The sequence below is a fragment of the Galleria mellonella genome, unplaced genomic scaffold, assembly GCF_026898425.1.
Source record: "Galleria mellonella isolate WM207_F2 unplaced genomic scaffold, CSIRO_AGI_GalMel_v1 utg54, whole genome shotgun sequence".
Lineage (NCBI taxonomy): Eukaryota > Metazoa > Arthropoda > Insecta > Lepidoptera > Pyralidae > Galleria > Galleria mellonella.
Window position 1 is genome coordinate 843,465 of NW_026442114.1, and position 288,358 is coordinate 1,131,822.

Consider the following 288,358-nt stretch of genomic DNA (forward strand, 5'->3'; position numbering starts at 1 on the left):
TTTACCTTTTTATCATCAGGTGTAAAAAAGATACATACAACACAGTTTAATAAGGTTTATGAGAGCCTTTAAAGTTTTATAAATTCGATAATCAATTTAATATAAAATACCAAAATACGTTAACATATAATTAAATTGAATTTAAAGAAAAGTTCAGTTCGAATAATAGGCTAAATCTGATTATTGAAATATCTACCCTTCGGTGACATAATCTATGACGTTATTAGAGAAAGAATAGAAAAAAAAAAAAAAAAAAAAGGGACGGCAGATCGGCGGGCGCGCGGGAGTCGCTTTTTAGGAATTTCGCAAAAAAAAAAAAAAAAAAGGAAAAAATGGCGCAGGAGTGGTGTTTTAAGGAACTGCGCAATAAAATAAAAAAATAACTAGGATATAGATCTAGGAGGGACTGGTTCGATGAAGGGGTTTGAGATCTTAGTGTATCACTATCGATTAAGTGTGTGAAATTAATCAATAGAAGACTGGAGAATCCGGTGAGCTTGTTCCATTTATTACTACGTAGTTAGATTTTTGACTGTGATCACAGGCAAAGTCTATACTTAATATTTTTCCCAACAACTATTAAAATACGTATTTAGTCGAGTCTATATACCTTTAGGTAATGCGTATATCGTTAAATGCAATCACATTTGAACAAAGTTTACATCAATATAATTTACGTACTTACGTTATTCTACTCATATACAAAATCCAATTATATGGTCGTTTGATAGAACTTCATCAATTTGATTCAATGTTCTAATTGTCCAGTTTTGGAAAATATTTATTAAATCAGCTATTAAACTATTATAATACTAACTAGTTTCATATCTAGTTATTATAAAGTATTTATTTATTGAGGATAATAGACTAAAGTGACTATGGTCTGGTCTCATTGCTGGGGAAACAGCCATTGATGAGAGAGAGAGGGGTTATTGAGTGGCGACCCTGTAAATGCAAGTGCGGTGTGGGCTACCTCCATTGTTTGGAGTGACTGTTTTATGTGTATTGTGGGGCCGTTCCTTGTGTCAGTCGGTGGAAATTGCCTGTGTTCAGTCGTGGGTTGGTGATGGTTGAGACGATGATGATGATGAAATATTTGTATTTATTACACTATTACAGTGTTGGTTTGGAATATCTGTTCATACTTAACGCTTCATGGTGAAGTGGTTTTATACCATTACTCGGTCGACCAGATTAATGATTCTTAGTCTATATTTGATTATCCATGGCTACATGTGGGGATTTGTTTTACACCAGATGTACAAAGAGACAGCTTAACTGTTGCAAGTGATATTATGTGAATGTAATACTTTTAATACATTATTAATTGTGTTACTAGATAAATTCATGTGACTGTGGGGTATTTATGGTAAACAAGCCTGTATTGTTTAAATAGATATTTTGTCTTGATTTATTATAAACTTTAATATTGATTTTGTTGTAGTAAGCAAGCTGATAATAACAATTCTGTGTGTATTACTGATTACTAATAATATTTAATTATGCTGATATTATAGGTGTGGATTTATTTCCTAATGGTAATAAAAGTACTGAAAGATTCTCTGACTATAGTTGCTCTTGACTAGGTGTGGGGTTCAGTATGGAATTGGTACTGTATGACACTTGTGAGGCTATGTATTTTGCTCATATTTAGAAAGGAAGTTGTCCTGGCGATGGGGTTTGTATGTATGTTGTTTGTTCATGTTATATTGACTAGACAAGTTCGGACAGGGTTAATATTAGTGAATATTTACTGGATTTATATTTAATATACATGTTTTGAATATTTTATGGGAATAGTATGGAGATATACAAGTAGTAAAATATAATATTAGTATTTTATAAATTTAATTATTGAGTTATATGTTTATGTCGGACTGTATCCAAGGAGATATTATCCTATTAATATCAAGTTAGGACAATTACTTTAAATATTAATAAAGCAAACATTAACACTGATTATTCACTTCTTTAATAAATTTACATTAGAGGTTAGGAATCAAATAGATAGCATATTGGGAAATCTTCACCACTCATGTATTTGAGGAATGTTCTTGATAATTAGTACTGTATGTATATATTATTGCAAGTACAATTGCAATAAGGTTTGTCCGGAAAGTACGTATAAAAGTTTTTTAAAAATTTTATTTTACAATTATTCAGGTAAATCAATTTTATCCCCTTCAAAACTCCCCCTGTGACATAATGCACTTGTGCCAACGCCGTTTCCACTGTGAGAAGGCTCCTTGAAAGTCCTCTGGTTGTAAGTTTGTCAGCTGCCCCGTCGTAGCTTTTTTTATCTCATTTATGTCCCCCAAATGCCGCCCCCGAAGTACCAATTTGGTTTTTGGGAACAAGAAGAATCACACGGGGCCAAATCCGGCGAATAGGGGGGTGTTCGGTCACGTAATGGAATTTTTACTCAAAAACTCACGGACAACAAGAGAGGTGTGGGCAGGGGCATTGTCGTGGTGAAGAATCCAACGCCCCTCTCGCGCCAATTCTGGACGAACTCGTGCCACACGAGCTTTGAGGCGTCTGAGCACATCGACGTAGAATTTTCCATCAACTGTCTGGCCTGGAGGGACGAATTCTTGATGGACAATCCCCCGAACATCGAAAAAAACAATCAACATTGTCTTGACATTTGAGCGGGATTTTATGTCTTATCGAATTAGATCGGCAAAAATTTCACGGCCATTCTTGCCGAGTTTCGAGAGAAACTTACGACGCGCTGCTCTTTAGCGGGCTCCATGCCGACGGGGTTTCGTTAAGAGGTAACTTCACAGATGTATGAATATATTACTCCTCTTTCTGCAGAACATATACGAATAAGAATGTTAAACTTCTAATCTTCTGTTCATTCTTGAATTTGAAAGTAAGCTTGGCTACTGATATGAATATAAAACTGCAGCATTACTGGATACTATTAATTATTTCTGGTGTAAACCATGATTATTTATGTCACTGATAATTTAGTTGTATATTACGGTTGATATATGATGATTTTATATTTAAATATATTAAACAAATACAAATAAACAAACTTGCTAGTATTTGTTACGTTGACAGTTGTGATAGATAATCAAAATTCAATTCAATACATCAATACGTCATTCAATACGTCATTAATATGACAGATGTCAAACAAAAGGAGATTATACACGTTATGATTCTATATCTAAGTCTATAGAAAATTTATATAATTTTCTGTTATTTTATAATAACTGTAGGGGAAATATTGGAATTATTTATATGAGAAATTTTACTTAAATGATATGATAATTATTTAAAGACCTAATTTCTTAGGGATTTAATCATGATGATTTAAACACTAAAACATTTGTTTATCTGAGAAATCCTCTTAGTAAATAGGTTTACTAAGACACTAAAAGGAAGTAGATATAGTATAACTATAGTACAGCTACAATAATTGTATGGGACTTACTGTCCTTTCTATACAAATATATATTTAATCTATATCTTTCACATTATAATTATGCAATATATTGCCTCTACTACTACAACATACACAAATAGGACTTATTGTCCTTCCTATATACCTATATATAATAATTGACCTGGCACTTTAATGTGTAATTTATCAGTACTTATGACAACAACCAATTAGGACTTATAGTCCTCTCTATAAAGCTACATAATTATTTAATCTGATTATTTCACAATGTGATTAATCAAACCTCTACAAATATTACAAAAGATCTCTATTACTCTCAACACAATAATAGCTTGTTGGACTTAGTGTCCTCAAACTTATAGAAAACCCAACTGGTTATTTCACGAGACGTTGTTAACTTGTGATTAATCAGTGTCTTTTAAAGGACTTATAGTTCCTTTAGATATATCTCTCTGAATAAATAATTGGTTAATTCACAATGTGGTTAATCAACAATAATATTATATATAATTGACTGGACTTATAGTTCATTCAATAGCACTCATTACTTTTAGTAGCTCTCGACCTATGGGTTGGACTACTCGTTCTTAGGCTCCGGCCTAATCAACAGATTTAACTTGAACCTTGAGTATTCTTGGTATTAAGTAAATAATATTAAATTGACAATGCTATGTTATGATATAGCAATTATCAACATTATATGGCTTGGCCAATTCCAGGGTGTGGAAGGTATCCCCTATCACACAAATCTTCATCTCTATCGGACTGTCTTCACAGGTGATCTCTAATGTCACATTATAGGGCCGAAGGGTTATGTCCCAACAAAGTAAGTTCTGGTGTCTGGGTGATCTCGCTTCTTGGTCTGATCTCTTGTGGAGCCGAAGGGAAACCCCCATTGAGTAAGCTCGTAACAGGGTGACGCTGGGAAACAGTTTCGTACTGTTAGTGGGTGATCTCTATGTCGCCATATAGGACTGAAAGGGTCATCGCCCATGAGTAAGCTCTCGTGTCGGAGTGATCCTGGGATTTCAGTTCCGATCCTTTTGCCTCTGGCAAACACCAATTTATACTGGAAGCATCGTGGGGCTGGTGGAGCCACTGTAATGTTGAAGTAAATGTACTTATGTTTGGTTTGGAACTGAGAATACTCATGCCCTTATTACCATCAGAGTGCATTAATAAATAGTAATACCCTTCCCTACCTTTTAGGAGGAAGAGTTATAGATAGTTGGAAAGTCTTCCACTGGTCCGGGCGTGTGAGGGGCCCGACCGCTCCCCCATTTTTTTATTATTACAGTTATTCTGTAATTTACTATTAAATTAACATAACTTCCTAGTTACATGAATTATGAGTATAATTCATTAATTATTCTTAATCCTTAAAGATTTATCAATCATCTTCATTATTTAACTCCTATCATATACCAATTAAAGAACCTTTTGGTTATTACACACACAACGGGTCCTACATTACTAGACGATCACACATTTATTTATCTGGCCAGATGATCAAGTGTTCTACTAAAGATCTGTTCAATATTATGTGTTTATTGTAAGGGTTTATATGATTCATAAGATGTTTGGGGTGTATAAAGCAATATAGGTATGGGGTTATATTGAGGGTGTTAGGCCTTTCTTTAGGGTAGATTTTCATTATATTTTCATAGATTTCATTAGGTAAAGCCTTCGTAGGCTTTTCTTAGGCTTTGTAGGTTTTCCATGTGTAGCTTAGTTCAGAGGGTAGTTATTATAAGGGGTGCAAAGGGGGGGACCATCACAATTGGTGCCGTGACCAGGATATAATTGGTTCATGGCTATTTACATATCAGATCAATAAGAACACTTGGTCACAATTGGAGCATGTGACTTTAGGGATTGGTCATTAAAATATGAAGGAGTTATAAAGTTAAACAGTAATATCTGTTAATAATATAATTCAACTCCAACTTTGAAGATTATGACTAAATAATTATACTGTCATAATTATTATAAAATCAGAGCTTTATAGTGCTTACCTTATGGTAAATAAGCCCATATTAATAATTCTTTTACTCTGAATTATTTTAATTATATATGTAGGTTAGGTATACGGGAGTCCATTCATTTATTCTTATATTTAATATAGATCTAGGATTTGGACCTAATTTCATGATCTCTATGTCTATAGGTAAATAGCCTATTTTACTGTTATTTTATGTTATTAGGATTTAATTTATCAAATTCATTCAATCGTTACCTATTGATTACCTATTGTTCCTATCGTTACCAATTGTACAACAAATTACATAATTTGGTTTTTTTTTCTTATTTACTCTGTATCAATTGAATAAATTATATTAAGAACTACACTAATAGGTACATAACAATAGCAGCAAAGATAGCTTGCTACGTTATACTCAGTTCACACTGATCTAATTTTATGCTATAGGACACATTTATTATTCTTTTGCTTCATTAATTCTCAATTCTTACTGAACTATTAATTTAACATTATATTAATTTTATAAACAATAATTATGCTATAATGACTTATACATAAAATTTATTAATCTCATTTTATTATTAAAGAAATAAATTAAGATGAATTAATGACATTATTTATTTCTGAGGAAATATCCAATTGATTTTTATTTCATAAACTTTTATGATGCAGTGACATTGATTTTATATATATATAAAAAAAAATCAAATATTATATAATTATGATTTGATTTTAATTTAGGATGTTTAAATAGCTTATACAATGTTTTATAGGGGTTTCAAATTGAAAGTTAGACGTTTCATAAAAGATCATTAAGGTTAGTTAGGGCCTTTAGTTACTTTATTTGATTACCTAAATTTGAAAATTTAATTAGGTATTTTCATATTGTTAAATTTAATTCCAACAATTTATTAGGATGCTATTATAAATATTTTATTTAGTTTTCTTCACATAATTTCTTTATTTCACTTTACAATTATAGTTCAGATTTTATTTGATTATTTACTTATTTTGACTTAGACACTTTATTATATAAAAAAAAAAAAAAAACCCTTATACTTATATCAGAGGGAGATTTTGTAGGTTATTTATTCAAGTACACTCTTTACATGCCTAAGTATTTTACATACTTAGATTTTGTGCACACTTAGTTATTTAGTTCTTTGTAGTTGCACATAACACAAGACATTTGTATCTTTTGAAATAATAATTTATTGTACAAAATAAATTAATTGATGTATCTAATGTAGTTGTTTGTATTTATGTTAGGTTTGCTATTGTGATCTTTTGGGGGAGGCGATGGGGGGTGTCTATCTACCTATCTAATGTGGTTACATAATATTTTATTATAAAACTTATTGATCATGTTATTTCTGAGAGTATTAAGAAATAGTCATTGGTAATTTAAGTATATTAAAGGAATTTCTTATAATAAGAGTTTTAAACTATGGGGGCCGTTTGTATTATTTTATGCAACATATTTATAGGAGTCTTAAAATTGGGGGGCCGTGCAAAATTTGTCAGACAGATAAGAGTTTTAAACTATGGGGCCGTTTGTATTATTTTATGCAACATATTTATAGGAGTCTTAAAAATTGGGGGCCGTGCAAAATTTTTGAGACAGGAGGGCCCGGTGGTGATAAATTATTATTTATATTAGCTTTACTTCTATGATTAAAATTAATAAATAAAAATTAAATTTATTTGAATTTTGTTAGGGACTACTATTTTTTTTTATTCAATGAACACTAGGTTATTTCTTAGATGAAATATGTATTTGTGGTTACTTAGACGCTTCATAAAGTTTTATTCGTATTGTTTAAATTTATTTCAACATCTTCATTTTAATATTTAATTAACTTGGGATTTTATCTAATCATTTATTTACACTTAGACAATTATTTTAGGATTCCTTTTTGCATTTATTACATTTTAATGCTTAAATTATTTCACTTCATTTCGCTTTAGGTTTTTTACTTAGGCTCTTTCGCTTGTTGATATGTTATACTCATACATTTAAGCTTTTAATTATGAACTTCCATTTAGATGTTTTAACTCGTATCTTTTAAATAGATACTTTATCTAAATTTACTGATACAAATAACGTATCTATTAGGTTCTTTACTTGAAGCTCTTCACATATTTAGGTTTTATACATTTAGACTCCTCACATACTTAGGCTTTTCATACATTTAGGTTTTATAGACTCCTTTACACACATTTAGGATTGTATTCATTTATGCTGTTTATGACATTGTAATTACATGCATTGAATTTATTACATATAAATAAACGAGTATAAAAATTTTAATTATAAAATTTAATGGATTCACTCTATCATTACAGCGTATGCAAATTAATTATAAATAATTATTTACAAATCTATTCATAAATAAATATTATGCTTAATTATTAATATATTGAGTAGAAATTTTAAGGCTATTCATACACATAACATTCAACAACACATAACTTCGGGTTTAAAGATCTTTTTAATACTTTTATTGTTTTGAGTCTTAAGAATGTCAGAGTGTTAGGCTAGTATCGATGAATCAATGAAAAATTTAAATGATGATCTTAAGCTCTGTAAAGTTAAATTATATACACATATGTGAAGTACATTTTTAGGGTTGGAAAAAAAATTGTAACAATAAACTTATCTTGTTGTAATTATCAATCCGGTAAACTCCTTGATAATTAGGGGGCCGGATGTGACGGTTCGACTATAGTACAATAGGTTTAATACCATAAGTACATAGAAAAGAAACAGGGGTTCCTCTGGGTGACCGCTGCGAAAGCTGAGCTATTTAATATAAACAAACTTTAAAGTCAAGGTTCACAATAGTATACAGAGAAGACGTTACCATATATGAAATATTGACACAGAAGGGAAACTCCTTTGATGTGTTTCCAGAGTGTAGTGGACGTAACAAGAAAATTAAATAAATTAAACAAAAATATATTATATTTTATATTAACCAAATTATAGTTTACCTTTTTATCATCAGGTGTAAAAAAGATACATACAACACAGTTTAATAAGGTTTATGAGAGCCTTTAAAGTTTTATAAATTCGATAATCAATTTAATATAAAATACCAAAATACGTTAACATATAATTAAATTGAATTTAAAGAAAAGTTCAGTTCGAATAATAGGCTAAATCTGATTATTGAAATATCTACCCTTCGGTGACATAATCTATGACGTTATTAGAGAAAGAATAGAAAAAAAAAAAAAGAAAAAGGAGGGACGGCAGATCGGCGGGCGCGCGGGAGTCGCTTTTTAGGAATTGCGCAATAAAAAAAAAAAAAAAAAAAGAAAAAAAAATGGCGCAGGAGTGGTGTTTTAAGGAACTGCGCAATAAAATAAAAAAATAACTAGGATATAGATCTAGGAGGGACTGGTTCGATGAAGGGGTTTGAGATCTTAGTGTATCACTATCGATTAAGTGTGTGAAATTAATCAATAGAAGACTGGAGAATCCGGTGAGCTTGTTCCATTTATTACTACGTAGTTAGATTTTTGACTGTGATCACAGGCAAAGTCTATACTTAATATTTTTCCCAACAACTATTAAAATACGTATTTAGTCGAGTCTATATACCTTTAGGTAATGCGTATATCGTTAAATGCAATCACATTTGAACAAAGTTTACATCAATATAATTTACGTACTTACGTTATTCTACTCATATACAAAATCCAATTATATGGTCGTTTGATAGAACTTCATCAATTTGATTCAATGTTCTAATTGTCCAGTTTTGGAAAATATTTATTAAATCAGCTATTAAACTATTATAATACTAACTAGTTTCATATCTAGTTATTATAAAGTATTTATTTATTGAGGATAATAGACTAAAGTGACTATGGTCTGGTCTCATTGCTGGGGAAACAGCCATTGATGAGAGAGAGAGGGGTTATTGAGTGGCGACCCTGTAAATGCAAGTGCGGTGTGGGCTACCTCCATTGTTTGGAGTGACTGTTTTATGTGTATTGTGGGGCCGTTCCTTGTGTCAGTCGGTGGAAATTGCCTGTGTTCAGTCGTGGGTTGGTGATGGTTGAGACGATGATGATGATGAAATATTTGTATTTATTACACTATTACAGTGTTGGTTTGGAATATCTGTTCATACTTAACGCTTCATGGTGAAGTGGTTTTATACCATTACTCGGTCGACCAGATTAATGATTCTTAGTCTATATTTGATTATCCATGGCTACATGTGGGGATTTGTTTTACACCAGATGTACAAAGAGACAGCTTAACTGTTGCAAGTGATATTATGTGAATGTAATACTTTTAATACATTATTAATTGTGTTACTAGATAAATTCATGTGACTGTGGGGTATTTATGGTAAACAAGCCTGTATTGTTTAAATAGATATTTTGTCTTGATTTATTATAAACTTTAATATTGATTTTGTTGTAGTAAGCAAGCTGATAATAACAATTCTGTGTGTATTACTGATTACTAATAATATTTAATTATGCTGATATTATAGGTGTGGATTTATTTCCTAATGGTAATAAAAGTACTGAAAGATTCTCTGACTATAGTTGCTCTTGACTAGGTGTGGGGTTCAGTATGGAATTGGTACTGTATGACACTTGTGAGGCTATGTATTTTGCTCATATTTAGAAAGGAAGTTGTCCTGGCGATGGGGTTTGTATGTATGTTGTTTGTTCATGTTATATTGACTAGACAAGTTCGGACAGGGTTAATATTAGTGAATATTTACTGGATTTATATTTAATATACATGTTTTGAATATTTTATGGGAATAGTATGGAGATATACAAGTAGTAAAATATAATATTAGTATTTTATAAATTTAATTATTGAGTTATATGTTTATGTCGGACTGTATCCAAGGAGATATTATCCTATTAATATCAAGTTAGGACAATTACTTTAAATATTAATAAAGCAAACATTAACACTGATTATTCACTTCTTTAATAAATTTACATTAGAGGTTAGGAATCAAATAGATAGCATATTGGGAAATCTTCACCACACATGTATTTGAGGAATGTTCTTGATAATTAGTACTGTATGTATATATTATTGCAAGTACAATTGCAATAAGAATGTTAAACTTCTAATCTTCTGTTCATTCTTGAATTTGAAAGTAAGCTTGGCTACTGATATGAATATAAAACTGCAGCATTACTGGATACTATTAATTATTTCTGGTGTAAACCATGATTATTTATGTCACTGATAATTTAGTTGTATATTACGGTTGATATATGATGATTTTATATTTAAATATATTAAACAAATACAAATAAACAAACTTGCTAGTATTTGTTACGTTGACAGTTGTGATAGATAATCAAAATTCAATTCAATACATCAATACGTCATTCAATACGTCATTAATATGACAGATGTCAAACAAAAGGAGATTATACACGTTATGATTCTATATCTAAGTCTATAGAAAATTTATATAATTTTCTGTTATTTTATAATAACTGTAGGGGAAATATTGGAATTATTTATATGAGAAATTTTACTTAAATGATATGATAATTATTTAAAGACCTAATTTCTTAGGGATTTAATCATGATGATTTAAACACTAAAACATTTGTTTATCTGAGAAATCCTCTTAGTAAATAGGTTTACTAAGACACTAAAAGGAAGTAGATATAGTATAACTATAGTACAGCTACAATAATTGTATGGGACTTACTGTCCTTTCTATACAAATATATATTTAATCTATATCTTTCACATTATAATTATGCAATATATTGCCTCTACTACTACAACATACACAAATAGGACTTATTGTCCTTCCTATATACCTATATATAATAATTGACCTGGCACTTTAATGTGTAATTTATCAGTACTTATGACAACAACCAATTAGGACTTCTAGTCCTCTCTATAAAGCTACATAATTATTTAATCTGATTATTTCACAATGTGATTAATCAAACCTCTACAAATATTACAAAAGATCTCTATTACTCTCAACACAATAATAGCTTGTTGGACTTAGTGTCCTCAAACTTATAGAAAACCCAACTGGTTATTTCACGAGACGTTGTTAACTTGTGATTAATCAGTGTCTTTTAAAGGACTTATAGTTCCTTTAGATATATCTCTCTGAATAAATAATTGGTTAATTCACAATGTGGTTAATCAACAATAATATTATATATAATTGACTGGACTTATAGTTCATTCAATAGCACTCATTACTTTTAGTAGCTCTCGACCTATGGGTTGGACTACTCGTTCTTAGGCTCCGGCCTAATCAACAGATTTAACTTGAACCTTGAGTATTCTTGGTATTAAGTAAATAATATTAAATTGACAATGCTATGTTATAATATAGCAATTATCAACATTATATGGCTTGGCCAATTCCAGGGTGTGGAAGGTATCCCCTATCACACAAATCTTCATCTCTATCGGACTGTCTTCACAGGTGATCTCTAATGTCACATTATAGGGCCGAAGGGTTATGTCCCAACAAAGTAAGTTCTGGTGTCTGGGTGATCTCGCTTCTTGGTCTGATCTCTTGTGGAGCCGAAGGGAAACCCCCATTGAGTAAGCTCGTAACAGGGTGACGCTGGGAAACAGTTTCGTACTGTTAGTGGGTGATCTCTATGTCGCCATATAGGACTGAAAGGGTCATCGCCCATGAGTAAGCTCTCGTGTCGGAGTGATCCTGGGATTTCAGTTCCGATCCTTTTGCCTCTGGCAAACACCAATTTATACTGGAAGCATCGTGGGGCTGGTGGAGCCACTGTAATGTTGAAGTAAATGTACTTATGTTTGGTTTGGAACTGAGAATACTCATGCCCTTATTACCATCAGAGTGCATTAATAAATAGTAATACCCTTCCCTACCTTTTAGGAGGAAGAGTTATAGATAGTTGGAAAGTCTTCCACTGGTCCGGGCGTGTGAGGGGCCCGACCGCTCCCCCATTTTTTTATTATTACAGTTGTTCTGTAATTTACTATTAAATTAACATAACTTCCTAGTTACATGAATTATGAGTATAATTCATTAATTATTCTTAATCCTTAAAGATTTATCAATCATCTTCATTATTTAACTCCTATCATATACCAATTAAAGAACCTTTTGGTTATTACACACACAACGGGTCCTACATTACTAGACGATCACACATTTATTTATCTGGCCAGATGATCAAGTGTTCTACTAAAGATCTGTTCAATATTATGTGTTTATTGTGAGGTTTTTTAAGATTCATAAGATGTTTAGGGTGTATGAGTTAATATAGGTATGGGCTATATTGAGGGTGTTAGGCCTTTCTTTAGGGTAGATTTTCATTATATTTTCATAGATTTCATTAGGTAAAGCCTTCGTAGGCTTTTCTTAGGCTTTGTAGGTTTTCCATGTGTAGCTTAGTTCAGAGGGTAGTTATTATAAGGGGTGCAAAGGGGGGGACCATCACAAGGCCTCTTCCATAAAAGGGAGTTTTGCCAGTAGTTGCCACGTTGGCAGAAGGGTTGGCAACCGCAATTAGTCTTTGAGGATGTTTTAAAAGGGACGCTGCTCCCGATCCTTCGGCTATCTGGTTCCCTTAGTTGCCTCTTACGACACACACTGGAAAGGAATACATGGCCCATTCTACAAGTATGCCGAGAGCCCACGACTTCTCATTCTTAGATACAAGTGAATATATTTTAAGAACAAAACGTTCCTACACAGCTAATGGCATTAGCGTATTCTTTTCAAGTATGTTACATGTAGCAGCACCAAATCAATAGTTGCGATCACGAATTAGAACATGTCAAAATTAATGTCCCCCAAGAAATTAATTAACGAAGGTGGTGCACTTAAGTTCGTGGTTTCCCCTCGTGTGTGCTGGCCGCGCTCCAAGCGGACGAAAACTTTTTATTAAAGCTCCGTGTCGGGCAATTTCGTTTCGAGCTTCTGCGTGTCCTAATGAATTTCTGAAGCTTTCCTCCAATCAAACTTTTCTCGTTTACGATGATGTATACCATCATCCCCGGTTATGTTTTGACGAATCGCTAGAATATGGTTTAGGTGGCGTTTAAGAAAAACGCTCGATAACACGAGTGAAAATTTGCGTCTGACACTTTAAGTTTGTTGCGTTCAAGTTGATTGAACTTTATTTTAATAAAATCTTTTGCCTATATTATAATTGGGGATTTGAGTTTAGTTTTTTTATTGCCTATTAACATTTTAATAATTTAACTAATTGTCATTAATATGCCAATAGTTGCCATATTTGGCAGGCGGGCTGGTAACCGCAGTTCGATTTAGGGAGATGTTTTAAGAGAGAGTCCCTCTTACAATATCTCCAAAACTTGCTGTTCATCCCTCGCCCTCCCTCAGTCGCCTCTTACCACAGCTATGGGAAAGGATGGGGCTTATTATTATGTCAGGACCACACGGTGAGTGGATAGAAATAGTATTCTATAAAATACTTTTTGGTATAATAAGTGTATAGTTTAATTTTTATACAAATTTGGAAATATTGAAACAAAAAAAAATTGTTTATATTTTTTTTAAGAAAGTAAAATAAATTCCAAATCACATACCTTAATATTCATTGTATAATCTTTAATTCAGAAATCTTTTTTTAATTTTTTATAAAATTCGATATAAATTTATAGTGAAGTCATTATAATATTTAGAAGACTTTACCTTTTCTGTACATAAATGGTTAATTTTAAATTTTATGCTAGAAAAATCAAATATTTAAAATTAATTACGTAAATTATCATATTTGCTTCCAACAGTGAAGAGCTGCCTCGCTTAAGTCAATGAGAATCAAAAGTTCTTGTTCAACTTAATTTATAATTGGACTTTATTTTGAATGAAAAAGACAATAACAAACTTTACCAATTCAACGTCTTAATTAACTTGATTACTCTCGTTTGCATACTTTAACGAAATGGAGAGAATATACTTGAAATATATGGTAGGAACATTGATATAAAATAACCCCAGATACACAATCTCACTGAAATAGAATAGCTTAAAGTTATGTTTGAAGTTTATAGCACCAAAGTATCCTTACAAACTTTATAAAATCATAATGTTCAAGTATTTTATTATTATATTAGCAATTACTGTCCAGTGCTGGATATAGGCTTCTCTTATAAAGAAGGTGTTACCAATAGTTGCCACGCTTGGCAGGCGAATTGGTAACTGTACTTAGACTTTAGTGGTGTTTTAAAAAGGACGCTGCTATCGATCCTTTGATAATTAAATACTTTTAGTTCCTCTTATGACACCTGTGGAACAGAAAAGGACAGTTTATTCTATGCCGGAACCACATGCTCACTTGAGGGTAAGTGTCCACCGCCGCCCATGTGTACACGCAACACCAGATAAATTGCAGGTGTGCTGCCAGCTTTTTAAAAAGGAATATGCTCTTAATGGTTGTGATGTCGTATCGGTTCGGAAATATTTTATGTTTATAGTAAATATTCGTCGCCAATTGTACTTTTTTCTACAATAGCTATTTATTCTTTACGTTAAAATTTGGAACCGTTGTAAGAGCAACTTTTGTACGAGAATCTACACGATATATTTGTACGAGTATCTTGGCTTTCTTGTATATCAGTGGGTAGGAAATATGCATATCTCGTAAAATATGTTGCGCGGTAAGGTACGCGGTTTTACTATAAGAGTGTTTCTTATTCTTGCGATTTCACGGTGTCTGCGGATTATGTAGAAGTAAAGGGGACATAGCGCTCAGCATTTTTGGCAGAAATATTTTAATAATTCGCACTAGAATATTCTTGAATAACCTACAAAGTGGTATAAGCTATTATTTTAACTTCAATTTGTATTTTATATTTTATCTTATAGCTTGACTTTTTAAGGGTGAACAGATGATTATATTCATAGTATAGATGGTTAATATCCGATATCAATGTATATATATATATATATATATATAAGTAACTATAATATTGATACGTATATGGTATATACAAACATATATATTGCTAGATATAAGCCACTTTTAATCCATGCTAATCCTTGTATCTTTTTTATATTTAAAAACCCATATAAAAAATTGAAAATAGGTTTTTACAGTTATGCCAATTATTAATATTTTCAACGATTACAAGGAATATAAATCTATCTATAAATGTCCAATTTTACGCAGATACACAGAGACCAGTGATTCGAAATATAATTTCACATATCATTCAGTCTGCTATTTTTTCTTATATGATATATTAAATTTTGAGGTAACTGTTATGTATGCGTCATAGATACGTTGTGCATAGCGGCTGTGCCGCTGCATCTATTTTTGGAATAAGCCAGTATGCTTACAACTGTCGTTGACTTCACTCGTTCTTGCATATTTAACAGTAACGTGTTACATAGTTTATGGTTTATAAAAGAGAGGAACTACCGCGATCTAGCCATTGCTCCACGCCGTGTATCATTGATCTATCTAAGATAAATTTTGATAATTATACTTCCTCAATTCAATAATGCACCGCCTACTTGTGTATTTCCCGGTTTGCCCAATGATTGACTGGTAGAGAACACCGTACTATGCTAAGTCCGCCGTATGTACATAGTTTCACTATGCATTAAAGTTTAAATAAATCAAATTAATACTTTTCATGGGTTTCCTCTAAGTTTTGACTTTTTTTTTATACAACTTAGAATAGCACACAATCTGACGGCCCACCTGATGGAAAGTGGTAACCGTCGCCTATAGACATGAGCAGTACCATGGACATAACAGAGTATACTGTTTTGCCCATGATACCCCCCATGACTAGGTTACACCATGTTTTTTTGATATATCATCAACATCATATCAGCCTTCAATTGTCCACTGTTGAACATAAGCCTCCCCCGTGGGGGGTTTTGCCACGCTTGGTAGGCGAATTGGCAATCACAGTTAGGCCTTGGAGATGTTTTAAGGACGCCTTACGACACCCACGCGAAAGGAAGGGGTGGCCTATTCTATGGCGGGCCCACACGGGAATATTTAGATATATAAATACGTGTAAAAACAACATTTTTATGTTTATTTCGAGTGTTGAATAAAATATAACATTGTTTGTGGCACGTAGCCGGAGAGTTTAGGCCCACTGTTTGTGACTGATTAGAGTAAATATTTGCTTTCCACTTGTTAGAGAAAAACGAACCTCGCGCATTGATTGAATTTCATTTGTTTTCGGATCAATTTGTCGTGTTTTTTTTTTTATTCCTCCCGCCCGTTGTCGCTTTTACGCGAAACATCGAATGTGATTTATTTATTTCAACTAAATTAAGCTTTATTAATAATTTTGTATACGTAATTTATTATCCAGGCTGAAGATAAAAAGTACTAACTTGATCTCTAGATCTATGCTACTATAAAAAATAATAATAAAATTTATACCATTAAAGATTGGAACGTGATCTTATATTTGCGTAATAATCTTATTATATTTACGTGTTTAAGTTAAAAAAAAAGTAAAAAGAATGGCCATTTTTGATTTTTTTTCACTTTAATCATTAGAAAACTAATTTGAAACCAACACGTGAGTAAATCCAAGAGATTTTAAATATATATATAATAAGTTTGGAATTTTGTAAAGATATCATATACATATCCTATTAACACAATAAATGCGAAAGTTTGTAACGATGGATAGATAGATGTTTGTCATTCTCTCACTCAAAAACTACTGAACAGATTTAAATAAAATTTGGCGCACGGATAGGTTATATCCTAATTTAACACACAGGATAATATATCTTTTGAATCACGCAGGCGAAGCTACAGGATACAGCTAATAAATAATACAAAAGAATTTAGTATTTCCAATTTTTAAAGAACATGAAATGTTCGGTGCTTTGCGTGAATGTTTAAATTTATCCCCACCTTTGCTCTGTCACCTATGCAAATATATGTTTGGGTGTCACTGTATATTTTAGTAGTTACACAGTGTCCCTAACCACAATCGTACAACTCGAACACCCCGCCGCACGTACAGTAGACACAAGAGTTAAACTTAAATTTTAGGTTAGTATGTCAACATAGATACGTACTTGTGACATGTGTGAGCTGGTGATATCTAACATTATTCATAATAATTACTTAACACATAAATTCCTCATATATATCTACTTTAGACTTTGAAATTTCCAAGAGCATTCATCTGAAATAACAGTTAAGGAAATTACAACACAATATTTACGTAGAGGACAATTAATTAATGTATTAAAATCTTTATAACCTTTTAATCCAATAAACAATTAAAACAACTTTACATATAGTTCTGATAAAAATAAAAAAAATACATTTAGCGAGAAATAAAAAAAAAATACGGAAGTTTCTTTTTATTTAAAATTGTAAATGTCTTTTTCTTTTGTCTTCTACCCAAAGGTTGCCTGGGAGCTGATTGCTTAACGATGAGTCCGCCTTTTGTATCTCAAAACAGTAAAATTAACGGTACTTATTATTTTAAAAAATGGTTACACCATTATAAAAAAAAGTGTAAAAGAATAAATAAAATAATTCATCCATGTGGTCCCGGTATAGAATAGCTCATACCTTCCTTTTCCGTGGGTGTAGTGTAGAGACGACTAAGGGAGGACGAGGGATGAGCAGCTACGTCCCTTTTAAAACATCTCTAAACCCTAACTGCGGTTACCAATCCGTCTGGCAAAATATGGCGACTATTGGCAAAACTCGCTTATGTTCATCAGTGGACAGTCAACGACTGAAATAATGAAATGATGAAATAAATTCAGGAATATTAATTGTGTAAATGTGTAGATGATCATAGATAAAACTGTTTATATAAAATAATTCTGGCTGCTCATAAAAGTTTGAATTTCGAGCGTTATGTTTATTAAAAGAAAAAAGATAGCGGAATATCCATTTCCAATTATTTTCTAATAAAAATCAAAATTTGTTATTTGTAGTGAAAATTGAATTAATTTATGCCACCTCAAAAGAAGGTAACGAAAAACTACGATAGTAACTGATCGGATTAAATATCGTAAAAGTAGATAGTTACCGGGCGTACCGATAAATAGGGATTTCTCAAATTACAGATGAAGTAAACTGTTATATTATACCAGCATAATCATTTTCAATTTCATTTAAATATATCTTTTTACACGCTTTAGATCATTATTCTTAAAAATGAAGTGTTTAGTCTCAAAAATTATTACAAAAAAGGTCAGCCAAGTACTAAATACTTATTTTAAAGATAAGAACGCATGTAAGACTGTAATATTTCAGTATTTCTATTTAAACACATACTGACAAACCAAGTAACTGTACTATATGGATTAAAAATAAAAAAAATCGAACCTATGGAGAGATACTCTATCTTCTTCACGTAAATCTATGTAGTTACAAATTTCATTTTATATTTTTGACATTGACAACTTCGTACGTAAAGACAAAAAAATAATATATAGCCTACGTTACTGATAATGTAACTTATTATATGTATATGAATTTTTAAAACCGACTAAGTAGTTTTTAAGTTTGTTCACTATAAATAAACGTATTAGATGCAACATAAATAACAACTCCGGTTGATGCAGTTGTAGTTTTATCTTCGATATTTTGTCAATCTTACAAATCTAGTATAAAAGAATGTAATAGAACAAGGTAACAGTGTTTCTCTCAAGGAATCACGCAAGTCTTTTTCCGAGCAAATAGATATATCAAAAATTCATACATACATACATATCTGTCACGCCTGTCTCCCATTAGGGTAGGCAGAAACAATGGAACGCCAAATGCTTCGATTCAAACAAACCTCTTTCGCTTCTTCCACATTTATCAATCTTGTCATACACGCTCGCCGGTTAAAAATTCGTAGGGTAGTATTGGCGAGCCGCTATAATTGTAATCGGTGTGTCGCTTGGACTTGTATTGGTATGAACATATTTAATTAAATATAATATAAAAACATTGGCATCAATTTTTTTGTGAATTAAAAAACAAATAAATATAAAAAAAAGTCTTTTCTATTATAACATTTATTTAATTTAACATTAGTATAGATAATTTGTTATAGTACAAGTCAGTAATAAAATGACCATCTTAAATTTCAAGTAATTGGATATCCCCATACGTAGAGGCATAAGTGCCTAATGGCACCAGCTCATTCCAAATTACCTACCCTTTGTAATCCAGCCAAGAGAAATGCGAGACATGATCATAGTAAACAAAACTTTGTATTCTATTTACCTTGTATAAGGAAAGTTTATGAAGCTCGTAAATTCTGTAGTTCCACAATGTTACGGGACCTATTAAATTGGGCTTAAACATTTTCCCCTACTCGTATCCATTATAAGGTATTGCTATTATGTTTTCGACTTTCTTGTAACGATAAGTGAATTTGAAATTGTTGCTGTAAATGTGTAGTTGAAACGATTACTGACAAGGTATTATTTATAATAAGCTAAGTTTTAATCGCGACTTTGTCTGCGTAACCGGGATATGTTCATTGACCGGAATAAAAAGATATCTATATCCTTCTCGGTCACATTTAGTACGCGCATACCAAATTTCGTAGAGATTGGTTAAGCTATTAAGGCCCAAAGAGGTAACAAAGTCACTTCTTTATTTATTTGTTTTATTTAATGTATTTATTTTATTTATTAGTACATATATGTGTATATGGCGGACTTAATGCTGAATGCATTCTTTCTCAGTCAACCTTATGGAAGTGTCAGAATACTCGAATACGGTACTAGTAATTATTTATATATATATGTACATACTGAAATTTACATATATGAGTAAATATGTATAAATAACAAATGTACTGTCACTTATTTATTTATTTATTTATTTCTCATTGCATTTCATAATACAATTAGTAGATAACATTTCAACTTTAATTATAGACCCTGTTGAGAACCTATATAATATATAAGATATACTATATTATATATGAAAATGAATGAGAATAATATATAATAAATAAAATAATATTAAAAAAATTCCCAGTATAGTCTGTTTACATATATATTATTTATAAACAATCAAATCTCTCCACTTCATAATAAAATATTAGATAGAAAATATAGCTATTGAGTTTGTCCACGTGACCCAGATTCCTTGACCGTTGTCAAAAATAGCCTGTGCCCATCCCTATGTCAAATATTATGTATATGCATATCAAATTTCATGCCAATTGGTAAGAAACAAAGAATATCACTTTCATATCTATAGAAATATGTACGGATTACTTTATACACTACAATTTTTGTGTTTCGGTTTGAAGGGTGGGATATGGCAGTGAATTTACAGAGTACAGAGGAATAACACCTAAGTACTCAGGAATGGCCACGCACGAGGGGGTGTCATTGGTGAAATAGTATACTTTGTTATGTCTATAGTCTATCTTACTATTTCAGCCCCGACAATCTTTATTTATCAACATTTATTTGACTCAAAAAGTCTATATAATAAAATATGTTCATATTAATGAAACATATGCAAATAATCATATAAATACCTTATATCAACTAAAGGAGGGCGATGGATGGGCAGCTGCGTACCTTTTAAAACGTATTCAGAGCGTAACTGCGGTTGACAATCTGCCTGCCAAGCGTGGCAAGTACTGGTAAAACTTTCCAAGGGGGAGACTTATGTTCAGCAGTGGACACTTGAAGGATGATATGATGATATTAATATTATATATGTGTGTATGCATATTTGCATACATATTGGTAGATTTATATGCAATATATTTTACGACATTAACATTTCAGTTCGCTAGTAGAGCAATTTTTAAATAATCACTGTGAAGCAATGAAAAATGTTAAATTAGTTTTAGAAATTGACAGAATAATTGCAACGTTACTGCACTTTGGTAAGCAAAAATTATGAATGCTCTTAATTTCGTGTTGGTTCCATATTTATATTGTAACGATTTAAACTTTGTTTTTCGTTACATGATTCTAAATTCAAATATTTAATGTTTTTAAATTGATTGAAATGATATGATTCTAAATTCAAATATTTTAATTTAATATGTCATACATGTCACATCTCGTCGTTTATGAGTACATACATTCAAACGTATTGGCAATTAACAAAGTATATTATAAAATAAATGATGAATTAAATGAAAATTCCTCATGAACTTATGTAATATTACATATATGGGTGTATTAATTGTATTTATGTTTTTCTTATTTTCCTCATACCAACCGTTAATTGTCTATTGCTGAACATAAGTCTCCCCGTAAGATGGGGTTTTACTAGTAGTTGCTACGCTTGGCAGGCGAGTTGGCAACCGTGCAGTTAGGCATAGGAGGGACGCTGCTGCCTATTCTTCATCCATCTAATTTTCATATTTTAATAGCTGTTAATTAATTAATCAATATTAAGCAGAGATTCTTGTTATTCGTGATATAGTTTTTTTTTATAATAATTTTAAAATGACGTGCCATAAGAGTCTGTAGCAAACCTGCATGCATCAAATTATTTTGATCTTTTATTCCTACGGAAATTTTTATTTTCCTATTATCGTCTCAAAATAAAAGTGATTATTGAACTCAAAATATGAAAACACTAAATAGTTTGTAAGTGTATACAACGCCAATATTATTTCTCATAGTTACCGATGGAATAATAAAAACGGTCACGAATTGGCGTATACTAAAATAGACCTTTTTCAATACCCTATTTCCACTTTTCATAAAAAAATATCTAAAAGCCATTTGACATTTCTCACAAAATATTCGAATGAAACCACTCACCGAAGGCAATTTCCTTTTTTAGAGTAAAATATTCCTTTTATTACACCGAAGTGTAACAAATTGATGTTGATATAAAAGTACCTGTAACGACCTCCTTAGTATTTCGTCTAAAATGTACTTCAAATAAGAATAAATTAGATGCATACACACAAAAAAAAATAGTAGAAGGTTAACAATTTAACTGAGCGTTTTTTTTTCTGTATGTCACATCAAGGATTATTCAGTTAAGTGTTACACAATATTTTCATCAATTTTCAAAGTTTAAACTGTTTTAGACGTTTCATAAATACCTTTTTCTGTATGATAATATATTTTATACTTATTCTCGAAATTTCTGAAGGTATCAAGTTTCGTCGAAATCGGAAACATTTTCCAAATTCAACGAAATTTGGTAAGTTAACTAAAAAAGTTCCTTTAGCATGTCTTATAGGTAACTGTCAAATAAAGGCGAAAAATAGAAAACGTGGATTGTTTAGAACATTTTTTTTAAGTTAATGAACTGTGTGATCGTGCAGAGAAAAAAAAAAGAAATTTATTCCCACATGAATTTTTTTTTGTTGATGTCCTATGCTTGTCTCACCTGGAGTTAAAAAGTTAAATATGATAGGTAAATAGAATAAATACTGTGAAAATAAATATCAAGTAATGAAAATATTAATAATTTATTTGTGCATAATAAGAAGTTTAAGAAGTAAGTAAAGACCAGAGGGAGACTTTGTACAAAAGTCGATTGCTTGGGTACCTCTGTCTCATTCGTGTTTCAAACGTAAAGCAGTTGTATTTGCATGACTGTGTTTCGGTTTGAAGGGTGGGATATGGCGTGAATTTACAGGGTACAGAGGAATAACACCTGAGTCCTCAGGAATAGCAACGCATGGGGGGTATCATGTGCGAAACAGTATACTCTGTTATGTCCATGGTACTGCTCATGTTACTATAGGCGACGGTTACCACTTTCCATCAGGTGGGCCGTCAGCTTGTTTGCCATTCTAAGTTGTATAAAAAAAAAAAAAGTTACAAGCGATGAGCTCACAGTTATACAAATTGGAAATTTACTCTTACAAAGAATGGTAATTTAAATATTACTGTATATAAACTAAAACAACAAATATAAACTGGTAATCTAGTCCCCTCACTAGGAGTAGCTGTACCGTGGGTGACTGACTACACAGTAAACTCTCGAAATATTCTCCCATTCTCGTCACGTAATGTCCTATATAATTGTCTAAGAACAATTAATTTCTGTGGTTCCTGTTTTATTGCACACATTAAACAAGTTATTTTGTTCACTATAGCTTCTATTGACATAATTTAATTTAATTTTATGCCAAAACTCAGGCTACTTAAGATTTTAGTGTTAGGTGTCTTAAACAACGCGATATAGTCACGAGAAAGTCGAGTCTAAAGTGATTTTTTTAACTGAAATATACACTTTTATAGGATTATTTTATTTTCTGTTGTGTAACTTCAGAAGAAAACTTATATATATATATATATATATATATATATATATATATATATATATATATATATATATATATATATATGTATATATTCTAGATTTTAAAATATCTATAACGAAATTCAGAAGCTGATATTATATATAGATAACATTTTCTCAAAATACACTCAATAATGATATCAATAATAAAATCTATACAAGAAACAATGCATATATTTCTATCTATACAAGAATAATTATATTTTTAAGAATAAAAATATTTTTTATTCAAGTAAATTTAATTAGAAATATTTCTGAATAGTCACTACTATCACTCTATCAATTATTTTAATATTCTTACGACACTATGTAATAGTGACTGTCCTTTAAATATCGGCCAAGCTAATGCAAGTAAAAAGTGAAAATTGCTCTGGCAGCCGATAACAAAAGGGTGCCCGGAAAGGGTACGTATCAAATATGTGCACGTACCTACATAAAATACCAAGTCACAGTTCCAAATTCAAAAAATTTGCTACAGGCATAACAAAGTAATAAATGTTATTTTTTTATTAATTGTTTTTATATGCAATATTTATTATAAGGAAATCTTTGTGAAAAAATTCGTTTTTCAACCGTAAAGCAGTTGTGTTTGTATAGCTGTGTTTCGGTTTGAAGGGTGGGATATGGCGTGAATTTACTGGGTACAGAGGAATAACATCTGAGTCCTCAGGAATGGCAACGCATGGGGGGCATCATGGGTGAAACAGTATACTCTGTTATGTCCATGGTACTGCTCATGTCTATAGGCGACGGTTACCACTTTCCATCAGGTGGGCCGTCAGCTTGTTTGCCATTCTAAGTAGTATAAAAAAAAAAAAATTTTTGCACAGAGCCCTAATTTTTTATGTTATTTTGATATTTACTATCATTAGATTATATTGACAGAGCATCTAATATCAAAATTGAGTCGACATTTAATCAGCCAATTTGACTAGATTTCTTTTAATCGAAATAAAACGCGCTTTAATCAGTGTTGCAAGTATTAAGATTTTCCCAGATCAGCGGGTCTACTCTTAAATCTAATATTGATATCAATCCAATGTATTGCCAAAGACAATTTTATACTGCTGAGATGCAAATGCTGCTGAGATATAAATCAAAATATCCAGTAAAGATAAGCGTCATGAATCCTTATGTATTGTAAATATTGTTCTTTTAAATATATTAATAAGAAATTTGTATTGTTTTACTTTTTCTATTTGATTTTACAATATAGTTTCTCACATATACTGATCGCATTATGATAAGAGTTATCATCTCATTTATTTATTCATTCATTCATTCATTCATTCACGCACATATATATATATATATATATATATATATATATATATATATATATATATATATATATATATATAAAAGTGGGCATATTTTTGGCAAATATATAAAATAAAATAAAACCCCCTTAGGGGGAGGCTTATTTATATTCAACAGCAACCAGTTAACGGCTGAAATCATACCAACCTTGTTACTTTTGCAATCTGTGTATCCTTCAATAGATCCATAATAGATATTTCGAAGAATATCATAAATTTGAAATTAATATTAATATTGCAAAAGTAGTACTAAGCTTGAATTCACTTGTTTCGTTCAAGACTTAATAATTCAAACATAAAGAGGAACTTGGTTGGTGTGCGAGATTTGCTTTTCACAGAATATTGTACGATGTACAGGCAAGATTTCTGAGTTTAATACTAGTACTGTTGTGCAGCTATGAGATTAATTTACTAATTAAATGTTAGTCTAACTCGTGGAATTTGATAATCGACATTCCAACACTGATAGGATGTTTACTACAGTGGCGGACTGAAGGGGGAGCGAAAGGGGCAACCCGCCTTAGACCTATGGCCCTGGGGGCCTCCAAATATCTAAATTTTTCTTATCCATGTTAATTTTCTATTTATGTTTATTTAAGTCTAATCATTTTACACACATTTACATCATCATATCAGTCGTTAACTGTTTATTTATTCATTTATTTATGCTTTATTGACCACATTACAAAAAAAATGTCTGGTACAAAAGGCGGACTTAATACTTATATAGTATTAAGTCCGCCTTTGCATTCTCTCCCAGTCAACCTTTGGCAAAACAGAAATTTTAATATGCGGTGAAAAAAAATTACAACACATACAATAGAGATTATATAAATATACATACATGAATATATTAAACAAATATTACATAAATATACAAATATGTAAACTGTTCACTGCTGAACATAGGCATATCCCACAAGGGGGAGTTTTGCCAGTAGTTGCCGCGCTTGACAGGCGAATTGGCAACCGCAGTTAGACTACGGTGATGTTTTAAGAGTGACGCTGCTTATTCATTTGCAAGATTTTAACTAAATAATAATAAATTTACATGGTACAGAGAAATAATACTCGAGTCCTTAGAAATGGCAACGCATGGGAAGTATCATGGGCGAAACTATATACTCTGTTATGTCCATGGTACTGCTCATAGCTATAGGCGACGGTTACTACTTTCCATCAGGTGGGCCGTTAGCTTGTTTGCAATTCTAAGTTGCATAAAGAAATAAACATAAACACTTATACATACAATTGTGAACTGAATAAAAAGTTTGTAAAATTACGTCAACTTTTTAAACTGGGGGCCTCATTCAGCTTTGCCGCCCTGGGCCCTTTGATGGGCTTAGTCCGCCACTGGTTTACAATGAAAGGAAAGTTTAAAATAGCTCGCGATTACAAAGTACATTCAAGTGAAATAAACAGAAGGTTCATTATAGTCATAGATATATATTTTAATAAATAGATATTTTTTAGTTTATATTAATAGAAACCCTAAAACCTTTAATGGAAGTGAAATTACATGATACAGAGGTTTAACACCATTGTTATAAAAATTGTAATACATGAGAAGTACCATGAACATCACAGGGTGTTCGTGTCTATAAACGATGGTTACAGCTTACCATTTGCCATTTCGGTCTCAAAAACTATTATATCATCTAAACTAATATTATAAAGAGAAAAGATTCAGTTCTGTATGTTTGTTTGTAATGAATAAATATTAAAATTACTTACCTGATTGTAAAAATTCATTCATCTATAGAAAGCTCCAGTATCAGTGAGTAAAATATTTTATTTACGGCTATATTTTATTAAAGAAAAAACCGTGTAAAGCCGGGATAGGTCACTAGTATTAGTATGCAGTAACAGATCTACGTACCATTGTAACTAAATATACTTGTATATGCTAGGGAATCGTATATAAGGCTATGTACACAACTCAAGATAATAAAAAGTATACTAAACATCATACGATATCAGCCGTTAATTGTCCACTGCTGAACATAGGCCTCCCTCTATTGAGGTGTTTTGCCAGTAGTTGCCACGTTTGGCAGGCGAGTTGACAACTGCAGTTAGGCTTTGAAGATGTTTTAAGAGCGATGCTGCTGTCCTTCCCTCGAGTATTAAGTTCGCTTAGTCGCTTCTTATGATACCCACGGGATAGGAAGACGTGGCTTATTCTATACCGGACCCACACGGCGAGTACTAAATATATTACTAATTTATTCATTAATTTACTTATTTATTTATACTTTATTGCTCACAAAGATTACATTAATATAAATTATTTTGGTCAAAAATGTACAACTCTTTCTAAGAGTTCTTTTTAAGCAAACTCTGTGTGGTGAAGAGCACTATTTAATTATCAGCGAATAATGTGAGTATAATAAAAAAAGAGCAGTTGTAGTGTTACATTCGTTAATAAAAAAAAGTATTTATTTATTTAGTATTATTGTTATACTTTTCGTGAACTTGATTCGGTACAAATAGAACAAATAAATAGTCCTATTTCAACACAACTAGATACATATAACTCAAAATTGTTCGATATTAACTTCCTGTTCGTAGATTACAATTTATACTTATTGAGAAACTAAGTTGAAATATCCTAAGTAAAGGTAAAGGGGTCAGGGCTAATGGTAGCTATAAATCAAGCGTATCGCAATAAGGTACTTGGTTACCAAGAAAAACTGCTGCGTCTACTGTGAAAGGCTCAGATATATTAGCAATATTTCATAACTTTAGATACTCTTAAAGAATAAAAATTATAAGTCAGGTTTTTCTTTCAATATGCTATAATAGAATTATTTAAACTTCCAGCAGCAGTATTTCCGAATCGATACGACAACATAACTTTCAAGAAAAGAGCATATTCCTTTTTAAAAGGCCGGCAGCATACCTGCAATGCCGCTAGTGTTGTGGGTGATCATAGACGGCGGTAGTCACTTCCAACCAGGTGAGCCGCATGCTAGTTTGCCCCCTGTGTTGTAAAAAAAAACCATTAAAAAATGTCAATTTGAAGACCACATCTCACTCATCTGGGAAGAGCTTAAAACGGCAAAGAAGTCTGCCCCGAGTCGTCGGAATCGTCGGTAGAATAATCTATAACTTTTCGTAAATAATCAGTGAATGAATAGGATTCATCAATAAATTGTAATAGGTAATATTGATATAAACATTTCCGAAAGCACCATTTGAATAAATCGTATGCCTCTTTTCTTGCTAAAGGCGACGATATTTTTAGCCCTTATGATATCTAGTGTAAACAAATATCCTATCAAAAACATAAAATATAAAAAAAATGCCAAGTCTTGCAATAAAGTTTTTTCAATACAAAAAGTTGTGTGATCTCATTTAAAGCCAATTATTATCTGTGAAAGCACCTATTCAACAATTTTGTCATAAATTGTTGTCTAAATAGTGACTTATCAAGATTTATAGTGACCGTATCAATATTAGACATCTTTATTTCTATAATGATTATAATGACTTGGCAACTGCACGGCAATATGTTTTAGTGATAAAATAATTTATTTTTAAATGCTCTGTTTAGATTTACTTAATCGAAATATCTATAAATATGAATCATGTTGAATGAATAATACAAAGTCTACGCTTTATATTTATACATCATGATGCATAGTACCATAATTATAAAAGAATGATTAAGTGTATCATTGGCAAAATTAATGAAGTTTGACTAGCGATAATTTGTAAACTATAAGGTGTAATTAATTGTAGATGTAATTATATATATTGCCAATATAACTGGTTATAGCAAGCCCTCTTGATTACTAAAAATCGAAACTTCTTGCTTTATCCATAATGACGTTGCACGGGAGTAAAAAATGCCGTGCTTCGCTTCGAGACGGGAATAGTACAGCTATTCTCGACTTGGCGGAAGTTCTGCCGTGCCTACTAACTAATACATTCATATTTTTTATAACAATAGTTAGAAATTAAAATTAAGTATTGTATAATACTTTAACTGAATAAGATAAAGCTAAAAATAGTTAATAATTAAGAGTCTGATTTTATAAAATATTTACTTAGAGCGTTTAAGATGATAAAGAGAATTTTCAAACAATAAATGGATTTATTAAATTGTGAAAATACGATCTTAATAAATTGTAGTTATAAAAGGGATTTCTTTCACTACACGTGTAAAGTTTCTAAACCGTAGATCTGGGGATTTCAAAGTGTACGTCGCGGCGCCGTGGGGCGCTGTGAAAAACATGGGTGCCTTGAGGCGTTACTTTTGTCTATACTCCGGAAATTGCTTAGTGACATAAATAAAAATAAAGATTTTTTTGTCATCGTACATATATATCGAGTAGAATTCTTTTACGAAATATTAAAACTTTAAGTGTGACGTGAACTAAAAATGTTTGGGAGCCCCTGCCATAGATACAGCCTTTAGATACAGCAATTTTCCTGGGAAGCTTTCAAACGCGTCAACAAAGGATTCTTGTCAACATTGTCTATTATATCACAAGTTATGACAAAAACATTGTTAGAACATTTTGAATGAGAAAAGATATATTGTAGTTTTATTATTAAATATTTAATTTAATAATAAAACTACAATAATTTAATTAATATAGTACTTAGATAGCTCATCCAAAATACACTCCTTTAAAGCGTACAATATATATATGGATGAAATGTAGAACGTCAAAGAACATCCCAAAAATGGCTAGTTTATAGTATTTCGTACCAAAAAAGTACAAAGGAATCCTAATGGTGCTACTTTGGCCATCCGTCTGTCCGTTCATCCTTCTGTTACAGCGCTATATTTCAGCAACTACTAATGCTATCGATTTGAAAGTTGTAATAGTTTACATATTATTGGCTCACACATATCGCAATAAAACTTATTTTAATTTTTTTTCTAGGCGACCAAAAGGAAATACTAAAAATTTCAAAATAAAGCTAACACTCCAAGTGAGGTATCATTTGAAAGGGCTTCATATGTACATTTTAAAACTAACTTATATTTATTTGTATACTACGTAATATTTGAATTATGATCGAAAATGAGAGAAAAAATACCATCTCCTATTATATCTAAAGTTTCCGAAATGAAAACTCGACAATAATTACAGTTAATAAAAGTATATGAAAATATTTAAAAAAAATATGTTTCTAACCAGTTATGTTTCTAACTTATTTTTAAGTAATAATCAAAATATTTCCAAAAACAAGCTTAATTATGCGAACCAGAATTAACTAAATTTATGACCTAAAACAAGTTACAATAATAAACAGTAAGACATGAGAAATATCGCATTCTACATGTGATTGCGATGAGCAAAATTGCGGTCAAAAGAAATGTCGGTCGTAGAAAAAGTCTTAGCTCTGTATTATCCGCGAATGGACAGGCATTGTGAGTGCAGCTGAATTATTCCATCATGTAATAGTCGTGGACAGATTCCGTGGGCTGATAGTTAACCTTCACTAGTGGGGGGAAGGGATTGTTAGTAATGGGATTTAAATGGCCGTTTGTTACCAATATACCTTATTGGGTCCACCTCCATATGGTCCTCCATGGAAACCATCGTGCTGAATTCCAGGTATATTCATCACGATGAGCTAACTGACCTGCCTTTTTATTCTCCTATCATCTCTCACTGTTACACCGCTAGCGTTTACCGTTAGTGCAGCCGGGGTTACCATTCCATTATCATCCATTAAAAAAAAGTCTTCACTAGCTAGAGAGCTTTTTTATGCAAATTAGAATGGCATATAAGTTGACGGCCCACCTGATGGAAAGTGGTAACCGTCGCCTATAGACTTGAGCAGTACCACGGACATAACAGAGTATATTGTTTCGCCCATGATAACCCCCATGTATTGCTATTCCTGAGGACTCAAGTGTTATTTCTCTGTACCCTAAACATTCACTGCTATATCCCACCCTTCAAACCGAAACACAGCTATGCAAACACAACAGCTTCACGGTTGAAACACGAATGGAACAAAGGTGCTCAAGCAAACGACTTTTTTACAAAGTCTCCTTCTAGTATAAGAAGAAATCTGGTATAAAGTGTTATAAGAAGAGTAGATTAATAGACATCAGTTGGTGTAATGACAAAACTGGCTGCGGGCTATCAACTTTGTACTAAATGGGTCCATTTATTTTCGACCCAAAATCTATTTGTTTGGGACCAGATTTGTATGTAACTTTTTTAATATTAGACTTTGGGTGCTGACAGTTTATATTCGTATCTGAATGAATAGAACGGTCATAGTCTAACTTTAATGTATTTTCTAATATCAATATTTTTTTCATTCTACACAGTTTTAAATAAAGGATTGAAAAGAAAGTTGGATAACTTAAAAAAAATGGATTTTGTGAAAGAGAGAATTTATTTTCAAACGACTTGGAAAAGAAGACGGTCCTCGATTCGGTTGGATTTTTTTATATTTGTTACTTCATAGCTCCATCAGTTATAAAGTGATTTGCCAAATTCTTTTTTATCTGAAAGTATATATTATATATATATATATATATATATATATATATATATATATATATATATATATATATATATATATATATATATATATATATATATATATATATTTTTTTTTTTTTTTTTTTTTGATGGGTGAAAATGGTATGGTAACCCCGCCAGCGCTAATGGGGTACGCTGGCGGGGCACCAGTGAAGAGTGATAGATGAGAATGAAAACAGGCCAGTTAGCCTATCATGATGAATTCATCAGGAAATAATCATGATAGTTTCCAGGGGGAACCGCGAGGAGGTCGACCTGGTTGGATATATTGCTAGCAATGAGATTCTCAGTCTCCATTACTAACAATCCCTTTCCCTCCTCTGAAAGTATATTACTAATAGATTAGTCTAATAGAAATTTTCTCCAAATTGTTTCCGTATTTTAAGTCGGTTTTTTGTTTGTTAAACACAGTCTTCATCATCATTATATCGACCTTTAACTGCCCACTGTTGAACATAACCTTGGGAGGTTTTGGCAGTAGTCGCCACAATTGAGAGGCGGATTGGCAACCGTAGTTAATTTTTGGACATATTTTAGGAGGGACGTTGCTGCCCATCCATCACCCTCCCTTAGTCGCCTGATACGACGCCCACGGGAAAGGAAGGGGTAGCCCATTGCATGTTGGGACCATACGACCAATATATATAATGGTATTTTTTTTATTTATTAAATCCATACACACACACACACACACACACACACACACACACACACATACAAACACATCTTAATTATCGATAATTACTTTTAATTTTTTTCTTTTTTATTCCACGAAGGTGGTAAATAAGCACAAAGCCTGTTTGATGGTAAACGGTCACTGTACCCTCTGGACGTCAGCAACACTAGGGGTGTCACGTGCACGTTGCCGATCCTAAAGAAACCTTAATTTTTAATTGTATGGCTCAGATTTCCCTAAATAAACAAATAGGTTAAAAACTTTTCCATTATTTTAATTACATCATAAACGGCGCGTTTCTAAATTGAAACTTAATGTAAATAAAATTTCTGTTATCCCAAGAAATTCGTAGTTGCAAATTCAGGATTTAAAAGGATATTTTTTGTTTTTAATTTAAAGTAAATTAGAAATTTTATGATTTTGTCTATTGAAACACGAATCTTTTAATTAAGATAATACTCATAATGATGGGAGGTTATAGGAATGGGAAATAAATAGATAGATAGATCCTGATGTCATTAAGAGACTACCGACTAAAACGTCTTTCAAAAAAAAAACGTTCATGCTCACTTTTTTACTTTATTCGAGCTGTAAGTACTTTATATTATTCTCAATTTCATGTATAATATAGTATATGTCATATATGTGTAAGTATATTTGTTATTTATATATATTTATTCGTTTATATATGTAATTTTAGTATGTATGTATATCAATAATTACTAGTACCGCATTCGAGTATTCTGACACTTCCCTACGGTTGACTGGGAGAGAATGCTTTTAGCATTAAGTTCGCCATGTACACATATTTGTACTAATAAATAAATAATACTCTTTATTGTTTCATCCAAAAAAATTACGATAGTAAACTTATTATAGATACAAACAATTACAAGAAATATCAAAAGTATATGTATTTTCTAGTTCGTAATGATTTCTTTTGAAGTAAACAATATTAATACATAAGTAAGAATGAGACGAAAGATTAGTTATTAACTAAGATTGTGTTCCACTTGTGACAATTGTGGCAAAACCAGTTATTTCGATTTAAAATCTAAATTACTGAACCGATTTTGATAATACTTCTATGAGACTAATCTATAAATAGTATCTTTTAGATAAAAAAAAAAGAATTTTCTAAATCGGTTTATAACTGACGGAGTTATGGGGATAACAAACATACAACGGAATTAAGAATCTCCTTAATTTTGAAGTCGGTTGAAAATGCTAAAATACAATGGCTTCCTAAGATAATTTTACAGTTAGTTCTATTGAATAATTATATATATAAATAATGTGTATAAGAATATCATTTAAACATTTTTTTTTATTTTTTTTTCAAATTGATCGTTTTTATTAGATAAAATTGCATGTCAAAATGGACCGTAGAATCATAAAAAAATAATTATTCAAGAATGCTTATAATTAAGTTTTACTTTGAATACTTGTTAAACTTCTTCTTATATAATTTAAAGGTATATATATATATATATATATATATATATATATATATATATATATATATATATATATATATATATATATATATATATATATATATATATATATATATATATTTAATCGTCATAAAATATTTAAAAATGTATTAATAAATTTATACATTAAACATAATTATTTATTTATTAATATATTTGGTTCGCAAAGTCACGTAATAGTTACAATAACAGCTTCTAGCTAAATTTCTGTTAAGTCATCTTTTTTATACTTCTAAAAGTAAATTTTTTAGGTTATCACTGATCAATTTCCCTCATTTTCCCTCAAGCTGTCTAGACTTACCGTACCTACGAAAAGAGAATTAATGTATGCCATTTACCCAGCCATAGGGCGAAATATAGGATGCTCTATTTTATTTTACATAATTACAGAAATCAATTTAAAAATAGAACACAGCACTACGTCTGATTACTGGAACTAATCGATCACGGAATCGAGGAGCGAAAACAATCGCCTTTCATCCGCCAAATTACACTAATCACTGCAATCGATCATGGTAAGACAAATCGATTACAATAATTAGTGGTCACTCCATCGATTACGGTGAAACAAATCAATTTCCTAGTCACTTCCCTTCAAAATGTCAATGTTAGAACAAATTGGCGGGTTGAAATTAAAAACAAGGTCGTCACCACGGCGACGCGCGCTGCGTCAAATCGATAACAGGCGTTGGGTCTGTTTCCATTGCGCTAAACAATGCGTAACTCTATATACCTACACGTAATTGTATGCTAAGATGAAATTATATAGATTAAAAATATATGCATTGATTTTTTTCTTGTAAAGCATATTAGCTAAATAGGCTAAGGAATAAGCAATAGAACTCGAATTAGATATTTTTAAAATAGATGTCAGTCTGTCAACTAACACACCGTTAAAAGAAAATACCCGCAATATCGATATTTCCATATAGATTTCAGATATTTACTATACTACAGACTTATCTTTTGACTTTTTCAATCAATTGAAAAAGTCAAAAGATAAGTCTGTCCTCCCGGCTGTATGTAATCGTATAGAACGCAGGGTTCTCCGTTATTTAGTTTTACTTTTACGGATGAAGCTATAAGCATAAACTTTATCTGTACTGTCCCCCTTATTAATAAAAATGTCAAAATTTACATAAATCTATTTTAGGAATTGAAGTGCTTTTTTTCTATTGCGCTAAATTCTCATGTTAAAAAAACAATGACAAAATACGCCAATAGTTTAAGTATGTTTGTAGGAGGCTTTAGTTTTTATCACTAAATATATGTATATATATTCTTTATTGCACTTGTAAAAAAAGGTACAGCAGTTACTTTAGCAAGTTGTTAGCAAGGGTGAGTTTATCTTTGAAAGAAATCTCTTCCAACTAACCCAGTGCAGTAACAGAAAAAATGATTAGCGGGTAATCTAATGCCGAAAAGATTCAAGAAAAAAGAGCTTAGCGGAAATAAACAGAATAATAGTAAAATATACTATTTGTAAATAATTACAAATTTATGCAAAAAAACATAATAAATAATAATATATATACACATATTAAGCATTAATACATATATTACTAGTTAAAAAGTGAAACTTCAACCTTTTCTTGAAAGAAATAATATATTTGGTGAAATTTAACGTATCTGTGACTTACAAGTTAGGTGTTGAGTAAAAATAGATGATTCTTATTAAATATTTTTTAAAGTAAGTAATATGGGAATTAGTACCAAGGAAAAATATTAAACTTCATCTTGTGCATGACGTCACGGATATATCAGCTATTGCATAACTAATACGGAGTGTGCTTTTTATCGTTTGCTCTAGTTAAATGATTTTGACTATTTAGAAAATTCAGTATGGATACAACACATAATACAAACAGTATGAATATAAGTATAAATACAATCATTAAAAAAGAGATAATTAGTATATATTGAAAAAAAATATGCTTAAAATAAAACACAACTGCGTAAATAAGTCGTTAACTGCCAAAGTGTTCATATCAGTTTATAGTCAGAGTTATAAAATAATATCAAAATTATTGTATTTACTCTTTTTTGATAATAATTAAATGATGTAATAATATATTTTTATGATGTATTAACCAAATATTACTACCGGAAAAAAAATTAAGAATCTTTGAATCTGACCATAAATAAAATAATGTAAGTATTGATTAATATTGAAGACAATGTTGCCATTTTTTTATCTGTATCCTTATCACGTAGACCAATGTTCGAAGAAAATATGAAGAATTTATCTTTAAGAAGTACGTGCCATATGTTTGCCTTAAAAAAAAAAAAAAACTTTTGTTTGAGTTTTTAAAACTTACCTATTTGCATTAATATATTGACGTCAAAAGTGGCACATGATAGAATTACAAATATACTTGAATATTTAAATTTTATCTACAACATAAAATAATGTATCTCTACTTGTGTGTTAAACTAATTCAAACACTGGTATCATATTTGCGCAAACAGATAAGATTATTCTACATTTCCATTTATGCGCTCATGATTTATAAACCCAAATGAGTTGGCAAAAATACCATACTGAATCTTTCTATTTCCTAATTGCACTTGTAAACTATATTATTAATGCATTTATAAATATTCTGAGCAAGGGTCTTTACCTATATAAATATATGCATTACTTTACATCAGATTCAAAATAGGAAGTTGATAAGTGTTTAGTGTTTACTTACATCAAGAATAATATTTAGTAATATCTTAAATTAACTGAATGAAATGTCTATAAATATTATTTATTGCTGATATGTCGTCAAATAAAAGTTATAAACACAAATTTTATTAGTTAATGCACACCATTATTAATTTTAATGAATGTACTTGAGTATATAAGATATAAGTAAAACTTATAGCATAAAGGAGGCCTACAAGCTACTAAAAATAGCTTACAAAAACCTTAGTATAAATTTCTAGTAACGCCATCATAAAAGCTCCTATGGGACCGACTACTTCTGGTAATCCATAAATCTTCAAATACATTATCAGGGCTGCCGACGTGATAAGGTTAGTGTCAAAAAATTATGTAATAGCATAAATATTATGTTATATTGTTCTCTATTTGGAAATTGAATAAACATAGATTATTTTAATGGTATTCGACAAATATCAATCATCATTATCACCATCATTTCGGCCACTATCCGTCCACTGCTGGATATAAGCCTTCCTCTCCCTCCCTCCTCAACTCCTCCCATTATAATATCAATAATACAACTATTATATTATTACCATATTATTATTATAATTTTAAGTATTCAGACTCAATACAAGTACCGTACAATATATTACATACTGTTTTCATAAAGTTTATAAACTTCGTTTAATCATTACAATGGAATAATTGTTTATAATTACTCCTCCCTATCGAAAGGTTGCCTGGAAGAGATCGCTCTTAGCGATAAGGTCGCCCATTGTTTTCTCATTGTGATTATTTCTTGTAATTATCTATATTTATAATAAGTTTACTATTGTAATCTTTTGGAGGAAACAATAAAGAGTATCTATCTATCTATCTACATTATAGAGATATATATTTTACGCATATATATATATATATATATATATATATATATATATATATATATATATATATATCTCATAAAATCATATAAATGTCTCAAAAGATATAGAGATATCGAAATGTTTTATTTTATTTAGCTCTATATTGTTTAATTTTATATAACAATAATAAGAAAGAGAAAAATAATGTATTATAGTAAAACAAACATTAATTTTCTGTCTGGAGTTTTATCCTTAAGCACTATTAAATAATCTATTAACTTAATTGTAATATTATCTTATCAAGTAATTCTTATATAAAAAAAGATATAACTACCTACATCCTACATGTTTATAAATGTATTAATAAAATGTAGTGCAAAAAATTCAAGGTCCATAAACTTATACGCTCTCCTCTTCCCTTATAAATTACACATATCCATTGAATCCTATTAATATACTTCTTCGTAAAATATCGGGTGCTTTTTTTCAATAAAAAGTAAGTGCTCGTTTATCTTCTCTTTACTATGTATTTTTTTAAGATTTAAGTATTTATCAAGCTTAAACGTTAAAAAACTAGACTAAAATATAATATGAATGATATTTGATACAAAGATAAATTGTGGTGCATATGTTTATGATGTACATACATTAATATACATATCTTAATTTACACGAGCAAAGTCGGCAGTTGTAATTAGTATTATTAATAAGTATATTTTGCCACAATACTTTTGTATTGATTAATATCAATATTGCAAAATATAAAAGCAATACGTGTAATTACATGAAAATAATAATTTTCGATGCGTCATCCAATGAATCAATGGAAACGCGCTCCCACCACGCAACTTTATAGTGACGTACGGATAGTCGCGAGCGCAGTGCCCCGTCTAACTAGGTTATGAACACACGTGGTGCCGATCGATTTTCATTGTGACTGTGATATATTAAAATGGTGAATAGTCCAGTAAACATTTTGGATTTGAACAAAGAAGGGATCAGAGCGTTTTTGGATTCGTTCGATCACGTTTTCTCAGATTGTGACGGTGAGTTGACACTAGCGCCGCGCGACTCGATCTTGAACCAGTGATGTAACAGCTGATATGATATGGGTATTCAACATAGCGTGTATTGTTGAATTTGTTAAATACATAGTGTAATTATCTGTATAGTATTACTTAATTGCAAAACACCAATTTGTTGCTTATTATTATTTGTACTTATTTATAATTTTTTATATTGGATATTGCTTGAAACAAGAGTTTATGTTATTGTGAATGGGTATTTGTTCGTGTATTGCATTGATATGTGTATATATTTATCTGAATGTTACTTCTATAATAAATAAATAGGTATTTAGAGTATTAACAGACTAAATTATTGAGTGATAGTTTTTTTTTTTTTAAACTAACTTATGCACGCATCTTCGTATGTGTTGATTTTAAAGTAACCACATCTAGACGGCATAGGTATTAAGACAAAACATACACCGGATTTTAAATTAGGCCTTGAGAAATACAAGTTTGAAAATCGTATTCAATTTGATACAATAGTATTGCGTAACGTCACAATAAATGTATAGACAGACAGGCAAAATTCTAATAATTGTTACGAGCTTCTAGATATTCCTCTTATTAAAATCCCTTATATCAATTTGTCTTAAATATCTTCTGTCTACAGGCATTATCTAGTTATAATTTTATTAAATTTGTGAGACTAATAAAATAAAATATTATATATCATCCTACTTGTTTTAGTTTTGTTTAATATTTTGTCTTTTTGGTGAAGATAGAGATCAGGCGGCCATGACATGAAGTTCCGGATTGTCGGATTCAATTTCGTGTTTTGTTCGTCATATATCCTGCCATAAAAGTCCAATGGAAAGATATTTTATTATTTTTAACCGATATGTAATTTTAACATCAAATTTGTGTTTCGTTCTGCACTGGTATTTCAGAAAAGATTTTATGGTAGGCCCTCGGAATATTTTGTTTTTTCTATCTGAATATGCTTCCTTTGATTTTTATCTGTGTGGTTGATATGAAAAGTAATCTATGTAAATCTTCATACCAAGTACCTACTAGATATACGCAGAATTTCATAATGATCGGATAAGCTATTAAGACGCCAAAAATAAAAATTAATGAGAGAGCGTTTTGCTCTAATGCTTCATTAAACTGGCTTAAAATTAGTCGTAGATTAGAGCTTGAGTGTCATCAATTTAAAATCATCATCTTACCAGCAGTTATCTAACCACTTAACAGTCTTGAGCTCTCTGAATCCACTGATTACCTGCAATGCATTTGAGGTCGTCACTCCATCTAGTGGTGATCTTCCTAAGTTGTGTTTGTCCATACGGGATCGCCACTCAATAATCATTCTTCTTATTGGTTGTTGGTTCTTCGAGCTATATGACTAGCCCATTGCCACATCAGCTTGTTTATTCTGAAGTCAATTTACGATAATTGGAATCGTTATTAATCTTATTGTTAACAGTTTTATAAGGTTACATAAAATTTTAAAGTTTCGGGTTTTCTTACAATTATTAATCTTATCTGAGAGACAGTAAGAATCCTTTTTGCTTTGTCTGTTTATGTGTTTATCTAAAGTGTATCTAATCTAATTCAAAATTCACCGAAAATAATCGACAGGTGGATTACTATTTTGATATACTGTTTTGTAATTATATGTGTCAGCTTTACTCAGTAGAAGTCCTTTTTGATGAGCACGTTTACAGCTAACTAACTACCTCGAGAGCTAAATAACAAAAATGCTTCAATCACTTGAAAATGTAGTAACTAGGTATCCAATTATCTATGAACACTCCACCGTTACTTTATTGAAGTATTTGTAGATGGCTGGAATGGGATCAAAGACTTTCCGTTAAAGACGTAATTAATGAAGACAATGATAAAAAGAAAAATTTAAAATCATGAATTATGATTTGATAAGTTGGTATTTCAACAATACACAAATAGTTTTTCTTTTTGAGTTTCGGGTACGACAATGTATGACATCTTAATTTCGCTATTTGATATGGGTGACGGGCTGCCAATTCTTGGAGTGCATATTCCAATAAAGAAGCAGGTATGTAGCTACTGTTTACCTACAAAAGCTTCAATTCCCAATAGTGTATTTAAAATAAGAGCATACTCTATTAGTGGATAAAATCTTATTGACATACGGTACACGAGAGGAAAGTCAATGATTGGTGACTGCAATACATACATACATACATATCTGTCACGCCTGTCTCCCATTAGGGTAGGCAGAAACAATGGAACGCCAAATGCTTCGATTTAAACAAACCTCATTCGCTTCCTCCACATTCATCAATCTTTTCATACACGCTCGCCGGTTACGGGTACTTTTAATTTGGCCCTTCTTCAGCACGTCGCCGATTTGGTCGACATACGTCCATCTAGGGCAGCCCCTACCGACATCTCCATTCATTCTTGCTCGATAAATCTCTTTCGTAATTCTTCTTTCATCCATCCTCTCCAAATGACCAAACCAACGCAACATTCCTTTTTCGATTTTTGTCACTACATCGTCTTTCAGTCCACACTTCTCTCTAATCACACTGTTTCTTACTCTATCTTTTAAAGTAATACCACCTATACTTCTCAAAGCTCTCATCTGTACAGCATTTATCTTACTTTCATGCTTCTTCTGCCATACCCACGATTCGCTTCCATACATGAGTGTTGGTGTCAGTAATACTTAAATTATGGCAAGGCGAGCTTTGCTCGATTGGTGACTGCAATATATTTAGCAATGTTATCAATAACTATAATAATTTAAATAACTAAAAAGATAATGCTAAAATTCTAACCCGATAACTGAAATTAAATCCGTTATACTTCATAATTTTCCTATCCCTATCCCAATTATAATTTGGAGTCGGCGTAATATGTTTTCTCTTCTATTCTTCTTTATTCGTACTCATTTCCGCATTCACTCCCATTCTGGCCGTATCAACTTTCACACAATCCATCCATGTCTTTTTGGGTCTTCCTCTGCCCTTATAGCTATCTATATTTATTCTTGATACTTTTTTAAGACATGCTCCTTATCCCTGCGCATCTTTAACTTTTCTATCACTCATACTTCCTCTGATATAATCATTCTTAATTTTTAAATCTGTTATACTTGATAGTTATTAAATGTGTACAGATACAAATATAGTACCAAATTATTTTTGGATCTTATACTATAGAAATAAAATATGAAATTGCCTATAGAACGATTTTATAATTTGTGTGCAATTAAAACTTTTGACGTGTCTACCACGACTGCAGAGCCAACAAAACTAATTAACATGCTAATAATGTTGATATACATCCTATAAAGTTCTTATCATAAAGTACTTCCTCATAATTTTATTGTTAACAAGAATATTGTGATTAATCGAGTAATTTTATATTGCTCGCGTAGGAAACGGACTTAATAATTTTTATTTATATGCGTAGCGCTCACAATGAAAAGACTCAAATTAATATTGAAGTGATAATTAATGAAGTCGAGGTAATGATTAATGGATATTATGAAGATGGCTTTCATTATAAATTTAAATAAAATATGATCTTATTATTTGGCGCTTGTTGAAAGTTGTATGAAAGTGAAATTAGACGTATTGAGTACAAAAGTTATGTTCAATATCTCAGATTTACATTACATATCTCTCCTTACAAACTATAACATCAACGCATATATTTTATAGACGGGATATAAAAACAATAAAGGATATAAGTGACAAAACGCTAGGCCACCTTAAATGACATGTCGATTTTACAAAAAGCATACTAGAAGGAAAAACAGAGGGCAAAAGAGGAAGGAAAGATCAAGAAATAACTACATGGGACAGATAAAATTATCACTAGGTGTTATGTCGTATAGGAAGGTCAAATATATGGCCTGTAATGTATGCCTGGGAAAGCATGAATGAATTAGTTGCTCCGGGAAGAGGAAACTCTTAAATAAGAAGAAATAAAGACGGGAATTAAATTAAATGAAGAGTAAACTATAATAAGTTATTTGAATTATCTCGACTTTTCGACCAGGTAACACGAGCCTTGGTCACCTGTAGACTGATGTAACGCTGTTAGCTTTCGAGGCAGATCCTGACTGTAGTATTTTTAATTTGACATCTCTTCAGTATGTATCGGGCATTATCGATGAACGGAATTAGTTATCCGAATAAGGCGACCGTTGTCACGTACTACGGTTGATTACATTGAAACATAATCCATCATTGTAGCGGACAGTTAATGAATACAAATATATAATTATACAATAATAACAATGAAAATAAATATATAAATTGTACAACAATTAGTCCATTACCCTAAAGTTGTCTTGAAAAGATTGCTCTCAGAAATAAGACCGCCTTACTGTACTCATTAAGCTGTAGCGATATCTTCGTTAATTGTCTTGCTTATTTCCTATATTGTATAATGCAAATAAAGTATACTCATTCAATCATTCAAATATTTTTTTTTTTTTTTACAACACAGGAGGCAAACGAGCATGCGGCTCACCTGATGGTAAGTGACTACCGCCGCCCATGATCACCCACAACACCTACGGCATTGCAGGTGTGCTGCCGGCCTTTTAAAAAGGAATATGCTCTTTTCTTGAAGGTTATGTTGTCGTATCGGTTCGGAAATACCGCTGCTGGAAGTTGATTCCAAAGAGTGGTTGTGCGTGGGAGAAAGTGCCTTGAAAAACGCACGGTGGAGGACCGCCACTTGTCCAGATGGTTGGGATGAAATTTTAGTTTATGGCGGGTTGTACGATGGTGAAAATCTGCAGCAGGTATCAATCCGAACAATTCCTCAGAACACTCCCCATGATAAATTCGGTAGAAAATGCACAGAGATGCAACATCTCTACGCAGTTCCAGTGGGTCGAGCCGGATAGTAAGACGCCGATCGTCAACAATTCGAGCTGCCCGACTTTGAATGCGGTCTAACGGAAAGAGTTGGTACTGTGGCGCTCCTGCCCACAGGTGAGAACAGTATTCCATGTGTGGCCTCACTTGAGCCTTATATAGTTTCAGGCGGTTTTCTGGCGTGAAATACCGTCTCACCCTATTGAGCACCCCCAACTTTTTGGAAGCTATCTTAGCTTTTTCCTCCAGATGACCGCAAAACTGGACGTCGCTAGATATATTGACGCCAAGAATCCCCAGACTCGACTTATTATCGAGGGAAGTGCCCCGAAAGTAAGGAGATACGACAAACGGTGTCTTTTTTGCGGTGAACGCGCAGACTTGTGTCTTCTTAGGGTTAAAATGAACAAGATTGCGTTCACCCCAGATCGAAACTTTATCGAGCGAAGTTTCGATTTCAGACACAAGTCTGTTCCGGAGCTCATCGGTATGTGCCCGCGAGATCTTTGCATGACCGGTGTATAATGCATCACCTGTACTGTCATCCGCATAACAATGAATATCACTGATCTGTAACATATCATTGATATGCAGAAGAAACAGTGTCGGAGATAGTACACAGCCTTGCGGGACACCAGCATTCACAGGTTTTAAGTCAGAGCATGCTCCGTCGACTACGACCTTAATGCTACGTTCCTTAAGAAAACTGGCGACCCAACTGCACAATCTCGCAGGCAACCCAAACGAAGGTAGTTTTGAGATTAGTGCCCTATGCCACACCCGATCAAAGGCTTTCGCAATATCCAGACTAACAGCTAAGGCCTCTCCCTTATTCTCGATTGCCACCGCCCATCGGTGTGTTAAATAAACTAAAAGATCACCAGCCGAGCGCCCCCGTCGAAAGCCGTACTGGCGATCTGAGATCAGCTGGCGATCCTCTAGGTACCGGAGCAGTTGATGGTTAACAACTGATTCCATGACTTTCGAGAATAAGGAGGTGATAGCTATGGGCCTATAATTAGCTGGATCTGAGCGGTCTCCTTTTTTAGGGATCGGATGCACCAAAGCAGTCTTCCAAAACTTTGGGACTATACCTGATGAGTAACAGAGCCGAAAAAGACGCGTAAGAACCGGAGCCAACTCTGGTGCGCACGTCCTAAGCACAATTGGAGGAATGCCATCGGGCCCACTCGACTTATGGATTTCAAGGGAGAGAAGTGCTCTACGCACTGATCTTTGCGTGAATTTAACATCCGGCATAGAGCTCTTACAACGCGGGATGGTCGGCGGTGGTTTCTCCCCGTCATCCAACGTCGAGTTTGATGCAAAGAGAGATCCAAGGAGATCGGCCTTCTCTTTGGCGTTCAGAGCCAACGAGTTATCCTCCCTGCGCAATGGTGGAAAAGATGACTGACAGAAATTCCCTTGTGCAGCTTTGGCAAGAGACCAGAAAGCTCGAGACCCCGAAGGTAAACTAGCCAATCTCTTGCCAATTCTACCAATATGCTCTGACTTCGCTGTGGCCAAAACTCTTTTGAAGGACCTAGAGGCAAAGTTATACTTCTTTTTAAGGGCACTGATGTTAGGATCTCGCGACGCCACACCTTTGGCCCAGGCTAGGAAGCACTCCTGTTTCAGGCGAGATGCTATTCTACAAGAGGCTCCATACCAGGGCTGGGATTTCCCACCGACAGGTACCACAGAGTTAGGAATAAATAATTCCATTCCCTGAAGCACCACATCGGCGATGGAATTGGCGATGGCGTCGGGGTCCCTCAGTGCGAAGCAAACCTGCCTCCATGGGTAAGATGCGAAAAAAATCCGCATCTCATCCCAGTCTGCCGACCTGTAGTGCCAAACACGACGTCTACCCGTGGAACGTGGTGGAATCGGACTCATGAGAGGCACCTCGCTCCGCACCAGACAGTGATCCGACGATCCAAGCGGAGCTTCGATGGAAATCACATAGTTGTCTGGGTGGGTGGTCAGCAGAAGGTCCAACAGTGAAGGTGAATGGTCCAACACATCAGGTATTCGCGTAGGCGAGGAAACAAGCTGCGTCAGACCATAAGCCAAAGCAAAGTCATGAACAGATCTTCCCGCATAGTCGGTTGTACGTGAACCAAGCCATTCGGTATGGTGGGCATTAAAATCGCCGAGAATCACGACTTCAGCGGAAGGAATCTGTTCGAGCAGGGAATCTGTAGTCATTTGGACGTGCTCAATGAGTTGGTCGGTTTCGATGTTACCGCTGTGGGACCTGTATAGGCATGCATAGACGCGAGGATGGTCGTTGCAGTCTACGCGCAGCCATAAAATAGACAGGTCCGTACCTTCAAGAATTCCAAGGCGGCGACAGCAAATATCCTCTCTGACATACGCGCATACACCGGCACGCGAAACAAAACAATGTTCAAGTTTATATCCCGGGTACGTCAGGTATGAAGTTTCGTTTGGAGAGGATATCTGTGTCTCCGTTAGAAAGAGCAATGCCGGCCGCGCCGTTTCTAGGTGGTGGTGAACAGCGTTTAAGTTAGAATGTAATCCCCTGATATTGCAGAAGCTCACATTGAGCGAAGGGGATGCCGTAGAAATCTTGCTCCGTTTGCCTTTGGTTCCAAAGAGCGGAATTTTGCCCCCCCCCAGAATACGCAGGGCAGCCCGAGCGTGGTTGCTCGAGAGAGGATTCTCCAGCAACATGGTTACTGGTACCTCCCTGGGGTATGTTATTTTTTTTTAATTCCACTGCCATGGTTGCGTGTTGTAAGATAGGGGGGACGGGGTTGGGGAAAGGATTTTAGGAATAGGAAAGGGATGGGTATGGGATGGGTATGGGATGGGCCTCCGGACTCCCTCACTCACCATACGGAATGTGATCGCACTAAAAGTGCAACCACTTAGCGTCGGTATTCTGTGAGGGTGTGGTACTTCCCCGGTCGAGCCGGCCCATTCATGCTGCAATACCATATAGGATTACAGCGTGGCTCTACCACAATGATTATGATTGTATAGGCGTCGCACATTCATATTCCGTGCATATCAATTTTTGGTCTTTATTAGACAAGACTTCGATTCGGTGTTTCTATTTTGTGTCAAAAGCTATTGACAAGATTAGCAACACAGATTGTTTTTTCGAAGAAACGTATGTAAAATAGCATAAACAAGAGTCTTTAAAAAACTAATTTTTTAACTGAACAACCAATCTACATGATAAGAAAAAATAATTAGTTCCTTGACTCTATTTTGTATTACACAATTACTAAATTAAGCACAAACGTTCGATTCACGCTTCTCTAGAAATGCCCGTTTATTGTTTTATACATATGAGTTGATGGCTTATGTAATAGAAAGTAGTAACTGCCACCTATTAATGGTTGGATTTCACTATAATGTTCATGACATCCTTGCGCGTTGCAATTCCTTAAAATAATGTCACGCCTCTCTACTCTATTATTTTACCATCATATTTCACACTTCAAATTAAAAAAACTGCCATACAAGCATGGATGCTTCATATCGGTAACAAAAGTGAGACTGTTCTATGTCTTTCCCTGGTTTTGGAGGGAGGACATTTGACGCGAAAGGAATTAGTGATAGTAGTACAATAATAATACGCTTAATCCTTACTAATATTATAAACATAAAAGTGAATTTGTTTCTTACCTCTTGGCCTTTAAACGGCTTAACCGATCACTGTGAAAGTTGGTATACTATATAGCAGGGCTAGCCAATCGGTCGATCGCGATTATAAGTCCAGTCGATCGTGGCAAGGCAAAAATATAATATTTTGCTAATCTAGCGAAAGATGCTCAGACGCAATACTTAAATAAGTTACATACATACATATCTGTCATCATATATGTCATGTCCTGTCTCCCATTAGGGTAGGCAGAAACAATGGAACGCCAAATGCTTCGATTCAAACAAACCTCTTTCGCTTCTTCCACATTCATCAATCTTTTCATACACGCTCGCCCGTTACGGGTATTTTTAATTTGGCCCTTCTTCAGCACGTCGCCTATTTGGTCAATATACGTTTTTTTTTTTTTTTTTTATACAACTTAGAATGGCAAACAAGCTGACGGCTCACCTGATGGAAAGTGGTAACCGTCGCCTATAGACATGAGCAGTACCATGGACATAACAGTGTATACTGTTTCGCCCATGTTACCCCCCATGCGTTGCCATTCCTGAGGATTCAGGTGTTATTCCTCTGTACCCAGTAAATTCACGCCATATCCCACCCTTCAAACCGAAACACAGCCATGCAAACACAGCTGCTTCACGGTTGAAACACGAATGGGACAGAGGTACCCATGCAATCGACTTTTGTACAAAGTCTCCCTCTGGTAAACGTCCGTCTAGGGCGGCCCCTACCGACATCTCCATACATTCTTGCTCGATAAATCTCTTTCGTAATTCTTCTTTCATCCATCCTCTCCAAATGACCAAACCAACGCAACATTTCATCAAATAAGTTACTAAGAATAATTTTCAGTTTTATGTTTTCCCTCTTAATAAAATAAAAAATCTTGCAATACTACATAGTTACATACATACTACATACAATACATTACATTACACACACAATAATTCATAAATACGCGCCACCTACCTATTCATGCTTTAATTCCTTCTATCCAAAGGTTGTCTGGAAGAGATTGCTTAGCAATAAGACCGCCTTTTGTACTACACTGTACGTATTGAAAATTGTTTAACAAATCATGTTATGTTGGTGCAATAAAGTGTTAAATAAATAAATAAATAAATTATTATGTACTGAACTATGTTATTTCATTTGTGATTTCAAGAAGTCTGTAATTGGTAGATCGCACAGGGTTTCGTCAGTAAACAGTAGATTTTGGGTCTAGTCAAGTTGGCCACCGCTGCTCTACATATAAAATGTCGCGCGGACAATTTCGCAGATAAATGCTAGTTTTCATATAAATTTGAATGCCTATGTCGTCTGTTTCGCTTCTACTTATAAATTAATAAGTAATTCTACGTATTTTTTTTTTATTAATTTAAATTTTGTTTATACAGGTGTAATATGGCACAATACGCCACTGGCAGGGTCAGGAGAATTTTTCGACTTAATGAAGAAACACGGAAAAACCGTTCACTACGTGTCTAACAACAGTATAAGAAGCAAAGAAAATTACGATGCCAAATTTAAAGCGGCAGGAATTAATGATGGATATGTAAGTAAATGTAAAGTGGAGACCTTGGAATTCTGTCATCGTACGTGGTCCTCCATAGCAACCATCATGCTGAATTCCAATCGTATTCATCACGATGACCTGCCTTTTCATCCTCACCTATTATCCCTCACTGGTGCCCTGCCAGCGTATACCGTTAGTGCAGGCGGGGTTACCATTCCATTATCATCCATTAAAAAAGAAAAAGACATTAAGTATTTAAAATATTACAATCTGAATTTGCATATAAATATATGTAACCACTTGCTAAAAATATACCTGTATCTGAAAGCAATAACGTCATACTTGCATTATTCGACAATTTGATTGTTCTTGCAAATTATTGACTCAAATGTAAAACGTATTGCATTTCTTTCTGTATTTGCAACTGTCTATAATTGACTTGTTATTCTAGCAGTACTCGATGTTACGTGATTTCGAACTCTAAGTTTATCTACTTAGATCAACTAAAGATAAACTTGATTTATGGCAGTCTATGGGGGAGGCTTATGTCCAGCAGTGGACGGATAATGACTGAAATGATGATGATGAAACTTGATTTGTACTTATCCGTATTATTTTGTTAGCTTGAAAACCATTATTTATCAAAGTAGCAAAATTATTCAGATAAGTTAACTGTGATGAAAACCACCTGGAATTACTTGTATGCAAGCCGTTGTGTCTTTTTTAATGTGAAGGTATTATGCGCAAATTGTAAACCGATTTTGATAACTTTTTTTGTATTTTTTTTTAAACAACTTAGAATGGCAAACAAGCTGACGGTCCACCTGATGGAAAGTAGTAACCGTCGCCTATAACCATGAGCAGTATCATGGACATAACAGAGTATACTGTTTCGCCCATGATACCCCCCATGCGTAGTAACATGTACTTAACAGAGTATACTATTTCGCCCATGATACCCCCCATGCGTTGCCATTCCTGAGGACTCAGACGTTGTTCCTCTGTACCTTGTAAATTCACGCCATATCCCACCCTTCAAACCGAAATACAGCCATGCAAATACATAATTTTTTATCTCGGTCAGTAAACATATCCCGATCACGCGGACAAAGTCGCGGCTAAATACTAGTTATAGAATCGAAAGTCAACTCCGTAAATAGATGACGAAGATTAAAAGAAAATTAATTTTGTTTAGATACTTGTAGATGGAAAACATGTGTATGACAACAAATCATTATCCACCTACGTATTGGTCTGTCGATAGTAATTTCATATTATTGTTTACGACAGTAGTAATTATATAGAGAAAAATATGTATTATTAAAATTACATTTTTTTTTTTGCAAATTATAGTAGTTTATTTTACTAATATAATAAAATTGCAATAAGACATTGTCTGTTCATGAGAGACGTTTAAGAAAAATAGCTATAAAGGATCTTATAACAGTATACTCTGTTAGGTCCATGGCTCATGTTTATAGGCGACGGTTACCACTTTCCACCAGGTGGGCCGTCAGCTTGTTTGTCATTCTAAGTTGTATAAAAAAAAAATATTGGCTATTACAGCAGAGTATTTTGTAAAATCCATGGTGCTGTTCATGTTTATAGGCAACGGTTATCGCTTTAGCTAGGTTAGAGAGGGAGTTTTTAGTATATATAATACACATATATATCTGTGTCATCTATTTGCCTTTGGGCAGGTAGAAAAAATGGAACTCCAAACGTTTCTATACAAACAAACCTCTTTTGCTCCACCATTGACAAATTTAATCATGATATCGAAAACATAGTAGACTATGTTTGTATGCCACTGTAGTAGTATAGAAAATATGGAATACGAAACGCTTCCATACAAACAAATCTCTTTTGCTCTACCATTAACAAATTTAATCATGATATCGAAAATATAATAGACTATGTTTGTATGCCACTGTAGTAGTATAGAAAATATGGAATACGAAACGCTTCCATACAAACAAACCTCTTTTGCTCCACCATTAAATTTGTTAATCATGATATCGAAAATAATAACTAACTCAAAAAATACAACTTAACGTAAATAAATCACTACATAGATGTTTGTATGCCACCGTAGTAGTATAAAACATGCGGTTCAGAGTGTTGATCTTGAACTCTTTCAGATTAGATACTTTCAACCTAACATTGTGTTCTCACACAGCTCAGTCATGTAAAATCATAAATTCAAATAAGAACATCAGCACTTATAAATTCGTAAGATTATTTATGCTATGTATGGAGTCTACAACAAAAGAATAAATACACAATTAATTATTTTTTTTCACAAAATAAAATGAACATTGATTTTAATTGTGATAAAATTAATGTAGAACTAACAGGAGGAATATATCTTTTTTTTTTACCAAACAAAAAAAAAACAAAAACAGTTGAGAATTGACAAAGGTATTAACGTTACATATATCTATATTAATTTTATAAAAAGGAAATATTTGATTTTTTTTTCTATTTTTGTAATGGAAAAATTAGTCAACCGATTTTAAAAATTCTTTCATTTGCAAAAAGCTATATTTATATATTTGTTTACACTTTATTGCACCTTCAAAAAAAAAAAAAAATAAGATACACAATAAATATTAATAAAAAGTGATACAAAATCGGCTTTATCGCTAAGCAATCTCTCCCAGACAACCTGTGAGTAGAGGATATTGAGATTATTAGATAGAGAAATACATTATCATCGAACAAAGTAGGCTATAAGTTATTTAAAAAAAATATATATTTACGATAATTACAATAAAGTAACTCAAATTGTCAAAAAAATTTCTATTGAAGCAAATGCAAAATACTAAGTTATCTTTCTATCTTTCCGTGTAAAACCGGGGCGGATCGCTAGTATAAAATATAGTATAAGACCACTACCGAATCTATGGTATCAGATAATGATCTATTATTGGGGATTGCTTGCTATTTAACTGTAATGTATAGTACAAAACATAATAACCAAATTAGTATAATTATGAAAAATGTAATTAGGAACATCATGTCATTTTTCCGCACGAATGGATTTTAATACAGTTTCAGGGTAAATCAGGTTGGATTTTAAACAGATACTTTCACAATTTATTGATTCTGTGAAGCAACAAAAAAAATTAGAAGAAAAGAAAAAGTGGGTTGGAACTTTAGTTTGTGACGAGTTTTACGATGGTAATGCTGCGATTAATCTCTTGTATAAAACATATTATTATATTTTATGATTTAAAAAGAGTAAGTGACGAATTTATTTATTTTAGGTTTATTTCTATTTTTGACAGATAACATTCATTTAAACCCACGATTGTATCATAAAATAGATGGCGCAATATAACAAAATACGAGCGCTTAAGTACTTACAAATAAAGATTATTTCTGTTCTTTTGTATACGAAATGAAATTACGTAATAAATAATCTTAATAATAACCTGTAATCAGTTTAACAACAAAATAGAGATGGGCTATTACGGCCAAATGTTTCGGTACGAAAGTACAATAGAAAAATATAGTACCTAATAAATAAGAAATTATAAACAATTTGTTAGATTAAGCAGAGGAACAAAGAAAAGGATGAGAAAATGGTATCATTATATTATATCAGCTTTTAACTGTCCACTGCTGGACATAAATCTCCCTCTTGGAGGTTTTGCCAGTAGTTGCTACGCTTGGCAGGTGGATTGGTAACCGCAATCTGGTCAGGCAATTGGCTGGGGGGAAAGGGATTATAAGTAATGGAGACTGAGCATTGCTAGCAATATACCCAACCAGGTCGACCTCCTCACGGTTCTCTTTAGAAAGTATCATGGTTAATTCATGATTAGCCCATCATGAATTCATCGTGATGGGCTAACTGGCCTGTTTTTATTCTCATCTATCACCCTTCACTGGTGCTCCGCCAGCGTATCCCGTTAGCGCAGGCGGGGTTACCATACCATTTTCATCCAAAAAAATAAAACCGCAGTCAGGCTTTGCAGATGTTTTAAGAAGGACGCTGCTGTCCATCCCTTGCTTTCTATTAGTCGCCTCTTACAACACCCACGGGATAGGAAGGGATGGCCTGTTCTATGCGGGGACCACACGGCCAATGAGAAATTAATAGATGTAATTTAATTAACGATCTATTTATTTTTTACTTTTTTTCACTTCTAGATAGAAACCATAGAGTATATAGATTTTTAATCAAGACATTTTTTTTTCTTAGCTGAGAATAAAAAGCAAGAAATTCGACTGTTGCTTTTTTCAATAAAAGTTTAATTTACAAAATAAAATAATTTAAAATCGTGTTCTACAAAAAAAAAACCGACTTCAATTGTACTAAAACCGGTAATTTGATTTAAAAACTAAATTACTGAACTTATTTTAATAAAATTTCTTTAGGATTAATTTGTAAGTATGTTCTATCATGTAAAAAAGAATCTTCCAAGTCAGTTTATAACTGACGGAGTTATGAGGTAACAAACATAAAAAAACAACAGAATTAAGAACATACTTCTTTTTGAAGTCGGTTGAAAAAGGAAATATGAATAGTTAATTATGAAATTGTCTTAGTTTTCTGAATTGAAAACTCCCTTCGTACCGTCATATATTGCCAATGCATTTTAACCGCGTAATTTTACTGTCATGCAAACTGAAATATAGTCATATATATGTACATATGACCGTGTTTCAGTCCCTAAGAAGCTGTACATACGTCTTCTTAGGAACAGGAACACGACTGAGACAGTCTTCGCCCACGCAGACAACTTTATTGCAAAATAATCTCAAAGTAGACATGAAATATATTCACTGCAATATCTGAACAGCTTGGCCGTATAAAGCTGTTTATCGACTTCAAAAGAGGAGAGTCTCAATTTGATTGTATTTTTTTATGTTTGTTACCTTATAACTCCGTCAGCTATAAACTGATTTGGAAACTAGAGGGAGACTTTGTACTTTGTAGAAAAGTCGATTGCTTGGGTACCTCTGTCCTATTCGTGTTTCTACCGTAAAGTTGCATGGCTGTGTTTCGGTTTGAAGGGTGGGATATGGCGTGAATTTACAGGGTACAGAGGAATAACATCTGAGTCCTCAGGAATGGCAACGTATGGGGGTATCATGGGCGAAACAGTATACTCTGTTATGTCCATGGTACTGCTCATGTCTATAGGCGACGGTTAGCACTTTCCATCAGGTGAGCCGTCAGCTTGTTTGCCATTCTAAGTTGTATAAAAAAAAATCTGAAAGAATACATTTATAAAATAGTCCCGTATAAGTTTTAACAAAATCGATTTCGTAGTTTAGCTTTTAAATAAAAATAAGTTTTTCCACAAACTTTTTGTATTTTACCATTTTTATCATTATATCAACCTTTAACTGTCCACCGCTGAACATAAGCCTCTCCCTTGGAGATCTTGGCAATAGTTACCAAGCTTAGCATGCGGATTGGCAACCGCAGTTAGGTTTTGGAGATGTTTTAAGAGAGTCGCTGCTGTCCATCGGCCTTCCTTAGTCGCCTCTTACGAAACCTACAAGAAAGGAAAAGGTGGCTTATTCCATGCCGGGACCACACGGCCATCTTTTATGACAATAACTAATTTTTCTTTTTTTTTACAGGAAAACTTGACGGTACCTTCAGTAGCAATAGCGGAATATTTAAAATCCGTAAACTTTAATAAGAAAATCTACTGTATAACAAATTCACAGACTATAAAAACTCTGGAGTCTTACGGTTTCAGCTGTAAATCTGGGGTAAGTTTTGAAATGTGTTTATTAACGTAAGTTAAGAGTTTGTTAAATAGAATAAACCTTAGTTTGAATCTTTCATGTTGTTTACATATATTTCGAAACGTCTGTAATAAAGAAGCAGGTATGTAGGTACTTTTATTATTTCATTTACACATTGATTTTGCTAGACTAATGCACCACCATTTTTTTTAATGGGTGATAATGAAATGGTGATCCCGCTTGAGTTATCGGTGTACACAGGCGGAGAACCAGTGAGGGATGACAGATAAGTATGACATCAGGTCAGTTAGCTCATTGTGACGAATGCAAGAAGTATTAATCACAATGGTTTCCAGGGGGAACCGCGTGGAGATCGACCTGACAGGGCTTGTTAGCAATGGGGCCATTAGTCCACATTACTAACAATCCTTTTCCCCCCATGCACCACCATTTAGGTACTCTCTCTGTTGTCGGTTGTCTGGTAGAGAATGCTATCAGGCATTAAGTCCGCTCTGTATACATATTTTATGTAAAAGTATAAATAAATACTATTATTTGCCTGCAAAAAGTATTCATTGCATTAAGTTCTGATAGTGTATATAAAATGTGTGTAAACAACGTGAAAATTCATCATTGCATTAAGTTCTGATAGTGTATATAAAATGTGTGTAAACAACGTGAAAATTCAACTAATTACAAGCTTTTTAATTTTTCTGCCAAGTTGTGTTAGTTGGCAACCCTTACATGTGTTGTCAGCATCTAAAATGATGTTCTAGAAGAATAATGCTGTAAAGGAATAAAGAATTTGTTCTTTTCGATAACACTTGCACTCAAGGAAAGTTCTTTTTTTCTATAACACAAAATAGTTTTGCCTATAAAAAGAAACTATTTGCTTGGGTACCTCTGTTCCATTCGTGTTTCAACCGTGAAGCAGTTGTGTTTGCATGGCTGTGTTTCGGTTTGAAGGGTGGGATTTGGCGTAAATTTACAGGGTACAGAGGAATACCATCTGAGTCCTCAGGAATGGCAACGCATGGGGAGTATCATGGGTGAAACAGTATACTCTGTTATGTCCATGGTACTGCTCAGGTGTATAGGCGACGGTTACCACTTTCCATCTGGTGGGCTGTCAGCTTGTTTGCCATTCTAAGTTGTATAAAAAAAAACTATATAAAACAACTCTGATTGGGTTGTCAGTTGGTAAACTTCATTAAAAAGCTTTAATTTCATTAAAATTTTTAGAAGTAGCAGCGGAATTTTAATTTATGATAATAATTATGCATATATTTTTACAGCCAGATGTCGGTGCGGACTTTTATTCAGATTACGTCCAATACCTGGAGGATGACGAAGAAATAGGTGCTGTGGTTTTCGACAGTGACTTCAAAGTGAACTTGCCAAAAATATACAAAGCGATCTCTTACTTAGCCCGCCCTGATGTTTACTTCATAAACGGTGCAAGTGATAAACATGTCGTTTTGAAGCCAGGACATTTAAGTTTAGGTATGTTTCCATATACCTACCATATCAGCCATTAACTGCCTATTGTCGAACATAGACCTCCCTCATAAGGGGTTTTTTTTATGGGTGAAAATGGTATGGCAACCCCGCCTGCGCTAATGGGATACACTGGCGGAGCACCAGTGAAGGGTGATCGATGAGAATGAAAACAGGCCAGTTAGCCCATCATGATGAATTCATCAGGAATTAACCATGATAGTTTCCAGGGAGAACCGCGAGGAGGTCAACCTGGTTGGGTATATTGCTAGCAATAGGATTCTCAGTCTCCATTACTAACAATCCCTTTCCCTTCCCATAAGGAGGGTTGTACCCATAGTTGCTACGCTGACAAAAGGGTTGGCAACCGCAATTAGGCATTGATGATGTTTTAAGAGGTACACTACTGCCTGTCGTGTGATGGAAACCATTAATGAATGCACATCCAAAGAGGGTTGACGTCAGGCCAGCAGCCGGTCATAAAACTACAAGCGAAAACTTTTTATATTATGGATAAATATTACGCTCATCTCAAATAATAATTGGAATAATAATTGGTCAATGCGGTAGATGTCGACGCCGGAAAAACGAAATGTGCGGGTATTTGTCGCCTTTTAGTAAACACATGTATATTTTGAGTTTTAATTTTAATTTGGAGTGTAAACTAAAAAAAATATAGTTGGCCATTTTGTGACTTGATTAAATCGCTACCAACTTGCTCTGATTAAATTATTAGATATATTTGACGCAGAAAAAGAAATGTATCAGTCTAGGAGTCATATATAATGCCCAAAGTACTCAAGCAGACAAATTTTGTATCAAAATCACCATTTTTTCCTGGATTTTTATAAGCAGTAATATTTATATTTTTTTTTATATCGTAGTTTTTGATTAATTTCTAAAATATCGGTATGGTATGTAAAACCTATGCATGCTCTTCATTATGTTACCGAAACAAATATTATAAATGTCTACATTGTACATTTTTTGTTTTAGCCACTGGAGTATTTACTGAATTAGTCATTGAAGAGACTAAACGAATACCAATACAGATAGGAAAGCCAGGAAAAATATTTGGGGAGTTCGCTATGAAGCGAGCAGGCCTTTCAGATCCGAGCAGAATACTCTTCATTGGTGATATGTAAGTAATATTGTATAAGCTAGTATTGTAAGCACCAGAGGAAGACTGTACAAAAGTCGATTGCTTGGGTACCTCTGTCCCATTCGTGTTTCTACCGTGAAGCAGTTGTGTTTGCATGGCTGTGTTTCGGTTTGAAGGGTGGGATATGGCGTGAATTTACAGGGTACAGAGGAATAACCCCTGAATCCTCAGGAATGGCAACGCATGGGGGGTATCATGGGCGAAACAGTATACTCTGTTATGTCCACGGTACTGCTCATGTCTATAGGCGACGGTTACTACTTTCCGTCAGTATAAAAAAATTGTATATCGTATAATGTGTTTTTGCTTGAGGTATTAATATATAAATATAGACAATTGGCATATTTTGTGTATTATTTTTTTTATGCTGCGAGCTGAACTGGCAAATGTTAAGCTGCCTATCTACCGCTATATCTACCATAACCTACCGAGTTCGTTTTTTATTATTTGAAAAAAAAAATGCTATTTCTCAAGTCTGCAAGCTTTCCTACTAACGAAACTGAACAAACATGGATCGAAAGAAGAAAAAAATGAAGCCTCCTAATGAATACTAACGCATCTTATGGGAAATAGTAATTGTCGCTTATAAACATGAACAATACTGTATTTGTCACAGAATACACTGTTATACTTGAAGTCTAGGATATTATGCCGTATCTTGTAATTTCGCATATCCCACCCTTTAATTAAAACCGTTTCCGAACCGATACGACAACATAACCTTCAAGAAAAGAGTATATTCCTTTTTAAAAGGCCGGCAGCACACCTGCAATGCCGCTGGTGTTGTGGGTGATCATGGGCGGCGGTAGTCACTTACCATCAGGTGAGCCGCATGCTCGTTTGCCACCTGTGTTGTAAAAAAAAAAAAAAAAAAAAAAAAAAAAAAAAAAAAAAAAAAAAAAAAAAAAAAAAAAAAAAACCGAAACACAGTCATACAAGTGCATTTGCTTCGCAGTAGAAACACGACTGGGACAGAGGTATGCAGAAAACTTTTGTTCATAATCTCTTCTTGATAAATACACCTACGTATATCTTCTATTTTTGCCAAATCAGGCTAGGACAATAAATAGGTTTAAGTGCTGCGTGGGTCTTAAGCCCACCCTAGAGCTGCGAATATGATGCACAGTACAAGAGAATTACAACTGAAAAGTAATTAATCACGTGTCAACTCAGTGACAGACCAGTCAATTTGGCTATAAATAATGATTATTTTGGCAACTATAAGCCAATTAGTGGCGATCGATAACACCCACACAATCTTAATTGCTAATCATGATACGAGGTCTGTCCGGAAAGTTCGTATAAAAGTGTTCTGGAATGCGAGAAAGAGGAGTGGGGAGGCCAGGTAAGCGCAGGACCCCTTCCTTATGTCCCTAACAATGCTTCAGTTCTGGTCTGACCGCCGTGCGGTGCGAACTGGCTTGTCACGCCATCTGTGAAGTTACCTCTTAACGAAACCCCGTCGGCATGGAGCCCGCTTCCGTTGAAGAGCAGCGCGTCGTAATCAAGTTTCTCTCGAAACTCGGCAAGAATGGCCGTGAAATTTTTGCCGATCTCAGAACAGTTTATGGGGATGATGCTGTGAAGGAACCAACCGTCCACAAGTGGCTAAAAAGATTCAGAGAGGGCCGAGACAATGTTGATTGTTTTTTTCGATGTTCGGGGGATTGTCCATTAAGAATTCGTCCCTCCAGGCCAGACAGTTGATGGAAAATTCTACGTCGATGTGCTCAGACGCCTCAAAGCTCGTGTGGCACGAGTTCGTCCAGAATTGGCGCGAGAGGGGCGTTGGATTCTTCACCACGACAATGCCCCTGCCCACACCTCTCTTGTTGTCCGTGAGTTTTTGAGTAAAAATTCCATTACGGTGACCGAACACCCCCCTATTCGCCGGATTTGGCCCCGTGTGACTTCTTCTTGTTCCCAAAAACCAAATTGGTACTTCGGGGGCGGCATTTGGGGGACATAAATGAGATAAAAAAAGCTACGACGGGGCAGCTGAGAAACCTACAACCAGAGGACTTTCAAGGAGCCTTCTCACAGTGGAAACGGCGTTGGCACAAGTGCATTATGTCACAGGGGGAGTACTTTGAAGGGGATAAAATTGATTTACCTGAATAATTGTAAAATAAAATTTTTAAAAAACTTTAATACGTACTTTCCGGACAAACCTCGTATATGTACGCTGGGTAAAGTTAGTAATATCTCAGTTTAAATTGTTTTAAATGATCTTTTTTAACATCTAAATGTCATTATTCACTAAAAATAAAATCTCTGAAACTTTTATAAAAAAAAGAACGATTGAGACAAAACGAACGCTGCAGATTTGTTTCCATTGGCACTTAACGTTTAAAGATTTTCAAGATTTATGGTAGGTGGGATGGGTGTGGACTTCGTTTTCTATACAATATACCCAAAAATTATGTATACCTATGGAAAAGGTTGGAAGAGGCCTATATCCCTAATTGGATATCCAGATAAAGGAAAATAATAATATATAAATATAATATAAGACAACATGATAAATGAAGAATTTATGTAATGAACTAAATAAATTTTATACATTTATATAATATTATTAAGAAAGAAATTGTTAATTAATGAAATTCCATGTAATAGTTTTTTTTTTCTTATTTTATAATGGGAATTAAAAGGCTTTTTTCAATCAACCCAGTAATGGGTACGAATGCAGATTTGTCCCTATATGTTTATTAAAGTTTCTTTTCAAATTGTATTTAAATAAGATAATTTTATATATGTGTTTCGAGTTATAATGTATTTCTTTTTTTTATTTTATCTATTTATCTCCATTCCGCCTCCATTATGGACGTTGTTCAAATGTTGTTAAAATGTACCTTCAAGTGAATCGTAAGCACATTGCCTTTTTCCCCATTCTATTTTTAAAATACTTATTTAAACATTTCCTTTCTTTTTCAGGATCGAACAAGACGTGGGATTAGGCAAACAGACAGGATTCAAAACTCTCTTAGTGTTGACTAGCCTCACGAAGGAAGACATGTTGAATCATGAAACAATAAAACCTGATTACTACGCCAAATCCTTGGGGAGTATAGTGCCATTACTGAAATTTTAAAATAAAACATCATTGAATTACTTAAATGAAATTCAGTTGAAACATGTAACTACTTAACAGCATTTATTGACTACTATCTTTTACTCGTGACTTCATTCACATGACCTGTGATTGATAAGGAAAAATTATATCCAATTTATGTTCTTCCCAAATAGTATGTATATACCAAATTTCAATTGGTTATTAATCGAGTGTTAAGTTGCCAAATTGTAACAGACAGACTTTCACATATATAATATCTGTGAGGATCGTCTTAACTGCATTTGTTTATCAGTACTTATCTTTTTAGATGAATTTATTTCTTATACCATTTGGTTGTGTTTATATAAATATTATTAATTATTTATGTACTTAATAAGTAATCTAATTAAAGAATTTGGAGAAAAAACATATGTTTATTTTTAGCATATAATTAAACTCATTTACGAATTTACAGGGTACAGAGGAATAACACCTGTGTTTTCAGGAATCGCAACGCATGGGGGGTATCATGGGCGAAACAGTATACTCTGTTATGTAGATGGTATTGCTCATATCTATAGGCGAAGGTTACCACTTTCCATCAGGTAGGCCGTCAGCTTGTTTGCCATTCTAAGTTGTATAAAAAAAAAACGAAGGACTCAGTGCTCAGGTTGATGGTATTTTAGGTGATAGGTGCTTTACCAGAGGGAGACTTTGTACAAGTCGTTAGATTGGGCACCTCTGTCCTATTAGTGTTTTTACCGTGAAGATATTTTGTTTGCATGGTTGTGTTTCGGTTTGAAGGGCGGGATATGGCAGTGAATTTATAGGGTACAGAGCTATAACACCTGAGTCCTCAGGGATGGCAACACATGGAGGATATTATGGATATACAATTATGTAAAATATAAAAATATATATACAACATTTGTCTATACAGAGTCACTACTGAAAAATTTAGTAATTATCGTTTGTTTGAGGCCAGCTTATAGCTACTTTAGCTTGTTAGTTCTTGGTAATATGAAACTAATAGAAATACATAAATAAATATATTATTTTTATAAACATATTATTCTTCTTCAAAAGGGAGGTAAAGAGGTTTCTTCAGGGTCGGCAACGCGCGCGTAATGCCTCTGGTATTGCAGGTGTTCATAGGCTACGGTAACCACTTACTATTAGGTGGGCCGTATGCTTGTTTGCCACCTCAGTGGGACAAATATAGCTTTTTTTTATTTTAGTTCTGAATTCATATAATTTTTAATTGTTATAAAAGAATGCCTAGAAGACATCGCTCTTAGCGATAAGGCCGCCCATTGTTTTCTCATTGTGATTATTTCTTGTAATTATTTATATCTATAATAAGTTTACTATTGTAATCTTTTGGAGGAAACAATAAAGAGTATCTATCTATCTATCTATCTATATATATTCACGACTGTAAATCTCTACTAGAATAGTCAGAAGCATTTGGTGGCTCTTACTGTCGTGCTGAAGTGACATCCGATATGATAACATTTCGCCGAGCATATCAGAATGCATGGTAGCTAAGGGCGAGCCTACCGCCACCATTTTGATTTGATTCATTAATGGTATATGTTTGCATATTGTGTGTATGAAATGTTCATAATAACCAAATACTACTAATATATTAAAAAAGAATCCCGGCATAGAATAGGCCTCCCCTTCCTTTCCCGTGGGTATCGTAAGAGGTGACTAAAGAAACTTATGTAATGGTAGAAGGATGGGCAGCAGCGTCTCTCTTAAAATATCTAAAAGCCTATCTGCGGTTGCCAATCTGCCTGACAAACGTGGCAGCTACTTGCAAAACTCCCATTATGAAGAAGGCTAATTTATTTTATTTATTTCTTTAAACTTTAATGCACAGTGAAACTATGTAGATATAGCAAATTTAACAGCGGATGGTATTCTCTACCAGTCAACCATTGGGCAAACTAAGAAATAAGTAAGCGCAAACATAAAAAGTATAGGCTCAGCTCAAGGTACCGATAAGAAGATTGATGGCTTATATGGAAGGTTGTGAAACTTCCGGTAGTAATAGTGGTAGTCAATCTTCGAGTGTTGGAAGTCACACACATACTAATGATAACGGAATTAAACAAAATAATTATAATCAAATAATCAGTGATATGGACTTCCGACTTAGAATTCCGAATAGACTTAAAATAAGCACTAATTCTGAGCCAAAGTGTCATTGTATAAATTTAATATCATTGGGCCCTTACTAGAAGAAAATTAAACGTATGTAACAAAAATATCAATATAAAATATTAATATAATAAAATTGTAATTAGACTATGTTTGTACAGGAAAGATAAATATATATTATCTATTAGTAAATATGTTATAGATACAAACAATTACAGGAAATTATCACACTGAGAAAACAATTGGCGACCTTAATGCTAAAAGCTATTTTTTCCAAACAACCTTTAGAAGGAGAGGAGTAAGTAAATAGTTATGAGATATTAAAAAAAAAAAGATATAAGAGGTCTTAGACGGTAATATAAATCAAAATTATATTTCTTAGAAATTTTGTCTGTTTATCAGTATGTTTTTTCCGACATTATACAATAATTACCTAATATAAACAAGGGGAGCCAGTATGTGCAAAAAGCAGCCAGCTTTCTAGCATCCTGATGCCTAAATATAAAATTGTATTTTTTTTCTTTATAATTAGGTACTTAACCCATAGAGGTACAATTGTATTACAACGTGCTCGAATAACATATAAAAATATAACAATCAAAACATACAAAAAAAAAACATAAAAATTAAAATATTTATATAATTTATAAAAAGTAAAAAAATGATAACAAGTAAAAGTATTGTAAATTATATAAATAAAAGAAACAGTTACTGCACAAAATTGGATGCAGTCTTCGCAGTTGTGTTCCTGAAGGTTTAATTTGAGATCTAGTGATTGTTTTATCACGTATCTAGAAGTAACATGTTTAATTACATCTGTATCAGTGAAATCTATTCGTATGAAGTAGCTGGTGATAAGTCGGTTAATAATATAAAATGTTACAACAAGAAATTGATATTTTATATTAATAATTTTAAATTATTCCACATTATTAAACATGACCGAGAATTGATAATAAGCTCGGTCTGGTCCCTTTCGAGGGAAGTCCGATTGTATCCTCAAATCCACTCATCCGCGAAAAGGGCGAATTGATTACGTGAAGCGCAAAGTATTTTATTTATTGCTTTTTTTTTTTTCAATATAAATTCTAGGAGCGAGTGTAACCGATGCTTCCGGAATTTCTATTGGTTGCGGATAAAAAGTGGGCGCCCGCAAGTTTTCGAATATTTTTTTTTTATTTCATTTGTCGGAGCGTCAGTGGAAAGCATTCACGGTGCTTTAGCGGTGTGTTTTCAATGTTTTTTGCATACGTTTTTCACACTTCGTTTACTGTAATAACCTGGATGGGTTACGTTGGTATAGATACGTAGGTAATATATTTATTTATTTAAACTTTAATGCACAGTGAAATTTGATATACATTTGGTGGACTTAGCACCGGACGGTGTTTTCTACAAGTCAACCATTAGGCAAACAGAGAAATAAGTAGGCGGTGCATTCATGAATTGAAGAAATACATAGTAATGCTTAATATATTCATATATTCATTATCATCATCATCATCTCAGCCACTGCTAGACATAAGTCTGCCAGATAGTTGGAAGGTTTCGCCAGTAGCTGCCACGCTTGGCAGGCGCGTTGGCAACTGCAGATAGGCCTTTGGTTATGTTTTAAGAGGGACGCTGCTGCTCAAGCAATCGACTTTTGTACAGTCTCCCTCAAAAAACAGTTACGTAGACGATGAATTATGATATTAAGATAATTACTTTATTATGAATACTCTTAACGATTAGATAAAATTTATTATTTACGATTGTAGATAAATATTATACAAATCCCCTTTAAAATCAAATATCACTTAATATACTGAAATAAGTGACGCATTTCCTGTTTTAATTGATATTAGGACCAAAATGCATTTTACCTTACTGCGGAAAAAAAGAGGGTAATGTTTCTCGATTTCAAAGGGATGTCTATTATCCTTATCGTAAATGGATTTTGATATTATTGTTTATATAAATAAAATTCTGTTGCCGAATATATATAAGCGCATAATTTTAAATTTCAAAACGGCTTCACGTGTTTACCTAATTAAATAAACAAAATTAAACATAAATAAAACAGAACAAAGTATGAGGGTAAATATTTGAAGAATAGTGAAAAAGGTAAGTAAAATTTTGGCTTTAAAAGTCTCCAAAATTAAAAAGTGATTGAGTGAGATAGAAAATAGAGCACCCGTACAAAGTCATGTGGGCTAGGTTTAAATAATTTCTAATATTTATATATTAAAATAAATAAACAACGGAAATGTATGTAAATCTATTTTTTTTAAATCTATAACTTAATTACAAAGTTAGCAAAATTTCAATAAGTCATCTCCCGGTGCACCTATTCAAGTTTGTAATCGGACACTAAAACTATTAAATTTTGAAATACAAGTATTTTTTTTAACAGAAGAAAAGACTGTAATCCTATTTATTGGTTCTATTCGCGGAGCTATTTACAAGCCTTACTTCATTTAACGATGCGTAAAATCGTAAAGACAACGTCCATGAAAACAAATACTTGGATTTATAAATATGTTTCAAACATTTTAAAATATAACAGCACCTAAGTGACTTGTAGGTAATTAACTTCCCATTAACATAAACATTAAGTTTATAAAGTTATTTACAATCAATAGTATGTACATTAGTAAAGAACATTCATGTTTAGCTAACAGTGTGGTAGCATGCAATATGTTAGTTCATAGTTTTTCATTTCTGCCATTAACTGTTCATTACTGAACATTAGATCGACCCTAAATAAACTGCTTCTATTTTATAAACTTTATTCCTTTTTTTTTTACTTTTTCTTTAATGTTCCTGATAACTCTGAGTATATATATATATATATATATATATATATATATATATATATATATATATATATATATTGTACGCTTTAAAGGGGTGTATTTTGAATGATGCATATAATTAATTAATTTAATAATATAACTACAATAATTTAATTAATATAGTACTTAGATAGCTCATCCAAAATACACCCCTTTAAAGCGTACAACATATATATATACTTTTTATGTTTGCGCTTACTTATTTCTTAGTTTGCTCAATGGTTGACTGGTAGAGAATACCATCTGCTGTTAAATCTACTATATCTACATAGTTTCATTGTGCATTAAAGTTTAAAGAAATAAATAAAATAAATTAGCCTTCTTCATAATGGGAGTTTTGCAAGTAGCTGCCACGTTTGTCAGGCAGATCGGCAACCGCAGATAGGCTTTTAGATATTTTAAGAGAGATGCTGCTGCCCATCCTTCTACCATTACATAAGTTCCTTTAATCACCCCTTACGATACACACGGGAAAGGAAAGGGAGGCCTATTCTATGCCGGGATTTTTTTTTAATATATTAGTAGTATTTGGTTATTATGAACATTTCATACACATAATATGCATACATATACTATTAATGAATTAAATTAATCAAAATGGTGGCGGTAGGCTCGCCCTTAGCTACCATGCATTCTGATATGCTCAGCGAAATGTTATCATATCGGATGTTACTTTAGCACAACAGTAAGAGCCACCAAATGCTTCTGACTACTCTAGTAGAGATTTACAGTCGTGAATATATATAGATAGATAGATAGATACTCTTTATTGTTTCCTCCAAAAGATTACAATAGTAAACTTATTATAAATATAAATAATTACAAGAAATAATCACAATGAGAAAACAATGGGCGGCCTTATCGCTAAGAGCGATCTCTTCCAGGCATTCTTTTATAACAATTAAAAATTATATGAATTCAGAACTAAAATAAAAAAAAGCTATATTTATCCCTTGCGTGGGCTTTGTTAGGGTTAGATTACTTACTTGTACCTCGACACGAAATATGGTTCGTCGTTATTGAGGAAGGTCGAAAGGTTAAAGTCGACAGGTCAAAGGCGAGAGGTCTGTAGGTACCTACTACGGTAAAATACTCCATAAGGAATAAATATCAGGAATATCTTGAAAGAACGAGGCAAGCGTTTTAGGGGTGAAGATATAAATAAATACTAGAAGATTATTAGTACACAAAATAAATTAATAAAACAATTCCGAGCTCAGACGAGACAAATGACGGATTTTTTTAGAAATAGGAGCGCAATCTTTGTTTAAAATCTAATTTGCTGAGGTCTGAAAATTAATGTTAATTTTTATATTTTAGTTTATACATACATATAATAACGAGAATTTAGTGAAATAAGATGCTTCATGAAGAAGATGATGTGAGTACTCACCCTAAAGATTTCGAGACATTCGAAATTACAGTAAATGAGATTTTCTTACATTTTTTTTTTCTTGAATAAGTAAACTAAAATACCTTCATCATCATCATCATTTCAGCCATTGTCTGTTCACTGCTGAGCGTATGCCACCTCCATCCACCATATTACATCTAGTAAGGATTATATAAAAATTTAACATTTAATTTAACATTGGATATAACGTTAATTACTATTGTTTGCTAAACATATTGTCAGAAATAGAAATAATAATATAGTTCATATTTGTAACTCACAATGGAAACCACAGATATAGTTTTCTTGATTCTCATTTTATTTTAGATAAACTTGCGACATCTATTAATGTTATATCTGTGATAAAGACCACCTGGCCGACAGCTATTCAAGTAAGTAAGCAAGTAGTACAACTTAAGTGGTTTGAGCTGTGATCCCTGAGAGGAGACGTTTATTTTCCGCGCAATCGTCACGGGACACTTGGAAATAACAGTAATGTTCATTTCACTTTGTTCTATTCTTTCTGTTTTTGTAAAATATTCTTAAAAATCCTCCTAAAAAATCTTAAATCTCCTTAAAAGTGTTATAGTAAAAACGTCAATTTATGAAATTGTAAATTGTCTAAGTTAAACTAACTACCGCGTTGGGGGAGAGAGGAAAGATTGCTAGTAATGCGAACTACCAGTCCCATTGCTAGCAATATACCCTGTCAGGTCGACCTCCACGTGCCCCTTCCCTCCCGAAAACCATCGTGCTGAATTCCACGATTGACTAACAGATGTCTTTTCATTCTCACCAATCAGTATATAATACATATATTAATATATTGACTAACCCAAAGTAGGGGGGAAAGGGATTGTTAGTAATGGGGTCTAACTGCCCCATTGCTATCAATATACCCTATCACTCCTACCTGGAAACCATCGTGGTTAATTCTAGGGCAATTCATCACGATAGGCTAATTGACCTGCTTTCATCATCACCTATCATCCCTAACTGGTGCCCCGCCAGCGTATGCTTTTATCACAGGCGGGGTAACCATTTCATTATTATATATAAAAAAAATAACACAGTTATAAAATTTCATGTTATATATTTTTAACTACCTCATTGATTTAAATTTGAATAATTTAGTGTATTTAGATTATTAATATATTAAATATTAATATTTCAAATCAAATTTTCTGTAAAGACCATGGGCCCGTGGGGCCCAGATGCAAAGCATTTTAATCGGACGACCGCAGCGCACCTTATCAAGGTTACTGCTGACCCAAGAGCTAGTAACTATTTTGCGCAAAAAATAAGGTTAACAATCCAAAGAGGCAATGCTGCCAATATCTTGGGTACTCTGCCTCGATGTAATGCATTGGGAGATTATTTGTAATAAACTTTTATTTTAAAAATTTTATAAGTTTTTTTTTATACCACTGAGGTGGCAAACAAGGATATGGCCCACTTGATGGTAAGCGGTTACCATAGCCTATGAACGCCTGCAATACCAGAGGTATTACACGCGCGTTGCCGATCCTGAAGAAACCTTTTTACCCCCCTTTTGAAGAACCTCATGCTGTAGTCTCTTGGGAAAACTTCGGCATTCTCATTTAAATTAAGGAGTTTAAATTATTGTATGTATTGCGTAGTTCTATATAATTTATATATTTAAACGTTAAAGATTTTTTTTTTTATTTTATATATTTACTATCTTTTCGCACACTACTTCGTACACGTAGATTGCAGGAGTAGGATACGCAAATAAATCGACTACTAGATGGCGTATCAATTTAAAATATACATCAGATTTTAAGTCCATATGTTTATTGTCGTCCTCACGCAAAAAACAATACAAGAAAAATTTTTTGTTTATTTGTAAAAATATTATACAATAAAATCTTAAATTACTAGATATACCAGAGGGAGACTTTGTACAAAAGTCGATTGCTTGGGTACCTCTGTCCCATTCATGTTTCAACCGTAAAGCAGTTGTGTTTGCATGGCTGTGTTTCGGTTTAAAGGGTGGGTTATGGCGTGAATTTACTGGGTACAGAGGAATAACACCTGAGTCCTCAGGAATGGCAACGCATGAGGCGTATCATGGGCGAAACAGTATACTCTGTTATGTCCATGGTACTGCTCATGTCTATAGGCGACGGTTACCACTTTCCATCAGGTAGTCCGTCAGTTTGTTTGCCATTCTAAGTTGTATAAAAAAAAATATAGAGTTCTTAAAAAAAGAATGAACGCAGCGGCGGACTTATTCCATAAAAGGAGTTTCTTAAAGTCAAAAATATTTTTGTATGCAATTTTCATAGTTATATTCCTGAAGGTCTAATTTAAAAACTCGTGTATATTTTGTTTTGAAAAGTACAAAGGCTTCATTTTTACGTCATAGGTTAAAAACCCATTACATTGAAGTGAAGTTTATATTCATGATACTGTGACCATAAGTCATCAAGCCAGCGAGACAATGCATAGAAAGTGGCTATGCTTTCAGCGAGCCGGCATAAATTGTCGCTTCTGACACAGCCTAAAATAGTGTTTTTAGCTTTTTTTTATACTAGGTTGGACTAAATGGAACATCGGCGTAGTGTTCTGTAACTAATTCAGGTGGTATATTTTTAAATTTCTATTGATAACAACTAAACGATACTAACTAAAGGAATAAATAATGGTTGTTTGTTGTATGAATGAATGATTATTTGAACTCTCTTTTAGTTTACCCTTTATTTATTGTCTTCCTGTTTTAGAAGTTTTATTTTTAAATGCTTTTTAAAAGGAAATATATTTTAATTTGTCTACAATAAGATAGGATATAATAGGATACGTTTTTTATTTATGGGTGGTATGGTAACCCCGCCAGCGCTAACGGGATACGCTGGCGGAGTACCAGTGAAGGGTGATAGATGCGAATGAAAACAGGCCAGTTAGCCCATCATGATGAATGCATCAGGAATTAACCATGATAGTTTTCAGGGGGAACCGCGAGGAGGTCGACCTAGTTGGGTATATTGCTAGCAATAGCCCTAATAGGATAGGATAGGATAGGGTAGAATAGAATGGAAATAATCTTTATTTAAATAGACAACGAAATTTTTTTTTTTTTTTTATTTATGTTCAGCTGGGTTCGAGGTGTGGTTATCTGCTGAGAACCACCCGCAAGAAACTAAACAGTACCTACTCTTTTCAAATTATTATATACAAGACAATTTTACATTTGCATGGGTACTGTGACTATAATTAGAATTAAGTTCTATTTATATGTATTATTAAATGGAAAATAAACAAGCAAACATGAGCAGGCCAAGTTGAGGTAGTTGTCATTGCGCTCAACCACATTTTAGGGAAGTCCCATCACGCCGCCAACCGTTAGGACTTCATATTAAGCATAACTAGCTTCAAGTTACTTGAATACATTATGAATTTAAATTAAGTCAACATAGGTATATATTTGTATTATCTTTTGTTAGAAAAATTTGAATTAAAAACCCAAGTTAAGAATATTGCTATTTATTACACTTGACTTCCATGTGACTTATTCTCTATAGAATTACAAATATATTTTAAGCACAATGCTATAACAAAGTAATCTTTGTAGTAGCGAGTTCATTGTATATATATATATATATATATAGCATTCTCTCCCAGTCAACATTTATATAATTTATCGGTGATTTTCCGGTTTTATTGATGGTGAATTAGATATTTCGTAGATATACACTTGCATACACACAGATATTAAATGATGTGAAAATCGGTCCAACATTGACGACATTATCGTAGAACTTCCTTTTTTTTAGAATTCGCTTATAAAAAAATCATGCTACGTTAGATTGAATACTCGAAATACCTAAAAAGGTTCAGTTAGTCTCATTATTAATAAGGAAAATATTCTTATTAATATAAAAAGAGACATACATATTCAGATTGAACAAAAATGTGGACCTACAGTGAAATATACTTCAATACTACAATAGAATTCTTTGCATACATTTTAGCCTTTTACTTACTGTTTATTGAAATGTTTTATATATATATATATATATATATATATATATATACACCCAGGAAATCATCAGTACAATATCATATATAAAAAAGGAATAATACTCATAAATAAATTTAATTAAAATATATATATATGTATATAAATGTTTTAAGAAAATATGTTTATTTATTTATACTTCATTGTTACCAAAAATTACATTATTAAAATTTAATAATAATTAAAAGTACTTATGAGAAGTAAATTAAGTTTATAATAATATTTTTTTTGTACATAAGAAAAGAAAAGAAAAAATAAAGAAAGAAAAAAAAAAGAAAAGTAAACATGTTCACAACCATTATCCCTGAGGGTAGTCAGAGGCATTTCTTTACAACACCGTTATTGTAAACATAATGTACGATGTGTCCATATTTTGATGAACATTTTATAACTCACGCACGATCTTTGTGCCCCATAAAAATGCCGACTTCAATTGTGACGGAACCAGTTAATTTGATCTAAAAACTAAACTGAACCGATTTTAATAACTGTAAGTATATCCTTTCAGATAAAAAATAAATTTTCCAAATTGGTTATGAATTAACGGAGTTCATGAGATAACTAAGATAAAAATACATACAACGAATTGAGAACTACCCTACTATTTAAATTCCGTCGAAAAGGGGTTGAATCTACCGCCGACTTACGGATTAATGAATGCTTTTTGATGTCGCTTAAAAACATAGTGTATCTCCTTTCCCCGCCTTTCTCTTCCTTACACCAAGATAAATTAACAGAGAGTCGTAATTTTTATTAGTGGCATGTAATTTTATTTTATAGCGGTCCTACTGACATGAAGATACTAACTTAATCATTCGTTTACAGAGTTACATAATTTATAGGGTTGTCCAAGAGCCATGTGATTTATCATATATTTTCTAGTCTTTATTTCTATTACGAATCACCAATAACAGAGAGAGACTTTGTACAAAATTCGTTTGTACAAAGTCTCTTCTGTGTTTCTGCCTTGAAATAGTTGTTTTTGAATGGCTGTGTTTCAGTTTGAAACATATGACAATGAAATTGTAGAGTACAGAGATATAATACCACATTCCTTATGAATGGTAATGCATGAAAGGTATTATGAGCGACACATTATATTCTGTTATTTATCATTATATCATTTCTTTTGGCGACGATTACCATTTTCAGTCAGGTAGGCAATCTTCTTGTTTGCCAACCTACGTTGCATGAAAAAATTAAAGTGAAACAACAAGAAAATCTAAGTACAAAATCCCTTTAGTAGTATAAAAGTTTGTACTACTTCATCGTCCGATACATTAGGATTCGATTACCCAGGTAATATAAACTTTTGGAGTATAAAGTGTGTTTAGGTAAAGTTCCAAAAATATTATTAATATTTTTCATAGATGGCAACACTTGTATTATTATTTTTTTAATAGTGTGTGCTCTCTTATCTGTGGTTCTCTTTTTTCAAGAATGTTTCTTTTAATGCAAAAAGTGTATTAAAAGAAACATTAAATATTATAAAAATATTATCCGCTGTTTTTATAAAAAAACATCATAAATCATGGTTTTCTGATTAATTCGTCATTAAGATCTAATATCTTCAATCTTACCTCTTCGGGGGGAAAGGGATAATTAGTAATGAGGATTAACTGTCCCATTGTTAGCAATATACCCTATCAGGTCGACCTTCACGCGGTCCTGGAAATCATCGTGATTAATTCTTGTGAAATTTGTCATAATGGTCTAACTGACCTGTTTTCATCCTCATCTATCATCTCTCACTGGTTGACCGCGAACATATATCGATAGCGTAGGCGGGTTAACTATTTCATTTTCACCCATTAAAAAAAACCTCACCTCTTCATTCTTACTTATCCCATCATTCCTGGTATATTTATATTATGAATCAATATCGTAGAACATGCGATCATTCTATAAACATCAATTAAAAATCTCCATTGTGCCTCCCACCAAATTGTTTATAATTACTTCTCTCCATCCTAAGGTTGCCTGGAAGAGATCGCTCTTAGCGATAAGGTCGCCTATTGTTTTCTCATTGTGATTATTTCTTGTAATTATTTATATTTATAATAAGTTTACTATTGTAATCTTTTGGAGAAAACAATAAAGAGTATCTATCTATCTATCTATCTTCACTTTAGATATATTCGTGTGGAAAAGAAAGAGTCACTTCCAGATACTTTTAGTACCTATATCTCATCAAAAGTAATGTTTTGACAGCCCTACGTTATATGAGGTATTTACGCCACAATCTCGCCGGCCATTCAATAAGAGTTCAATCTTCGGGAAACCGTGACAAAAACTGAACACAGTTTTTATAGGTGATTGATTGGACTCCATTTTCGGTGCCAATTAAGAGGAACCGCGAAATTATACTATCCGTCTTACTGTGTGACAAGTTGTAACATGGGTTACTTTAAATTGATATACGGAGAATTGATACAATCGCGCCCAATTTCTGTATTGATTACAATTTCTATAATTGAGGGACCATTATTGACATATCTTTGTTTACTGTTTGTAAACTTACTACATGTTACGTATATCTACTTTCTCTATTGTCTCTACAAGGCAAATAGATACAGTTCAATATTTCTATAGAATTTATTGTACGAGAAATAATATTACAGAAATTAAAATAACATAATGAATAGTTTCATATCTTGTATTTGAAATTTTTTTTTTACTATGTCTTCATGACATAAAGATTAGACGTATGGTCTCGGCATGGAATAGGCTACCGTTTCCTTTCCTGTAAGTATCGTAAGAGGCGACTAAGGGACGGCGAGGGATAGGCAGCAACGTCCCTCTTAAAACATCTTTAAAGCGTAACTGCGGTTGCCAATCCACCTGCCAAGCATGGCAACTACTGGCAAACCCTCCCATCAGCAGTAGATGGTTAAGGGCTGATATGATGCTGATAATAAAGAATCTTTTTCGGTTATCTGTGTATTTTTACAAGCAACTTTATCTGCTCGACTGAGATAAAAAATAATAGCAGGAAATTTAATGCATGGGCAATAGCTTCCCTCTTAGAACATCACCAAAGCCTAATTGCGGTTGCCAACCCACATACCAGGGGGGAAAGTGATTGTTAGCAATGAAGTTTGATAGCTCCATTGCTAGCAATATGCCCTATTAGGTCGACGTCCACGTGGTTCCCCCTGGAAACCATCGTGGTTAATTCTAGGGGAATTCGTCACGATAGGCTAACTGACCTGCTTCATCCTCGCCTATCATCTTTCACTGGTGCCCCGTCGGTATATAATTAGTAATATAAATATTTTTTTAAACCGCCATCAAGTATCTCTACACATCCTAGAGATTGGTTGAGAATGCCTCCAGCATTAAGTCCACATTTTGTACTAAAATTAAAAACAGTAAAGTATGAATAAATAAGGAAATAGACAAAATTGATAAAAACATTGCTTTTTCCTTTAAATTAATTAGATAGGTTAAGATCCCTCGTATTATTTTTTCTTCAATATCTCCCTTGTTCAGACATCGTCAAGTTACAATTTTATTATATTAGCAAGATTACTGTATTAAGATTTTCTTCGGCGTATTTTCTTAACCAAGTTGCTAGCTTAGATAAGATATTAAATAAGAAATAACAAGATCCATTTAACAAACATATTTCAGTATCGTATTGCCGTCTTTATAACCGTACGACACAAGTAGGATGGTTAAATTCTTCACCCCTATTTCTTGGAATAATATTAACGAAATATATATACGAGTTCATACCAGACATTTTATACTTAGCCGTTGAACTAGTCAACCGAATGTAAAATGAAGGAAGTACTTAATTCAATTATTACATATTTTATTGTACTTTGTGTTTTATTTTCCATTGTATTTTTGGTATTTTATCTTTCTCATACTTTGAGGTATTTTGTTGTTTTTTTTTCAATTGACTTTAGAAATCGAGGAAGTTCAGAGTTCGGTCGTATTTTTTATTATTATTTATTATTCATTTGAAACATAAGATACATGGTGTTTTATTTAAAAAAAATAAGTACATGTTTCGCCATATATAGGATGTATATGTTCGGTTCTTAATACAATTTTTTTTTGTTTTTTTTTTTACAATACAGGGGGCAAACGAGCATGCGGCTCACCTGGTGGTAAGTTACTACCGCCGCCCATGATCACCCACAACATATACGGAATAAAATTTAATGGCTCTGTCATTTTTAAGCTGATTTAAAATATTCTTTTCTTTGTCTCAAGGGGCATACTTTTAGATTAGTTCTATGGAAATTTTATTAAAATCGCTACTGTAGTTTCATTCTTAAAACATAATAACTGAGTTTACTACGACATATATAATTTTTATAATTTTTTTGTGAAACCAAAATTACTTGTTGCGGAAATCTACCTGTAAATATGTAATTCCAAGTTTAAAATTAAAATTTTTTCCATGTAATCCTTACTAATATTATAAATGTGAATGTGAGTTTGTTTGTTTGTTACCTCTTAGTAGCTTAATCAATAGCTATGAAATTTGGAACCAATAAGTATGTGTAATTAATATGAAGAAGGACGTAGCCTACTTTTTAAATTACATTTGCTAAAGCTAGTATCGTTATATGAATGAGTTCTAAATCCTTTTTTTATACAACTTAGAATGGCAAACAAGCTGACGGCCCACCTGATGGAAAGTGGTAACCGTCGCCTATAGTGATGAGCAGTACCATGGATATAACAGAGTATACTGTTTCACCCATGATACCCCCCATGCGTTGCTATTCCTGAGGACTCAGGTGTTATTCCTCTGTACCCTGTAAATTCCCATCATATATCAATCCCAATATATCTAGTATCAATAGAGTCGTTTTTATATATTTTTTGTTTTACTTCGATAATAGTGACCCAATTTTTATCTAAAAGTAACAAAAATCACTTTCCATCGAGTAAATCGTCGGTTTGTTTGTCAACTTGAAAGTTGTATAAAGAAAATTAATCGACAGAAGGTGCTAGATCACTAAACGGGATAAGATCGAAGGGATCATCTGGTCCCTAAGAGCGTTAGAATCAATTTATTTACCTTAAGAGTATCATCCATCAATAAATAGGCATTTATCTAGACAATACCTTGGTGGATTCTTGTTACTATAATTTACTTTTTCTGTTAGATTTTTCAACCGAATTTAAAAAGAAAGCGGGTCTCAATTCGGTTGTTTATTCACTCATAACTTCGTCAGTTTAAAATTGATTTGCTATTTTTTTTTATCTGATAGAAAAAGTATGTACTTTACTTTTTAATTTTATACATGCTATAATGGTTCAATCACAAAAAAAATTAATGATCAATCATATTTATGATCCGTACCCGACCGAAAGATTCCCATAATCCCCATGAAGTTTGGGATTATTGTTTGAAATTTCTTTAATATAGACAAATGAATATAATAGTATGTTTCACAGCAAAAAAGAGCCCAATTGTGGCAAAATCTGTTATTTTGATTTATAAACTAAACTACGGAACCGACTTTGCCATAATTTCTATGGAACTAATCTGTAAGTGTATTCATTTAGATAAAAAAAAGAAATTTCCAAGTCGATTTTTTACTGATGGTGTTATGCAAAACAAACGTAAAGAAAACACAACCGAAATGACAACCTCAATCTTATTGAAGTCGTTTAAAAAGAGAAAATAATAGTATTATTTTAAAATGGAGTCGAGCATAATAAAAAAAGTATGGGAGAGCCTTATTTTTTCACTCGCTCTTCGTTAAGTGATAACTGTATTAAAAAGCTAAGTCGACGTTTACACTGTTTTTATCTTAGCCCGATATACTTGCTTCATAGGCTTCAGATATTATTTTCGCTTAGCCGTATTATATTACGGACTTAAACCTTTTGCGACCTTTAGGGGCACTTTAGTAATGCAGACTACTTGCAATATAATCACATATTGTCCTGTCAGCTCGACCTCCACGCGGTTTCTCTTAGAAACCATCTTGGGTAATTCTTATGGAATTCGGCACGATGGGCTAATTCTTGCTTTCATCTTGACCTATTATCCCTTACTTGCATACAGCCAGTAATATACACTAATTAGTACACACTAATAGCACAGGAGAGTTAATATTTCATTAACATTTTTTTTTATACAATTTAGAATGGCAAACAATCTGACGGCCCACCTGATGGAAAGTGGTAACCGTCGCCTATAGACATGAGCAGTACTATGGACATAACAGAGTATACTGTTTCGCCCATGATACCCCCCATGCGTTGCCATTCCTGAGGACTCAGATGTTATTCCTCTGTACCCAGTAAATTCACGCCATATCCTACCACAAACACAACTGCTTCACGGTTGAAACACGAATGGGACAGAGGTACCCAAGCAATCGACTTTTGTACAAAGTCCATCCATTATAAAAGTCTGTTACAATGTAGACTTCAAGTGCTGCCTTCTATTCTTCCAAAAAGATATATTGCTTGCAAAAAACCTGTTAGATCCCTATTACTGACAATCTCTTTCCCTTCTATGTAATAGACTAGTTGATGTTATATTTATTACGAAAACAGAAAATATTTTGGAAACCAAATGAGAAGCTTATTCCATTCTAGGAAATGGGAGTCCAATTAATATTACATTCCAACAGAGAAAAGACAAAATGGCTGCCATATTATTTACAATTTAAACTGATCTGAAATCACGTCATAAAAGTACCTTTTGACTTATCTAAAGGGGAAAGAAATGAAAATTCAAGTGTTCCGTATCAAGAGCCAAGCTTATTAGATTTGACGGACCAAATTTCGAGAAAGGTCCACATTACGGATGCCGAGTGACCAGCGGCTCAAATTCTATTTTAACTCTCAAGTTGGTGGCTACTTTATCAAAACGGGAAGTGTGATAGTGACAAATTCCTTTAGAGTTTCACTTATTTTTTTTCTTTAGAAAATTATTTATTTATTTTATTTAACTCTATTGCAATAGAAACATAAAAATATATAATGTCAATTAAATAATTCAAATAAAATACAGAGAGAGACTTTGTACAAAAGTCGATTGCTTGGGTACCTCTGTCCCATTCGTGTTTCTACCGTGAAGTAGTTGTGTTTGCATGGCTGTGTTTCGGTGTGAAGGGTGGGATATGGCGTAAATTTACAGGGTACAGAGGAATAACATCTGGATCCTCAGGAATAGCAACGCATAGGGGGTATTATGGGCGAAAGAGTATACTCTGTTATGTTCATGGTACTGCTCATGTCTATAGGCGACGGTTACCACTTTCCATCAGGTGCGCCGTTAGCTTTTTTGCCATTCTAAGTTGTATAAAAAAAAAACATAAATACAGATTAAATTATATACATAAAGGTACAAAAGGCGGTCTTAATGCTGAAACAATCTCTTACAGGTCACCTTTGGTTAAAGGAAAACATATAGAAGTGAAAATTCTGTAATTTTCTTTAATAAATAATTTAAATGGAATTAATACTATTATAAACTCTATCAAAGCAACAGAAAGTACTATACATGTCTTAATTTTAGTATGTAAATTTTTTGAAGTAAATATAGAAAATTTTTAATTTATTATTATTCAGTTTTTTTTATGCAACTTAGAACCGCAAACAAGATGTTTATTTTTACAGTAATAGACATAATATTAAGATATATATAATTTAGTACATGGTTGTAATCATCATCGGGTCAAAAATGTGGGTCAGAAAGTAAGAATGAAAGAAACGACAAAAAAAATGATTAGGTAAGTTTGAAGAAGCTTCGTGAAAGCCCCAAAATGACCTTTTTGTTATAAAATCCTTACATTTACCAGCTCGTTTTGGTAAATTCTAAGATTTACTGGAAAACCTAACATTTATCAATGTACGGGCTTTTATACGAGATGTAATACATTATCCTCAATTCAGTAATGCACCGCCTACTTACTTCTCGGTTTGCCCAATGGTTGACTGGCAGAGAACACCGTCCGGTGCCAAGTCCTTCAAATAAATATACATATATATATATATATATATATATATATATATATATATATATATATATATATATATATATATATATATATATATATATATATATATATATATATATATATATATATTAAGATATATACATATTCCTTATTTTTTTTTAAGTTCTTTATTTATTATAAGTGATTACAAATATAATAAATTTAAGTGTACGTAAGCCTAGAATTTACAATCAGCCATAAATCGTTTGGCGAGTATTATACACTCCATCAAACATTTAAAATAGAGATACAAGTATCTATAATTCTACACAACATAAAAAACTTACATTACATGATGTAACTTATTAATTATAATCATAAAATAAAAACAAAATGCATATTTTAATACATAATTTACAAATATATACATATTTGTAAATTATGCATAATAACAAAAATCATACAATTATTTTGGGAGGGTAGTTTGAACCCAAATAGTACCAAGTTGGTTGGTTATTACTATTAGCAAGCGGCAGGTATCAGCAATCATGACTGTCGAGAGCTGTGCGAACAATAGAAATAGAAATGGTGCGTGCCATCTTAATCCTTACTTCAGTATGCAAAAAGAGTGATTGCGGTCTGAAGTAAAATATTATTCGAAGTTTAGAACATATTCCTTATTAAAACAGAATTTTTTACAAGCATTTAAATTGACATTTTTTTATTCTACGGCTGAGTTTATTTATTTATACTTTATTTCACACAAAGATTACATTAATATAAATTATTTTAGTCAGTGATGTATAACACGTGAACACTGTAAGAGTTTTCTGCCTGCAAACTCTGAGTGGAAAGGAGCATTATTTACCAGCGGGTACTGTGCACGTTTTAAAAAATAGAAACATTGTATTCTGGGTTCGCAACATTGATATCTGGATTTCTGATGTCTGTTAAAAAAAAACCTGCAAAAAGCTTAAGAGTTACTCTTTTCAATTTCCTTATTTACAAGCTAATTTTAGATTTGTAAGGATGAAGGTTATTCGGAAAGACTTAAGGAAAATGTCTTATCTAATAGATTTGCTCCTTCAAAGATTTTATTATATACTAGCTGACTCGGCAAACGTTGTTTTACCGATTATCTCTAGAACTATTCATGAAAATTTATCGTACTACAATTATTATATTCGATTGCCATCTTGCAACCCTATTGCGCCATATAAAAATCGCGATTAAAAAACAGGGGTTGATCGTAAAAGGGTGAAATTTTTAAGTTATATGTATTTTTCATAATAAAGATATATAATAAAAAAAATTTCCAAAAATTTTAAAAATATATTTAGGGGTTGGTCACCCTTATCATTTAGGGGTATGAAAAATAGATGTTGGCCGATCCTCAAATCTACCCGATATGCACACAAAATTTCATAAAAATCGGTAATGCCGTTTCGGAGGAGTTTGGTAACAAACACCGCGACACGAGTGTTTTATATATTAGATATAAAATATGGATAAGGCGTCACAGTATTATATAAGAACAAATACGCAATGAGAGCAATCTCCTTTGCCAAACGAGGCAGCTAACAGTATCAATAAAATACAATCGAAGTGAGATCTCAGACAATCTCGTCGCGTCACTGAAATAAATATCTATAAGAAATGCCTATGTAACAACATATAGTATTACATTTATTTAGGATTATACACATTTTTTTTTCATAAAAAAATTCATACGCTTTCTGTTTTTACCTAATGGTTAACTTTTAGAGAATGCCATATGGCATGAAGTTCGCCACTTGTACAAAGTTTTATTGTGCAATAAAGAATAAATAAAATAAATAAATAAAAAAAAATTAACAATAAAAGATGACAAAATCAGAACATTTATAATAAGAATGTCTATTGGCAACGGTTACCACTTTCCACCGGGTGAGCCGTCAGCTTGTTTGCTATTCTAAGTTGCATAAAAAAAATCGTAAGTATACCATTTAATTTGGTAATTTCAATAATTTAAATACTCACGAAAACTGTCCACTGCAGAACATAGGTTTTCCCCATAAAGAGAGTTTTGCTAGTAGTTACTACGCTTGGCAGGCGGGTTGGCAACCGCAGTTAGGTTTTAGTGAAGTTTTAGGAGAGACGCTGCTGTCCATTTTTCGACCATTAAGTTTCCTTAGTCGCTTCTTAAACACCCATGGGAAAGGAAGGGGTGGTATATACATGTAAATGATACATATAAATTAAAAAAAAGACGGATATTAAAAATCAACAAATCCTATTATACTTAAAATGAAGTCCAACTTTATTGTATAAAGTCCAATAAATTTATCACTTTTCCTGTAATTTATTAGAGAAATATTAATTTTTATAGAATTGCCCGACTGTGTCGCATTTTTGTTTGTCTAAACAAGAGATTCCTAAAAACATTAGCGTAACATTTATTTATTTTCCAATATACGGATACGTTATTAATTTTATTTCAACAATATTCGTTTTTATTTTAAACAGTTATTATTTGGACAATAAATCAATAAATCTACAAGATATCAAAATTGCAATATATCCTAAAGCTGATCTCGAACTTACTCGTTGAGAATCTCTATGTTGATATTAGAATAAACCATTTGAGGCCAAACTCGATGTTCTAGCTGTAATATTAACCAGACGCCTTCAATTCACTAAGGGAGGTCTGATTTCTATTAAATACAGTAACAGCTATCCTGTTTGAATTAACTACATATTGTGAGTTTTTTGTTTTTTTTTTACCAGAGGGAGACTTTGTACAAAAGTCGATTGCTTGGGTACCTCTGTCCCATTCGTGTTTCAACCGTGAAGAAGTTGTGTTTGCATGGCTGTGTTTCGGTTTGAAGAGTGGGATATGGCGTGAATTTACTGGGTACAGAGGAATAACACCTGAGTCCTCAGGAATGGTAGCGCATGGGGGGTATCATGGGCGAAACAGTATACTCTGTTATGTCCATGGTACTGCTCATGTCTATAGGCGACAGTTACCACTTTCCATCAGGTGGACCGTCAGCTTGTTTGCCATTCTAAGTTGTATAAAAAAAAAAAAAAAAAAACACACATACACAACGAGCATGCGGCTCACCTGATGGTAAGTGATTACCGCCGCCCATGATTACCCACAACACCAGCGGCTCGACAACGGGAATTTATTTATTTATTTACACCTACACTGAACAAACTTTTCACTTAAAAAATATCATATATTAGATACAATCTCTTTTTAAGAAAATAATCTTAATTATTATACATGTTATATATGACAAAACAACATAGAAATAAAGATTACACAATTATATAATAACTAGTGTCCGACCGAAACAGGTTTTACTGCCGAAACCGAAACCGAAATTTTGGTCTTGATTTCAGTTTCGGTCGAAACCGAAACCGAAACTTACTGAAACATATTTAAAATTTCTCTTCTATACTGAAACCTAGTGTATTTTTACACAATGATTGACACAAATAGATAGTTAAAGGGTAAACACTAATTAAAGTATGTAACAAATATGTCATATATAATTATATGTAAAAACATGTTAAAATTATGACTTACTCTTGAAAGTAAACTTAAAAAAAACAACTTTCAGTTAGACACACACACACACACACACACAACACAAATACATACACACAAAGTTTCGGCGCGGCTGAAAGTTTGGGTTAATTTTTGACCGAAACCGAAACTAAGGTCGAAAGTAGAATTTCTGGCCGAAACTAGCCGAAACCGAAACCGAATGTTTGGACACTAATAATAACATTATTATTTTATTTTGAAATTACAATGAAAGAAGACAAATATATAAAGAAATAAAAACAAAATGAATGTAGCAGTGTTTGTGCAAAATCAGCATATGTCGCAGTTTTTATATCTGAAGCTACGACACTAATATTCAGTAGGCCCTAATACGTAGGAGTAATGGACACATGTGTACAAAAGACATTGTGTATAAATATATAAGTATAATATATAAAACAGTGATAAATATATAGAACTAATTTATGGAACTTATTTTAATATCTCTACCTCTGTCCACCTGCATCCACTGACTCAGGGTGGATCAGGATCGTTTCTTATGGCAGTTTATGGGATCAGCAGGGGATGACATAAAAGCTAAGATGATAATGATTTTATTATCTTTTCTCACATACGATTATACGTACCCAGAAAAGGTCAGCGGCCATGCCCTCTTAAAATTGATCACTTCATTATGTTGCCGACCATTTCAAGAAATGTATTTCATGATATGAAAAGTACCCACTGCCCGTATCATTTTGTGGTCTGGCCTGGCCCCTAGACAAGTGGCATCGATGGAATCGTTATTGAGCCATCCATGTGTTAAAATGAGACATCTGACGTTGCTATCTCATTCTATTTCACGGACTAGCTAGCAATGTCGAGTCCATCGATGAATTCGCTTGCCCCACTTGTCTAGAGGGCCAAGATCAATGAATAATCAGCGTTTAATTATAAGAAAACTTTAATCATGAAGTAGCCGTGCACTTCATGATACTGTCGGGGGAAAGGGATTGTTAGTAATGGAGACTAAGAATCCTATTGCTAGCAATATACTTAACCAGAACGATTTCCACGCAGTTCCCCCTGGAAACTATCATGGTTAATTCCTGATGAATTCATCATGATGGGCTAACTCCATTCCATTCATCATCATGATAGGTTAACTATCATGATACTGTCGAACGTTAGTGATCATATCGTAAAATAGTTACATTATCCACCGTTAGAGGCGCTGATATCGTTTTGTTTCTGTGATGAATGATGGCGGTAAAGAACTATTTTGTTATATGTTTTGTTATAACGGTAATTTTATAAACTTATTTTGTTTTAACGTGAATTTTGTACACGTTTGTGGTTGCCGACAACTATTTTGACTTCATCCGGAAGACTTCAAGAACGCACGGCAATTTGCATCATTGCGTCTTGTCTTCCGCCGCAGGCTGCAGCTCACAGAACCCGTGAAGACGAAGGTGCGGTTATACTCTTTTATATATAATATATCGTTTGTTTACTTCTTTTTGGTTTGTATAGTAAAAGAGAGAAAAAGATAAAGAGAGAAATAAATTGCTAAAAAATTAACATATGAATATAAGTATTAAAAATATATTAATATAGTAACTGATTTAAGTGACTTTAAAAAAGAAGGAGGTCCTTTTGTCAGTATTTCTTATGTACATATATATTATGCAATATTTTGACAAATTTTGGACTGGTTATAATTATTTTGTCCCCGCATGTGCCCATGTTATAGGCGCTACAAAGCAAAATCCTATGTTCTTTTCTCATCAAAAGAATTTATCTCGGTGTTGTTTTTCCATATTAATTTGACAAAAAAATTATATGATTTAATACGGTATAATTTTATATAAATATTTTAATAACGTGAAAGAGGGATTTCAGAGTACTGTTTGTTTTTGTTTGTGTTGTTAAATAAACAAATAATATAAAATATTGGTATCCAAAGAAAGGAAGTAAATATTGATATTGAACAGTAGGTACTGAGGAAATATTGGTAGTATATAATTTCAGAGAGTAAAGGAATTCTATTCTATTTTCGACTTCAAAAATAAATAGGTTCTAGAAGAAATCGGTTGTATTTTTTTATACATGTTTGTCACCTCATAACTCCTTCAGTTATAAACCGATTTGGAAAATTATTTTATCCGAAAGGCTATATATACTTGTAGATTTATTCTGTAGAAATTTTATTTAAGTCGGTTGAGTAGTTTAGTTTTTAATTATCAATTAAGTGATTTATAATATTCTCAATTTCGTGTATAATATAATATGTCATATATGTGTAAGTATATTTGTTACTCATATATATTTATTCATATATATATGTAATTTTAGTTCGTATGTATATCAATAATTAGTAGTACCGCATTCGAGTATTCTGACTCTTCCCTATGCTTGACTGGGAGAGAATGCTTTTAGCATTAAGTCCGTCATGTACACATATTTGTACTAATGAATAAATAAATAAATTCAAAATAAATAGTTATGTTATTACAATTGCAATTTTTTTTTGTGAAATATAGTTTTTAAATATATTATTAATCAACTCGTATTTTGGTGCTTTGCTAGGCAAATTCTGAATTTTCTTCCAAGAGTTGTCGTTCACCATTTCAAATTAGTTATTAATTCTTTTGAAATGCGCATGTTATCGTCATATGTCTATCCTTTATCGATAATTTAATTTTATCTTCCACTTCAAATTACTCCACCTCACATTTGGTATACTCTTGGAGGGATAGAGAACGATAAAATGTAGTTTACGGTTTATTTCATTTAAGTAATATAGTCCAGATAAAGTCACGGATATTAACTAGTATTTTTATATTGTTGCTGCCTCATCTCATTCGATGTTATACCTACGGTGAACAATGTAAATTTTTTATCTAATATATCTAACTTATTATTAATCTTATTATTAATTTTCAGATTTTTTTTTATATATATAATATATAAATAAGTAACCATTATTATTATTCCGATCAAACTGTTTTATAATTACTCCTCTCTATCCAAAGGTTGCCAGGAAGAGATCTCTTAGCGATAAGGCCGTTCATTGTTTTCTCATTGTGAAAAAAAAACAAAGATCTATCTATCTCTTTTAAGCAAATTCGACGATCACGGGGATTATACTTGAATTCTTGATTTTTTTCCTATAACTGAGTACAATCAAAGTGCAGAAACCACCAGGGAACGGCAACACACCGCAAAATATGACGGAACGTGAAAACGTCAGAAAAATCTCATTTTATATTCTATAAGAACATAAACTGGATATCTCACAAAGACGAAGTGGTCGTTTATTTTAAAATATACTACGTAAAAACCTTCAGTGTTGGAAAGATCGGTTTTCCTCTCGATATAAACTCGATAAAAAATTTAATTTTAATAAGCAGCTATGTTCACGACTATTTGCTTTATACATTCTTGCATGTATTACATCTCTACAGGGGGAGAAGGGAATGTTAGAAATGAGGATTAGTAGCCTCGTTGCTATCAATACACCCTGTCAGGTCGACCTCCTCGTGGTTCCCTCCGAAAACCATCGTGTTTAATTCCAAATGAGTTCATCACGATAAGCTAACTGATCTACTCTTTTTATCCTCACCTATCACCTCTCATTGGTGCTCCGCCAGTGTATACCCTTAGCGCAGGAGGGGTCACCATTTCATTTTAACCAAATAAGAGTTACATTTCTATATGCATTTAAAAATGGTAGAATTTTCATCATGTCTCCAATCAAATTGTTTATAATTACTCCTTTCTATCCAAAGATTGCATGGAAGTGATTGCTTGTAGCGATAAGGCCGCCCATTGTTTATTCATTGTGATAATTTCTTGTAATTGTTTGTATCTATAATAAGTTTATTATTGCAATCTTTTGGAGGAAATAATAAAGAGTGTCTTTATTTATCTATCTAAATAAAAGTTTGTAAAAAAATTGTTGGATTTTTTCATAACTATGCCATGGAGATAAATATTAACTAATCAGGCTTTTTTCTATACAACTTAGAATGGCAAACAAGCTGATGGCCCATCTGATGGAAAATGGTAACCGTCGCCTATAGACATGAGCAGTACCATGGACATAACAGAGTATACTGTTTCGCCCATGATACCCCCTATGCGTTGCCATTCCTGAGAACTTAGGTGTTATTCCTCTGTACCCTATAAATTCACTGCCATTTCCCACCCTTCAACCAAACCAAAACACAGCGGGGGGAAAGGGATTGTTAGTGATGGAGACTGGGAATCCCATTGCTAGCAATTTAACCAACCAGGTCGACTTCCTCGCGGTTCCCCCTGGAAACTATCATGGTTAATTCCTGATGAATTCATCATGATGGGCTAACTGGCCTGTTTTCATTCTCACCTGTCACCCTTCGCTGGTGCTCCGCCAGCGTATCCCGTTAGCGCAGGCGGGGTTACCATCCCATTTTCACCCTTAAAAAAAAACAGCCACGCAAACACAACTGCTTCACGGTAGAAACACGAATGGGAGAGAGGTATTATTAATATGACAGTTATGGGGTAAGACCACATTCAGTGGTGGTTGTTCATTTCTTAAAATATTGATAATGGTAATGTACTTTACATTTTACCTTACTTTGGGAAGCTTTCTCATATAGAAATAATTGATTAATTGAGCAAAGATTCTTACATATTAAATGATTGCTGACGTGATTAATATGCATCGTGTTAGTCGATCATGCACGAACTTTTAAATTGTTATGTTATTTTAAATAAAGTTTATTTAAATATTTATTTACATATATATTATTTATGTTATATTGTATTCCGTGTCATATAGTCCCGGCATACAATGAGCTACCCCTTCCTTTCCTATAGGTGTCGTAAGAGGCGATTAAGGAAGTGGTAGAGAGAAGCGTAGCAGGTTTCGTCTTAAAATATCGCCAAGGCGTAACTGCAGTCGCCAATCCACTTGGCACGCATGGCAAATACTGGCAATAACCCTCATTAGGGGATTACTCTCATTACCCTATTAGTCTGTGGTCAGAAGTGGACAGTAATGGCTGATATCGTTACCATAATTATAATACACAGATCATATCAACAGAGAATTGAAAAGAGTAATTTTTGATTTTCTTATCAGTTCTTCTAAGCAAATACCAACATTCAGAAACTAGCAGCAAAACCATAATAAAGATTTAAAACAGAAAAACTTTGTAAATAATAAATATTTAAATAAAGATGAGTTATATTCTATTCATAGGTACTTATTTTAATAGGTAATTTTTAGAGTTTTGCAAAATTCTACTACTTTATGGGTACGTTTATATTTAAAAATATATAACTACATATTAATAATACTATATAATAATAAATATACTACATAATAATATATATATAACTACATATTAACTAAGTCGCTAAGCCACACATTTCTTCACAAAAGCCGCATATTGTCTCAAAATTAAAGTGACTATAAGATTAGATAAAAAAGAAGAAAATTAAGTAAAAAAAAATAATAAAACAGGCACCCGGCCAATTCTTAAGCGGAGGTCATTGTAGCCATAGACACGGCCGTTCAAAGAGGATTACCGGTATTATAAAAGCTCTTTTGCTTTCCTTTGTGGGTTACCACATAACAAAAATTCAAGGAACTTCAACGAAGAGGGATATTTTTCTTAAAAAAGAATTCTCGACGAAAATATATTTAATCAGTGAATTATACTGAAAAAAATAAGGAATTTTGGCATGTTCTCCACAATGCACTTATAAAGGAAAAATGGGGCATTCCATTAATTTATAAATCGAAAAATAAACTCAATTAGCTCGAAGTTGACCAATTATTCGAAAAAAATAAAAGGAAAAAAAAAACACTAATTATTTCTTGATCGGTTTTCCATTAAAAGTCCATGAACAATAATGATAGAATTCGAATGTTTTCCTTCATTCTTTGACATACAATTAATTTTTTTTTAAAGATGAAACAGTCACAAATAGAATAAAAAAAACAAAAAAGAAATGTTTGTTAATTAATTTTTTTTATACTTAAAAAATATATATTGTTATAAAGAAATATTGATTTACAATGTATAAGATAATAGATTGTTTATTGTTTCCTTCATAAGATTACAATAGTAAACTTGAACATAATTATGGTAAGCATCATTATCATCAGCATTTCAGCCACTATTCGTCCACTACTGGACATAGGCCTTCCCCATAGACTGCCATAAGGAACGGTCTTAAACCACCTGCGTCCATTGACTACCTGCAATGCATTTGAGGTCGTCACTCCATTTAGCGGTGGAATCATCCCACACTGTGTTTATTATCCTTACGGGACGTCACTCAAGAACATCTCTTCTCCATCGGTTGTCGGTTTTTTGAGCTATGTAACCAGCCCATTGCCACTTTATCTTGTTTATCCTTTGGACTATGTCGGTTACTTTGGTTCTTTTGCGTATATCCCCATTTCGGATTATGACTTATTAAGCATAGGTATATATCGAGCTAAGTATATTTATTAATATTGGTATTGGTGAGTTATACCTATTTTCTTTCAATAGCGCTACATTCAGACTTCCAATTATTGATTACTTCTTGTTAGTATGTCACGTAGGCAAGTCTTTTATTGTCATAACGGATTAATATTTAGAATAATATACACATATAGGTTACCAAGTTTAATAATAGATTTATATTTTACCTTACATTTGAGAGGCATTCAAAGGTCACATTCCATAATAAACGTTAGACAAACCACATGTGTGATCGTTATAATTTGCCTAGATATAAATTAACTATTCGTGGTATTAATTTAATAGATCCAATACGTACTAAAGTGATTATGGTATTGTATAACCATTATAATATTTGTGTGGCATTCCTAACCTTTGTGAATACACGTTATTAATAGATTATGTATGAAGTTGGGGGGCATATAATTTAATATGTATTATAAATAATAAATATCTTTCTTTGTCCTTGACCGACCGTATCCTTGATTATATTTTTAATTATAATGGAATGGTAATCCCGTATATGTTAACAGTATATGCTAGCACAGAACCAGTGAAAGATGATTGGTGAGGATGAAAAGGCAGGTCAGTTAGCGCATCGTGTTGAATTTGTTTGGAATTGAACACAACCATTTTTTGGGGGACCGCGAGGAGGTCGACCTGGCAGGGCATATTTCCAGCAATTGGGCTGCCAGTCCCCATTATTAACAATCATTTTTCTCCTGATTCTATTATTATCAATACATATATATGGGTACCTCTGTTTCGTATAGAAACAGACGTGCAACGATTTTGTTTAAAACATCCCTCTGGTTTAAAAGCATGAGAACAGTGGCAAACAACTACTCTACACACTTCATTTTTAACCGACTTAAAAAAGAGAAAGTTCCATTTAGTCAGATGTTTTATTTTTATTTTTTATGAATGTTGTATTTATATATTTATATTTATATCTAATTATAAAATTTGGTATAAATGTTTTATCTTGATATACAATCAAGCATCGGTCTACTTTATTACGTTTCTTACTTTTGAAACAACGCATACAAAGTAACAGGTAAAAAGCTATACCAGAATTCTTCACAAAGATCGAATGGAAATGTGGAACCTTATGACATATTTTGGAGTAGCGTTGATACTATTACAGCATAATCAAGCATTCCATTTCATAGTGCCTAATTTCGTCATAGTCGTAGAATACTGACGGATCTTTATATGTAATATTTATCAGATCCGTCAGTATTCTACGACTATGACGATTTGTAGGTGGTTGATCGAGCCACTGCCGTGCCCGAGCAGGAGCTCAATTATAGAATCCTATATTTATTATTATTATCCTATATTTATATTTTTTATTATTATTGTTTTAGCCATTAACTGTCCACTGCCTTCCTCAAAAGGGGAGATTTGCCAGTTAATAGTCCGGAGGGAGACTTTGTACAAAAGTGTCATCTGTCCCATTCGTGTTTCATCCGTAAAGCAGTTGTGTTTGCATGGCTGTATTTCGGTTTGAAGGCTGGGATATGGCGTGAAATTACAGGGTACAGGGGAATAACACTTGATTCCTCAGGAATGGCAACGCATGGGGGGTATCATGGGCGAAACATTATACTCTGTTATGTCCATAGTACAGCCCATGTCTATAGATGACGATTACCACTCTCCACCAGGTGGGCCGTCAGCTTGTTTGCTATTCTAAGTTGCATAAAAAAGTTAAGCTTTTAGAATGACATTGCTGCCCATCCTTCCACTATAAGTTAAATATATATAAATATATATGTATGTTTAAATTATACATACATATATAAATCTAATTTTAATAATGTATTATTAAAATAAGATTATCCTAATGACTTGCAGAAAGGACTTAATTGAACAATAAATAATTTTCCGCATTACGTACGTAATAATTAGTGAAAATAAATTGCTGTGCCAAATGTGTAAAATTATAATAAGATATTGGAAGAAACATGGCGTCTAAATCTATTTTCAATCTACTAATATCTACTATATTAGCTAAACGGAATCTAATGAAATTTTATACACACATATCTAGATCTATCTACGTATATTACTGTTATTATTATATTTTAATATTTTTATTCTAATTTATGTGTGTGGAAAACATGGATATAGCTTACTAATATATATATATATATATATATATATATATATATATATATATATATATATATATATATATATATATACACAAATTATTCTTTAAGAATTTCAATAAAAAGTAAGTAAATAATACATACGTATAAAACCACAGATAATAGCAGTAAATAATATAAGAATAAATAGTCCAGTGTAAGAGGCCTGAGTATTTAGCGTTTCATTGTTTCTGCCTATTCTACTGGCAGACAGGCGTAACGGATATGTATGTATGTAGATCAGTCCTAAACTACATACATACATTCGAATATTCTACGCGATACTGTAGAATTGGGCAATCTATCTTAACTCCCTGATTGGTACTTAGTGGCTCTCTACGGGAATTCTCAATTTAAAGTGACAATTTAAAGCTACGCGTACTTTGAGTTCACGAATATTGATTGAAAGCTTAAATGCTTAATTGACGTAGTTTACAATGATTTACTTTGGCTTCGATTAAGATGTCGTGTGATACACATACAAAATATAAGGGAAAATAAAGACGAATCGAGAATCTTCCTCTTGTTACTATTCATTTCACCAGACGGAAACTTTGTACAAAAGTCGATTGCTTGGGTACCTCTGTCCTATTCGTGTTTCAACCGTGAAGCAGTTGTGTTTGCATGGCTGTGTTTCGGTTTGAAGGGTGGGATATGGCGTGAATTTACAGGGTACAGAGGAATAATAATTGAGTTCTCAGGAATGGCAACGCATGGGGGGTATCATGGGCGAAACAGTATACTCTGTTATGTCCATGGTACTGTTCATGTCTATAGGCGACGGTTACCACTTTCCATCAGGTGGACCGTCAGCTTGTTTGCCAATCTAAGTTGTATAAAAAAAATCATTTTACTAGTCATGCTTTTCTATATTCATATATACAAGTATTCTCGATTATTAAGATTAAATATTCATATTGCATGTGAATATCATTAAAAGAGAAATTTATATTTAAATCGGTTTTTTTGATAATACTGATATTAAAATTGCATTGCTCTTTAATAATTTATTTTTAAATTGTGATCGTTTATTCAGTATTAATTTTATTTAAAATATTATATATTTTTCATGTTTCAATTCAAATGTTCTTCGTTTAAATAGATATTCACACCATACCATTTCAGACGTTAATAGTTCGCTGCTAAACAGCATGGGTTTTTTTAATGGATGATAATGAAATGGCAACCCCGCCTGCGCTATCGATATACACTGGCGGGGCACCAGTGAAGGATGATAGGTGAGGATGAAGCAATCCAGTTAGCCCACTGTGAAGAATCTAACAATAAATCAATCACGATAGTTTCCAGGGGGAACTACGAGGAGGTCGACCTGACTATTATTGTTAGCAATGGGGCTACTACTTACTATTTTGGCAATAGATGAACTGTAAACTAGTGTAATATTTCGTATATGTAATAGTAGTAAGTAATTATAAAAGATTGAGTCCTAAAATAACCCTAATTCTGTTCTGACAAAACTAGTTATTTTTGTTTAAAAATTAAATTACTGAATTGATTTTGATAAAGTTTCTATAGAACCAATTCGTAAGTATATCTTTTCAGAAAAAAAAATCCAAATTAGTTTACAACTGACGAAGTTATGAGGCAACAAATATAATAAAAAATACAACCGAATTGAGAAGGCATTTCTTTTTAATGTTAGTCGAAATTTTTAGATAAGACTCTCAATTCGATTCAGAAATTGAAATATTACACAAAGAATTAAATCCTTTGAAGAGATTTAGTGTTTTTAATACATTTTTTTCCAATAGTAAGCACCTTTTATTTCAAAATCCGTTAAGCGTTTTGAGCGAAAAAAGCAACAGAAAGCTTACTAAATGTATAAATGAATCAATCAATCTTTAGAGTTTTTATGAAAGGACATCTCTACTAATATTATAAACAGGGAAGACTTCTCTATTTGTACGGAGAAAACAAACTTTGTTTTATACTATATAGAATTACTATGTATTCAGAACATTGGATATAGCGGTCACAGAGGTAGTGACAGATCATTAGACAACGCTCGACTGCCGGCTCGAGGTGCCAAGATCGAATCTCAGCCTTTGAATATCACAAATTCATGTTTCAAGGCACGTAAGGCATCGTCCGGTAAGCCACGTCAGAGATCTTTATTTGATACGAAGGCATCCTAGAAACTTAAAATCCTTAGAAAAAAATTTACTCTCACTGTTAAGTTGCTATGTATATGTCACTTTTTAATACATTTTTTACAATTACATAATTTATCTTTCTTTATTTTTTCTTTCATTATTTCTTGCTTTTTTCTTCTTTCTTTCTTCCTTTCTTTCTTTAGTAACACATATTGTTACATTACTTATTTTATTTTCAAAATTGTTTAGTTTACCTTTATATCTATCTATTATATCCTCTATCGATTTTGTATCTAGACCATTACGTTTTTTAATTCAAATATTTCTATCTAATTTGTTACAAACATTTTACTAAACTAACAGTTACCTTACGGAAGTCCATATCACTATTAGAATTATTTTGTTTAATTCCGCTACCATAAGTACGTGAGCGACTGTGAATACTCGAAGACTATCTTGTTAAATTTTCGCAGTTTGTATGCCGAACGGTTAACACTATTAATCTGCCCTAAGATGGTTTATTTAGAGGTGAAATATGTGTCGCAAAATGTGTGTAAACGAAATTGCAGTGTTAGATTGATGGCTAATATGGAAGGTTGTGAAACATCTGGTAGTAATAGTGATGGTCAATCTTCGAGTGTTGGCAGTCACATACATATTAATGGTAGCGGAATTAAACAAAATAATTCTAATCGAACAGCCAGTTATAAACATTCTCGTGATTGATTAAACCCTAAGGTATTATAAAATAACAATCAAACTCCTGAGAGTTCACAGATCTATAATATTAGTAAAGATTATTATAAATACGAAAGTGAGTTTGCTTGTTTGTAACTTTTTTTTGTTTGTAAGTTTAAGCTAACGGCCCATCTGATGAAAAGTTGTAACCGTCACCTATAGACATGAGCAGTACCATGGACATAACAGAGTATACTGTTTCGTCCATGATACCCCCCATGCGTTGCCATTCCTGAGAACTCAGGTGTTATTCCTCTGTACCCTGTAAATTTACGCCATATTCCATCCTTCAAACCGATATACAGCCACACAAACACAACTGCTTCACGGTAGAAACAAGAACGGGACAGAGGTACCCAAGCAATCGACTTTTTGGCATTTTAGCGGCTTAACTAATCATTGTTAAATTTAATATACACGTACCTATTATACGGAATGGAGAAGAATATAGACTACTTTCTTTATCCCCGTTAGTTAACATATCCTGACTACGCGGACGAAGTCGGAATAGCTAGTTGTTAACTAGCTAGCTAGCTAGCTTAAATTAGGATATAAGTTAACTAGCTATAGCTAGTTCACTTATATCCTAATTTAAGATATATATTTATATCCTATATCTATCTGTGAATTAGGACAAAATTATTCTACGTATTAGCTAATTCAGGGTGTAATATATATGACGTGTGCCATATTTAATTCAAATCCGTTCAACCGTTTGACGAACACGATTGAATAACAAACATCTGGATTTATATATTTAGATATAATCAATTAGGATACGAAACGTGTAGTAACATATATTAATTTTAATCACATATTTTTATTTATTTATATTAATAAAATATATAGAAAGTGGCAAAGAGGGTTGACGTCAGGCAGGTGGCCGGTCGTAAAACTAAAAACCAAATCTTTTTATAATATGGATAAAACCATATTACGCCGACCCCAAATGATTGGGATAAGGGTAGGAAGATGATGACGATAGAAAGTGGCAGTGGAAAGGAAATATACAAAGGCGAGTTTGACTATAATTGCACAGTAGAACCGAAGAGAACTATTAAGTTCTCTTCCAGCAAACCCAAAGTGGAAAGGAGCATCAATGTCAGCGGGTATAACGATACAGTATAGTGACAAAATTATTACTGTACTGTAAGAACTAGTCTGCTCCGGTCACTGCAACTGATTTATTTTATTGATTTGTTTTAATATACTATATATTTTAATTTTTTAAGATCCAATACTGCTTAGTACATAGTTTGTATTTACAGAAATTCATTATTTATATAGTTAAACTTTTTGTAAAAGAGCAAAAGACGTGTTTTTTGTCTGTTCTTCTTGGCTGAAATTGCATTCCGAATAGGCCGTAATGAAAAAAACTATTCAAAAATGCTTAAATCTAAGTTTACTTGAATAAAAATATTTTTTCTTTTTTTCGAATGGCACTGAGCTACGAGACACCTACTCCATCAATCACTGGCTGAGTTTAGATAGTCTTAGACTGAGTTTATGTGCACAGCCAAGTTTTTCTATGTGAAATTCTAAATTTAATATTCTCTTGGAGCGACCCTCCTATCCGAACTAAATCAATCAAGATTAGAATATATGTAAGCACGTCTTTACTTCACACTCGTTAGTTGGCGCCGCTATCTCGATTGCATATTGCTCCCCATGTTGATACCTCAGTTCTACTCTAGAATCCGTGGTGAGCGCACGCATCCCTTCGACGAATTTATCCGATCACACCCCCTGAAATACAAACTTGTATCGTGTTTTTAGACTTGTGAATCAGTGTTCTGACATTGTGACATTTTGCTTAGGTTACCAAGGAAGGATTCTTTACAATAATTCGTAAGTAATTATATTAATTTTAATTATTTTAAGAGTTTTTCAAACAGGATCGTATGGGGTGGAATTTATTTTTTTTCCAGATTTTACCGATTACGAATTATAGATTGATTCATTTCATTAAATAAGAAATAATATAAACATATTCGAATAAAAAAAATGCAATCATTTTTATATTACATTTTTTTTTATTTTTATTTTTTATCTTTTAAACTATTGATTTCTTTTACTAATATTTTAAATTATGGTAAAATTTTTAACTTTATAATTATTGGTTTTAATTGATAAAGATATACATTCGTAATAAGAACACAAATATAAAGGAAACAAAAGAAAATATATATGAATAATTTTCATACACTAATCAAATGGTTGCCTACTGACTAAGATAATAATATGACTTATTATCATCGCATAATAATTAGTTGTAAAAAATATAATTATAGTTTAAAAAAAATATACACGTAAATTATAGTTACAAGACTGAAATAACCGACTTAATTACGAGTAATAATTAACTGAGAAATGGATTTAAAGGTTACATTTTAAATGTATAATCAATATAACGATATAACTGTAGAATAATAAATTGAAGGTTCATCTAAAATTATAAAAGTATTATTTTTATATCAGAAGTTTCTATTAATGAAGAAGCTTTCTAAATAATAAAGAATAGTAGAAAAACTAAATAGAATAAATAAATAGAAAGAATAACTAAAATGAATTTATTATAGAATAGTTATAAATGAATTAGAAATAATATTAACACACTAGTAAGGCAGGGGAAATGGATAGTAAGTAAAGAGGTCTAACTGCCTCACTGCCAGTTGTGGGAGAAAGGATTGTGTGCTAGTATGGAAACAGGGTATTTTTAGAACGATAATATAATTAAATAAAAAATATGCAAAGCAAACCAACGGAGCAAAAAAGCGAACCAAACAAAAACTAAACTGACACGGACTTCAAATTACAAACAAATCATCTTTTTAATTTAAACTAAAGAGGTGCGTCGTGCACACCAGTAATATCCCCTATCAGGTCGACCTCCACACAGTTCCTCCTGGAAACCATCCTGATTAATTACTGTTTAATTTGTTACAATGGAACAACTGACCTACTTCATACTCACCTGTCATCTCTCACTGGTGCCCTGACATTGTATACCGATAGGGCAGGCAGGGTCACTATTTCATTTACATTTATTAAAAAATAATACTGGTAGTGGTAGGTTGCTTATATTCTCCAAATTGACAATAAACCAGTACACTTAATTTAAGAGTAAGTTAAATTCAATCCCCATAATTCCTAAAAACGTCGCAACTCCTATAAATCTATTTCAGTTATTGAATTGTTTTGTCTCTTTCTTTTAGGTTAAATTCCAAATTTGATGGAAAGTGACAAAACAGTGTAATAGTTAAAACAGATTTGCAGAAGGTATTAGTTTTTATGAATAAAATAGAACGTATATTGGCGTTGTTGTAAATGTATGATTATTTACATTTCACTGAATATATTTGAATTCTAGACAGCATAGGACGAGTCCTGCTTCTCACTGATTGATCAAGTATGTTAATGGCGTTTATAACTGACCTAACAACCTGTCTCAGGGGGGAAAGGGATTGTTAGTAATGGAGTTTGACAGCCCCATTGCTAGCAATATGCCTTATTAGGTCGACTTCCACGTGGTTCCCATTGGAAACCATCGTGAACAATTCTTGTTGAATTCGTCAGGATGGACTAACTGACCTACTTCATCCTCACCTATCATCCTTCACTGGTGCTCCGCCAGCGTATACCGATAGCGCGGGTGGGGTTACCATTCCATTATCATATATTAAAAAAAAAAACCTGTCTCAAGTTCGACAGTTTTCTAAAATAAAATAAAGCCTATTTAACTCGCTGGTAATGTAGATATCTATAGATGAAAGAATATTTAAAGGAGTTTAATTAATTTTTGAGTTTATCCATTATAAACAGAAAATTTTACTGTGTGATCCCGGCATAGAGTAGTCCACCCCTTCCTTTCCCGTGGGTATCGTATGAGGCGACTAAAGGAAGGCAAGAGATGGATAGCAGCGTTCCTTCCTTAAAACATCACCAAAGCCTAACTGCGGTTGCCAATCCGCCTGCCAAGCGTAGCAACTACTGGTGTAGTTATGTATTTATGGAGGAAGCCTATATTCAAGAGTGAACAGTTGATATGATGATGATGATGAAGTAGATTTAGATTTTGTAGTGATATATACGAGGGAGACTTTGTACAAAAGTCGATTGCTTGGGTACCTCTGTCCCATTCGTGTTTCTACTGTGAAGCAGTTGTGTTTGCATGGCTGTGTTTCGGTTTGAAGGATGGAATATGGCCGTAAAATTACAGGGTACAGAGGAATAACACCTGAGTCCTCAGGAATGGCAAAGCATGCGAGGTATCATGGGTGAAACAATATACTCTGTTTTGTCCATGGTACTGTTCATGTCTATAGACGACGGTTACCACTTTCCATCAGGTGGGCCGTCAGCTTGTTTGCCATTCTAAGTTGTACATAAAAAAAATAATAAAAAATTATGTTTAACAAAAAAAAAAACGGATTCAGTTGTAGCAAAACCAGTTATTTAAATAATACAAAAATTTTTTCTTTGAAATCGGATTGCAAAATAACCTGCCGCTCATTTTTCGACTATTAAGTTCCCTTGTCGTTTCTTATGACAACTACGGGAAAGAAACTCTTGGCCCATTCTATGGCAAGACCACACAGCATCCCTCTCTATCCCCCTAAATCTACTTAAAAGGAAGGATAATATTGTCTAGTTGTAGTAGTACTGTAGTTTACATATTGTTAAAAAAGGATTATTTGACTATGGACATCTTTAGTCGAGAGTAATATGTATTAATAATGTTTTCAAATATCTTTATATTACGTTTCCATGGTTACAACAGTTTGGTTATACAATTTATAGATTACTTTTACCTGCGACTTCTTACCCTTAATATTCTTTCTTACCCTTAATAATCCTTCTCCATCCCATATTGTATTTGTATACCAAATTTCATACTGATTAGTTAAGCCGTGACATTAAAAGATAACAACCAAACAAACTCACTTTCACATTTTATATATTGAACAATACAGATACAGCGATTAGTTTAACTTGTTAACAAGCAAGCAATTTATAATATTTGTAAAAATAACACATACTGAATAGTTTAAATCAAAGACAAATATGTACCTTTAATATGTTCAGTTCTGAAGTTGTCCTAATTTAATCGACGGCAACCTATTAATAACTAGCTCTCTAAATGGAAATGATCGATATATCTTGCCTTTGTTAGTTTAGTAATTTGGTTATATATATACATATTTCTCTGTGTGGTTTCAACATAGAATGGGATACCCCTTCTTTTTTCGTGGCTGTTTTAACTAAGGCAACTAAATAGTCGAAGTATGGGCAGCAGCGTCCTTCTTAAAACATCTTTAAAGTAAATATATAACTGCGGTTGCCAACCTGCCTGCCAAGCAACTATTGGAAACTCCCCGTTATGGGGGGAGGCCTTTGTCCAGCAGTGGACAGTTAATGGCTGATAAAATAATAAGTTTAATCCATTATCTGCTACTACACACATGCATACAAACATTTTCACTTACTTTTATACTTTTAAATTTAGGCCTCATTTAAACAAATAACGGTAGATAACTTTTAAATTGGATTCTGTTATTTTTTGTCTGTTTTGTTTTGGTTTTAATTTATAATTAATATTATTATATTTATATTTTATTTAGTTTTTTATTTATGCCAAACTTAATTGCATAATTCTATGAACAAATTATTTATTTCCTTCTTTCTTTAGAATTGTTTTCTTTTTTTGAAATTGGAAGTTTCTGTTTGTTGCATCAAGATCAAGCATAAACCTGGTGTTCTGTTTGATTTTTAGTAACATAAATGTGAAAGCCGCCTTCAATTTGTTGTAGTAATTTTAGCGTAATATTGGAATGATAATAAAAATATAGGCAAAAATTCCAAAAAAAAAAATTGTTTTGCTTTTATCACACATATTTTTTTTTATTTGTAGTGTAACATGCATTTCCAATCATACATAGGCCACAGTGACCGGCTTATGGTCGATTGTAAATTGCTATATGTCTGCTCGCCACCTTCGAGATATAAAAAAAAAACAAAAAAAATTTGTAAACACAATTATTGCGATATTTTTTTTTAAATTATTAATTAATATTTTAATTTATTTAAGTTTTTTCTCAAAGATGGTTGACGTCAGGCAGGCGGCCGGTAGTAAAACTATAAGGCAAATCAAAAATTTGTAATATGAATAGAAAATATATTATGGCGACCCCAAATAATAATTGAAATAAGGGTAAGAAGTAAATTAATTAGTGAGAAATATCCGAAATCACATTTCGCATTACAGTAACAAAATTGAAGAAGTCCACTTAAAAAATATCAAAGAAAATTAAGGTGTCTATTATTCTATCCCCCCAGATGAGAGTTCAGGAATTTATGAGGTCCTTTTGTTACTGAACAAACAGGCTAAAAAATTAGGTCAACGTAGGCTAATGTATTCAACGGAAACATCGTACTTTGTTTTAATTATTATCCGCTCACTTTTCCTAATTAAGAATTGTTTTTGTAAAAAAAAAAAGCAAATTGTAATTAGAAAGTTTTGTTTTCCTATAGAATCTAAAGGACACGTCAATAATAACTCTTGTTTTTAATAAATTAAAAACAAGAGCATATTTATATTATATATTTAGTAAGGCATACCAATATTATATTTATTTTATACTTTATTGTACACAAAAAACTACATTGTTGTAATTTATTTTGAATATATATATATATATATATATATATATATATATATATATATATATATATATATATATATATATATATATATAATGAGGGAGACTTTGTACAAAAGTCGATTGCTTGGGTCGATACCTCTGTCCCATTTGTGTTTCTACTGTGAAGCAGTTGTGTTTGCGTGACTGTGTTTCGGTTTGAAGGGTGGGGTATGGCGTGGAATTACAGGATACAGAGGAATAACATCTGAGTCCTCAGGAATCGCAACGCATGGGGGGTATCATGGGCGAAACAGTATACTCTATTATGTCCATGGTACTGTTCATGGTTATAGGCGACGGTTACCACTTTCCATCAGGTGGGCCGTCAGCTTGTTTGCCATTGTAAGTTGTATAAAAAAAAAATAATAATTGTAAATAAATAAATAAAATAGGCGATCTTAACTCTGTAAGAATACTCTTCTAGCAAACTCTGATTAGAAAGGAGCATTAATTACCAGCAGGCAGTGTACGTACAATATATATTATACATAAAAAAAATACATTTATATAAAATTAGATCTGATACAAGTACCTTTAAAAAGCACGCACAACGTTCAAAATTCATATTTTAATGTAATAATTACCAGTTTAACTAACGTATAAATGATCGAGAAAGCTCGATTAGTTTCGGGACCACCCGGGACCCTTTTTCAATTGTTGTATGCCCATTATATAAGCGCATCACTTCGAAACGGCTACACTTATTTGGATAATTCTTATTTTGTTGTATTTGTAATTGTTAAGTTTAAGTTAAGTAGGTTTATATGAAAGAAAATGTTTGAATTTTTTTATAAAACAGTGAAAAATTACACCGGCAAGAAAGCAGGACGAGCAATTTGTTGACAATATTCAATAATCGCAGTGACTGTATTAAGACTGATGATCGTAAACATATGTAAATGTTCACTTATTGGCTCCAAGAATCAACCCGATAAATCTTCTATCAGCTGTAAAACTTCTAGCATTAGTCATAGAATAAAATGATTTACCTGCAACACCAGAGGAAATTGCAAGTATACTGTTTTTTTAAGAACAAAATGCTCTTATTTTGAAGGTTTCTATATTGTATTTATTAGCATATATTAAATAAGTTTTAATGTAATAACTAACGGATTAACAGATAAAAAATGGACTTTGATAGACTAATGATGAAAAATATCGCAGTTAAACGAAGTTATACGATAGATACGTTTTCGTTACCGCATGCATAAAAAGAACGAGATCGTCGACTTGGTTGTGAATAATGGAAAGACCTCTATCGACAGATTCGTTCACCACTTCACTAGGGAGATTGGCACTCTTACAGCAAAATAACGCGATTAATACACAGAACGTTAGAACGCCGCTGTCGTGTGCAGACTTGACGGTTTACAGCTTGACGGCAACATTGTATAATAATAATAATTTATTGCAACCGTAAATTATGTGTTATAAAATAAAACGTACATGTTTAATTTGAGTTTCAATTTAACATACAATGTTGTTTATGACATCTGAAATTAAGAAGAGTACAAATTTATTAAAAGCGAAACGGTTGCCGCCGCATGCCACTGTTGAACGCATTTGTTGCTATCCCGAAAATTTTAGTAATAGAATATATATTTATTTTAAGAGACTTGTTTATCAGATCCTTTAGTCTTAATTTTTTATGATCCTACAGTTTTATTCGAAATGTAAGCAACTATGTAAGGAATCCATCCGTTTATGACAACAATGTAGAAATTTTCATTGTAAATGTAATTTATGGAATTATTTAAAATTATCTTATCAATGACAATAATTTGCATGCCATTATAGCTTCGAAAATTATAAATGTGATAAACTACTGTAATTACATTTTGTACGAAAAAAAATGTATTAATATTATTTGTCCACACTGCCCGTTGGTACTCAGGATTTGCTGGAAGAGAATTCTTACAGAGTTAAGCTCGCCTGTTGTTCATCTTTATTAAATTTAAATTGTATGATTGTAATTTATTGTGTACAATAAAGTATAAATAAATAAATTTGTAGGTTTCTGATATCGTGATCAAAGAATGACCACCACTTATGCCCACAATTGTAGGCATTTCATATAGATGCCACCATTTCATTTGACGAGAACTTCATGAAGGCTAAGTGTGACAAATACCATGATCTAGCCTAAAAGGTTACAGAAATGTGAGGAGTGAGATCTACTGAAATTGTTTCCATGGTAATATCAACAAATTTTGTTCGACGGTACAGAAAATAGTTGATTCTTAGTATTACTCGTTGATTAAACAAAGAGGTGTTAATACACTATTTTTCGCCATGACTTTTCTGTACGAATCTCTATCCAATTTCGATAGACAATAACTACGAAGGCCTAATATCGGGGTAGCCAACCGCTCCGTGTGTTAAACGCTTTATGCTAAAAAAGTAACATTACTGGGTTGCAATTCACCAGTTGTAATGTTTCGTGGAATTCCCTATGCTTTTACTTATTCCTTATTTATACCGAGAAGTAGCAATGCGTTCTATATTTTTAAACGTCTTAAAAGGTGGATATTTTTAATTCATCTGTATTTTTTTCTGTGAATTCTGAATGACTTTTGTTAGGTAATTCTTTTTGATATTGACATGATTTATTTCCGTCTACGTTTCTTGTTAATTTTGTCATCTTTGACTTAGATCTTTTTTTTTATGCAACTTAAAATTAAAGCAAACAAGCTGACAGCCCACCTGATGGAAAGTGGTAATCGTCGCCTGTGGACATGAGCAGTACCATAGACATAACAGAATATACTATTTCGCCCATGATACCTCCCATGCGTTGTCATTTCTGAGGACTGAGATGTTATTTCTTTGTACCTTGTAAATTCACTATATCCCACCCTTCAAATCGAAGCACAGCCATGCTTCATGGTAGAAACACGAATGGGACAGACTTGGGCACCAGCAAACGACTTTTATACAAAGTCTCCTTCTGGTAAATCAATTCCTCTTGTTTATGAAAAAGGTTTTAAAATTATAAAAAATGGAAGAAATGGCAACACATAAAAACTTGCATCTTATAAAAAAAAACTGACGTAAAATTTTTTATAACCCATAAATATATTTCTGCTGGATGCCATATATTACTTGCAGTATATAAGGCTTAGAACTGCTGTGCGGTCTAGATAGAATGGGCCAACACTTTTTTCCCGTGAGTGTCGTAAGAGATGACTAAGAGAAATAAATAGTCGAGGAATAGTCAGCAGCGCCCCTCTTAAATCATCGCTAAAAGCCAAATTGCGGTTACCAATTTGCCTGCCAAGTATGGTAACTACTTTTAAACATAATTTTAAGTCTAGTATTAATAAAATAGATTTTATTATCTGTTATCACATGGATTTGAATTTATAGTAAAAAAAAAAGAACTATATAATAATATTATAAAGAGGAAAGATTTTATTTTCTGTATGTTTGTTTATTTATTTGTAATAGATAAATTTAAAAATTACGGTTGAGTAGTTTTCAAAATTCTTTCACTTATATAAAGTTATATTATCAATGAGTTTGTGTTATTTTACATATATATAACATTTAAAAAGAAATGGAAATTTCTATAAAAATTAAAATAATGTAACGCAAAGTATCAAAAATGCCTACTAAAGCTAATAAAAAATACTAATTTATCTTTCTATCTATCTGCCCTTGAAAAGGCGAGCTGGATCGCTAGCACTGAATAAACTAAATACTATGATATAATCTACACAATTCATAAACAATAATTTTATTTTATTTCCTTGGTTCGTCGAACGATCGATAATAATGTAACTCGACATGCAAGCCAGTAATCAAGCAATGCCTTAATTAGACCACGTAATCCATTCGATTTTGGATTTAGTTATTACAGTGATAGATATCAAATTTGACAATACAAAACAAACAACTATATCGGCGATCTAAAACTTGGCTCGTTGATTGTAAAATCTATATTATTCTATGAATGTTTAATTTTTAATACAGAAAAAAAAAATCGGTCAAATGCGAGTTTAACTCACAAGCGAAGAGTTCCGTACACACATGAATATCAGATTTTTTTTTATGAAATATATAAGTACTTAATAGTTATTAATACTACAATTCAAAAATGGACCGCATAACTAAGTTTATTTTTAGACGTTTTGTGATAATTTCTCAAAAACGGTACTAGTTGCAAACTCTGTTTTGATATTCCTGTGATTTTCACTTATATCTTTAAAAACTGTAATTACTTCAAATTTTTCATTTTACAAATTTCGGATATAAAGTGGAGAGAGATGGGATATTTTCTTTTCTCACAATTTTGATTATAAACAAAAAACTAAGCTGTATTCAATAAATAAAAACAATTTGAAAATGTACAAATGAAGCCCTTTTATGTAATATTTTCAACTTGGACTAGCCAATTTTGAAATAATGAGTACTCTGTGATAGTAGTAATACGTAATTTTTAATTATTTATAATTCAATATATATGTAAACTATTCCAAATTTCATATCGATAACATTAACAGTTGCTGTAACAGAAGGACGGACACATAGACAAAGTCGCACAATAAGGGTTTCTTTTTACCTTTTTGATATGGAACCCTAAAAATGGAATTTTATATTCGTTATCATTATTTTTGTAAGGACTAACCTTCCAAATAACTTATTAACTATTAAAAAATCGATATAATAGCTTTAAATGTAGCGTAGTCGTAATCATCGTTTCAGATTGTTTATATATTGATATTACAGCTATATAATGTTTATAATGAACCACACCTTGGCTCATTCTATGCCGGGACCACACGGCGACTTATTTGTCTATTAACACTTTACTGTACCCAAATATTCCATACCATATACCAGATCAGCCGTCGTCCACTGCTGAACATAGGTCTCTCTAATGGGGTGTTTTACCAGTAGTTGTCACGCTTGGCAGGCAGATTGGCAACCACAGTTAGGCCTTAGAGATATTTTAAGAAGGACGCCTTACAACATCCACGGGAAAGGAAGGGGTGGTCTATTCTATGCCGGGACCACATGGCGAATACAAATATTACTTTATTATAAATTATTTTAAACAAAGATGTACAATAGGCGAGTTTTCCCGTGACTGTCGTAAGAGATGACTGAGGGAATTTATTGGACGAAGGATGGCCAGCAGCGTCTTTCCTAAAGGATCAACAAAGCCTAACTGCGGTTGCCAACACGTCTGACAGGCGTGGCAACTACTGGCAAAACCTCCCTACTTATGGGAAGGTCTGTGTTTAGCAGTGGACAGTGATATGGTGATGAAGATGATGATGATGAGTACCTATTAATAGATCTTTTATTATATAACGTCTATGCTAATTAGAGTTTCTGTTATCAGCTGACCAAAATGTTTTAATACGGGACTTTTATTATTTTTATATTTTTTGTACTTTTTCTATAATAATAGTATAATAATACTATTTCAATTTGTTTTTATATCACTGAGATGACAAACAAGCATACGGCTCATCCAATTGTATGCGGTTAGAGTAGTCTATGAACGCCTGTGTTAGATATTTATTTTAAATTATATAAATTTTCTTAAACATCACGTGTCAAAATGTGTACCTACATTTATTAATAAAAATCAGACTAATTACATTAAATATAATAAAATATTAAAATTGTTATTATACCAAATTTTGTAATGAATTATTCTTGTAATGTATATAAAATTACACTAATTTATATTTTAATTTTTAAATTATTTATTATCATGATACTTAATAAAAAGTAATGAAATTATAAGAACACGTGATCTCATTGATTTGTTCACTCGAATTCGGCCCTGTAGATATAAAAGATTATTATTTGGGTGGGGAGACACTTGTTGTCCAACCGTTGAACAGAGCGGAGCTCCCTGACGTGTCAAGAGTGAACAAGTACAGTAAACCACGTGGTCATTATATAAAATATATCACAATTATTGTTGATGGAAGTCCTAAAGAAACTATTTTATTTGTATTGATTGGTACATAGAAACTGCATTATTTTTTAATCAAAATGATTAGTTTTGCTACGTTTGACGTCGATCGGTGCTTTTTTATAAAACAATATCTACTTTTGTATTTTTTTTTTCTCTTTCCCTCGAATCTTTACTTTGATATATTAGTCTTTTTTTGCACAATATATTTATTTATTATTAACTGTATTCATATACGAATAATATTCAAAGCGTGAGAAGAATAAATAACGCGCTGTTATTCTCTTACTCAACCACCATGCAAAGTATCAAAGGTAGATACAGCCCTGCAAAATAATATTATGAAAGAAAATACTTCAAACGTTTGAATTTTGTGTATATAAGCAATCCATCATAATATATCCAACGCTAAAACGTAATTAGCTAAAAGCAATTTTAGACACACCTCACACAAACAAGGATATCTGATTTCTTTGCATCTGTACATTAGAGGAACCTTTGTTTTGTTGTTTTTAGCAATTTTCCATGAATTCATTAATTTTATTATTATTATATTGTATATATCTTATAGCATGGTAGAACACGTAAAGTGAGACAAAATCCCTAAGACTTAAGAGTTTGATACCGCTTGTAAGCCAGGGATCATCAACAATTTTCATAGCTCGTCGTTGCGCTGAGTTGAAGGGTTCAAGCTAGTATCTAGGTGCTCCCTTCTATAAGTGACAGCTTAGTCTATTCTAATTCTCAAATTCTTCAGGGTTGGAAACGTGTACGTGATACCCTTAATGTTGCAGGCGTCAATAAGTTAGAGTAACCGTTTACTATCAGACGGAATGTATGCTTGTTTGTTATCTTTGTGATATATTTTTTTTAAATTATTTTAAATAACTATTATTTAAAAAAAAAACAGACTCTTGTTTAGATATAATAAAAAGTTAGATAAACACAGATGTACATAAACACTTCATTGTCTCAAGTTTAATTTTTTTCATGTTACGTCCAAATACTTTTAGATCCCTTTATAAAAACCCACAATTTCTCAAGTTTCAATCATAAAAGTGCGAACGCAAAAACATCCGGCGAAAATTTCGCATCGCAATTCGTATTTGGCGAATTGTTTCGGCTGATCTATTTTACCAGTGGCTTTTGCAAACAATAGCAACGGTTCGAGTACTCCGCCATAATAAATTGAACTCGTGAATTTTGAACAATGATAATATTCATTGCATCGCTTTAAGTGGTTTCCTATTGTTAAACAAATTGCTAACTCATTAATCTAAAAGCACTGATTGTCCCAATGTCTTCTAATCTCTAATTATAATAATTAGCTTTGTTATTAATTTGTAGCATTGAGGCAGACTTTGTACAAAAGTCGTTCGCTTGGGCACCTCTGTCCTATTCGTGTTTCTACCGTGCAGTAGTTGTTTCGGTTTGAAGGATAGGATATTGCAGTGAATTTACAGGGTACAGAGGAATAACACCTGAGTTCTCAGGAATGGCAACGCATGGGGGGTATCATGGGTGAAACAGTATACTCTGTTATGTCCATGGTCTCATGTCTATGTCGACAGTTACCACTTTCCATCAGGCGATTCGTCAGCTTGTTTTCTATTCTAAGTTGCATATAAAAAAAAACCTTTTTCGATCAGCCGTTAACTGTCCATTGCTGAATATAGTCTCCCCCATAAGAAGAGTTTTGCCAATAGTTGCCATGCTTGATAGGTGTGTTGGCAACTGCAGTTAGGATTTGCTGATGTTTTAAAAGGAACGCTGCTGCTCATCACTCGATCATTAAGTTCCCTTAGTCGCGTCTTACGACACCCACGGAAAAGGAAGAGGTGGCATATTCTATGCCGGGACCTCAAGGCAATTTGTAGCACTAATATGTATAAAACCAGATACGACATTTAAATTAAAAAAAGAAGCGCATATTCTTTCTTCAAATGCCGGTAACATATCTACAAGTTTTCTAATGTTACGGATCCTTATGAGGGGCGGTCTTACTATCAGGTGAACTACATTCTCGTTTACTCTCCTATGTTACAAAATAAACCTGAGATGAACAAAATAGACTAAAAATCAGCATTGTAAATTGAACATTCTGCCACAGTACAAATAGTCTTCATAAAAGTAATTCTTCATGCTGCAATTTTACTAAATAATGCACATATAATATTTCTTAGCGTAAATCATCAACAATCTACGAGTCAAACGTGTCGAAATTTTCTTATAAATCTTATTGAAATATAATGTCTAGACACAAAATTTCATATTCGAAGTAAATATTAGATTCTAATTTTCTCTTGTCCTAGAATAATTACATTTAGCAATAATTATTTACATTAAAGTTAGTTATTTTAACTAGCTTATATGCGCGACTTCGTCAATGTGACTGGGATATCTTCGAGACCGGCATAAAAAGTATAGTTATATATATATATATATATATATATATATGTCTACCAAAGTTCATGGTGATTGATTAAAACTGTAAGAGGTAACTAAAATTAATGTAAAAAGTAATGTAAATTTTACTTTCAGATATATAATATTGGTAAGGATTTTCAATCAACTTCAAAAAGCAGGAAGTTCTTAATACTTTTTTTTTTTAATTTTTTTAAATGTTTAAAGAAAGTAATATTATCCATTTAGCTTTGTTATCAAAACAGTATTATATAAAATCAAGGAATAAAATCTTAAGATAAAAAAAATATTCAATAGGTACTTTTAATAACTTTAAATAATTGTGTAATTTTTTTATATCACAAAGGTCGCAAACAAACATACAGCTCGTGTAATGGTAAATGGTCACTGTAGCCGACCCTGGCACTCGGTGCACGTTGCCGACCCTGATGAAATAAAAAAAAAAGAAGAAATTAAATGTTAATATAAATAAAAGGTAGATTAGGTATGAAAGTACTGTTTTCATTTCATAATTTTGAATTTTATAATAACGCATCTTATTTTGATATAACTCAGAGAATATTTCGCTACATTAACTAAATACACTTGTAACTACAACAAACGGTCTGACATAAAAGTATGGAGGATAAGAAATTAAACTCGCATATTTCTTGGTACAACCTAATGACTTTACATATTTACCAACCCTTTTTGTAAACATTCAAATAGTAAAGTGGAAATATTTATATGGATATCATTTCTGATTATTTTTCATAGAATTTAAATATCTAGATATCATACATATATATGTTGATTCAGCATCATCAGTATATCATCTGTCTAACTGTCTAGTGCTGAACATAGTGCTCCCCTTTGGGGGGTTTTGCCAGTAGTTGTCACGCGGTTTGGCAACCGTAGTTAGGCTTTGGTGATATTTTAAGAGAGACGCTGCTGTTCATCCCTCGACTATTATGCTCCCTTAATCACCTACTACGACATCCACGGAAAAGGAAAGGGTGGCTTATTCTAAGTCGGGACCAGACGGAAAGAAAATATCAATAGATATATTCTCAATATTTCGAGATACAAATACAAGAAAAAATAAACATAAAATAAATATACAGGTAAAGAAGATTCATTATTTAGTAAAGATAAAGGCAAGACCGAAACGTAACCTGACGTCTAACCAATAAATATTTATTACACCATCAAATTACGAAACGGGACGTGACTACGGCACTGGCGTTATCCAACATTTTCTTATGACGTGGAGAGAACATTTTTGACAAATGGGAAAGAAAGGGAAAACGGGATTTCTAATATAAATCTCTCGTCAAAGTAAACATTGTTATAAAAGCGACAGGTGGAAGAAAATTGTATTACTGTATAAAGATGTAGGTATATATTACGCGGTCATGTCTCAACATAGGTATGCATGTTTTAGATGTCAACAAAAAATCCTAAGTGCCGTTCCGTTTTACGACAAGTATAAAGTTAGGCATCGTACGTACCGAGTTTAAAGCACTTAAAACTTGTTCTTTTTATGTAAAAAAACGGAGAATGGAGAGTGCATTGGATTTTGTTCTTACACTCGTATTTATGTGTTACTAGCTTTTACCCTCGACTTCGTCCGCGTTATCGGGATATGTTTACTAACCTAACTAAATCTCAATATAGTACGTGTATACTAAATTTCATAGTAATTAATTGAGTTACTATGGCACTATATAAGGTAACAAACATACTCACTTTCCCATTTATAACATTACTAAAGACGTCTCATTAGATACTACTTAGGTCTGTAATTATAATTCTCAATAATGGTTGAAAAATTATTCATAGAACCATTAAAATATCAATTATGCAGTAAGATACTTTTTGTTTTTAAAATGTTTAAAAGATAATTTTGAAATAGGTGCCATATTTTCAATATATTGAAATACGAGGTTTGTCCGGAAAGTACGTATAAAAGTTTTTTAAAAATTTTATTTTACAATTATTCAGGTAAATCAATTTTATCCCCTTCAAAGTACTCCCCCTGTGACATAATGCACTTGTGCCAACGCCGTTTCCACTGTGAGAAGGCTCCTTGAAAGTCCTCTGGTTGTAGGTTTCTCAGCTGCCCCGTCGTAGCTTTTTTTATCTCATTTATGTCCCCCAAATGCCGCCCCCGAAGTACCAATTTGGTTTTTGGGAACAAGAAGAAGTCACACGGGGCCAAATCCGGCGAATAGGGGGGGTGTTCGGTCACCGTAATGGAATTTTTACTCAAAAACTCACGGACAACAAGAGAGGTGTGGGCAGGGGCATTGTCGTGGTGAAGAATCCAACGCCCCTCTCGCGCCAATTCTGGACGAACTCGTGCCACACGAGCTTTGAGGCGTCTGAGCACATCGACGTAGAATTTTCCATCAACTGTCTGGCCTGGAGGGACGAATTCTTGATGGACAATCCCCCGAACATCGAACTCTTTCTCGGCCCTCTCTGAATCTTTTTAGCCACTTGTGGACGGTTGGTTCCTTCACAGCATCATCCCCATAAACTGTTCTGAGATCGGCAAAAATTTCACGGCCATTCTTGCCGAGTTTCGAGAGAAACTTGATTACGACGCGCTGCTCTTCAACGGAAGCGGGCTCCATGCCGACGGGGTTTCGTTAAGAGGTAACTTCACAGATGGCGTGACAAGCCAGTTCGCACCGCACGGCGGTCAGACCAGAACTGAAGCATTGTTAGGGACATAAGGAAGGGGTCCTGCGCTTACCTGGCCTCCCCACTCCTCTTTCTCGCATTCCAGAACACTTTTATACGAACTTTCCGGACAGACCTCGTAGATTACATGTCAAATACGTATTTGGTAATACGCAACAGGTATGTGTATTAGATCACTAGCAGATTTATGCAATTTACCATAATCTTATTTGTCATAATCAAAATTTGTCATAAATGTAGTTTGACATAATCTTATTTGTTATAAACTCAGTTTGCCATAATCACGTCTCCTTATAATTGTAACTTTTCTTTAATACCAAACACGAGTATGTACAAAAATTTGAAACATCATTATGAAGTACTAAGTCTATTTTAAAAAGTATTCCAACAATAATATAAATATACAATTCCTATAAAATATTTCATCTTTATAAAATATACGTCTACTCCAGTGAAGTGTTAGATAGGTTTGGCCGCATCCCAAATTTGCTGCACCTACACAGAATATCATTTTTCCAATATGCATGTAGTGCAATGGCACTTTTTAAAGTTGTCATCAAAAATCTTTCAATTCCAACGCAGAGTTTGACAATGGAAAAAAATTGAACGTTATTTCGATTTCATGTATTTTCAATGAATGGAAAAAAATATTTACTGAGAAAAAAAACTCATGTTAATGAATGGAAAAAAATATTTACTGAGTTTACTGAGTTTTTTTAATGTAAATAGCCCAATATTTTTATCAATTAGAAATTGATTTTTTATAGGTTATTTACTTCAGAACCTACTGATGTCACATTTATCTTTTATCTTGTTTATTGTTGTGAAATTTTTGTTTCAGTTGTTACGATTAATTTTATTATGTTTTTGAATTACTTTATTATTTACATTACATAGAATGTGCTTTTCTATCTAGATTATTGCATTTTTGTTGAAATATTAATATTAATTAATTTAAATATTGTTAATATTTACTTACCAGAGCGACATTTTGTACAAAAGTCAATTGCTTGGGTACCTCTGTCCCATTCGTGTTTCAACCGTGAAGCAGTTGTGTTTGCATAGCAGTGTTTCGGTTTGAAGGGTTGGATATGGCGTGAATTTACTGGGTACAGAGGAATAACACATGAGTCCTCAGGAATGGCAACGCATGGGGGGTATCATGGGCGAAACAGTATACTCTGTTATGTCCATGGTACTGCTCATGTCTATAGGCGACGGTTACCACTTTCCATCAGGTGGGCCGTCACCTTGCTTGCCATTCTAAGTTGTATAAAAAAAACTAATACTCATACATCGACACTCAATCTTAATGACGTCATACTAATCTGTCGCGGTTGAGATAACTTAAGTATGTAAAAGCTTTATCTTATTCGATAAGGATCTACGGTTTAAGGGATCAACATACAGGATACGAGACTTATGTAGGCTCCGTTTGATGGATTAAAGATGTCGTATAGACAGCGTTAAGTAGCGCCTCAATCAAGAAATCTCTAGTAAATATTGCGATGTTGTTCGAGTCTTTGTAAGTGCTTGTTGTTTATCGAAGCGCGTGTGAATAAGTTATATGGATAGAAACACGATCAATAGTTTATATATTATTATGATGTAAAAAAGTAAAGTAAAAATGTTTTTATTAGCAAAGCTTGTATAAGTATAAAATTTATCAATAATTTCTACATTAGGCTGAGCCTCTCTTGTAGGAAATAGGGTTTGTACTACCATATATATGCTTACAGAAATTAACATAGGCTTTCTAGTTGTACTAATTTATATAAAGCAGTAATTTTTATTTAGATCTCGCCATTAATGAATTCATAAAGATTTGTGCATTTTTTTATACCACTGAGATGGCAAACACGCATACGGCCCACCTGATGGTAAGTGGTTACCGTAGCTTATGAATGTCTGCAATACCAGGGGTAATACGCGCGCGTTGCCGACCCTGAAGAAACCTCTTTTCCCCCCTTTTGAAGATACATGCTGTAGGACGTGTATTGGTAATTATTATGTAGTGCGAGAGTGTATATGTATGTGCATATTTGAGCGTGAGTGTGCGTGCGTGCATGCGTGCGTGTGTGCGTGCGTGCGTGCGTGCGTGCGTGCGTGAGTGCGTATTATGCTATATAATGACTTTTTGCTCGCTATTTTCTCGCATGGATTTTAGAAGGAGGAAAATCAATGAAACATTTCACTTCTAGTTGGCATATCGAGATTGCAAAATTACAATATTTTAAGGTTTCTATTTTATACCACGAAGGCGGCAAACAAGCCTACAGCCCGTTTAATGGTAAACGGTTACTGTAACCTATGAACGTCTATAACACGAGGGGTGTCACGTGCGCGTTGCCGACCCAACTTTAAGATAAAAATAAAATATTAAAATTCTTCAAGAATACAACTGTGAAAACTGTATCCGATTTGGTGCAAGAGTTTTTGCATGGTGTTGGAACGAACATACAGACATGGAAATTTTTCCTAAAAATATTGTTTTGCCATCTATTAATCTTATTAAAACCCATCGTATTATCTTTTCTTAAATATCTCTTATGTACATATATAATTTAGTTACAATATTATTATATTAGTAAGATTACGTTATGACTATCAATAAACCTCGTCTTTGTTCGCTTAGATGAAAAGGACTGAGAAATAGTTGTGTACCAAATTTTAACAATTTGAACATTTGGAATACATTTCTATAGCGATTTGTTTTTGTTTGACCATTTTCTTTTATTTTCAATGAACATCTAAGATAAAATCATCTTTTCACAAATTTTATCGTGTTTTTTTTTGATATTTTTAATAGATGAACGTTCAGAAATAATTCATTCATTACTTAAAATCAAACCTTAGATTTATGCTTATTTTTATTTAACAAACAGACCCTTGTCAAACGGATGACAGCGAAAAAAAATGGCTTTAATATTTTTGTATTCCCTAAAGTAGATAAACGAATGCCTGCAATATTAATTTATATTCAATTTCAAGTAGAACCTTTTGTTAGAGACTGACGGAACGATTATGTAAGTTATATTTGTTTGTATTACATAATATTTACATCAATTTTACATTCTAACATCACACCAGGATTCTTGCGGACTAGTTACTGAATTTTAAATTCTTCAAATATAAGCTTTTACTGACGATTGTGTTCGTTTGACCGGGATATGTTTTTTGACTAAAATTGAAATAAAAATAGCCTATGTCTTTTTTTATTCCATATAGTATACAAACCAAAATTTTATAACAGTTACGTAATATGGCCGTTTAAGTATTAAACGTGAAAGGGAGTTACAAAACAGACAAAATTTACTTTGTATGCAAGTCAGTCAATGTATCCCGATACATTCTAACAAAGTTTATGTTTGTATGCAACTTAAAATGGCAAATAAGCTGATGGCCCACCTGATGGGAAATGGTAACCGTCGCCATTACATTTTGCTCATAAAAAATAAAACCTGCGACATATATTTATATAAATACCAATACTATACTTACAATATATATATATATATATATATATATATATATATATATATATATATATATATATATATATATATATATATATATATATATATATATATATACATACATCGTTTACAATTATTACCATCTTTATATTAGCCCTTAACAGTCCAATACTGAACATAAGCCTGCCTCTTGTGGTGTTTGTCAGTAGTTGCCACGTTTGGCATGCGGATTGGCAATCGCAGTTATGTTTTGATGATATTTTAAAAGGGACGCTGCTGCCCATCCCTCGCCTTCCCTCTGTCGTCTCTTAAAACACTCACGAGAAAAGATGGGGTGGCCCATTCTATGGCAGGACCACATAGACCAATAAATTTCCTTAATATCCTTTTACGACACCCACGAGAGAAAAAGAGGTAGTCTATTTTCGTATCAAATTTCGGCAAAATCTTTTCGGTCGTTTAAACGTAATTGAATAACAAGTAACAAACAGGTAAACGTCTTCACAAATTTTCATCTTTATAATTTCAAATATTAATAAGATTCTTTGGTTATAAATGTACCAATTAAGTTGAGAAGGCATAATTTTACTCTATTTGTCCCACTAGTGTCATCGAATTATAGTCAAAATTCGTTCCTATGGCGAGCTAGAAATAACTTTAATACTTTTTTAAAACTCTTAATATAGATCTATTTTCGAAAAATATAATATCAGTGAGAGACCAACTGAGTATGCAATTTTTTTATTCTTAGTCAGTTTGAATGACTATTGTATGGATAAGAAGGCCATATTTTAATCAAATATTTACATTTAATTGTTACTTTGTATTTTATTCAACATTATTTTATTTTTGTTTTCACTCCTCTTGTTTGTTCGTATTTGTTTTTGTTATCTCCTTTTTTGTTTCTTTGTGTACAGCGCCTTGTATCTACATTGTTGCTACTTATGAAAACCTTTTAGTAGCTTATTTTGTGATCCTAAACTGTATTTTTTGCTTTAATGTAGCCCTGGTTTTCCTATGAATAAATAAATAAATAAATAGTAAACAAAGCCACCTGAAATCACAATTAACTTTCCTTAATTCAATACACGTCAAATTACATACATGTTTTATGTATGTAAATTTAATTATTGGTTCTGACGTAAACGAGCTGCGGTTACCGTGTGAATTTGAATGTAAAGACTCTAAAGACGTTACATATAAAAGCTTATACGAAATGAATGATGGTTGAAAAGATTATAGATTTTTTTTATTCATTAGCTTTTAATTTCGTCTGCGTGATAGGGGAGATAAAAAGTAGCCTGTCCTTTTCTCTCCCATTTAATACGTATATACCAAGTTTTATAGTGATTGGTTAAGTCATTAAGGCGCTAAGTGGTCATAAACCAATTACCCCAATAGAGGGATTTGATAAATAGTTGCTACGCTTGGCAAGCGGGTTTACAAGCGCAATTGGGGCATAAGTTTTGGTGATATTTAAAAAGGCATATTGCTACCTATCCTTCAACTATAGTTGCCTCTTATTAGAAAAACTAAGATAAATTAATGAGTGATATTTGGTACATAGTTACATCTTACTTTTAAGATTGGTACTAAAATTATAAATAAAACAGGTCACTTTGTATTCACTTAACCTAAGCCTGTAAAGTTTTTGAAATTTTTTAATAAGCTATTTTTAAGCCCATATCGCGTCCCACTGCTGGACAAAATGGACTCCTTGTTATGTCTCCACGTTTCATTATTTAGAGCATAAATAAGCTCTTAGGACTCATACAATTAAAAAACAATATATTTTATGCACATCTTTTTGAATCCTTAGCGCATCATTGTATATATGTATACATATATACATATATAGTGTTTTTAACCGACTTCAAAAAGATGGAAGTTCTAAATTCGATTATATATATTTTTTTTATATTCGTTACTTCACAACTGTTGAACATTTAATTTTTAAGTTTGTACTATGTCAGATTTTCATAGGACATATCTTGTATTTTATATCATAAATACATATATCGTCATAGTCGTAGAATACTGACGGATCTATATATGTAATATTTGTCAGATCCGTCAGTATTCTACGACTATGACGATATATTTTATTACTGAATCCTGCTATTTACAACAACAATTTCATCATAAACGAATTTTGAATATTTTATGAAAGGATATATTTACAGATTGGCCCGATAGAAATGTAGTTTTTAGAAATTATTATTTTTTTATACAATTTAGAATGGCAAACAAGCTGACGGCCCAGCTACCATGGACATAACAGAGTATACTGTTTCGCCCATGAAACCCCCCATGCGTTGCCATTCCTGAGGACTCAGGTATTATTCCTCTGTACCCTGTAAATTCACGACATATCCCACCCTTCAAACCGAAACACAGCCATTCAAACACAACTGCTGCACGGTTGAAACACGAATGGGACAGAGGTTACAAATGACTGATTTTGCTATAATTGACGTAGTGTTTTGTGAAATACATATTAAATTATTAATTAGTAATGTAAGCTAATGTATGGTAGAATTAACAGCTTATATATATATATTTATTCTAGATATAAGCTGTTACTTCCAAATGTAATGTCAAAATAAATAAATAAATAGACTTACATTATTGCATAACTCTTACATTATTTTGCTATCTCTTTTTTTATTTTTCAATAATGAAAATATGCAAAATTCTACAGTTATTATATTAATTACAGTTACATAATTATAATATCAGTTATTCTAGTTTACAATTAGTAACTTAACATACAAATTATAATTCTGAGTCAACCTCGTTTAATAACGTCTAGACACGTAAATTTTTAAATAGTATCGTATAATCGATGGATATGAATAGGAAACTGATATTATAGATTTTTATGGAATTTAAATTAATAAAAATTAAATTAAATTAATAATAATTAAATATCTATAATAGATTTAAATTATATACTTGTCATGGGTAAGTAGATATACGAAAATTTACGGGGCTGCATATATATATGCTGAAAATAAGAAACACTGATATTAGGAAGAAAACCAAAATAAAAGATGCTCTTCAGCATAGTATGAAACAGAAGTGGAGATGGGCAGGTCATATAGTGAGGTACAAAGATAAAAGGTGGACTCTCCAAACAACAAAATGGCGAGGCCCAGCAGGAAAAAGAAATGTTGGAAGACAAAGAAAGAGATGGGCAGATGACATAATAAAGATAGCAGGAAAAAATGGACAAGTATTACTATAGATAAGGAGAAGTGGAAAAAGATGGAGGAGGCTTTTACCCTTGGGGACCACGGAAGTGGATAAAAGGCTATAATAATAATATAATAATATATATATGCTATATATATTTAATACATATGTACGTGCATACAGTTATTTTCAATTGTATTTTACGTTCAATTTTAACTGAACTGAAAATTAAATATATAATGTACCTGTATGAAATGGCCAATGGATAAATTCAATAATTAATATTTGCGTGCCATTTGATGTGGCGAAACATAATGGACATCTTATAAACTTCATAAATGCGACACCTTTTCTACAATGTTTCTAGCAAATAAATTTCATTTCATTTCTAGATATTATTGAGCTTATCTTTAGCTGTACGGTTTTTACCTTTGAACATTCTAGGGTTTTCTTTCAGCTTTCCAAAGGTTGACTATTTTTATTTTTTTATTTTTTTTTTTTTTTTTTATACAACTTAGAATGGCAAACAAGCTGACGGCCCACCTGATGGAAAGTGGTAACCGTCGCCTATAGACATGAGCAGTACCATGGACATAACAGAGTATGCTAATATGATAAAATAGGTGAATTTTATTATTCATTAGTACGCGTTAACTTTTGGAGTTACCAGTTAATTTAAAAAATAAATTTTACACTCAATAGCTCAGTTATTGAGAAATATTACATTCATATGCTATTCAACATCGTGATACAACTACAACCGAAACCGCGGGATAAAGCTAGTGGTATTATAAATCGTGAATTTATTTTTAATTTTAAGTTGTTTAGTCAAGATTTAAACAGAAACGAAGCATGGTGACATGAACTTGCTTATGATAAATAGCGATACCCAAAATGTATATTGTTGCAGTATCCATTTAGGTTTAATGGATGAAAATGGAATGGGAACCCCGCTTGCGGTAACTGTATACGTCGGCGGGGCACCAGTGAGTGATGATAGGTGATGATGAACAAAATAAAATGTGTTTTTACGCATGATGCAAAAATTATAAAATAAAATAAATATAGAAGTTATAAAGGAAAAACTCATAATTATTTATCACACAAAATTGTATGAAACGCTTTTCTCGAAGCATTTGTAAGGAGACACTCTATCTATATATATGTATATTTTATTATGATGAAATTATTTTAATTTTTTGTGTAATAAGTTTTTATATTTGCACGCCTACAGTGTGGCAGAATAAGATTGGCCTATTTTTCTTGTAAAGGAACACCTATAAAAATGTGCCTTATTTCAGCAAATAAATGATTTCAATTTCAATATATAATCTAATGGATAGCCATAATGTTGATTTTTAACCTGTTTATATATAAATTGTAATTTATCCACTACTGAATATAACCGAATATTTACTTATTACAGATAAAATGCAAACCAGGAAACGTCAGAAAAAAAGAAGAGCAAAGCAAAACTGTGTAGTGCGATGGACGTGCCATACAAAAATGTAATCTAATCGTTGAGAAATAACGTTAAACATGGCATTTTCCTTTTGTCCAGCAATGGGCAGAGTTTCTAACAGAGATTTATTAGTGGTGGTTCTATTCTTGTTCCGGACAATAGTTTGTGACAGTCTCTGTCCAAAGTTTGCGGAGAAGCCACTTGAGACCAGAGTTCAAGATGCATCAATAGTTTTTAGGGCCGTGGTTGTACAAACACATTATCAGGTGAGTTCATTGTTATTTTTTCACTATAATATTTTTCTATATTTTTTATTACAAGCAATCCGACCCGATTTACCGAAAACGATTTTTGAAAATATTATGGTTATTATGTTAATATATGCTATTACTCGTTGGTAATGTATCTTTATATAAGTGAAACGTATTTTAAAAATGGTTGAGAAATTTTTGAAAAAACAAATTTTTTTTCTTTATAATATAAGTAAGATTTAGTCCACAACCTCGTACGCGTGGATATTGAAAGTAGACAGCCACTTCTAGATTTTTATTTTTTTATACAACTTAGAATGGCAAACAAGCTGACGGCCCACCTGATGGAAAGTGCTAACTGTCGCCTATAGACATGAGCAGTACCATGGACATAACAGACTAAACTGTTTCGCCCATGATACCCCCCATGCGTTGCCATTCCTGAGGACTCAGGTGTTACTCCTCTGTACCCAGTAAATTCACGCCATATCCCACCCTTCAAACCGAAACACAGCCATGCAAACACAACTGCTTCACGGTTGAAACACGAATGGGACAGAGGTACTCAAGCAATCGACTTTTGTACAAAGTCTCCCTCTAGATGGAGTATTGAGATAAAACTTGCAGCAGATTTTAAGTTAGACATTCATAAACACAACGTGGGTGGGCAACGTGCACATGACATCCTTAATGTTGCAGGCATCTATAGGCTACAGTAATCGTTTACCGTAAGACGGGCTGTATGCTTGTTTGCTGCCTTTGTGCTATAAAAAAAAAAAAAAAACTGAAAACTACATTCAGTTTAATACAGTAGTTTCATATAGAGACATATAGATATAAATTTTAAAAATGATTGTATCGACTTCTATTTCTCTTATTAAGACTCCCAATATTATTTTTTCTTAAATGACTTCTATTATTTTTTATTATTTCTAAAACAAATTACATACAAGGTGGGTAGACAGAATTAAATAATTATTTAATTTTACATTTTTAGGAACTAAATATGACAAAGTAGCCAATGTGCCACCTATTAGAAACTTGTAACTATCACCCTGTGACAGGAACCCATATCATAGACTATAGTATACTGGTATCACCCATGATAACTTTCATGCATGGGGGGGGGGAATTGTTAGTAATGCAGATTACCAGTCCTATTGCTAGGAATATACCCTGTCAGGTCGACCTTTCCGTGCCCCCCCTTGGGAACCATCATGCGGAATTACATATTCACGATGGGCTAACTGACTTGCCTTTCCATCCTCACCTATCATCCCTCACTGGTATCCTGCCGGCGTATACTGTTGACGCAGGTAGGGTAGCCATTGAATTATCTTCCATTAAAAAAAAACCTTCACGCGTTACCATTCCTGAGAAATAAGGTGTTATACCTGGATGCCCTGTAATTCCACTGCCATATCCCACCTTTCAGGCTGAAACATAGCCATGCAAATGCAACTTTTTCACGGTAGTAACACGACTTACGACACCCACGGGAACCATACGTATAAATAATTACAGATGTTAACAATATGAGTTACAGTATTTTAATAAAATTTCATAATTATGGATGGATGAAATCTAGAATTAACAAATAGGTTCTATGCAACTTAGAATAGCAATCAAACTGATGATCTACTTGATAAAAAGTTATACATATTTACTTAAACTGTAATACACAGTGAAACTATTTACATATGGCAGATTTAATACCGGACGGTATTCTTTACTTTTTAACTATTGGGCAAACGGAGAAATAAGTAGGCGGTGCATTATTGAATTGAGGAAATATAAAAAGTAATATTTAATATACTCAATTATTATAAACATATAAATATACTAGTATAAACATAATAAATGTATAAATAAGTGCATACATAAATAAATACTATAATACTAATACTATAATAAACAATTAACTGTATTGTTCTTTTTTTATCTCCTACTATTAATTATTGTTTCTTATTTTTATTTTTGGATTGTGTAATTTCAATGGAATGTATTATGTCTAATTATTATTTAAACACATATCGATTGGGGGCCTGGTGATCAGTACTACAGGTCTTAACCTATTACAGACACCAGCTCCTCACAGCAGAGTTTCATATTATTTTAATTTTATTTTATCCTAAATACCTATGTGTAAATTTAAGTTGTTTGTGAGGAGACATAAATTAATATATTATTATTATTATTATATTATTATTAATTGTATTAGAAGAGCAAATGAAACAATCTTTAACTCAGAGTAACCAGCAAGATTAAGTTTAAAGCGAAAGCGAGTAAAAAAATAAATAAAAAGGAATAAAGTTTATGTTAATAATACTTATCACTTAATTATATTCTTGAGGTCTAAAATATTACTTCTCCGTATTTAGTAATTTTACTACCATATTCTGTCATTCAAACCGCACCATATGTCTAAAAAACAACTTTTTTTCGGTAGAAACACGAATGGGACAGAGGTGTCCAACCAAACGGATTTTGTACAAAATTTTCCTTTCTATACGGTTATTTGTATATTTTGAATGTGAGCATGTAAGTACTAACTTACTTAACCACCTATAATACATACTAATATATTTAAGTAATCCTAATTTCCTTATAAAACACCATAACCAAAAACACCATGTTTCCTCTTTTTATTGTACGCATACTGCTTGCTGTTAATTAATGCTTCTTTCCACTCATAGTTTGCTGTAAGAGAAGAGTTAACTTCGCCTATTGTACATCTTTATTGAAAATAAATTATAATTATGTACAATAGAGTATAAATAAATAAATAAATAAATAGCACGACATATGTAAGTTATGAACGGTGTCATAACAAACACAGAGACAATATGATTTATAAATATGATCAATTATTTTTGTTTATAAAAACAAAACTTAAAAATACGACAAGTCAAAAATTATTATAAAACCTATCAATAGATCAAACTCAGTATACGAGGTCTGTCCGGAAAGTTCGTATAAAAGTTTTTTAAAAATTTAATTTACAATTATTCAGGTAAATCAATTTTATCCCCTTCAAAGTACTCCCCCTGTGACATAATGCACTTGTGCCAACGCCGTTTCCACTGTGAGAAGGCTCCTTGAAAGTCCTCTGGTTGTAGGTTTCTCAGCTGCCCCGTCGTAGCTTTTTTTATCTCATTTATGTCCCCCAAATGCCGCCCCCGAAGTACCAATTTGGTTTTTGGGAACAAGAAGAAGTCACACGGGGCCAAATCCGGCGAATAGGGGGGGTGTTCGGTCACCGTAATGGAATTTTTACTCAAAAACTCACGGAACGATCTTGGCGCAAATTTTTTTCATTTGAAGTTCGTTTCTTAGAATTTCGTGGACCACGGTTTTGCCCAAATTAAGCTCTTCAGCCACCTGTCTGACCGTTAAACGACGGTCCCCATTAACACAAGTTCGAATTCTTTCCACGTTTTCGTCGGAATGTGAAGTGGAAGGACGTCCTGAACGTGGGTCATCTTGAACGCTTTCTCGGCCCTCTCTGAATCTTTTTAGCCACTTGTGGACGGTTGGTTCCTTCACAGCATCATCCCCATAAACTGTTCTGAGATCGGCAAAAATTTCACGGCCATTCTTGCCGAGTTTCGAGAGAAACTTGATTACGACGCGCTGCTCTTCAACGGAAGCGGGCTCCATGCCGACGGGGTTTCGTTAAGAGGTAACTTCACAGATGGCGTGACAAGCCAGTTCGCACCGCACGGCGGTCAGACCAGAACTGAAGCATTGTTAGGGACATAAGGAAGGGGTCCTGCGCTTACCTGGCCTCCCCACTCCTCTTTCTCGCATTCCAGAACACTTTTATACGAACTTTCCGGACAGACCTCGTACATCTCACGTGATATACTTAATCAATTTAATTTATTTAGGCCATTACCTATTTATTGGCTCGAGAGGGTATTAGAAGGAAATACCTTGGCTTCGGCCCACGCTGAATCTTTTCCTTCTTTTCCCGTGGGATTTCACAAAAAGCCCTCTATTGTGAACGCCTACGTCGCATAAACCTCTGTTTAGGTAATGTTCAAGTCGACAAGGCTTTATTAATCCGGTGATTTCTTAATAAGTTTCTCTATAATTATAAAAATAAAGATCAAAATTCTCTGTACACTAATCCAACCATAATAATAAGAACTAATATTTGTAGGCGTAAATGAGTTATCTTCGAATTCGAGGTGAGATGGTTCATTTAATCATGTCGCTCTCATTACAAATCTATTTTATTTAATTATAAATTCGAGAAAATAGCAAGTTTTCTATATAATACAAATGCCGTATAATCCCGGGAAAGAATGAACCACCGTTTCCTTTTCCGTGGGTGTCGTAAGAGGCGACTAGGGGAATTTAATGATCGAGGAATGAGTGGCAACGTCCCTCTTAAAACATCACCAAAGCTTAGCTTCGGTTGTTAAGCCTCTTAAGCGTGGCAGCTACTAATAATAGCTACATTTATTGGTGAGTTCTATGTCCACCATAAGACAGTTAAGTGATGATTTCCGCATTGATTTCATCATCACGTTAACGCGGAAATGTTATATTAAATTTATATGTACGATACTCGAATACAGCATCGTTTAATAAATAAAACAATAACTCTATCTCATTAGCTAGTATTTATCATTAATTTTATTGTTCGGTAATATTCATCAGGTAGGCAATTAAATTAAATTAATTAAAATTTTCATTATTTTCAAATAAAACAGGCAACGTTTAGCAAAGTAATTAAACGCAAATACAGTTAGCGGTCAATATGAAATTATTTCCAATAGCCATACATTATTGGAAATCCCAAAATCCCCAGTCGGAATATCTACCTAATAATTATTGTTTATTCATGTGGCATACGGCCGTTGTTTTGTTTTGAACAAAAAATATTATTTTGTATACGTAATATACGTAAGTTAAGCAACATTGTGTGTAGTAACGAAAATGTATCTACCGAACTATTTATTTATCATTTGTTTTCTATTTTTGTGAATGATAACGGAATGGTAACCACGCCAGCGCTATCAGTTTGCGCTGGCAGGACTCCAGTGAAATATGATAGGTGAGAATGAAAAGGCACGTTAGTCAGTCCATCGTGATGAATACACCTGGAATTTAGCACGATCGATTCCATGTGGAACTACTTAGAGGTCGACCTGACAGGGTATATTGCTAGTAATGGGACAGGTAGTTCGCATTACTGACAATTCCTTCTTCCCGCTTGTTTAAAGAGAGAGAACTTCATGTCTCCAACCCAGAATTTAAACAAGCTTAGAAACCAATGGAATAACATCATAAGAGAGGCAACAGACACCTTTCAAGGACACGACCTTCAGTAATGAAGAGGACGAAGAGAGAGAGAGAGAGAGAGAAACAAATGACTGATGTGTTTCGGATTGACAATATGGCAGAGAAATTACAAACTACGGAACCCTAGTCACCAGGAAAGGTAACGCATAATGGGTTAATGAACATCTTGATGCCGATAAAGCTATTCATGTCTATAGGCGATAGTCACCACTTTCCATCTAGTGGAAGTGATCCGAGAAACAACGTTAGTAATATTATTTTATGTGACTATGTATGAGAATGTAGAGAAAAGAATGAAATGCAGGTAAGACGGATAAGACTCTAATTAATACTAACAATGACTTGTACATTTGCATGCATATTTCAAACGACAAACAACGTCATCTTCCTAACCTTGTCCCAATTATTTATTTTGGGTCGACGTAATATGCTCCTCTCTTTCATTCATCTTTATTCGCAATCGTGTATTTTGTTTATTTATTTATTAAACGTATGTGTATAAGGCGGACTTAATGCTAAAAGCATTCTCTCTCAGTCAATCTTAGGAAGAATCAGAATACTAGAATACGGTATTAGTAACAGTTTATATATAGACATACTAATATATATTCTTATATTTATTTGTCTTAATTATTAAAAGTTTCAAATAATTCTTTATTTGGAACAAAAACATTGATTACAATACTATTGACAAACAATGATGTCTGCAGAAGTAAAAAATTGTGTCGCGAATATCAACGCCCTTCTTGTCATTGTAGGATTTCGAAACAAATCAGTGTGTGTGATGTACAGTTTAGTTATATGAAGACATTTTTTGTGTCTAGCAACTACAATAATTAAAAAAATTCAAAAATTAAAAATGCAGCCTGCATTTTAACTTAAAAAGTGTTTGTGTGTGTGTGTGTGTGTGTGTGTGTGTGTGTGTGTGTGTGTTGTGCGTTTGCGCGTGCATGCGTGTGTGCGTGTCTGTGCGTGTGTGTGTGTGTGTGCGAATTTGTGTGTGTATGCAAGTGTAAGAAAAGTTATAAATTTATTCTGAAAATTTTATAAGATCTTCTGTATCATCATAAGATAAAGATTGGAGAAATTTTAAACATTTATATTTGAATTTACACATATAATTCTTTGCTTAATCTGTTATATAGAGAGGAACTAATGTGGTCATAATGACGTATCGCTATATCGTAATAAATAAAAAATATAAAAGTATGTCTTATATACTTACACGTATATAAGACATACTATTATTTCATTATATTTATTACAATCATTTCACTCTTGTTCAGTTACGTATGCATACGTTTTAAAAATTTGTCACGTTTTAAATCTTTTTTATTGTAATAAGAATAAATATTGTTACATTAAGGTCTAAAATTATCTAAAATGTATCTATGTAAACAAGACAACATTTTGTACACCATTAAAACAATGTGGCTAAATATATAATTATATTTCAACCATATTATGCAAATAAATTATTAATTCAAGTCATATCATTTATCAAATAATGTAATATGTAAATTAAATAAATATTATTTTCTATCTAAATGGGTAAATCCAATTTTAAAGTAAATAGCAAGTACTAAGCCCATAAGAACTTAGTATAACTTAAGTGGTCCAACCTTTGACACCATTAAAGCTCCACCTTGCTAATATTAAATTTAATCTAGAACTCAAACTCTTAGATTGACGCGTACATTCCTCGCGCCGTAAACTTGCTAGATATTAAAGTGAAAATTATAGTAGAAACTTTTGGTACAATGTTGAAATGAATTTAATTAAATATCTGTAAATGTATTTTAAGTTTTATTAATCTTATTATATTTATTATATATATTTTATTAGTTTATATATTTTGTTTTTTTTTTAGTTGTGCTTTTTTATTTTCATTCTTTTATCTCTTTTGCTGTGTATTATGTGTATTTTTTTTATTGTAATTTGTGTGCTGTAAGTAATGTAAATAAATTATCTATCTATCTATCTATTTAAGGCAATCTGTATCTCAGTTAAAAAAAATATTTTTAAATATAATCCTTAATATGATTACCATATAAAGCAGTAAGCATTCTTTTATGGAGAATAATCCAAGGCTGAGTCCCATTATAGAATGAGCCACCCTTTTCTTTCCCGTTGATACAGGTGACTAGAGGAATATAATGTTCGAAGGCTGGGCAGCAGTATTCCTCCTAAAATACCACCAAAACATAACTGCGGTTACCAACCCGCCAGGCAAGTGTGGCAACTACTGGCAAAACCCCTCTTATAGTGGAGGCAGGTAGATTATTCAGCTGTGGACAGTTAAAGGCTGAAATGATGATGTCCATGTGATGTTAAATGGATTATTGTGATAAGAGTAATGACATCAAAGGTATTATTGTTTGAAAAACAAATTCAAGTTCTCTCGATTAGATCCACGAAAATATTTATAATAGAGAGTATATACTTCAAAATAATATTATTTAAGTCACTTTTATTTAAAAATTAAATGGAAAGGTGTTTGTTTTGTTTCTATCAAAAATATATTGTTACATTTAAGAAAAAAATGCTTCCTATTTCAGCAAATATGTTAATGTGTATTTTTATTTATTTATTTTATTTATTTAAAGGAACACCAACAGCATTATGCATTATAACACATATAACAAACATTAAATATAATACAATATTAATGCAAATGCCTACATTCTATTCTATATTCTACATAAATTACAGAGTATTTATTTAACTCGCATTACTAATGTTGATAATTTGTAGCGAAGGGAAAGGTCAATCTAAATAGAGTACTGAGTATTGTATTCACCTCACAACTCGTGTTTACTGTATAAACACAGACCGGCGAGTTAGTTCAATTGTATTTATAGTGCCGGATAAATACAATAATGGATTACTCTAGAAATAAATTGTATGATTTTTATAATACTGACAACGGCATAGAATTGTATTTGAATAGAAAACATGCTGACAGAATACACGAACATACATTTATAAAAAAAAAAAACAACGAAATTTTTATGTAACTTAGATAAGCTTATGGCCCACCTGATGGATAGTGGTAACCGTCGCCTACAGGTATAAAAAGTACCATGGACATAACAGAATCGCCTATGAAGCCTTTCATGCATTTCTTTTCCTAAGAACTAAGGTGTGATGCCTCTGTACCCATTATTTCAATGCCATATCTTACCTTTCTAACTAGAACATTGCCAAAAACAACTGTTTCATGGTAGAAATAAGAATCGAACGCAGGTACCCAAATGGACAAATTTTTTAAACCAATAAGATCGTTACGACTAATGGGAAAAAGTGGAATGAAAAATGAGGAATGAAGCGAACATGGTAGTAAAGAGTGAGTAAAACTTAGAAGGAAATTAAATTAGCTAAAAAACCTGGAAATTAATATCCGGAAACAAAATGCACTCCTACGGGGAGCTAAAAAAAAATGGACAATTTTTGTACAGTCTCAAATTGAGTCGTATGAAAATACATTGATCTATTGATTAAACGAACATATGTTTTATAGATATATTAGATTTTTATCTATTTATTTGAATATATATATATATATATATATATATATATATATATATATATATATATATATATATATATATATATGTTACTGATGGGAAGCAGGTGTACTTGCAGGCTGTGTTTCGGTTTCAAGGATAACGTACGAGTATTTCAGTGAAATTATAGGCCACACAGGCTGTAGTAATACCGTAGTGCTCAGAAATAGCAACGCATAAGGGATTTCATAGGCATTTTGTATAGGGATTGATATATAGCAACAACTATATATTATTAGTTACAATATCTATATTTTGGCCCAAGAACGTATACATTAAATATCGGATATCAACATCATCAGCATTTCAGCCATTATTCGTCCACTGTTGGAGATAAGCCTCCCCCATAGACCACCATAAACAACGTTCTTGAGCTACCTGCATCCACTGACACCCTACAATGCATTTGAAGTCGTCACTTCATCTAATGGAGGGTTTTTTTTATACATCTTAGAATGGCAAACAAGCTGACGGCCCACCTGACGGAAAGTGATAACCATCGCCTATAGACATGAGTAGTACCATGGACATAACAGAGTATACTGTTTCGCCCATGATACCCCCCATGCGTTGCCATTCCTGAGAACTCAGATGTTATTCCTCTGTACCCTATAAATTCACGCCATATTCCATCCTTCAAACTGAAACACAGCCATGCAAATACAACTGCTTCACGATAGAAACACGAATAGGACAGAGGTACCCAAGCAATCGACTTTTGTACAAAGTCTCCCTCAGGTGGGGTCTGAGGAAAAGGGTCTACCCCTACGGGGTTGCCACTCAAGAACCTTCCTTCTCCATCGGTTGTCGGTTCTTCGAGCTATGTGACCAGCCCATTGCCACTTCAGCTTACTTATCCTTAATATAAAGCGAAGTATTTTTTACTCGTGTGAAAAAGATTGATTATGAGCCGATAGGTTGGGATGGTAACAAGAGGTCCGTATACGTGAGTGAAGTTTATCTCAGGCGAAACAAAAGTTTGACTGGGGTTCGTTCATAACATGACACGGGTCTAGCGAGTAGCTTTTGACGGATGCGCATTAATTATCTGCTAATCATTAAAATTTATTTTTTACAAATAACAAAAGATTTATCATAAATATGTACATACCAAAAAAAAAACATACTGATTTTTCCTTTGTACATTTTTACACGTTTTACGAGTAAAAAAAACATTTTTTTTTATACAACTTAGAATGGAAAACAAGCTGACGGCCCACCTGATGGTAAGTGGTTTAACCGTCGGTTAAACCGTCGCCTATAGACATGTGCAGTACCATGGACATAACAGAGTATTCTGTTTCGCCAATGATACCCCCCATGCGTTGCCATTCCTGAGAACTCAGGTGTTATTCCTCTGTACCCAGTAAATTCACGCCATATCCCACCCTTCAAACTGAAACACAGCCATGCAAACACAACTGCTTAACGGTTGAAACACGAATAGGACAGAGGTATCCAAGCAATCGACTTTTGTACAAAGTCTCCTACCCTCCCTCTGCAATGGTAATATTAACCTGACATTTAGGGTCAGTAAATAATAGTTTTACACTTACAACAATACAATGTAGAACGACCCCCCACTAGATGGAGTGACGACCTTAAATGCATTGCAGGGAGTCAGTGGATGCGCAGGGCCGTTCTTTATGGCGGTCTATATGAGAGGCTTATGTCCAGCAGTGAACAAATAACGACTGAAATGATGAAATAATACTTTTTTTATATTTATTTAAAAATAAAATTTGTACAAGTGATGAATATAAAGCCATGTAACATTCTCTACCAGATAATTGTCGGGTAAAAATAGAAAGTGTATGAAGAACTGAAGTGGTGAAGATGTGACGTAATTCTTGTAATACTCGTATATTACTGTATATTATTATATACTAATGAGTAGGGATAATATTTATATTATTATATGTATCACATCTCCCATATTTAGAACTAACAGAATTTTTCATCGTGCCTCCCACCAAATTGTTTTTAATTACTCCCCTCCATCCAAAGGTTGCCTGGAAGAGTTCGCTCTTAGCGATAAGGTCGCCCATTGTTTTCTCATTGTGATTATTTCTTGTAATTTTTTATATTTATAATGAATTTACTATTGTAATCTTCTGGAGGAAACAATAAAGAGTATCTATCTATTATTTTATTAGTTTTTATTTATATTAACTACTATAATATTGGTAATATTGTTGTGGTTGGATCCATGTTTAATTATTTTAGGATTATTAAAACAAATACGCCACTATTTCTTTGTTGCGCAAAATTCTGCTTAATCCGCAACAAGATCTATTTGAAGACATGAATCTGCGTTCTAAATTCAAATATTTTTGGAAGAAAATCACGACATGGTCATTTTGTGTATTTTAAAATAAGAGTAATGAGGTAATTAATTAATATTAATTTTATTATATTTAATATCGCTTTTTGCGAAGCAAAATCTGCTTGTATACCGTCTATAAGTCGTTTCGTTAAAAATGTACTCCATAGAACCTAATAAAGTTATAGATCTAGATAGAAAAACCAATAAAACGACCATTTAAATAATAAATATAAACATAATTCCAACAGTGCAATAAAAAAAAAAAACAAATGATGCCACGAAGTTAACTACACATAAAAATGTATTGGACTGATATAAAGTCCTCTTGGGATTGAACCGCTCGCAAAATAACCTCACCACAATGTTTTGTTGAGTTTATTTAGTACACATGAAATTTAAAGAAGTTATATTTTATATCTTGCAATAACATAACAGGGCTTCAACATCAATCATTCTTATTATCATCTTCTTTACTACTCGTGTGATTATGACGCCTCCTGGTAGCAAAAGTTTCTAAGTCGCCTTTACTGTATATAAAAGCGTCGGACTTAATATCTGACAGCTTCATCTACCATCGCCTACGCAATGCTCATATTAAAGCGTTGGAAAAAATCCACACCTTTATAATAACTCGAGTTAATAATTAATATATTTTTAATTTATATATTTTGTTCAATTCCGATCCATTAGTGTGTTTGCTTACATTTAAAATGAGGTTTGACTGTCACTAGCAGAGACTATGACCTTTTCTATAAGTTATCAATCTCTGACTGTTAATTTTTTTTTTATTTAATTATCATACATAAATACATAAATTGAATCTACGCTCTAGAGTTTATGATTCTTAATATTGAAGAATATGCGTAATGCATATTATTTCTATGAGCAAGTCGCTACGATACTACAGTGGGTTTCATTATGGGTAATGCTAAATGGGTAAAGCTAGTGTTATAGTTTAAAAAACATCTTTTTTAAGAAAAAATCTGTATTCATTATCCTTGGCCATGGCGAAAACTACCAATGATTTACCTACCTACTAATTTATTTGCTAAATTTATTAACGGGTAGTGTTCGTTATATCTTAAATTCAAGTTCAAATCATCTTTATTAAAATATAATTGTTTACAAGCACTTTTAAATCGATAGTGGTTATCTGTTGAGAAGAGCCCGCAAGAAACGTAACAGTTACTGTGGTAAATCTTTGTTAACATATAACTAGGTAATATGTATATATGTTTAGTGTTTTAATAACAGTTTGAAATTTATTCAAAGGTAAGTACAAAATATCCTTCGATATCTTATTATATCATTTAATGTCCATTCCCACAAAAGACCTATTAACTTTTCCTAAACGAAACTTTGGAACTGCAAGTTTGTATTTATATCTAGTATTAAGATTATAGAGATAGCTATTTTTAAGAAACAACTATACTAAATATTTCTATCATAATATTTAAACTTACTCTCAGATTTTTAATTGATAGGATACATTTGATATTTCTGCACTTCATGAAAGAAAGAGAGTGTAGATCGTTTTATATTAGGTACATGTATGATTTTTTAATTATTTAATAAATTAATAATGTTCTTAAGAATTCTTTAAAACATTAATTCTAAACTTATTTCAAATAAATATTCTTTGAATCAGGTCCCCCTATTATTAATACTTTTTTTTTTACATAATGCGTTAAATATCTATTCTTAAAGTCTATAGAAATACTTTTGTCTTTTATCGCTTTATACAGAGCAGACTTAAAACTATTCAGTGTATTATCTATAGAGCAATTTAAAGTATAAAGAAAAAGCGATAAAATGAAAATCACTTGAAATAATCTTTTAAAGACTTTCTTAATATTACTTTAAGTAATATTAAGACTGTAGGTAATTATCTCTCTCTTTCTCTCTCTCTCTCTTCAGTCGTGCATTTTTGATAGTATGGTCTTGGTTTTCGATGAGGTTCCTCTTCCCAATTGAGGTTCTTGTAAAATGCAACTACAGGTTTACCAGAGGGAGACTTTGTACAAAAGTCGATTGCTTGGGCACCTCTGTCCCATTCGTATTTCAACCGTGAAGCAGTTGTGTTTGCATGGCTGTATTTCAGTTTGAAGGGTGGGATATGGCGTGAATTTACTGGGTACAGAGAAATAACACCTGAGGACTCAGGAATGACAACGCATGGGGGGTATCATGGGCGAAACAGTATACTCTGTCATGTCCATGGTACTGCTCATGTCTATAGGCGACGGTTATCACTTTCCATCAGGTGGGCCGTCAGCTTGTTTGCCATTCTAAGTTGTATAAAAAAAAGTATTTATTAATGTTTTAAGCTAAACAAAACGAATGATAATTCTTGCTAATTTTTTAAAACTAAAATTGAGATCATTTGTTACCTCTTGATTCCTTAACGTCCCAATTACTTATATATAAATATGTCCTGGCTATACAAATAATCCCATGAACCTATTTCTGTGATACTTAGAATGCCAAACAGGCTAACGACCTACCCGGTGGAAAGTGACAAGAGTTAACTATAGACATAACATCTGTTTCTTCTGCATATCAATGATATGTTACAGATAAGTAATATTCATTGCTATGCAGACGACAGTACAGGAGATACATTATATACCGGTCATGCAAAGATCTCGCGGGCACATACCGATGAGTGCCGAAATAGACTTGTGTCTGAAATCGAAACTTCACTCCATCAAGTTTCGATCTGGGGTGAACAAAATCTTGTCCAATTTAACCCCAAAAAGACACAAGTCTGCGCGTTTACCGCAAAAAAGACGCCGTTTGTCGTATCTCCTCACTTTCAGGGCACTTCCCTTGATAAAAAGTCGAGTCTAGGAATTCTGGGCGTTGATATATCTTGCGACGTCCAGTTTTGCGGTCATCTGGAGGAGAAGGCTAAGATAGCTTCCAAAAAGTTAGGAGTGCTCAATAGGGTGAGACGATATTTCATGCCAAAACACCGCCTGAAATTATATAAAGCCCAAGTCAGGCCGCATATGGAATACTGTTCTCATCTGTGGGCAGGAGCGCCACAGTACCAACTCCTTCCGTTAGACCGCATTCAAAGTCGGGCGGCTCGAATTATCGATAGTCAACGCCTTACTGTCCGACTTGAGCCACTGAAACTGCGTAGAGATGTTGCATCTCTGTGCATCTTCTACCGAATTTATCATGGGGAGTGTTCTGAGGAATTGTTCGGATTGATACCTGCTGCTGATTTTCACCACCGTACAACCCGCCACAAACTAAAGTTTCATCCCAATCATCTGGACGAGTGGCGGTCTGCCACCGTGCGTTTTTCAAGGCACTTTCTTCCACGCACAACCATTCTTTGGAATCAACTTCCAGCAGCAGTATTTCCGAACCGATACGACAACATAACCTTCAAGAAAAAAGTATATTCCTTTTTAAAAGGCCGGCAGCACACCTGCAATGCCGCTGGTGTTGTGGATGATCATGGGCGGCGGTTGTCACTTACCATCAGGTGAGCCGCATGCTCGTTTGCCCCCTGTGTTGTAAAAAAAAAACATCACAATATACTGTGATTTCCACAGTACTCGCCAGTCGTTGCCTTTCTCGAGAATTATGGTGTTATGCCTTATTACCGTTGCATTGCCTTACTCTGTAATTTCACTGTCATATTGCTCTCTTCAAGTCGGAACATAGTCACGTAAACCAAGCCAATCAAAACGAAACACGAGTGGAACAGAATGCAAACGACTTTTATATAAAACCTCCCTGTGGAACTGTCACTGTTAATAATGATTTGTAACATACGTACAGGAGTCACACTGTCAATTGGAATTAACTGTATATTTTATTTCTTCATCATCATCATCATCATCGTCTTATCAGCATTTGTCTGTCCACTGCTGGAATTAAGCTTCTTCCATAGATTGGGGGAGTTTTGCCAATATTTTTTAATGGGTGATAATGGAATGGTATCCCCATCCGCGCTATCGGTATACACCGGCGGGGCACCAGTGAAAATGATAGATGAGGATGAAGTAGGTCAGTTAGCCCATCGTGACGAATTCAACAAGAATTGTTCACGATGGTTTCCAGGGGGAACCACGTGGAGATCGACCTAATAGGGCATATTGCTAACAATGGGGCTGGCAAACTCCATTGGTAACAATCCCTTTCCCCCCCTTTGCCAGTACTTGCCACGGTTGGTAGGTGGGTTGGCATCCGCAGTTAGGCTTTAGTGATATTTTGAGAGGGACGCTGCTCCTCATGCCTCGACCCTTAATTTTCCTTAGTCGCCTCTTACGACACCCACAGGAAAGGAACGGGTAGCCCGTTCTATGTCGACACCACACGGCGATATTTTATTGATTTATCGAATATTATGTTTTTTTCAAAAGTTATATATAAAAGAAAGAAAGAATGTAAGAAAGAAAAAAAAGAAAGAAAGAAACTTTGTTCTACAGAAATATGCGACTACACCCACACAGGGGTTAAAAAAATATTAAGAATTATAATAACGAAATTACACACAATATTTATATATAAATAAAGAATTTAAAATTAAAAAAGAAAAAAAATGAATATATGAAAAACTTTATGTAACATTAGTAAATATAATTCCTTATATATTATATTGTACAAAATAATACGACTAACTTGTTAAAACAAACTCATATGAAAGAGAACTTACATTTTGGAAGACAATAGACTTTCTCGTCTATACGTATGTATAAAACGGCGTGTGTTATTAGCACTTTCCCTTAACAAGTTTCCAACGATGTTTCATTAACAAGTAGAAGTACAACCCAAAACTCCAAACTTTAAACGCGTCCCTACAAATTACTACCCACACGATGTTTGGCCCGCAAGACAAATCGTCTCGTTATTGTTTTTCATTTGCGTCCAGATCTGAGCGCCGGCGTTGCCAGATGCGATTGAGTATTTTACCCGAATGTCAAATATTTTATCTCTAAATACATACGATCTCATTCACTTTTACCAAATCAAAAATTTGTATCTGTTTTGCCTTGTGACCTCTGAACAACGGCATACGTTGATTTCTTTATTCGTTACTACCTCCTTAATTATATTTAATGGTTTTATATATTATTGTACGTTATAAACATAAAAAATTACCGAAAAGATTACTCAAAATGAATGGAGTAATTCTATTTTATTCATTTTTCTCAAAATTTCGCAAATACAAAATTTTTACCTAAAATTAGGATATAATTGGCAACACTGTCGGAGCTCGAGTTTATGGAGCCGAATTCGCAAACAGCCAATGCTCGCCAACTCAATGCTGTTCCTAATTTGCGGAATTGTTTCTCTCAACTACGTTGTAAGGGCTTGTTGGGGACGATAGGTATTTTTTGTCGGATACAAGGCAGATTGAGTAAAATGCCGTGTTGGCGAGATTGGTAGATTGCCGGGATTTGTAAGTACAATTTATACTTAGTTTAATATCGTCTACATTGACTACTTACAAATGCTTGAAAAAACAGCTTTTGTTAAAATAGTGCGTTGTAAGAAATGTAATGACGTTCAGTACATATATTTTATCAAAGAGATTGTAATTTTATTTATGTTATTTTTAAATAGGTTAAAAAAAGAGGACCTTATCAAATTAGTCGTATTATTTTTTTTTTATGTTTGTCGCATAATAACTCAGTCAGTTATGAAAGGTGATACTTCCAGATTATTCTCATATAAATTATATTAAAATCAATTTAGTAGTCTAGTTTTTAAATCAAAATGGTTCTGTCACAATTAAAGTTGGTTTTTCTTGTGAAACACTTTCTTAAACAATTATAAATAATGACCACATGAGCTTATTTAAAAAGGGTATGTATTGAGGTTTCTTCAGGGTCAGTGCTATTTCAAGCATCCAAAGATTACAATGACCGTTTATCATCAAACTGACTGTAAGCCTGTTTGCTACCTTTGTCCACAAAGTGTAATAAAAAAAAAGTAAAACACTTATAAAATTTAAAATATAACAAATTTCTATGTTACCATATAAAGTTATAACAATAAACTTAACGTTCTTGTAAGTAGGTCATGGAAATGATCAGAGTAATTACATTGTTATTATATTATAATATATTATTATACATAATATATATACGAGTATGTTCTAAATAGCAACAAGCCTGAATGTTAATTAGTTTCGCATGATCGAATAACATGTCTATATGAGTACACAATTGAAATTGTTCATGTACCTTAAAATTACATTGATTATTATTTTTCAGTGGCATCCTATTAATATTATAAATGCGAAAGTTTGTAAGGGTGACTGGATATTTTTTACCCTTTAACGCAAAAACTACTATGCGGATTTTAATAAAATTTGATCCACAAGTAGGTTATTTTTTAATTTAGTACATAGAATATTTTAGGTACTGATCTATGCAGGCAAAACCACGGGATTTATATGATGAATCATCATCATCATTTCAGCCGTTATCTGTCCACTGTTGGACATAGGCGTTCCCCATATACTGCCATAAGGAACCGTCCTGAGTCACCTGCATCCACTGACTGCTTACAATGCAATACAATGGGGGAAAGGGATTGATAGTAATGAGGTCAAATAGCCCCATTACTAGCAATATACCCTGTTAGGTCGACCTCCACGTGGTTCCCCCTGGAAACTATAATGGCTAATTCTAAATGAATTTGTCAGGATGGGCTAACTGACCTGCTTTCATCCTCATTAGTCATCTATCACTGGTGCCCCACCATTGTATACCGATAGCGCAGATGGGGTTACCATACCATTAACACCCATTAAAAAAAATGCAATACAACGTGGCTGTGATGCCAGCACGAGCCTGACTGCGTACCTCGGTTCGCTGAGCGAAGGCTGTTGACGTACGTTGCACCGTCATAGATAAGTAAAATGGCGTTCGGAAATCTTCAGATATGAACGGCTGGGCTCCGTAACTTCTCGCGTTACAGCCGCTTAACATTAAGGGTCCCGAATGAGTCCCGAAACTAGTCAAGTCTTCTCGATTAAATTACTTGTAAGTTAAATCGGTAATTATTATATTAAAATATAAATATGAAAATTTATAAAAACATTAAATGGATTTTAATTGAAAGATCTTTTTTGAAGGCATTACCATAACTAAACACACAAAATACTTTATATACATAACGGGGGTAAACCTGCAAGAAGCAACTAGTAATTCTTATGGTTTAAAATTAAAAAAAAAAAACCTATAAAAAATTGAAAACGAAAGAATATTTAAAATAAGGATTAGATACTTAGAATTCGGTATAAAATGAATAATATATTGAGAGAAGCACAGTTTTCGTTGGTTACACACAAAACATGTGCTTTCAAATCTCTTTAATGGGTGTTATAGGAATTTATGAGCGTCTTCTAAAAGCCCTTTTAATATTCAAATAGAGTAAGACACAAATTTTATTTGAGGCTCTTGTAAATAGAATAGAATATGAGAATATTTGTTATATATTTGTTTGTTCTTGCTAATATAATATATATAACATACGTGCCATATTATAAATATATATATATATATATATATATATATATATATATATATATACTATATATATATATATATATATTCTTTATTGCACTAAAACATACAGTAACAAAAATAAGTTAATAACAATGTTAGCAAAGGTGTCTTAAACTTATAAAAAAACTTATGTCTAATTTCTTCTAGTCAACTTAAAATGGCAAACAAGCTAACGGCCCACCTGATGGAAAGTGGTAACTGTCGCATATAGATATGAGCAATACCATGGATTAAACAGAGTATACTATTTCGCCCACGATACCCCCATGCGTTGCCATTCCTAAGGACTCAGATGTTATTTCTCTGTATCATGGAAATTCACTGCCATATCCCACTCCTCAAACCGAAACACAGTCATGCAAATACAACTGCTTCATGTTAAAAACACGAATGGGACAGAGGCGCCCAAGCAAACGACTTTTGTACAAAGTCTCCCTCTGGTAAATATATAAGAATATAAGATATTGCTCCACAAAAAAGATTTCAATTGTGACAATGAATGAATGAATATGTCCAAAATCTGTTATCAAAAAAATAATATTGGATAACTTTTAACATATTCGAAAACAGATATCCGACTGATATGGGCGATATCGAAATTGGATGATGCCCTTTTTCCTGCCATTCAAGTCTAGAGGAACCCAATATATAGATATCAGATCAGTAATATTGAATTTTTTTTTTGCTTGGTGAAAATGGTATAGTAACCCCGCCTGCGCTAACGGGATACGCTGGCGGAGCACCAGTGAAGGGTGATAGATGAGAATGAAAACAGGCCAGTTAGCCCATCATGATGAGTTCATCAGGAATTAACCATGATAGTTTCCAGAGAGAACCGCGAGGAGGTCGACCTGGTTGGGTATATTGTTAGCAATGGGATTCTTAGTCTCCATTGCTAACAATCCCTTTCCTCCAGTAATATAGAATTACCCATGCCTTTTTTTTTAACTTCAGGAAAAATGCATCATGCAGACCCACACAGGTTAGGGCCCGTGTGGGTACTGTCGGACTCCTACCGGCTAAACAACCTGACGATATACCTCCTAGTCTCTTTAACGACAATGCCGAGGGATCCCTCGGCATTGCAATTTCGCAATCTACCACGACATTGCCAGAGACCCACCAAAGGGTAGCTCTGCTCAGGTGTGCAGGGTATATGCTGCACACCGTCCACACGATCCTCTTCCCAACTGGTGAGCTTTGGATGCCCCTAAGCATCCGCCGCCCCGAGGATCGGAATTACCCATGCCTAGTTGATATCAGTACTTATTCGCTCTAACTTCCTATCTGCTCAGTAATAAGTTTCCGATAGTTTCTTTATCTTAACGTGTTTTGTTATGAAAACTAAAAACATAACACTATAGATACCATCTCGTGCTCAACGGCGGAGAAATAATGTACGCATGGTGTTTAGACCATTAAATTACACGGGCAATGTATGGTGCGGATGAAATTACCTCGACCCGTTGCGATAAGGCAATGACTTCAGAATATGGTGAAATAGTATGAAAGGTTCTTTATATTTGACCGACTTCAAAAATAAGGAGGTTCTCCATTCGGTCGATTTTTTTTTTATGTTTGTTATCTTATAACTTTGACAGTTCAAAACCCATTTGGAAAATTGTTTATTTTTTACCTGAAAGGATATATTCACAGATTTCTTTCATAAAAATTTTATCAAAATGGTTTAGTAGTTTAGTTTTTAGATTAAAATAACCGATTTTGCCATAATTGTAGTCGGTTTTTTCGTGAGAAATAATATTTAGTTATTAACCAATTTAAAAAGTGGAGCTTGTCAATTTTGTGCAACTTACAGAACTAATGTATAACTAACTAAAAAAATGTTATTCGTTTTATGGGCAATATATAATAGTACTAAATGACTCGGCAAACATTGCGCTACCTGCGCCACCTACTGGATTCATTTTTTTTTCTTATTGGGATAAAAATCATATCTCTCAATTAAGATCAAATATGTTGTTTGGCCTAACATAAAATAAAAAAAAAACACCATGTGATACAGACAGAAAATAGGCCACCCCTTCCTTTCCTGTGGGTGTCCTAAGTGGCGACTAAACGAATATTATATTCGACAACAGCGTCCCTCTTAAAACATCACTAAAGCCTGTGATCGCCAACCCACTTGCCAAGCATGGCAACTACTGGCACAATCCCCCAGTGGTGGCCAATGTTTAGTAGCGTACAATTAACGGTAGTATCATCAACATAGTTTTAAATTTATTAATATTTTGATTGAGAGGTTTTCAAGATTAGTCTGAACGAACATCGTGACACTGGATCTTTATTATTAAGATTTAAATGACATTTGGTACATGTGTAAGTTATATCCTAACGTCATACAAAGGATACTTTATAATGTGAATCACGAGGACAAAGCCGCAGGAAACTATATGTATGCACAACGAGAATTTAACGAACTTACTGTGTTTGTCGTTTCCGACAATTGTTTCGCCTTCATCCGGAAGTCTTCAGAGGGTGTGGCGCTTTGCGTCACAGCGTCTCGCCTCAAAATGCGGGCTTCTGCTTGCTCCCGAAGACATTGGTTCGGGCGGGGATGGGGGCAGAGATAATGATGGTGGAGACAATGGTGTTGTCGAAAATGTTTTGTGTAGTTATCGTTGACTATGTGGGAATATAACATGCAGGAAAATAGTTAATTTTAAACTTCGTTGTATATTTTTAAATACACAATCGGGACTTAACACGATGAAAAAGCTTTTACAGTAAATAGTACCTACATACCTGCTTCTTTATTGCTGACGTTTCGACGTGGATTGCACCACGTTGTGTTGTCTAGGATGGCTCTAGATAATAATGGTGACAGTATGAGGGTACACGAAGAGACCGCCAGAGCTGCCAGACGAAGACACCGCCCACTTTAGTCCTGTGTGTCGACACGTCGACTATAAAGGAGCAGGTATGCAGGTACTATTTACCTGTAGAAGCTTGTTCATCGTGTGAACCCTTCTTTGCATCATTTTTTTTATTGGTGAAATAAATCAAGGTGATATAATTCATGTTGAAATTAAAGGAAAAATGGTTAAAAAATAAATTTTTCTGCAATGGACATCAAAAAGGTATCCAGATATGATCAACTTAAAGGGGAATTGTTCTTTTATATCATTTTTGGGCATTCAATATTATGATGGAAATGTCCTGATTGTGTATTTAAAAATATGCATAAAAATGTTAGTATTTAGTAAATACTAACATTTTTGTGCATAAATCCCAAATGAATCCTGTCAATTGTCATCATTTTAGTTGTTTAATGAAGTCCAACATTTATTACCTTTGCGTTGTATTTGCAATCAAAATGAGCGAAACCCCGAATGTAATTAAAATTGTTTGTGACAATTACCTACGTCCATATTTGGTACAGCGTGTCAAAACTCGAATCGAATAGGGGCGATCCTCTTGGGTTTATTGCAAATTTTATTCGATCTATAATTTAGTTGGGCTGAATTTGTTTATTTAATATGTTAAAATATATTTTTATATTAGTCTAATTATATGTTTTTAATAAATGAATATATTAAGTATTAATGTTTGAGCAGGTGAAAAAAATATTAAAACTGGTTAGGTATTTTAGAGTTTATCCATTACAAACTGACATTACAAAATCAAATGAGAGTTTAATAATAATCTTATTGCGTAATCTTTTTGCCTGCTACTTTGTTTATTTATTTATTTATAAAAGATACCCCAACAATACGTTCACAATAATTAAACACATTATGTACAATGTTATACATAGATAAGTAAGTAATGAAAAATTACTATTCAAATATGCTTAAATCTAAGTTTAATTGAATAAAAATATTTCTTCCTTTCTTTCTAAAGTCAAGTCTAGATGAACATATCAATTAGAGGCGTATGCAGCTCTTACAGTTAAGTGTAAATGTATACCAAAGCAATAATCAAACCATGCCAAACAAGCTGACGACCTACCTGATGGAAAGTTGTAACCGTCGCCTATATAGGTACATGAGCAGTACCATGGATTGTACCCTGTAAATTTACGCCATATCCTATCCTTCAAACCGAAACACAGCCATGCAAACACGGTTCGGTTTTACGGTTCATGCTTTACGGTTGAAATACGAATGGGACAGAGGTACCCAAGCAAACGACTTTTGTACAAAATCTTTCTCTGGTAATAAATAATTAATAAAGGAAACTATTTCTAGATAGAGTATCATGATAAAACCTATATCAGATGTTAAGTTAGACCTTCAAACCTCAGAAACAACTATGAAAACCACTTCTCATTTAGTGCATCAACTTTTGTGTGATGCCAAAGCATAAAGTCAAACACCCAGAAAAAAATAAAAAAATATTTCAATATATTTTGTTCTCCATTGATTTTATTAAGACCTCCTCATATTAATTTTTCTTTAATATCTTCCTATATAAACATCGTCTAGTTACAATGTTAATATGTTAGTAAGATTAATAGAGCATTTTCTCAGAGATTTTTTTTTATTATTCCGACATTATTAGACTTCGAAAAGTCTCGATGTGAACGCTTTTGATGTTATATCATTATCTCATACAAATATATGTTAAGTGTCTCCTTGACTATAAAACACTATTTCTATTATGCGGAGAAGAAATTTTCCAGCATGCGACAAAAGAAAACGTTAATATTTCTCGCAAAATCCTATTATACTACAAGCTAGAGGATACACATACGGATACACACACTCTACGGGGAAAAGTTATTTTTCTTCAAAATTGCAAGGCGAAACCTGCTGTATGCTAAGACGATACAGTTTATATTAGAATACCGACATATTGTTGTTTATCAGATGATTATATCCTCATACATTGTTTCCTTTGATGTTATGGTTATTCTCATAATTTACCAAATTGGTAACACCTAATTAATCTAATTATGTATGGCGTTTAATATGTCTGCATCAATAACTGTAAATATCTCACTTAATAATTAAAGATCATGTTCTAAAAAAAACGACTTCAATTGAGAGAAAACCAATTATTTTGATTAACACTAAATTTGGAATTTTCTAAATCAGTTTAGAACAGACAGAGTTGACGTAAAAAAAAACGTAAAAAAATACAGCCGAATTAACAACCTTCTTTTTGATGTTAGTTAAAAAAAGAACCGTAGATTACTATTAATAATTTTACATTATCTAACAAAAAAAAATTAACTTCAATTGTAGCATAATAATTTTTTTTTTTATTTAATAACTAAACTACGGAACTGATTTTGATAAAATTTTAATAAAACCATTTTGTAAATATAAATAAGAATTTTCCAAATTGGTTTATATTATGGAGTTATAACCTAATAAACATAAAGAAGTTCAACCAAAATGGAAACCTGCTCATTTTTGTTTCCTCTTGATTCTCTCGGCTTCCTCTGTTGGACTTCGTTCATCGTTCGCCGTTCGTTTGTTGTTTTTGAGTTTGATATTGATCTTGCATTCACCGTGCCTGCGTTTGCGTTATATTTTTATCTAATATGGCCACATTTGAAGCATTTTATTCTGTGGGATATTCCAATAGAGTAAAATGCTTTCCAGATGTCAGATGCTTCCACTGCAGTAGTAGCATTGTCGGTTGGATGGTGTGTATTTCTTATGAACTTGATAATTTTTAACTTGTCTGAATCTTTTCAAACGGTGTAGTTTGTAGTACCCTAAAACATAGCTTTACTGACTTCGTTGTATGGAATCATTATCATTATTTCAGTAGTTGTCTGTCCACCGTTAAATATACAGTTAGGCTTTCGCGAAATTTGAGAGTGCTGCTGTTCATTCTACGACTATTAAGTTTCCTCTTACGACACCCATGAAAAAGGAGAGGGTGGCACATTCTATGTCGGAAACACATGATCTATTATATCTACATCACACACCATCTATTATATATTGAATGGATCCTGGATAGATAGTAATCTGAAAATTTTGCTCTCCGACCCATTTCTTTAAATCAGTATATTGTAAATAAGATTCATTAGATTTTTTTCTACCTGCCATCATTTCATGTATCTCTTTCAATTTGTTGTTTCCTATAATTATTTTTACACTGAACTCTTTAGCTCTTCGTAACACTTATGCACTTTTTACTAAGCCATAATTTTGCGATACCTGTAAGTAAAATGTCTTGCTATAATTAGCTTTTGTTGAGGAGTCTATCCAAATATCTCGACGTTGTCTATTACAGTTGGGCCCAATTTGAAAATAGATAAGTGTTGTTTTTACCGTTGAACTTTATAATTTTGTAAACTGCGTCGTATGTGTTTACTCGCAAGTATAACGCTTCTTTTTCAGTTTTATTGTCGTCTGCCATTACATTTTGCACGTGTTTCTTGCCGGTGCAACGTACCTACTGATGTATATCAGCGCAAGAAATAAGCCGCTAAATGAGGGAAAGAATGAAATGAATACACAGTATTTGATAAAGTATATTTTTTTAACGTTCTTCCACAGTTTTCACTTGTAATTAATTTAAATTTAATTTTATAACATTCGCATACACATTTCGTTTTTGTTATCCTCACGTCGTTCCTAGTATCTCTTTCTTTGTCCCTTTCGCTCTGTACCTCTCATTCTCTCCTCGTTTAGTTTCATTTTACGCATCTTTTTATTATTCAATTCCTACATATATATAAACATTCATACGTTTATTTTTTATTTATACATATGTATTATTTTTTCTTAGCAGGATTAATTAATATTAATCGATTCTTAGTACTGTACTGTCTTACAGCATTAAGGTTTTATGAATTTTATGAGAGGCTTTATTTTTGTAATGGAAACACTAAATTGTTATCATGTAATTCTTGGCACGTTATGCTAGAAAAATGAGATCGGGTCGCAACACAATGCTAGCGATGTAATTAGGCAATTTGCCCACACAGGCTAAATGAGCTTATATCGAAAATTGTTTTCTTTGTGGAAAAAGGCTTTGTGTGAGTAATGGTTACTACAGCTTAATAGATGTTACGCACTGCTTACAGGTTGTTCAGAAAATTGGAAAGAAGTGCTTTATAAAGTTAGGTAAGAAGTAATTAAGGATTAGGTAGTTAGGTAAGAAAGAAAATTATGATAAATTGATTTTTTTCACTGCTTCGAATGACAAATGAGTAGATTTTGTCCCGTGAAAAAGAATTCAGTTGTTTCATAATATTAATCACGCTATTCTTATTTTAAAATGAAAAATACATAAATGGAAAGAATAGATTTGTTTTTCAAAGATAAATTAAATTTGAAATATTTGAATTTAGAATGTGGAATCTTCTTAACTTGTCTAGAAATATTTGTATTTCAAATGTAGAATATATATCTTTTATATGTAAAATCGAAACTTTGCAGCACGAAACTTATTTAGATTTATTACCACACTGCATAGGTATTACACCTTAGTAAAGCCAGATACCATGGGCGTTAATGTGCATTTTGTATCTACGTTTAGTATTAATATCTATAGGTATTGTTACTTTTCATCAAGTGCATCAACCAACTTTTAAGCGACTTCAAATAAAAGGGTGATTTTTTAAATATGTCTATGTTTTTATATGTGTATATTCTTATGGAAATGATGTAGATTCTTTCGGAAATTATTTTTAGAAAATACTAACTATATCTCGCAGCTTCACCCGCGTGAATCAATACATATAGTATTCTATGTGCTAATATAGGGTTCAGAGATTTTGCCTCACTCTGCGTGTTCTACCGCCTGTACAGTGGATTGTACTCAGAGGAATTGTTCAATATGATACCCACAGCCACTTTCTACCATCGTACGGCTTGCCATCGACAGGGAGTTCATCCTCATGTCCTACAGCCTCAATGGTCGCGTACTGCGCGGTTTCAGAGATGCCATGAATACTCAGGTTGTGGAATGAGCTCCCTGGCGAGGTTTTCCCAAGAGACTACAGCATGGGGTTTTTCAAAGGGGGGGTAAAGAGGTTTCTTCAGGGTCGGCAATGCACGCGTAATACCTCTGGTAGTGCAGGTGTTCATAGGCTATGGTAACCACTTACCATCAGGTGGGTCGTATGCTATATACATACAGCCTATAGACATGAGCAATACCATGGACATAACAGAGTATACTGTTTCGACCAAGATACCCCCCATGCGTTGCCATTCATGAAGACTCAGATGTTATTCCTCTGTACCCTGTAAATTCACGCTATATCCCACCGTTCAAACCGAAACACAGCCATGCAAACACAACTGCTTCACGGTAGAAACACGAATGGGACAGAGGTACCCATGCAATCGACTTTTGTTCACTTACTGTAAATCAATATGTAATGATATACATCTGGTAATTGCATCTGTACATTTTTGTTTAATATTTATTATTATTAAAAAAAAAAAAACTATATTTTTTTTATTCTCTTTCTCATAAATTACTTCGCATAAGTACGTACAGGTTTTCGAGTCAAACTCAATCCGACGTACATGAAAATTGTAATACATTACACTAACTAACCTACTAAATGGAAGGTAAGCTGTGTAAACCAACAGACGGTTTAACTTTCTATTGTTTATCTTCCAAAGTTACCCTTGAGTTTTGAATATGTAGCTAATAAGTTGAGGGGTATTCTATAATGTCCGTAATATAGCGGGAGGGGAGTTTCATGTAAATCAAGTATGGTATAGTTAATGAAAATGTAAACAAATGAATAATCTAACCCGGCTATAAAAAATTCTTGGGCGTATGGTCCCAGTATGAAATATGCTACCTCGTTTTCCGTAGATGTCGTAAGAGGCGACTAAGGAAGTGTGAGGGATGGGCACCAGCGTCCCTCTTAAAAATCTCTAAAACCTAACTGCGGTTGTCAATCCGTCTGCCAAACGTGGCAACTACTAGCAAAACCTCCCAAGGGAAGGCATATTGTTTAACAGTGGACAGTTAAAGGCTGATATGATGATAATTATGATAAGAAAGTTTGCTGATGTCACTATTGACATTAGTAGACTATCTTATGAAAATCAAAACTCCATTAATTGATAGTATGTACTAATTTGTTACTAATTTCATTTAAAGAATTAAACTTGTGATAAACTCGAATAAAACTTGGTTACCTTCATTAACTTTTCATTAAAGTAGAGAATAGGTATTTCTTGTAAATGTTTTAACGATGTTTGTTGTAATGTAGATTATTAGTATGCGGGAAGGATATTTAGATTCAAAGTCGAGTTAGTCTGGGATCCAGATCTTTAGCAGGCCCTGCTAGATTTTGTTGATTAAATTAGTTTGTTTTTACTTAACGAAAAAACACATCTTTACTGGTATTAAAAATATGAAAGTAACTGTCTTGTTTGTTACGTTATGGTTACAATTAAAAAGTAACTTTCATATAACAAAGCACTATGAAATTACTGTAATGTACTGTATAGCAGAAAGACGTAAGCTACTTTTTTATCCCGCCAATGAATTAGCCCACGAAGTCGCAAATAACAGCTAATAGATATGTAAGTTTGGTGGGCAATTATGACAAGATATGCGTACATCTTCATGTAATCCAGATAATTCTGGGGGAAAGGGATTGTTAGTAATGGAGATTGAGAATCCCATTGCTAGCAATATAGCGACCCAACCAGGTCGACCTTCTCGCGGCTCTCCCTGGAAACTATCATGATTAATTCCTGATGAATTCATCATGATGGGCTAACTGGCCTGTTTTCATCCTCATCGATCACCCTTCACTGGTACCCCGCCAGCGAAGGGTGATCGATGCACTAACGGGATACCCGTTAGTGCAGGCGAGATTAGTATTCCATTTTCTACCAATAAAAAAAAATCCAGATAATTCTATGCGGTAGTATTAGTTACACAGAGTAAATAAACATAAGAGTTAGCACTGTCCCTATCATAACTGGTAACTGAATCCATGTAACCATTTAAAAGTAACATCACAATAAAATAAATGAATATTAATAGTGTTGTACAACTGTTTACAATGTACCTTTGATAAAAACGTCGATATCGATTTAAAAGTAATAAAAAGTAGCTTCCTTTATCGTTAACATGGAAATAGCAAAAAGAATGAGGAAAACGTCTCAACGTTAGTGATGTAATCGTATAACCGAAATTGCTAACTTTCTTTTCGAAGACAAATGTCGAATTAATTTCAAAATAATATTCAATCAATCATCCAATTCTAGAATGTGTATTAACATGACAAAGGATTCGTAGATATGCCTATTTATATTCATAAACGTGAGTACAAAGTTATTCGTGTTTGTCAACATCGTGTTTGTAAAACAAAAGAATAAATAATGCAAAGTAGTATTGATTGGTTAAAAGAAATCACGTAGATATTATTTTTGTATCATAAATTGGAAATACAAAGAAATACATCATTTATTATTGTTCGAATTTGTTTCTCTGTAGCCTTAGAAAAATATAATATGACAGTTATATTATATTAAGTATAATACAATATAACTACTAATGCAACAAATTATTTACCGAGGTTTTCTCACAATTTTTTTTATTAAGTTAAGATATAAATAAGATATAGCGTAATTAAGTAACAAACGTCTAAAAATGCAAACATTTTTACAAACTTTGACATTTATAATATTACTAGAATTATATTAATACACAAATTAAAAAAAGAAAATACTAAAAGTATTTCCTTTTCAAAATAGGTATGAAATTTAAATTTCAAAAAGGTATATAGCATTTGGTTATACTAATAATTGTAAAGAAGAAAAATTTGGTTGTTTGTCTGTAAAAGATAAACTCAAAAACTACTCAAGCGACTTTAAAAGTTTTTCACCTATAGAAAGCTATATAATTAGAGAGTAACATAGACTGTGTATATTATTTTCGAACTTTCTATCTATCTATGCGAAGCCGAGCCGCATTGTTACTACATTATATAGCACTGTAACAAATTAACAGACGAACGGACAACGCCGTATTATAAGTTTTCCTTTGTACCATTTTGTTACGGAACCCTTATAATAACTGTGTGTTATTCATTAAATAAGTTTTCGAATTAATTGTATAATTAACTTTGCTTTTTTATTATTACAGAGTAAAACACTAGATTTGGCGCTAGTGTCGATATACAGAGGAGGTGTGGAATTAGCGTCAATAAGTCAATATTCCGGTTCACCGTACAACACTACCGACAGGTGAGTCACGCTCCTTGCAACACAATTGTTTTATACTAACACCATCTAGCGGACGGAAGTTTAATGTTTTGTTATTTTCTCATCTGAGTTAAAGTAACCATCCTCTATAGACATGAATACGAGTAGATAGATAGATAGATACTATTTATTGTTTCCTCCAAAAGATTACAATAGTAAACTTATTATAAATATAAATAATTAAGTAGCATCACGAACATTACAAAATATACGATGACACCTATAGGGGCCTTGCTATTCATGCATTGAAAATGCAAATGCATTGCTATTCTCGAGGTATATGTGTTATATATGTATGATTGAATCCTGTAATTTTAGTCAAGCAAAGTTTCAGGTTACACTTAGTAACTTCGCAATAAAACATACAAAAATTTATTTCATTAGAATTATTTTGTTTAATTCCGTTACCATTAGTATGTATGTGACTGTCAATACTCGAAGATTGACCGCCACTACCACTATCAGGAGTTCCACAATCTTCCACGTTAGTCATCAATTCCCGATTGCTATTTTGTTCATGTACGTTTTGCGTCACGTGTTTTACCTTTAAACGAGGCAGCTTAAAGAAAATTATTAGATCGCTGCTCGAAGCCCAGTGTTAACCGTTCGGCATCTTCGCGTGTTAGTATTCACGCGCGTACTAATGGTATCGGAATTAAACAAGATAATTCTAATCAAATGACTAGTGTTTATTTATTTATTTACATTTTATTGCACCAAGTAAAAAGAGAAATAATACAAATACAGTAAATATTTGTGAGAAGTGATATGGTATAGTAATATGGACTTCCACAAAATAACACCTGATTTCGTAAAATATAATACTTTTTTAATGATTAAAATAATATTTTTAAAATATATAATTTTCCCGTGATACTTAATACCTATTTATTACTCGTACAGTGAAAAGTAAATTTAAAAAGCCCAATTATAAATTGTTTGAATTTTTTTTTATTATAATATTTTTAAACAACGTTACTGTAGCCTATGGATGCCTGTAACACCAGATATATCGTACGTGCGTTGCCAACCCTTAAGAAACCTTATTACGCCCATTTTAAAGAACCCAATGCTGTAGTCTCTAGGGAAAAATCTCGACAGGAAGATTTCACAATCTGAGTATTTATATATATATATATGAATATACTATTTAAGGAAAAAAATATTGAAAAGTAAATAATAAAATGTAGGCTTAACGTAACGTAGGTAACATCTTAAGTACAAATGTCACATCCTAAGTTTCTCGTATTTATACGAATTTTAACATATTAAGGTAGACGTTATCATAACTAGACATCTCGCATTTCTTGAAGTGTATAAACTCACAGGAATGACTTGTCATCCCTTTGGTGCTCGTGAAACTCGTCACGAGACATGACGGGCACTTTAGCACCATCGAAAACTTGAACGCGTTTAATATACGAATTTTTTCTGTGTCACTGTGACTCACTTATAGAGTCAAATTGGGAATTTGTAATAGCTCCGTCGTCACATTCATCTATACATATAATAAAACTGTAGAGGTCGAATGTCTGTACATAGAAAAAAAGACCCTAAAAACCTAGTCAGGAGTATGTTCGAAGTGAAATAGAACTAATGCAAATTTTTTCAAATTTTAATCTCCGAAACTGTTGGACCGATTTAATGAATTTTTGCATAGTGTTGCCTTACATATTATACATACATATATAGTGACACATCCCCGGTCAACATTTTAATTACTTTTAATCACGGAAAATTTAGGTATTAAAATACTGTAGTAAATTATGCAGCTTAATACAAAATCTACTCAAATAAAGTCATTTTGACCTAAGGCAAAGAGTGAGAACGACACGTCATTTATTAATCTTTGCCCAGTAATTCCCAGACATTATAAATAGGTAGGTACATACATCGATACATACTAAACAGGAGTAACAAATAGTACGCGGACAAAGACACGGGCTTCAGCTAGTCTTATAATAATTCAGAAGTGACTAACAAGTCATAGCAGCTAGTCAATTTAACGAGTTTTCAAGTTATAAAATTTTTCTATGTCACAGTGTATGTATTACAGAGGTCGAATTGAGATATCGTCATAGTCATGTCGTCACAGTCTGTCTTATCTAAATTAATACTATATTATAAAGTAATTTCTTTAACATGAAATGCTCTTCATCATTCAAAGAGGAAAGTTTTGTTGTTTTTTTTCTTTTGAACTTAAATCTCACCAATTTACTGATTTAAAAAAAGTTTCACCTACAAAAAGCTTAAAAAGGTTGCAGTTTTTTTAACTAATAATACTTAATACTATGTATTTACTTATATATGTATTGTATATGTATATATATTATTACATACATATCTGTCACGCCTCCTGTGTCCCAACAGGGTAGGCAGAAACTATATAACACTAAATGCTTCGATTCAAACAAGCCTCTTTCGCTTCATCCATATTCATCAATTTCTCATATTATTATTTATTATGTTTTTGTGCATATACATATATTTATTTACAATTTATGTATGTTTATTTTATTCTATTTATATATTCTATTTATATTGTATTTACGCTAAGTTCTTTTTCTTATATCTGTCGTGCACTAGATTACCAACTAAGTATTTTTCTTTCATTGCACTGGGTTGGCTGGTAGAGATCGCTTTTAGAAATAAGCCCTTGCTAATGAGTTTGTTAAACTAATCGCTGCAACTTTTTTTTTTACGAGTACAATTAAGAGTATATGTAATATATAAAAAGCTACAATATCAGGTAGTAAAATATAGTATATTTTATTAATCGTATATCGTACCAGAGGGAGACTTTATACAAAATTCCATTGCTTGGGTACCTCTGTCCCATTCGTGTTTCAACCGTGAAGCAGTTGTGTTTGCATGGCTGTGTTTCGGTTTGAAGGGTGGGATATGGAGTGAATTTAAAGGGTACAGAGGAATAACACCTGAGTCCTCAGGAATGGTAACGCATGGGAGGTATCATGGGTGAAACAGTATACTCTGTTATGTCCATGGTACTGCTCATGTCTATAGGCGACGGTTACCAATTTCCATCAGGTGGGCCGTTAGCTTGTTTGCTATTCTAAGTTGTATGCTTATTGATGCAGTAGGCTCAGGATCGTTCTTTATTGCAGTCTATAGCGGAAGTCTATGTCTAGCAGTGGACGGAAAATGGCTGAGATAATAATTATGATGATATATATATATATATATATATATATATATATATATATATATATATATATATATATTCCCAAAGTATATAAGTAAAATATATATATATATATATATATATATATATATATATATATATATTCCCAAAGAGGGTTGACGTCAGACAGGTAGCCGGTCGTAAAACTAAAAACCAAATCTTTTTGTAATATGGATAAAAATCATATTACTCCGACCCCAAATGATTGAGATAAGGGTAGGAAGATGATGATGATGAATAATTATGATGATTAATATTTATATACTACATAAATTATAGTCATAATATACAACAAAAAAAATCCTTTTTAGAATATTAATTTAGATAAAAAAAAAAACAAATTTTAGTCCAATTTGGAGAAAAGTTTACATACCCTATTGTAATAGGACTACCTCTCGGGTTGACCCATCCTTCAGTTTGAAATATGACCGTTCGAATAATTTAGGATTTTGTTTCATAGAGTTGTGACTTTAATCGATAAGTTTATTTATTTATTTATACTTTATTGTGCATGCTAGTAAAATACACAGAAAGATGGCAGTGGAAAGTAAATATACAAAGCCGAGCTTAATTCTACAAGAATTCTATTCCAACAAACCTAAAGTGACAAAGAGCATCAATATCAGCTACAATAATCATTAATGTAAATTTTTGATGATTCTAAATTGAAATAGAATCAAATTCTCTCTATTGTTAAAAGAAATATCAATTGGTGAAGACATCGTATTACACCAAAAAAAACTTTGTATAAAAGTCGTCCGTTGAAATATACTTTGCATGAGGTGTCTGTACATAGAAGATATTTAAAAAAATATAAAATGTCCCAACAAGATCATCAGAAGATAAAATAATGATTTTTTTTTTATAATTTTCTTTATCTGTATATTTGTTTCGCAATTACGCAAAGACTACTGCGCTAAATTTGGTATAGTTTCCACAACTATATTTCTGAGGATCTAACTTAAAATCTGATGAATGTTCCTTGATATCATCTACATTTGTTTGAGAGCAAAAATCAGTGAAAAATGCAAGTAGAATAGCTATTAATTATAATTATATGTTATGGAACAAAAAAACAATATTATGCTAGGCCTCTATCGTGTCCTGCGATAAAACGGTTAACAAAACAAACTAACTAAAACCCATAGTGGAGGTATTGAAAGTGCTGAAGTTTGTCCGAGAAGTGTTGGAAACACGCACAACTTTTATGACTAGACCCCAAGTTAGAAACGATAGCAACAATGTGCGAGATTGCTTTTATTGTCTATATTGTCAAATATAACAAACTGTGCTAATAATATCACATTGTTATCTTTTAGTTTATTATAGGTTTTTTAAGTTAATTTTATAAAGTTAGTATATTTGTTTGCAAACAATTTATCAAAGCATTTCTTTTCTCATGTTTTGCCTCATAACTTCCTCAGTTATAAATCGGATAAGGAAAAATATTTCTTTATCTGAAAGAATATTCTTATAGATTGCTTCCATAGAAATTTCATCAAAGTCAGTCAAGTAATTTAGTTTTTAAATTAAAATAACAACTTTCACCACAATCGATTTCAGCTTTCTTCATTCTTGTGGTACGCAATCAATCATATTATCAAGTACAATTACGATCAGTCAAGGTAGACGCTTGCAGTCCCTGCCTTGCGCTCCACCGCATTACTTTGTGGAGGCAAGCTAAAGATTAGTACGGAACTCAATTAAAAGCACCAAGTTTGGAAGATCGCGATCCGTGTAATTAAATTTTCCCAGCAAAAGTACTGCGTGATAGGAATGTGCAAGCTCATGTCGTATACTTTGCAACTATGTGTATAGTACAATATCTATTTAGAGTACAATGTGGTACCATATTTCTCATAGGCAATACTGATACTGCAGTACTCCACCTGTATATATCATCAGATCAGCCGTTAATTGTCCACCGCTGTATGTAAGCCTTCTATATAAGGGGAATTTTGCCAGTAGTTACCATGCGTGGCAGGCAGGTTGGAAACAGCAGTTTTTTTTTGATGGGTGAAAATGGTATGGTAACCCCGCCTGCGCTAACGGGATACGCTGGCGGAGCACCAGTGAAGGGTGATAGATGAGAATGAAAACAGGCCAGTTAGCCCATCTTGATGAATTTATCAGGAATTAACCATGATAGTTTCCAGGGGGAACCGCGTGGAGGTCGATCTAGTTGGGTATATTGCTAGCAATGGGATTCTCAGTCACCATTATTAACAATCCCTTTCCCCCCAGTATACACGTACTAGATGGGATGGATAAGATTATACCATTTAAAACAACAACTAATTTGTTGCCCGCTGCTTCGTACGCGTGAATTTTAGATGTAGGATAAACAGTTAAAGAGACAACTTCTAGATAGCGTATCATTTTTAAGTCAGGCCTTCAGAAACACAATGTGAAAATCACATCCAATTTGGTGCAGTATTTTTGCATGAACCTAGAACAAATATGGTCTAGATATAATTTTATTATATTACTAAGTTAGTTATTAGTAAGCATTAAGTTTAAAGCTAAACTCCTTAACATTATATCAGCTGTTAATTGTCTGCTGATTATAGGTTTCCCACATAAGGGAGATTATTTATTCATTTAAACTTTAATGCACATTAAAATTCTATGTACATTTGGTGGACTTATCACCTGACGGTATTCTCTACCAGTTAACCATTGGACAAATCGAGAAATACGTAGACAGTGCATATTTGAATAGAGGGAAAATAAAGCAATACTTGATAAATTCATATACGAGTAGTATAAATATACATATAATATATTAAATAAATAAATATATACATATATAAATACATAAAATATTACTATATAAAACAATTAAATAAAACAACTGCAATAGAAGAACAAATAGTAATCTGTGATTCAAACAGAGTAACCAGCAGGAGAAGTTTAAAGGGAAAGTTATTTTTCTAAAAACTAGGTGCGCAATTTGTGTTTAAAAGCTGGCTTGCTTAGGGTAGATCTTATGGCAAACGGGAGTGTGTTCCAGTGTTTAATGACTTGAACAGTGAGGTATGCAAGAATTATGCAAGTAGTTGTCACGCTTAGCAAACGGATTGGCAACCGCAATTAGGCTTTAGTGATGTTTTTTTTTACAACACAGGGTGCAAACTAGCATGTGGCTCACCTGATGGTATGTGACTACCGCCGCCCATGATCACCCACAACACCAGCGGCATTGCAGGTGTGCTGCCGGCCTTTTAAAAAGGAATATACTCTTTTCTTGAAAGTTATGTTGTCGTATCGGTTCGGAAATACTGCTGCTGGAAGTTGATTCCAAAGAATGGTTGTGAGTAGAAGACAGTGCCTTGAAAAACGCACGGTGGAAGACCGCCACTCGTCCAAATGATTGGGATGAAACTTTAGTTTATGGCGGGTTGTACGGTGGTGAAAATCAGCAGCAGGTATCAATCCGAACAATTCCTCAGAACACTCCCCATGATAAATTCGGCAGTTTCAGTGGGTCAATCGGACAGTATGTTTTGAGAAGTTTGCTACTGCCCATCCTTCAACCATTTAGTTATTAAATACCTAAGTCGCCTCTTACGACACCCATGGGAATAGAAGGGGTTACCTATTCTATGTCACGATCATACCGCGATACCATTGCTAAAATTGTAATTTGCTCTATGTCATTTCCCGTATCTATAATTAAATATTACTCTAAACATTCAGCAAGATAAAGTTGGTGTTTATTAAAGCGCTGAGCCGTTTAGCCCGACAATTTGGTAGTGTAATTAATAATTTACCAACTCGTGCTAAGAACGGGTTCACTCCATAGGGGATTATCTCTATTCACAGTTACAGGAAGATGATGTTTCGTAGAATAGGGATTGTAAGCGGTTTAGCTTTCAATAAACTAATTTAATTTTACTAAACAAGAAAGTAATAATTCCCAACGAATCTTTAACTGGCTGTATCCCTCCGCTTGACATGCGTGAATCCGAACTAAGTTAGGATATAACCTGTAGATATGCCGAATTTTATTCAATTCTGTTTAAATAGTAGTACCAGAGGGAGACTTCGTACAAATGTCGTTTGCTTAAGTACCTCTGTTCCATTCGTGTTGCAACCGTGAAGCAGTTGTGTTTGCATGGCTGTGTTTCGGTTTGAAGGGTGGCGATATGGCGTGAATTTACTGGGTACAGAGGAATAACACCTGAGTTCTCAGTAATGGCAACGCATGGATGGTATCATGGGCGAAACAGTATACTCTTTTATGTCCATGGTACTGTTTATGTCTATAGGGCCGTCAGCTTGTTTGCCACTCTAAATTGTATGAGTAGTTTTCGTTTGAAAAAGTAACAAATATCCATCCATCCTTACAAACTTTCACATTTAAATAATTATATTACAATTAATAGAATACTTCATTTCAAATTATAGTTAAAATGATTGTCTTGTGTTATGATAAAGGAAATGACGTAACTTCAAAATTATTTAAAAATAAACATAACAAATATATTAATCGTTTTGTGTATATTTTAAATATTCAAAAATAAATAAATATTAAATTTAATAATGCTATTAAAGTATTTAAATTTAAACGTTAACTTTATGGTGAATATAGGGTTAGACAGAGTTTTATTAATTTTAAAACAAAAATAGAGTGATGAATTTAAAAATTTAATAGTAACTTCTAGTCATTAATTAAATTTAAAACGATCGAAGTCAACAGACAATGTACAGAGGATCCATGGAAAGATTTGAGTTATTATATATTTAGAGTACTAACTATCTATCGTGGCGTTATCCGCATTTACCAGTATCCTTTATTTTAATTAGGATATTACCTATTTGAGTATTAAATTTTATCCAAGTCTGTTCGGTTGCTTAAACGTTATTAAGTAACAAATGTAAGTAAAAGAACTTATGGTGGAGGGATGGGCAGCAGCGTCTCTCTTAAAACATCATTAAAAGCCAAACTGCGGTTGCCAACCCGTCTGCCAAGCGTAGCAACTACTGGCAAAACTCCCTTATGGGAGAAGCTATGTTCAGCAATAGACAGTTAACGACTGACAACAAGTAACAAATACCCCAACAAGTTTACAAATTTTCACATTTCTAATATTAGTATATTAGGCGGATACAGTGTCTTATATTACATAAACATAATAGCTTCGCTGCCTTTCACAAAATAAGCTTACAATATGTTTTTGACATGTTCAACAGATTGGTTAACAGCCAAATGTTATACCTACTATCTACATAATAATATAATACTTAAGTGTTTACTTATCTAGATTAGTTTTTGGATTACACAAACACATATAAACATATATTGACATATTTAATCTCTCATATAGTAAACAGTACGGTCTAAAACTCTCAGAAAAAAATTCAAGGTTTTCATTCGCCTTCTACGACGATTTCAATTCTAACAGTTAATTGAGTATTTTTTGGCACTTACTGAGCAAGCATTCTAATGCTTGCTCAGTAGTAAGTGCCAACTTAAGACACTTAGAAATACTGATAAATTTGTGATTTAAATAAAACAAGTCTCAAAAGTAAATGAACTTTGACCTTTTTATACTCGTATCACTGAAGTTTTCAATGTAAGTCACGTATTAGGCATGAAAATTATTGCTATTATTTATTTATCATTTAGTGAAATTGTAATATTATTTTTAATCACAGTGATATAACTTGTGACAAATCACAATAAGTGATTTTCGCTCGTAATAACTTTATATCGTTCTCACTACTATTTGCTATTGAAGTAATAAGATGAAACATAAGAAGGAAAATATGAATTGTGATTTTTATGACAGTGTAATAAAGTCTCTATTCACTCGCTCCGTATGGTCTAGTCGGTCGTCTGCTGCGATTTTACTTCACTGCTATTCCAATGCAGCCGATAACTCACGAATAAATCCAAACGTAACGACTATCTGTAAATCTACTTTAGAGTGATTTGTAGCAGATTATAGTTAGCGACGTAGCTAGAGTGACGTATGATTTTGCGTATCACATGACATTTCTCTTGTTACATGTGAAATATTCCGAGCCTAATGTATATTAAGTAAATTTTATTGACGAGTTCGCGAATATTCTGCGAATGAGTGGGACGGTAACATGTTAAAGGGCAAACTTTTGAGGATCATACATATACAGTGTGAAACAGTTGTGTTTGCATGACTGTGTTTCGGTTTGAAGGGTGGGATATGGCGTGAATTTACTGGGTGCAGAGGAATAACACCTGAGTCCTCAGGAATGGTAACGCATGGGGGGTATAATGGGCGAAATAGTATACTCTGTTATGTCCATGGTATTGCTCATGTCTATAGGCAACGGGTACCATTTTCCATCAGGTGGGCCGTCAGCTTGTTTGCCATTCTAAGTTGTATATAAAAAAAATAGAGTTTGAAATCGAAACCATTAGCTTCCTTTTAAAGGAGTGTTCTGTTGTTGAAACTAAACATTTTTATTAAAAAAAAATATTGAATCTACCAGACTAATACTGAGCGTCCAGGTGTTAAGTTAGTACGGAAGTCTCAAAGTATTTTGTCTGTTTTCGACCTATATTTCTATGACAATATGGTTTAATTTTGATAGTAGAATAGATAGACACCCTTTATTATTTTCTCCAAAACATTAAATTGGTAAACTTATTATAGATATAAACAATTACAAGAATTATACCCAAAGGTTGTCTGGAAGAGATTGGTTAGCGATAAGGCCGCCATTTTGTATCATTTCTCATTATAGTTAAATGTATTTACTATTCTATAAATGGTGAAATAAAGTGTAAATAAATAAATTGCAAGAATTAATCACAATGAGAAAACAATACTGCATATTTTTTTTTGCTGTCATGCAAAAACATCGTACACTCCTTCTAAAAAAGACTTTCGGATAAAGACAAAACAATTGTCGGAAACGAGAAACATAATAAGTTCATAAAATTTTTATATAATGGTGTATAAATATTAGTAGTATACTTTCTTAAAATGATTCTAATAATATCGATTTTAAATATGATTTATTCACATTTTTAGTATGAAACGTATGAATACTTGAGAAATATGTAAATATATAAAAATAAAAATAAATATATTATGTCTATACTAAATATGCAAATTAACTTTCAATTTAATAATATTATACATTCACACCAGTTACTTGTTCTTCGAGATAAAGTACTGTAAATGCTGTATTATTAGATATCAGATGATAAAAATGCTTAGACCCGAGTCAATTTGGAAAAGTTTCTTTAATTGACCAGATCGAGTATCGAACCCGGTACATTAATGATGAAATACAAAATTATATCCTTTACTGCCTATTACATATTTTGATTATAAATATAGATTTAATGATATTATTATGTTTGATTGTTACGACGATAATATATCAAATACAAGATAATTTGATCAAAAAGCAAATTATTGGAATCGTTTGTAGTCCTTTTACACTTTAATACGGACTAATGGTAAATGCTATAGACAATGAAATTATTGTTTCTATAATTTTTTATTTAAATTTTATGATTATTATTTAAGTAACAAGTAAAAAAGTTCAGTGTCTGCATTCAAATATTATAATTAATCTAATCTTATTTAATTGAACTTGACTTTCATTCTCTTTATTACAAAAAGAAAAAAAATTACTTGTAATATGGTTACGTTATAATTTTACATACTATCGTGGGAAAAAAAGAAAAGACTTGTCTTATGTATATTTCTAGTATATTTTATAAGTTATATACAAAAAATATTAAAATTATGTTGTACTTTAACAAATTTCTATGTGGTTCCGGCATAAAATGGGCCACCCCTGACTTTCCCATAGGAGTCGTAAGAGACGGGAATTAGATTAATTTTTGGATCAAATATATTTTTATTATCTGATAATGTATGGTGAAGTTATATGAATTTTCTTTTTTTGTTTAGATATTGATCATTATAAATTGACTACTTTCGTAAACTAAACTAATTTAAAATTAAATAAATAATATTAATAAAACGTATGATATTTATTTATTTATATGCCTTTATACATTCACTTTTAACATAGATATTAGGTTATACCAAAATATACATAGACGGACTTATCCCTTAAGGGGATTAAAATTTGATCTCGTTTAAGATCTTAATATTTTTTTATCTATCTTCCTGTGTTTTATAAATCGGTTTGACAAACCGACAATCAGATAAAAAAAATCTCTAAATATTACTGAAATATATTCTATTATACCAGAGGGAGACTTTGTACAAAAGTCGATTGCTTGGGTACCTCTATCCCATTCGTGTTTCAACTGTGAAGCAGTTGTGTTTGCACGGCTGTGTTTCGGTTTGAAGGGTGGGATATGGCGTGAATTTACTGGGTACAGAGGAATAACACCTGAGTCCTCAGGAATGACAACGCATGGGGGGTAGCATGGGCGTAACAGTATACTCTGTTATGTTCATGGTACTGCTCATGTCTATAGGCGACGGTTACCACTTTCCATCAGGTGGGCCGTCAGCTTGTTTGCCAATCTAAGTTGTATAAAAAAAAACGTTCTTAGTCTGAAAAATGCTTTATTCTTTCAAATTTATTCAATTTGTAGAAAGAGAGAGAGAGAGAGAGAGAGAAAGAGATCAAATTAGGAGTATTAAGATCAATTAACATGATACGTAGTAGTAGTAGTAGTAGCAATACACTTTTTTTTTAATACATAGGTACATGTTAATTTTGTACGCACGCGTGAAATAAAAATGAAGCACAAATAAAATTGTCATCATGTATTAAATAAAAATGCTAGTGACAATGGTATTCACGTGTGGAATGTAAGCAATTTAAAAATAAATTAGCAAAACAATTGTTTAAAAGTACATGTGAGGGCACCTTTTGTCGACCTACTGAATTTCATTATAAATACAAGGCCTTTGTCGGTAAAGAACTTTGTGCGTTGCGTAAAACAGTATTTGTTCTTTTTGTTTTATTTTTAAGTTTACTTAGTATTGGTTCTTTTTATTTCAATGAATAACTAAATGAATAATGCGTTATTGTAATTAATTTAAATAATAGGTAATTATGATATTAATTAAAAAAAATAAAAAATATTATAAAATATACCTAAAACTTATATTCTAGTATTCTGTGAACAATATTATCTTAGGAGTTTGATTTATTTGTAGCACTAAATAAAGTCTAAAATAAATTTATTATTTTAATTAACGGTAGTCCGAAAAATTAAAAAGAGTTTTGTGGTAAAAAGGACTGTTGTTATTTAGATATTTTTTTTTAATGATAACGGTATGATAACATCGTCTGTGCTAACAGTATACACTGACGAGGTACCAGTGAGAGATGATAGGTAAGAATGAAAAGGCGGGACAGTTAGCTCATCGTGATGAATACAGCTGGAATTCAGCACGTTGGTTTCCAGGGAGACCACGATATATTGTTAGCTATGGGACTGGTAGTTTGCATTACTAACGATCCCTTCCCCCTACCTCACCCCCGTTGTCCAGGTATAAGGTATTACATAATTAAAAAAAATATGAAAATAATGAAGTAATTGTACGCATATAAAATATGTATTTTTTTATAATTAACACTACTAAATCTTTATGATGTTTAACTCTTACCATCAGGCGGACCATATGATTTGTAATTAGCTTATAAAAAAAAAATCTATCTAAGATATTATATCCAATTTGTGTTTGTCCACAGGCAGGTGAATTTAAAAATAAGTCCTCAACTTGGGGACTGCTTCAACTGGAGTATGGCGCCATCTCAAAGTGAGCTGGTGGTATTTTCAAGGGTCAGTGATCCAGCCGTGGATTTGGAGACGACTCCAGCTGACGGGCCATGGCTGGAAGCTACTGCTGCTGCAGTACCCTGGAGTCTAGGAGTAGACATTGCCATTTGGAATGCCGTCGGTTAGTAATACATTTTTTTTTTATTTTTGAAACACTTTTTTTTCTGGACCAAACAGACATCATGTATCGTGTACAATATATGCTGTGTACATGTACCTACATGTATAAAGAATGTATTTACTTATTATGTAAGTAATGTAACAACCGACTTCACAAATACGAGTACAATAATAACATGTTTTGATACTTGAACATTTTCTAGAAATATCGTTTAGTAAATAATTTTGTTTTTTTTTTTATCGCTGTTGAGAAGTTTAATTAATTTGTCTGAGTACATAATTAATTTTCTTATTCTATTGAGTGATTATATTGATATTCGGAAAAAACTGACATAAGACATATGCTCATCGGAAATTCATGCAAAATACGACCTTATGTTGAATGTTATTAATGATAATAATAATAAATGCATAACATAAAGCTGTTAACCAAAGCAGTACTTCCTAACAACCTTAAGAAAGTAGCTTAATTTTTTTCTCATAAACGAACTTTCTAGAAATGCAGTTGTTATGAACAATACATATCATCCATCTACATTACAGGTTGGGCAGGGTGGGGGGAGTGGGGAGCGTGCAGTAGATCCTGTGGAGGTGGGAGGCAAACGAGACGAAGATATTGTTCCAGACCAAGCTGCGAGGGTTACGGAGATCAGGGACGATCCTGTAACTCTTTCGATTGTAAAGGTAAAACTTTATTTGAAGTTTTTTAAGTGCAAACCACACAGAAATCGAGACGGGATTGTTTGAATTATAAACTAATGACAGCGACGACGTAAATAAGTAGAGAGATGGTTTCTCTTCATTGTTCTCTCTAAAAGATTACAGCCGAAGCAAATATTACTGGAAGACAAAAAAAAAAGACGGCTCCGTGGGTACATCTCTCTAATTTGTATTTCCGCAATAAAACAGCTATGCATGCATAGTTGTATTTCGGTTTAAATAATGACATAACACCTTAGTGCACAGAAATTACAACACATACCGATTTTGTCTTGAGAATCATCTTGTATTTTATAATTTTCATAGTGCTGTTCGTGTCTATAGAAAAAATGTTACTTTCTAGGTTGTAAGCTATTCATAAAAGAATATGCTGCATAAAACAAAACAAAGAGTTAAAAGCGATCTCTTCCAGGCAGAATTTACAAGGTGCAGAATAATATAATAACATTTTATTGATATTATTGGAAAATCACTTGTACTCTTGCAAAAAAGGCTATTGTAATATACACCTAGCCAGTTTTGTCATTTAAGGCATTTTCAAAGATTTCTTTTACACTAGTTGTCCCTGTGCAATCAATCAACAGATAACCGAGAATATAATAATAATAAATATATCAAAATATCAGATACTTTTCAATCGATTGCAAAATTAAGGATGTTCTCAATTTGTTTGTATTTTTTTATGTTTGTTACCTCATAACCCCGTCAGTTCTAAATCGATTTGTGAAATTCATTTTATCTGAATTTTATCAAAAAGGGTTCAATAGTTCAATTTTTGAGGTCATAGTAACTTGTTGTGTCACAGGTGACGTCGATTTTTTTGTAAGACAATTTTTGGTTATTATAAATATTGTTGCTAACGTGGATTAATTATTTAGCTAATAACATAAAATACGCATCATTTTACATGTTATCTACAATGTCGTATGCTGTTTTCGTCGTTGTTCCGTTGTTTCCTGGTGAATATGACAGCGAAGTAAATACTAGACACGGTTGGAATTTGTAATTTTCAAACAGCTGGTTCTAAGCTCCCATTTGGACTTCTGTGTGGCTTGCGTTTCAGATCTTAAACTATAGAATAAATTATTTTACGCGAATAGAAATAAGGGGTATGAGTAATTTTTTTATAGGAAAGTGATATTTTCTGCTTTTTTGTAACAGCTTCTGTAAACTTTATTCTTATCACCTTAAATAATATTAAATCCACAAATTTCCTACTTGAATAAATGTATAAAGTATCCTATAGGTTAAGTCTAGAAATAATATAATTGTGTTCCAGATTTCGTTCGAATGTTTTAAGTAGTATTTGTGTAATAGAGTAACAAACATCCAACCATACATCTTCACAAATTTTAGTAAGATTAATAACTATTTTCGGAAATAAATTCAAAGTTGAAAAATGTATCTTCCAAATCCAAAAAAATTTATATAGACATTATTAGTGGGCATTTGAACTAAAATAAATCAGAACTAAATACTACTACTACTTCTACCAATATAATCCGATATTTAACTATATTTAGGTTCAATGCCCGTAGCTAGGGGTGAGGGGGCAATGAGGGGGAATGCTGTACCTTAAAAAATCCAATGCCCTGCTTTAAAACAAAAGTCCTCATAAAATTTAGAAACTAATTAAATTTTTTTAAAAATATGGTAAAATTACATGAAAGATGGAGAAAATACGGATTTAAGTCGAAAATATTTTTGTTTTATATTTTGTAAGTTATGACCTACTAACAATCTATTGTCCTATTAAAAAGTTCTTTTGCCCTACCTTAAACCAGGGTCTAACTAGATAAGGCCCTGCATGGTTCCTATAATATTATTTGTTCCTTTTAAAGTGTTCTTTCAAACTAATATACTATTTTCATGAGTAGCCATTGATGTCAAAAGTTATGAGTCCATATCGACTACAACAATACTTGCTACTTTAATATTGTACAATAAGTACTTAAGTATGGTGTTCATAAGTTTGTCATTATTGTTATAATTTATTATTACCCTTTAATCTTTGTATCTTTGTTTTATTTTTAAAACAATTATGAGGTTTATAGCATTTTTATACCAGTAGTTGCCACGCTTGGCAGGCGGTTTGGTAACGGCACTTTGGCTTTTAATAAAGTTTTAATAGGGACGCTGCTATCCATTTCTCGCCCATAGCCTCTTACGTTACCCACAGGAAAGGAAGGAACGATCTGTTCTATACCCGGACCACATGCATTCTATTTTTTTATACTACTTAGAATGGCAATCGAACTGACGGCTCACCTGATGGAAAGTGGTAACCGTCGCCTATGGACATGAGCAGTACCATGTACTGTTTCGCCCATGATATCCCCCATGCGTTGCCATTCCTGAGGACTCAGGTGTTATTCCTCTGTACCCTATAACACAACTGCTTCACGGTTGAAACACGAATGAGACAGAGGTACCCACGCAAATGACTTTTGTACAAAGTCTATGTATAAGTAATTGCAATAACTAATAGCAAGCATGAGATGAGCATCACAACTCATTACATCAATGTAGTTTTTTATCACAAATATTTTATTGGTTAAATCGAAACTGCAGTATTGCGAAAAAGTACCGCTATACGTATACAATAATAGCGTGGTCTTTATCCTATTACATCGGGTCGGCCATTATATTTTCCTTTCTCGTTCTTCCTCGTCAGCCGCTATTTCGTATAATATAATTTAATATTAGCCTGATTTAGAAATGAACGAATCAGCATTAAATTTAGCAAGAAGAAAAAGGCGAAAAGTAATGCAGCAGTTAGCAATTTTTTTGGTCGATGTGACAGTGACTTGATTTATATCTTATACCTATATAAAATTCTCGTGTCACGGTGTTTGTTACCAAACTCCTCCGAAACGGCTTTACCGATTTTTATGAAATTTTGTGTGCATATTGAGTAGGTCTGAGAATCGGCCAACATCTATTTTTCATATCCCTCAATGATAAGGGTGATCCTCGCAAAAAAAAAAAAATTGACAAATTGTTCCATTTTTATTTTATTATGATTTAGCATTGAAGAATACATACAACCTCAAATTTTCACCGTTTTACGATCAACTCCTGTTTTTTAATCGCGATTTTTATATGCTGCAATAGGGTTGCAAGATGGCAATCCAATATAATAATTGTAGTAGGATAAATTTTCATGTATACTTCTAAAAATAATGTATATGGTAAAACAACGTTTGCCGAGTCAGCTAGTATTCTATAGATTTATTAAACAAAGTAGGTTCAGTTTACCAGAGGGTGATTTTGTACAAAAGTCGATTGCTTGGGTACCTCTGCCCCATTCGTTTCTATTCCTGAGGACTCAAGTATTATTCCTCTGTACCCAATAAATTCGCGCCATATCCCACCCTTCAAACCGAAACACAGCCATGCAAACACAGCTGCTTCACGGTTGAAACACGAATGGGACAGAGGTACCCAAGCAATCGATTTTTGTACAAAGTCTCCCTCTTCCTTTTTAATAAAATTATAAAATATTCAGCAAAATAACCTATTAGATACGTTAGCGTAATCCGGAGAGAACTTTTCAACTCTAGATCGTCGAGTACTCTTTTAAATCGCAGCAGGAGAAACTCTTCGGACACAAGAGTCTACATAAAACTATAAACAAATAATAAAGTTTAGTGAAATTGTATTTTATAAGTTTGAAGTTACATCCTATGTTTATGTTAAAAAATAGAAATAATGAAAATATAAACAAACGAATAATTGATCCGACTATAAAATAGTCTTTTGATGTCCAACAGATTGCAAATTAAACATTAATTAATTAATTTTAATTTGTTTATTATAATTAGAAAATTTTTCGTAAATACACTTTTACGTATGTTTTTTTATGTAATAACTATCGGCTTAACTTACCCATACCCGAAGATTTCCAAACACAATATTTCTTATCTGTGACGGTATCGCGAATGCCTACAGCTCGTGCTCAACGGGTCAAGGCACATAGTGAGACTCATGCTCACGTCACAGCCGCTTACGATTAGGGTCTCGAGTTGTTCTGAAACTAGTCAAGCTTTCTTGTCATAATTGCACGTAAGTGAAATCGGTAGTTATTATGTATAATTGATTCAATGTTGTAATTAGTAAATAATTCTAGTTAGAGAGTGTTTCTGTAATAACATTTGACATAACTTGATTACTTTTTCATTAATTTATATTAAAACAAATAATACTTGATAAAATTTGTGCTGTTTATGGAAAAATATTTATTAGTAATATTCAATTAAATATATCGACTTATTTATCATATATTTATATGTATATAGTATCCAACTAATTAAGTATTAGGTAACACATATATGTGTGTTTATAAATATTATATAGTGGTGTATGTATATATATATGTAATAGAGTATATAAATAAAAACTACCAACATAAAATAAATAATTTAAAGTGTACGTAACTTGAAAAAATGTAAAGAACAGTGGAATGTATATTCTCTCTGTCATATTCAAGAATAAACAGCTCGTTTGATAGAGGAGTGACAGGCCATGAAAATTTTGTAAAGTTGGATCATATTTCGCATATGTAACACGTTGAAACAAGTCCTGTACTCAAACAAAGCCACTACCTTTATAAAATATTCACCTCACACTTTCGGATCGAGCAAGGAACTATTACCAAACAAACTGCCAGGAAAGTCATCCGTTAATGCACCTTGACTGCCTCCAGTGTGGAATAGTAATGAGGTTACACAGTTAGCAAGTGAAATATGGATATACTCGTATAGTTTGGCTACAAGAGGGACAAACTTTCTCTAGCTGGCAAAAAGTATAATAATTTTGAGATACATTATTTTTTACACATAACTTCCAACTGTTCTACATCTGTGTTCTTACCATCTAGATTGTCCAGCCGCGACACGAGTCGATCGCGATCGATTCTTGACAATGTTGTCATCACTAACTTTACTTGTCTATGTTTTTAAAAAGATAAAAATTTGTCTATGATCGATTCATTATGACTTTCATTATTAAATCTTTTTAGTAATTCTTATATGTTATATTTGTAAAATATATACAAGAATCAATTCCCGACCGTATGTAAGCGCATCAGTTTGGAATTGTTGCACCTATTTGTCTAATTAATTTTTGTTACGTTTATAATTGTGAATTCTTTTGTTTGTTATTTCTAAGCATTTTGGTAGTTCAACTGTAATCATTATTAAATTTGGTATAAACATATGCTTATATATATATTGTATATTAAATCATTTACTAGTATTTAATCTGAGTTATGTACAATAAAGATTTTTACAATACAATACAATACAATGCTTTTTGGAATGGAGAAAAATATAGTCTACAATTTATCCTGCTCCGTCATGCAGATAAAGTCACAGTGTAAAAACTCACGGTGTTCTAAAGTACATCATTTCTCTGTTATTATTTATTATCAGTCGTTATCTATCCACTATCAATAGTGGATGTCTACATATTCAAACACAGGCCTCCCCCTCTATAAAGAATGGGAGCATTCCTTATGGCAGTTTACTAGTAGTTGCCACGTTTGACAGACAATATCGCAGGTTGGCTTTTGATGATATTTTAAGAGGGACGTTGCTGCCCCTCCAACGATCATTATGTTTCCTTAGTCACGACACTATGGGAAAGGAAGAGATGGCCTATTCTATGCTGGGACCACACAACACGAAAAAAAATTATTTTTAGTACATAATAAAACATATGTTACATTTACTTTCTGTATTGCTGGAATATGAAACTATTGTTCAAATACAGGAATAGAAAGCCTCAGGCTTAGACATAGATATCTTCTTTGTAAATAAACAACATGGATACTATCATGAATTTCACTGGAAATGTACAGGTCTATTATTATTACCACGCAATTAATTAAACATACGTGCCAACATAATTACAAATGGAGACGGTACTCAAATGTATTTGTTGTTGTGCGTATAGACTCGGATATTTTAGCTAAAGACATTTTAATAATTATATTGTAGTGTACACATACTATAATATTAATTTTGTCAAATATTTTTTTATTTTAATAAATTCATCATCATCATCATCATCATCACCAACCAGATTGCCGATTGCCTGGGTACCTCTGTCCCATTTGTGTTTCTACCGTGAAGCAGTAGTGTTTGCATGGCTGTGTTTCGGTTTGAAGGGTCAGATATGGCGTGAATTTACAGGGTACAGAGGAATAACACCTGAGTCCTCAGGAATGACAACGCATGGGGGGTATCATAGGCGAAACAGCATACTCTGTTATGTCCACGGTACTGCTCATGCCTATAAGCGACGGTTACCACTTTCCATCAGGTGGGCAGTCAGCTTGTTTGTCATTCTAAGTTGTATAAATAAAATCACCATATCAGTCGTTAATTGTCCATTAATGGGCCTCTCCCATACATAGGTTTTTGCCAGTAATTGCCACGCTTAGCAGATGGGTTAGTAATAGCAGTTAGGCTGTTTTAGGAAGAACGCTGCTGCCCGTTCCTTGGCTATTAAGTTCCCTTAGTCTCCTCTTACGACATCCACGGGAAAAGAATGGATTTAATAAAATAATATTTAATAATCAAATATTGAATTAGCTTAACATAGCTATAAAATGCAAACAATATGAAATCTTTCTTTTTTTAATCTTTAATTTAATTTACAATGTATGTATAGTTTCTATTTTGTTTTTTTTTTCTTTTGTTAGCTTAATTAGAACCATTTCTTGATATCCAATTGAGTTGAAATATTTTATACACCTTCAGTTCTGATAACAATATGATATGCTTTATTTAATATTGTAATATGTTCAAAATACATTTATTTTATTTGGAGATTACATAATTTAATGTATTGTGAAGAACTGGTGTCTGAAGTAGGATAAACCTGTGTTACAGATCATGGCAAAATGGAAAATGGCAAAATTCAAAATTCAAAAGGGCTTGAAAGAAGGATTCCTAATTCGGTTGTAATTTTTATATTTTTTACCTCAGTTATAAATTGATTTATAATTTATTTTTTATCTAAAAGAATAGTTACAGATTATTTCTATAGAAATTTTATAAAAATTAGTCCAGTAGTATAGTTTTGAAATCAAAGTGACTGGTGTTGCCATAACTGAAGTTAGTTTATTTTTTGTGGTACACAATTCCAATTATATTCACTTAAAAATATAATTTAAATTAAATTTCTGTTTTTCCACAGGAGCAATAAACCCTTTAGCACCGGGTGCAAGACGGAATTTCCATCCTGCTCAGGCCCGGTGGGGCCCTGTGGATGATCGCCCACATGCCTTCAGTCTGCGACCCAACTCTTACATTTGGATCGCGTCTTCGGAGCTCTTTGCTGCTGGGAAGACCTTCCCCAGAGAATTCACATTATTTGTATCACTAAGATTGAGACCTGAGGTTTGTTCATATTATAACTAGTTAAGATCTATTTTTTAATTAGACTATTACTATTATAATAAAATTATAACTATATGATGGGAAATAATAAAAAAAAAAATACGATGGGTCTTAAACTAATAGATGTCATAACAATATTTTGTCTTGAAATAGAAAGAATATATATAGACATAGAAATTTTGTCTGTCTGTCTGTATGTTTGTTTCGGTATCACGTAAAAATTACTGCATCAAATTGGATTCGGTTTCTGCAGTTGTGTCCTGAAGTTCTAACTTAAAAACTAGTATATGTTCTATTCTGATATAACAATTAAAAGTGGTCTACCATATTTCATTAGTTTTCCTACATTTGAAATCAAAGATAAAAATGTAGTAGTTAAACATATAATATTAAAAGTCTCCGAAACCAACATATACGTGAAGTATGTTATGAAAATGGATGAAGGAAAATATTATGTAGATGAAGCTAAGGTGCTTCATACACGCGTTGCTTCGCTGTGTGCGAAAACTCAACTTTGTCAGCCGGTTGTCAAGTTTGTACTGCGCTATATGAAAATGGTGCAGCGCATATGTTAAGCGCTAAAAGGTGATTGGGATTTGATCTCGGTCTACCTTGTAAGGTACTACACGTGAGGATATACAAATTATTGGATTTATTGGAAATTACTTACAAAATTCGAATATTGTGAGTTTTGCTTTAGTATTATGTATTTTCTGCAAAAATTAGCAATTGCAATTCTCTCGTTACCATATTATTTAAAGGATTCTTTATGGATGATAAAGGTAACTTCATTTGTGCTAGAAATATACACTACCAGGGCAATTTCTTAAGACCCCTGTGTTTAAAAAAATGCCTATGATGTTAATTAACTACCATCGCTCATGAGCACCCGCAACGACAAAGTAATTGCAGGTACGATTACGTATCAGTTTGGAAATACTGCTGTTGGAAGTTGATTTCATATTGTGGTTGTGTAACAAAGAAAGTGCCTTGATAAACGCACGGTGGAAGGTCTCTACTCATCCAGATGATGAGGACGGAACTTTAGTTTGTAACGTATTGTACGATGGTGAATTTCAGCAGCAGGTATTAATCCGAACAATCCTCGGAGCACTCCCCATGATACATTTGGAAAAAAGATGCATAGAAATGCAATGTCTCTACGTAGTTTCAGTGGGTCGAGCCGGATATTAAGGCACTGATTATCAATAATTTGCCATCAAAGAAAGATGATAGGTGAAAATGAAAGCAAATCAGTCGACCCATCGTGACGAATTCATCTAGTTTTCAGGGGGGACCGAAATCGACCTGATAGAGTATATTGTTAACAATAGAGTCGCTAATCCTTATTACTCATAATATCTTCTTTCCATTACTTAGGAATGCCAAATACAATTTGGGTTTCAATTTTTTATAGTAAAAAAAAACGAGCTATAAAAGCTACGTAGATTCCGAGCCAATTTAGTTTGGGAGTTCCTACATAAAATTGACGAATGACCATCCACTATTGTACGTTTTACGTGACATTTCCTGCCACGTACCGTAAAAATGTTGAACGAACTACCTGTAATGGTGTTTCGGAACAAAATCGAATTGGGGCCTCGAAGAAAGCTCATACCTTTTTAAAAGGTCGGTAACGCATCGACGATTCTAATTGCTAATGACTGTTGCCCCTTTGCTTTTCATTCACATACAGGAAAAGTTAAGTCTAAATGTAATTTATAAAGATATTATTGATATAAAATGGGTTCAGTTTTCAAAGCTCGTTTTGTTTTGATTTAAAAAAAAAAGTGTCAAATTTGGTCAGCTTAAGGTCAAATTAGTTAAATTTGGCCAGTACTTGATATTTGATGCGATCTATATAATCAAATTTTTTTAATGCTTTATTAAGTTCTGTTAATTTTGCATTAAATGTATCCCAATCCTCATCCCTTCAACTGTTAACTGTCCACTGCTGAACATGGGCCTCTTCCGTAACAGGGATTTTTCTAGTAGTTTCTACACTCGGCAGGCGGGTTAGCAACCGCAGTTAGGCTTTGATAATATTTTAAGAAGAACGCTGCTGCCCATTCTTCGGCCACTAAGTGCCCTTAGTCATTTCTTACGACAACCACGGGAAAGTAAGGGATGACCCAGTATATGCCGGGACTATACGGCAATGTATACTCGTATTTAATGTAGAAAATAAATAAAGCTTTTAAGTAAATCAAACCATAGACTTTAGGACTCGGTTCTTAAACTACCGAATCAATGAGGTACACTTAGATTTTATAGGTAGAGCATCAAGAATTAAAAACTAAGATAATATAACGTCTGGCTGACAAAATTTTCATATAAAATACATTAATTAATTCATGCTTTTATCAATATTACAAGTATTAAATCAAAGATTCTCATATCAGGTCGGGTTTTTTTTTAATTGGAATTGGGAACATTTTTTTTTCTCATACCTATAATATACAAATAAAATGTGTTTTATGTAATAAATTTTATTATAATATTTTATAGATTTTGGTGCATAAAATTAGAAATAACTATTATACAACTAACAATTAGGCAAGGTTTTGTTAAACACAGTTTAGATAAATAGTGCTTTAAATATTTCTTGTAGTAATACCGTATATACATATACGCCTTCTTCATTACAAATTCTCATTTCTTATTCTCATATGTTTCCAATTAAGTGCTTGTATTTTGGCATGTTTATATGAGAATTACTTGTTAGAGTGAAAATAATTTTCTTAAAGAACAAGTTAGGCGCCATATTCTTATTTGTTCTCTTTATATTATGTGTAAATCTGTTACATATGAATATTTCTCAGTTAGATACTAAAGGACTAATAGAGATAAAATTAAAACCCAACTGCCAGATGAAATACTTACTAATATTATATGGAAAGCATAACCGTCAAAAAAAGATCATATTCCTTTTTAAAAGGCCGACAGCAAACCTGCAATGCCTTTTGGTGTTGCAGGGGATCATGGGTGGCGGTAGTCACGTTCCATCAGGTGAGCCGCATGCCCATTTGCCTCGTGTTATAAAAAAAGTTTGCTTGTTTAGTACTTGTTAGGACCTTGTCAGCTTAATCACTATGTAATTTAATATAAGGAGCGGAATATAGGCAAGTTTTATTCCGGTCAATGGGCACAGTCACGGGAAAAGCTAGTTTAACATAATTATAATAACGATGATAACCTCGTGTCGTCCCAACATAGAATAGGTAAGCCCTTCCTTTCTCGTGGAAGGCGACTAAGGGACGGCAAGGGATGGGCAGCAGCGTCCCTCTTAAAGCATCTCTAAAACCTAACTACCAATCCGCATACCAAGCGTGGCAACTACTGGCAAAACTCCTCTAAGGGGGAGGCTTATGTTCAGCAGTGGACAGTTAAAAGCTGATATGATGACGATGATAACTCTAATTTTTTTTTTATTATAAGCCACATTAGGGCACATCAAGTCTAACAAGAATTACTTAACCTACGGAACGAAACCTTTATACAAAAATCTTTTGCATGACTTCTGTTTCCTTCGTTTTGTAATATCAGATTCTTCAAAAGCACCATGTAAAGGTACTTAGTGAACCGACATAGCGCGGGCAGCCGTCCAGAGTAGAACAGTCTCTTGATTTTTTTTTAATGGGTGATAATGAAATGGTAACCCCGCCCGCGCTATCGGTATACACTGGCGGGGCACTAATGAGGGGTAATAGATGAGGATGAAGCAGGTCAGTTAGCCCATCGTGACAAATTCAACAAAAATTATTCACGATGAATTCCAGAGGGAACCACGTGGAGGTCGACCTAATAGGGCAAACTCCATTGCCAACAATCCCTTTCCCTCCCAGTCTCTTGGATTTAGTTGATCGAAATCATTGGACCATATTGTTCCTTTGTTCTCTTTTGTCATCTTGTCATCTTTGTTTGTTTGCTGTAGGATGATTTGGTCTCATGCCGTGCTATAATAAAAAATACCATATTACTAAGTATCACATCCTTTTTGTATTTCTGTGAAACAGTTATATTTACATGTTTATGTTTAAAGAACGGAATATGGCAGTAATATTTGGATATGGCAGGTACTGAGGCGTAAGGCCTTAATACTTAGAAATTTCAACCATTTGCATCAATGTGCATCCTATGCTATTCATGTCTATAGGCGTCAGTAACCACATTGCCACTTTTCATCAGGTGGACCTTCAGCTTGGTCTCTATTCTAAGTATTACAAAAAATCTATTTACCTTTCTATGTCACTGACTAATAGTAATGAAGTCGAAACTGTTGCAATTACTGGAATCGGTCAAAACTCATCATCGTCGTCACCATTTAAAAAAAAATCAATAACAACTCTATCTGGATTGTATTTTATTCTGCTAGTGTGGCAAATAAACATACGGTCTATATGGTTGGTATATATTATGGTATGGTATTGTTTTTAACAGTTCCAGTTTGAATTAGTTAGTTACAAACCGTTTAACTCCACTTGTAACTAAAATTGTTAAACGGTACGTCCCTTCTTAATCACGGAACCGTCAATTTCAATCTGTTTAATGAGAATTGTTAGAAAATGAGTTACGAGTTACGTACCAATCCCAGGAGTTTCTTGCTATGCTGGAAATTTTACTTCACAATCCTTAATTCTGTTTTGAATTGTTAATACTATTTTTGCCGTAAAATATAATTTTGCTCTTTATATCTTTATGCATACTTTTTTTTTTTCTATTGACTCCTACTACACTTAATAGCTTCACTAAACGTTAAAGTTTATCATTGTAGACACAGATTAAAAAGTTTCATTATTATTATAATACAATATAATTTTATAAAGTATTTAATTGAGACATTTTCGTATGGTAACTAAATAAGGAGACATGACAAGAACATATTACGATTTTTTTTCATTTTCTGAATCAACATCATCAAGAGACATCTTTATGTTTGAGAGAATATAGCTTGTTATATCAGTGCAAAAAAATGAAAAATTAAAATGGACTCCACTAAGTTACCTGGTCAACGTGATAATAATGAAAAACCCAGCCCATTAGTGAGATATTAACAGGTTATCTTAGAAAGTCTTCCGTTTTAGATACTTATCATTCCACATTCTTAATCCATAATGTTACACTCTGAGCAAAGGCCTACCATATCTGGTTTCACCTTCACAATCGCTGGCCAAGGCTTATAAGTTCTCGTAGTATATCAGGATTACATTTCCATTTTCTATAAGATCTATTACGGCTCTTTAGATTTGCAGAAAGCCACGATATACAAATTGGGAACCGCCTATCATCTGAAATGCGCCACTGATTCAGTCCCACTTTAGTGTTGTGTCAAAAATTTCTTTACAAAAACGCATATTCCTTGGGAGACTAATTCGGATATTTTTTACAGAGCGGAGGCTACGGCCAGGGGACGTTGTTCTCTCTAAGGTCCCGCCGCCGGACGGGCTCGTTCCTTTCCCTGGAGCTGGCTGGTCGGGGCGCTGCAAGGCTTGTGCATGCAGGCTCGGGGTCTTCAAGATCCATATATTTGGCAGTACCGTTGTATGACTTTCGTTGGCACCATATTGCTATTAGGTAAGTAGATATTAAACAAGTCTGTTGATAATAACTTTATTGTATTAAAAACTACTTATTGTATTAAAAAAACAAGTTCTTATAATGTAATTATTTTGGAGCGACGGCCATATTGGATTTAGAGTTAATAATTTTATCCATTAACTTCATCGTTTTCTACTATTCAATTCCTTTAATTTAATACTCATGTAAAAACAGCCATTTTGAAAATATTACAAGTAATATTATGTTTAGTACACCATTTTTGGTTTGGGTATGGCATATTATTACCTTGTGGTCCCGGTTTAATATACTCCACGCCTTCCTTACCCATGGGTGTTGTAAGAGGTGACAAATAGAATTTTATGATCGAGGGATGGGTTGCAGCGTCACCGCATACCATCACACTACTACAGCAACATCGCCAAAGCCTAACTGTGGTTGCCAACCCACCTGCCGAACATGGCAACTACTAGAAAAGCCCCTCTTATGGAGAAGGCCTATATTTAGGAGTTGACATTTAATGGCTTGTTATAATGATGTCATATTATGTTGTCATCAAAACTGAAGGTTAAGGCTAAACTTCAGCTTAATCGGATGCCAAAAAGTGGTTCTAATTCAGCTTGGAAAATTGGACCTAAACAAACAAACTGACTAACATATATTTTAAATTATTGAATAAAAGTTTGTAATAAATACAGTTCTGTTTAAAATTATGCATCTTAAGATACTCTAAATACCGTTATTGTCTGATAGATCATTAGATGGATAACTATTAGAGACTTTTACGCTTAAAATAAAATGATATGAAAACCAAATTTTTTTTCTTTTATTTTTTTTATACAACTTAGAATGGCAAACAAGCTGACGGACCCCCCATGCGTTGCCATTTCTGAGGACTCAGGTGTTAATCCTCTGCACCCTGTAAATCATGCCATATCCCACCCTTCAAACCGAAACACAGCCATTCAAACACAACTGCTTCACGGTTGAAACACGAATGGGTCAAAGATCGATCACAATATTCAAATCGAGTAGAAAAATAGAAAATTAATGTATTAAATATTTTATTTCGTGGAATCATAAGATATTTTTACTTATATCGTAACAAAATAACTTCTTTGTAATTTCATATTCATATGCGTCATATAACATCGTACCTATGAACAAACTTTATAGGAAGTACAGCAAAATATGTTCAGAGTAGACTTTTAGCGTATACATTTTCATACTAACATTATAAATGTAGAAGTTTGTATACACATTGTGATATTTAGATTTTATTATTCAACTAACTTTTACCCACTATTTCGTACACGTGAACTTTAGAAGTAGGAAAATTAAAGATTCTGTCCTATTCGTGTTTTAACCGTGAAGCAGTTGTGTTTGCATGGCTGTGTTTCGGTTTGAAGGGTGGGATATGGCGTGAATTTACAGGGTACAGAGGAATCCATGGGGGCGCCCGTATCGTACGGTAAGGGGCAAAATGCGCCCCTGGGCGCCCCCGGAAGCGGAACGCATCCCGCCTCAACAGCTGGAAGAGGTACTGGCTGCGCTTTTCCCAGCGCAGCCGGAGTTTACACCCCCTCCCATGTTACCGCGGAGCCATGAGGTTAGTGGTGCCGGAGTTGTAGGGGCCACGAGAGTCTCCCAGGAGGAGTTTGCAGCGGCTGTGGATAGGCTCCGGGCGAAAAACACCGCCCCGGGGCCTGATGGAATACCCGGCCGCGTTCTAGTCCTGGCCCTGGGCGCCCTAGGGGACCGTCTCCGGGACCTGTTCGACAGGTGCCTGGAGACGGGACGATTTCCCGACGAGTGGAAGATGGGCAGAGTGGTCCTCTTACGGAAGGAGGGGCACCCCGCAGGTTCCCTTGCACCCTCGGCATTCCGTCCCATAGTACTACTGGGGGAGGTCGGCAAGCTGTTTGAAAGAATAATAGCTGGTCGCCTCAACCAACACCTGTCCCAAGTAGGTCCCGGCCTCAGTCCGAGGCAGTTCGGATTTCGTGCGGGTCTGAGCACCATCGATGCCGTCGCTCGTGTTCGGGCTCTCTCGGATGAGGCGACGTCCTGCGGTGAGGTGCTGTTGGCGGTGTCGCTCGACATCAAGAACGCCTTCAACACTCTGCCATTTGCGTGCATTAGGGAGGCACTAAAATATCATCAGGTGCCTCCCTACTTACGGGACGTAATCGGGGCCTACCTAGAGCACAGGATAGTGCACTGCGTGGGACAGAATGGGGCGGTAACGTCGAGGGAGATGCAGCGTGGTGTCCCACAGGGGTCGGTGCTAGGACCGATCTTGTGGAACATCGGGTATGACTGGAACTTGCGGGGTGCTCTACTTTCCGGCAGCGATGTTGTCTGCTATGCAGATGACACACTTGTTGTTGCCAAGGGGAGGACTTACAGGGAAGCTGCCCGTCTTGCCACGGCAAACGTGGCACTCGTCGTCGGTCGTGCGCGTCGCCTTGGGCTCCATGTGGCGCTGGAGAAGTCGGAGGTACTATGCTTTCACAGACCCCGACGAGCGCCACCAGAGGGAGCCCACATAATGGTCAGTGGCCAGAGATTGGTCGTCAAGCCCCATATGAGGTACTTAGGGCTTGACTTAGACAGTCGCTGGAACTTCCGTAAGCACTTCCAGAGGTTGGCCCCCCGCCTTATGGCGGCTGCCGGTGCTCTAAGCCGGCTGCTGCCAAACATAGGAGGGCCAGGAGGGAGCGCACGTCGCCTCTATCTTGGGGTGGTGAGGTCCATGGCCCTGTACGGGGCTCCAATATGGAATAGGGCCCTGAGCAGGCAAAATGTGGCTTGTTTAAACAGGCCACATAGGGCCATGGCAATCCGCATTATACGCGGATACCGCACTATCTCCACGGAGGCGGCGTGTGTGATGGCGGGCTCGCCGCCCTGGGACTTGGAGGCCAATGCCTGTGCGTCGGTCTATGAGTGGCGTGCAGAGCGGAGGCGCCAGGGTGCCGAGCCTTCCAGGCTGGAAGTTGCGCTGCGGAAGTACCACATTCGACGGGTCCTGCAGCGGGAGTGGGAACAGCGGCTGGCCGATCCATCGGCCGGCCGAAGGACCGTCGAGGCTATCCGTCCACTTCTTAAGAAGTGGATGGATAGGCGGCGAAGGCCGCTGACCTTCAGGATGACACAGATACTGTCCGGGCATGGGTGCTTTGGGCGATATCTGTGTCATGTCGCGCGCAGGGAGCCGACGGAGGAGTGCCATGCTTGTGGAGCGCACCAGGACACGGCGGAGCATACGCTGGAGGAGTGCCCAGCGTATACCGATGAGCGTCGTATCTTGTCCGCGATAGTGGGGACCGATCTCTCACTGCCCGCCGTGGTTCGGCGGATGGTGAGCAGTGAGAGATCGTGGGAAGCGATGCTCGCCTTCTGCGACGCCGTCATGTCGCAGAAGGAGGCGGCGGAAAGGGAGCGGGAGAGTGCCACTTTCGCACCGTCAATCCGCCGCAGACGAGTCAGACGCAGAAGGAGGGGCGCGCCCAGTTCCGCCCCTCCTCCTTCCCCACTAGGGCCGGGGTGATACCTGTGGGAAGGTATTGTCCCAATGGTCCTGGGGGATGTGCTAATATACCGGCGCATCCTCCGAGTGGTAGGGTGAGCACGCCATCCACCCTATCTTGAGAGAGGAGACCTGTTCTTACCATCTGGGGGCGGGTCGCTGCCGTCTGAGATGTGGTGAGTGCGAAAGCGAACCCATGTCTCCGACATATGGCACCTCGAGGGTATATCGTCTGGTTTTTAGTGGGTACACCCCCACCTTACGGGGGGATTCCCACAGTACCCATTCACCTCCCACAAGGTGTATGGGTCTGCTTAAAGCATTTTCCAGACGTTAAAAAAAAAAAAAAAAAAAAAAAAAAAAGGGTACAGAGGAATAATATTGGAGTCCTCAGGAATGGCAACGCATGGGGAGTATCATGGGCGAACAGTATACTCTGTTGTGTCCATGGTACTGCTCATTTCTATAGGCGACGGTTACCACTTTCCATCAGGTGGGCCGTCAGCTTGTTTGCCATTCTAAGTTGCATAAAAAAAATAGGCCATTTCTAGATGACGTATGAAAATAAAATATATACCAGATTTTAAGTTAAATCTTTAGAAATAATTATACCAGCTGTTAACTTCTGAACATAGTCCTTCGTCATAGACTACCTTTGTCAATAGTTGCCATTCTTGGCAAACGGGTTAGCAATCGCAGCTAGGCTTTGGTGATGTTTTAAGAGAGACGCTGCTGCCTATCCCTAGGTTACCTAAGTTGACCTACAGAAATACAACTGTGAAAACCACGCCTAATTTGGTGCAGTTTATATTTGCAGTATGCCGGAACTGTTTATGTGTCTATATCCTTTTACAAATAGACTCATGAATGTTTTGGGTTCTATTGACCTTAGTGAGACCCTTCGTATCAATTTTTACTAAATATCTTCTATGTACAGACATCGTCTAGTAACAAATTTATAATATTAGGAAGATTGCGTAAGAGTTTCAATCCGTGATACAAGTAGAATTTAAAACTTGAAAATTCATCCAGTATCAACAATTTGAAGTGGCAGTGAGCAGGCCATATAGCTCGAGCAACCGATAACTGTTGGGAAAGAAAGTTCCTCAGGTGGCGACCCCTTACAAACAACGCAGTGTTGGGCGATTCGCAAGTATTACAAGGAATTGTTAGATACAAGTGGTGCAGGATCGCGCTTTGTGGCGTAAAATGAGGGAGCTGAATATAGTCAGGATTGGACGATGGATAACTTGTAATGAATTAATCATAAATTCAATTAAGAAAGAAAGAAGAAAGAATAATATTTATTTGGCACATATAAAACAAACAACAACAACAACAAACAAACAACAATTACAACTAAAACATAAACAATTATAAACTTAAAGAAAAAGGAAATACAAAAATAAAATTACACTTAATCAGAAATTATGCGACCAAAATGGTTACCACTCAGCTATGTGTTTAGGCATTCATACGTAACGCCTAAGCAGCTGATGTTTCAGCTGTCTTGGATTGGAAAACAGGAATGTTTTCTATATCTAACTTCATTCAAGACTTCGTACCTATATGAAATAAATAAAAATGTCCTAGGCATTAATTTAGGAGTCTACTAAATTTAATTTTAAACCATAAGTGTCCATTTTCCGTTTTAAATTATCTGCTTCAATATTGATAATAGAAAAAGTTTTAGTGAGGACTTAATTTTTGTCTCTTTAAAGTTAAAGCTTATTTTTCATTTTATGCAAAACTTAAGACGTTTAATTCTATTAAGTAAAATATATCTGTAATGTATGAAGGTTAATGACATCTCGTTTTCATATTATGAGACAGCCGTGAGACCAATTTAATCTCAAGTGATGCGAAAATGAAAACTCGAAACAGAATTCACGATTTCGGGCGCTTAATTAAAATTGTGCGATTTTTGTAATTAAGGTTCGGGTTCAAACTACGAGTAATTTTCTTTATAAAGGTTAGATTGTAAAAAAACGATACTGTTTTTAATTAATAAGAAAAAAAACTTAGGAAAACGATCAACTTCTCTCCCAATCCTATGGCTTTTTTTAAATATTCAATTATATTTATTTATAATATACTGTAGATACATTTGGTGATCATTACAGCTATTTAGTAAATAACTGCGCTCAAAAATTGCCAAAATTGCTCAAAAAAAAATTTAATAACGGATGGTCCTGAGCTACCTGCATCTACTGACTACCTGCAATGTATTTGATCTCGTATTATATAATGTGTACTAACAATTTCGCGTAAATTGTTTAAATCACTAGAAATCTCTTTTTTTATACCACTGAGGTGGCAGTCAAGAATACGGCCCACCTGATGGTACGTAGTTACCGTAGCGTACCTGCAATACCAGAGGTATTACGCGCGCGTTGCCGACCCTGAAGAAACCTCTTTACCTCCATTTTGAAGAACCCAATGCTGTACTCAATTGGGAAAACCTTGGCAGGATGCGCATTCCATAACCTGAGTGTTCGTGGGAGGAAACATCTCTGAAACCGCGTTGCACGCGACCATCTAGGCTGTAGGATATGAGGGTGAACTCAATGTCGATAGCGAGCCGTACAATGGTAGAAAGTGGCCGTGGGCATCATATTGAACGATTCCTGTGTGAAAACTTTGTGTTTTTAGTCTAAACACACCGGTCTCATCGGTAGTACATCAGAGAGACAACTTCTCCTTTTTTCTACCAATTAATATAAAACAAAATTCTAATATAAATTCCTTACGACAGTAAAAAGGCAGTAGCACAACATAATAAATTACGAGTTCTTTAAATGTCACATTAAGTCAAAATTAAATAATAATTTCTTTGTAATTTTGACAGAAAAATTCGAAGACTCCCGTTGGTACTATTCTTAATCTTTGAAAGTATCAAATTGTTCAATTGTGAAAGACTACATTGGTGAATATTAGGTTTTACCAGTATTTGTTAAGATTTACCAACATGATCGCGTTTAGTTCGCGTTATGTGTCATTAAATACGTGTAAACATGTGAAAAGTTTAAAATTAACTATTACCAAAATGAGTTTGCAAATGTAAAGATTTTATAAGAGATTTGATGCATTCACCAATCCAAATCTAACCTAACCTACCTTTTTGACTACGTACTAAATATGTCTTAATTTTATGTCTATTTTTCAACATTTACCACGTCTCTGATGTAAATATAGAAAATATTAAATTTACCATAATTCGGGGTTGTACAGTAACTTTATACATGTTTAGTGGTGTTTATGCTCGTGTTCAGAAAAATAGATTAGGTTTGATTTAGTAACAGTCACAAAATAATCTTTCTTTTTATTAAATCCTTACATTTACCAAATAATGTTGGTAAATCTTTGTTTATTATTGTTATATCAGCCGTTAACTGGCCACTGCTGGGCATAGGCCTTTTCCATAAGAGGGCTGTTGCCAATAGTTGCTACGCTTGGCAGGCGGATTGGCAACCGCAGCTAGGCTTTGGTCATGTTTTAAGAAGAACACTTCTGCCCATTTCTCGACCATTGTGTTGTAAAAAAAAAAAAAAAAAAAAAAAATTGAATTTCCTTAGTCACCACTTACAACACCCACGGTGCAAAAAGGAGTGGCCCATTCTATGGCGGGAACTCACGGCATAGTAAACCCTAAAATTTTCGAAAGTACGGGCTTTTACAGTATATATATATATATATATATATATATATATATATATATATATATATATATATATAGTTTTCTCATTGTGATTATTTCTTGTAATTGTTTGTATCTATAATAAGTTTACTATTGTACTCTTTTGAAGGAAAAAATAAAGAATATCTATCTATCTACATATACAGATTATTTCTTTCCCTTCGTTTTAATTCACTCTTGTAAGCAAATATCTTTTAAAAAAAATATTAATTCTTATTTAAGTAACGATAGAAATGATATTATATTTAATATAATTCCAGATATATCCAAAAATATATAAAGTAACGATATTCTGTCTACCTATGTACTATTTATTTATATTTATAATAAGTTTACTATTGTAATCTTTTGGAGGAAACAATAAAGAGTATCTATCTATCTATTTATCTATGTACCAGTTGTTCTGTTTCGTTTTATATAGTAAATAAAGCTAGTGCAAAAACTGGCTCGTGATACATTAAATACCTTAATCTTCAGGAGTGGCAACACTAAGGGGCGTTGGGCGCAATATAATTAGCGTTGAAATATTCTGACGTTCATAAATGTCTTATTATTATAAGACTTACACATTAAGTCTCTCTTATATATTATTGTTTTTCTTTTCGTAGGATATTTTGTAGGACAATCTACTCACCTTTCACTCCCGAATGTTCAATGTTTTTTTTCTTTTTTAATATTTAAAATTAGAATGCGTATTATTACAGTATAGTAAATATAGTTTATAAGAGATTGGACTTAACGCAATACGCGGTCATACAATGCAAAAGTCTTAATATTAGTATAAGAACAGGGAGCTTTAGGTAAATGCGAAAAAATATTGTAGAAACATTGATGAGTAAAGAAATAGAAATGAATATCATCAAAGATCTGTATGTGTTTGACATGTGTTAAGTTAGCTTTGTTAATAATTATTAAAAAGGTCTGCGGTATGTTATAAGACTCTCTTTCTCTCTCTCTCTCTCTCTCTCTCTCTCTCTTATGTCTTCACTTATTACAACTCATTTCTCATTAATAGTCTAAGATCCCGCTACTGATTTTTGCAGGTATAAATCTTTTTAATGAAACATCTTAAATTGAAGAGGAGCGTAAATATAATACGATACATCTGGGTTGCCTCTTTTCAATTAGCCGCAACCTGGTACTTGTTGTGTGACGGTATTCTAGGCTATACTTAAATTTATTAGTCTTACCCTTACTAATATTATAAATTTGAAAATGAGTTTGCCTGTTTGTTATCTTATAACGCCATACCACTCACCTGCTCACTATGAAATTTGGTATACACGTATTATATGGAAATAACAAGGATAAATTACTTCTTTTATTTCGATTACGCGGACGAAGTCGCAGGTAACAGCCAGTATACTACATATAATATGCACAAGACAATTTATCACTGGCTTTAAAAACTATGTACTCCAGCAACACAGAATTGTACTGTAAATATCTTTAGATTATATTATATAAATAAAATAATACTGTAACATCTTAATGAATCTTGAAATAAAGGACATGTAGTAAACGATTATTGTTTATCCAAACAAAACGCGTATTCAGAGACAATGTCTTATAAAGTGCAGCCGTATAATGCCTCTTCAAGCCTATCTCGGTAATGCCTGAGGATGTAATTACATTTTAATCAAATCCCCTCTCTCGTCTTTTAAACGCCTCTCTTCTTAAATATAAATGTTCGTATCTAGAAGCAACGATAACCACTTCCCGTCAAGTGTGCGGCCATTTTGTTTGCCTTTCATCTATGTGGCCAGTAATTAAAATAATACATATTTTATTAAAACCGGTAGAAGTTTTAAAGTGTTAAACTTTTATTTTTAAATTCATTGTTTGAAAAAAGTTAAAAACAAAAATCTTATTTCTGTTATAATATTTCTATTAAATTTTTATTAATATTTTGGACTTTAAAAGTAAAAGTGAAGGTGAGGTCTATCCCTTGTAGGCAGATTTATAATACGCACATTTAGTTCCAAATTTGACGTATTAATTTGTTACCAAATATTTTAGATAGAAATTATTTTTAGAATTAAATTATTATTAGAAAATGTATTACTAGCTTTATACTCGCGACTTCGTCCACGTAATCGGGATATACTCGTATTCATTGAGCGAGTTAAAAAGTAGATTAAACCCTTCACCATTTAATGCATTGCAGTTAAATTGAATAGCTAAAACTTATGTGAAGCAATCATCTATTGAATCTAAAAAACTATATCTATATAGATAGATAGATATATCGTTTATTTGTTTGTTACTAATCACACACAAAATGTTCATAAGAATAGATAATACATAAAACAGCATAAGATTTATAAAATTGTGTTATTATGTGTGATCTGCAGCAATAAAAAAAGGTCGAAGCTCAGCGTGGAACATTGTTCAAGGAACAAAACACTGATTTTCAGCTTTAACCCATTTGAGGGTACGTGAGTATAGTAATTAAAATAAATATAATATAAAAAGAGCAATATTCTTGGTGATTGTCTGTGCGGTGTGTGTATAATAAAAATAATGTAAATAGTTCAGGGTATAATTTGATATAATTTTAACTGAGTGGTAAGGATAAAGCGAAAAAAAAAAGAAAATATTAATAAGAGAAACATAGAAAAAAAAATATTTAAAATCAAATACCTGAAGAGATTATTATACCATATTATTGTTTATTTGTTAATTAGCATGCCGTGTTCCCTTAAAATAATTGTACACTAAGTATAAATAGACAGTAATTTTATTATTAAATCTTATCAGTGTAATATTTGCTAGGAGACCAAATAAAGATAAAATAAAAATAGTACATGTATACTATATTTCAGTGATTAGTTAAGCCATTAAGATGCTAAGAGATAACAAACAAATACTGTTTATTTGAATAGAATTATTTTGTTTTATTTCAGCTAACATTAGTATACGAATATGTGTCTGCCAATGCTCGAAAATTGACCTCTGCTATTTCTTATTTCATTGTTAAAAGTTACGTAAGCACATATTATATTTTAATGTAATAACTACCATTTTAATTTACGTGTAATAAGATCGAACTAGATCGACTAGTTTCGGGATCAATTCGTTATCCTTAGTCATGAGCGACTGGGTTACAACACACAACCTTCCATATTAGCCATCAGTCTATCTAATCAACAATATGCGCGTGACATTCCTGGTTTTACAGACGTCCACAGGCTACGATAGCTCCGTTTACCTTCAGACAGGCCGTATGTTTCTTTGCCACTATAGTAATATAAAAAATCTCTGACTGCCATTTTGTTCACGCACCTTTTGTAAGACAACACCTATTTTAACAAAATATTAACAAACAAATAAAGTCCCTTTTGCATTTATAATATAATAAGGGTTCGTTCAGAAATATTGAAAATTGACAGAGAGACAATGTTGACATTTCGAGAATTCGATGCACAAGATCTTAAATAATTTGATTTATCCTTACGGATGAATTACTGTACTTTATTTGTTTCTTTCTGATCAAATCGGAAGGTAGCTTACAAACCCGTAGTATGATAGAAGGTTATGTCCCTCTAGGGACAGTGTGTGTTAGCCGCCAACGTGTAGATTTGTATGTAGGATTTTCATATGGTTTATTAGGGTCATGTTTTTTATTTGACTCACGCGGTCGGTTGGCAGGGGTTATAAATACAAAGCGGCTGGTAAATATTATATAGAGTTGGTTTGGTCTTGTTGGATTTAATCATTTCGCCCGTGAAATTATATCATTGTATTCACCTGTGTATTTGGAATGTATTCATATTTATATACGAGTATCAAAGGATCAAACTTATATAATACCTATATATACAAAAATAAGTAGGCTAAATATTTTTTTTTATTCGAGTACAAAAGAGACACTTTGTACAAAAGTCGTCTGCTTGGATACCTCTGTCTTAGTCGTGGTTCTGCTTTGAAGTAGTTGTGTTTGCATGACTGCATTTCGGTTTGAAGGATAGGATATGGCAACAAGGCTACAAGGTATAGAAGCATTATACATCTTAGTTTTCGGGAATGGCAACGCATGAAGGGTATCATGAGCGATGCAGTATACAGTATACTATATTATGTCCATGGTACTGCTCATGTCTATAGGCGACGGTTACCACTTTCCATCAGGTGGGCCGTCAGCTTGTTTGCCATACTAAGTTTCATAAAAAAAATCTAGAAGAATGATATGAATTATAAAATTATCTAAAGTATAGGTAAAGGGCAAGGGATGGGCAGCAGCATCCCTCTTAAAACATCTCTAAAAGCCTAGCTGCGGTTGTCTACCCGCCTGTCAAGTGTGGCATCTACTAGTAAAACTCCCTTTATGGGAAAGGCTTATGTCCAGCAGTAGACAGTTAATGGCTGTAATAATAATAATACATAAGTATAGCTAATTTCTCTTAAAATATGCCTACTTATTTTCTTTAAGGTATTGATAAAACTGTTTTAAATTAGATCAGATAATTTGAAATAGCAATACTCAGATATAAAGATGATAAATGAGAATTTGACGATTTATCTCCAAAAACTTATATTAAATTTAATCGAATTCAATTTCAGGAATTCAAAATGTAACAAGCAACTCATTACATACTTCAACATAAGATAGATAACCTATACTAATAAAAGCGAAAGACTTTGTTTATTTCAATGCACTAACCTCTGAAACTACTAGTCCAATTTGAATTGTCTTTACCTATTTTTTGAGAATTACTATAGGCTATTTAAAATTACGATACCATCCCAAGCAAAGTCAGGAGATCTAGCTAGTGATAAATAAAATAAAACTTAATCATAATATTTTGTTTTCTCATAGTGTTCACGATGACAACACAGTACGTGCGTACGTCGATTGCCGCTGGCTCAGAACGGACGTCTTGGAAAAAGACGCCTTGGTTACACCGAGGGACGCTGATCTCATTATAGGCTATCTCTTCTCGGTAAGTGGACGGTTTATTAAATAGAAACTGAAGCGGTCCGTAAAAAGGAACGCTCCAAATATTTAGTTAGGACTCCCGAATTCTCAATATAAGGAGTTCAAACGTCTATATTTTCATACACTGTCTCAGTTTACTTGTTTAATTCTCTTATGATTTCATTAGATAGCTATTTATAAATATTTTTTGTTACGTCTGCGAAATATGCGTATCCAACATTATTTTCCCAATCTTCTCTTAATATGTTTTCCTTTTCCATCTCTACTAGCTGTCATTTCCACATTCACTGCCATTCTGTTCATTTCATTTTTCATTCAGTCCATTCAGGTTTTTTTAGGTCTTAGGACAGAGAATGTTCTTATAGTTATTTGCATTCATACTTAATACCTTAATAAGAAAATTTGCACATTTTCTATATAATAAACTTCACAGCTACTATCCATATTTGTACCCATCACTGTTCGTATCCGGTATGACAGATATTGAAACGCTTGAGGTAAGGCGAAAGGGCAATTTGGTGGTGCACTATTATCTGTATTTCAACGGCAGAATAGACAATCCTGCAACTCACAGCCGTTGTTCTTTGTACGCATTCTAATTCTACATGCGATTGCGTGCATATCGATTTCTATAAACACCATCGATTCGCACCTGCACTACTTAGTTTTCACCTACTTATCAAGCTGTTTATCTTCTCAATTCTCTGATTGCTCAGCAGCCAAATATTAATATATTTAATATTTGGCTGCTGTAAGTAAGTAATCAGATTATATTAGATATAATATAATATACAAATTAGATAGACTTTCTAAATGTTGTCTAGAATTTTTAAGTTTGTAAAATAAAACTTTGGCTCACTAAATGTTTTGTGAGTGTAGTGTATTGAGCAATTTATAAGCAAATAGATAAATACCGTTATATCGTCATCAAATTAACCAATAATAATAAGCTTTTCATCTCTGTGCTTTACATATCCATAAAATATGTAGACTGAATTATTAATTTTCTAAATATTTCGTCATTAAACTGTTACGTTTAGAATTTTGCAACAGGGAAATTTCGGTGTTCAAATATTCATAGTATGAGAGACGATGGAGTATACATCGTTTTACTCCACTGAAAAGGGTACATAAATATTAGAATTTAATATGAAAATGTCTATTAAATCCATAATAATTCATTTGTAAACATCTTCAATCACTTGAATCGGATGTAGTTTTAGGCAAGGCGAAATAGTGTTATTAAAAATTTATAATCTTATTATGCTCGGGAACTGAATATTTTTCCCAAAGGAAAACGGATAGAAAATCGATAAAAAAATTACTTAATACTTACACGGTGTTACCAGCCTTGTGGTTCTGGCATAAAATGGGCCACACCTTTCTTTCCCGTGGGTGTCGTAAGAGGCGACTAAGAAAACTTAATTTTCGACGGATAGGCAGCAGCATATCTCTTTTAACATCATAAAAGCCTGTGATTGCTACTGCTGGCAAAACCTTCCAAGAAAAAAACCTTGTATATTTTAGGGTATATGTTCAACAATGGATAGTTAACAGTTGATATGATGACGATGATAGTCATCATCGTCATCATCAACTGTTAACACGAAATCAAAAACTTTTGACGTCTTTCAAATCGTGTTTATTTTTTCTTTGTATATTAATGGATAATTTTGTTTACACTGTGTATAAATAGGTATTTATTTAAATTAGGTTTTGTTTTTAATCTTATGATGCCTGATGATACATCAAGTTTAATGAGTAATAGATCCTTGTCTGTGAACAGCGGGTTATATTGTAATAGTCATTACACTAACTAACCAGAGGGAGACTTTGTACAAAAGTCGATTGCTTGGGTACCTCTGTGTGTGTAAAGTAGTGTTTGGATGGCTGTGTTTCGGTTTGAAGGGTGGGATATAGCGTTAATTTACAGGGTATAGAGGAATAACATCTGAGTCCTCAGGAATGGCAACGCGTGGGGGGTATCATGGACGAAACAGTATACTCTGTTATGTCCATGGTACTGCTCATATCTATAAGCGACGGTTACCACTTTCCATCAGGTGTGCCGTCAGCTTGTTTGCCATTATAAGTAGTATAAAAAAAACTAAGCTTGAGATTAATTGAATAATCTGTTCCAAAATAATACGTCTCAACATTGTATGTTTTATGTTCTCGTTGTACTTACGACTTCGCGGAAACTTTAAGTTCGTTCATTTCCATTTCATATCTAATACAATATTTGTCTTTTATATTTGTTTAATTATTAAATCTTTTCCTGTTTATTTTTGTTTGATATTTTAATTTATATTTGTATACTTTTTGTAAAAAAAAAAAACAATATATCATGTATGTATATAACAATATACATACATGATACTGTCATCATTTCGTCCTTTCGTCATTCGTCCTCCGCTAAACATGTTTATCATTCGAACTTTGTTAATTACTTTCATTATTTTGCGGATATCCTCATTGCAGATTCTATTACGCAAAGAAACTCCGAGCAAGCTATGGAGAGGATAGCCCTCTCCATAGCTCGTTGAGTAACTTGAAGCTTTTGCATACAAGCAACTGTACACGATAGTGTGTTATTGTAAAATTCCAGATTCTCACAATTTATATAACATTATTATATTTTTTACGCATCTGAATAATTCAATATTCCAATAAAAAATGAAGATTTACCTGAATGTAAAATTTATGGAGTATTATATTATAATATTCCATAAATAGACGTAAAGGAAAGGTAAAGGTCGACTGCGAGAAAATGCTTTTAACATTAAGATTTTCTTATATATCTATATTTACGTACTAATGAATAAATGAGGGTAGTTTATTATATTTATTGGTTTATTTATAACGTGCAATTATACATTTATTTATAATGATTATTGCATTATATTTAGATGAATCTATGGCTACAACAAGAATTAACTCTCATTCAATAACGCATACCCAGTTCGACTTGGATCATGTAAAATGTCTGGTGAGAATTTAGAAAATTTTCTACATTACTCCAGTCTGAATTATTTCTTAAGAGTAATCCAGCCGTACCTTCGAACTAGAATTAGAACACGTCTAAAATGTCAGAACAAACAAATTGTTCAATTTCAATTAAATTTGCGTAGTCTTTGTATATATTGCATTCAAAACTCTTGACCAGTCAAAAGTACTTTTGATCGTATGCTTAAGTCAATAATACTTTTGAATAAAATAACAGTTAAAAGTACTTAACCTAATATCTAAGTTAATCGCAAATTTGCAGTCAAAAGTACTTCCACTAGTCAATAGTACTTTTGACTGGTTAAGAGTTTTAACTGCAATATATACAAAGACTACGCAAATTTTATTGAATTTAAACAATTTGTTTGTTCTGACATTTTAGACGTGTTCTAATTCTAGTTCGAAGGTACGGCTGGATTACGCTTAAGAAATAATTTAGACTGGAGTAATGTAGAAAATTTTCTAAATTCTCGCCACACATTTTACATTCGACACTGCACTTCGAACTCCGGTTTCTCGTTCTGTTTCTGCATAAGCCGCATACAGTCAATAACTTAATCATAGAATTTATTCCAGTTCTCTTGGCAATATACCAAAACTGTAATAGAATTCTCTTTCTACAATTTGATTTTAAAGTTCTTCTACATTTTCTCAATGGCATTCAGTCACTATTTTGACGATCATTTCTGCTAACGTAATTATTAGCGTAATTATTAATTTTCTACAAGTAATATTCAAAGTACATCACAATCATGACATACAGATACGCATGGACTCATCTCGTATTTATATACAGTCAAACTTACAGCTTTTCAGTTTAAGCTAAATGTTCACCGTTCCCGCCATTTTTTCCCATTTCGATTTTCAAGTTTAATATTTTGTATTAGTGCTAGTTAATTGTTTAGAACTTGGAATTCATATTTATGCACACACACACTCATACAGCTTTTGTTTTGAACCGACTTCGAAAAGAAGTAGGATCTCAATTCGGTTGTATTTTTTATATTTGTTAAATTCTGTTTTTATCTGAAAGGATATACTTGCAGATTGGCTTCATAGTAAACTTATCAAAATCGGTTTAATGGCCAAGTTTTTAAATCAAAATTACTGGTTTTGCACAATTGAAGTCTTATAGTATCTTATATTATAATAACTTTTATAGTAACCATTTTTGATAAAAAAAAATACTTTACGCTTACTTTACTTTTTAATTTAAATTCGTACCTATTTTACTGACTTGTCCAAGGACGTCTTTTACAGTAAATTCACGTACATTTTTGATGACAGGGCGATCTGGAACAGTTGGTGCTGGTGCCAAAAGCTGGACAAGCGCAAAAGCAGTGCTCGAGCCAAGTGAATGGAATATCAACCCCTTACGTTACACTGCACGACTCGTAACTGAGAACTAAATTGAACTACACTGAAGAAATACGGTAATGTCCAATAACGTGCTTGGATACAACATGTTTAGATGAGGAATTTGTGATTTGGACTTGATTAATCTAAAAACAGTCAGCTACTATGCAAAATTTGAATTACATGAACTACAATGTAAATGAAATGATAATAATTACAAAAGATCTCTGAATATAAGAAATGAAATTATATATATAAACTAGGACCATCGTACGGTACTTTGTGTGTCTATGACAGTTTATATCACAATAATGTATTATGTTGAATTAGTAACATCTGTAGATAGTAAATTTGAGAATATACTTGGTAAAAACATATTTACTTTTGAAGTAAACATTGAATCTGTTTTATGGGTAATAAGAGGATTTTAAATATGTACAGATTATTTCTTGGGTGTGAATAAAAACAAACATAGCAGACAAGTAAAAATGTATTATGAATAACAGTGAATACGATATAAATTTGCTATATGAAATGTAGGTTTTGGTTCTACAAATGAGTGCTACTAAACTACAGCATATAATTGATTCAACCATAAAATATATCGCATAATTATTTAGTAACTATAAATTTTCCAATTAACTACATTTTCCTTTATCAGTAGCCTACTTTTATCTGAATATTATGAATTTTATTCATAATCTCAGATATTAAAAAATTGGAGATAACGTACATAATATTATTTCTTAAGCTAAAATTCGATAAAGGAGAAACTTAATTTACGAGAATGTTTCATTAAATGAAATGAGAATGTTTGCCTAAATACAGACACTTATTAAAAATTTGCTGCTTAAGATTAGTTGATTTAATTGTAACTTTTATCTTAATAAAAGAGAAAACTACGATTTGAGAGTAAATGAAGAAATTTTAATACAATTTCTCATGCATTACTGATCAAACTGAGATGAAAAGTAATAAACAAGCAAAATTTGTAACTTCTAGTTGCTGACGATAAGACAAAATCTCCGTAGAAACTGATACCGTAACAGTGTTTTAAAACAACATTACTGATAACAACTTCACACGTTTTATGAGCGAGATATTTACTGTGAATTTCGAGACTTCAAAAAGATATAAGTACGTAAATATCCCCTTTACAAAATAGATAAAATCAATACGTGTTCGCTAAATGAAAGGCGGCTACGTTTTACGGTTGAGTCAATTACGTGTTTTAGTTCAAATGTGACTCGTTCCACTTAAAAAGATTGCTTCATAAATCTAAGTTAACACTACTTACGACATCTGATAAATGTAATACAATAAATTTAAGTACTTATGTATAACAGAATAGAATGGGAAATAGTTTTTCTTACAATTTAGCCGGTCTAATGTAAATATTAGTCTCTTAAATGTAAGTTTCAGTAAAATTATATACCTAATGTATTTAAATATTCAGTCGACTTTGTTTCAGTGATATGTTTCAGGTATTTTGTGTTTATATTACATGCGACCTTTTTTGTTGCATTTTAAGGAAAACTAGTTTATTAATTAAAATGTAAAATGCCTAATAAACAATTTTAACTATTAGTATGTTTCAACAGTAACATTAGCTTAAAATAAAATACCAAAACATCACAATAGTTAAAGGAGATTTATCAGGCAGAAAATGTTTGTAAGTATAAATTATCGGTTTTATTTATCTTCTATCATTTGTGTAAGATGTTTCAAAAGAAACTGTTACTTATGATTCCCTTGAATATATGATTAAAGAAGGTTACTAATATTTATGGTTTTATTTATCCCAGTCTATTTATTACATTAAATGTTTCTTTTTTTATAATTTAAGGTCAGTAAATTATAATAATAATATAATTTATTTGTTGAAAAACACGTAAATGTAAAATATGTAAAATGGATTCTCACTGAACATGAAGCAAGACGCCTTTATTTTTTTTTTGTTGTTTAGAATTATTGGAAGTGTTTTGAGTGCATATCTTTTTTATATATCATAGGGAGCAAATGAGCATGTGTCTAACCTAAAGGTAAGTGCCTATCGCCGCCCCTGAGCAATTACAAGATCGGAGGAATTACAAGTGCGTTATTAGTAAAAAGGACTATGTCTTATTCTTAAATATTATAAAGTCGAAAATATCACCTTTTCACTGTTACAGATCTAGTTAAAATTTGCTCACTTTTTTATCACATGACTATTGCGCGAGTATTAAAATTTTTCATATGATATATAGACTGTAGAACGAACTTCTCTCTGAAGGTTTTCCTTTACACAACAAATATGAAGCTCTACAAAAAATGTTCCTGTACCTTTTTGCAACACATTTACAAGTGTTCTTGGCCAAAATTTATTTATTTATTCACAGGAACACCAATAGCATATTGCATTATAGTTTTTATATAACTAAATAAAACACAATGTTAATACACATGCTTAAAAGTAAGACATTTCCCATTAAATCGACTACTAAGTTATTTTCCTAACAAAAATTTTCATTGAAAATTAATGAAGTTAAGTAAAAAAATATATTTAAGTACACAAATTCTTCCTGCCTGTCTCGTAGGAATTGACGTTAATGCACATAGGTCATACGACCATAGATCAGTATCATTCAAGTTAAGCAAAAAGCGATAATCAGAATGTTTAGGTATATTAACATATGCCTGATTGATTAAGTCTGTTGTTTCATGAGAATTAACCAATTTGTATTGCGCAGTATTGACCTCCCGCAGGAACGTAATGTTCATGAATTATTGACGCCAGAGTTAGTACTAACTTGTCCAAATTCAATTACACATCAATATGGATGCAGACAACCAATCTATATTTAATGGACCGACTTAAGGTTTGCGTGAGACGTTATGTGTTTCTGTGCAAGATTAGTTTGTAGATAATCTTACTAATGTAAATTACATTTGTGTCTAAATACAAACAATGTACAAACAATGTACAAGCAATGTACAAACAATGTACAAACAATGTACAACTATGTACAAACGAGATATTTAAGAAAAAATACATATATAAAACCTGTCATGATCAAGACGTGGTGCAATCCATCTCTTCCTTATCCGTGTGTGCTGTAAGAGGTGACTAAAGGAACTTCATGGCGGAGGGATGAGCAGCAGCGTCCTTCTTAAAGCAACATCAAAAATCAACTATAACTACTAAGAAGACCATCCAATAGAGGAAGGCCTATATTCAGCAGTGGACAGCTGATACGATGATGATGATGATGATTATATAAAACTTTACTTAATATATTTGAAAAGCATTTCTTAGGACATGTAACTTACTTACTTATGTTACTGCACAATTACGATACTATACAGCAATTTTATTTAAGTCCGTTCGAGCGTGATATATTAACAAACATTCAGGCATCTTTACTAGATAGATAGATACTCTTATTGTTTCCTCCATAAGATTACAATAGTAAACTTATTATAAATACAAATAATTACAAAAAAATATTACACTAAGAAAACAACTGGTGGCTGTATTGTTAAGAGCGATCTCTTCCAGGCAACCTTTTGATGGAGAAGAGTAATTATAAACAGTTGAACTACATATAGTTTGAAATACATATAGAGATACGTACAGCAATGTGAATATATAAATGTATATTTTAAGTTACTAAGGCATACTTAAATAATTTTTTATGCAACTTAGAATGGCAAACAAGCAGATAGCCACCTGATGGAAAATGGTATCCGTCAACTATAGACATGAGCAATATCATGGACGTAACGGTGTATACTGTTTCGCCCATCATACCTCGCATACATTGCCGTTCCTGAGGATTGGGGTATTATTCCTCTGTACCCTGTAAATTCACTATCATATCCCACACTTTAAACCAAAACACAGCCATGCAAACACAACTACTTCATGGTAGAAACACGAATGGGACAGAGGTGTCCAAGCAAACAACTTTTGTACAAAGTCTCCCTCTGGTAATCCATATTTATACATATAAATACATAAAAACAATACAAATACATAAATATATATACATACATATACAATTATTGAAATAAAAATAAAAATAAGCTAGTCAGACACAAATTAGGAATATGACAACTTGCTGAGACAGAAGTTCTTAATTTCTTTACAAAACTTTTACATTTATAATATTGAGCAAAATACTTAGTTGATTCGAGTAGTAAAGTCTTCCAAACAAAAACAAATCTTCAGTATAACGGCATCTCACTCAACCAAATTGCTGCTACTGATTTTCAACCGACTTCAAGAAGAAGCGGGTTCTTAGTTCGATTGTATTTTTTTGTTTGTTTGTTGCCTTATAACTCCGTTACATGTAAAGTGATTTGGTAAATTCATTTTTATCAGAAAGGATATACTTAGAGATTGTTTTCATAGAAATTTTATCAAATCAGTTCAGTAGTTTAGTTTTTAAATCAATATAACTAGTTTTACCACAATTGAAGGCGGTTTTTCTTTGTGTAACTGAATAATAATTAGTTAAATAAACAATTTGACTTCTAAACAGTAAATTTAGTATATTTACATATTTTGTGTACAGGTAAGTCTTGATAAACTATGTAGTTTTGTAGTTGCAATTCCTAAGTCTTGATTGATTGGTTCCTGAGGTTTGAAGGGTGTGATATAGCAGTGAATTTACAGTGTATAGAGAAATAAAACCTGAGCCCTCAGGAATGGCAACGCATGGGGGGTATTATGGGCGAAACAGTATACTCTGTTATGTCCATGGTTCTGCTCATGTCTATAGGCGACAGTTACCACTTTCCATCAGGTGGGCCGTCAGCTTCTTTGCCATTCTAAGTTGTATAAAAAAGACGTAGATAAAGAAGTGTCAAAAATATATATAATTAATTGAATATAAAAATATACCCTCCTTAAAGTGAAGGTCTATGTTCAGCAGTGGACGTGATCACATATATATATATATATATATATATATATATATATATATATTGGCCAACTGAACTTTATGTATATAAAGTTCAGTTGGCCAATTTTCCAACAACAACGCGAATCCGAGCATATGATGAGGACATATTATTTGTTTTAAATAAATATGTAGTCGTATATATGTATTCTAAATTCTATGATAATTGCTTAAGATGCTAAAACGCTGAGAGATAACAAACAAACACGCTTTTACATTCATAACATCAGTACGGATGTTTAACAGTCAAAGACAATCAGCGTAACTTGAAACATAACGGATCCATATTCAACATTTTATAAGCCTTATTACCATAATATTGTAACTTATAAATATTGAATACAAGATCAAACAAATATAATCTTCTTGGAAATTTATATCTGATGTAATATTCACTTTGTGATATCGTTATCAGAACACGGTATAGACGCGTCTATCTTCATTACCGTATTGTTTGTTGTAAAGTTTAAGTCTAAATTCTTCATGAGACTCATCCATCTTTGTTTCGTTGTGTAAAGACTTACGATTTTAGCTTAATACGAGAAAACTTCCTTAAACCGACGCAACTTGAGATAATTCACCACAATTATTATTTACACAATTGTAAAACAAGAAAATGTGCTAACGAAATGAAACAGTTGTGGATGTTTATAACAGCAGATGCATTAAATTACAGCCTTATTATATCCTTCTTCCGACTAATATTATAAAAGAGCTGACTCGACAAATTTTTCCTTGTTCAAATCATTTATTTTTTTTTTCGTTTTCTTTCCTTAAAACCTTAATTGCAAAAAGAGAATATTAACAATATTTCGAAGACAGCGGTGTAATAATAAAAAATTGAATTGGAAAATGTTTGCGATTATTTTTATGTAAACGGTTATTTTTTTTTTTTTTTTTTTTTTTTACAACACAGGGGGCAAACGAGCATGCGGCTCACCTGATGGTAAGTGACTACTGCCGCCCATGGTCACCCACAACACCTACGGCATTGCAGGTGTGCTGCCGGCCTTTTAAAAAGGAATATGCTCTTTTCTTGAAGGTTATGTTGTCGTATCGGTTCGGAAATACTGCTGCTGGAAGTTGATTCCAAAGAGTGGTTGTGCGTGGAAGAAAGTGCCTTGAAAAACGCACGGTGGAGGACCGCCACTCGTCCAGATGGTTGGGATGAAATTTTAGTTTATGGCGGGTTGTACGATGGTGAAAATCTGCAGCAGGTATCAATCCGAACAATTCTTCAGAGCACTCCCCATGATAAATTCGGTAGAAGATGCACAGAGATGCAACATCTCTACGCAGTTTCAGTGGGTCGAGCCGGACAGTAAGACGCCGATCGTCAACAATTCGAGCTGCCCGACTTTGAATGCGGTCTAACGGAAGGAGTTGGTACTGTGGCGCTCCTGCCCACAGGTGAGAACAGTATTCCATGTGTGGCCTCACTTGAGCTTTATACAGTTTCAGGCGGTTTTCTGGCGTGAAATACCGTCTCACCCTATTGAGCACCCCCAACTTTTTGGAAGCTATCTTAGCTTTTTCCTCCAGATGACCGCAAAACTGGACGTCGCTAGATATATCGACGCCAAGAATCCCCAGACTCGACTTATTATCAAGGGAAGTGCCCTGAAAGTGAGGTGATACGACAAACGGTGTCTTTTTTGCGGTGAACGCGCAGACTTGTGTCTTCTTAGGGTTAAAGTGAACAAGATTGCGTTCACCCCAGATCGAAACTTTATCGAGTGAAGTTTCGATTTCAGACACAAGTCTGTTCCGGAGCTCATCGGTATGTGCCCGCGAGATCTTTGCATGACCGGTGTATAATGCATCTCCTGTACTGTCGTCCGCATAACAATGAATATCACTGATCTGTAACATATCATTGATATGCAGAAGAAACAGTGTCGGAGATAGTACACAGCCTTGCGGGACACCAGCATTCACAGGTTTTAAGTCAGAGCATGCTCCGTCGACTACGACCTTAATGCTACGTTCCTTAAGAAAGCTGGCGACCCAACTGCACAATCTCGCAGGCAACCCAAACGAAGGTAGTTTTGAGATTAGTGCCCTATGCCACACCCGATCAAAGGCTTTCGCAATATCCAGACTAACAGCTAAGGCCTCTCCCTTATTCTCGATTGCCACTGCCCATCGGTGTGTTAAATAAACTAAAAGATCACCAGCCGAGCGTCCCCGTCGAAAGCCGTACTGGCGGTCTGAGATCAGCTGGCGATCCTCTAGGTACCGGAGCAGTTGATGGTTAATAACTGATTCCATGACTTTCGAGAATAAGGAAGTGATAGCTATGGGCCTATAGTTAGCTGGATCTGAGCGGTCTCCTTTTTTAGGGATCGGATGCACCAGAGCAGTCTTCCAAAACTTTGGGACTATACCTGATGAGTAACAGAGCCGAAAAAGACGCGTAAGAACCGGAGCCAACTCTGGTGCGCACGTCCTAAGCACAATTGGAGGAATGCCATCGGGCCCGCTCGACTTATGGATTTCAAGGGAGAGAAGTGCTCTACGCACTGATCTTAGCGTGAATTTAACATCCGGCATAGAGCTCCTACAACGCGGGATGGTCGGCGGTAGTTTCTCCCCGTCATCCAACGTCGAGTTTGATGCAAAGAGAGATCCAAGGAGATCGGCCTTCTCTTTGGCGTTCAGAGCCAACGAGTTATCCTCCCTGCGCAATGGTGGAAAAGATGACTGACAGAAATTCCCTTGTGCAGCTTTGGCAAGAGACCAGAAAGCTCGAGTTCCCGAAGGTAAACTAGCCAATCTCTTGCCAATTCTACCAATATGCTCTGACTTCGCTGTGGCCAAAACTCTTTTGAAGGACCTAGAGGCAAAGTTATACTTCTTTTTAAGGGCACTGATGTTAGAATCTCGCGATGCCACACCTTTGGCCCAGGCTAGGAAGCACTCCTGTTTCAGGCGAGATGCTATTCTACAAGAGGCTCCATACCAAGGCTGGGATTTCCCACCGACAGGTACCACAGAGTTAGGAATAAATAATTCCATTCCCTGGAGCACCACATCGGCGATGGAATCGGCGATGGCGTTGGGATCCCCCAGTGCGAAGCAAACCTGCCTCCATGGGTAAGATGCGAAAAAATCCGCATCTCATCCCAGTCTGCCGACCTGTAGTGCCAAACACGACGTCTACCCGTAGAACGTGGTGGAATCGGACTCATGAGAGGCACCTCGCTCCGCACCAGACAGTGATCCGACGATCCAAGCGGAGCTTCGACGGAAATCACATAGTTGTCTGGGTGGGTGGTCAGCAGAAGGTCCAGCAGTGAAGGTGAATGGTCCAACACATCAGGTATTCGCGTGGGCGAGGAAACAAGCTGCGTCAGACCATAAGCCAAAGCAAAGTCATGAACAGATCTTCCCGCATAGTCGGTTGTACGTGAACCAAGCCATTCGGTATGGTGGGCATTAAAATCGCCAAGAATCACGACTTCAGCGGAAGGAATCTGTTCGAGCAGGGAATCTGTAGCCATTTGGACGTGCTCAATGAGTTGGTTATAGAGGTCCTACATTGGGTTAAGGAAAAGAGACAAATTATAAAAACTATTGAGGTCAGAAGGGAGAAAATGTTGGGACATTTGATACGACACGACGAACTTATGAATATTATAATAGAAAGTAAGATACGTGGAAGGAGAGGAAGAAGGAGACCAAGGCATAGTTACATATATCAGGCAGATCAAGGAAAGTTAGTGTCGTTCGTATCTTCTGGAGATGAAGATATATATATATATAATTTTACATTGTATTTATATTTTGTTTTTAGGAGAACTAATGGTCAAGGGATGCACAGCAACTACTAGCAAAACCGTCCTTTTGGGGGAGGTATATATTAAGCAGTAAACAGTGGATGGCTAATATATGCTTCATCTGTGCGGAGACGATTATCTCCGCCATACATTTTAGTCTAATAAAACTCCTAAAATTGCATTTACAACGTACGTGTATTGTGAGAATATACGGCTTACACAAAATTGGAATTTTATTCACGTATGAAATGTGTATACAAATTATCTATGACAAAGGTATACAATATGATTCGTAATAATACACCCAGAAGCCTTTGACAATCAGAGAGCTTGACTTGATTTCTGATTCGAGAGCTACATTCACCAAATTCGCATCATTACGAATTATCGAAACTCTAAACACGAGATGTATGGCATTGATCTTCCATACAAGATCAGAATCTCACTGAGAATTCCAATTACTAAGGAAACGTGCGTGAAGAGAATAACAAAGCGGTGCTTATAACGGATTCGAAGGCACAAAGCCGCTAGAATTGGCATTAAGATACTTGATTTGCCCTATCGTATTCTTGCACAATAGAACTTGGCACCTGCTTGACACACTTTCTTGTTTTGATGTTGAGCAGTACACTTCACATGTGGGAGTTCTTTGATTGTGGAAATTGCTCTTTTATGAGTTGTATCATATGAGTAACTGCTGTAATATGTCTTTCATCGTTTAGACTTCTTGCTTATATAAATGAAAGGAATGACGCAGTTATTCAATATACAAGTTGCTCAACCGTTGAAGGAAGATAATGTTTTTCGGGTGTGTACAGTTCGTGATTGAATTTATTAACTTTAAAAGGAAAGGGGAGACCGAGAAATAACTACATGGGACAGATAAAGGAAACACTAAGTGTCATATCGTATAGGGAAGTTAAAAATATAGCCTGGAATAGAGTTGGCATGAACTAGTTGCTGTGACAAGAAAAGACTCCCAAATAAAAAAATATGGACATTTTATTGTAGCATTATAATTTAGTGTTCTACTAGTAGAACTAATTTTTCTACAGAAATATACGTTGAAATATTCCAATATGGTTTTTATAGCTGAATGTTCTATAATTCGTCCTAATATAATCTTATTTTTTGACTCATGTTTCATTGTAAAATCCTTCAGTTAGGTAAAATACTGTAATAATAAAAGAATGCTAATGCTATCTTGTTGTAAATATTTTACTGAAGTATATTTTAACTTGCGGAATTTCATATCACTAGTTATTTGAATAGAATTATTTTGTTTAATTCCGTTATCATTAGTATGTGTGTGACTGCCAACACTCGAAGATTGACCAGCACTATTACTACTAGAAGTACCACAACCTTCCATATTAGCCATCAATCTCTGAATGCCATTTTGTTCACTCAACTATTACGTCACACTGTTTCAGCTGTAAACGAGGCATTGTCAGACAAATTATTTGATCGCTGCTTGTATTAAACTAAAACTAAAAACTAAATGTCTAGATTTTTGATACAACATTAAGCTTACACTTAAGATTTTAATGTATGCAGTGTTATCGATTTAGTAGATACAGAGCAATAAGAAATCATTTTTGTTCAAGTAAACTTAGATGTAAGCATTTTTGAATAGTCATTTTTTCATTAAAGCCCATTCGGAACGCAATTTCAGCCAAGAATAACGGGAACACTATAAATTTTATGGCAGTATTACATATTTTATATATGGCAACCGTCAAAAATGTCCGAGTCTTTATATTTTTGTCACGTTTACATGTTAAATACTGAATATTTTTTAGTAAAGCTAGAAAAAGATGTAAACAAGTACCTATTTGAATTTAAATGTTGGTAACACTTATTATTCAGTCCGCTACAATAATTATAAAAGATTTTTTATGATTCAGTTCTCGTTCCGTTTTTAGATACCACTCTGGAGTAGGGTCTGGAAACCTCTTAGGTTTTTTCCACTAATATTTATTATTGGATTCTTCGTGAATACCAGGGCCGGAGCCTACTAAATCTGCGCAGAGTATTTATGATGCGGACGTGCTAACAACCGTTTGAGTGCTTTTGTTTAAACGACCCATATAAAATGTCCTTTAAGAAAACCAATAATGTGCTTGGAGAATTAACACTGTGATGTACTGTCAGTAATATCAGAGCCCGAGCGAGACGAGCAAATGCTCTAAGCGGCGGCAAAAATAGAGGAGCAAAATTGAGGGCGATTGGCTTCTACAAGAGCACCAAATACTGTTTTAAGTATTAGAATTGCTAGATCAGGCACTATAAACCTAATATTCATTACGTGTAAATACCAATGACGTAGTAATACACGTGGTAATAGAATAAGAATACGCAAGAATAGCTCACCAACTTTTTTCATTCTTAGGATACGCAGGAGGGAACTAAGGGATCAGAACGTAATGTACCATACCATTTATAATATTTAATACCTTATTCTTTAAATAAACTGTTCATAGAACTATAGACAATGTACAAGAGAACGGTAAGAGAATTAAGTTTTAAAAATATATCAGTTACAGTGTACTGAAACACTTACTTGAGGGTTCAGTATGTAATTAATTTAATAACTTTCTTACAATCTAACTACCTAAATAAATTTTACTTAACAATATAGCAACTGTTATATGTATAAATATTATATTAGGACCTCGTTGTATATCTAAATAAACTCTACGAGGTATTTGAGCACAGCACATAATTGTACTGTGTACCGAATTATTATATTAACTAAATGATAATAAAACAAAACATTTCCAGCATAGTAACAGTAGACTAATATTGTTTTTTTCTTTTTTTTTGTAATTCCAATTTTGAATTGAATCGACAGGGAATTCACCCTCATACCCTACAGCCTAAATAGTCTAAATAGCCACGAACACTCAGGTTATTGAATGTGCTCCCTGGCGTGATTTTTCCAAGAGACTACAGCATGGAGTTCTTCAAAAGGGGGGTAAAGTGGTTTCTTTAGGGTTGGCAGCGCGCGTATAATACCCCTGGTATTACAGGCGTTTATAGGCTACGGTAACCGCTATCACGTGGGCCGTGTGCTTGTTTACCACCTCAGTGGTATAAAAATAAAAGATTTTTTTAGAAGAAGAGATTTCTGGTTAGACTTAACCATACTATAGTGTAATTTAGAATGGCAAACAAGCTGACGGCCCACCTGATGTAAAGTGGTAACCGTCGCCTATAGATATGAGCAGTAACATGGACATAACAGAGTATACTGTCCTAAAGACAGTATACTCTGTTATGTCCATTCCGTTCCTGAGGACTCAGGTGTTATTCCTCTGTAAATTCACGCCATATCCCACCCTTCAAACCGAAACACAGCCATGCAAACAACTGCTTCACGGTTGAAATACGAATGGGACAGAGGTACCCAAGCAATCGACTTTTGTACAAAATATATTTTTATCGTACTATATTGAATATATAAAATGGTATTCTATAAATAAAATCTATTTTACTGTTTCCATGTGTATTTCCATAATACTGTATTGCTTCAATTTTCTAGAAATACCTAACTACGTAATGTATCAGTTACAATTCCGCTAAAAGCTTTGTCGTCTTTTTTATACATTAATAAATATATCTTATATATAATTGAAAGTATATTTGTTGTTTATATATATTTATTTGTGTATCTGTGTAATTTTTTTGTATGTATGTATTGTATATCAATTAATACTAGTATCACATTCGAGCATTATTTACACTTCCTTAAGGTTAACTGGGAGAGAATGCTCTTAGAATTAAGTTCGCCTTGTACACATATTTTGTACTAAAAATAAACAAATAAATAATTCAGACCATTTGTTATAATATTTCTTTAACCTACAGTATATGAGTATATTTGTTAATATAACTTTATGTATATTATATATACATTTATATTGGCCCTGTGGTCCCGGCATATAACCCTTTTCTTTCAGGGGTAAGGGATTGTTAGTGATGGAGCCTGAGAATCCCATTGCTAGCAATATACCCAACCAGGTCGACCTCCTCGCGGTTCCCCCTGGAAACTATCATGGTTAATTCCTGATGAATTCATCATGATCGGCTAACTGGTCTGTTTTCATTTTCATCTGTCACTTTTCACTGGTGCTCCGCCAGCATATCCTGTTAGCGCAGGCAGGGTTACTATTCCATTTTCACCAACAAAAATAAAACCCCTTCCTTTCCCATGGATGTCGTAGAAGTCGACTAAGGGACAGCGAGGGATGGGCAGTAGCGTCCCTCTTAAAACATCTCTAAAGCCTGACTACGGTTGCCAATACGTCTGCCAAGCGTGGCATCTACTGGCAAAATCAACCAAGGGGAGGCTTATGTTCAGCAGTGGTTAAGGGCTGATATAATGATAAATATTTATATATACATATGTATATATTATCTATTGGCATCTATATATGTAAGTAATTATGTTATAAGTATTTTATTATTATTGTTATGTATTTATATTATTAATAGGTAGGTACTTGTGTATGTTATAAGATCAAAGACATTTATAATAATGTCAGTGCGTATTCAACCTCCATTTTTGTCACTCGTCCCCTGTCTCGTATATTTAATAATTTTACTTTGTATTGTTAATATTTTTACTTGTATAATGACATTTAATAATTTAATTCCATTTTAATGTTTGTCAAACACAAGGCATGCTGTGGTTGCCTATAAATGTAAGAACAGTAAGATCCAATCTACTAGTGTATTGTACTAAAATATTTAGCTGTATCTTATGTTGGTAATCCTATAAATAAATAAATAAATAAGTATATTTTTATTTATATTGTCTATACTGCGTTTAAATTTATCTCTACACCTTTTTTCTCCCTTTTTTAATCTTATTATGTTTCTGTTAAACCTTGAGTAGACACAATTTTAATTATTTCTCTTTATCTTATGGTTCCCTGAAAGAGATTGCTATTTAGCGATAAGGCCGCTCATTGTTGCCTCTTTATGTATTTATATGTTGCTCTTATGTATTTTTTATACTATAAAGGTAACAAACAAACATACAACCCGTCTGATCGTCAATGGTTTCTGTACCCTTTGGACGCTTGCAACATTAAGGGTGTCAAGTGCACGTTGCCGACCCTAAAAAAACTTAATATATCCTTGTTGAAGAATTTTATACTGTCTTTAGAGGAGAAACCTCGACAAGGAGCTCATTCCAAAGCCTGAATTTACGCGGGAGAAAATTCCTTTGAAAGTGCACTGTACGTGACTATTTAGGCTTAAGCGTGTGAGGATGTATTCCCTGTCTTTAATTAAGTCTACGTATTTAATTATTCATATTAATATTTTATTTATAATATTAATTATTTGAGAGCAACAATAGTTTTCGTTCATTAAAAGTTACAGAAACAAATAAATATTGCACCCGTGCGAAGTCGGAACGGGTCACTAATATATAAAGAGAAGATAAATAGAAAAAAAAAACTTATTCTAGACTTTCCAAATAAAGACTTTTCATATGACATCTGATTTGAACTAAAACACTGAAACAGGGCAGTAATCTTTGGCCGTCTAGTAAGTTCTTTTTTTTTCTGGTTTCCCTTCAAAACGCATAAATCTTTCGCCTTTTGTCTAGTGAGTAAGATAAAAATATTTCTTTTGCTCTTGCAAAGTATATCAATAATATCTAAAACTGTTCATATTTGAATTTTTGAAATACCACTAGTTGCTGAGACATAGGACTGTGAGAAATGGACGGACAAAAGGACAAATTTATACCATAAGGGTTCTTTTTGTACTATTTTGTTACGAAATTACACATTTTCAACCGACTTCAACAAAAAGGTTCTCGATTCGGTAGCATTTTTTTCTTGTTTCATTTCAATAGGTAATTGTTCACTGCTGAACATAATCCTTCTCCGTAAGTGGAGTTTTATCAGTAGTTGCCACGCGTGGCAAGCGATTTGGCAACCGCAGTTAGACTTTTGTTTTAAGAGGGACGTTGCTGCCCATTCGTCTATTATTAAGTTCCCTTAATCACCTCTTACAACACCCACGGGAATGGAAGGGATGGCCCAATCAATGCCGGGGCCTCATGGTTATAACTGATTTTGCCACAATTGATATCGGTTTTTTTTATGAAATACAATAATATGAACCTAATTATGAACTCACGTGACAATTTTTAGACCAAATTGTAATTTTAATATAAAACTCGTGTATTGTGTTTAAATTATGTAGATATCTGTATTTTATGTTAATCTTTGCCATTGTTTATATTAAAGGTGAAGCCATGTTTGCTTAAAAGTTAGTGGAATTTGTTTGAGTTTTCACTTGGGATTTAAGTTTGTTCACGACGGGACGCCAGGTGTTAGAAAGTTGTATTATCATAACAGTTCATTGAAATAACAATGACTAGATAAAATACTAGTTTTTACTAACGGCTTCGTCCACGTAATCGATAATATTGATAGGCCAGGATGAAAAGAAATCTAAGTCATATTTATTAGGTTACTTTTTTGTATGTATTTACTGTGTGTTTAATATTTATGCCAGGTTGTTAGAGATTGATTTTGGCGATAAGGCTGCCTTTTGTATATGCACATTCTGTATACCAGAGGGAGACTTCACTTCACTGGTACTCCGCCAGCGTATCCCGTTAGCGCAGGCGGGGTTACCATTCCATTTTCACCCATCAAAAAAAAAATTTTACCATCGTATAAGTATTGACAAATATTGACATCAATATTTATACGAAACTAACGTCACTCAATTGTTTTGCCTTCCCGGAACCTCTCCACTGACACTTGAACTTTATGGTATGGATTTAAAATTCAAATTGATTTTTAACTCTTACGAATCGTTTCTATGGAAGTATTAAAAAGTGTTGTTTTTAGACTTTTTGAGGTATTTTTTTAAATTTTTGTCTCCGTAAGAACTATCCTCGTACTTCAAGTAATATTCTAAAAAAGAATTAGCGAAATCGGTTCAGCTGTTCACGAGATTTGCGCTTAGCAACATATACAGCGATTCATTTTTATATTATAGATAATTTATTATTTACATATATATCTAGCGATCTGGCCCGGCTTTGCACGGTTACATAGTTTTTTTTTATAGAACTAAGGTGGCAAACGAGCATACGGCCCACCAGGTGTTAAGCGGTTACCGTAGCCTATGAACGCCATTAATAACAGGGGTATTACACGAGCGTTGCCAAAGTTGAAGAAACCTCTTTACCTCTTTTTTGAACGACTCAATGCTGTAGTCTTTTGGATAAACCTCATGGAGCTAATTCCATAAACTGGAAGTTAGATAGTATTTTATAGAATAATATATATAGCCTATGTTACTAGCTGATAATATAGCTTAATATAAGTGAAAGGATTTTCAAAATTGGTTAAATAGTTTTTAAGTTTATGTATTATAAACAAACAAATCTTTCCTGTTTATAATATTAAGTATAGATAATATTTTATTAGGCATTAGATTTAAGAAACATCTCGGCATTCATCGGTTCGTTTTACCATGATTAAATACGCTATTATTTGCGGAGAAAAAAATACATGTTTTTTTTCCTATTATTTCTTTTTAAGTAATATATTAATACATTTCCTTTACATTCTGTTAACATTATTATATTTTTCTTCTTAAATAACAAGACGAGATACGTTATACATACGAGATGAGCAATTCACGGAAAATGAGGGGGAATTGAATGAAATTTTCAACTACTCGCAACCAAGAGAAGATTGCCAGTCAACATTAATTTACTGATTAAATGAAAGATAGCTACATATTTTAGAAGCCTCACCCGCTTTTGATACTAGTACATTGGCGCACCGCCAACAATGTACGACTGTTTAGGGTTGATATATATCTGAAGGAGACATTAGGTATTTTTAGAGTTACGTTACGATCTTAGTAACCTATAATATTTCTTAATTATAGATTACTAAGATCCATTTTTGTTAGTAACAATTGACTTAAAATATGTTAGTAGAAAAAAAAAATACAAAAATCATTTTATGGCCCCCATAATAATTTTGACCCACAATGTGAGGATCGGGCTATCGTATTTATTACACAATGCCCAATAAACAATAAGGGAGGGGGGGGGGTGGTTGTTCGCAATGAAGTTTGACAGCCCCATTGCTGGCAATTTGCCCTATTAGGTCGAAACCATCCTCCTAGCTCCTGGAAACCATCGTGAACAATTCTTGTTGAATTCGTCACGATGGGCTAACTGACCTGTTTAATTCCCACCTATCATCCTTCACTGGTGCCCCGCCGGTGTATACTGATAGCGCGAGTGGGGTTACCATTCCATTATCAGCCATTAAAAAAAAAGGTATAAAGGAACCCTTATGATGCGATTTTGTTCGTACGTCTATTTGTTCGTAACAGCGCTATATCTCAGACAACTACTAATAAAATCGATTTAATTCATCTTCAAAATTAACAAACTTTAAAAATTAAAAAAAAAAATAGTTTATAAAGATAAATGTGCATATTAAAAAAAAATGTTGTTTTTAACCAGCATTGTTCTTAAAAAAATGAAAAAAAATCTCTAAAAGAAACTTTGGTATGCAGACGGTTTTTACATAAAATAAGAAATTACGAATTAAAGTATCAAAAATACTATCGCATACTCTATTTCGTACAAGAAATGTAATAAAAATAATTTCGTCTTATATATAGATATGGTATATAGTTACATATTTACATATAAGTATCTATATATACGTACATACGTACGGAATCCTCGGCGTGTAACTTCAACTAGCACCTGCCCAGTGTTGTGTTTATTTATTTATACGCATTTTCTAGTGGGAGATTTTTACAAGAGACATCTGCATGTTTACCTCTGTTTGGCTTGTTTTTCTGCAGCTGGTTTCGTTTTAAATTATGATATATGGTAATGAAGTTACAGGGTGTGGAGATGTACACATTAGTTCTCAGGAATGGTAATATTACATATTATATATGGTATTTTCAATGATGTCCATGATACTATAATATGTTTATAACTCACCTTTAAATTTTATACATTTCCATCATCATCATGATGATGATATCATCTGTTATCTGTCCACTGCTGAACCTTCTTTCCTCTATAGACTGCCATAAGGAGCAGTCCTGAACCATTTGTATCCATTGACACCCTGCAAAACATTTAAAATCGCCACTTCGTCTAATTTGGAGGGGGCATCCTACACTACGTTTTCCTGTAAAAGATCACTCAAGAACCTTTCTTCCACATCGGTTATCGGTGCTTCGGTTACTAAAACCTTTATATAAATACGCCACCAGTTAATTTTCATTTCGATTTATATAAAAATAGCAAAGCCTTTAAAAAAAATATATTTATTAAAACATGTTATGTAACAAATACGAGTATAACATGTTTTATATTAATACTAGCTTGTAACAAACAAATTCACAATGCACATTTATAATATTAAGTAAGGATTAGAAATCACTATGCCACCATTATTGTCATTTTATAATATCTATTATAATAATTCTAAAACGTCGAAGTGACAACCCTATCAATAAATATTACTAACGTGGTAATATCTGCACTCGATTTATGGAGTTGTTAGTTTGTCGCAATATTCCGTTGCATATGATTTATAACATACTAGAAAACTCTATTTATTACACATCTACATTTAGTCTAATTTGCTTAGATTATGTAGATAGTGATAGGTTTTGGAGCAGAGACTCCGTATAGGCAAATGTAGTGTAGGACGACCTCATCGTTTGTGACCATTCTATTATTATCCATATATTTTCTTTTCCATTCACAGTCATTGCTGCATTCACTGCCACTCTGGCCATATTATCTTTCACAAAGTCCATTCATGGAATTTTTCTCGTGGTTAAATTTAATTCAATGCGTGAACAGCAAAATACTGTGAGTGTACAGCAATACGCTTTTACACTTTGCGAGTAATGGCAAAAAGTTTCTTTTACACTCCCTTTATTGTTGTATTCGTATAATTTATGCAAATGTATTACGTACGTATAACTTTATTATCTTCGCTTCACGTGAGATGGAAATGTGTTGTGGGATTTCTCCGTAGCGTGTCATATTTATTCGTTTCATTAAAACTGCCAAATACATTGTTCGATGCTGGTGTCACATTTTTAAATTTCGAACGGAGAGTTTTTTTTTGGCAACGTATACGAAATGATATCAGATGAATTAATATCTCTAGTATAGATCTTACGCGATTACGTACGTGCCTTAGGGTTTGTATTACGCCACGTACGACCTTTAGATAATATATAAGCAATTAAAATTTTTTTATAATACTTTCGTACGGAATAAGCTGGAAAATAATGCTATCATTTGGAACTAACATGAAACCAAATATACACAGCTTCATTATTAGACTCTGGGCAAGGTTAAAACTTTTGTGAAGACAAATCAAACGAGACCTAAATACGATGAAGTAATATTATACGTAAGTGAACATTCATTTGTTTCTAATTAGTTAATTATATATATATATATATATATATATATATATATATATATATATATATATATATATATATATATATATATATATATATATATATATATATATATATATATATATATATATATATATATATATATATTGTTTATATATAACCTATGAATATATTAAGTATTACTTTATGTATTACCTCAATTTAATAATACACTGCCTACTTATTTCTCGGTTTGCTTAGTGATTGACTGGTAGAGAACACTGTCCGGTGTTAAGTCCGCCATATGCATATAGAGTTTTTTTTTATACAGCTTCAAACAAGCTGACAGCTCACCTGATAGAAAGTGGTAACCGTCGCCTATAAACATGAGCAATACCATGGAAATAACAGAGTATACTGTTTTGCCCATGATACCCCCCATGCGTTGCTATTCCTGAGGACTCAGGTATTATTCCTCTGTACCCAGTAAATTCACGCCATATCCCACCCTTCAGACCGAAACACAGCCATGCAAACACAACTGCTTCACGGTTGAAACAAGAATAGGACAGAGGTACCCAAGCAATCGACTTTTGTACAAAGTCTCCCTCTGGTATCTGGTATCCCTCTCTCACTGTGCATTAATGTTTAAATAAATAAATACAATATTATTCATAGTTTTTGAGTTACTATAATTATCAGATTAGCTCGACGACACCATAACGTTGTATGTTACCGAACTTATATAAGTGTGTAAAATTTAAGTACAATCGATCGCTAGTCATTAGTTAAAATGTAGACGGAAAATTATAAACGTAAAACTTACATACAAAAGCAAATTAAATAGAAATTTGTAAAAAGCAATCTCTTGTCGGGAGACGTTCGAGTGTTACGTAATGCAATTTTTGAAGACTTGGGCCCCCCTCCCCCCATGTAACGTGCCGTAACATTTTTCTGTACCCCTCTCCGCCCTAAATGTTACGTAACACCCAAGTGACCATTTTTACTTAAAAGTCACGTAAAACACTAACGAATATTGACAAGACAACGAAGACAAAATAAAACTGACGTAAAATACAGTAAAGGAATTCCCCTTAAAACATAAAAGAAAAGAGTTACCAACTTGGAAGGGTTTAATTCTCTAATTCTTTATTTAAACTATTTCACACTCATCTACGCGCTATAGTGGATCTTTTGCCGTCCATGCTGCTAGATTGTGGAATTCTCTTCCCATATCTATCCGTGAGAGTCAATCCCTAAATATTTTTAAGAGAAGACTTAAAGAGCATCTTCTATCTCTATGATCATATATTTATTTATCTATATATGTATGTATATGTGTATGTGTGTGTAAGTATATACATAGATGTAGGTGTATATTTATGTATATGTATATGTGTATTTGGACGATTAAATATTGTACACTGCTGTATCTGCTGACATTGATGCTCCTTTCCACTTTGGGTGTTGTTGGAAGAAAACTCTATTAGAGTTAAGCTCGCCTTTGTACTTTTGATTACCTCTTACAATTTTTTTTTCAAGTGTGTACAATAAAATATTAAATAAATAAATAAAAAATTAAAAAAAACATTTTGTAATCCCACCACCGTATCGTGACGTTTTACAAGAGCCCCTACCCCAAATTGCATTACGTAATCCATGAACGTCCCCTTGGCTGCGCGGCCTGGAATCCTGGATATCCTGCCCCATGTGTTAATATAAGGTTACGAGGAAAATAAGATTAACCATGTCTCTTGGCTACTTTATTATTGTTTTTCATAACCCACTAGTTCGAGCCCACGTCTCGCTGCATTAATATCTTCAGATTTATTTCTCGGCCACAAGCTTCTGACCGACAATAAATCATGACAAAGCCAGGGCTCGAGGACATCACGCGGAAACGTGAATTATATTTATCGCTATTCGATATGAGCTTTCGTGGCTATTGTTTCCGTGGCTATCGACAATTAATCGTGTTAATAGCGTTTAGATAAAGTTAAAATAGGTAATAGTATAGAGATACTTATCAACGAATATTAATGTAATTGGGTCTAAATAATAATAATCATCATCATCATGGTCATCATTATATCATTCATTAATATCTACTGCTGAATGTTGCCCCCCCCCCCTTCCCTCCATTGCGGAATTTCACCAGTAGTTGCCACGCTTAGTAGGAAAGTTGACAACCGCATTTAGGCTTTGGTGATATTTTAAAACGGACGCTGCTTCCCTTCCATCATCTTTAAGGTCCCTTAGCTGCCTTATAACATCCACGGGAAAGGAAGCGGTGGCCCATTCTACGTCGTGACCACACGGTACGATTAATGTTCATGTATGGAATATTTACTTTATAATTTATATAACGAATTAAGTTTGACATATATCTAAATATATTTTGTTTAACTCAATACACAATTTACAGTAATAGCCTTGATTTGTCTAATAATTTAAATAACTCTTGTGCTGTTTGTTGGTCTGTATTGATACAAATTAAAAACTGTAAAATTTACTTTTGATGAAATAAAAGCAACAGTTGAATTTCTTATCCGTTCCTTGAGTCTTCTCAGCTCAAAGTGCATTCCGAATGGGCGATAGAATCCTAAAAAGTGACTTTTCAAAAAGGCTTGTAATTAAGTTAATTTGAATACAAAACATCACGCTGTATACAGAGTGTGTAAACAAAACGGAATTAAAAAGACATCTTTTCCTGTTTTGTCTCTTTTTAAATAATATATCTTGTTTTATCCACTCGATTAAGGCACGTGTACGTCTTTTTCAGTTAATATTGAGTAAGTGTATATTTAACTTCCAGGTAGCGAGGTATTTGAAATAACAGAATTACAAGCAAGTACATTTTACGTCGTAATACCTCTTAATACATAATAAAATACACCTATAAATAACGAATTGTTTAATAGACACATTGTTTTGAAATACTTGAATTTAGAATGCAGAATCGCGAGTTTAAATATAGGTTTTTTTATTCCACATAGTTGGCAAACAAACACACAGTCCATCTGACAGTAAACGGTAACTATTGCATATGGATTCCTGCGACACGTGCGCCTTACCGACCTTGAAATGATCTTAATATGTCCTTTTATATGACAGAAAAAAAACGATAGCTTCAATAATTATAAAATTAAGATGGCATCAATACGGTACTTAACATTATTAAAAAAAAATATGCAAATAGATCACAATAATTTTAAAATTGTTGCCTCTTTACCTTGTTTCCAGTAATATTTTTTTTTTGTGTATATTAATAACTTACGTAATCTTTCTTAAAACAATTAATAATTCCTCATTAGTTAATTAATTAATTCAATCTTTATTCATTAATTCATTCATGTATTATTTTATTCATTCACTCATTTCAAAATTAATGACATGATGTAACATGACCACAAAAAGTGCTGTGTTTTAGATTTAAGGTTAAGATACTCATAAAACAGTGGAATTTCTAGGTAACTACTCTGGCTATATGTAAGAAAGGTCAGTTATAACCCTAATGCTGCTATTACTCGTGTGAGAGTTACGCCTTTTGGTTCAAAGTGTTTCTAAATTTCCTCGTTGAACACAAAAACTTCTGACGTAGTGTACCGATGACAGTTTTACATGTCTTCTGTAGCAATAATAATTATCGTATTATAAATGCGAAAATTTATAAGATTGGGTAGATGTTATATTGTTTGTTCCTCTTTCACGCTAAAACTAGCGAAGGATTTCAATGAAATTTGTAACACGGATAGGTTATATCTTAACTTAGCACATAGGATATTTTATATAGTGAATCACGCGGGCAAACCCCCGGGATACAATTAATACACAATAATAATAGGTCTGATTATCTTACTATCAGGCGAAACGTACGTATAATTTCTATAAAAAAATCACACATTTTCACTAGTTTATTATTATTATTAGTATTATTTTGTTTAATTCTGCTCACATTAGTATGCATGCGACTGCTAACATTTGAAAATTGACTACTATTATTATTAATATAAGTTCTACGACCTTCCTATATTTATAATTAAATTTCATTATCATCATCATGTCAGCCTTTAACTGTCCACTGTTGAACATAAGCTTCCCCTAGGGGATTAGTTGCCAAGCTTGGCAGGCTGATTGGCAACGTCACTTAGGCTATGGAGATGTTTAAAAATGGGGACCTCTGTTGGTTGTCCCTCGGTCTCCCTTAGTAACCTTTTACGACACCCATGAAAAAGGAAGGGGTGGCCTATTTAATTTTGGAAATACAAGGCCAAATAAATTTATTTTAATAAAAAATATTTTTATTTATATATATTTATTTAGTCCATATTAGTCATCAATATCTAACGTTATCTAAGTTATTCAATTCACGCACATGTTGCGACACGTGTTCCAAATCCAATTTCTTTCAATTCTCAAATGTTAACCATCTCATTCATACCAATGGTAGCGGAATTAAACAAAATAATTCTAATCGACTAACCAGTGATATTGACATCCGTAAAATAACATCGAATTCAGTAAAATATATACAATATAATCAAACAATACATTACGAAGTTGTAAATTATTATCAATGTTCACTCCTCCTGTATTTAACTGAAGCCTGCGTGCTTCTGGGACAACAATAAACTTAACCCTTTACTGCAGTTTCAGTTCATTTATTTAAGTAATAAAACTGGAAGTTGTAGACAAATATCATGAGGTGCCTGTGACAATATCTCAGCGGGGCACGTTCAATTTCTTGACCTAATTAAGGAGTTGTTTGAAAGCAAAGGGAATCAAGGCTGCTAGGGGTATGTCTTACTTGGCCGGGTTGTACCATTTTAAACGGAGCTACCCTATCTCGCTTGCTCATATCTCATAATATGTTTATACAGGAATATTATCAAGCCGAGATAGGTCTTAGTGTTTTGGTTACAGCTATGCTGGGGTGTAGTTTCTATAAGCTTGTTCTGTAGTATTAAAGTTTGTTAGGAGCTTACTATGATACATAGTGACTGCTACGTGGTCGCAATGATATAATACCACATGCTCTCGCATGTAATTATATTATTACCTCGGCGAGAGTCTAAATAGGAAAAGGAATGTGTAATATGCGCCCTAAATTTATACATGTACAGTTTGTGGTACGTGCAGATGTCTTCAACAGATGATAGTGAGGTCAATTTTATATACCTATTTTTACTTAGAAGTAATCATATTTTTAAATAAATTATAACTTGCCAGTCTCACATACACAAAAACTTTTTCTCGCAATACTGTCTAAGTGACCTGGTATATATTTATTTAGTCCCTATTAGTCATCAATATCTAACCATTATTCAATTTACACACATGTTGCGACACGTTACTAAATTTATACAGTTTGTGGTGCGTGCAGATGTCTTCAACAGATAATAATGAGGTCAATTTTATATATGTACCTATTTTTACTTATAAGTAATCATATTTTTAAATAAATTGTAACTGGCCAGTCTCACATACATAAAACTTTTTCTCACAATACTTTCTAAGTGACCTGGTATATATTTATTTAGTCATCAATATTCACCATTATTCAATTTATACACATGTTGCGACACGGTACTAAATTTATACAGTTTGTGGTACGTGCAGATGTCTTTAACAGATGATAGTGAGGTCAATTTTATATAAAAGAGTTCGATTTTTACGACTTTATTTGAGAAATGTTAAATACAATTTTAGATGAAAGACACGTTGCATCGATCCAATCCAATTTTGAAAGTAGTCCGTTGACACGTATAAGAAAAAGTTTCGTTTTTTTAAATAAGTAGATGGACAAATCCTGGGGCACTTTCGGTGTTGCCATCTATCGGTTCATATTGTACGCAACAGTTTAATAAGATGGATAAGTAATAGTGGTTAGATATTATATATAAGTATATGCTTAGATAAATAGCTTTTACCCGCGACTTCGTTCACGTGACAGGGATATATTTAATAACCGGGATAAAAAGTAAGTAATATATATATATATATTCTTTATTGCACTTGAACAATACATGTAGCGATTAGCATAACAACTTATTAGCAAAGGAGGGCTTATCTCTGAAAGAGATCTCTTCCAACCAACCCAGTGTAGTTAGAGAGAAAATGTCTATTTATTAACTTCACTGCGTTTAAAAACAAAAATATTAACCACAACAATTGCAATATACACCGATATTACGATATACCGGCCAGGTCATGATGGAAAACAATCTTTTCCTAATTGGCCTGGGTCTTGGATGTTTATCTATATATGTATCTATAATAAATATAGTATCGTTGAGTTAGTATCCCATAACACAAGTCTCGAACTTACTTTGGGGCTAGCTCAATCTGTGGGATGTGTCCGAAAAAAAAAAAAATTTTTATTCACTATATTTTTATTTGTTACGTTGTTTTCTAATTAAAAAAAAAACTCTAATATTTTTTTCTTTTAAAGCATACACCTATTATAATATATCATAAATTAAAAACTTTACCAAAAACAATGTTGTACGAGTTCTCCGAACTACCCGTAAGTCGCATACAATATAATTCAGTCAAAGTTTACTTTTTTTGCGCACTAAAACAGTAAAGTAATATCTTTTATTACGTCCATAATAGAAACAATGTTACGATGTCGACGTTATAATTTATAAATGGCCACAAAGTTATTAAGATGACCTTACGAATTCATTTAGAACTATGGAGGTGAATAAACCTCACCCTTAAATAATACGTAATATAAAACAATTTAATACTCCAATACAGATGCGTGTGTGTATTTGCATACGCATGAAATATGTATGCGCGTATTTCCGATGTATAGGTGAGTATAACTTGTGTGTATGTGTATGTGTATGTGTATGTGTATGTGTATGTGTGTGTGAGTGTGTGTATGTGTGTGTGTGTAATTGTGTGCGTTTCTGTGTGTGTATATGTGTGAATGTACCGAAAAGAGTAAAGAAATCCATTACATACAAGCTTGTAAAAATTAATGTCACTGTATTTTATTTCGCAATTTTCATTAAACCCTACTGTTTTGTTGATGGTAACTGTATCTCAAGTCTAATACAATTAATTTGTATTTTAACTGATAGCGATTTACCTTCTTTGTAGCTATTGTTAGTTCAACAAAGAGCAATTGCGTTGAGGCAATTAGCTATAAATTAATTGGTTCTCGCCGTGGATAAACTGTAATTGTTTCGATCTGATTATTTGGCGGATAAGAGAATTGGGCGTTTAGTTATATTAGTATACGGAAGGATTATGTTTCCTTAAAATTTTAGAAGGATATCGAAATTACCGATGTGATTAAAATTTCAAACACGCTGATAATTACAACCAGATCAAGTAACAACAAAGAAAATAATAAAACGGAGAAAGACAACCAAAATGAGATTAATCGCTCAAAAAGAAAGTGACGAGAGAAAAAAAAATGTTAAAGAATAATAAAAGATAAATAAGGAAATCCTACGAATATTTGTTACTTGATCACGCTGAAACAACTGGACACATTTTAATTTTATTTAGTATGAAAATGTATGAACTAATTATAAAACTTGACATATTTGTTTCATGTTTTTTCTTATTATTGAAAGCAGAACTATAAATAAACAGCTAATAGTTTAAACATGTTGTAGTAATAAGGAATACTTTTGTTATAAATCTAATATATAAAATTCTCGTGTCACGGTATTTGTTACCAAACTCCTCCGAAACGGCTTTACCGATTTTTATGAAATTTTGTGTGCATATTGGGTAGGTCTGAGAATCGGCCAACATCTATTTTTCATACCCCTCAATGATAAGGGTGACCCTGCCCAAAACATTTTTTTTTTATTTTTTTGACAAATTTTTACATTTGTATTTTATTATGGTTTAGCATTGAAAAATACACACAAATTCAAATTTTCACGTTTTTATGATCAACCCCTGTTTTTAATCGCGATTTTTGTAAGGTAAGGTTTATAGGTTGCAAGATGGCAATCCAATATAATAATTGTAGTAGGATAAATTTTCATGTATAGTTCTAGAAATAATGTATATGGAAAAACAACGTTTGCCGAGTCAGCTGGTATATATATAATAAGAAAAAAAGAATGAAATAAGGTAATGACTAAGAAAATAACTTCGAAAATATCAGTTATCCGATGAATGAGAAAAGAGAAATTAATTAAAATAAGAATTTTTTATTGCTATTGCAGGCGTTTATAGGCTACAGTAACCGATTACTATCGGTTGGCTATATGCTTGTTTGGTACCTCAGTGGTATAAAAATATAGTGGTATAATTAGAAAAAAATAAGAAATAAACAGTCTAGGACATAAATTAGGTGTCATTAGATGCTAGAAAAAACTGTTAACACTATTAATACCAATAAATACCAATTCAATGTTATAACGTTAATGTTAATATATGAAATTATATTATTAGTAAAATTTTAATTAATATATTTACATTAATATATTTACACAAAAAATCAGGTGCCTCACGATCGTTCTCTATGGCAATTTATGAGGGAGTCCTATGCCCAGCAGTGGACAGATAACGGCTGAGACAATGATAATAGTGATAATATGAAAAGTTTATTTGATAAAAATTATAAAAAGATAACATAGATTAATTTTACAAAAGAAAGATATGTAACATAATTAAAAGAAAAGAAAGTGAAATAAAATAAAAAGTATTTCACAAAAAAAATCAAAAGAAAAATATAAACACCGTTAATAAACCTAATTAAATGGAGAAAAAAAGTGCTGAGAACTGCTCAGGAATTTAAAATTGTTGCACAATTTTTTGACACTAGCACGGATAATCCGGATTAGATTATGAGCTTAGTTAAGAATAAAAAGGTGAATTTAATTTTTCGCTTGCAATAGAATATTTGAATGAATCTTTCTGGAATCAAAATTATATATTTTAATTTTATTATGATCACTCAGATTTACAATACTAAATTTGTTCTGACATTTTGATAGATTAACAATTTATAGTTTTTTTTTATACAACCTAGAATGGCAAACAAGCTGACGGCCCACCTGATGGAAAGTGGTAACCGTCGCCTATAGACATGAGCAATACCATGGACATAACAGACTATACTGTTTCGCCCATGATACCCCCCATGCATTGCCATTCCTGAGGACTCAGGTGTTATTCCTCTGTACCCAGTAAATTCACGCCATATCCCACCCTTCAAACTGAAACACAGCCATGCAAACACAACTGCTTCACGGTAGAAACACAAATTTATTTATATATAAATATATCTAAATTAATTAATTTATAGACATAATTTGCCTCAAAACAACTTATGAATATATAAACAAATACTTGGCTTAACCCTAAGACAGTCTTCTTATGTATAATAGTAGTATGTACAAATTAAAAAACCGATTTGTTTATTCTTTTAATTTTTTTACTAATTGCTTAAGCAATATTTATATGCTTCAACCTTCAAATTTTTTCTTCGATTAAGATTTTCCTCTTATCGGTGCAACTAATTAGTGCATTTTCTTCTAACCAGATCTATTCCAGGATATATTTTTGACTTCCTTATACGACATGACAGCCTAGTTTCAACCTTAATCATAATTTATTCATACGGGTAGGACCTCAGTTTCTTATAGCCTGATCTAGTAAAAAATATAAAAAGGGAATGCCGTTCTCTTTCTTCCGTTTCATGTTTGAACAAACAAGCGTGTCTCTGTTTTATGTTTCAGCTTGTTTGTATTATATTTCAGTTATCCAATAAATTATAAATTTATAATGCATTTTGATATTGTTCAATCGGAATGCTTGTCAGTGTGTGTACAAAAAAGAAATTAGAAGTTGAATTCAGTAATTTTCAATATCATTTACCAAGGTATTAAAACTATGTATGCTCACGATCAAACAATATTTGCATGGACACTAGACTAGAGAGTGTTTCTGTGATAATTTTTACGTAATTTAGTTACAATTTCATTAATTATTTTTAAAACATACTGTAGATACTCACACATGTTCTCTGGCGTATATGTATGTATGAATAAGAGAGTGACATTTTTTAGACGAATTTTTTTTTAATGTAAACTCGTACTAGTATTATTCGATTAATATACTGTTAGATTCAATTGTTATTTATTTAGGAAATTTCGTCAGCGTATACTTTATTATTATATTTATTTTTTTAAGTAATCACTTCTTATTGTACGTGAAACTTAACTCTCAAAATTAATAAAATTTTTCTAGACTTATAGAAATAGATTAGATTCTTTTCTTCATGCATCCTTTTGGTGACTTAATTAATTAGTTTTTCCTTTTATATTTAATCTTCATCCCCACAAGGATGGATAAAGGGATACCTTTTTAATATAGCAAACGAATTAAATACATATAGATACTAATTAGTAGTCAAGACTCTTAAAATAATGAAATGAAAGTTCTAAATTTAAATAAATGTAAACGATGAAAAGAAAAAACTAAACCCGCGAGGAATACATTTTCTCTTTCAATTTAAATTTAGATAAATTTTTATTTTACCTAAATTTAAATAGAAACCCTACGGAATTGAAGAAGTTTCATTAACGAAAGTGGTATAATTAATATCAGCTATTGCTAGTATAATAACTAACAATCGTTTGCTTGGGCACCTTTGTCCCATTCGTGTTTCTACTGTGAAGCAATTGTGTTTGCATGGCTGTGTTTCGGTTTGAAGGGTGGGATATGGCAGTGAATTTACAGGGTACAGAAGAATAACACCTGAGTCCTCAGGAATGGCAACGCATGAGGGGTATCATGGGCGAAACACTCTGTTGTGTCCATGGTACTGCTCATGTCTATAGGCGACGGTTACCTCTTTCCATCAGGTGGGCCGTCAGCTTGTTTGTCATTGTAAGTTGCATGAAAAAAAAACTAGTATAAACTATAACTAAATGCAATATTTAACTAAGTGTTTGTGAAATTGTTAATGTATTTTGCATTATATTAAGCACCTGATATTGGTGCAGTGTAGTAAGAACGAACAGCCGTGATTAAAGAAGTTTCGTATATAATAACTCTTTCATAAATTTCCATACAAAATATTCTAGAAACTTCATTTATGTAAGAAACATTAGTATGTAAATATTTTGTCTTAAGCTTTTAAACTATAATGTAGGTGCAAAATGAAAATACTTTGGGAAGAAAAATACCATATTACAGTTTTACGATCAAATTTGAAATATTATTATTCGAACGGTTATTATTAGGGATTTGAACGAAATTTATATTGAATAGGAGTAGATTTTATCTAACTTTGTACATAGGATACTTTAAATACTGACTCACGCAAGTAACGCCGCGGGATACAACTAGTATTAAATAAATATTTAAAATACTTTACAGAAGACATGGATACTAACTGCTTCTTTTTATATTTTAGTCTATGCTTTAATAAACGACTGAATGTAAATAAGGTAAATTTTTAAATTCGGATATTAGGTTCGATGTGACCAAACTCTCTATTGTTGCATTTCTGATCCTTTTTTTCTTTCTTTGTTGTCGGTTGTATTTTTTCTTTTATTTAGATTTAATACGTACTTATTGAGCGAAATCCGATTACAACTTCGACATTTTGTTTTGACAATATTTAAAAGTATATATATAGTAATATTTTCAACCGATTTCAAAAAGATTTTATTTCGTACTTTTCTATGTTTGTTATCTCGTAACTAAGTTAGTTCTAAAACGATTTTGATTTTGTTTTATCTGAAAATATACTTACAGAGTAGTCCAATAGGAATTTTATGAAAGTCGATTCAGTAATTTAGTTATTAAATAAAATAACTGATTTTGAAACAATTTAAGTTAGTTTTTCTTTTGTAGGATATATAATTATAATGATTAGAAATAATATTTTTGAAATATGTTACTTTTGTACCTATTATTGCATACAGCTAAAACTCGTGTTACTATTGTCGTCATAGTCGTAGAATACTGACGGATCTTTATATGTAATCTTTGTCAGATCCGTCAGTATTCTACGACTATGACGATATTGTAGTAGGCATTATTTTGCATAAACAAGATCTCAGGTTTGATTTTCAATCAGGCCAATTTAGAGAATGGAATATTCTAGATTGCTCAGGGGTCGTATTGTATTTCCATATATCCATTTTCTTAGATGATTGAATAATTGATATGATTGAGTATATATATAGTATATAGATAGAACATTATATACCTATGTATGGCTTTTACTCGTGACTTCGTCCACATGACCAAGATATGTTTACCAGAGGGAGATTTTGTACAAAAGTCGATTGCTTGGATACCTCTGTCCCACTCATGTTTTAACCGTGAAGCAGTTGTGTTTGCATGGCTGTGTTTCGGTTTAAAGGGTGGGATATGGCGTGAATTTACTGGGTACAGAGGAATAACACCTGAGTCCTCAGGAATGGCAACGCATGCGGGGTATCATGGGCGAAACAGTATACTCTGTTATGTCCATGGTACTGTTCATGTCTATAGGCGACGGTTACTACTTTCCATCAGGTGGGCCGTCAGCTTATTTGCCATTCTAAGTTGTATAAAAAAAAGACCGGAATTTAGTACATATATACCTAATTTCATAGTCATTGGTTATACTGTTAATAAGCTATAAGATAAACTGATTCCAAAAAACAAACGACTTCAAATAGATGGAGGTATCAATTCGGTTATATTGTTTATATATTTGTTACCTCGTAGCTCTGTCAGTTATAAATCGATTTTAAAAACTCGATTTTTATCTGAAATATATTTGCAAACTGGTTCTATAGAAATATTATCGAAGTCGGTCAAACAAAATAATTCGTTATGCCACAATTGACCTCTTGTTGCTTTTTTGTGAAAAACAATCTTAATTTTCAATTAGTCGTATTCAAGGAGCATGTCATCTCTGTGTTTGCTTAAGATGTAGTCCTTTGTTATAATATAATAAAAAAATGAGTACTTCGAGGCAAAAGAAATAATAAAATTTTGTTCCGCAAAAAAATCGACTTCAATTGTCACTAAACTACTTATTCTTATTTAACATCTAAACTACTGAATCGATTATGACAACATTTCTACGAGATCAATCTGTGGCGAAAATAATTTTCGACATCAATTGATAATGGACGGAGTTATGAGGTAACAAACTTAAAAAACTGCAACCAAATTCAGAGCCTCTTTTTTATAAGTCGGCTAAAAAGATAATAATCACCAGTACGGATAACGTAGACAGGCATTATCTCTGCATGCAGCGACGCACTCAAGCTAAACCGCGTCGACGGTATTAAGAAGGATTACGCATCCACGTGAAATTTCCGCGTCAGCTCAATATTTTTGCTCCAAGGTCCTCGTGAAAGCGCCGTGACGGATTGTCGACTGATATTGCGATTGCAATTGTGATAAAGTGGTAGGAAAGATAATTACATTTAACTAGGCGTGAATTTACAAGGTACAGAGGAATAACACCTGAGTCCTCAGGAATGGCAACGCATGGGGGGTATCATGGGCGAAACAGTATACTCTGTTATGTCCATGGTACTGCTCATATCTATAGGCGACGGTTACCACTTTCCATCAGGTGGCTTGTTTGCCATTCTAAGTTGTATATAAAAAAAAAACTAGCTTTTACCCACGGATTTGTGTGCGTAATGTCGTGCTAACTCTTACAGGTGACTCGTTTCTTTAATATATTTTTCAATTATATAATGTCCAATCATCATTATTTCAGTTATTAACTGGCCACTACTGAATATAAATCTTCCCCATTAAGGGAGTTTTGCTAGTAGTTGCCACTCTTGGCAGGCAGATTGGCAACCGCGGTTAGGCTTTTGAGATGTTTTAAAAGGGGCGCTGCTACCCATACCTGGTTCTCCCTTAGTCGCTACGACACCCACGGGAAAGGAAGGGGTGGCCTATTCTATGCCGAGACCATACGGACGTAATGTATAATTAATTATATATTATCATAAATTTTACGATAATAATATTATTACAACATTTTGAATAAGATTTACAATTATACTAATAATTCTCTAAATTTGTGGGTGTCGTAAAAATCGACTAAAAGAGGGCGAGAGATGGGCAGCAACGTCCATCCTAAAATACCTCGCCTGTCAAGCATGGCAACTATTAGCAAAAAGGCTTATGTTCAGCAGCAGACAGTTAAAAGCTGATATGATGATATGATAAAGTCTCTGAATCTAACAGTATAATTATAAGTGTTATTATTTGATTAGTCTTATCCTTACCACAGATAATATAATACTGTATTAGTATCCCTACTTACTAATATTATAAATGCGAAAGCCAGTTTGTTTGTTACTTTATAATGCATTAATAGCTTAACAAATTAGTATAAAATTTGCTATACAGTACGATATAAAATGGAGAAGGATATAAACTAATTTTTATTCCGGTCAGTAAACACATCTAAAGCTAGTAAAATATGAAATACTTTTCACTGCCAGAAGTATATTCTATTTACTTGTTTCGGCTTGTTTATAATTTTTAAAAGAGAAAATGTCAATCTAACGTAATTAGTATTCTTTGGAGCATCTTAACTTTTCTTCGTGATCAACAGTACAGAACACAGCGTCCCTGTCCTTAAACTGTCGAGCAAAATTTTTAGATATTAATTGTTAAAACTGCTTTTTTTTACTTACTTTTAAAATAATTGTCATGCATAAATAATTATTTTTATCAACCTATTCCTTAGGTACAATTTTTAATTAATTTAATTTAATATTTACAGTCGTTATACCAGTACTTATGAAACATGACAGAAAAGAATTATACCCAAAATATAGTATTTAATTTCACATTGTAGCAAATGAGGCAAAATTGATGAATACAACCGGAGCTCATCTTATAGTAAGTTTCACAAGACTCATAAACTAAATAGGAATAGAAGAGAAGAAACATTAATGAAGCAATTTGTCTCGTGTCCCGTCTTCGAGGTCAGGATTAACGATATCTTTTCTTGGGGAGAAAATTTGCGGTGCACGAGTAGTCGTAGAATGACCTTTTTAATAATAAATCTTTATATCCTACCCATTTAAAAGTTAGAGCAGCGTGAGAATAGATTGAAGTAAATTTACCGGTGAGAATATTTCATGTATTCACATTTAAAATTCGAATTCACCAATGATATATTATTATTATCTTTTTATTCCATCCGAATAGAAACCTAATGTTGTAGTAGCAAAACAAATAAAACGTATTGAGCTACTAAGCTTAAATAAGCTTAGTAGCTTATTGTAGCTTACTGGTCGTATTTTGTGTGCAATAAACAGTTTTTACTAGCTTTTAAAATTAAATGGAAATGTTATGCTAGTTAGCTTAAATCAAATCTAATAAGATTCAACTTTTAATATTCGATTAAGCTGAAATTTTGCATACGCTTTTAGTTTTGGTGATAATGTAATATGTAAAATACAACATCGCAATATTTTCAAAATAGACGCCATCACAAGATGACGGATCATGTATTTTATTCAACCTTAAAGGGCTTGTAGAATATAAAATGAAAAAATTAATAATATTAAACTAAATTAAATATAAATGGTGATCCAAGAGATGATAGTTTATAAAAAAAACTTGCTGTTTTTAATATTTATAAAAAATTATTACATTAGTTTGTTTTCACTACTTTACATATTTATTTATACACTAATTGTTAAACAATGTAGAAGCCTTACTAATATTACATATAAAAATTAAGTTTGTTTGTTAATTCTTAGCGTTTTAGCGGCTGAATCAATCACTATAAAGATATATATGAGCCATATATATGTAGCAGTATTATTTATCCCGATCACTAAATATATTCTTGTTCTCGCGGACGGAATTGCGGGCAAAAGCTAGTGATATAACAATACAGTGGAAATTTAATTATCCTTTATGTTAATAAAATGCCTAAATTCTTCCATTCCATTTAACTAGTGATGACCTACCTACTTATAAGTTTGCTGATATGTAATAAAACTTAAATGCGTCACATTTAGGTATAAGAATTTTTTTATTTCACATGATTGTGCTCAATTTGATAAAATACATCTTTGCTTTCTCTTAAATAAAGACATGGTTATCAAAATTGTGTTACATCCTATAAATACATACGCGCTAACTGGTCGAAATCTAATAAGAGACATCCCTCGGCAGCTCTTATGATATTTTCCCAAGATAGAGTGAGGTTCGGAAACGTTTTTATTTTGTTCGAAGACTCACGGCCGATGAGGGAGATAAGGCGTTTCCTGAGAGTGATAAGGACCGTCCTAACATGGTGCTTTAACGACTTCGCCGTGACGTGCGTCCACTAAGTATATGATGATTCGATGTTTCTTATATAAATGTTGTTACAGATAAGTTCTGTATCTAAGAATGCTCGTGTTGGGAAGTATTTAATTGTATTTGATTTCTTATAGATTAGATTGTCTTTTCGATATAACTAACATCTTTTAACGTACGATTCTATATAAAATATAGGACTACATGGTATGTTTTTTGGAGAATAAGATTTGTTATTGTTTTTATGTTTTTATTGCGAAAAAAGTGTATTTACTAATATTTTTTTACTAATATATTAAATTTTTACAAAAAAAAAGAATTGAAATAGTTGATGTCAGGGGTTTGAAAACATATATTCCAGATATTTTTAGTAATAGAAACTACCGATAGGTTAGGTACCGATAGGTAGTTTCTTCGAGGACAATTTACAATAACATCGTGTTCGATTTGTTTGTATCTACACTCTGATACTATATAATTTATTAACATAAAGTAGAATATATATTCTCTGCAACATTTAACGTGTCTTAGTTGAAAAATCGAATAAAAGTATAATTACATTGTTTATGATGTATAATTACATTCCAGTTCATGTTTTTTTTTAATCAGACCCAGATTACGTTAATAACAAATACCTTAATAATATATACTAAAATTTATCTTTGGAACTAATAAAATATATAGGTAATTTTTTGAGAGTCTATAACTACTACAATTTTCATTTTATATGCGTGTAAAATAAAGGATAGTGCATTCATAATTAACATAATTCAAACACATTGCGCCCAAACTCCGGGCATATAATACAGCCAAAAAATATTACATTCATTTATAGTCGAATAAAAGATGAATATCATATACATATCTACGAATTTTAAATCAATATAAACATGAAATAAATAACCTATGAAAAATTTCATATTTGGTTTACTTAAACATTATATTTAAAGTATATTTAATTTTATTTATTGTTTATTTAAATTTATAAATAATTCACTGAAGTAGGTGTTATTTTGAGGATTTCAATATCAAGGGTTTTATGTTTAGAATTATTTTGTTTAATTCCGCTACTATTTCATACGACCATTTAAATAACAATTTAAAATTACTCCTATGGACTATATTGCAACTGGTTGTTTCAAAACGGACATTTTTAGTGTCCTTTGTTGGCCGTGAATTTATGCTATGACTACAGCTTCTGAATTTACAATTTTGCGCACCTGCAAATTTACCGTGAAAAGAATATGTTGTTTTCTTACATAAAGTGGAGGTACTTTATAGTTGTTGTTATAGCAGAAAGAGGGCGTACTGTCTCTTAGCTCTTAAGGGTTCCTATTTTAGAGAACGCTACTGAAGTAAAAGTTTTTAGATTTTTTCGTTGTCTATATACTACAAATATTAAAAGGAGGCTTTGTACAAAAGTCGTTTGCTCGGCTACCTCTGTCCCATTCATTGTGTTTCAACCGTGAAACAGTTGTTTATGCGTGGATGTGTTTCAGTTTAAAGAGTGGGATATGACAGTGAATTTATGGCGTACAAAGGTACTATACCTTAGTGCTCAGGAATGGCAACGCATGGAGTGTATCATAGGCGCAACAGTATACTCTGTTATGTTCATGGTACTGCTCATGGCTATAGGCGACGCTCTAGAGGTCCTCTGTACCCTGTAAATTCACTGCCTTATATATCGAAACACAGCAATGCATGCACAATTGCTTCACGGTAGAAACACGAATGGGATAGAAGTGTCCAAGCAAACGACTTTTGTACAAAGTCTCCCTCTGGTATATAGATACCAGTCTATATCTACCTAGTCTATACTAGGTAGTTTTTATTCTGGTTAGTAAACATATCCCAGTTTCGCGGGTGAAAGCTAGTCATAAATAAGTTTATCTCAATCTATATATAAATATATAAATACAAATTGCATTATGGTCCGTATATTTCATCTGGGAAACTTGAACGGCCCGAGCGTCGTTAACGAAGTTGGTTATCAGAAGCGATTTAATTAGAAATTTCAGAAGTCTAAGATTCATTGCGGATAGTATTTATAAATAAAGTCGATGATCGCTCAACATGGAGTTTTGCTTTAGCAATTTATTATGTCTGGAATTATATTTCGTGTAACTAATAGTAAATACCAAAGATGACAACTGTTGGAAAGTGGCAACTACAACACTAAACGTATCGTATAAAATAGGAAAAAAAGACATAAAACAGCTGCGTTTGCATGGCTGTGTTTCGGTTTGAAGGGTAGGATATGGCGTGAATTTACAGGGTACAGAGGAATAACACCTGAGTCCTCAGGAATGGCAACGCATGGGGATATCATGGGTGAAACAGTATACTCTGTTATGTCCATGGTACTGCTCATGTCTATAGGCGACGGTTACCACTTTCCATCAGTTGGACCGTCACCTTGATTGCCATTCTAAGTTGTATAAAAAATAAAAATAATGTTACATGTAATAAAATATATACATAATCATTCTATATATATATATATATATATATATATATATATATATATAGTCATTTACAGCAAAATTATTATTCTTTTAATATAATAAATGCAAAAGTTTGTAACGATCGATGTTTGGTTGGACGTTTGTTACTATTTCACACAAATACTACTTTATACTTAGGATATGTTAGGTGAAACCGTTGGATACAGCTTGTCATAGATAGACGCATATGAAAAAAATGTACAAAATATCCATTTTGTATACAGTGAGCATGTGGAACGATACGGATACAAAAGAACCTAATTGAATATTCCATATTTAAATATTAAAAAATATGTCACTTTTTTTATACCACTGAGGTGGCAAACAAGCATACGGCCCACCTTTTTTTTTTTTTTTTACAACACAGGGGGCAAACGAGCATGCGGCTCACCTGATGGTAAGTGACTACCGCCGCCCATGGTCACCCACAACACCTACGGCATTGCAGGTGTGCTGCCGGCCTTTTAAAAAGGAATATGCTCTTTTCTTGAAGGTTATGTTGTCGTATCGGTTCGGAAATACTGCTGCTGGAAGTTGATTCCAAAGAGTGGTTGTGCGTGGAAGAAAGTGCCTTGAAAAACGCACGGTGGAGGACCGCCACTCGTCCAGATGGTTGGGATGAAATTTTAGTTTATGGCGGGTTGTACGATGGTGAAAATCTGCAGCAGGTATCAATCCGAACAATTCTTCAGAGCACTCCCCATGATAAATTCGGTAGAAGATGCACAGAGATGCAACATCTCTAATCCACCTGATGGTAAGCGGTTACCGTAGCCTATGAATGCCTGCAATACCAGAGGTATTACTCGCGCGTTGCCGACCCTGAAGTATTGTATGAAGAACAAATTTTAAATCACAGAACTGGCAGATAGAGATAAGATAAGGAAGTAGATATTGTAGGAGAGGTATATACCTCCCGCCGTGTGGTTACAGTATAGAATAGACTACCCCTTCCTGTCCTGTAAGTGTCGTAAGGAGCGATTGGGAGAACTTAATAGTCGAGGTACGAGCAGCAGCGTCTTTTTTAGAACTTCACCAAAGCGAAAGTACGGTTGCCAACTCACATACCAAGCGTGGCAAGTAGCAAAACCCCCCTTATTGGGGAGACCTATGCCAGCATTGGACAATTAACGGCTGATATAATTATATTTATATATACCTCTTGGCCAAATGTTATTGGGTATATAAAATTAATAAATAAACATCATCGAATAAACGATTAGACAGAGTTTTATTAAACACTGTTTAAAACGATAATGTTCTTTTGAATTTTGTAGCAAAATCGCTATTCAGCTATGAATTTACAGATTAAGACTCTCTAAATATCAAATTAAACCTCTAGTGATTTCGAACAAATTGAGTGCCTCCTTGTGTTTGTGTTTGAGAATAATTCAAAAGCAAACTCCAAATCCGCACGAACGATGATTAAATCTTTTCCAGAACTTAAAGCACTTTCAAACGAACGCGACAGTTTTCAGCTTTATGAAATTAACTGGTCCTCGTTCGGATCGAATCGCTCCACAAGTGTCGCGCGGTTCCAGTCACGTATTATGATCGTTTAAAATTGGGTCGCGAGCGAGCCGTCTCCGTCCTAAGGGTCGGATTTTGCTATTGTTTAGAATCAATGGGTTCGTATGTATGAGTACTTTATACATTTTGTCGTATTATCAACTGAGTTTTTGCATGATCATGCAATGGTAACTCTATTTGCGCTAACATTGTACGCTGGTAGAGCACCATTGATGGATAATATGTGAGAATGAAAACGCATGTCAGTAAGCCCATCGTGATGAATTCCATTGACATCTGGAATGAATTCCATTTTATTATGGTGGCAATACAGAGCTTGAAATCCATTGTGCTGAAACACAATAGTTTCCAGGGTGACCACGTGAAGGTCGAACTGACAGGGTATATTGCTAGCAATGGAACTGGTAGTCTGGTTACTAATAACCCTTTTCCCCCTTATCAACTAAGTTAAAGTTGGAATAATATTCCCGTGTTACGAGATGTTCATTTACATTAACTTCCGAAACTGCTCAAGCGATTTTAATGATTTTTTTTTTGTAAATGAACAGTGTTATCAACTTGAGAGATAGTTTTATATGGATAAAAAAATTAGAACTGGTAGTAGTCAAAACAAAGTTTGTGATTGTAAATTAAGTGAATTTATAATTTTATGAGCGACTTCGTCGTAATCGAGATATATTGATAAAAGTAACCTTAGTTCTAACTAGTACAAACCCAGAATAATAGAAACAGAATTTTTGCTACCATTATTAATATTATAAACGTGAAATTGGAATTGTTTGTTGTTTGTTAGCAGCTTAACGACTTATCCAATCACTATGAGATTTGATATACAAATACTATATAATAAGGACATAGGCTGCTTTTTATTTCAGTCAGTGAAAACTACCCAGTTACGCAGAAGGAGTCGCGGGTAAAAACTAGTACAATATAAATACAGACAAATTGAGAATATCCCATTTCGAAAGTCGCTTACAATTTATCCAACGCTCTATAACGTATATACAGTATGAGGTAATTTAAACTAAACTTTTTTGATCTAGAAATTGCTTCAACTTTTTACTTTACCACAGTTTTATGGCCAATAAAACACATTGAGAATACTAGAAGTTTTATACTATGTGTGTGAAACATTGTGCGAGCAATAAAAACACGAAGAGTTAAACAAATTTGGAACATTGACAAGATCAATGTTGCTGAGCAAATTTTTCACTTTGACACTATTTAAGTTACAGTCTCTACTTTGAAGGATTAAACCGATTTCAATAAAATTAGTTACACAAATAGATTGTGGTATAAGAATCTGCTCTACGGTAAAAACATAACTTTTTGACATTAGCAGCGACTTCACCGTGAAAGAGATAATTTAATTTTTCACTTTGACACTATGTAAGTTACAATCTAAATTTTGAACGTCAAAACAGATTTCAAAGAAATTAGATACATAAAAGATTAATATGTTATAGGAATATAACGTACTTTTTTAGTATTAGTGGCAAATTTATTGTTACAAAGGCATAATTTAATTTTTCACTTTGACACTATGTAAGTTACAATGTGAACTTTAAAGGTCAAAACCGAATTCAAAGAAATTAGATACATAAAAGATTAGTACGATATAGGAATATAACGTACTGTTTGATATTTGTAGGAAATTCATTATTACAAAGACATAATTTAATTTTTCATTTTCACACTATGTAAGTTACAGTCTAAACTTTGAACGTCAAAACTGATTTCAATGTAATTAGATACACAAAAGATTAATATAATTTATATATATTAATCTTTTGTGTATCTGTATAATTTATATGTGTTACATGAATCGACTTCAAAAAAAGTATGTTCTAAATATGGTTGTATATTTTTTGTTTGTTATTTCATAACACCATCCATTTCTAAATCGATTTGGGGAATAATATTTTTATTTAAAAGGACATATTGATACAGATTGGTCTCATAGAAATTTTATCAAAATCGATTTAGTAGTTTAGTTTTAGATAAAATAATTGTATTTTTCACATTTGTAGTCTTTACCATGTGGGACATAGTTTTTAATTATTCTGTATAACATTTTTAAATGTAATACTATAAAATATACTAATAAAAAAAATCATTATTAGTTGTTTAATCTAAATTTCCACCTATATATAGAAAGATATACTGTCAGCGAGTAAAATGGACTATATTTTATTTAAAAAAAAAATTGATATCTTCTAACTATCCACATGTGCAAAGCTGAGGCGGACCACTAGTTAATAATAGGTATATAATCATAATTTTAGGTTATAAGAATTCGACTCTACATCGAGTTACATCTAAAAAAACCGACCAAGTATAAAAATAGCGAAACCTCCAATCGTAACGAAAATACAGTAATTTATCTCGAAGAAAAAAAAATGCAATGACAGATATTCCCAGAAATCGGGTATGACAAATTTATAAACATAAATATCTGAAAGAAAATAGAACCAGAGTAGCATACGAGTACACGTGTGGTTATTGGATTCGTAAACTAAAATGACATACGAAAATGTAATATCATTTTTTTTTAGATTGCACAGCGCAATTGAATATAAAGTTACTATATAATATTTCTTAGAAGGAATTTATTCTTAACTAGCTCTAGTCCGCGGGTTCGTATGCGTGGGTTTTGAGGTAAAATATATACCAAGTTTTAATTTTGACCTTCATGAACACAACTGTAAATATAGCATTCTATTTATGCTATTAAATGAATGATTATAGTATAACAATAGAAATATCATCAACATCATCATATCACCCGTAGTTTCTCCAGTGTTAAACATAGGCCCTATTGGGCAATTTTGCCAGTAGTTGCCATGTTTGACAAAGACATTGACAACCGCAGTTAGGCTTTGGTAATGATTAAAGACAGATCAATTGGTATCAAATAAGATATACCTACGTCCACCTACAACAAAGATGACCAGGTCTTCTGTATCCTTCGAAAATAATGAAGGTAGAATCCTCGAAACTCTGTCAGTCTTCATAGATTTAAGTCTTTATTTATTTCCTTTATTTCATCATCATATCATCATCATTATCATATCAGCTGTTAACTGACACTGCTGAACATAGGCCTCAGCCATAAGGAGAGTTTTGTCAGTAGTTAACACGTTTGGCAGACGGATTGGCAACCGCTGTTCAGGCAATCACTGGTAAGGAAGGTGATAATAAAAATATGATGATGATAATAAAAATATGTTAGGAATATTCAAAAAAAAATTTTTTAAAAAATTTTTCGACTGTTTTTAATACATTATTCATTTAGATTTTTTTTATATATTTATTAAACATAAAAAAACCTATGATAATCGAAGTTCATACAGTATAATATAAACTAAATAAGTATACAAGCTTTTCCATATATTTATTGCCCCAATATAACATGAATTGTCCAAAGATTTTCAATAAGTATAGTATATATCAGAGGTGGCCAACTTGACTAGACCCAAGATCTACTGTTTACTAACAAAATTCTGTGCGATCTACCAATTACATACTTCTTGAAATCACAAATGAAACAACGTAGTTCAGTACACAATTATGTAGTATTGTAGTATTTTTTTATTTTATTAAGAGGAAAAACATAAAACTGAAATATATTCTTTATAACTACTTATCAATATTTGCCAGTCACGATCGACCGGTTGGCCACCCCTGGTATATAAAGTACAAAAAGCGGTCTTACTGATAAGCAATCTTTTCCAGACATTCTTTGATTAACAGACAGCATATTCGACAATCTTTTGACTGTTTAATTTTTATTTAGGTCACATAAATATCAATGAAATGGTTGTAATAAAACTTTACAAATATGTAACTTTGTAAAGGTTAACATATACGAGCACTACAGAAAATTCCTTGAAAGAGCAAACTTTGGATGTTTGAATTCAAATTTTCCCTTTCAAGGAATTTCCTGTTTGTAAATAAATCAATTAGTCGTGAATAAGTTTGATGGTATCCTAGATACATTTAAATCTGGCAACTTATCTATATGGCATATTTTTTAATGTATCTTCGAATTTATATTTTGATATTGTTTATCAAAAAAACTTACATTAAATTTGACTAAATTTATATGAAACTATCCTAAGAATAAATTAATTTGAAAAAAAAAGTATTCAAAATTCTATTAGGAATGTAAAATTAAATAAAATTCATATAAAAATAAAAGAATACAATGGTAAAAATAATTAATTGGTAAAATTATAAAATTACTTGAAAACATAAAATGTCTGTATGCTGTGTTATAGGAATATTTTCGTAAAAAATATTTTATAATAATGTAATGAAATTCCATCAAAAGTTAACTCATTTCTGAGTTATTAATATCACATTATCAACTAAAAACCGCACAAACAACAAATTCCACTCACCTTTTAGTGTAAAATAATCTCTTTTATTTAGGAAATAAAATCAAATTTCGTACTTATCAAGACATGTTAATAAAAAAAGCTTTATTCGAATATCACTTCCTTTATTCTCTCGATCGGATATTCATTTTTCAATTTTCGTGACAAGGGAATAAGGTTTAAATCCGACATTACGCGTCGTAGCGTTCTCAAAGCCGAAATTAAAGAGTTGAAATCTGTCAAGTTGTAAAGAGGCTAATCATGGAACTTGGGCAGGCTGCTAACGAATTTCGCTCGTCACTCTGAGAACGCTTAGCTTTTGTGAATTGAGTACAATAGGAACAGGGTCCAATTCAGTTTCAAGGATCAATGTGAGATTTATTTCACTTATTTTAATATTATTACCGTAGGAATGAATTGTACCGGAAGGAATTGTAGAATCTGGATATTAAAATATCTAACAAAAGTCCTTTAGCGTCAATCTTTATAAATTAAATTGAATATCTAAATGTGTCACTGAGCGCAAATTCGAGAATGGCGGGATTAATTCGGCTACTTTCTTTTCAAATATTCCCTAAAATCCGAGGAAGGTAAAGGAAGAGAAAAATTGAAAAAAACCTGGAAAATGTAACCCTTTTTCCTTTTTTTGCTATACAAACTAAATTGAAATAAAATATAAACTTTCTAGCTACTAATTCAAATATTTTAACAAAATATTGACGTCAAATACACGAATTAACAACAAACTGTGTATTCAAGATCTTATGTACACTAAAAGAAATATTATAAACTAAGCTAAGATATAAATATTCAAATAATGTGTCCAAGTACAAAAAACTTCAATTGTGACAAACCCAGTTATTTTTATTTAAAAACTAAATTACTGACCGATATTGATATAATTTCTATAAATACAATCTATAAGTATACCTTTACAGATAAAAAAAATAATAATTACCCAAATCGGTTTACAATTGACGGAGTTATGAGGTAACAAATATTAAAAAAAAATACAACCGAATTGAGTACCTCTTACTATATCATGTCAGTCGTTAATTGTCCACTGCCAAACATAGCCTTTCCTATAAGAGAAGATTGGCAACCCGGGGAAAGAAAAGGTTGGCTCATTTTATACCGGTACTACACTGTGAATCTTTTACTGCTACACAATTGAAGTTTTTATATTCCGCATTTTGCTTACTGTATAATTGTTGAAACATCTAAAATGTAATTTTGTAGTTTTATAAAGTTACTATAATATAATATGTTTTTTCATTAAATAATTATACAAATATTAATTTTACACTTTAAAAATATTTATTCTTACTTTAAAGTTAAAATAAATTACACGTAACAGCATAAAAGTTATATTTTTAGAACCAATATAACGATAACTTTATTAGTACTAAAATTTTACTTGTAACATAGTTTTGCATCTATGGTATTATTAACTATGGCACGGATTTGATATTTGGGAAGTTTTCTCCGTAGGCATAGAATATATTGCTTACTGAACATTAAATTACTCTTCGTAACACACAAGATAATTAACAGAATTTATTACAGTTTTGATAAATTAACGATATTTGTTATTTGGTAAACGTTGAAGAAGGCATTTCAAAATCTGCTTAATTTGTCATTCTTTTGGAAATTAGATAATACGTAACAGAGAAATGACAAGGAATATATACAGTTCTTAGATCATATAGATAGAGTATCTCTATAAAAATGAAACTTTTATTTCAAAATCAAAATTTCTTTGAGAGAAACGGGTCCACTTTTTCATACAATTTTACGTGATAAATACTTATAAATGATTCCTTTATAAATTCTATATTTATTTTGTCTTATAAATTCTGCATCTTTTAAATGCGTAAACACTCATTTTATTTATTAAATAATACGTATAGTTACATTTTATGCCTAAATTTATAGAATACTGATAAAAAAACAAGTCGGTTAATTTGACAAATAGATGACAAAAAGAACACCCGTTTTTGAGGCTTGATGCTCTATCTATACATATAAGGTCCACTTATATATATTGTCATTTTTTTACATATTTATTTGGAATCGTCACCATCATATCAGACATTAACTGTCCACTGCTGAACATAAGCCTTCCTCAAAAGGGGAGTTTTGCTAGTAGTTGCTACGCTTAGCAGGCGAGTTGTCAACTGCAATTAGGCTTTTACTAATGTTTTAAGAGGAACGCTGCTGCCCATCCTTCTACTGTTAAATTCCCTTAGTCGCCTCTTACGACACCAACGGGAAAGGAAGGGGTGGCCCAATCTATGCTGGGAACTACATGGTGATTTATTTGGAATATTACACTTATATTCCAAATAATTTATATATAAAACTACATTTTATCTGGAACTTCGTCCTCGTGACCAGGATATATTAATTGATCAGGATAAAAGTCTATGACCTTTTTCATCCCACATAGTATGTGTATACCAAAGTTCATAGTAATTGGCTAAGCCATTATACAATGTTATCTAGTAGAATACTAAGCAGAGCGCGAGAAAGGGACTGTTAGTAATGGGGTCTAACTCATGGCTAGTGATACACCCTATTAGGTCGACCTCCACGCGGTTCCCCCTGGAAACTATCGTGGTGAATTCTAGTGGAATTCGTCACGATGGGCTAACTGACCTGCTTTCATCATCACCTATCATCCCTCACTGATGCCCCGCCAATGTATACCGATAACGCAGGTGGGGTTACCATTTCATAATGACTTATTAAAAAAAAAAGTACTAATCAAAGTTTACTCTATTAGTACTGCAACCGATATTCATATTTAAATGCATTTCTTTTTATAAATGCACACGTGACATTGAAAATACCAGACATATACGAACAAACATATCCGTGAGTAAAAATATTTGTTTTGGACAAGGATCGAACTCAGAATCTCGGAAGGTTAAGCACTGTTGACCGAGGTCATCAACATCAAGTATTTGACAACCTTATGGTGTATGGGAGAAAAGTTAAGACATTTTCCCATATATTATTTTGTTTATAAGTCTAAAATTTCACGTCAATTAAATTTTATAAACTGACGAAATTCCATAGAAATTTTTAACCCCCGTTTTACCCTCTTAGGGGTTGAATTTTCAAAACTTCTTTCTAACACGATATAAAGAATTTTTTATGCAATTTAAAATGGTAAACAAGCTGACGGCCCACCTGATGGAAAGTGATAATCGTCGCCTATAGACATGAGCGTACTGCTGGACATAATAAAGTATACTGTTTCGCCCATGATATCCTCCTTGCGTTACCATTCCTGAGGACTCGAGTATTATTCTTCTGTACACTGTAAATTCACTGCCATAACCCACCCTTGAAATCGAAGTACAGCCATGTCACAGTAGAAACACGAATGGGACAGAGGTTGGTCACCTCTGTCCCATTCGTTCAGAAAACGACTTTTTTACAAAGTCTCCCTTTGGTGTATCTATATGTATGTACCTATTTGCAAAAAATATTTACATAAAACTGATTCTCTCATATAAAACTCTTCTAACAGTTCTGATAGATTAACAATTTTAAAACAATTAAATTTATAAAAAGAATAAATCTATTTGTTACAGAATTCACAATTAAAATGTATCAAACAAAATTACTTTCAACGTTTAGTTAAGTTTTTATTTTAGGATTAAGTGCAATGAAAATACAAACTTAAGATATCTAATAAAAAGTTACGGAACTTTCAAAGTTTTGATTGCATTTTTCTTTGGACAAATTAATTTGATCTTGTTTTTTCCTCTGAATATTTATAAATTAAAAAGTTCAGTTTGCGCTGCAAATATTTGATGAAAAAATAAATAAATAGATATAATTTTTTTTTAAAATCACTTTAATTACTGAAATTATTCTATTAATATTATTTACATGTGTCCGAAAGTTTTATTTTTGCCATGTGGTCCCTGCATATAATAAGGCCACTTCTTCCTTTCCCGTGGTTGTAGTAGGAGGCGACTAAGAGAACCTAATAGTCAAGGAACGGATTGCAGCGTACCTTTTAAAACATCACCAAGGCCTAGCCGCGGTTGCTAATTTGCAACTACTGGCCAAATCCTCCTTTTAGGGAGACCATGTTCAGCAATACATGGTAGAGAGCTGATATGATGATGATGCGAAAGTTTGTAACGATGGATGGATGAACAGATATATGGATGTTATTTACTCCTTCACGCAAAAAGTATATATTCATTATTGCACTTGTAAATTACATTGTTTATGCATTTATACATATTGTCAGCAAGGGTGGACTTATCTCTGACAGAGATCTCTTCCATTCAACCCAATACAGTTAGAAATCAGGTCGTTAACGGGCAGCTGAAGTGCTACGTATATTAATATTTGTAAGAATACGTACACAAATATATAGTTAAATAAAATAGTAAAATATATAATAAAATATTATATAAAAATATTACATTGTTTTGAATAAAATTTGGTACATAGGTAGGTAGGTCCTAACTTAGCACATAGAATAATAATATTTAGGATACCGATTAAAATTTAAATAAAAAAAATTAAAATAAAAAAGTATAAATTGTGTATAACTAAATAACGCGACTTCATTCTCATCAATAAGTATATAAATTATCCCAATTTCTAAATTAATATATAACTTTAATAATAATAAATGTTTATACCTAAGTTCATATCACACGTATATAAAATATTATAAAGAGAAAAACAAAAAATATAGTTACTATATAGCGTAATATATATAACGTAACGATAATGTTTTTCAAGCCATTGTTGAGCTTGAACAGTGTTTTTTTCCCATTAGAAAACAATATTTTATCAACACACGAAACTCATTTTGGTCCATTTTTTCACGATTGCAAAGGTAGCGTCACTTTAACCACTATAGCTTTCTTGATTATGTTTCGAATTACATCAAATTTTGACACATGTCATCTAGAGGTTGGTACTTCTGAACCTTGATATATACATGGCATTATTAGCGCCATCTCTACGCTAGTCCCGGGACTTATTGAACGATGTGTTAACATAATAACATATACATAAAATCATACATATGTATAACGCAGCAACACAAAAAGGCCACAACTCGGTGTGTAGTCTATGTCCTCCGAGCTAAACACTTGGTTGTATGTACTTAGCTATGGCCTATAGTTACATAACCTATCTAGATCTCTAACTATGTAGATAATATTAAATGTATTATTGATTTAATCAAATTACGAAGTGGACTGAATATAATTAAAAAAAATTGGATTAACTATAAATGAACTGTAATTTTTATTTTTATATTTTTATCTATCCTAAACAATGTATTTTGTACACTAGATAAATAATTAAATAAATAAGTATCCGTACACCAAATATCATTTATATGCATTCAATAGTTTTTTCATGAAAGACTAACAAATATCCAACATCCTTCTTATTTTCGTAAATTTTGAAGGATGTTGGATATTTTACTATTAGTAGAAAATTAAGATTTTTTTTTACAACACAGGAGCAAACGAGCATGCGGCTCACCTGATGGTAAGTGACTACCGCCGCCCATGATCACCCACAACACCAGCGGCATTGCAGGTGTGCTGCCGGTCCTTTAAAAAGGAATATACTCTTTTCTTGAAGGTTATGTTGTCGTATCGGTTCGGAAATACTGCTGCTGGAAGTTGATTCCAAAGAATGGTTGTGCGTGGAAGAAAGTGCCTTGAAATTACATATAATATTAATATAAATCATCAAAACCTTCCTTATGGCCTAAGTCCAGCAGTGGACAATTAACTGTATGACGATGCTATGATACTATTTTTTATAAAAATACAACAATGTTATCTTTATATACATACATATGTATGTATATGTGTGGCGTAAATAACTCATAATTATTTACATATAACAGGAAAACGAGAAAACAATGAAATTACCATGTTTGGCGTTTCCGACAATTGTTTCAACTTGAGGGGAGATGCTGCGATGTAAGCACGTATTCGTACTCATCCTGTGGAAGATTTCCGAGTGAAATCGAAAGAAATTTTATGTAATTTCGTTTTCTATCTACACATATGTGATTAAAAATTAATATAAATAAAAAAAAATTAACATATTATTGTAATAAAATATTATGAAAAGATTGATTTCATTTACAAATTGTTTGAGCAATGCACTTGCATATACTCTCTCTGTTAAGCATAATGGTTTTTTTTAATGAGTGATAATGGAATGGTAACCCCACCTGCGCTTATGGTATACACCGGCGGGACACCAATGAGGGATGATAGATGAGGATGAAGCAGGTCAATTAGCCCATCGTGACGAATTCGACAAGAACTGTTCACGATAGTTTCCAGGGGGAACCACGTGAAGGTCGACCTGATAGGGCATATTGCTAGCAATAGGGCTGTCAAACTCCATTGCTAACAATCCCTTTCCCCCCAAGCATAATGGTTGACTGGTAGAGAATACTATCAGGTTTTTAGTCAGCCCTGTAGACATTAATGTGGGCAAAGATATAAATAAATAAATATATAAATAAATAAATATTCTCTTTTCTATAAAACATAATAATTTAAAAAATAATACTAATATAGTTCTGTGTTGTTCACTGCGCAAATAAAAAAAAAATATTTATCTTAATTTTGTACAAATAAAAAGTATATTTAAATAAAATCTTACAATACGTCTGAGTATTAAAATAACCGTGGAGTTCTAATGAAATGGCGGTAATTTCGCGCAGCTTTGCTAGGGAGATGTTTTCGTATATGGTGTAATTGTGTTCGCCGGAGGTAGTACGATTAAGTTAACATCATTTTATAGAAGGCTATATGAGTGTATATGGTTAGATATTTCAGTGAACATCTCAATAAAAATAATACAAATTTTAATACAATTTATTTATTCATATATTTTTGTATATACAATTTTGATAATAAATATCAGGTTGTAACGAAAATGTACACAGTTTTTTTATACTTACAACAACTTAGAGTGGCAAACAAGCTGACGGCCCACCTGATGGAAAGTAGTAACCGTTGCCTATAGACATGAGCAGTACCATGGACTTAACACAGTATACTGTTACACCCATGATACCTCACATGCGTTGCTATTCCTGAGGACTCAGATGTTATTCCTCTGTACCCTGTAAATTCACGCCATATCCCACTCTTCAAACTGAAATACAGCTATGCAAACACAACTGTCTTACAGTAGAAACACGAATGGTACAGAGGTACCCAAGCAATCGACTTTTGTACAAAGTCTCCCTCTGGTTTTTATTTTAGTTGGAATGTCTGTAAAAAATAACAAGTATAGTCTCATTAGAATATAAGTTGCTAAAATTACTACAAAAACTCTTTAAATAAAGTGTAACAAATCCAAAAATTGAATCGATTAGATAGATAGATATCTATTTATCACAAACAAGAAAACAGATAGACACCCTTTATTGTTTCCTCCAAAAGATTACAATAGTAAACCTATTCAGATACAAATTTCAAGTAAAGATTACACTGACAAAACAATGGGCGGCCTTATCACTAAATCGCGATCTCTTCCAGGCAACCTGCCTCCATCCTATGGAGAAATATAATGAATTAATTTATATTTGATTTCTTCTACTATTGGACACCGACAGATTGTTTTTTACTTTTTGTACGACAGTTAACATTTTCTTATGACCTACTGAAACAGATTATAATAACAAAATACCGTGTTGAATACTACAACAATAAATATAATAAAACTGTAAATTTTTTTTTGTACGAAGCATACTTTTTGGAATGCTTTTAATCCTAGTTTTTAAAACAGATATTATAGACACATTCCATCAAAAATTGTCCTTTTTGTCTCTTAATATATATTTAATTTCATTGATTTTTTTTAAGATTACAGTATAATTTAATATTTTTATATTTTCTATCTACTCTGTGTTACATAAATTCATTTAAAGTTAATGACAGCCAATAAAAGTATTTTTTTATTTTTTAAAAATTTGCAGTAACAAGAAATTTATTTGTACGAATATTGTGAAGTGCTAGTCTTCACAAAAAGTCCTAGAATTGAACGAATCACTTTCCAAGCGATGCAACTAACTGGAATTCTTTTGAAAGGAATGTCAATTGCACTGCGCTTCTCGCTGCCATCGAGCCAGCAATAAAAACGTACGGCGCGTCAAATTACATTTCCGTGTGTATTACTAGACCACAGCATACGTGAATTCGAGCTGAAGTCCAACTTTATACAAATATACGAACGTTAAACACAAACTATTTGTTTGTCTTTCGACTTCCAGCCGAATTTGCACTACAAAAAAGTTACTTTAATCGTGACAAAATTGATAAAAACTAAAAATCTGACTATTCACATTTTATAACGATTAAAACGGATAAAAATAAATAATATATATATATATATATATATATATATATATATATATATATATATATATATATATATATATATATATATATATATATACTGGTATTAAAGGTATTGGTATTATGGTCAAAGTAAAATAAAAAATACGAGTATATATATTATAATTAAATGAACAGCACAGAACTGTGCTTAAAATACGATAGTTTCTAGCAATACAGTTAATATTAACACAAAAATTTATTTACATAACTTTATGCTTAACACGATTCTGGCTATCTATTTTTTTTTTATAAATGTGTCATTTTTATAAAATTTATATAATTATTTTTAAAAAACTTAATACAAAAATATTCAGGTATACAAAACGAAGTGCCCCAGTCCAAGAAATAAACACTCCGAATCCTATTCCACACCGCCCAATTACTACGGTAATCATAAATTTGTTATTCAACAGATAGATAGATAGATATTCTTTATTGTTTGTTCCAAAAGATTACAATAGCAAACTCATTATAGATACAAACAAATTACAAGAAATAATCACAGTGAAAAACAAATGGGTGACCTCATCACTAAAAGCGATTTCTTCCAGGCAACCTTTGGATGGAGAGAAGTAATTATAAACAGTTTAAAATTAAATTAATTAATTATAAATTATATAAATAATAGACTATGTAAATAATAGAATAGAAAAATAATAGACTATGTTAAATATTCTAGGTAGCTTAGAAATTCTTAGTATTAGAAGTCAACTCTTTCACATGAGTAGTAGCATAGTAATAGTATTTTTATAAGGATAGCACTGATTAAGACATCAAAATGTGAAAGTGAGCGTTATAAGAATTATATTTACACTATTACAATTCACGATATAGTATCATCATTAACATATCAGCCGTTAATTGTCTCCCCATGAGGTTCCTATAATAAAAATACCCTTATTATATAATATAATAAGGGGATTTTTCCAGTAGTTGCCATGATTGGCAAGTACATCGGCAACCGCAATTAGGCTTTAGTGATATTTTAATACACACGCTGTTTCCCATCTCTCGACCATTATGTTTTATAGTCTTCTTTTACAACACCAACGGGAAAGGAATGGGTGGCTTATTCTATGTATTCTATTCTAATACACGGCAATAGCATTTCATGACATGCTTACATTAAAATATTAAATAATAGAATTGCACTACTCACACTATTTTATACTGTGTACAAATGGTGCAATGTCACCATCTGTACCTACACTGCACGCTGATCTCATGAACCCAACATTTTTTTTAATTACACATAAAAACTAACAACCGACGCTTTTCGCGGATCTCGCTTTACTGGACTTTTTTATAATGTTGAATTCTATTACTGTTATTGAGAATTTTTAAATAATAGCTCGACTTTGATCTAATAACTTCAAGCAAGTGTAGGGTTAGCATGATTGTTTAATATTAAAATCTAAAAACAAGGAATTCTTCCTTCAATACTTGACTCACCAACATCATTGCAGCCAATTGTAGGGTCAGCATAATTGTTTAAATTTAAAATATAAAAACAAGGAATTCTCCCTTCAATACTTGACTCACCAACATCATTTCAGCCAATTGTAGGTTTAGCATGATTGTTTAATTTTAAAATCTAAAACCAAGTAATTCTCCCTTCAATACTTGACTCATCAACATCATTTCAGCCAATTGTCGGGGTTAGCATAATTGTTTAATTTTAAAATCTAAAAACAAGGAATTCTCCCTTCAATACTTGACTCACCAACATCATTGCTGCCAATTGTAGGGTTAGCATAATTGTTTAATTTTAAAATCTAAAACCAAGGAATTCTTCCTTTAATACTTGATTCACCATCATCATTTAAGCTAGTTTAATTGTTTTAACTGTAAATTGTCATTAGGAACGGCCTTGAACTATCTGCATCCACCGATTATTGACTTACATTTGATGCTCATTATTACTGATACGGAATCACTACTTGAGAATCTTTCTTCACCGCCGATTATGGGTTAATATGGTTAATACTAATTGAAATTTTAAATTCTAGTTATCGGTTATTTTGATTCTTTAAATATTTGGTTACTTTTAATTTATTTATTTATTTAAACTAATATACAATAAAATTCTATATACATTTGGCGGACTTGATCCCGGACGGTGTTCTCTACCAGTTAACAATTGGACAAACAGAAATAAGTAGTATTTATGTAAATTGTAATTCATCAGCATTATCTTAGCTATTGACTGTCTTCTGCCGAACATAGGTCTTTTTTGTGCAACTTAGAATAGCAAACCAGCTGACGGCCCACCTGATGGAAAGTGATAACTGTCGCCTATAGACATGAGCAGTACCATGGACATATCAGAGTATACTGTTTCGCTCACGATACCCCCCGTGCGTTGCCATTTCTGAGAACCAAGATGTTATGTCCCTGTACCCTGTAAATTCACTGCCATATCCCTTCAAACAGAAACACAGTCATGCAAACACAACTGCTTCACGGTTGAAATAAGAATAGGATAGAGATAGCTAAGCAAACGACTTTTGTATAAAGTCTCTCTCTAGTAAATAAATACTATCTAAGTATACAAATGTAACATTACACGTGACTCACTTAAGTACTTCGCACTTTATAGTAAATGAAACATACTCATATTACATTTATCTTGCTAAGTTACCACCCACAAGGACACAGTTTTGTCTTTCCCCCATAAACATTCTCAGAAAACCTCTATTTTAGCGGATGTCTACATTGCATGATATGGGAATTCTGTGGAAAATTTCAACTTGTACATTCTATTATATTACAGACATTTCGTGAGTGAAACAAACGAATTAGATTTCGTACGTGGGAGTTGTGTTATTAAAAAACTTCTAGAACTTTGTTGTATGTGGATGTATGGATTTAAATAGATACGTAATTATGCATATTTTTTATTCATTTATACAAAAGTCGATTGCTTGGGTACCTCTGTTCCATTCGTGTTTCAACCGTGAAGTAGTTGTGTTTGCATGGCTGTGTTTCAGTTTGAAGGGTGGGATATGGCGTGAATTTACTGGGTACAGAGGAATAACACAGTCCTCAGGAATAGCAACGCATGGGGGTATCATGGGCGAAACAGTATACTCTTTATGTCCATGGTACTGCTCATGTCTATAGGCGACGGTTACCACTTTCCATCAGGTGGGCCGTCAGCTTGTTTGCCATTCTAAGTTGTATAAAAAAAAAGATGAAATCCTGTTTAAAAATATGTAGCCCTATTTCAATATAAATAAGTTTACATTAGAGCTATTTAATTACAAAACCTAAACCAATCTTTTCACTATCGTCTGAATCCTAAACAAAATAATTCTCTAAATATCTATATCTCTTTGCTTAAACAATGAAATAGCTATACTTTAATAGCTAACCCTTTCTTTTCCATTAATTTCGTTCCAAAATTGGAACGAAATTAATGGAGTGTATTTTAAGAGCAACAGATTATGAGAGGACCATAGAAAGTCATCGGCCAAAGTTTGCCTGGAATTTAATAAAGCGTAAAGGGCATTACCAGCTAGCGGCTTTTTGTACAAATCGTGTGTGGGCCTCAATTTTGTACAAGTATTTCGTGCCCACTCGACCGTCCGACATAACGGATTGGAAAATATTTTCGATAGTAACTGCGTTGAAGTGCCAACTGTCAATTGATGAAAGGTTACATACAGTTGGTTTGTATTATATTTTTTTCTTCACAAGTAGTTTGTTCCTGTACTGAAAAAGGGTATGTCTACACTGTGAATTTTCACCGCATGGTTTTTTTTGCACGAAATAAAAAAAAAACATAATCATTAATTCATAATAGAACATTTATGCCTGTACATTTTTTTTATTCGTATGCCATTTTTTATTTAATTATAATTTTTATTCATATAAAAATATAGTAGTATTATTGTAAAAGTAATGTAGAATACTGCATAGATAGACGTCCACCCCCATTATAATATAAAGATGTACAAAGACACCGACTAGAAATCTTACTGTTCTCATTTTGAAACGAATAAAATACACTTGTGGGCAACCAAATGATTCATAGTTATATTAAGTTAAAAATTTTTGAATTTGGAGAAAGAATCGTGTATCAAGTAGAAGTGTGGATACGACATAAAGGAATTTTTGTACAATATTTTAAGATTGTGTATTATAAATAAAACCTACTTTAATTGTGGAAAAAGCAGTTATTTTGATTTAGAAACTAAACTACAGAACCGATTTTTATAAAATTTCTATGAGCTCAATCTCTAAGTGTACGAGTATCCTTTCAGATAAAAAATAATCTTTTTTACTATAACATGAAGTCTTTTTATAATATATAAAAAGATTTCATTTATTCATTTTACAAAAAAATACAATTATATATATTTCAAACTTTATACTTTTGGAAGTCGCTTATGAATTCTGTAATATAATATTAACAGAAAATAAACCAACTATTCATTCAATTTCTGCCTACCCTAATGGAAGACAGGCGTGACCGATATTGTATGTATAATATTTATTATAAAACTAGCTTTCTGCGTGCTACCTTTATACGGGTTGGTTTCTGAAGAAGGAAAAATAATGAAGTAGACTACTTCTATGTAGATGGCGAATTAAGATATGTATCTTGGCAACTGATTTTAAGTTAGACCTTCAGAAAGACAACTGTAAAAACCGCATCTAATCTAGTGCTATAGTTTTTACATAATACCGGAGAAAATATACCGACAGAAAGACATTTCTGAAAATTATTATTATGGCATTTTTTTCTCAATCTGTACTACGCCATTTGCGTAGTACAGATTGAGAAAAAAATGCGCAACTTCCTTCAAATATATAGGATTATCCTTCCATTATTTACTTAAAGAAAAGGTTAAAGTCTTTTCAACTAATAACAATACTATACCTACACTTGCTTATATGTATATGTATTATACTATTTTGTACATGTATAATAACAAATACATATGTATTTATTTACAATTTGTATATGTTTGTTTTATTACTATTCAATTTACTTATTTATTTACGCTAAATTATTTTTTATCTTTTACATAACCTTACTACACTAAATTACCCGCTAATCATTTTCTCTCTCCCTACATTAAGTTGGCTGAAAGAGATCTCTTTTAGAGATAAACCCACCCTTGCTAACATGTTGTTAAACTAATCGCTATATCATTTTTTTTACAAGTGCAATAAAGAATATAGATATGAACAGACATCGTCTACTTACAATTTTATTATATTATTAAAAATTCGAATAATATTAACGTCAAATGTCTCTCAGAGTAAGATTTAAATGTCATCTTGAAAATATTGTAAAACCTTCAAGCGACGAGTTAGATAGGCAAGATGTACTCTGCAAGACTAATGCGACCAACGAACTGTGTCTGGCGATGAGTAATAACCTCATTGTCACCACATTCGCTGCAAATGAGTCTGCAGCTTCTATAAAAATATCTTGTACTATATTATATTATACAGTACTAGATATAGTCATATTAAGACATATATCGACTGTGAATTATTTGCTTCATTATCATATAATTTGGATCTTGGTCACTTCATCATTTCAGCCATTATTCGTGCACTGTTGGACTTGAGCCTCCCTCATAGACTACCATAAACAACTGTCCTGAGCCACCTGCATCTACTGACTCCCTGCAATGCATTGCTTCAACACTCCATCTAGTGGGTGGTCGTCCTACACTGCGTTTACTCGTACGGGATCGCCACCCAAGAATCTTTCTTCCCCATTGGTTATAAATTCTTCGAGTTATATGATCAGCCCATTGCCACTTCAGCTTACTTATTATTCGGTCGATGTCAGTTAAAAAGAGACTCCGAGCGTAGCCCTCTTCATAGCCCTCTAAGTAATTTGCTGTCATTAAATTACTCTTAAATAGTAGACAAGTTTAAAATTAAATTAGGATAACTCATAAGACAAAATGATAGTCCTTGGTGTCCCACTGCTGGGCGAATACGTTCCTCAATTATATATCCCTTTCACTATGGCTGGTTAAGTTATGCCAGTTCTTATAAAACTGATCGAGATCATTTCTTTATCGAACACGAGATCTAATAGATAAATACTCTTTACTGTCCCCTCCATATAATTACAGTTATGAATTTATCAAAAACAAAAATAATGTAATATAAATTCATTATCTTTTATCATAATTATCAGTTCCTATTTTATCACTGTGAAATTTCAAATCGATAGCAGTAGTAGTGTCAAGGTAGTGCACTATGATAAACGTACGTAGAAAATCAAAATATGTGGGTTCCTTTGTATCATTTTCATATGGAACCCTAAAATGAAGAAAATGTATTTTATTTTGCCGCCTATAGACATAAGCAGTACCATGGATATAACAGAGTATACTGTTTTGTCCATGAAACCCCCCATGCATTGTCATTCCTGGGGACTCAGGTGTTATTCCTCTGTACCCTGTAAATTCACAGGAAATCAAAATATATGGGTTCCTTTGTATCATGTTCATATGGAACCCTAAAATGAAGAAAATGTATTTTATTTTGATAAAAGGTGTGGCGCTATTAAGCTTTTTAGAGATAGCACTTACTCGGGTACTATAACATAACACCGTAGACTTCAAAAGTGGTGAAACATGATGGGCGAGTTATAAACTTATTTCGATTGTAATAAAAATTTGACTTCATTTTCATCACCTTTTTTAATACTACTAGTATGTACCTAATTGTTTATTGTATCAAGAGAATGCATTCAATTACTTGTTCTACCTACGACTTCGTCTGCATAATGAGATAGGTCATTAATAAAAATAAAAATTAGTCGATATCTTTCTCCAACCAAAATGGGGCGTGTGTACCAAATTTCATAGCGATTGGTTGAGTTGTCAAAGCACCAAGAGATAACAAGCAAACAAACACATAAACTAACTTCCACATTTATAATATCAGTAAAATACCATATATTATAAATACAATATATTAAAAAAAAACTTTTTTCGCAACTTTTTATAAAAAGTCGCGAATTGTATATTATAAGAAATTTATAATTCGCGACTTTTTTTAGTAAAAGATATCATGAAATTATACAAATAATATAATTATAATAATTATGCAATTTCATTATTATTATTTCGGCCGCTAGCTGTCCTCTACTGAACATAAGCCTTACCAGAGGGAGACTTTGTACAAAAGTCGATTGCTTGGGTACCTCTGTCCCACTCGTGTTTCAACCGTGAAGCAGTTGTGTTTGCATGGCTGTGTTTCGGTTTGAAGGGTGGGATATGGCGTGAATTTACTGGGTACAGAGGAATAACACCTGAGTCCTCAGGAATGGCAACGCATGGGGAGTATCATGGGCGAAACAGTATACTCTGTTATGTCCATGGTACTACTCATGTCTATAGGCGACGGTTACCACTTTCCATCAGGTGGGCCGTCAGCTTGTTTGCCATTCTAAGTTGTATAAAAAAAAAAAAAAAAAAAAAAAAAAAAAAAAACCTATAATTGGAGTTTTGTCAGTAGTTGCCACGCTTGGTAGGCGGGTTGGTAACATCAGTTCAGCTTAAAAATATGTTTTAAGAGAGACACCGCTGCCTATCCTTTGACCATAAGATCCCTAAGTCGCCTCTTACGACATAAGTCGTAAATCGTCTTTTACATATATATTTAACATATCTGCAATATATTTAACAAATTTCTGTACTAGAGAACTACACAATAAAAGAAAATAAAGCTAGCCATAGAGAAAAAATAGGATCGAAAAGATCGTTAGCGAATGATAAATCTCCCCATATAATATTTGTAATTTCCCTCTTGCAACGGCCAGCTGTATATTTTTTCTTGGCCAGGCTGGTATTTCTTATAAATCTCGCACACGACAGCCTTCAGTAACGTTGTGTATCAGCGGCAACCTCTTATAAATCAAAACTGGCCCGCGTGTGCTCGCATTCCCTTTTTGTGGCTTTACGTGTAGATTCGTGAACGTGATATTACCTAGATGTTATTCGGTACTTTGTATATCTGGTGTATATTTTTGCATGCAACTCCTATATTTGGAGATCATTACTTTGGTATCATATTTATTTATTGATAATCCATTATGTTAGTTACAATTTTACTATTTTACTATAAGTACATAAATAGATTGTAAATATCTCTACAATCTATTTATGTATTATAGTAAAATTTTTCCGCAAAATAACTAGCTGTTTTATTCCGGACAAAACACAGCTGTAAATATAATATAATATGTTCCATAGATAGTCAAATGCAATAAATTGAGCATATTTAAATTTGGAACAGACAATTGTGTGTTTACAATTAGATTTTGCTTCATAACAAGCGGTTTATTGTTCAGCAAATAAAATCTGTAGCATCGCATAATTTGTATGGGACAAATAAGAGAATCAATCTTATTTTATGAATTCAAATAGCGAAAAACATCACATAATGTATACAGCACTAAATATTTATTGTAATCTTTTGGAGGAAACAATAAAGAGTATCTATCTGTCTATCTAAATCGAATAAATTTCCTTTTTAACGTAATTCAGAACTTCATCTTTTTTTGAAGTCGGTTGATAAACTAATAATAAAGCCATCCAATAAAGGACAATATAGGTCCAGGAAACCGATATTAAACTCAACATGAACGTACCCACAACTAAAGTTAATATTTTAAACTTTTACAATATCTCACTCGGCGGGCGATCGAGTAGGTTGCCAGAATGGGAAACATAATTCATATTATGTGACTTGGCAGGTCTGTTGGGTTCATGTTTGGCTACTTCACATGCCATTTATCCTGAAATAGATGCCGCATACGGTGTTTAAAAAGTAACGACGGCTTTACGTGATATTTAATATATAATTTAAATATTTGTTCTAAAAAAAAAACTAATATCGATTTCGATTTACACAAACATTCACACGTGCGTACACACCAACACTCTCTGTCTAATACACAGACACACATACACACACACACACATACACACACAAACATACACACACATGCACGCACACACATACACAAACACGCGCGCGCGCACACACACACACACACACACACGCACACATGTATGTAATGACTGTTGCACGTCAGTAATGACAAAATGTGTGAAACCATTATAAAACTACCATATGACATTATATTTGCAATAAAATTCATTCATTCGTTCATTCATTCATTCATGGACACACGTACACTCACACGCTCATGCACACATTCACGCACACGCATACATACTTATCCACACATATAAACGACAAAAATATTTTTTATATAAATTATGTGTAAAAATTTTGTGCTAGATGGGATCCCATTTCTTGTGAGCGGTTCCGATATGAAGTATTATATCAAAATACAACCCAAACCACTCAATATAGAAGCTAGGAAATTCTCACGGGAATGGAAAATATTGGATTCCGCGTGAGTGAAGCCATAACCTAAAATTTAATTTCTATTCTTTAAGTCTGCGAAATTTGCTTCTATTTTCATATCATATGCAATGCTGTGTTTCGTAGAATACTCTAAAAAGGGATACCCTTTCCCATGGTATATTTATTTATAAATATGAGATAGGTACATAATTAAGTTTTTAATTAACCCAGTATGTATTTCATTCCGATAGTGATTCATTTCTCGAATGCAAAAAACAGAGGATCTTACATGAAATGTTTTTCGAAATTTCGGGGCCAACGAAATGTAAATGTCATTTTCGAATTACATAATACACGTTAAAAATGTTAAAGTAACGTTCCTTTGAATTTTTATGGTAGAATTTATGCCGAACGAAATATTAAGTTTCATTTACTAGACCGATTTCAGTATGAGCAAAAACACAAAATTAAATCTGAAAATTCGGAATTTCATTTCATGGTAGGTTCCCTTAGGTTCGTTTTAAAATAGATAGAGGAAAGAACATGTTTTCTTTCTAATATCACGTACTCTTTAGTCTTATAAACGAAGTCCCTGACCAGAGGGAGACTTTGTACAAAAGTCGTTTGCTTGGGTACCTCTGTCCTATTCTTGTTTCAACCGTAAAGCAGTTGTGTTTGCATAGCTGTGTTTCATTTTGAAGGGTGGGATATGGCGTGAATTTACAGGGTACAGAGGAATAACACCTGAGTCCTTAAGAATGGCAACGCATGGGGGGTATCATGGACGAAACAGTATACTCTGTTATGTCCATGGTATTAATGTCTATAGGCGACTGTTACTACTTTCCATCAGGTGAGCCGTCAGCTTGTTTACCATTCTAAGTTGTATAAAAAAACAGTAATTTCGTAAACTGTACGCAGTAAATTTTTAATCAGCATAATATACATGTATGTATGTGTATATGTTTGAAGGTAATTCCAGAGCTTGGAGCATATTGTAATATTCCACTGTCGGCTAAATGCCCCTGTCACAAAGCAGATATGCACCATTCACAAGGCTAATCCGTAAACCGGACAATTTAATATCACTGGGCTCTATCCACTATATTTCAGGATTAGGGTCGTAAACAAATAATATAAACTGTAGGGTAAAATATAAATCATTAGTCGAACATAAATAATACTACATGTTTGAAGGTGTCGCCCTCTGCTGTACCGATACTTACTTCATGTATAATTAACTTCTGAGTTCAGGGTTTTTTTTAATGGGTGATAATGGAATGGTAACCCCACCCGCGCTAACGATATACACCGGCGGGGCACCAGTGAAGGATGATAGGTGAGGATGAAGAAGGCCAGTTAGCCCATCGTGACGAATTCAACAAGAATTGTTCACGATGGTTTCCAGGGGGAACCACATGGAGGTCGACCTAATAGGGCAAATTGCTAACAATAGGGCTGTCAAACTCCATTGCTAACAATCCCTTTCCCCCCTAAGTTCAGGGTTACCAGATGCTATTTTTAATTTTATATCCACATGTCAAATATTTTTTTCCAAATATATGTGATTCATAATCAAACGATAAGTCTTTCCTGATCATTTACTTGTACTTTAATAAATTAATATGCCGCGTGGTCCCAGCATAGAATAGGTCACCCCTTCCTTTCCTGTGGGTGTCGTAAGAGGTGACTGAAATAAATTAATGGCCAAGGAACGGGTAGCAGCGTATCTCTTAAAACATTACCAAAGCCTAACTACGGTTGTCAACACGTTTACCAAGCATGATAATTACTGGCAAAACTCACCAAAGAGGAGATCTATGTTAAGCAGTGGACAGTTAACGGCTGGCATGATGATGACGATTGTATTAATATACGACTGATACAAATTTAACACAAATAAAAAAACTGTTTTTCTCAAAATTTTTCACACGCATATCACTTTTTCCTAAATATATATCATTTTTACAAAATTTCGTAAAGAGAAAATTTTTCACCCAAAATTGCGTAAAATAATATTATATAATAGCAACCCTGCCTGAATTCGTTATGTACGATCTTTGGCGTGCTTGTCGGACGACAACTTTGCATGTCTTGCAGAAATCCCCTTAATCCAAAGGTTGTATATAAGAGATTACATCTGTCTTGCCTGTTATTTCTAATCCTTTATTTTAAATCTACATTGGTATATAGGATAGCATAGGAAATACAAAATAACGGGTATAGTTAATAAATGTAACATAAAAAATTGTAATAACATAAAATAATAATTGTCCATACTAACAATAGTCTCATAAAGAAGAAAGATTAGATTGTTTGTTTGTTTGTTTGTAATGGATAAACTCAAAAACTACTTCACCGATTTTAAAAATTCTTTCACCTATAGAAAGCTACGTTATCAGCGGGTAACATAGGCTATGTATTATGTTAAAAAAATCTGATCTCTATGAAAATTATAATGATGTAACAGAAATTTGCCCATAAAAAGATTTGAATCAATCAATCTCTTTGTTTACTTAATATAAGTGTAATAAAGATAATAAGTAAGTGATAAATGTCAGTCACTTCAATTCTGTATTATAAAAACTTAATAACAACTTGATAATACATTTTTATAATGTACATTTACTAAATACTGCTAAATACTTCAATATAGAAATAAAAAAAAATTAAGTCTATTTAAATTGCTATTATCCTGAAAATGTATAAAAAATAGTATAACGAAGTTAAAAATAATCAATAAATTTCTGGCTTATGTAGTTTATAATTTTTTTTTATTTTTTTTTACTGTTTAAGTAAAATAGAATAATTAAAATGGATGATAATTAACGTGCATTCCTACTAGTCCTATAATTAATAATATAAATATGAAAGTTTGTATGTTTGATACTCAATTACATTTAAACAACTGAAAGTATTTGTATGAAATTTGTACACGGGTTTGTTACTTAACATGTATGTTACTTTTTATTGATTCACACAGACAAAGCCACGAGTAACAGCTAGTTGTCAATTATCGCCATTATTATCAGTGGTTGACTGGGTTACTAAATATAGGCCTTCCCCTATTGGGGGGTTTGCCAGTAGTTGTCACACTTGGGAAGCAGGTTGGCAACTGTAGTTAGATTTTGGTGATAGTTTTAAAAAGGACGCTGCTGTCCATCACTCCACCATAAGCTCTCTTAGTCGCCTCTTACGATACCCACGGGAAAGGAAGGGGTGGTCCATTCTATACTGGGAACACACGGAATGAGTTGCCAATAACGAATTATGTAAATATCCAGAAGAAATATAAAACAAAATAAAAAAAAAAAAACTAAAGGAATATTTCTTTGGTTTTTCTTGTATTATGTTATGTGACGATCTATTTTTGTTATTGAAATAAATTATGTTTTTCTTGGGCGCTTATATCAATTCAGATTTCCGAGTAAACGCCAAGAGATTCGCTCGTTTGTCTCATGGTAGGTAGGTACTCTTATTGTAAATTAGGAATTCTTAGAATCGTGTAATTGTGTTGTTGTCTTGAATACGTTTTTTTTTTCTATTGTTGTTGCAAATAATTATATTGTAAGTGAACTTAGTTTACTAATTATAAAATGATTAGATCATTAGTTCTGAAATATCGTCATAGTCGTAGAATACCGACGGATCTTTATATGTAATATTCGTCAGACCCGTCAGTATTCTACGACTATGACGATATATTTATTTACATTTATGTTACTTAATGGTCGAGGAATGGGTAGCAGCGTCCTTTATAAAACATTACCAAAGCCTGACTGCGGTTGCCAAACCGCCAGTGGCAACTACTGAAAAAACCCCTCCAAAGGAAAAGTCTATGATCAGCAGTTGACAGTTAACCGCTGATATAATGATGATGATGATGATATATTTTAAATTTATAATTTTATTTAATTACACATTTCTTTAGATTATAAATAGAGCTTCTTTAGATTATATATAGATAGAGCATCGAGCTTCAAAAACTGATCAACTTTTTGTCAGCTAATTGTCAAATTAGCTGACTCGTTTTTTTGTCAGTGTAATCACGCATAAAATGTATCTTGACGTATTATAACACAAACATTATAACCTTCAAGAAAAGAGTAAACTCCTTTTTAAAAAGTCTGCAGCATATTTGTAACGCCTTTAATGTTTTGGGTGATCATGGGCGGCGGTAGTCACTTACCATCTTACGTAAGCTGCATGCTCGTTTGCCTTCTATGTTGTAAAAAAAAGAGTACCTATGACGCATTAAAAATATGCAGAAATTATAAAACAAAATAAATATAGAACTTATAAACTCATATTTATCACGCAAAATTGTATGAAAAAGTTGACCCTTTTTCTTCGAAGCATTTCTATGGAGACATTCTATCTATATAATTTAAGATTTCTTCATATTTGACGCAATGTAATAAAAATGATATTCAAATTGTTACACTCTATAAATACTACATATCGTTTTTTGGAATAGTTTTTGATACTTGACGATAAAATAATAAATAGATATGAGAGGGAAGGGTCGCAAGAACATAACAGAGTCTGCTTTTATAGAACACTTTACTTTTATATAACAGAAAACAGTCAAATACGATACTACTCTCTTGGCTGTCGTCGAGACACAATCCCCGTCTTCATTCAGTCATCCGTTCTTTTTATCTTCGTTCAGAAATCCTACATATATATCTAATAAAATTAATAGGCTGTCCAAAATAATGAACAAAACACTCTTGTTATGTTCACAAATTTGGTTACATATTAATCCGGGAATTATTTATTTATTTATTCATTAAAAATAATTACAGCGTTATAACAGAAATAGTCAAATCAATGTTATAAATCTAGTGTGCAAAACAAAATAATATTAAATAAATAATTGTGCCTGTGTGTGTGTGTGTGTAACAGCAGTGGATAGTTACGGCCAATATGATGGGCATACATATGTATAACGAGAATTTTTAGAATTTGCTGTGTATTTCGTTTCCGACAATTCTTTCGACTTCATATGGAAGTCTTCTTTAGGAGGCGTACAGCGCTTTCCTTCATAGCGTCTCGCCCCGCACTGCAGATCCTCTAGATAAGTGGCAAGCGAATTTGTCGATGAAATCGATATCGCTAGCGAGTGCATATTCAAATTCTGTGAGATAAAATGAAATAGCAACGTCAGATGTCTCATTCCAACTTATGGATTTGCTTTCGATAACGATTCCTTCGATGGAATCGCTTGCCACTTGTTTGGGAAAGTTAGTTGTAGCTCGCCAAACCCGTGAAGATCTAGTCTAATGGAATATTATACTCGTATTATATTTACATAAACATTTTATATTAAGACAATATAAAAGATAAGATAAAGACATAAAGGATAATTGTATAAGTTACAAATCGTTTTGTAACTTAATTTCCCAGGAATAACGTCCAAAACGGGTCAAAATTTTAATTTTACACACGACGTACTTCTATTATAAAAACGGAAAAAAATTCCGGCTAAACGGCTTTCCCAAGCCAAAGTACATTACTGGCCCGCATATGAAAGAAATATTATTCTACTTATCTTTTATTATAAAAATCTTTACGTGTAGTATAAAAATGTCAGCCAAATATTTGTTGAAAGGAATGAGGCGTACGACATATGGCTGAGAAATTTGACAGACAATTTCACAGGGCGGTAATTCGTTTTTTTATGCTATTAAAATGGCAAATGTTTTGGCCCTTTTTATGGAAAGTGGTAATTGTAGATATAAATAACATCATAAAAATCATAAAATATACTACGATACCCATGGTTTCCCTCATGCGTTGTTATTACCGAGGCCTATGGTATTATGCTTTTCACCTCTAGTGATTTCTAAGCACAGCTATGCAAGTACTGCTACTCGTATTTCACAGCAAAAATACAATTACTGGGTTAATATATAGATATTGTTACTATATCTATTAATTATTCAAATTCAAATCATCTTTATTTGAAATATACTTGTTTACAAGCACTTTTAAATTGTAATTTTTTTATTTACTACAAGGTTCGCAAGGTTGTCATCTATTGAGAAGAGCCAGCAAGAAACTTAACGGATACTCTTTTAAATCTCTGTTAACATTAAGTGTATTTGTTTAAATGTAATATCTCTAAAATTACATGATCGTTAAAAGCCCGTGCATGATCAACTAATACCATACACATTTATCATTCATATATTGCTATAAATTTATTGTAAAGACTGTATTCCTCACTGCATACCTGACGACAAAAGATTTTATAATAAAATAATTTAAATTAATATTTTGTAATTAATGTGTATTTTAAAAAAAAAAAAATAATTTGTATAATTAATAATGTAACTGTAAACTATGGGTATATACCTGAAAATAAAGAGATTTATTATTATTATTATATTACTAATTTATAAGCACATTTTTCTATTATTTTTGGTATTGTATTATCTACAAATCTGTATGTAGTATTCAACATGGCTCATAGAAAAAGAATTGTGTACTAACGAACCTTGTCACACCATATGGTGCCTTATTTTATAAGACCATTCACAGTTTTCGCACCTATATATCAAGGAGAACACGTGGAAGTTATGTCTTATGTAGTGAAAATCATAGCGAAAAATATAGGTAGAATACCTGGTGTTATTTGTATTTCTTTCGATATATTACAGAAATATATTAGAGAGAAGTTGAATAATATATTATTGTTATTACATTTGAATAAAGTAAAATGAAGGTTTGTTAATTACAATATATATCTAACTAGTGACCCGCCCCGGATTCGCCCGGGTGCAATGCTGATACTAAATATATAACAAAATACAATTTCGAATATATATTTTTGTAATTAAATATTTCTCCACTATATTATGCATGTATTGTACATATAAATCTTCCTCTTGAATCACTCTATCTATTAAAAGCACGCATCAAAATCCGTTGTGTAGTTTTAAAGATCTAAGCATACATAGGGACAGACAGACAGCGGGATAACTTTGTTTTATACTATCTAGTGATAATTACTTTAACCTCTATCGATACCTATATAATTCTGTAATCTACACTAATATTATAAGGAGGAAAGATTTGTATTTTTGTGTGTACGTTTGTAATGAATAAACTCAAAAACTACTTTGCCGATTTCAAAAATTCTTTCACCATTAGAAAGCTACATTCACCCTGAGTAACATAGGCTATAAAAGATTAGGAATCCTTACTAAAACATTAGTAACGTAACTCAAGGTGTAAAAAAATGCTATAAAATTTATTTCGTCACGTGCGCTGCGGAAACTATTTGTGATAGAACAAAAGTATGTTCTACAATATAAGAAGAAAATAATAATAACTATAAAAAACTTCGCGATATTATATGTCCAACTATTATCGTCATGTCACAATAACCACTTTTTAAAATGTTGTAAAAATGTCTACCCGTGCGAAGCCGAGACGGGCCGCTAGTAGAAAATAAATACATTATTTACTTTGTACAAAAGTCGATTGCTTGAGTACCTCTGTCCGATTCGTGTTTCTACCGTGAAGCAGTTATGTTTGCATGGCTGTGTTTTGGTTTGAAGGGTGAGATATGGCGTAAATTTACAGGGTACAGAGGAATAACAACTGAGTCTTCAGGAATGGCAACGTATGGGGGGTATCATGGGCAAAACAGTATAGTCTGTTATGTCCATGGTACTGCTCATGTCTATAGGCGACGATTACCACTTTCCATCAGGTGGGCCGTCAGTTTGTTTGTCATTCTAAGTTGTATAAAAAAAATTGCACTTAAGTGAATTAGTAAGTATAATTGTTTAGTTAGTAATAGATAACCTATTTAGATATTATTGGATTGACATGTTAAAAAGAAAAATCTCAAATTAAGCTTTGTTTAAAAAGAAAAAATATTTTAAATATATAATGTAAAAAAATATTCGAATTCCTAGTACTTTAGGACTACAATAAATAGAGAGAACCGTATATTTATTCTCGCCGTAGGGTTTTGACATTGTCGTGACATGTCTGGACGGCAAGATTTGTCCTTCAGATATGTTAAAGTCGACATCTACTATCTGGTAATAAAATTAAGAAAAATACCGTTTCAAAATTGGAAAAAAAAAAATATCAGCGAGCAATTGGTAGACAATCACTAGATAAACTGGTAATAGTGTCCTTGATTGTAATTATCATCGATTTTATACACTTTCTTAATTCGGGAAAACTAGTTTCGAATTCATTAAGAGCCCTTATTCATGAGCGCTGTTAAAATGTAAGTAAAATCGACATATATAATAACAATACAGTATTCACAATATTTATTATTCAATAATCAATCTGTAATTAATTTAATTTAATTTGTTTATTTTTATGTTTTGATGCAATAAAGAGTTCAATAAATAAATAAATAAATAAAATTTTTAATACTTGTAGGAAAAGACTGGTAACTGTTGAAACTACAGTAATATCACAGTTAATATAATACTATGAAGAAATACGTATTATGTTTCTAAAGAAATGTATGGGACGAAATTATGACTATTTCTGTCTGAAATAGATCCTTATTGAAGTGTTGGTATCGATTGGTATCAATTAAGGTATACCAACATCTACCTATAACAAAAATGACCATGTCTTCTGCATCCTTTGAAAAGAATGAAGGTAGAAGCCTCGAGACTGACAGTCTCCAGAGATTACTTAACGTCAACATTATTATATATATACATATATATACATATTGACCATACTGTATATTTGAGCGTACTCAAGAAGTAAGATTTCGAATTAAAGTACAATAGAATAAAGTTATGTGCTCTTTACTCGTATTTTCCCTTTTATGGTTGGAGGAATTTCATTGCCAATTCGTAAGCAAGGTTTTTCATGAATAATAAATTATATTTGCTAGGTAAAATAAATTATATCCTCTAGTTTCATATATGTCTTGTATCTTCATGTTAACTTTATACATTTTCATAAAGTGGGTAATTCTCATGAAATCTCGAAATTCCAGTCCTAGTAGTTTTTACAATAAACTTAACAGACTTAGGATGGTATTTTATTTTTTCAGAAAGAACATGATGAAGGCTAAAAATTTTGGTAATAACTTTGGAATCGTACGGGCATTTATGAGGAATAAAAAATATATAGTACATTGAAAATCATTCCCTCACTATGTCCCAAACTACAGATTAAAACATTGTATGAAGTTATTATAGAAAATTTCTCAAAAAATCTGTTTGTAATTATGGCTAGTCTCTTGTAAATACAACAACTTTTTAAAATTTCTCTGAATTTAAGATCATAAATCATCAACAAGTTCTCTAATGTTGACTCAACATGTGTCCCATGAAAAATAATCATTCCCTCATATCATTATCAACAGTCGATAAGTAGGTATATTTATGATGACTTCAATAACATTATCATTAGTTTTTGATAGTTGGTAGTACGGTCACTTGTTCGGAATGGTGAATTGACCTCACGCTTGCTAGAGTACTTGTTGGAAATAAATATCCATGAAATTTTGTAAAGATTATATTTTAAACAATCATTCCATCACAGTGTAGAATAAACAAGGTAATTAAAATATTTGAATTTTGATGAAGTAGTAAAGTATGTTTTTGGAGGTAGAAAGTGTAGAGAAAACAGTTAGATGGTAACAAGAGGTTATGTTGCGAGATTTTTTAGGTTATGGTTTATTTTGTCATTCCCTCATCATCATTCCCTCATTTTGAATAAAAGTGAGGGAATGATGATTTATGAGGTAATTACTTTCAGACTGGATCAACTCGATTTTCGTACATGTTACTTCCGAATTTTTAAGTTAATATAACCTAGTAGAATTTTAAATGTATTTAAAAAATAAATGATACGATTTCATATGAGCAATGAATATAAACATCATTTCCTCACCTCAGTCATCATTCCCTCACATTTAAATATTTTAAGGGTTCATAAATTCATTCAAAACTCATTTATTCTGGGGACCACGATATTTTTCACTCCTAATTACATGAATAATATAAATTTAAGAGAAAATGAAGATCAATTAATTCAAACAATTTTCATTAATTTATTAATAGGTAATTTCGGGATTTCATGAGAATTACCCAAGTATATGAACAATTAGTTCATTTAATAATTCAAGATTTGAGCTTGTAGGTACGTAAGAAAATAAAATTTATGTTTTCTACGTAACGAAATATCATTGGTACGTGTTATGTGTTTATTTAAAAAAAAATATCGTAAAATATTTTATTTAATATTAAATTTACAGGATACAGAGGAATGACACCTGAGTACTCAGGAATGGCAACGCATGGGGGGTATCATGGGCGAAATAGTATAGATACTCTGGTATTGCTCATGGCTATAGGCGACAGTTACCACTTTCCATCAAGCGGGCTCTCAGCTTGTTCGCCATTCTATGTTGCATAAAAAAATAATTTATTGTAATTAGTCTTTACGGAAAACAGTCATCGTGGCCTATAGATATGAACAGCACTACTCATATTATAGAGTACATAGTGAAACCCAAGTAAAATATACCTGCGTTGCCACTCCTGGGGATAAAAGCGTTATTTTTAATGGGTGATAATAGAAAGGTAACCCCACCCGCGTTATCGGTATACGCTGGCGAGGCACCAATGAGGGATCGTGACGAATTTCACTAGAATTATACTTGATGGTATCCATGAGGAACCGCGTGAAAGTCGACCTGATAGGATGTATTGCTAGCAATGGGTCAGTTAGACCCCATTACTAACAATCCCTTTCCCTCCAGATGAAATCTTTAGTCTCCTTATCCTGTAATCTACCATAAAGGTTCACTTCACACTGAAAAAGTCATTAAGACACAGCTGATACAGAAACACAAGTGAGACACACTTGCTTGGGGTACACCCCCAAGCAAACGAATTTTATAATAAATTCTACCTTTGGTAAAAATGATACTTTCAAAATACTTTCCATAATGATTATATTACGTTATGTCGTTGTTTGTCGAAGGCCTTTCAGATTTCCTTCAAATTCCGAACACAACTTTGCCAGTGATGCCAAAAGAATTGGCTGCTTTCTTGTACAACGCTGCACAAATTTGCCTTGTATTCAACTAGGAAACGCAAGGACGTAGCTAGCGTTCTTGCCATCAATCCCGTTGATCTAGAAATCTAGACCTTCATAACCACTGAAACAGTTTAATTTAGCTTTTTGTTTCAAGCTTGCTTATCCTTAGTCCTATTACTATTGTAACGCAGTTTCAGAATATTTATGGATGGATATTTGTTACTCTTTCACGTAAAAACTAATTATTTAAAATGAATGAAATTTGGTACACAAATAGGCTATATTCTAACTTAATATATAGGATACTTCATATACTGATACATACGAGAGAAGATGCAGGACATAGATAGTATAGTAGTAGGTCTAAAAGTGAGTTTGCTCATTACCTTTTGATGCCATTTAAATTTAAAGCAAGTTATAGAATTTGTAACTGGTTACGAGAAAAAGTCTCTAGCTAGAAGTTTTAATATTCTCTCTAGAAATTTTTTACCATGTATTAGTTGATACTGTAGCTTAAAATATAAAAATTATTACTCCCATACGAAGTTTTCTCAAACTGGAGTATAGTCCTGATAACTATAAGTATTTTTCTTAAGGAAAAAGATTTCTGTTTAGTTTCGGCTGTACCCTTGAAATATTACATTTTCCTCAGGCTATAACTCTGGAACTAGGGTTTCTTATAAATACGAGAACAGTAGAATATTTCCCTCTGATATATTAGTAATATACTTTTTATGCAACTTGGAACAGTCCTTATTTCTTAGGAATGGCGACGCGTGAAGGTTCTTGGGCGTAAAATGGACAATACACTCTGTGTGACACTAATAACTTATATACCCTGTTTGGTTATATAAGTAACTGTTGGTGCTCTCCATAAGGTGGGCCATTAGCTTATTTGCCATTTTAAATCCACAAGCATGTGGTTCATCCTTAATTTCATATATAATTAAAGATTGTGACAAAACTAGTTATTTTGATTAGTACTTTATTTTATATTAGATTATTTAATTAGTACTGTAATGTAAACAAAAGTCGATTGCTTGGGTACCTCTGTCCCATTCGTGTTTCTACCGTGAAGCAGTTGTATTTGCATGGCTGTATTTCGGTTTGAAGGATGGGATATGGCGTAAATTTACAGGGTACAGAGGAATAACACCTGAGTCCTCAGGAATGGCAAAGCATGGGGGGTATCATAGGCGAAACAGTATACTCTGTTATTGTTTGCCATTCTAAGTTGTATAAAAAGAAAAGTCAGAAGGTCAGACTGGTTACCAGTCTAATCACCTGACTGCTTGATGACCGACATGTGGGTTAATTTGTTTAACTCCCAGCAGCAGTATTTCTAAACAAGTACGGCATTTAAACCTTCAAGAAAAAAAGCATGATTATTCCTAAAAGGCCGACAAATTGCAGATGTGTTCTGCAATTTCTCTGATGTTGCGGGTGCCTATGTGAAGTAATCACTTACTATGCACGAACACGACGGTCATGCGATTCACACAACCACATGCTCCTTTGCTTCCTACATTATACTGTGTTAGAAAAAAAGACTTTTTGTATACTACTGAGGTGACAAACAAGCATACGGCCCACTTGATGGTAAACGATTACCGTAGCCAATAAACGCCTACAATACCAGGAACATTGCGCGTTGCCAATGGGAAATCCTCGTCTGGAAGTTTATACTATAACTTGAGCATTCGCAGGAGAAAATGTCTCTGAAACTACGCTGTACGTAACCATCCTGGCTCTAATAAGATAATTATTTAGTGGTAAAATAAGCATACGAATTCTCTGTAAATACAACGATTGAAGGAAAATTGTAACAGTTTAGCTTTTTTCTCGAATGAAAATGTTTTCCCAATAACTACATAACTTAAAAAAATTACATATTTATGATATATAGCTTAGTAAATACTGATAGGAATAATTTCCTTTTAATTTTGTTTTTTTTTTTTTTAATAAGAATTACGTATTTTTTTTACACAACTAAGAATGACAAACAATGAAGTCCACTTTATGAAATATAAAATCGCCTGCTAGAATAATAGCGTAGTGCTACCTACAATGCAATTGCTGTAACATTATAAACTATGGCTTTGTTTGCTCAACTGGTGTGCCTATGTTAATACATAGGCACACCCGTTAAGCAAACGCTGTGGATAACCGTAATTAGCTAGCATTTAGTAAGTGTGTAATGTATAATTAATTATGTAAAATGCTGTTATTACCCCAAATAAACTATATAAATAAATAAATAAATAGTATTAATAGTCACTTACAGATAATAATATAATTATGGGTGTCATAGAATATACTGTGACGCCTATGACAATTTTCATGTGTTCTTAATTTGAATGAAGCATAGGATTAATACAAGTCTTTTATAAAGATTTTTTTGCGATAGATGTTATGTCCATGGTACTGCTCATGTCTATAGGCGACGGTATATCACTTTTCTTCAGGTGGACCGTCAGCTTGTTTGCCATTTTAAGTTATATATAAAAAAAAGGTGTTTTTATTTTCGTGCTATACTCTTCTTATATGACTTAAACTTGATAATCATTATCATCTCAGCCATTGTCTTTCTATTGCTGAATATAGGTCTTCGCCATAGACTGCAATAAAAAACGGGCTTGAGCCACCTGCATCCACTGATTCCCTGCAATGCATTTCAGGTCGTCACTCCATCTAGTTGCTACTTCAATTTGCTTCCCTTCGGGCTATGTGGATCAGGTTTTTTTAAGTGCTGTATTTTTTTTACAACACAGGGCGCAAACGAGCATGCGTCTCACCTGATGGTAAGTGACTACCGCCACCCATGATCACCGACAACACCAACGGCATTGCAAGTGTGCTGCCGGCCTTTTAAAAAGGAATATGCTCTTTTATTGAAGGTTATGATGTCGTATCGGTTCGGAAATACTGTTGCTGGAAGTTGATTCCAAAGAGAGGCTGTGCGTGGAAGAAAGTGTCTTGAAAAACGCACGGTGGAAGACCGTCACTCGTTCAGATGGTTGGGATGAAATTTTAGTTTACGGCGGTTCGACCATAAATTTGATATTTATCGTATAAATTGTAAAAATAATCAAATTTAATGAATATAATAAGACAAAAGGAAAAAAAAGGTTTATTTATAAAAATGCTGAACACAAAAGTATAGACGACTTGAAAAACTCTTTGAAATTAGTGAAAAATAAGTAAACATACTAAAAATATAATGCCAGCTTAATTTTGTAAGCAATATTCAGTATTCTCTGTGATCTAATTACACTCACTCGAAAACTTCGCGGTCTGAATTTTCTTTTATAATTATTATTTTACTGTGCGGCGGCTTTGAAACTAAATTTCTATTTAAGTTTGAAACCTTTGAGTATAAAATACTCCACATTTTTTTTAAGGACCGTCTAACATTTCGTCTCTTTGATGTTACACCGACCATTCACGTAAAATCTTCAGCAGTTGTATACGAATTTATATACAAAACACTTGGCGTTGAAATCTCTTGTTTTTTCTACGCATTCCGTAAATTAGGTAGATCCTTACTAATATTATAAATGTGAACGTATGGTTGTTTGTTGGTTGTTGCTTAACGGCTCAACTTATCGTCATGAAATTTGATGTACAAGCAATATCGCAGAGGAGAAGTAAATATTTAGGCAAAATATGAAATAAGTGTAACATTTTCAATGTTATGTATATACAGAGTGTGTTCAATGTAAGTAAAAAAGAAAAAATATTTGTATGCAAGTAAATTTAGATTTAACCATTTTTTAATAGTAATTATTTTTCATTAATGATTAAAGTTTTAATTCGCTAACACACTTTTTAAATAATCAGTCACGGACATTCAAGACAATTGTTTTTAAAAATTGACCAATAGTTCTGACGTATCAGTAAGCCAAAACTACGAACGCTCGTAAGTTATTAATTCCGAAACGAATTTAATAAAATTATTTACAATCGCTAACATTTACTTTCTTATTATTTCTCTATTACTTTTATAACAATGGAATTTAATGTTATTTGTTAATATTATACCTCGTTCTAAAAGTAAATATTTAACTAGCTTATGTGTCCACAAAACAATATTGTCATTCATCAATATGTGGCGTTCTCAAGTAAGGAAAGCTATCTAGGTTGTTGCTGTGTACCAAAGCCTTTGGCGTGGTTTATCTGATATAATGGCTTTACATTCGAAATAGTTTCATGTATACATCTAGTTTTACTCGACTTTATACGCAGGTCAATCTACCTTATATTTTTTTCTGATGGTGATTTAAATGCCATTGCTTATTTTGAAACTCTTTAGTCGATGTACTGTTTGGGGGAAAAATTATGTAGATACAGACATTTCGATTCATATACACACACACACACACACACACACACACACACATATATATATATATATATATATATATATATATATATATATATATATATATTTTGCAAATTATTTTAATATATCATACCTATTTATAATAATTTAATAATAGAATATTTAATAATAATTAATAAAAAGTTATAGAACTTTGCAGTTGATTCATAAAAAAATGAGAACTTAAAAGTGCTTGTAAACAAAGTCTATTTGAATAATAAATGATGGTAGTTCTAGCATAGAATACCCCTTCCTTTCTCGAATTCTTTTTAAAACATCACCGAAATCATCGTCGCTTGACTGCGTTTGCCAACCCGCTCGCCGAGCGTGGCAACTACTGGCAAAACCCTCCTTTTATTCATCAGTGGACAGTTCATGGCTAATATTATTTAATGATGATGATGAAATATATTTTAGTGATAAATAGGTATCACTAAATGTGATACCTATGTGTGGTATGTATTATGTGTTAAATTTTTTTCTTATTTCAATAATTGCTTAAATAGACATACAAGTGGAACAATGTTTATCAAAGTAATGGAAAAGTCTTTAAATAAATAAGATCAACCGAGTTCAGGGATCATAGATAAATTGAACGCGAAACTTCGGAAAATCGTGGATTTTTCCAAGAGCCTTCGTTTCGTGGCTCTAATTCAAAATAAAATCCCATAAGTCTCCACATACACGAACGCCCCCGAAAACGTTACGTACTCGTAAAATAAAAAAAGGTCACGGTGTTCCCGTGAAAATAGATGGTATTGCCAACAGATGTATTTTATAGAAAAAAAATTGGATTTTCTACCAAAAAGACATAGTGGGTAACACTTCCTGGTGACACTTTTAGAGATGTGTAAAAAACACAGTACAGAGTTTTTTTTTTTTTATAAAAGGTAACACAATGACTTGATTTCGTAAGTCAGTGCATCTTTCATGGGGCACTGTACACGTGTTATATATATATATATATATATATATATATATATATATATATATATATATATATATATATATATATATCGAAACGAGATAATATAGTAAATAAATAAATAATAATATATTATATGTACATTGTTACAAAGGTTCTGAATCAAGGTTGACCAAACCCTTGTTCTTACTGCTAATACCCTCTAGGTCTTGAGCAATTCAACGAGATTATAATCCCAACAATACACAAAAACAAATGTGCCTATTGTTTCTCTGGGCCCATAACGTGAATCATATGTCAGAACGTCACAGCCAACATATGGAACCCACGTTATGTTCCGTCAATAACATAGGCTTATTCAATGCATTGTCTTTTTTATATCAAAAATTGCCCTTTCATACGTATTGTTTCCATGTCGTAAATCACATCGACCAATAAGTTATAGATTCATTGGTGTGCAAATAATTTTTGCCGGATATATTTACTAAGTTTGCGTTGGTTGAATATTTTATTATTGTTTCTATACTCTTAAAATCCTTGCCGTGAGGTCTTAATACAAAATGGGCCACCCCTTCCTTTCCCGTGTGTGACTAAGGAAATTTATTGGTCCCCAATAGAGGGAGGCAATATGTTCAGCACCCTCCCTCATAAGGGGAGTTTTTCAAGAGTTGTCACGCCTGGCAGGCTGGTTGGCAACCGCAGTTTGGCTTTTGGTGATATTTTAAGAGGGACGCTGCTCCTCATCGCTCCACCATAAGCTCCCTTAGTCGCCTCTTACGACACCCACGGGAAAGGAACCGGTGTCCTACTTTATGCTGGGACCTACATATCATATATGATGATAATAATAACTGTCAAAATAGGATTACATTTAAATTTTGGTATTTTTTTTGGAAAATAAACTTATTACTCTCTCTAGCACTCTGATAATCTCTTAACAAAAGTCAGGGTGATATATTATACTATTTTTATCACGTAAGAAGAAAATTGAATGATATCGATCGCTTCTAGATGAGATATCAAGATAAAACATCCAGATTCAAAAATTCAACCTTTTAAATAGTAATTGTGATCGATCATAAAATTTATACGTAGACATTCACATACGTGAATACCAGTCACTACCTACATCTCGGTCACGTGTAAGGTTGCCATGGCTCGAAACTAATAATATCACAACATGTAAATAGAAAACAAAGTTTACGGCAAATTATTTAGTTTCCGAGTTACGTTTCCACTTTAAAGTATGCGTCGAACCGTTGTGAATGCGCCAATGCTGCCGCGCTACGGATACCCACTGAAATATTGCTGGTTGCTACGGCGTTGAACTATTCGTAACTTTGTTGGCACTGGCTCTCTAACTGTAAACAATCACAGTCAAATATTATAGTTCTGCTCATTTATAGTGCCCATATTATATAGCAGATTTATGTAGGTGTATACCATGACTGTGCATGACTGTAAAAAACGCAATACCTATTTATTACGTTTATTGTACTTCGTAGTTCATATAAATAATACTCAACATAATATTATATTAAGTTCATATTATAAACTATAATATAAAGCATATTAAACACGCTGTAAATAACCTTAGTACATAAACATAGTTCTTAAAAAAAGAGATAAAGTGGTTTCTTCAGGGTCGACAACGCGCCCGTAATGCTCCTGGTATTGCAGGCGTTTATAAGCTATGGTAACCGTTTACCATTAGATGGGCAATAAATTTATTTTCCAGCTTAGTGGTAATAATATAAAAAAAACATAAATGGACTAGGTGTTTATAAAATATGCTGGTATTATTATTTTTATTAATTATATTAATTGCAAGTAAAAATGCCGTCTGTTGACTTATATTCTTTATTGCACTAAAATATACAGTAACAACAATAAATTAATAACAATGTTAGCAAAGGCGAACTTATCTCTGAAAGAGATTTCTTCCAGTCAACCTAACACAGTGGCATAGGAAGTAGTGAGTGGGCAGTAGTAGTGCAAGACAGATATTAAAATAATTATTTACATAAATTATAAATCATATATATATATATATATATATATATATATATATATATATATATATATATATATATATATATATATATATATATATTTGAAAGAATACAATATTAATACATATATATGAATATGAACCTACATAAATAAGAATATATATACATATACATATGTTATATGCATATGTTAAATACAACATATATTTTGCTTTATAATTCATTTGTTTATCAATTTTCTTTTTTATAACATACTACATCTATCAATGTATGTAAAAAGATTCAGTTTGAACACTATGCATACATTTTTCAACCCACACTCTCCATTATAACCATTACGATAGTGCCACTATGCCACTGCACTCTCTTTCCGCATAGGAATCCTTTTATAAAATAAGTTATAAACCTCTAACGTCAGCAGTAGCACTGGATAATAGTCGGATAAAATGCGGATAAGTCATCAACGTGTTACAGATAGGATACGTCCGTTGGCAGTCGGATCACGCTTCCGATAGCTCGGCCGCCATGAGTGGGACGACGTGACTAGCTGATGAATATTGCTATTGGCCTTTGTTCTAACACCTACACATATAAAGTGAAAAGGAAATAATTATCAACATTTAATGTTGCACGGTAAATTTTTACTCACTCATACACAGAAATAAAATGAAAAAGACGTTTAAGAAAATTTTCATCACTTACATTTAATAAGTGTATATCAATCTGAAGCTAAATATAATTAACTCTTTCTCTGATATAAAAATAACTAAATTGCTATACAGTATTCTAGTTATTTGTATAAAATAAGTATTCTTATGTTATCACCTGTATGTTTTTTTTTATTGTTTTGTTGGTGTTACTTTTGTTAATATGTAATCGATGACTTAAGAAAATGTTGTGTACATCCGTAATTGGTGTAAATGCAAGATGCAAGCCCTGTATATCAATTAAAATCAATGTCTGTATTTACACTGTTGATGTACCTTTTAAAAATAAATAAATTAGATATTTGCCCTAAAAGAATACAATTAGAACAAGTTTGTCATGTGAACTTAACAGTTGGCAGCGCTTTACTAATATGAGGAGCTAATTTTTTAGACCACTCTCTTATTTATAGAAATATATTAATAATATATCTATTTTATTATAATTAATATTATATTAATATCTTATATATAATATAATATTAATAACATTATCATATCAGTCATTAATATAAATATAATTTTGTAATTTGTATCTAGTTCCAAATCGAGATACACTATACTGAATGACAGATACATGTAGTTCTATTGAAGTCACAGTGCAAATAGTAGAACAAAACGGACTTTTTGACTTCTTGACTTCTATCACACTACATGTAGTGTGATAAAACTGACTCGTAGAACTAACTATATTGATATAGAATCGACTAAAATTATTTTTCCTCAAAAGCCTCCTCGTGCTATATTCTGTGTGGTAATCGAATATAACTTTACATCCTAGTGACGACAATGTGAATAAAAAATATATAATATAGAAGAAAAAGGAAATTCTATATAAATCCGCCTGTCTATCATCCTATGGTAAGCTAAACACATCATCTGATGGGAAGAATTCTTAAACTAGTGTAATGAATCAAAAAAATGTCAGTGAAAATGCCTGTTACGGAGGAATAACAATATGGTGTTCAAAAATAACGCATTAAAATACTATGAGCGATATAGTGTGTTATAAAATTTCATGGTGCTGATGCATATAAGAGAAAATTACCATTTTTATCATCAGCTAGTTCACCACATAAAATGTCATCTATCTATCTATTCTATTTAAGAGCTGCGCTCTTGTCGGTGGAGCTCTTGCCACTCAGTACGATTTTCAGCGAGTCTCTTTACCTCTTGATACGACACGACACCAACTCCTTCCTTGATCTGCCTGATGTAACTATGTCTCGGTCTCCCTCTCCCCCTCCTTCCTTCTATCTTACCTTCTATTATAATATTCATAAGTTCGTCGTGTCGTATCAAGTGTCCCAACATTCTTCCCCTTCAGTCCTCAATAGTTCTAATAAAATGTCATAAAAAAAACTAAAAATTAAAACGAAAGTAATGAATAAATTTATAATCATTGTTTATTTTACCGAACTTGGCCCTTTTTATATATTTGACTGGATTTATATTACCTGATCCATCTTTACGACGCTTGTACGTGTCTATGAACCTTCACAGGGCACGTTTTATATAGGGCTTTAAATTAACTATATCATATTCTCGCTTTGTTTAAGTCATAAAAGTAAAATATTCCCTTTTTATTATAAAAATGTAAATTTATTTTCCCTTTTCAGCCCATATGAACCTGGTGTGAAAATAATATTTACTATTAAGATAGAAATAAAAATTGGATAATAGAAAATAGAAATAACAACTGTCAATAATAAAATGACAATATACATAATAATATATATAATTATATACATGTATATATAGTTAACTATGTTTATATATATATGTATATATATATAGTTAATTACCAGAGGGAGACATTGTACAAAAGTAGTTTGCTTGGGCATCTTTGTCCAATTCGTGTTTCTACCGTGAAGCAGTTCTGTTTGCATGGCTGTGTTTCGGTTTGAAGGGTGGGATATGGCGTGAATATACAGGATACAAAGGAATAACACCTGAGTCTTCAGGAATGGCAACGCATGGGGGGTATCATAGGCGAAACAGTATACTCTGTTATGTCCATAGCACTTGTCATGTCTATGTCATGTCTCATGTCTATAGGCGACGGTTACCACTTTTCATCAGGTGGGTTGTCAGCTTGTTTTTTTTATACAACTTAGAGTTGTATAAAAAAAAATGTATGTATATTATCATTTTATTATTGACAGTTGAGTATTAGTATTACTATTTATATTTTCATGGACAGATGGCGCCCTCTGGTGACTAGAGTTACTAGGTTATCTTCGAAAAACTCTGATGTGGCTTCGTGGCGGTCAATAAAATTATAAAATTCTAGAATCTATTACTAATACCAAGGAATTCTTAAAATTCTCCATTTCAAAGGAAACAGTAAAGCACAATAAGATTAAGAGCTTTTGCTTTCACAGGACTACTAAAATGCTCAACTGATATCCATACATGAAGTAACACCGTAGTGTAAATATTGCGTTCGTTGTATTTTTTTTTTACAATACAGGGGGCAAACGATCATGCGGCTCACCTGATGGTAAGTGACTACCGCCATGGTCACCCATAACACCTACGGCATTGCAGGTGTGCTGCCGGCCTTTTAAAAACGAATATACTCTTTTCTTGAAGGTTATGTTGTCGTATCGGTTCGGAAATACTGCTGCTGAAAGTTTTAGAAGAAGTTTTAGTTGAAGAGTATGTATCTAATTATTTCAGTACATTTAATTTTATAAGACTTATAATGACAAGCAAACTGAAGACTCACTGTAAAAGCACACGGCGTGTGTGCTTCGGCATAGAATGGGCTACCCCTTCCTTTCCCGTGGGTGTTGTAAGAGACGACTAAGGATGGGCGCGGGACTGGCAGCAGTTTCTCTCTGGTTACTATTCCCAAGGTCTTTGAAGTTATGGCTCTATAACTTATAATTCCACTAACATATCCCAGCCATGCAAGCGCAACTGATTTATGGAAAAAATACGGGTAATAAATAGATATCCATACAGACGACATGTAACTAACTTGAAAAAGGTTCTGAATTCGGTTGTAGATTATTCATGTTCATTATCTCGCAATTCCATCTTTCTCTCGTCGCTTCTTAATGGATATGCTTACAGATTGGTTTCGTAGAAATTTTACCAAAATCAGTTTAGTAGTTTAGTTTTTAAATATATAAATAACTCTATGTAACAAATAAAATTTGTTACGTAGACCTTATGTAACAAATTTCAATCAAATTTGTTCAGGTACGATTAAATAATAAATATAAAAAACAACTTTTGTTATTACTTATCATTTGTTACATACAAACAAATATCCCACTTCAGATTGTAGTACAATTCTGTAACTTTTTTTATATTTAAAGATAAATAAGATTGAACGAAAATAAATAAAACTTTATCAGAGGTTCATTTATCTGTTATCATTAAAAAACTTAAACCTATAATATTGTACATTGCCTTAAGCCAAATTGTTTTGGGATAACTTAAAAAGAAACATGACCTTACTCTGAAACTTGGGTGAACGAACATAAATAAAATTTGAACCGAAAGAAAATAAGGTAAAAATAAAATAAATCTTTCGATTTTATCGTTAGCAATTATTCATACAATGTTACAGAAAAATATCTTTACATTTTTTTTGTTTTTGACAGAAAAAAAAACAAGTAATAATAATAATATCTCTTTATCGTGCACAAAATAGATTTAAACAAAGAGTATTTATACAGAAAGTGCATATACAAAAGACGGCCTTATAAAAGCAATCTTTTACAGACAACCTGATATAAATAGTAATAAATACAGATAAAGTAGCTATTTTTTGTACAAATAGCTGTTATTTAAAAAAAAAAGAATGTTCGTTTATTTGTTTGTGTCTTGCAGTTGAAGTTACATTACGGTGTCAATAAGGAAAAGTTAAATGCAACGGACAAAGTTGAATCCATTTTAAAGTTAGTTCTGTCGGGGCTTTTAGCGCAATAAATGCCTTCCTTCCTCTACTTTCTTAAAAGTTTCCTTTAAAACAAAAAGATTTGTTTCTTATCCTAGAACAAACGGCCATCGTTCCACATCGCAACTGTCTCGGGCCGATTTTATAGAACTATCCCGGCAATCTGAATTGGGGATTCTTTTATTTACATTAAAGTTTCTCCGTTCTCTGTTGATGAATTGTTTTATATTTTGTTTCCTGTAATTTATAATGACCCACACGAAGAAAAAGGACATTTGTCGTTAATACATATAAATTACGCAAATCGTAAAGTCCACATACGTTGCCATTTCTAAGAAATTCAGAATAATATTATACTTTTGGAACAACACGCCACAAACTGAAACATAGTGATGTTTAATCTAGTAGTAAGTCTTTTAAGCAAGTTTAATCTATTAAAATAATAAATGCACACGCACACGCACACGCACACATACACTTATGATGGATTAATTGATGTTATGTTACGTACAAATGCAAATTTTACTTTTTATATATATATATATATATATATATATATATATATATATATATATATATATATATATGTGTGTGAATAAGTAATCCTTACTAGTATTATAAATGTGAAACTGTGTTTGTTTATTTGTTATACACGTACTATATGGGATGAAGATTGAAATAGGCTACTTTTTATCTCGGCTAGTAAACATACCTGAGTCACGCGGACAAAGTCGCGAGTAAAAGCTAGTAGATAATAAAGACAATAAGTCATATACTTACGTTCCTGTTTAAGTGCTACAAATAATAATTTAAAGGGAATAACCGATGTCTGAAATTCTTATTACATACTCAGCATTAAAATTTAATTACGTAGGAATATAATTGAGTAAAATTAATGTAATAGACTCCATTCTGTCTGTTAACTCTAGTAGACATATACGAATCTATATCTTGAAATCTTGAATCCCTAGAACTAGAATATAAAAACACTTTTTACTAATTACAAAATGTATATCAAAATTAAAAACAAGCAACAATATGTTGAAATGTTGTAGCGTGTAGATTCTGTTTTAAAAATATAAAATTCTTTATTATATATTTTTCGTTACCTAGTTCTTTATTTTGAATTATGGTAAATATTCTTTTATTGACAAGAAACTGTCGTTTTTTTTACAACACAGGGAGCAAACGAGCATGTAGCGCACCTGATGGTAAGTGACTACCGCCGCCCATGATCACCGACGACACCAAAGGAATTGAATGTATGCTGCCGGCCTTTTAAAAAGGATCTCTTTTATTGAAGGTTATGATGTCGTATCGGTTCGGAAATACTGCTGCTGGAAGTCAATTCCAAAGAGAGGTTGTGCATGGAAGAAAGTGCCAAAGTATTTCAAAATAGAATAGAAATACTAAAGGCAGACTTTGTACAAAAATCGTTTGCTTGAGCACCTCTGTTCCATACGTCTTTCTACCGTGAAGCAGTTGTATTTGCATGGCTGTATTTCGGTTTAAAGGGTGGAATATGGTAATGAATTTACAGAATACAAAGAAATAACACCTAAATTCTAATGAATGGCAACGCGTAGTGGGTATCATGAGCGTAACTGTGTACTCTGTTATGTCCATGGTACTGCTCATGTCTGTAGGCGACGGTTACCAGTTTCCATCAGGTAGGCCGTCAAGTTGTTTGCCAATCTAAGTGGCATAAAAATAAAAAAAAAATATAAAATGTTTATTAGACACAGAACAATTCTAGAAGTAAGTACATAATCATTATTATAAAAGAGAAAAGAATTACCAAAGAGTCTCTATCTCAGTATTAAGTCATTAAAAACATGCACATTACCTACTGTTGGTAGCGCTGATGTTCTATGTTTTATTCCGTGTATGATAATTACTATAAATTTATAATAATTATTATAACAGTTGCAAAATTAACATTATTGAATTATTTTATTAGAGTCATGGTAGTAATAAGTTTTTTTTTTAAACTTAAGCCTTTCATATGCAATAATTATTTTAGCATTCTTATTTGAAAGCGTAGGTGAGTTACTTATCATTTGAGTAAAGATTTTTAGTTGAATTAATAAATGAAGACGTGTTTGAGTGCGTTCCATGAAATTGGTTCTAAAATACTTACTGTATTGCCTATTGTTTTCTCAGTGTGATCATTTCTTGCAATTGTTTGTATCTATAATAAGTTTTCTATTGTAATTTTTTTAAGCAAACAATAAAGAGTACTTATTTATCTATCTATTGTAACGATTGTCAGCTAAATTTGTTTTGCTAAAACAATAATAAAAACTTTTATTTATATTTTATTATCTTATTACATTGATTTTTTTGTTTTAATCAATTATTGATTTTTTTTTTATATATATTGATTGATATTATATATAGACAGGCTTATTGATACTAATTTCAAAATTTTACTAAAATCAGCGTTACCTAATTGCCGAAAAGGAATTTCAAATCATTCGTGCATTTAAATATAAGGCATAAATATTTAATTAGAACGAAAAGCAACGTATTTAGCTCATGTAAAGGCTGTGTCTAGTTTTAGTTCAGCACATAATTTATAATATAATAATATTTATAATATCATAGTAATATAAAGTTACTGTAGCTATCTACTCATATATTTATTATACATTATATATAGAACAGTTTAGAATATTTTTAATCCAACCTAATGATACGTATTTACTAGTATAAAACTTTATTCGACTATTATCTACTTAAAAGAATTAAAATTAAATTAAAATTTTAGATTTTAGTAAAACAGAAATTGGGGCATCCATATCGACTTCAAAATGCTTACTAATATTATAAGCGCAAAAGTAAATTTGAAGAATTACGAAAGAGATTTATTGAGCAAGAATGAATGGAGATGTCGGTTGGGGTCGCCCTAGACGTATATAGGCCGACCAAATAGGCGACATGCTAAAGAAGGGCCATATTAAAAGTACCCGTAACCGGCGAGCGTGTATGAAAAGATTGACAAATGTGGAAGAAGCGAAAGAGGTTTGTTTGAATCGAATCATTTGGCGTTCCATTATTTCTGCCTAACCTTTTTTTTTTTTATACCACTGTGGTGGCAAACAAGCATACGGCCCACCTGATGGTAAGCAGTTACCGTAGCCTATGAACGCCTGCAATACCAGAGGTATTACGCGCGCGTTGCCGACCCTGAAGAAACCTCTTTACCCCCTTTTGAAGAACCCCATGCTGTAGTCTCTCGGGAAAACCTCGGCAGTTAGGCTTGATAGATACGTATGTATGAGTTAGCAAACGTTTGTAAGAGATAGCAAACTCTTAGCAACTCGACGGCTTAACTAATCATTATGGGGGGGGGGAAGGGATCGTTAGTAATGGAGACTGAGAATCCCATTGCTAGCAATATACCCAACCAGGTCGATCTCCTCGCGGTTCTCCCTGGAAACTATCATGGTTAATTTCTGATGAATTCATCATGATGGGCTAACTGGCCTGTTTTCGTTCTCATCTATCACCCTTCACTGGTGCTCCACCAGCGTATCTCGTTAGCGCAGGCGAAGTTACCATACCATTTTCACCCATCAAAAAAAAGTTATCATTATGAAATTTGGTGTACGGGATGGAGAAGAACGTAGGCTATTTTTTATCCCGATTAGTGAATATATTCCAATCACACGTGCAAAGTTGCTAGTAAAAGCTAGTAATAGTTATGTACTTTAAAATGAATTAATTCCAGCAATTGGTGAGGACATGGTTTACCTGTGTACTGGTTACATACGTTATGTATCGAAGAATTTTCACTACTCTTCCCTTAACCCTTAAATATCTTAGATGGGTTTCTACCCACTACTATAAGAATAAGCAAGCTAAATGGAAGTGACCCCAATATTATTTCCTCAATAAATATGGCCAAAATGTGCCCTTTTTCCTTCACACTTCACATACATTAAGAGGGTTGTCGGAGAGAATTTAATAAACAATTTTACTATATTACTGTACTCGCGCGACATACTTGCAAATGAGTGAGACGTATGCTATCGCGGTGTCTGTTATCTGCGAGCCCTGACTTATTAAGGACGCAATTTGAACGCGAACTGTCAACCTGTCAACGTAGTTGTTATTATTAAATTCACGGTAGTGTCTGTTCTACCTGGTTATTTAATTCTATTGTAAAACTATACGTAACAACCACTTAAAATACCGTTTCATTGTAAAACCACAAAGGGAACAGGTGTTACGTTTAACATGATTGAAGCTTTACATTTCCACGTAATGCGTTTTGCCGTTGATTTGTTAATTAGCAAATTTAGAGCGAATCTCATTAGAATTTGTTTTTACCGAATACCAAATAATGGAGATTTTTTTTACAATCGACGGCCTCAAATGCATTGCAGGCTGTTAGTGGATGAGGTGGTGGTTAAATAACACGGCATGTGATCACGTCATTCTGAACGCACACAGAATATTGTGATTCATGAATGTGATCAACCGAAACGAGGATAATCTATCTTTTTTTTAATTCGAATGGTAAATCTAATAAGTTATAACAAGCATTATTGTTTTATATTATAATATTATTATTTTATACATTTTTAGAAAATTCGCATCTTCCCTCTTAAGGAAAGGAGATGGTAAACTAACCCCCGGCAGAAGCTCAGTCGGCCGGGGATCAGGGCCCCAGGGAGAGAAACCGGCGTACAATGCGGGCAGTATCTAAGAGCACCGCTTTCTGCATCTTTTCCGGGAGTGAGCCGCCTCGGAATCCCAACCGTCTGAGATGTTGTTCCAGACTGGTTGGGATAAGACCGTTCACCGACAAAACGATTGGAATGATTTCGGTGGACGCCACCCCTCACATTTCGGTCACCTCGTGAGCCAGGTCGAGATTTATTTATTTATTATTATTGCAAACAGTATACTAGGTCCGCAACGATGCGGTTCACCTAAAAACGAACGTGATTTTCGAAAAAAATATCAAGTTCGGCCAATCGTTCTGACTTTATCTACATTTACCATCACTTAATAGTAAACCACAGCAGTCTGAAGAAGTACTTGTCAGTAATGGGGCACTAGCAATGTATTCGTTACTAGCAATATACCCTATCAGGTCGGGGGGGAAAGGGATTGTTAACAATGGAGTTCGACAGCCCCATTGCTACCAATATGCCCTATTAGGTCGACCTCCACGTGGTTCCCCCTGGAAACCGTCATGAACAATTTTTGTTGAATTCGTCACGATGGGCTAACTGACCTACTTCATTCTCACCTATCATCCTTCACTGGTACCCCACCAGTGTATACCGATAGCGCAAGCGCGATTACCACATCGTTATCACCCATTAAAAAAACCTTATCAGATCGACCTCCACACGGTCATATATAAATATGTATTCGTCACGATGAGCTAACTAATCTACTCTTTCATCCTCACCTATCATAATTCATTAATACTCTGTCCGCATATACTATAAGCGAAGGTAGAATTATCATTCCATTATAATTGGTTAAAACAAAAAATCTAACGCAGACGGAGTTACAATTCGTTTTTTTTATTTATTAGAAAGAAAAAAAGAAACAAATCTTTCTTTTAACAGACATTCAAAATCAATTTCCGCGAACTTCATTAACCTTATCGTTTTGGATAAATCGACGGCAGACTTGACGATTTCGCTTACCATTAATCCGATATTGGTGATATCTATCAGCAATTACTAAAAGAGAGAGTCATTTTTCAGCGCAACCCTCATTGGGAAAAGTTTTCATCTGCGATTTTGTAAACGTCGATTTTCAATTTTATGGCTATGAAAATAAGACACTATATAAGAAATGTTTCCTTTCCTTATATTTAAATATGCATTAATAATGTTTCAATAGAGTTTTTAATTGATAAGCAGTTTTTTTTCAATACGTCTGTAATTTTTATGGGTATTTTTTACGAATATATTACGTGAAGACAGCCAATTCTGAAAGAGTTTTGGCAAATCTAATAGTACCTTTTTTGTAAGCTAAATTCTGTTTGCTTTAAAACAAAATCTATTCTTATACAATTCTGTGTTCAAGTTTCAAATATTTTCAATTCAATTTGTGTTGTCAATTTTATTATATTACAACTAAAGATATTATTTTCTTACGAATTAAATATGTATTACTTTTATTTGTATAAAAAAATTGATTATACTATTTTAAGCGATGAATAGTAAAAAAATTATTCATAATATGTCAAGTATCATCATACCAGCCGTTATCAGTCTACTGCTGAATATAGGCCTCCCCCATAGACTGCCATAAGGAAAGCCCTAAGCTATTCACATTCACTGACTCCCCATGCATTTGTGATTGTCACTCTATCTAGGGAGGGGTCATTTTACACTGCTTTTGCCCGTACAGGGTCATCACTCTCACAATTGGATATTCTACTCCAATAATATACACCAGTTTTATAAATTACCATCGAAACTTACACGGTTATAATCGCGGGAAGAGTTTACAATATTAAAATATCAATTTAGATAAAACTATGGTTATTGAATTGAATAAAGGAAAGATAGTGTCCAATGAAGTTTCCGGTAACCAAACGCTGATATTGTCTTCACAAATTTGAAATTCTCTCCATTCTGTGAGCATGACTTCCGACTCATTGAATGTTAGGAAATGCTCGTTCAATGTTTTATTTTAAATTAACTTTATAGTTATATATAGTTAGTTATTTAGATATTTTTATTATTCTTTTTCACTACTATTGACTATTAACTATTTCCACTGTATTAGATTGACTAGAAAATCTCTTTTAGTCAATCTTCGAGTGTTGGCAGTTACACATACACTAATGATAGCGGAATATAATTAGATAGATAGATAGATAATTTATTTGCATTACTTACAGCACACAAATTACAACATACATATACAAAAAAAGCGAGATAACATAAATGAAACAAAAAAAATAATACACAAAACTAAATACAATTTTCGTTTGTGAGTGTACCATAGCAATACAAAATGGCCACAACTCAGTTTATTGCTTCGCCCTCAAAAGAGCAAAGCACTGATATTCTGTTGCGGCCAAAGGGAATAGGGTAACAACAAAACAATACTACCAGATTATCCGTACAATAAAAAAAAAAGAGATAGATATAATGTAAACATTCTAATCAAACAACCATAGTTTTATTTATATATAATTGCCTAAAAAAACTTTGCAGTTGGTTATTTTATAAAGATTCTGTATATACTACGGAAATATTCAAACTACGGCATTCTAAAAGTGAGCAAGTCAAACATGATTGGCATACATTCAATCAAATATGCAAATAATCCGAAACATTGTAGGTACATGTTGACAAAGGTACCGGTCAGGTTTAGCTGTTTATATTGAGGGCTACAAATTGGTAGCTTGATTACGTATTCATTGTTAATTAGGGCCTTGATACACGACGGGAATTGTGTTTTTGTAACAGATTAAGAGTTTAATTTTAGTAAAATTTAGAAAGTTACTTAACTTTCTATGACTAATATGTTAATTCGAAATCGTTAGCATCCATTAAAGGGAGAATTACATTGATGTAACTGAGCACTTTCAATTTGATCACTTGATCACTTTTGCTTTGTGGTCCCTGCATAGAATGGACCATAAATGGGTGTTTTAAGAGCCCACCAAGGAAATTTAATGGGCGAGGGATGGGCAGCATTATCCTTTTTAAAACAACATTAAAACTGCGGTTGCCAATCTGCCTGCCAAGCAACTACTAGTAAAATTCTACCAATAGGGGAAGGCTGATGATGAATCATGATTCATTTTTCATCTCAAAGGTTCACTGGTGGAGAATTCTATTAGCAATAAATCTGCTTTTTTGATCAAACGATAGTACCATTTGGTAAATAAAATCAGTGAATAAAATAAATTATATTATTAACAAATTAATTCATTTATTAAACACTAGCTGTTGCCCGGGACTTTTCCGCGTTTCCGTCGTTTTTTGTAAAATAATTAGCCTATGTCCTTCCTCACGGTTCAGTGGTTTTGATGTAATAGACACATTTCCCTTACTGCTCTGCTCCTATTGATCGTAGCGTGATGAAAAGTATACTATAACCTGCCCATAAGTATGAAGAATAATTGTATCAAGTTTCGTTAAAATCCGTCGAGTAGTTTTTGACAAAAATTTTACTGATTGCATTTTTGGCATCAGTATCAATCACTAATCACCCCCTGATAGTTATTATTTTGAAAATATATTTCATGTACAGAATTGACCTCTCTACAGATTTATTATAAGTAAAGATAACTATTTATAATAGTTATTAATACGAACTGAGTTTAACAAACAAGATGTAAATACTACTAGATCGATAGTCCGAAACTAAGATGCTCTAAGTTTGATTTGTAGTTGCTGCGAGATATTACCACGGGCCAAATGCATTACTGCGAACTTATAGTTCACTTAGTACAAACGTGTTTGGATTCTACAAAATTGAATTAATATATAGGAGTAATTTAAAATATATAATGCTTAGTACATATATGAAAGATGAATACAAAAAAAAAAAAAAAACACTAAGATTAATGTCCCTCAACTATCCTATTAATATTAGAAACTGAACCCGGTTTCGCATGTGTAGTAAAGCATATATGCTTACATTTTTTGCATCAGCTTATTGCGTGTATGAATTAGATAAGTATAGTAATCTATCCTTAAAAGATAGACATATGCTTTTACATTATTTTTGTAGACCTATAAAAGAGGAACCATGACACCATACATTGTTTTGTTACATTTCAAACGGATTAGACAGTATTTATCGATTGAAGCTCTCAGTCGATTTGATTTTTTTTTGACATGCTGACAATAACCATAATATTCCAACAAATTAACTTAAAACAACATTAAACTATTTGTATAAACCTTCCTTTTAAATTACTCTATTCATTGATGAAAACATTATGTATCCAAACTTTGGAGTATTCATTTATCTCCCCAACTACCATCCTTAGAAATAACAGTATAACGAATTAAAATGATTTTTTACACTACTATTAACGGTATGAGAGTAAATCCATCATCATTTCAGCCATTATTCGTCCACTGCTGGACATAAGCCTCCCCCATAGACTGCCATAAAGAGCGGTCCTGAGCCACCTGCATCCACTGACTTGGCATGACTGAGCAAAGCCATGTAATACAATAATTATATAAATATAATTTTAAAAAAATATGATAAGTATTATAAATGCAACACCGTTTGTGGTTAAGGTCGTATTGTCGTATGTATTGGATGGCTGTTGCTTTTTAATAGACATACCGTATGCTCGATAGCATAACTAGTTGTGCCTCTTGGCTTCTACCTAGCAAAATGATAGTATATAAAGTATTCTATATGTTAAATAGATTTATAATCTATCCGTGTACCAAATTTAATTTAGATTCGTTCTATAGTTTTTTAGTAAAGGAGTAAGAAACATCTATCCATATATCCTTACATATTGTCATGTTTAATAATCATTTATAGTTTTTATATATAAATCATAAATATATCATAATTTATTCATTACATTTAAATACACTTGAATAGTATAAAGGACGAACTATACACCATGTGGCGTTATCGACCATTGAACCGTAGACAGGAATAACAGAAAATATAATTGACGGTGCAACGTGATAAGAAAAAAAAAATAGAAAAACAAAAACAATATTAAAATAAAACAGTAAATTACAAATACACCTATCCCCCGATTTACACGGTACTTGTTTTACACGTTTTCGCTTTTACACGGCTTTCCAAATAAGTTTTTTTTTTGTTTTTATCGCACTCTACTAAATGCTACTGTGTTTGAACACGTGCGCTGTGTACACATCTCACGGGGAATCCCGAGCTTATGTGCTGACTTGCTGCACATGCAATCTGTGTCTGTATTTCTTCGCATAAAATTAAAGTTTTATCTACGGAAAATTGTATTTGAGTGAAAGTTTCACAGTGTCAGAAAGATTTAATTTTTCATATTCGTAAATTACAAGTGAGTGCATAATTAAGATTTTTATAAATTAACATAAATTAAAAAAAATTATAGGCTTATAATGTCGAAAGAAGTTAAAAGAAAAGTTATTTCTTTAGAAACTAAAATCGAAATTTTGGATTGCTTACGAAAGAGGGATAGAGTAGTAGATGTTGCAAAATCATATAACATGAACGAAGCTACAATAAGAACTATTAGAACAAATGAAAATTTTTATTTTTATTTCTGTGTACACCTAAAAATATTGAAAAAAATCACAACTGTTAAATAGCAAAATTATGGATTTTCTGCAAGCTTTTCGATTTACACGGTTTTGACTTGAAAATTTTTAATTTTCGATTTACACGTTTTTCTCAGGAACGTATCTACCGTGTAAATCGAGGGATAGGTGTAGCATACATATAATACTCATATTTCATACACAATTTAAATTAATGACAAAATGTATTGTATTAATTAAACTTCAACAGTTTTAATTGAATAAATATTTTTATTCCAGGCTATATAAGACAATAAATTACAAATAGCATACATATAATACTCATGTTTTACAAACATAAATAATAATTAAAAAAATACAATTAAAATTTATGATAAAATGTATTTTATTAATTAAATTTCATCAGTTTTAGTTCAATAATTATTTTTATTCCAAGTTATATAAAATAATGCAGCATATTTTTTCCTAAACACGCTAAGTATCTGTCGAGTGGAAAAAATACTCCCAACAAAATCCTCTAAAGGCTCCTCATTTCATTATGGTAATGTGTGGACCAATCTTTGATATTGTTGCGATTATGAGAGTTTTAGCTGCTCAAAGTACTACTCTGTGTTGGTACAAGGAAGAGCCAGAAACAGGCAATGTTGCCAGTTAAGGCATTCTTTTTCGAAAGTTTGGGGGAAAATTTTCGGTACGCAAAATATTGGGGAAATAAAATTGTAGGAGTATATTTTCTTGTCATTTTTAGTATTTATAATAATATGACTGTAAATAAATCCATTACATATATGTATGTAACGACGGCATAGAATGGGCCACCCCTTCTCCCATAGATGTCGCAAGACTAAGCGACTCAGGGAACTTAATGGTCTAGGGATAGGCAGCAGCGTCCCTCTTAGACTAATAATAGAAATATAATAGATAAACAATAATATAAGAATTAGATATTTTTTTTAAATGTTATTTCAATTTATTAAGTTTGTAAAATAAACCTATGGTTCACTACACATTTTGGGATACCGTTAAGTGTGGAGAGTAATTTATAAATAACATAAAAGAAACCAAACCCTAACTGCGGTAGCCAACCCGCCTATCAA

At 32.9% G+C, this 288,358-nt stretch overlaps 2 protein-coding genes across 2 annotated transcripts; both read left to right on the top strand.

The window, feature by feature from the left end:
- The first annotated feature begins 38,035 nt into the window (after positions 1 to 38,035).
- On the top strand, positions 38,036 to 60,078 carry LOC128201536 (uncharacterized). The gene is made up of 6 exons (XM_052898826.1): positions 38,036 to 38,213; positions 48,104 to 48,261; positions 53,824 to 53,958; positions 55,230 to 55,437; positions 56,428 to 56,572; positions 59,531 to 60,078. The coding sequence occupies exons 1-6, from the start codon at positions 38,120 to 38,122 to the stop codon at positions 59,685 to 59,687; spliced, it is 897 nt and encodes a 298-aa protein (XP_052754786.1). The 5' UTR covers positions 38,036 to 38,119; the 3' UTR covers positions 59,688 to 60,078.
- Positions 60,079 to 94,753: 34,675 nt separating this feature from the next.
- On the top strand, positions 94,754 to 194,189 carry LOC113513854 (uncharacterized). The gene is made up of 9 exons (XM_052898827.1): positions 94,754 to 94,905; positions 118,900 to 119,201; positions 148,982 to 149,082; positions 161,987 to 162,195; positions 162,738 to 162,878; positions 170,118 to 170,320; positions 175,710 to 175,894; positions 187,925 to 188,048; positions 192,338 to 194,189. The coding sequence occupies exons 2-9, from the start codon at positions 119,013 to 119,015 to the stop codon at positions 192,446 to 192,448; spliced, it is 1,263 nt and encodes a 420-aa protein (XP_052754787.1). The 5' UTR covers positions 94,754 to 94,905; positions 118,900 to 119,012; the 3' UTR covers positions 192,449 to 194,189.
- The last annotated feature ends 94,169 nt before the right edge of the window (positions 194,190 to 288,358 follow it).

Excerpts from the sequence above, each read along its gene's own strand:
- LOC128201536 (XM_052898826.1), top strand. The coding sequence starts at position 38,120 with ATGGTGAATAGTCCAGTAAACATTTTGGATTTGAACAAAGAAGGGATC. Across the intron at positions 53,959-55,229 it reads GTTTCAGCTGTAAATCTGGG|CCAGATGTCGGTGCGGACTT; the intron begins GTAAGTTTTGAA and ends ATATTTTTACAG. Across the intron at positions 55,438-56,427 it reads GCCAGGACATTTAAGTTTAG|CCACTGGAGTATTTACTGAA; the intron begins GTATGTTTCCAT and ends TTTTTGTTTTAG.
- LOC113513854 (XM_052898827.1), top strand. The coding sequence starts at position 119,013 with ATGGCATTTTCCTTTTGTCCAGCAATGGGCAGAGTTTCTAACAGAGAT. Across the intron at positions 119,202-148,981 it reads TTGTACAAACACATTATCAG|AGTAAAACACTAGATTTGGC; the intron begins GTGAGTTCATTG and ends TTATTATTACAG. Across the intron at positions 175,895-187,924 it reads TGGCACCATATTGCTATTAG|TGTTCACGATGACAACACAG; the intron begins GTAAGTAGATAT and ends GTTTTCTCATAG.